The 288,358-nt window shown below is 52.2% G+C and overlaps 5 protein-coding genes and 1 long non-coding RNA gene across 25 annotated transcripts in view; 2 read left to right on the forward strand and 4 right to left on the reverse strand.

Moving 5' to 3' along the window:
• Positions 1–16,481: 16,481 nt before the first annotated feature.
• Positions 16,482–25,575, reverse strand: LOC142925645 (uncharacterized). Its single transcript, XM_076068828.1, has 4 exons — positions 25,198–25,575; positions 22,386–23,198; positions 21,225–21,557; positions 16,482–18,939 (listed from the first exon to the last, which is right to left on the reverse strand). Exons 1-4 carry the CDS (start codon positions 25,451–25,453, stop codon positions 17,279–17,281), a joined length of 3,063 nt encoding a protein of 1,020 aa, XP_075924943.1. The 5' UTR covers positions 25,454–25,575; the 3' UTR covers positions 16,482–17,278.
• Positions 25,576–31,788: 6,213 nt separating this feature from the next.
• On the reverse strand, positions 31,789–75,876 carry LOC116945077 (uncharacterized). 2 transcript variants are annotated; one of them, XM_076068830.1, is made up of 14 exons: positions 75,585–75,876; positions 56,571–56,664; positions 55,569–55,694; positions 54,746–54,817; positions 53,854–53,997; positions 52,177–52,287; positions 50,906–51,184; positions 47,735–47,957; positions 47,181–47,367; positions 44,364–44,608; positions 43,256–43,516; positions 42,341–42,772; positions 41,532–41,696; positions 31,789–40,654 (listed from the first exon to the last, which is right to left on the reverse strand). In XM_076068830.1, exons 1-14 carry the CDS (start codon positions 75,608–75,610, stop codon positions 37,647–37,649), a joined length of 5,373 nt encoding a protein of 1,790 aa, XP_075924945.1. In that variant the 5' UTR covers positions 75,611–75,876; the 3' UTR covers positions 31,789–37,646. The 2 variants fall into 2 exon arrangements, with proteins under 2 accessions (XP_075924945.1, XP_075924944.1); XM_076068829.1 differs by having other exon boundaries at positions 54,701–54,817.
• A 7,413-nt stretch (positions 75,877–83,289) lies between these two features.
• LOC116944857 (breast cancer anti-estrogen resistance protein 3-like) lies at positions 83,290–154,648 on the forward strand. 2 transcript variants are annotated; one of them, XM_032958682.2, is made up of 13 exons: positions 83,290–83,662; positions 141,810–141,941; positions 142,377–142,539; positions 143,345–143,690; positions 144,251–144,351; positions 144,661–144,995; positions 146,020–146,194; positions 147,544–147,734; positions 148,008–148,123; positions 148,562–148,733; positions 149,562–149,673; positions 150,208–150,423; positions 151,165–154,648. In XM_032958682.2, exons 2-13 carry the CDS (start codon positions 141,834–141,836, stop codon positions 151,338–151,340), a joined length of 2,211 nt encoding a protein of 736 aa, XP_032814573.2. In that variant the 5' UTR covers positions 83,290–83,662; positions 141,810–141,833; the 3' UTR covers positions 151,341–154,648. The 2 variants fall into 2 exon arrangements, with proteins under 2 accessions (XP_032814573.2, XP_032814572.2); XM_032958681.2 differs by lacking the exon at positions 83,290–83,662 and adding an exon at positions 129,878–130,138.
• Positions 154,649–156,599: 1,951 nt separating this feature from the next.
• On the reverse strand, positions 156,600–234,366 carry LOC116944856 (formin-binding protein 1-like). Of its 13 annotated transcripts, none has more exons than XM_076068833.1 (19): positions 234,151–234,366; positions 204,307–204,422; positions 197,256–197,312; positions 195,679–195,826; positions 192,570–192,632; positions 192,324–192,428; positions 191,011–191,139; positions 190,143–190,289; positions 189,068–189,283; positions 183,543–183,725; positions 182,335–182,460; positions 178,997–179,011; positions 177,759–177,782; positions 177,191–177,300; positions 176,804–176,936; positions 175,327–175,457; positions 167,027–167,241; positions 165,195–165,374; positions 156,600–162,923 (listed from the first exon to the last, which is right to left on the reverse strand). In XM_076068833.1, the coding sequence occupies exons 1-19, from the start codon at positions 234,172–234,174 to the stop codon at positions 162,916–162,918; spliced, it is 2,130 nt and encodes a 709-aa protein (XP_075924948.1). In that variant the 5' UTR covers positions 234,175–234,366; the 3' UTR covers positions 156,600–162,915. The 13 variants fall into 13 exon arrangements, with proteins under 13 accessions (XP_075924948.1, XP_075924947.1, XP_075924946.1 ...); XM_076068832.1 differs by having other exon boundaries at positions 167,027–167,253; XM_076068831.1 differs by having other exon boundaries at positions 167,027–167,256.
• Positions 234,367–242,588: 8,222 nt separating this feature from the next.
• Positions 242,589–249,978, forward strand: LOC142925646 (uncharacterized). 6 transcript variants are annotated; one of them, XR_012942599.1, is made up of 6 exons: positions 242,589–242,882; positions 243,013–243,141; positions 243,571–243,733; positions 245,785–245,883; positions 248,386–248,552; positions 248,933–249,978. It is a non-coding gene; the product is annotated as an uncharacterized LOC142925646 (long non-coding RNA). The 6 variants fall into 6 exon arrangements; XR_012942598.1 differs by having other exon boundaries at positions 242,592–243,141; XR_012942602.1 differs by lacking the exons at positions 242,589–242,882; positions 243,013–243,141; positions 243,571–243,733; positions 245,785–245,883 and adding an exon at positions 246,526–246,703.
• A 24,300-nt stretch (positions 249,979–274,278) lies between these two features.
• The window catches only part of LOC116944855 (LIM/homeobox protein Lhx3-like), a 49,245-nt gene continuing 35,165 nt past the window's right edge, over positions 274,279–288,358 (reverse strand). Inside the window, exons 2-6 of the mRNA XM_032958668.2 lie at positions 284,177–284,348; positions 279,747–279,949; positions 277,470–277,627; positions 276,398–276,569; positions 274,279–275,232 (exon numbers count right to left, since the gene is read on the reverse strand). Coding sequence (XP_032814559.2) covers positions 274,670–275,232; positions 276,398–276,569; positions 277,470–277,627; positions 279,747–279,949; positions 284,177–284,348 — 1,268 coding nt within the window. The 3' untranslated portion in view covers positions 274,279–274,669. The remainder of the gene's footprint in view (positions 275,233–276,397; positions 276,570–277,469; positions 277,628–279,746; positions 279,950–284,176; positions 284,349–288,358) is intronic.

Below are 288,358 nucleotides of genomic sequence, written 5' to 3' on the forward strand. Positions count from 1 at the left end.
CCCCTCCCCACCTTTTCGGCCAAAGCTACGAGTTTCAAAGCTACGAGTTTGGGCATTCGGGCCCCACCCGACCGGTTGCCGCGCCCTCTGAGCTGTTCGTGTTGCGACTACGCCACTGTTCGTGGCGGCTCACGACTCCAGGTGCGGAAGGCTACAAAAATCCACCTCGGGTGGGGGGTCGATCCCGGTCTGCGTAAAGAGTGAGTTGTAGATTCTATCCACGCATTGAGTGATCACAGACTCCATCCTCCGGCGGACATGTGGCGAGCTTAGAGGGCCAGCCGTGCGTGCAGCTCACGCAGCTTGTCAGGAGAACTGGTGGAGTGGGATTTGCAGCAACCGGTGCATCGTCATCATCACTACCATTTTCGTCACGATCCTCATGACCATTATCATCACCATCATAGCCATCACCACCACCATCAGCATTACCCCCATAGCCACCACTATCATCGCCATCATCAACACGGTCACGATCACAACCAGCATCATCGCCATCATTTTCATCACCACCATCATTACAAATTTTTTCCCATCACCGCCACAAGCTGCCTTCACGTTCCACGCATCACCTCGCCCAACCTGGACGCATCACCCCCGCGACTGAGAGACCCCGAATCGTCCCGGGGCTGCCACCACATCCCCCCCCCACTCCGCCCAACCTGGACGGACTCCTCGCGCGTTTGCTCAGCGCCCCCTCGCCTCCCCGTTCAGCCCCTGCGACGCGTTTCCTTCCTCCGGGTCGTGCCGCCGTCATGGTGTTGGTTGTGGTTGTTCGGCTGTGACGTCCGACGTTCCGCTTCCGCGCCCGCGCGCCGGAAGCCTCTTGGGTTTTTTTATCCTCTACCGAAGAGCAGCAAAGCCCGGAACGAAGACTCAGCGGAGAGCAAACAAGAATGCACCACGCCGTGGCTTTGTCGCTCAATCGGCCCCAGGGCTCCCCCCCCCCCAACCCCGCAAGTGGCCACACATTCTAGAACGGCTGAGACACTTGGTGCATCGGTGCAGAGGAATGGGCTCACTCGCGACAATTTATCGCCGTTTTTTTATTTTCAAGTTAACGACGCAAGAAGGAGCCGTGCCAATTTACAATGACCGACCGGGTGTGTACAAGTGTATAATGTTAATCATATTGATTACTGTTGTAACTGTGTAAAGTACAAATGAGCTCATTAATCAAGGGGGTTGGGAGCAGAGGGGAGGCGGTAAGTGCGTGCGTAAGCAAACATAAAGAAACATTAAAGAGCGCATGGAGGAACACGCAAGTATTTGTAGGCGACCAAACAGGCAGGTCGCGTGCGGTGGAGTCAAGTGTGGATACTCCCAGTGCTGTCAAGGACCCTCTGGCCGAGCGTGGAAGAGTAGGCCCAGCATGCCCTCTTAGATTAACTCCTCTCCAGCTCAATCGATAGTCGAAGGCCCATCTGCCAGCGGACAATCGGCACGGCTGCGCCCTTACCTCCAACGACTCGCGTTGAGAAACGAGCAGCGTCCACGCAGCCTTTGCCGTGTAAATAAAATAAACACGCGACTTTTTCCCGGCCTTTTATCGAGCCGCGAATTGAAATCGTACTGCAGGCGCCGGAGTTTTACGACTCGAGGCTTTCATCAAACCTCTTTGGGGATTCGCAAAAACGAGCGCGAGCGTCGTTGAGTTGCGGTCGAGAGCGAGCGAGCGAGCGGGCCGGCGTGAAATCCCCACGCGTAGAGTTCCGATCGGTTCTCGCGCAGAATCTCAACGTTGCTGCGTCTCACGACAACTCGTTACATTTCACGAGCCCGACGACGGTTCAATGTTTTACCACGTTCTGTTTTATTTTTTTTATAAGTGCCATCATCCAGCAGTGGATTGACAATGGGGCTTGGACGTGGATGTGTGAGTTACCGACATAGGGGAAGGGGATCACAACAACGAATGTGTCTGGGAAATTTGGTCCGGATGGTGATCTGATCCCAAAGTGGTCTCATTCGTCAAAGGGGGACATTGAACGGAACTTATCTCTGCTGGTGATGAATATTCCACATTCCTATGTGGGACACAAGTTTATGCATGGGGGGAAAAAAACACTGCTGACTTTCCACAATGCGGTACCTGTTTTATCCACCCATGAGGAATGCCGGGCCCCGTTGACTTGCAGCCAGGATTTTGAACTCGCACAAAGCTTCTGGTTATTTTTCTCGTCTACGATTAGCCTCATCCTAATTAAAGTTTAGTCTCCTATTTGACCAAACTTCGATTTCTCCCGCTGACAAACTGAGCTATTCGAATCGACGTAAACTCATCCAAGTGTGATTCCTATTCCTTTGCGCGAGGGCTTTCTCAAGTACCCTCCGACAGCGGCCAGCGGTCGAGACTAACTCTGGAGTGGCAGCAGAAGGAGAAAAAGAAGCCCGTCAGAAGGACGTCCACTGTGGAAGTGGGTCAACGGAATCGGCCCGTGTACTGGAACTGAGATGGATCGTCACATCGCTGGACCGCGAGAGATGACGTCGGCTTTGGGGGGGTGGGCGACTTGTATCCATCCCGAGATTTATCATGGCTTACGATGATTACGATAATGACAATGGTTGATCTATGTACCAGCTGTTGTCGGCGGTGAAACCTCACCTCGCCTCTAGACCTAGCATAATTATGCTCTCAGAAATTAAAAACAAATATTTCAGGAGACAATTTCTGCTGTTTATGATTTATTCACGAAAACAGCTGTTGTCTGCATCGCCGCCAGTGAAATTTCCACCATAAATCACAACAACGAGCGGAGCGCCGGGCGGACAAAACGCAGCGAGTCTGCACAGTGAGAGCAGAGTTCGTGATCTGCCAGTCATCTCAGTCAGTCAACCCCATGGAACCTGGGTCTCTGTTCCGTGACCTCCTGCCAACAGAGAGCCTTCGACACTTCACGCGGCCTCAACGTGCACCTAGCCTGGCACAATCGCCGTCGGAAATGGCAGGTATTGTTATGGGACCTCCCTTGCCAGTACCCAAAACATAGGAATAGGTTTTACCCTATTTTTTGTTTGCATGCTCACCACAAGTATGTGTGGTTAATGCAGACATTATTGCTTGCAAAAAAAGGTTTCAGTTTGGTGTTGTAACACCTTAACACCACATTTGTATTGCCAGAAAGGGTAAAGGCTATTCGTGTTGGCAGGTATTGTTGTTCGCTGTTGTCTAGATGTCCTTGGAAGACGCGTTGGCGTGCGGCGGAGTATGTCGTCGCAACGTTCCATGTGCCCGTTCGTCGCTACATTTGGCCAGAACGCGAAGGGATTCGAAGTGAATTTGGAGGCCCACGAGTTGAAATAAAACGGTGCCGCGTTAGGCCGCCGCCATTGGCCGCTCGCTGTGTTTGTGGGCTCTTTGGAGGCCGGCTTTTTGGTGGGTCAGGGCATTTATAAATACAAAATTGAGTACGGTTATGACGAAGGAAGGTGTGATGTTTCACACAGTCTGCAGTAATTTCACAGTCGGAGTGGAGGTGGCAGGGGGTGATGTTGCTGCGAAATTGGGTCATGTGCGGGTAATTTGTCAACAATGTGGATAGACTGCACCACCTGCACACGATTGGCTGCTCCTCTCGAACGACGCAAATTGCCCTTTAACGTACTCTACTGTGCAGCAGGCGGCACGCACTGCATTTAATGCGTGGTTAATAATAATAATACAACACGCTGTGTTAACCAGGGCGACCTGCCGGATTCGAACCGCGAAGCTTCCGCGCAACCGCCAGGTTGCCGCCAGCTGACCGTGGTAGGTCTCTGAAGCTCCCACGCTCGCTAGATTGAGAGGTGGCCACGAGATCGGGTGCACAGCAATAGGAGATACAATTTGTGTTGTATACAGCATGTCAAGACTCAGTCAAGAAACGGTGGGTGTATATATATACACATCACTTAGAGAGTAAGAGACAGTCGGTTGTTGGGAAGAATCAGAATATGTAATTATAACTGGAGAAATCCGATGAGCTATAAAGCGGTTTTTTTTCACTTATGTCCAGTCAGGGCACGTCGGTCTTGAACCCGACTTGAACAAGGGGGGGCGAGTCAACAGCACGGACGTCCCGGGAGAGGAGGGAGGAGTTCCAGACTAAGAGGGCAGCAGTGGAGAAGGAGCGACCGCCCACCTCGCGAGTAGATTCCTGAAGCTGCCTGTGTGGAGCTTTAAGCGTTATCTCCTGCTTATCCGTGGATGTTCTCCACGTATCTCGGGGGTGTTCTTCCAAAATGCAACAAACAACGACTCCGTAAAAAAAATATTGGCCAAACATCGCAATGCAGGACCCTCCTGAAAGTGAGTCTTGAGACTTTGTGAGGTTTTTCAATCAATCGATCAAAATGTATAGAATGCACTTCACAGAAATAAAAGTTACCTCTGAGTGATTTGCGTACACTACATGTATATGAATGCCGCAGCACTTGGAATATATTAAATACAAAACATTCCATATATTAAAAAAGGGAAGTACAGTGTACTGCTATTATCATTCTTATTATTTTACCGAATTGCCACCGTGTGTGGACCTACAGTGAGGGAAAAAAGTATTTGATCCCCTGCTGATTTTGTACGTTTGCCCACTGACAAAGATATGATCAGTCTATAATTTTAATGGTAGGTTTATTTGAACAGTAAGAAACAGAATAACAACAACAAAATCCATTAAAACGCATGTAAAAAATGTTAGAAATTGATTTGCATTTTAATGAGGGAAATAAGTATTTGACCCCCTCTCAATCAGAACGATTTCTTGCTCCCAGGTGTCTTTTATACAGGTAGCGAGCTGAGATTAGGAGCACCTTCTTAAAGGGAGTGCTCCTAATTTCAGCTTGTTACCTGTATAAAAGACACCTGTCCACAGAATAAATCAATCAATCAGATTCAAAACTCTCCACCATGGCCAAGACCAAAGAGCTCTCCAAGGATGTCAGGGACAAGATTGTAGACCTACACAAGGCTGGAATGGGCTACAAGACCATTGCCAAGCAGCTTGGTGAAAAGGTGACAACAGTTGGTGCGATTATTCGCAAATAGAAGAAACACAAAATAACTGTCAATCTTCCTCGGCCTGGGGCTCCATGCAAGATCTCACCTCGTGGAGTTGCAATGATCATGAGAACGGTGAGGAATCAGCCGAGAACTACACGGGAGGATCTTGTCAATGATCTCAAGGCAGCTGGGACCATAGTCACCAAGAAAACAATTGGTAACACACTACGCCGTGAAGGACTGAAATCCTGCAGCGCCCGCAAGGTCCCCCTGCTCAAGAAAGCACATATACAAGCCCGTCTGAAGTTTGCCAATGAAGATCTGAATGATTCAGAGGACAACTGGGTGAAAGTGTTGTGGTCAGATGAGACCAAAATGGATCTCTTTGGCATCAACTCAACTCGCCGTGTTTGGAGGAGGAGGAATGCTGCCTATGACCCCAAGAACACCATCCCCACCGTCAAACATGGAGGTGGAAACATTATGCTTTGGGGGTGTTTTTCTGCTAAGGGGACAGGACAACTTCACCACATCAAAGGGACGATGGACGGTGCCATGTACCGTCAAATCTTGGGTGAGAACCTCCTTCCCTCAGCCAGGGCATTGAAAATGGGTTGTGGATGGGTATTCCAGCATGACAATTACCCAAAACACACGGCCAAGGCAACAAAGGAGTGGCTCAAGAAGAAGCACATTAAGGTCCTGGAGTGGCCTAGCCAGTCTCCAAACCTTAATCCCATAGAAAATCTGTGGAGGGAGCTAAAGGTTCGAGTTGCCAAACGTCAGCCTCGAAACCTTAATGACTTGGAGAAGATCTGCAAAGAGGAGTGGGACAAAAACCCTCCTGAGATGTGTGCAAACCTGGTGGCCAACTACAAGAAACGTCTGACCTCTGTGATTGCCAACAAGGGTTTTGTCACCAAGTACTAAGTCATGTTTTGCAGAGGGGTCAAATACTTATTTCCCTCATTAAAATGCAAATCAATTCATAACATTTTTGACATGCGTTTTTCTGGATTGTTTTGTTGTTATTCTGTCTCTCATTGTTCAAATAAACCTACCATTAAAATTGTAGACTGATCATTTCTTTGTCAGTGGGCAAACGTACAAAATCAGCAGGGGATCAAATACTTTTTTCCCTCACTATAAGTCTGTATACAGCCGCGTCCAGTAAACGCTTGCGACTGTGAGACCTGAAACACAACTCAACTGCAAATCTGAACGCGCTTTAATCTGCTTTAGCTCTTTTACATACTACGTGCTTCGTGGAACTGAACACAGAACAAAAAACAAATATAATAAACCAGAGCATCTGACAACAATATTACTAAACACATGATATTAAGAATACATTTAAGATGATAAGCCTGTGTGAGCGATGTATTTGTAATCCTTGGCGGGTGATAATTAATAAGATTAAAAATGGCACAGCTGGTGATTGGGAAATATTCGAGCGTGCTCGTAGCAGAGTAAATCCCGATGCCGTGTCCTGGCATCAGTTCGCCTCCATCCGCCTGTCTCTCTGTCCTGCTCCGTGTCGTGTGGACACGGGCGCAGGAGGTCAGGGGGGTCACAGCAGGCAGTGGTGGTAGCGGCGGTGATGGTGACCGTTTTGGTGATATCGGTTTGGGCCCTGGTGGCGATGGTGGTGGCGGTGATGGTGGCTGTATTATTGGCGGTATTGGTCGTGGTAAATGGGGTTAGAATCTCGGTGGTGGTGGTTGTGTGTACCGTAGGCGGTGGTGGTGGCTCTGGTGGTGGAAGTGGCAGCGATTGTTTTTTTAGGACTGGTGTTGATGCTGGTGGTGGTGGTGATGGGTGTTGGCGATGGTATTGGTGCAATGATGGTTGAATTACATTCCTGGTGATAGAGGTCTGGTTGTCAGTGTTCTTAGAGGTGGTGGTGGCGGTTGTGGAGAGGTGGTTATATGTACTGTAGGTGGTAGTAGTGCTGGTACTGGGCGGGTGGTGAGGTGGTGGCAGCGGCTGTGGCGGTGGTAGTTGGTGTGGTGGTAGTGGTTGTATGTGGTGATGATGATGGTGGTTGTGGTAGTTGTGGTGATGATGATGACGACGATGTTGGTGGTGATGCTGGTGGTGTGCATGATAACGACAATAGTGATATCAGTTGTAATAACGATGACGGTGGTGTTAGTGATGCTGCTGCTGTAGCTGAGGTCCGGGTTCATTGTATTGCCATTTCGAGCTAATGTGCATTTTGACATCCATCACAGGGCGAGACCCAATTCGCACTTTAATCCGGATTTGTGTGATCTCGCAGTATTTAAATTCACAGCTGCTTTAATCCCTTTGTTTGCATGCACCGGCTTTTAATAACCCGCGCACTTTCAATCATTCTGTGCCACGCATGGACACATCATCGGAGAAGCCGCACACACAGAGAGAGAGAGGCAGACGTTCCGTTGTGGCGTCGTAGCCCAGACATCACGCCGAGCGACGCATAATGGAGGAGCACGGCCGGGAAAAAAACCCCGCGCAGTGGTAAGAACAAAAAGAAAAAGCAAAGTTCGGCCGTGCCCAGGTCGGCACATGGAGCCACGACGCTCATCTCCATTGGTGACCTGTCGAAACGGTGGTGGAAATTCCACATTCCTATGACTGGGGGTGCCGGAGTTGGCGGGGGGGGGGGAGAAGCATGGGAAGCTCTTGCAGATGACGAATCCGTGTCTCTCTGACGAAGTTCTCCTCTTGTTCGAATCTGCAGCTCGGCCTGCTGGGCATCAGCCGAGTGGGTAGGGATTTGCGATCGATCGACCGTGGTGTAAAAACCACAATTAACACGCGCGGTACCACGTGGTGCGCGTGCGCGGTGGGTGTCGCGGGGGAGCGGTGGCGCAGTGGTTAGCGCACGGCGCTAAGAACACGGCGACCCGAATTCGATTGTCGATCACGACGGCCAATAACACTGGCGAATATCTGAACCGGTCCTGGGCCTCCCCTAGGTATACTCGGCCTCAAATGAGTACCTGGTGCGGTGTGTACAACATCAGCACGAAGAAAGGTGGCCAGGCATAGTTGCTGGCCAGCCAGCCCCCCTGCGTGTGCCCTACCGGCCTTCACGGGGTGAAGGTTGAAGCCCATCCAGTCGTGTATTTTGACGAGGGACGACATACAAACGATTGCTATGGAACCTTGGGAAGACCCAATCCAAGTGCATATACAACTGATGGTCTTCGTAGCTCGGAGTCGAACTCAAGGTTGCCAGGTTTGGAGCGCAAGTTCGTGAACCACATAGCACCACACTCACAGCACGTGTACACACCTCATCCTCCCCCCCCCCACAGACAAATACGAAGATAGAGGCAAAGCACCCCGTGTAGCCTGCATGTGCTGTTGGGCCAAGTGCCGCAGACATGCACACACATACAATGCAACTGGTATTGGCCAAATATCCCAAAGCTGAACTATGGACCTGCAGATTACTCAATTGGGATTGCGAATTGATAACATCGCCCCTCGACGACGAAGAGGTGGCAAGGACCCTTGTGAAACAGAGTCCTGAGACTCAGTTGACCTCTGCCTGGGTAACCAATCGTACCCAATGATACTACTACACATATACTGCAATGTGCTCACACACATACTGCAATGTGTTCACACACACATTCTGCAATGTGTTCACATACACATTCTGAAATGTGCTCACACACATTCTGCAATGTGTTCACACACACATTCTGCATTGTGTTCACACACATTCTGCAATGTGTTCACAGGCTTGACGAGTCTACTCGAGTGGCGTTTGTTTTATTTTCAAATGCAAACAGCAGGGGAGGCACTCGCCCAGCTGGAAGGTTGTGCATGTACAATTATATCGACAGTGAGCGATCAGTTGCACAACTCGGTTGCATGCAACGCAGTCGCTTGTCCAAGTCGTTGCAGGAGACCTGCAACGACTTGCAAAGCAATCGCACAAAACCGATTGCTTGCTGCCACAAGTTATAATTGGGCACTCGCTATGAGCATCTTTGGCACGCGTATCGCGCAGTAATAATTATAACAATGCTAATATCAGTCGGCGGCCGTCTGCCACTCGATGCCTCTTTGTCTGCACTGTGGGGAGCGCTATTGTAGTGGTTCGCGCGGGCGATCCGACTTCAATTCCCACCCACGGCCAACACTCGTAATGATGATCTGAACCGGTGCCGGGCCTCCCCTAGGTCGGCTCGGCCTCAGCTGACTACTGTACCTGGTGCGGTGCATAAACATCAGCACTGTAGAGACAAAGGCGGCCGTGCGTGGTTCTGGCCACGCACCCCCTCGTGTGGCGTGCCGGCTTTCGTAGTTGCTACTCGCTAACAGCACTTGCCCCAGCAGTCTTTGAAGGCTACACGGGGTGGGGGTCTTTGCAGCTCTCTACGTTGGTACTTCAAGGATCGGTCGTCGTCTAAAGCTGACTGAGCCCTAAATTAGTGCAGAAAATATTCCGCCTGGGAGCAAACACGCACGAAGCTGCTGCTGTGTCCGCTGTCATTGGCCTTCTCTTCCAATGCCGCCCGATGCTGGTTGTGGGAGAGAGGCGGTTCACTCAGCCCATCGTCCTTATATGGGGGGGGGTCGATAAAATCCGTACCACTCTGTGGGGAAGTCAACAGGGGCCGTGCTAATGGATAGATGCGGCTCTGCCATAGGAACGTGGAAATTCCCCCCACTGGCAGGCTCGGGACCACAGTCACGTTCTTACCCGCCCCAACTGGACATCTGTGAAATAGAAAAGAGCTTTATAGCTCATCGGATCCCTCCTCCAGTAAAAAATATTCGTCTTCCTCTCCAGTGTGATACAGGGGCTTCTGTGAGCGCCGCCTCAATGCTGAACCACGTCGGCGTTTTGCGACGAGAGCAAAAGTTGGGGGAAGCCACGCACACACACGCACAAAGATAAAGACAAAGATCCCCCATATAGCCTTAACAGACTGTAGGGGCAAGTGCTGTTAGCGAGCACCTATGAAGGCCGGAACGGTACACGAGGGGGTGGGTGGCCAGCACCACGCCCGACCGCCTTTGTCTCCCTAGTGGCAATGTTTACACACCGCACCAGGTACTCATTTGAGGCTGAGTCGACCTAGGGGAGGCCCGGGACCGGTTCAGATAATTGTCACTGGTGTTGGTCGTGAGCGGGAATCGAACCCGGGTCGCCAGGTTCATAGCGCAGCGCGCTAACCGCTACACTATCGCTCCCCACTACACGCTCACATACGCACACACACGCACACACGCGCACGCACGCACACACAGACACACACGCACAGAAAGCCACACGCGCACACACGCACAAACACACGACACACGCTAACACACACACATGCACACTCACGCTCACATACGCACACACACACACGCTAACACACACACGCTAACACACACACGCTAACACACACACGCTAACACACACACGACACAAACACACACGACACACACGCACAAACACACACGACACACACACGCACCGCCATTCACCACTAAGTGGCGGTGACGTAACCACGACGCTTGTGCCAGGCTATGTGCACCCTGAGGCCACGTGAAGTGTCGAACGCCCGCTGGCAGGAGGTCACGGGGCAGACCCAGGTGCCACGGGTCGACTGACTGAGATGACTGGCTGATGCACCACCTGTGCCCCCTACTCTGCCAACCTGCTGTGCTTTAGCCACCCGGCGCTCCGCTCGTTGTTGTGAGCGTCGCTCCTCCGCCCTCCGTTGTTGTTGGAGGGCGACTACCTCCAACTGCCCAGTAGCGTCCTTCACGAGCCTCCTCCACAGAGGCCGATCTTGACACCGCTGGTACCAGTCATCGGCAAGTCCATTCAGCTCCACGTCCTCCGCTAACACACACAAAGATCCCCCATATAGCCTTAACAGACTGTAGGGGCAAGTGCTGTTAGCGAGCACCTATGAAGGCCGGAACGGTACACGAGGGGGTGGGTGGCCAGCACCACGCCCGACCGCCTTTGTCTCCCTAGTGGCAATGTTTACACACCGCACCAGGTACTCATTTGAGGCTGAGTCGACCTAGGGGACCGGTTCAGATAATTGTCACTGGTGTTGGTCGTGAGCGGGAATCGAACCCGGGTCGCCAGGTTCATAGCGCAGCGCGCTAACCGCTACACTATCGCTCCCCACTACACGCTCACATACGCACACACACGCACACACGCGCACGCACGCACACACAGACACACACGCACACAAAGCCACACGCGCACACACGCACAAACACACGACACACGCTAACACACACACATGCACACTCACGCTCACATACACATACGCACACACACACACGCTAACACACACACGCTAACACACACACGACACAAACACACACGACACACACACACACGACACACACACGCTAACAACAACAACCGCCATTCACCACTAAGTGGCGGTGACGTCGTAACCACGACGCTTGTGCCAGGCTATGTGCACCCTGAGGCTACGTGAAGTGTCGAACGCCCGCTGGCAGGAGGTCACGGGGCAGACCCAGGTGCCACGGGTCGACTGACTGAGATGACTGGCTGATGCACCACCTGTGCCCCCTACTGTGCCAACCTGCTGTGCTTTAGCCACCCGGCGCTCCGCTCGTTGTTGTGAGCGTCGCTCCTCCGCCCTCCGTTGTTGTTGGAGGGCGACTGCCTCCAACTGCCCAGTAGCATCCTTCACGAGCCTCCTCCACAGAGGCCGATCTTGACACCGCTGGTACCAGTCATCGGCAAGTCCATTCAGCTCCACGTCCTCCGCTAACACACACAAAGATCCCCCATATAGCCTTAACAGACTGTAGGGGCAAGTGCTGTTAGCGAGCACCTATGAAGGCCGGAACGGTACACGAGGGGGTGGGTGGCCAGCACCACGCCCGACCGCCTTTGTCTCCCCAGTGGCAATGTTTACACACCGCACCAGGTACTCATTTGAGGCTGAGTCGACCTAGGGGAGGCCCGGGACCGGTTCAGATAATCGTCACTGGTGTTGGCCGTGAGCGGGAATCGAACTCGGGGTCGCCAGGTTCATAGCGCAGCGCGCTAACCGCTACACTATCGCTCCCCACTACACGCTCACATACGCACACACACGCACACACGCGCACGCACGCACACACAGACACACACGCACACAAAGACACACGCGCACACACGCACAAACACACGACACACGCTAACACACACACACGCACACTCACGCTCACATACGCACACACACACACGCTCACATACGCACACATACGCACACACACACACGCTAACACACACACGACACAAACACACACGACACACACGCACAAACACACACGACACACACACGCTAACACACACACACGCCAACCGCCATTCACCACTAAGTGGCGGTGACGTAACCACGACGCTTGTGCCAGGCTATGTGCACCCTGAGGCCACGTGAAGTGTCGAACGCCCGCTGGCAGGAGGTCACGGGGCAGACCCAGGTGCCACGGGTCGACTGACTGAGATGACTGGCTGATGCACCACCTGTGCCCCCTACTCTGCCAACCTGCTGTGCTTTAGCCACCCGGCGCTCCGCTCGTTGTTGTGAGCGTCGCTCCTCCGCCCTCCGTTGTTGTTGGAGGGCGACTGCCTCCAACTGCCCAGTAGCATCCTTCACGAGCCTCCTCCACAGAGGCCGATCTTGACACCGCTGGTACCAGTCATCGGCAAGTCCATTCAGCTCCACGTCCTCCGCTAACACACACAAAGATCCCCCATATAGCCTTAACAGACTGTAGGGGCAAGTGCTGTTAGCGAGCACCTATGAAGGCCGGAACGGTACACGAGGGGGTGGGTGGCCAGCACCACGCCCGACCGCCTTTGTCTCCCCAGTGGCAATGTTTACACACCGCACCAGGTACTCATTTGAGGCTGAGTCGACCTAGGGGAGGCCCGGGACCGGTTCAGATAATCGTCACTGGTGTTGGCCGTGAGCGGGAATCGAACTCGGGGTCGCCAGGTTCATAGCGCAGCGCGCTAACCGCTACACTATCGCTCCCCACTACACGCTCACATACGCACACACACGCACACACGCGCACGCACGCACACACAGACACACACGCACACAAAGACACACGCGCACACACGCACAAACACACGACACACGCTAACACACACACACGCACACTCACGCTCACATACGCACACACACACACGCTAACACACACACGCTAACACACACACGACACAAACACACACGACACACACGCACAAACACACACGACACACACACGCTAACACACACACACGCTAACACACAACAACCGCCATTCACCACTAAGTGGCGGTGACGTAACCACGACGCTTGTGCCAGGCTATGTGCACCCTGAGGCCACGTGAAGTGTCGAACGCCCGCTGGCAGGAGGTCACGGGGCAGACCCAGGTGCCACGGGTCGACTGACTGAGATGACTGGCTGATGCACCACCTGTGCCCCCTACTCTGCCAACCTGCTGTGCTTTAGCCACCCGGCGCTCCGCTCGTTGTTGTGAGCGTCGCTCCTCCGCCCTCCGTTGTTGTTAGAGGGCGACTGCCTCCAACTGCCCAGTAGCATCCTTCACGAGCCTCCTCCACAGAGGCCGATCTTGACACCGCTGGTACCAGTCATCGGCAAGTCCACTCAGCTCCACGTCCTCCTGTACCACATCACTCCATCTCTTCTCTAGCCCGTGCCGCGCCCGTTTAGCCCCCTTGATCGGGCCGAACAAAAGCTGTTTCGGCATGCGGTGGCTGGGCATGCGGGCTACATGACCCAGCCATCGCAGCCTTGCCTGCCGGAGGAGCTCACCGATGGGACCTTGCCCAGATCTTTCAAAGATTTGTGAGCTCCTCACACAATCCAGTCTGGTTAAACCCAGGAAGGATCGTAGGCAGGCCAGCCTAAATGTTTCTAACCGGCGAAGATGTTCCATTAGGGGGGTCCACGTTTCGCAAGCGTAGAGAAGGGAGGGAATGACCGTGGCCGAGAAGACCTGAAGCTTAGTGCGGAGCGACAGACCAGGTAGCTTCCACACAGCGTTACGCAACCGATGAAAAGATATTGCCGCTCGACTGATTCGGAGTGAGACCTCTGCTGTTAAACTGGAGCTAACACACACATACACGCTAACACACACACACGACACACAGACACACACATACGATACACACGCACAAACACACACGACACACACACGCTAACACACACGCTAACAACAACAACCGCCGTTCGCCACTAAGAGGCGGTGACGTCACCACGACGATTGTGCCAGGCTATGTGCACCCTGAGGCCACGTGAAGTGTCGAACGCCCGCTGGCAGGAGGTCACGGGGCAGACCCAGGTGCCACGGGTCGACTGACTGAGATGACTGGCTGATGCACCACCTGTGCCCCCTACTGTGCCAACCTGCTGTGCTTTAGCCACCCGGCGCTCCGCTCGTTGTTGTGAGCGTCGCTCCTCCGCCCTCCGTTGTTGTTGGAGGGCGACTACCTCCAACTGCCCAGTAGCGTCCTTCACGAGCCTCCTCAACAGAGGCCGATCTTGACACCGCTGGTACCAGTCATCGGCAAGTCCATTCAGCTCCACGTCCTCCGCTAACACACACATACACACGCACACACACACGCTAACACACACACACGACACACACTGACACACACACACGCTAACACACACGACACACACACACACACGCTAACACACGCGCACGGACCTCGTGAAGAAGACGCGTGCAGTGAGGTCAGAGAGCGCATTTGGCTGAACGCTGCCGCTGTTGCGCGACTCTAGGGCAGTGACGTCATGCAAAGTGCAATACCTCAGCCATGACACTGCGTCATCGGTCAGAATGGGCAGTTCAGGATTCGGCTTTTTGTCGCCCTCCCTTGAGATTCTCTGCGATTCGTGGGGGTGGGAGGGGGTGGGGGCAGTGGGGGTGTCTTGGCTGTGAGGGGGGGTGGGAAGGGGTGGGGGGAGTGGGGGTGTCTTGGCTGTGAGGGGGGGGGGGATGAGCGAGGGGTTATAGGTCAATCAGCAATGTTGGTCTCGCCAGAGGTATACGATATCATTGTAAATGGTCACGGAATGTTAAAACGAAAAATTTTATGGAATCGAGTAAATAAATATGAATGCAATTTCCTCGTGGGTGGTAATAAAATAGATTTCAAAACTGCTGAAGACGTGTGTTGTCGTGAAGCAGAGAATGGATTACAGCTCACTGCGACATTTCTCTCTACGAGATTATTAACGATGTAAGCGTGGATTTTTCCCCCAGTGACCGCTACGATATTTCACGCCGCTCATGCGCCATCACACTTTGATCTGCAAATTTTAATATTTAAAGGGCACTAACGTCCTTCTAACACGAGCAGCACACAGAGATGAACGATTAACGCCTGCAAATTGTTCATTCGCGGCTCTGTAATTGTCAGTCTAAATTAGTCAGACTCTTCTCCGAAGCCTGCTGAGTCTCACCTGTGTATCGCACGTTGGAATGACTATAACCTTTCAATTAAGCTAAACTTCCGAAACTTCCAGAGCTGCGTGAAATGTAACAACTTGTTGCAGAGGTTCACGGTTTGAACCCAGGTGCCGCCCTGGTTAATGTTGGTCTCTCTTGGGTTCTCACCTGGTTAGACAAAATAAACTTGAATACTGCGAGTGTATTTAACTTTCAGTCGCCATCAATACATTGAGCAGATGTGGTAAACCAACATGCAGCGGTGAGACAAAGAGACTGCTGTAGACTGCCTTCATACTGCTTAGGACTCATCAGTTCGGCACAGTCACCAATGCTCACTGCTGCCACGTCTGCCTGTGGAGCAGTGCGATGCGAAGGAGCAGAGCTGGTAATGTTGCGACCTGCAGTGTGGTGAGTGCGATTGCGGCTGGGTGAGTGAGTGAGTGTACGAGTGAGTGATTGGGTGACTAAGCGAGTGGGTGGATGAGTGAGTGTGTGACCGAGAGTGTGAGTGTGTGCGACCTGAAGCATGGTGAGTGAATGAGTCAGTATTTGAATGAGTCGGTGAGTGGGGTCTGAGTGGGGTGAGTGGGTAAGCCTGCCTTCGATCCATCCCGGATTTAACCAGACTGGATTGTGTGAGGAACTCACAGATCCTTGAAAGATCCGGACACAGTCTCATCAGTGAGCTCATCCGTTAAGCGAGGCTGCGTTGGCTGGGTCACGTAGCCTGCGTGCCCAACCACCACATGATCAAGCAGCTTCTGTTTGGCCGGATAATCGGACGCGGTACGGGCCAGAGAAGAGATGGGCTGATGCAGTTCAGCTGAGCGGTACCAGCGGTGTCAAAATCGGCCTCTGTGGAAGAGGTTCGTGAGGGACGCTGCTGGTCAGTTGCGAGGCAGTCGCCCTCCAGCCACAACGGAGGCGCAGAGGAGCGACGCTCACAGTGAGGAGCACAGTTGGTGCACGTGCCAGTCATCTCAGTCAGCCAATCTATGGCACCTGGGTCTGTTCCGTGACCTCCTGCCACCGGGCCTAGCGTGGCACAAGCGTCGTGGTGACGTCACCGCTTCTGAGTGGTGAAGGGCGGTTGTTGTTGTTGTTGAGTGGGTGTGGGAGTGTGACCTGCAGTTGGGGTGGTTGAACGCAGTGTGGATGAGATGTCAGACACAGTCCTCAACATGGGTGGCGGGGGAGTCAATGAGTGAAGTTCACGGGAAATGTACAAAGTTAAGGGAAACGGATATCGCGATGATCGTCATATCGTGGAAATTTAATATCGTGTCGTGGAAAATATTGTGGAAACCCTGGGAACGTGTTCCATGGCTTTATTTTGATGGACACACATATACCGCATTCTCTGGATTATAAGACGCTCCGGAAAGACCCATCCCAAACTTGTGCTCGGTGTGAAGGAAGTAACACAAAGATGGTCACATGCACGAATCTCCCGGATTAAAAGACGCACCCCCAACTACATGGGAAAAAGTGCGGCTTATTTTCCGGTGAATTCATCAGACGCAGACCCATCCGGCCAGGTGGCTGAGCCAGTGGCAGAGCGAGCGGCTCGCAATGAGAAGGTCGCGAGCGTAAATCCATTAAAGGGTTGATAAAATAAGTACCAGGTTGTGGGGAAGTCAACAGCGGCTGTCCGATGGATGCACTCGCCCCTGCCACAAGAATGTGTACTTTCCACCACTGGCTCATTATTTGTTTCCACTGCTGGCTGTAAACGAGGAATGAGCATCCACCTCAGTGCTCAGTCGAGGGAGACACGACATCGCAAGGCGCGCGCGCGCGCTCACGCCACGCAGACGCGTGACCATCTCCACCCTGGCCTACTTGATCCTCCCGTTGAGACGATCTTCAGAGCTCGCTTCTGACCCCTGCTCGGGCAGAATGAGGCGCAGCTTCTTGCCGGTGCTGCCGCTGCCGCCGCCGCCCCCGGGACCCGGCGATTCGCCGTTCCCCGATTCCCGCAACGCTCCCGCTTCGCCCTTGCGCGCCGCCAGCCCCGGCATCGTCCCCGCGTTGTCAGCGGCCACTGCCCCCGCCCGTGGAGCGCTGCCTCCATCGAATGTGGTCCTCAGACCTGGGTGGGACTCGGACCCCACCGTTCCAACAACGACAACAACGGGCTGCCGTGCGCCCGAGAGCTGGTGTCTCACTCCATCCGTTCCTCCTTGGTGGTCTGCTCCTCCTGCTGCTGCTGCTGATGTGGTGCTGTCCGGCGCGAACGTAATGACTTCTATCGAGCGCGGGCGATGGTGCGAGTGAGGTCCTGCGTGCTTCTGCTCCGTGACCTGCGGCTCCTCCTCGAGGCCGGTGGCCAAGCCGGAGGATGGGCCCTCTGCCGCCATGGAGTACTTCCCCGTGCACTCATCGCACCTCGGCAGAGAGGGCACCACAGGCGCCGATTCGCCGCTCGCCTCGCCTCCTCGGGCGTCTTCGCGATTTACCCCGACGTCCGTGGCGGACCAAGGCACGGCGTGAGCCTCGGACGGCGGGGCCGCACTCGTAGCCGGCGGGCCCTGCGAACGCCTCGCTCCCCGAGTGACCGTGCCGCCGATCTCTGCAGCCGCTCCACCCGGTGGAGCCGCCTCGCCGCCGCCGCCGCCGTGGGACTGCGCCTCATCTCGCCGCGCTGCTGACGGCTCGCCCACGTCGTCGATTATTCTCGAGCGGTCGCCCCACTCCGTCTCGGGGCCCCCGGGTAGGGGTCGCACGTGGGGTCCCGCCGGCGTCTCGCCGCCTCGCACCGGCCGCGCGATGAACCTCACGACATTCCCCGTCGCGGCGGTGGTGGCGCCACAGGCCGCCTTGCCGCCAACGCCGCCCTTCCTCGACCCCGCATCTTGACCCCCGTCCCCGAGCCCCCCGCAAGCCTTCGAGGGCCTGAATCGCGACTGGGCGGGATGCCGTCCGTTGGGGGCCGGCCCGGTTGGGCTGGTTGAGCCGGTCAGCTGGTTCGCGTCGGGCATGAGGAAGGTGATATGCCGGCTGATGTGGGTGTGGCACAAAAATCCGTCGGTGCGCACGACGGTGGAGCGGTCATCGCGAGACGTGGCGCTGTTCCCCTCGAGCTTCACGGCGTTGAGCACGGAGGAGGACTCGGAGGAGGAGGCGGCGGCCGGTCCCAGCCCCCCCAGACACTTCCGCGGCCTCTCCCAGGGCGGCAGTAACGCGCCCCTGGCCACGATTTCGATCTTGTCCGCCGAGAAGGACTCGTCGATCCGTCGGCCACCCCTGGGGCTCAGCTGGACTGAGAAAATGCCCCTGGGGTAGTGTCGAGCCGGGCGGTTTCCGCTCTCGGGAGACACCCGGTTGGTGCGGCCACCGCCCCTCACCGCCGACGAGGGGAAGGAGCCGTGGCCAGCCGAGGTTGGCGAATCTCGCCGATCGGCGTCCCCGGACAGTTTCGCGGGACCCATGCCCAGAGCTGCCGCGAAGAGGTTGTTGTTGGGTGCTCGGTAATCGCCCATGCTGAAGTTCGCCTGGGCTGCGAACGGTGAACGAACGTTCGATTAAATACGAAGGTGAAGCGCCAAGCGACAATGTGAATGTGGGTCCGCGGCTGTCCGACGCACGTCTGAAACTGAGCCGTCAACGTCGTTATCGCCAAGGGCGTCGTTATCGGTGCTGCGGTAACATCGCTGCCCACGTAGCGTGCAAAAGTCCATAATACAGGTTTTTTGTGATCTAACCCCCCCCAAAAAACTGTATTATGGATGATATTGGTCACGAAAGCCTACGTGGAATTATCGGTGGGGAAGTAACCTCGATGGTCGGGTCAAATGCGTCATCGCGACACTCCAGTGATGTCACTCCCTGAGAGGCTAACGCAATGTCAATGCGGATAAAGAATCCTTGCAGAGGTGAAAAAAAAACGGTCTGCAGAAGGAGATATCTCAGAACTGCTTCTGAGATTGTCTTCGACGGCCCCTTGTCCACACTTGGGATGGCTGCTGCACTTTCCCATGTGCCCCGCGTTCTAAATGTTCACTCCATTTCTCTAAATTAAGAGAAACAGAATTAAGTGGGATTGTTAATCGGTGACTGGACTGAGACTCTGAATTCACTCTGCTTCGTGAGAACCTACTTTACTCACGGGCGGACCAAACCCGGATTCGAACCAAGGTGCCCAGAGGTCAGTGGCCTGACACCTCAATTCATGTATATATGTAGTTATTTTTAATCCTTTTTGTTGCATAAGTCAAGGCATGATTTATGTAGGGGCTTGAACATTCTAAACTGTTAATCGTTGTCGGTGTGCACACGTATTAATATTTTGCACGGATTAGAGTGTTTTACGTAAATTAGGTTTTAATTAGATTTTTTATTTGGCTGTATATTTAGCATCTAATTTTTCGCCGAAAGATCAACAAACACCATTTTAATGTAATGCGATTTGTATTACGTCGGAGGATTTCTTGTTTTTTTGTGTGCTTTAGTGCCGCGTCTCTCACTGTTTAGATGTTTGTGCAGATGCAGCTGCCCGCGACCGCTGTTAACTGTGGCGCGGCGCTCCCTCGCAATGCATCCGAACGCTACGCTAGCTCGGTGTTCTAACGACTGTAGCAAAATGTTAACTCCCTCGCCTGGTATACAGGAGGTCGTGGATTCGATTACGACCCTGACGCCTGTTTATTTTTAGTTTGCATGTTCTCCCTGTGGTCGCGTGGATTTTTCTCCAGTTTTTTTACCTCCACATTTTAAAGCATGAATATAATTCATTATAATTTGTGGGCAGGTCGATTCTGAAAAAGAGCTACATAGTTTAAATAGCAAATAGTTTTGTTGGAGCTATGGCCTCGCCCTAACCTCGCTTAGCCTGGCTCAAACACCCAACAAACGATACGAGTGAGCAGAGTTATTTTCTCGAATCCACGCTTGACCACGTGGATTTTTCTCCGGGTCCTCTGTTTTTTTTTCCCCTCCAGATTCAGAATCAGCATGCGTTTGGAGTGTTTGGCTGCTATGAATTCCCGCGTGATGATAGGTCACTTCGTTTGGCTATCGTTTGTGACCAAGTCGCTTCTGAAACAGAGCTATATAGCTCAGTGGGCCTGACCTAGTAAAATAAGAAATAGTTTAGTTTTAGTTAATCTTCTGCACGCAGGGCCTGGTAACTCACAAAGTCAACGCGTCTCCTCCGCTCCAATCAGCGTGGCACACCGCTTTGTTTTCCATTGGTGGCCCCCTAAATTGGTTGTGAAAATTCCACATTGCTACATATGGTGGAGAGACTCCTTCCGTAGAACAAATACTGTCCTCAAGAGGAGCGAACGCGGCCCTCGGTATAATTGGGCTCTATCAATTGAGACGCTGGAAAACTGACGCCAGGGTAAACAACGGCTGAACGTGATGCGAGACTTGAACAACTTGGGTTCCTCTAAACAAAGGTGCGGTCTTGCTGAGTTGACCCGTCCCTGGCACGATCGTATTACCCCGTTGTTCACTCTCCACCCACCACTCACTGTCGCTTCTCTCTCGTCTCTCTCTGTACTCTGCGTCTCTTTCAATGCCTGAGATCAAAACCGGCCTCCGCTGGAGCAGGAACTGCTTTGTGATGTCATGTATGTACGTATTCACACGCATTGCCGCTCTAGAAATATTGAGATTTGCACCGAATTCAAACAAAAAAAAAACCCTTCATTGTTATTCTGGTTGCCGATGCATTGCTCTCGAGAGATACATTGGTCTCTTTTGTTGAAAGCGCAAGTTGAAAGCGATACAATGGCAGTGTCCGGACGGACTTAGGAGGAGGGGAGGGCCGCTTTCTACCTTTTGACGAGGCCACTCCCGTGCCGTGGCCTTCACGCCAGCGTCCGTTCGCCACTGGGGGCCCGCTCGCGTGGCGCGCCGCTCCTCCCTGCAGCCCGGACGCGGCCCCCTCGGGCCTGCTCGCCGCCGAGCCCAGGCTCGCGCAATCGCTCACGTGGATGTCCTCCTCCTGCCGCTGCTCCTTCTCCCCTTTGGACGTCCTGGCGGGCGCGCCTCGGTGTTGAGAGGCGGCTGCCGCCGGCGGCTTCGCCTGCGGCTGCCGTTGAGGCCACGCCAGGGGGTGCAGCTTGTGGTGGCAGATGGTGGCGACGATGATGACGACGGCGAAGAGGGCTTCTCGACGGATCGAAGGATGCGGAAGAGAACAAAGACGGGGGGACGCGCGGACGTTTCACGCTCACGTGCCGCTGGGATTTGTGCGGTTGACGTCTGGCCTAACACAAAGGCTCCACATCGAGATCGGAAACTCATTTCTTCAAGAGCTGCGTTCGTGCGTCTAGTTTGCTGCCCTTTCCCCGCACCCCCGATTAGAACGATTGACTACGTACGGTGCGATAGAGGTTCAATATACATATATACATACACACGTGTGTTACCTATATTTGAAAAAATAATCTTACAAAATGATGACCAAGCCGAACTCCAAACATTAAACGAAAGGGAAGAGATATTATTCTGAAACGCCTTAAGATTATGGTGGTGAATTTCACGCCAGATCTTTGTACATATGTCAAAGGTCATAATTGTATCATCCAGATGATATGTAGTTGCTTGCTTCCCGTCAGAATGAACACAACGATGAGTGAAATTACAATTCCGCAATAAGTACTGCGACGGACTCGCAGATACACACGAGCATTCCCTTGTAATGTAGCTCAAGATCGAGATGTCATCTCATCGTGACCCAAGCCATTGAAGCGACCGTCGTTTCGAAAGTCGAAGGGACTTCGCATCTCGTTCAAACTGACAAGCGTTAGATCATTTGGCACGGTCAGCCTATCCGACGCACTCTCCTCGTTTGCAATACTTTTAAACAACAACAAAACTCATCCCCAAACGTACCTGAAACCACCCCTCCCCCTTCCAAGGAATATTTCCACACATCACCCATGTGTGTGTGTGTGTGCGTGCGCGCGCGCGAGACCGGGCTTTCATCCTCACCTAGGATGCACAGCAGAACGATCAGAAACACGTACTCGCCGCATAGAGCCACCAACTTGCCGGCCGAGCCCGGCCCCAGCGCGTCCTCGGTGTCGCAGTTAGCGGCGGTCACGTTCAGGATCGTCCACGAGGTCCTGGACTTGGGTCCGGCGCACCGCAGGCCGCTCGCCTCGCCCGCCACCGTCCCGTTCGGCGGCCACAGGAAGGCGCGCAGGAACCCCGACAGCTGCAGCAGGCCGCAGTCGTCACAGTCCCACGGATTCCTGCCCAGGCGGACGCTCCTGAGCTCGGGAGAGAACGCGAACGCGTTGGGCATGGCGCTGAGGCTGTTCCCGTCGAGGTCCACCCACCGCAGCCTCGCCAAGCCCCGGAACGCGTTGCGGTCCACGTGCGCCAGGAGGTTGCCCGTGAGGTTGAGGCCCGTCAGGTTGGAGAGCGCCGACGGCCAGAAGGCGTCGCTCGTGACGGACGCGATGACGTTGCCGCCCAGGTGGAGGTGGTCGAGGGCTGCGAGGTCGCCGAACCACTCGGCGCGCACAGCACTCAGCGCGTTGCCGTCGAGGCGAAGGTCGCGCAACGAGCGGAGGCCCTCGAAGGTCCGCGCCGTGATGGAGGAGACCACGAGGGAGTTGCCGTCCAGCAGAAGGCTCCGGAGGTCCGACAGGTTCCGAAAGGCGCCGTCGTCGATGCGTGCCACGGCGTTGCGACTGAAGGCAGCGAGGGTCACGGAGCTCAGCTCGGAGAAGTCGGAGACGCGCAGGTCGCTGATTGTGCCATCGGTCAGCAGCAGTGTCTTTGTGGCGTGGTTCACAGCTGTGCTCGACGTTCACGCATCAAAATCAGCGAAAGAGAATGTTCCATCGAGTTAACAGCGCGCTGTTGATGCGGTAGATTAACAGGAGACGCCCAACGCGTTTTTTGTTAAGTTATTCTGGGCCATTTGGCATGATGTCAGACGTTTCACTACACATTCTGCGAGCTTCATCAGGAACTCTTTCTGCACTGTTGCTGAAGAAGCTGGCAGCACGTGGAATGGAACATCGGAGGAGAGCTGTGCAGCACAGCTGCGAAAAAAAACACCCCTCGTGTATTCAGTAGAAAATGTAAATTCCTCTGCTTGAATATCTGAAAAGCATCGTCTGGAATGCGCTGGGCCTGGGATCAGAATTGAAACAGCCGTGTGCATACCCGTCACCTCTTCGACTCGCCTCCTCCCCAATAAAGGTGCTACGCCTCCTGAAGCCGCAGTGGCGAGATGGTAACTACCTCGCCTGGTATACAGGAGGAGGTCGTGGGTTCGATCGTGACCCCGAAGCATGTACATTTTGAGTTTGGGTGTTCTCCTCGTGTACGCGTGGATTTTTCTCCGGGTCCTCCGGGTTTTCCCTCCACATTTAGAATAATTCCTTTTCGAGTATTTGGCTGCTATAATTTGCCCCACGACGTGCCTCTTCATTGGGCTATGATTTTGGGCCAGGTCAATTCTGAAAAAGATCTACATAGATCAGCGAGCCTTACCTGGTAAAAAAAAAATTGTTTAGTTTTAGTTTATCTTCTGCACGCAGGGCCTGGCAACTCACAAAGTCAACGCGTCTCCTCTGCTCAAATCAGCGTGGCACACCGCTTGGTTTTCCATTGGTGGCCCCCTAAATTGGCTGTGAAAATTCCACATGGCTACATATGGTGGCGCGACTACTTCCGTACGACTCCTATAGAACAAGTAATATGCTCAAGAGGAGGGAACGCGGCCCTCGGTACAATTGGGCTCTTACAATTGAGACGCTGGAAAACTCACACCAGCCTGACGCGTGGGGAAAGAGATTTCATGCGACGGCTGTCACCGCCAAGATTATGATTAATCAATTATTTTATTTCTGGGTTATATCATCACGTAAGTGTAATGACAATGTTTGACTGCCTACCTCTACCAGCCGACAGAGCCAACCAACTCAAGTGGTCAAGTCACGGGCAAATATGCAAATTGATTTTTGGTTTATCGGGAAAACCGGAGCAGGGGTGATGCTGAAAAGGCCAAGGGAAGCGTTTGACCACTTTGCACGACGGCCTTTCGCAGGAGACCGCGTCCAGCACCATCATGCGTGAAGACAAGTCGACCTCTAGTCTGATGATGCTGGGTGTTCTCCCCAGCGAAGCAACGTCGCTCGCAATGCACCCGATCCCGACAGATCTCGGCAGCTAAGGTCAGCGGGGGTTGAGCCGGGATGGCGCTGCGGGTGTGCGACCACCCCCGGCATGCCAGAGGGTTAGGGCTCTCAGAGCTGGGGAGCGGTGGCGCAGCGGTTAGCGCGCTCCACTACGAATCCGGCGACCCGAGTTCGATTCCCGCTCACGGCCAACACCAGGGACAATTATCTGAATCTGGTCTGAGCCTCCCCTAGGTCAACTCAGCCTCAAATAAGTGTGTTGCGTAAGCATCACCACTACGCGAGACAAAGGCGGCCGGACGTGGTTCCTAGCTTCCCACCCCCTCGTGTGCCGTTTCGGCCTTCAGCGGTGAAATGCGCCTTACAAATGTAAATTATTATTAAGTTATAAATCATTATTATTATTGTTAAGCGATACATTATTATCAAGTGATAGATCATTAGTCTTAAGTGATACATTAATATTATTAAGTCATAGATTATTATTATTATTAAGTGCTAACCTCCGATTAGCACGGTTGGCTCTGTACGGTGCGAAAGACGATCAACATACATAGGTACACACTCGCGAACAGCACTTGCCCCAACAGTTTCTTAAAGCTATACGGGGGGGGGGGGATCCTTGTGTGGGTGGGGAGGGGCTGCACCTGCGACCCGGCTGAGTCCGTGGCAGACGGTGACGTCCGGGAGGCAGATGGAGCACTGAGGCGAGCAGGTCTGCGCTCCAACGCCGCCGTGCACGACCAGAGCCACGAGGGAGAGCAGGGGGGTGAGGAACCCCGCCGTCGACGCTGGTAGGGACAGCAGGCCCAGAGGAACCACCCCCAGAGACAAACCACGATCATCATCATCGTCGTCGTCGTCATCAGGGATGTTCGACGCGTAGCGGTATACATCGATCATTGGTTTGGGACTCGCTGTAGTGGTCTACCCGGCTCATCTACCACTGGCTGGGTGGAATTGCTGCGTTCTCATGCGGGCCAACTCGTGGCACGCGCGCGCCGTGGGATTCCTTTCCATGCCACTGCGCCACAGGGCCGGGCCCGGAGGGGGAGGGGGGGGTGGGGGGGGGGGCTGCTGCAAGCTGCAACATCGTCTGCGGCGTTTTGGTTTTTTGGTTGTTTGCACTCAAGGTGCGCGGTAACCTTTTCGCCGAGTTGGACAAAACACGGAACGATCGGGTTGTGTGCCGTGCCCGTTAATAATGAAGAGAGCGGCCGTTGAATTAATGATGATCTTGAGAGCCGCTGCGTTCTCCAGCGTACGTGCGCCGTGAGTTGGGTCCACGTGGTTTTGGGCAATCCACTCTGCAAGCTTCTCCGATGAGGTGACGTCGTCCCAAATATACAGGGTGCTTCAAAAAAGATGTTAACACTTCCGAGGATTTGCAACAACGCGGCAAGAAATGCGCCTCCGGGCTCTGGAGAGCACCTGGACAAGATTCCAGGCCACGTGTTGACAACGATGGCGAACACGTGGAGACTCTTTGACTTTTTGAAGCAATTAACAGACACTTGTTATCATGTTATAGTGTATTGTCCGTTATTTTTCATCAAAAATGATAGACCCATGGAAGCGTTAACATTTTTTAAAGCACCCTGTATATACAGAGGGAAAAAGTATTTGATCCCCTGCTGATTTTGTACGTTTCCCACTGACAAAGAAATAATCAGTCTATTATTTTAATGGTAGGTTTATTTGAACAGTGAGAGACAGAATAACAACAACAAAATCCAGAAAAACGCATGTCAAAAGTGTTATAAATTGATTTGCATTTTAATGAGGGAAATAAGTATTTGACCCGAAAGAATTCTGGCTCCCAAGTGTCTTTTATACAGGTAACGAGCTGAGATTAGAAGCACACTCTTAAAGGGAGTGCTCCTAATCTCAGCTTATTACCTGTATAAAAGACATCTGTCCACAGAAGCAATCAATCAGATTCCAAACTCTCCCCCATGGTCATGACCAAAGAGCTCTCCAAGGATGTTAGGGACAAGATTGTAGACCTACACAAGGCTGGAATGGGCTACAAGACCATTGCCAAGCAGCTTGGTGAAAAGGTGACAACAGTTGGTGCGATTATTCGCAAATGGAAGAAACACAAAATAACTGTCAATCTCCCTCGGCCTGGGGCTCCATGCAAGATCTCACCTCGTGGAGTTGCAATGATCATGAGAACGGTGAGGAATCAGCCCAGAACTACACGGGAAGATCTTATCAAGGATCTCAAGGCAGCTGGGACCATTGTCACCAAGAAAACAATTGGTAACACACTACGCCGTGAAGGACTGAAATCCTGCAACGCCCGCAAGGTCCCCCTGCTCAAGAAAGCACATATACATGCCCGTCTGAAGTTTGCCAATGAACATCTGAATGATTCAGAGGACAACTGGGTGAAAGTGTTGTGGTCAGATGAGACCAAAATGAATCTCTTTGGCATCAACTCAACTCGCCGTGTTTGGAGGAGGAGGAATGCTGCCTATGACCCCAAGAACACCATCCCCACCGTCAAACATGGAGGTGGAAACATTATGCTTTGGGGGTGTTTTTCTGCTAAGGGAACAGGACAACTTCACCGCATCAAAGGGACGATGGACGGTGCCATGTACCGTCAAATCTTGGGTGAGAACCTCCTTCCCTCAGCCAGGGCATTGAAAATGGGTCGTGGATGGGTATTCCAGCATGAAAATGACCCAAAACACACGGCCGAGGCAACAAAGGAAGTGGCTCAAGAAGAAGCACATTGAGGTCCTGGAGTGGCCTTGCCAGTCCAGATCTTAATCCCATAGATAATCTGTGGAGGGAGCTGAAGGTTCGAGTTGCCAAATGTCAGCCTCGAAACCTTAATGACTTGGAGAAGATCTGCAAAGAGGAGTGGGACAAAATCCCTCCTGAGATGTGTGCAAACCTGGTTGCCAACTACAAGAAACGTCTGATCTCTGTGATTACCAACAAGGCTTTTGCCACCAAGTACTGTCATGTTTTGCAGACGGGTCAAATACTTATTTCCCTCATTAAAATGCAAATCAATTTATAAAAATTTTGACATGCGTTTTTCCGGATTTTTTTGTTGTTATTCTGTCTCTCACTGTTCAAAGAAACCTACCATTAAAATTATAGACTGATCATTTCTTTGTCAGTGGGCAAACGTACAAAATCAGCAGGGGATCAAATACTTTTTTTTCCCTCACTGTACCGTGCTGCATCTACAGGGTGGCCCAAAAGCGAGGACACATAGGGTTATTATATTTATTTTTACGCATAACGCAGGGTTATTTCATGTATGTTCTGACTACCACTAACGTTAATGCATGCATGAATTGTCTTTGGAAATGAATTGTAAAACTGTTTTGTTAAGATTTCAGCTACCTTCTTTAGCATACGTAAACAAACAAAAAGCTAATTTATCTCATTTGTCTTGAGTGAACTTACTTTACATTTTTAAATGTCATCTGAAAAGGAAATGATGTGGATCGTACAATTTTTTTTATTTTTATTACCAGGTAAGGCCCACTATCCTACGTAGTTTATTTTCAGAAGCGACCTGGCCACAAATGATAGCCCAACGAAGTCGTTCATCACGTGGCAATTTATAGCAGCCAAATAATCTAAACGCAAGTTTCTCAATGTGGAGGGAAAACCCGGAGAAACCGTAAAAAAAATCCACGCGACCACGGGGAGAGAGACACGCAAACTCCACATATACAGCAGGCGTCAGGGTCGGAATCGATCCCACGACCTCCTGCACACCGGGCGAGGTAGTTAACATCTCGCCACCTCTGGTTATATCTGCGGCTAAGAGTCACGTGCCGACTTGCTCCACTATACCAGCGACCCGGATCATATTCAGTGCGAATACAAAAAAAAAACTCGACTTACATTTGTGCCAAATTTCAGCTCACAAAGTCCATCTAAGAACGTATTCTGAGCTTCCATCATAGTCACCAATCACCACAATGCTTTTTAAATACATACACGTGCAATGTTTGAAGTGAGTCTTTAACAGAGCTTACCTGTCATTCTCCTAGCGACGTGTTCGTTCGGAGGCAGATACTCTACGTCCCAAATATATTAATTTCGCTTAATTTTTCATGCTGGCAACTTACAGAGGAGTTGTAAAAAATAAAAACAACAACAGCAACCGCAGTAATTATTCTCAGGGTAACTCTTTCCAACCTCCGCAACGCCTATCACTTGTTTTTATTCGACTACCTACATCAGGATTTTCGCCAACGTGGAAAACCGAACTCAAACTTGGTCTTCCAACGCGTCCGGGGACTCCGCACTCTTAGCCGGTGCCCTCCGTGGTGTCAGAGTCGGGCAGAGCGAGATGCAGCCCTCCAAAAGTGTCGCGCAAAAACAAATGTACATATATATAAACAAATAAAATCAATTCAGCGGCGAGCGATGAGTCTCTCGCGGCCCGTGTTTGTGTTTGAGCAACGGAGGCGGTGGCTGTTCACCTCGATGTCCCGCGCGCCGCTCAGCATGCCCAGCCGTCACGCCACGGCTATCCCCGCACCGTGAGCGCAGGGGATGATGGGGGTGTCACGTTTCCCATTGCCCGGACCCAGCCTCGTGAGTCGAAACGCGAGCTCCCGTGGCGCGCGCGACACCCATCGGGGATGCCCGCGCCATGCCCCCTCCCCGCACCGCCCGCCCGCCCGCCCCGTTCCCACTCAAGGAAAGTTGCGCTCCGGGGTCTGTGGCCCCCGTCTGGTGGGGACCGCTGTGGCCGCACTGAGGCCACTCCACGCAGTGGCGAAGATTCGGTCAAATGACCCCCTAACGACAGACCCCCAATGCACGTGGGGGTTACGAATGAGACGACGTTGCGAGACTCCCTTCCCGGTGAGCATAGATGAGGTGTCCATACCCCCTGGCTCACCGGCTGAACGCGGTACAGCGAAGTGCGGACCGGTATCCGCTGTCCCTTGCATTACGGCATTGAGGGTTGTCCCCTCGCACGCGAGGGTTTGCTCCGGATGCACCGGTTTCTTCCCGCGTGTATAATGAACACTCACTGATTGACTGAAAACATCTTAATATGTAAAGAACTGCGGAGCAATTATTGGTAGCGTCTGCTCAGCCCTCCAGCCTGTGCCTGTAGTTCCTCCTAAGCGATTCCGAGATGCAAATTGCATGAAATACGCCGCTATTTACAAGTAATCGGTGTTTTGTTTTGTTAGATTAGTGGGGAGGTTTTTCATCCAGCGCTGAACTGAAAGAGCCGTTAAAAAAATCGCGCATTTGCCGTGACAAATGCGAGGAGTCGGTTTGATTTGTGATTAAGTGCCATCCGTAGGGTGTCATGTGACAAGGAAAACGGAACAAAAGCTGAAAACGTGCAAAGAGAAGCATGGATAGCTCTCTGCATGCTGGAAATTCCATCGAGAGAACAAAACAGAAACATGCGGATTGGTGAGCACGCGCTGGCTGAAAACACGATCCCGCGCCTCCAGTTAGCGCGGTTGGCTACGCACGGTGCGAAAGAAGCCGCGGAGAAAATTGAGTGAAGCTTGGGCAGGACGACACATCACGGCTCGAGCCTGGAGGGCCGGGAGGGCACGATGGCCGATGGTTACGAATGACAACGGAGTGGCAGACAGGGAAATGAGCTCATCCGAGAGCACGTGCACAGCGGAGATGGAGCGATGAAATCAACTGATTTGCGGAGACATTTATCCAGCAGTGGATTGACCATGGCTGTTGCTGCTCCTGATGATGATGATTGGGATGTGAAGTCAGATGTGCCAGAGCGTGACTGATTAGTTGTGTCATTTGTCAGCCTCGAAACCGCGACGCGGGGCTCCGGTGTCTGGCTTACTCATCAGCAGGCCCTATCGGGTTCACAGGTCGCGTGGAGGCGCTGCGATGTCACGCGAGGAGGTGTCGCGCGCCGTCAGTCAGGGCCACGGGACGCGTTACTGAACCCTCGTTAGAACGGGGAGTGGGGGGGGGTTGGAGATCGGGTGACATAACGTGCACTGTGCACCATCGAGCGGGAGGGAGGGAGGGAGGGTGGGAGGGAGGGGATTAAAACAAACCATTGGGCCAAACATCCAAATGCAGGGCCCTCACCTGAGAACGAGCCTTGAGACTCAGTAAGGCTTTCCTAGACAAAAAATTATAAATATTATTAGTATTATAAAAAAATACATCTATGGCCATTTGTCGAAATTTGGCTGAGGAGGCATAACTTTGTTTAATTGCAAAAATTAAAATTAATTTATTTGGCGAAGTAAATGGAATATAAAACAAAATAATCTGAAGAACGTTGAGAGAGATTACACTGAGAGACAAAGAGGAGCACGTGGAGTCGAGAGCACGCGCCGCTGGTGTTTGTGACGTAACGGCACGGGCTCCAAGAGACGTCACCACGGGGCCTCTGGGACAGGTAAAGGCGACACGGTGGGCCGAGTGTGTCACGAACGGTGGGACACACGAAAGGGAAATAACGCAGCCCGCGAGGACGCTCGCCGCGGAGATGGAGCGATGAACTCAATTGGCGTGCGGGAGCTCGAAGGATCGCGGCGACGGCTCGGTGAAGCAAATGAGTGGAGGCTCGGCGGAGGGAGATAATTGGGAAGATGCGTGTGTGTGTGTTGGCTTCGTTAGGCGTTGCTACACTGCCCCCTCGTGGCTTCGTGCAGCAAGTTGTTCTTCTTGCCCAGTCACAACCGAGGCCCTCTGCGATTTCGTTGCGGCTCGAAAGAGAGGGTGGTGCTCACCTGCCGTTAACAGGCCTGAGCTCGTTGTGGAATTTCCACATTCGTACGGCAGGGCCGAGGCTTTCCATAGGACAACCACACCGGACTTCCACACAAAGTTGAAATCATTGTATCGACCCTGGAGGGATGATGGGCTGTGTCAACCCCCAACCAGGATTTGAACAGGTGCCCTAGGAGTCGTAGTGACGTCGTCCATGTTTCGACGGAGTGCTCTAGCCAATAGCGTGTGGCAATCCAACAATTTATTTCACAAAGCTTGGTTCTGCTGATGAGACCCGGAATGTCGAAACCGGTCCAGAGTTTGACTGAGTAAACAAATGCTGCTGGAAAACATCGGTCTGGCAGGCCAGGATGCTGATGCTGGAATGAAATGTGTATTTATTTGTTAAACTATAGCAGGCCGCATGTCCGATAGATGTTGCCGCCCGTCTGTCCTTCCCTCCAGCCGGCCATCCAGCCATCGAGTACGGTGTAGATTTGGAGACACAGATTTGAATTGTGCTCATATATGCTCCCAATATCTTTATTTTGTTTTTATCCAAAATCACATACAGTATACACTTACAACAGAAAATGCATTTTCATCCACGTTTAAAATATGTTTCAAATTATTATAATTGTCATCATTATCTTTCTCACAATGAACACACACCGTGTGCATTAATCCTCGAAAAACCACGTGGGACAGAATGAGGATGGTAGCAAGCTGATGATGAGTTTGCGTGGAATGTTTAGTTTATGTAAATATAAATGCCTCTGTTGGGGAGGAATGCCACACACAGGGAGGGCCCTTTGAGGAAATCACCTTTGACAGTTGGAGGCCAACAACCTCTTCACAAAGATAAAGAGGCCCCGTATAGCCTTAAACATACTGTTGGGGCAAGTACCGTTTGCGAGCACCCTATGAAAATCGGCGCACGAACGGGAGGTGCGGCCAACACCCCACGCTCGGCCCCCTTTGTCTCCCCAGTGCTGATGTTTAATGCACACCGCACCACCAGATGACTCGTTGTTAAGGTTGAGTCGACCTAGGGGGAGGGGGGTAGGCCCGGGACCGGTTCAAATATATTCGCAGCCACTGTTGTTGGTCGTGAATGGGAATCAATCGAACTCTGGTGGCCGGGTTCGTAGTGTAATGTGCTAACACACAACGTCACCGCTCCCTAAAAATACAAAGATCCCCAATATAGCCTTAACAGACTTTTGGGCCAAGTGCTGTTAGCGAGCACCTATGAAGGCCGACACGGCACAAGAGGGAGTGAGTGACTTGCACAACAACCGGCTGCCTTTGTCTCCCCAGTGCTGATGTTTACTACACATCGTACCAACTACTCATTGGACGCTGAGTCGACTTAGCGGAGGCCCAGGACCGGTTCAGATATTCATCACCGATGTTGGGCATGAGCGAGAATCGATCAAACTCGGGTCACCGGGTTCGTAGTGCAGTGCGCTAACCACTGCGCCACCGCTCCCCCCCACACACACACACAGCCGTGGACGCCGGCTCTCAAATCACACCCAATTATTGCACGGGGATTCATCTCGCATCCCTGTCTCCGCTCTCGCGCCCTGTTCAAGGGGAGCTAGATTGTGCTTTCCTTTGTCCACACACATGTTGACAAGGTCATGGGTCTCTATTGCTGTTGGTGCCGAAACAAAAACACAAACACAGTTTACCTAGATACGATGTCCAATCTAATCACAGCAACCACCAGCGGGGATTGCTACATCGCAGGACCGCGTTAGGCATTAGCGTCGCTACGGAAAGGCCTCCATCCAGCAGTGGATAGATCATAGCTGAGGATGATTGCTATTATAGTCTTTTAATAAGGCGCTCAGATTAGCAATGCAAATGTCAGAGCATTGTTGCTGTGTGCTACGGTATTATCGGTGTTTAAGGGGGAGCGATGTCGTAGTGGTTAGCACACAGCGCTACGAAACCGGCGAACCTAGTTCAATCTCCGGCCATGGCGAACATCAGTGGAGAGTTGATATCTGAACTGGGGGCGGTCGGATCCTCACCCCTGCCTCCACCCCCTGCCTTCATCAACCCGCACTGATCAGCATGGTGAGGTGTGGTCAAACGTTCATCCAACAGTGGAGTAACTATGGACTGTAAATCACGTTCAACTTCATGAGAATATTTGTATTGTACAAGCAGCCCCCACGTCTTTTGGACGTTACCTTCCGTCCCTCCCTCCAGCCAGACAGCCAGCCAGCAAAACTTTTGTTCCCGAAATTGTATGACGTCATATTTTGTTCTTGTCATTATATGTTCATATAGTGTGCTTAATTATATACTTGTAGCTAATAGATTCACTATTAATATGAATCAATAATAATTTGACAGTATCAGTAATTATATTAATCTGCGCAACTGATAAATAACATTCTCATTACAACGGAATTCATCAAACTTCCCAAATGCTGCAGGGAACACCGTATTTAGACCTTTTCTGGATAAATACATTACCGTATAAGAATAACAACACATCAATAGTAGTAGTAGTAGTAGCAGTAATAATAACAATAATTTTAAATCAAATGCAATATTTCTCAAGTCAATAACCAATTCCTATTTGGTGCCTATAAACGGTGGCGTAGCTGTGGGTAGTGCGCAGGCGGTGCAACTGCACCCGGGGGGCACGGCGCTCCGAGGAGGCAGGGCGGGATTAGGCAGCAAGTGGGGAGTTGGGGCAGCCCCACTCGATTCCTTGCACCTGCACCCGTGCCCCGCGCCCACCACGCTAAGCCACCGTCTCTGAGGATGTCAAGGATGCAGGGCCGTCCATAGCGGGGTAGGGGGATGTGGGGCCCTTCGACGCCTTCAAACTCAACGGGGAGTATCACCTATCACACCGTGACGTCCAAGCGAGCCCGCCACCCCCCACCCCCCCAGCTGCAAAGCGCGGGGCCCCGGTGCGGTCGCTCGCCGCGGGGACCCTCGGCACGGCTCTGCAAGTGACGGTTGCGGAGTCGTGAATACGCACGGACACGTTCACACGTTCACGGTACAGTCAAAGCCATTGAGCAAATACTCCCCGCGCGCCCAGAGACGCCCTCGACGCGCTCCACAGTGCCACCGTCAACCCAGCGTGTCTCGCGCTGCACACATCACGCCGTTTGTTTCGGGCCCCCCCCCCCCCGACACCCGGGTCATAGCAGCCCACCCACACGGTCCGCGTCTCCGCCACGTTCGTCGGCACACAAACGAAGACGTTACGCGCCGCATGCGCCTGATGATTGCTAAACGCGTCCCGCTTGCGCATACACGCGCGCGAGACATCTCGAGATTCAAACATTCCAATTTGAAACATGGTCATCAGAGAATATCTCTTAAAATATAATTCTTATCAGGCACCCATGGTGTAGATAAGTGCAGTATATCGCGATTATTATCCACTCATCTCTGTGTGTTTTCCCGGAACGTCGCTTTTGACATTTAGTTTTATTTTAAGGCCACAGTGTTATTGACGATTGTGTTGAGCTTGTTCCAAGTTAACATAAATTGGCGTTCTTTGTGTCACGTGAAACATAGCACGTGCACAAGACAGTTTTTAGCACGTAGGTTTTCGCAGCCAACGTTTCAAAATTAAATAGTATGTTGGGCCACGTGCTCTCCTGATTGCTATCCAATTGCTAAAGTTAGCCGCGACAAATTGTTTTTTTTTCAACTTGCCGGTGAGCTGACTCAATATTTGGCGCATTGAAACGCTTGTGCGCGAGACAACGCGATTTATTTGGCTCTGTTGGGTAGTGGAGGGCTTCACCACAAACATTTAGGCCAGAATCAGCAAGTGGCTTAACGAAAACACAAATTGTGACTCGCACGCAAAAGTGTTTGCTTCCTGTGGGATGCAACAAGCACGCGCATTTAAATCCGGCTGTGTCAGCGCACACAGAACGCACCGTTTTAGCAATCATCAGGCTCGCGCAGCGTGTCACAACTTAATTCGTATTCGCCCCGGAAATTGGCGAGCACGGAAAGGCGAACTTGGCCATTGAGGGCTGGGGGAGACCCTGGAAACCGCGGGCATTCATTGTCGTATACGCAACAGCAGCAGCAGCAACAGCAGCAGCAACAGCAGCAACAGTAGCAGCAGCAGTAGCAGCAGTAGCTCGCTGTCCAAGTCGCGTCTATTCGGCGCGACTCGCTCACTTCAAGTAGAGTCAACAGTCACGTCGACGACGACGACACAATCCTGGAAGCAATCAATGTAGTTGTACGTATGTTTAACTTCTTTCGCACCGCGCGTAGCCAACCGTGCTAAGCAGCGCAGGTGGTGGGGCTCTGACTCCCGGTTGAGAAGGGAATCTCACTCCACCACCACCACCTCCTCCTCCTCTTCGCCTGTCATGTCACGTGAGGCGTGCAGGTACAAATAACCGGGGGCAAGGGGGGGGAGACCCAAAGTGTTCAGCCCATGTGGTCAAATCGCCCGGAATGTGCTCCATCTCGCCAGACCTAGGAAAGAGATGAGCGGGGTGGAGCCCACATCGTGCTTGGATGGGCGACTGCTGTGCCATACACAGGTGTTATAGGTTGCGGACAGGGCGACGTTGCCAGCAGAGGGCAGTGCAGCAGCGTACATTGCTGTACTGTACTATTCTCGAACCTCTATGCTCCCCACCTTCATTAACTGGTGGTGATCAGCGCGATGAAGTTTGGCTAAATAACCCCCAGGTCTCTATGTAAGTCTATGGGTATCTATATAAGTCTATGGGACTGTATATATGGGTCTGTATGTGGGAAAGCACTTATGATGAAGCCACTGCCAGTATATTCCATTGTCTCAGTGGACCTCAATGTGAATCTATGGGTTTCTCCGCGAGTCTGTGGGTTTCTCCGTGAGTCTATGGGTCTGTGAGCGAGTCTATGGGTCTCTATGTGAGAGAGTCTATGGGTCTCTATGTGAGAGAGTCTATGGGTCTCTATGTGAGAGAGTCTATGGGTCTCTATGTGAGAGAGTCTATGGGTCTGTGAGCGAGTCTATGGGTCTCTATGTGAGAGAGTCTATGGGTCTCTATGTGAGAGAGTCTATGGGTCTCTATGTGAGAGAGTCTATGGGTCTCTATGTGAGAGAGTGCTTATGATGAAGCCACTGCCAGCATATTAGAGTGGCGACTCGATGAATTCACCTGCACGCTGAGGATAAAAATACCGAGATGGACTTTGTCGCCTCCTCAATATGCAGCCACTGACAGACGATATTTCCCTAGCGTGTCACGGCATTTAATGTGGGGTGGAACCAGGCAGAAAAAACTTGGAAGTTCTAAAGCTGATCTGAGAAACAGCTGTCTCAGCTGTGCTGACAATGAGAAGATGTTGCCCTGGATGCAGAGACAAGGATAGATACACCGATAGAGGCATGGAAGTATGTGCAGAGATAGACGCGGAGACACAGACATAGCAATTAATAAAGAGAGATGGACACAGAAATAGAGATGCAGAGAGACAGAAACAGAGAAGACATACACACACAGATGGCGGATACATTCACGCCCAACAAGAAGGACACATATACATGTAGATATACAGCGATATTGAGAGACAGATACAAAGAGAAAGAGACACAGCAAGACAGACACAATCACAGCACCGATACAGGGAGACAGAAAGAGAGATCTGGCTGATGCCATCGACTCACTACACACTTTAGTCACCGTCAGTCAGCGGAAGCCAAGATTCAAATCCAGGATCTCAGCAGCACCGGCTCAGTGATTTGACCCCTTGAGCTACCCGGCCGCATCTCTTTCTGACCTCTTGATTAACGACTCCTATTGTTACACCGCTCTCTCCGATTGTTTCAAACGCCTGTAACACACACACACCATGGGCACAGTTGATCTGCGTCAACGTTGAGCTGCCGAGGTCAAACGTCCTCCCAAGATTCTAACAACACATTCAGCAAGTTCCCGCACCAAGTGATCATTTCTCCGGGGTGGCAGGGGAGGTAGGGGGGAGTGTAGGGGGCCGTGTCCCCCTTAGCAACATCAGTGGCGTCGTCCCCCCAACTCGCATGTACGCCCGCTTAGATGCAGCTTCATTGAGTGGCTGTAAATACACTCAAGATCAATTGAAGAGTTAATGCGACTGATGCCATCGCACCTCGCCGCCAATTTCTGCCTTCTTCAAGATCATTGCGGCCGTTGAGGAGTTGATGCCTCATGGCCTCCAAAGTCGGCTCTTGACGGTCTCATCCCACTCGCGGAGTTTTACATTGAGGCTGTGGGAATGTGCACCCCTCCACAATATCACGTGGTGTTCAAGACTCTCCGCTGTCCCAGACATCCACACACACAACAGCACTCGCGATTTGATCCACCGCATTAATCGTCACCTTATTGCTGAACGCTTGTCTGAGCTACTCGTCTTTACCAGTCCTGCATGAGCAGATGATCTCACAGCCGCTAGTACAGCGGGTCAATCCACCCCTCAGCTTTTGCTCAGTTGCTGGATTATCCTCTGACTCTGCCGGTTTATCATCGGACGCCACGAGGTCCAAATTCCCGCCATTGCTGTCGCCCGCCTCGCCCGACAAGGTCTCGTCCTCTCCCGTCTCCGTGTCTCCAGTGGGGGCTTTGACGTCCCCACCTCTACCAGCCTCTTCCCTGGAACGCTGCTCGCGCTCGCGACAAGATCCCTGGTGAACCACTGCTTCCTCCGTCGAAACTCCACACTGGAGCTCTCCACCGTGATTGTCCGCTCCGCCGTGGGTCTCAGCGCCGCCGTGAGGTCCCTCCTCTCTCTTGCCTCCCATTTCTGCCTCCTCCGTCGGGGAAGATTCATTCTGCTGCTCCGACCAGCTCAGGACCCGCTTGCTCAGCTGCTTCCAGAGCCGAGGCTTTTTATTCCCGTCGGCTTCACCGTCGCCTTGCCCATTTCCAGAAGCCGCGTTGCTCTTCTCGGTTCCTCCTTCGCGACCGTCGCCCACCTCGTTGCGAGGACGCCCTTGGCCGTCGAGATCCTCGGCTGTTGATCCGCTGCTGCGCTTCGTGCCATCCTCTGGGCCCGCGTCGCCGACGTCGTTGTCGCTGGGCCCCGTTCGAGACGCGCCGCGTACATCGGTGTTCTCGTCCGCTTGCAAAGTGTCACCAGGTTCAACCGCATCCCCCAGATCATTTTGCTGAGCCTCAGCCGCTTGCTGCGACACCTCAGACTTAACCACGCATCCATCCGATTCTTCGTCTGCTCTGGCGTGGTCTCCATCGTCCGGACGTGCATCACCAGGCTCGGTGTTCTCTTCCGCTGCCTCGTTCCTGACGATTCCTCTCAAAACATCTCCGGATTTGTCCGCCGGTGTTTTATCTTGCGCTGATTCGACCTTCTCTGCAGCAACTTCGATTTCCTTTGTGTCGACATCACCCTGGACCTTGGCCTGTTTGTCAGGGTCAGGTTTCTGATCTCCTCGTTCATCCATCGCCGCTTCTCCGTTTTGATGTTCGTTGAAACTCAGCACTCGCTGGCTCAACTTTTTCCACAACTTGGGTGGCTTCTTTTCATCTCTCTCCAACTCCTCGCTATTAGGCTCGGTCTCAGGATTCTGATCTTCCCTCTGTTCTTGTTCCGCAGTTCCTTCGTGGTCACCTGGTCCGTTACATGGAGACTCATCATGGGTGTCTAGCCCTACCTCTGCTGGAGACTCATCCGTATTTATTTCATCGGCCAATTCCAAGGCCTCCACATGCTCATCAGCACTGTCCTGGACACTATTGAGTCCTTCTTGTTGTTGTTGAAAAAGAGTGTCCGTCGCACACCCTGCAGCTTCACCTTCGACTTTGTTCTCGTCTTCTTGTGCTGCCACCAAATCTTCAGCATGCGCCTTGCCGGTCACTCCATTTTCAATATTTGCCACTGCCTCAATCGGATCTTTATCTTGAAACCCATTGTCTGCCTGCGGGGCTTCTTCTCCTGGCCACTGGACACCATGAGCTTCATGCTTAATATCACCATCCATTGCTTTGTCTGAAATAGTATTTTCATGTTTCTCTGCTGAAGTTTCATCCTGGGCCTCCACTTCCGCTGATGGAGCTTCACACTGGACCTCTGTTTCCTCTGTTTCAACTCCACTCTGAGACTTTATTTCATCTGATGGAGCTCCATCCCGGACCTCTGCTTCTTCTACTGGAGCTCCATCTTGTGCCTCTGCTTCCTCTGATGAAGCTCTGTCCTGGGCCTCTGCTTTTTTTGATGAAGCCCTATCCTTGTCCTCTGCTTCCGCTGATGGAGCTCCACTCTGAGCCTCTGCTTCTTCTGTTGGAGCTCCATCCTGGACCTCGAATGTATCAGTTGGAACCCCATGCTTGGCCTTTGCTTCCTCTACTCGTGCTTTGTCATGGGTCTCAGTTTCCTCTGTTGGAGGTCCACTCTGGGCCTCTGATGCCTCAGTTGGAGCTCCATCCTGTGTATCTGCTTCCTCTCCTAGAGCTCCATCCTGTGCCTCAGCTTCTTCTATTGGAGCTCCACCTTGGGCATCTGCTTCTTCTACTGCATCTCCATCCTGGGCCTCTGCTTCTCCTACTGCAGCTCCATCCTGGGCCTCTGCTTCCTCGACTGGAGCTCCATCCTGTGCCTCTGCTTCTTCTACTACAGCTCCATCCTGTGCCTCTGCTTCTTCTACTACGGCTCCATCCTGTGCCTCTGCTTCTTCTACTGCAGCCCCATCCTGGGCCTCTGTTTCTTCTACTGCAGCTCCATCCTGGGCCTCTGCTTCTTCTACTACAGCTCCATCCTGGACCTCTGCTTCTTCTACTGCAGCTCTATCCTGGGCCTCTGCTTCCTCGACTGCAGCGCCATCCTGGGCCTCTGCTTCTTCTGCAGCTCTATCCTGGGCCTCTGCTTTCTCCACTGCAGCTCCATCCTGGGCCTCTGCTTCTTCTACTACAGCTCCATCCTGGGCCTCTGCTTCATCTAAAAAATTATTTTCGACCTCTGCTTTTCCCTCTGGACCTCCATCTTGAACCTGTGCTTCCTGTGATGGAGCTCTGTCCTCAGCCTCTGCCGGAGCTCCATCCTGGGCCTTTGTGTCCTCCTTTAGATCTGCGTCTGTGACTCCCAATCCTCCTGCATCCATGACATCTGATGTCTCCACTAGAGCTTCTCGCTCATCTCCCGGTGTCCGCTGAGACACTTCACCTTCGTTGGTCACATCATTAGCACCTTGATTGTCGTCGTTTTTCATTCCTTTGGTCGCTGGAGAGTCGTCTTCAGTGGCAACAGTGGCTACCTCCCGACCGCGAGCGGACGTTTCCGCTTCCCATTCAGAGGCAACGTCTTCGGCGTCCGAATCTTTCACTGCCGCTTCGTGGTCCCCACTTTCCTCGACATTGTCATCGGCTTCAGCGTCGGTCTTTCCGTCTGGTCCAATCGCATCTGCGACAAACAAACATAAATGAATGCGCACGGTGAAAATGTTCCCAAGCGTGTGGCACAAGGGTGGGTGGGGGGGGGGGATTCTGCAGCACCAGCCAGAGGGTGAGCATTCGTCCGCCAGCAGGAGGCGATGTTGCAGTGCACGGCCTTCCCGGTTCAGGAATTTGCCAGGGTAAAGTGCGGGGACTCCCACTTCTTCCAAGATTATCTGAACGAGCGTTGATTAGTAGGTAAAACACCTTCTACGGAGGGTCCCTCTGGAGCTCAATCGAATGGAGTTTCCCTCTGCCCACAAGTGGCATGAGCGAGCAATTGCAGGGCTGCACCTTTACCCTTCATAAACATCTAATCTGGTAAATTTAAACCCCCGTAACTCGGGCACACGATGGCCGGATTTTTTTCCAAACTACATCGTGGGGTCTTTTAACGTTTGTCATGAAGCAGACAGAGCACAACATTGCACGATCAATACCTACCGCAGGATTAAACTCAAATAAAACCAAACTAAACAATTTTATTTTATTTTACCAGGTAAGGCCCACTGAGCTATATAATTTATTTTTCAGAAGTGACCTGGCCACAAATGATAGTCCAACGAAATGGCTCACTCATCGCGTGGAAATTTATTGCAGGCCAAATACTCTAAACGCATGTTGATGCTAAATGTGGAGGGGGAAACCGGAGGAGCACCCGGACACAAATCCACACGACCACGGAGAGAGCATGCAAACTCCAAATATACAACAGCAGGCGTCAGGGTTGGGAACGAACCCACGACCTCCTGTATACCAGGCAAGGTAGTCAACATCTCGAACTGGGGCAGACGCCACCCTCGAACCACGAAGCTCAAATCCCCCCCCCGCCCCCCAAATTTTACCGTTATGACTGCCACCGCTGTCCAGTATGGCCGCCACTGGCGTCACCGCCGAATCCTCATCCTCGGAGTTCGAAGAGTCGCTGCTCAGCTCCGGCTCGGAGGCGGCCCGCCGCTCCGTGTGGCTCAGCGCCGCCGAGATGCGGCGAGCCACGCTTGTGAGGGCTCCTGCAGGTCAGGGGGGGGGGGGTCGCAGAGGTTGCAGGGGTCGGCCGCAGAAGGAGGTTACGCATAATTACTTCTGAGATCCGTGTGTTTATGTTTGTGTGTGTGTGGGGTGTGGTAGTGCAGCAGTGAGTGCTGCAATGCTCCGAGTTCGATTCCTGTTCACGGCCAATAACAGTGCCGAATATTTTAACCAGTCCTGGGCCTCCTCTGTCGTCTCAGCCTTATGTGACTTAGTAGTGTGGTGTGTAAACATCACCACTACGGAGAAAACAGCGGTCGGTTGTTGTGCATGCCACCCACTCCCTCTTGTGCCATGTCAGCCTCCATAGGTGCTCGCTAACAGCACTTGCTCCAATAGTCTATAAACTTTTCCTGCCAAGCCCACCCCCGTTGCTTAACATTTAATATGGTGGATAGGCAAACGTTCAGCCCTGAAACAGCTCGCTCACGTCACCGCTGGCTGAAGGTCCTCCACGAGACGAATATGGATTGTTTGAGCGTACTTCGCCAGTGCAGGCTGACAAAGGGGGAAACCCAGCAGCTGTTCGGACGTCGCCCGCTATTGCTGATGACCCCTGAAATGGAAGCCGTTTTCCGCTTTCCATCTCCCACATTGTCTGCGGAATCTGACCGACGGTTCTCACCGCTGCTCGCATCGTCTCCAACTACCACCGCCGCCGCTGCAGGGATGCTCCCGTCACCATCGCCTATTGCTTCGTCCCATTCCTCCTCTTCATCCTGTCCCGCCGCCGCGTCAACCTCCGTCGCGTCGCTGCCGTGTCCCGATTCTTCATCGGAAGCGACGGTCCCTCGCCCCTCCCTGCCGACGTTTTCTTCGGAACGAGCGGAGTGGGAGCTCCCCCCCCGGGTCGTGACGTCGCCTTCATCGTCTCGCTCCTCCTCTTCCATGTAGCTGCACAGCGGTGATGGTGTCTCTCTGTCCCAGTCGTCGTCCGGTATCTCTCCTTGCTTCTCCTCATCCGACTCCTCCTCATTGTTCCTCTTCTCATCTGCTTCCTCCTCATCCTCTCCGACATTTTCACTGCTGTGCGCCGGAGAGCTCCTCACGTTCGTCTCTGCGGTACAACAGCAGACAGCAGTGATGTAACTGAATTGAGCCCGAGCGGTGGTGACTATGCACGTGGCCTGTGATCGAGCACTTTAGAGGTGAGGCCGGGTGGATGGGTGGGTGGCTCGGTGAGTGGGTGGATGGCTTGGTGGGTCGGTGGCTTGTTGGATGGGTGGGTGGCTTGGTAGGTGGGTGGGTGGCTTAAGTGGGTGGGTGGTTTGGTGTGTGGGTGGCTTTGTGGATGGCTGGGATTGCAATTCACCAACACAAGGCAAGTGAACTGCTGAACGGAATGTCCTACAGTTGATCCATGTGACCAGATCGAGAGCGTAGGGAAGCCTCTGAGAAGCAGCCGAGACCCGGTGCACGTTCCTGGGCCATCGGTCCGCAGGCCCACAGGGGCCCGACCGGCCACACGCGATCGTTGGGCCCCTTGGCCCGTCCGCTAGCGCCATCCCCGACCCCGTGCCATCATCGCCGAGCCGCTCACCGCGATTGGCACTGCCCACAGTCGCGGAGCCCCCCTCCACGTCGGAGCCGCAATCGGATTCCTCGGTAACTTCTCCGGCACCGTCGTCGAAACCTCGCGGCTCGTCGTCCGTCTCGACAACGCCGCCTTCGCCGCCGGATCCCGGGCATTTCTCCACCACCTCGCCCGTGTCCTCCTCCTTCACCTTCTGCTGCCGCTCCTCCATCTCCTCTTCGAGCTCCTCCTCCTCCTCTTCAAAATCCTCCATGTATTCATTCGGTGCTGATCGGAAGAAAGGATTTGAGGTCGGGGAAAACACTATAAGACGGGCGGATAACAGGGCTCAGTTTCCCGTGTCGTTGGTAGGCTGGAGTAGGTGTTAGGTGACTCTTGGCCCCAGCCCCCTAGCGTGAGGTATACGGAATGTGGTGTGCCAGAACAAAAATAATATTCCAGGTCGCCGACACGGTTGTGATCAAGCTCTGGGTAGTGAGGTAGTCAGTATGTATTAAAAACAAAGATTTATCAATAAGTAACTATGATCGCGATCAAAATACACTTTTGTCATCATGAGCCATGATCTTATCCACTGCTGGATGAAGGCCTCCCATCTCCAATGCCATCATCCCTCACGGTTTGGGCTGATGGGTCTAGATAGTTTTCATTTCAATAACGATAACGAGGATGGTAGCCCGGGACACTTAACTCGGTTGGTATCGGGTATTTGATATCGAAATTGTGTATAATTGTTGGGTTGAATTATAGCAGCATGATTCGTGTGACGGCTTGGAAGAGGCCTTCATCCAACAGTGGATACATCAGAGCTGATGATGATGATGAGAATGAGTGTCAACAATCATGATTAATGTGGATCGGCCAGGAGTAAAGTTTAACCCAACAGTCGACAGATCACGGCTAACGACGAAGACGCTGAGTGTCTACGATGTTCACGATAACGAGTGTGACGGCTTAGGCGGAGGGGGGGGGGACGTCATCCAATCCAGCAGCGGAGTTAGATCGTAGCTGCTGACGATGATGGTTACGGTGAACGTGACGACATGGGGAGGCTTTCATCCCGTAGTGAGTGGATGGTCGCGATGATGAGTGCCTCGATGGGCATCAGAGGCACCTGTTTTTCCACTGCTTGCCGCGGCTTCGTCTCTGTCACCGTCGCCATCATCATCATCATCGTCGACGTCAACGTCCTCGTCTTCCTCCTCCTCGTCGCTCTCCTCCGTCGACGAGTGCTGCTGCTGCGGCTGCTCGACGCTCTCCCTCCGCGGGGGCTCCGTGCGCGCCGCTTGCTCGCGATCGCCCCCCTTGCGCTTGGCCGGCGGGAAGGGCTGGATGTCCAGCCCCTGAGCGATGATGCACCTGGCCACGAGGTGGCATCACAGGGACATTAAATAAATATATGCGGTCACCGATTTTTACGACGTCGTAAATCGAGCCCCTATTTTCGTCATAGACAACGGTAGAAACGTCACTTGCTGGTGGTTTCCTTTTACCGGCGATATTTATCAGGATTTAATAAGTTAATAAAATCTACAGAAAATCGAGAATAACAAAACCTCCACGCCGAGTGACATCAGAAACCGGACCGGAGTCGTGTCGGAAGATACGTCGTAAGTCGAGAATCTGCGTCTTAAATCGATCCGTGGTGGCATTATATAACTGTCGTAAATTTGGACCGTCGTAAACCAGAGCCAGCTCATCTTTCGAAAGAGGCTTTGTACAACAGAGACACCCGTCACATATGAATTTGCGCTGAAACCATTTTCAAATTTAACATAGAAAACAGTGCAAGAGCCTCGTGAAAACGGGTCTTACGGCTGAGTGTCGCTCTCTCCTGGTTAAATAAGTAGGAATGGTGGAACTACATCGGATAGCTATGCGCAGAGACGGACGGAGCTCGCACTCCTAGAGGTAGTTGAGACTCGCTTGCCCAGGAGAGCCAGACAGACTCGCCAGAGCCAGGGGCACACGGAGGTGGGGGTTTGCTGTGGATGTCCTGGCTGCTGGCTCGTGTCCACTGGCAAAAGCAAAATCCCTAATTTCGATCGGATCATTGGGGTTTATTAGTAATAAATTCGGCATTTTGCGACCCACACTGCCACTGTGTAGCATATTATTACGTGCCAGGGACTCTATGAGATGATAGGACAATAGTCTGAGTCCATAATTGGCAATAAGTAACGGCAAAGCAGTTGTTATAAGTGACAAAGAATTGTTCACAGTTGCGTTTACAGCACACGATTCCCTGAAGGCATTCACCTTCAGCGAGCGCGATGCCGATCACACAACGCGGTTCGAATTCGACCCTCGATCGATCGCTGCGCCATCGCTGCACACGCGTCGAATAAAAAGCAAGGGACAAGTCTTTACTAACAACTCCTTACTTACTAACAACTCCTTACTTACTAACAACTCCTTACTTACTAACAACTCCTTACTAACAACTCATTACTTACTAACAACTCCTTACTTACTAACAACTCCTTACTAACAACTCCTTACTTACTAACAACTCCTTACTTACTAACAACTCCTTACTTACTAACAACTCCTTACTTACTAACAACTCCTTACTTACTAACAACTCCTTACTTACCAACAACTCCTTACTAACAACTCCTTACTTACTAACAACTCCTTACTTACTAACAACTCCTTACTAACAACTCCTTACTTACTAACAACTCCTTACTTACTAACAACTCCTTACTTACTAACAACTCCTTACTAACAACTCCTTACTAACAACTCCTTACTAACAACTCCTTACTTACTAACAACTCTTTACTTACTAACAACTCCTTACTCACTAACAACTCCTTACTCACTAACAACTCCTTACTTACTAACAACTCCTTACTCACTAACAACTCCTTACTCACAACTCCTTACTCACTAACAACTCCTTACTTACTAACAACTCCTTACTTACTAACAACTCCTTACTAACAACTCCTTACTCACTAACAACTCCTTGCTTACTAACAACTCCTTACTCACTAACAACTCCTTACTAACAACTCCTTACTTACTAACAACTCCTTACTAACAACTCTTTACTTACTAACAACTCCTTACTTACTAACAACTCTTTACTTACTAACAACTCTTTACTTACTAACAACTCCTTACTTACTAACAACTCCTTACTTACTAACAACTCCTTACTAACAACTCCTTACTAACAACTCCTTACTTACTAACAACTCCTTACTTACTAACAACTCCTTACTAACAACTCCTTACTTACTAACAACTCCTTACTTACTAACAACTCCTTACTTACTAACAACTCCTTGCTAACAAGTCCTTACTAACTAACAACTCCTTGCTTACTAACAACTCCTTACTTACTAACAACTCCTTACTAACTAACAACTCCTTACTTACTAACAACTCCTTACTAACAACTCCTTACTAACAACTCCTTACTTACTAACAACTCCTTACTTACTAACAACTCCTTACTCACTAACAACTCCTTACTTACTAACAACTCCTTACTAACAACTCCTTACTAACAACTCCTTACTAACAACTCCTTACTTACTAACAACTCCTCTATCATCTTTCATTGCTGGAGGGGTTGCCCCCCCTACCTGAAAATCCTGGCTCCGCCATTGCTCGTGCCAATAGTTTGGTGCCGGCCTTCGTCACGTGGCTACGTTCAAGGGAACCGATACAGCCACCACATTGCTGGCAGGGTTAAAGCTGTCAGCCCCTCCCTCCCTACTTCAGGCCCCGCCCACGTTCACAAAGCCACACCCACTCGACCACTAGCCCCGTCCAGGCAGTGAAAGTGGTGGCCTCGCTGCTCTCTCTGACCTGGACCCTCGCCCGGGTTAAGCCCACGGCGCCGGACAACCGCAGTTGGTGGCCGCTGATTGTCACCCCCCCCCCCCCGTGCGACCCCCTCCCCCCAGGCAATCACCGGTAGCAGGGTGCGGCGCCCTGCACGCCCGTGAGGCTGAAGTGCGACAGACGCCCGCTGAGTCGGCCGCCCTGCCAGTGGCGGAACTCGCAGCACCAGCTGAGTCGGCCGACCAGCAGGCCGTCTACGTAGAGCGACAGGCTGAAGGGGAACCCGCCGAGCCGACGCGACCGGAACCGAAACGCCTCTGCGGGGGTGGACAGGAGACGATTGGCATTAATCAGGGTGGTGGCAAAGGTGGCGAGATGTTAACTCACTCGCCTGGTATGCAAGGAGGTCGTCGGTTCGATCCCGACCCTGGCGCCTGCTGTATATTTGGAGCGTGCAAATCTCTCGCTTGGATTTTTCTGTGGGACCGCCAGGTTTTCCCCCCACATTTAGAATCAACATCACGCGTTTGTCTGCAATACATTTCCACGAGATGATAAACCCCTTTAGTTGAGCTATCATTTGCGGCCATGTTCGCTTCGAACAAAAAGAGCTATATAGCCTTACCTGGTAATATAACATTGTATTACATTTTCTTAAATATATATGTCTAGTCTCGCCATTACCTCCTCTCCTAAGGCGACCGTGGAACACGCAGAGGCTCTCCCCGCCGCAGTGCTGCTGCATCACCCGCACCTCGTCGCCGAGCACCTGGTCTCGCGACGGGCGCCCACGCTTGCCCAGGTAGAGCATGGAGACCTCTGCGGCGGCGGCGGTGGCCGCGCCGCCGCGGGGCTGGGGCGGGCGAGGGACCAGCGTCCGCAGCCGCGGCTGGGAGCCGGAGCCAACCTGCGGAGGGGGGGGGGGGAGTGTTTGTGTGTGTGTGTCTACGTTGAACTTCTTTCGCACCGTACGTAGACAAGCGTGCTCATCGGAGGTGCGGAGGGGGAGGATAACAAGCTAATCACAAAAAGCAGTTTGAAATAAATTCGTTTTCTGATACAGTATGTATTAATCTTGGATATATTTATTGGGAAAATTTTAATTTCTTCAAGTTCCACTGTCCAAATCAATAGCTGGTCGTTGACCTATCGTATTTTGAAAGTGTTACTCCATTGCCTGCTTTCCCATTTACGAGGAGCGGGGAAGGCAACAGCAGCCGCACGGTGACCCCGTGTCAAAAACCCCTTACCCCGAGCTCTGTGGTCCTCTGCATATTCAGATGTCGTCAGCCAATTTGAGAACATTAACAGCAGGCCGATGCACACACTTCCTTCATTAATTGATCAGTAAAGCCACGGGCCACAGTGATGCGACCGTGGCCATGCAAACCACGTACGCCACGGCCCATATAGTAAACTCATAGAGACAAACGGACATGCATAGACACGAATGGGGATACAGTGAGGGAAAAAAAGTATTTGATCCCCTGCTGATTTTGTACGTTTTCCCACTGATAAATAAATGATCAGACTATAATTTTAATGGTAGGTTTATTTGAACAGTGAGAAACAGAATAACAACAAAAAAATCCAGAAAAACGCATGTCAAAAATGTTATAAATTGATTTGCATTTTTATGAGGGAAATAAGTATTTGACCCCTTCTCAATCAGAAAGATGTCTTGCTCCTTGGTGTCTTTTATACAGGTAACGAGCTGAGATTAGGAGTGCTCCTAATCTGAGCTTGTTACCTGTATAAAAGACAACTGTCCACAGAAGCAATCAATCAATCAGATTCCAAACTTTCCACCATGGTCAAGACAAAAGAGCTCTCCAAGGATGTCAGGGACAAGATTGTAGACCTACACAAGGCTGGAATGGGCTACAAGACCATTGCCAAGCAGCTTGGTGAGAAGGTGACAAGAGTTGGTGCGATTATTCGCCGTGAAGGACTGAAATCCTGCAGCGCCCGCAAGATCCCCCTGCTCAAGAAAACACATATACATGCCCGTCTGAAGTTTGCCAATGAACATCTGAATGATTCAGAGGACAACTGGGTGAAAGTGTTGTAGTCAGATGATACCAAAATGGAGCTCTTCGTCATCAACTCAACTCGCCGTGTTTGGAGGAAGAGGAATGCTGCCTATGACCCCAAGAACAGCATCCCCACCATCAAACATGGAGGTGGAAACATTATGCTTTGGGGGTGTTTTTCTGCTACGGGGACAGGACAACTTCACCGCATCAAAGGGACGATGGACGGGGCCATGTACCGTCAAATCTTGGGTGAGAACCTCCTTCCCTCAGCCAGGGCATTGAAAATGGGTCGTGGATGGGTATTCCAGCATGACAATGACCCAAAACACACGGCCAAGGCAACAAAGGAGTGGCTCAAGAAGAAGCACATTAAGGTCCTGGAGTGGCCTAGCCAGTCGCCAGACCTTAATCCCATAGAAAATCTGTGGAGGGAGCTGAAGGTTCGAGTTGCCAAACGTCAGCCTCGAAACCTTAATGACTTGGAGAAGATCTGCAAAGAGGAGTTGGACAAAATCCCTCCTGAGATGTGTGCAAACCTCGTAGCCAACTACAAGAAACGTCTGACCTCTGTGATTGCCAACAAGGGTTTTGCCACCAAGTACTAAGTCATGTTTTGCAGAGGGGTCAAATACTTATTTCCCTCATTAAAATGCAAATCAATTTATAACATTTTTGACATGCTTTTTTCTGGATTTTGTTGTTATTCTGTCTCTCACTGTTCAAATAAACCTACCATTAAAATGATAGACTGATCATTTCTTTGTCAGTGGGAAAACGTACAAAATCAGCAGGGGATCAAATACTTTTTTACCCCTCACTGTACATAGAGGCCCATAGAGATGCAGTACATCCACAAGCCACAGGCGTGCGATTGTGGTCGTGTTTCCCAGACTCTGCACCACAGGAGCAACAGCAAGCTCTCTCTGCTGCAGTGCGAAGTGGTTGTTACCCGCAGCAGCCTATCAAAAGGCTGCTTAACCCAGCCCTCCCACCCACCCATGCCCCCTTACTGACTCCTCCCCCCTCCCTTAACCTGTATATAATCCCGGTTGTCTCTGAACTGTGCTCCTGACACAGATATTCTGCGTTGACTTATCCACCTGAAGACGGAAGCTTGTGTTGCCTCCGAAATGTCGTGATTTAATTATTTTATTTTATCTACGTGACTTTACCGAATAAAACCAAAGAGTATGCTGAAGCACTCTCGTCGTGGCCAGCAGCGGCAGGACCCCTCGACATTGCCATCGACCCCCTAAAACAATATTGCCGCCCTACGCAGGAATAGCATAGAATCGGCCAATCACTGAGTGTTTATTAAACAAGTGGGAGGGAAAGCCGGAGCACCCGGAGAAGACCCGCGCCTTGCGCGAGGGCACAATGCTCTATCCCATGCAGACGGGACAGATGATTCATGATGAAGGTTTTTGGGTTGGATCGCGTAAGTATAAATGTGTCGTAACCCCTCCACCACCCGACACAGCCAATAAGGTTTGTCACGTAAACAACGTGCCAATTAGTTGTTACTTCAGGCCACCGGTGTGTTGGAGAGTAAATCCCCGACATTTACAATTTGAGTCGTACGACGTTTCACTCGTAATTACATCCAGCATCATCGGGCGTTTTACCAGAATAGTGAAGCCATCCACCTGCTTCCGTTCTTAAACAGAGCAGCAGGACGATGTCATCACTGACCCCATCAGATGGTCTCTGTCCGTGCTGGGCCGTACTGCGTTCTGCTGGCGGGCCAGGGTACGGGCATCTCCCCCCCCCCCTCCCTATTGCCCACGCTCGATCACAGAAGCGACCCATCGGCCGCTACCTTGCCGTCGCCCACCGCCGGGGGGCTTGCGTGGCCCTGGGAGGCCGAAATCCGGAGCACCCTGCCGCGTCTCGTCCCGAGGGGTTGCGCGGACGTTCGACTCCTGAGCGCCTCGTTGCTCCGGGAGTTGAGCTGCTGCTGGTGGTGGTGGTGGTGGTTGGAGCCGGTGGCGGCGACGCGGTTGTAGATGAGGGGAAGGACGTAGGGCGACGGTGGCGGGTGAGGCTCCACCAGAAAGGTGGTCCGGCCCGTGAGCTTCTGCAGCATCTCTCGTTCCAGCTGGATCGTCGTCACACAACATCGCCACGACATCGTCGACAACTTCAGTTGTTGTCCATTGTCTTGGTCGCCTCCGCACCGCTGCTCCATTGCGACTAGCGTGGTTACTGTTCCCGTGAACTTGGCTCAGTAACTCTACCACACTGGCTGTTTAGTCTCATCTAACTACTCACTCACTAAACCCTTCACTCACCTACCCACTCACTCACCTAACCACTCACTCAGCGCTTCATTCACCGACTCACTCACTCAACCATTCACTCACCTACCCACTCACTCAACTACCCACTCACTCAACCGTTCACTCACCTACCTACTCACTCACGTACCCACTCACTAAACCCTTCACTCATTTAACCACTCACTCACTCGTTTACCCACTCACTCATCTATCCACTCACTCAACCCTTTACTCTCTCATTCCACGGATTTCTACGTATACCCATTGCTCTCGATGTAACACTGCTTTTCCACGAAGCCGCCACAACTCTGCGTTGCCTCCCCTGCGCACCATGCTGGCTGAGAATTAGCGGCCCATTAATCTCCCTCAATTTGATCAACTTTGCACGACTCGGCCACGAGGACCAGGGCGTGAGTTTAAAGTATTAAAAACTATTAAACTATTTTTTTGGATTTTACCAGGTAAGGACCATTGAGCTATATAGCTCTTTTTCAGAAGCGTCCTGGCCACAAATGGTAGTCAGGGGCTTATCGTGTGGAAATGTATTGCGACCAAATACTCTAAATGTATATTGATTCTAAATGTGGAGGGAAAAACCGGAGGACACTGAGAAAAATCCACACGACCACAGGGAGAGAGAGAGAGACACGCAAACTCCAAATATACAGCAAACAGTCAGGGTTGGGATTGAACCCACGGCCTCCTGCGTACCAGGCAAGGGAGTTAACATCTCCAAGCCACCGTGGCGACCCCATTAACACCTGGACGATGATCGATGGGCATAGTTGGGCCGTCGCTTGGGTCGGCTCACCTGGTTGAGTCGCGTGGGACAGGGCAGGCTGACCGCGGTGCGAAGCGGCTGCTGTCGCTGGGGCCGTGAGCTCCGTTCGGGCGCCGTCAGAGGACGGCTCGACTCCTCGGCCTGGCACCGCCATAAACCGACAAACGCGTTCGCGGACGCCTCTGCGGCGCGACCAGTTGCGGTCGGCCGCACGCAACCGGTTGTGGTCGAATGCATGCAACCGGTTGCGCACAGTGGAGACGAACTCCGCGTTCAAGAATCGCATCGATCCGCTCGGCAGAGATCCGTAGCGGCGCATTTTGTCGCCGGGTGACAACATTTTTTCCAACACTGATTGGCCAATTACATTCTATTCGAGCCCCTATTTACAACCTTCCATCGACTGTCGGTGTTGTTGTTGTCCTGGCTTTGACCGCACGCTCGCGCGGGCCCCTGTTCAGAATCCCCTGAAGCTTGGCCGTCTCTCAAGAGGCCATCGCTGGACCAAGTGGGCCTCGCCGACCGCTCCCACAATTCACGAGCGACTCTCGTTTCATCTCGCCTCTCATGCCGCCCCTCACTCCTGCGTCCCCCCCTCCACCCCCCATTATGACAAAGCAAAACTTTAGATTGCCGCATCATGGTATGGTGAATTCATGGCATTCTGCCCCCGGGCCTTCAGTAACTTTTGGGCGGCCCTGACCGCGAGTGTACTCTTAATGCCCCCTTCTGCCTTTGCCTCGTAAGTGCGGTAATTGGCGTGAGCCGGTGGAGGAGTGGGGGTAGGGGTGGGGGCGAGGTTATCAGGCGTTTTAACAATCCTGTTGACCTCTCTCCGACCCCATTTAGGTCACGGCTCAATGCGACACTAGTGCAAAATAACAGCCACTGAAGTGGGATTTTACCATCCAACGCCCTACTTGTCGCTGGCACTTGAAGCAAACCTGAAATGTGAACCTGTGGGTAAAATTTTTCGATTTGAAGCTTTCGTGACTGCAAGGATTCATCTTATTTGGTTCTTTCGGTAAAGTCACATAGAATGAGAATAAAATAATAAAATAACACAATAAAATTCTCACGACGTGAGAAATTCATTGTGTTATTTTCTCACGACGTGAGAATTTTATTGCGTTATTTTATTACTTTATTCTCATTCTACGTGACTTTACTGTGGGTAATATTTTATTTAGTATTTTTTATCTTGGGCCTATGAAGCCTGCCAGACATAAAACCGTACTGTCAAACTTCACAGCCCCTTGTTTATCCACTGCTGGATGAAAGCCTCCTGCCCATGCCGCGTCCATCCGCACAGTTGGTGGCAGCGCTCTCCCAACCGCGGCGCCACGTAGAGTGGCGTTCGCCGTCGCATGGCAAGTCACAACTAACGCCTTTAACGTCATACAGTTTTAGTGCAGAACCAAATTTAACGTCACGGGGTTTGTATGTGTGTGTATGCAGTCATTGTGACCGTGTAAAGAGACCCGTCAACTCACTACGCCTGAGAACCCAACGTAATCATCACCCACAGGTCTGGTGCGCTTTCTCACAGACGGCTGCAACTGAAACCCGAATCATTCCAAACCCGGGCTCCCAGCGGTGCCAGTTCACCCGCCCTGCCACGCTAAGCCACCTGGGTACCCACGTGGGGGTGGCGCAGTGCGCGGCGTGGGGGGAGAGGGTGGGGGGTGGAGGGGGGTGGAGGGGCACCTCTGCGGAGCTGGTGGCCGCTGGCGAGTCTGGAGAAGCGCCGTTGCTCGTCCCTCCGCTCCGAGGCCCCGTCCTGCGCTCAGGCGGAGGGTGCGGCTGGAGGATTTGCAGGGCGTCTCTCTCCGCCTGCTGCCCGCGAGCCGTCTGCATCGCACGCACGCACCCGCAGAGGCCGGAGGCCAGGGCTCCCGTTTGGCACCGCGAGGGTGGTTCACGCGAGAGCCAGGTGCACACCTTTAGCCGTCGGTTGCGCAACTTGGTTGAATGCAAGGTAGTTAGTTGTCTCATTGTGTTGGCCATGCACACAATTATCGTTATCATTCATAGAACGTCGAAATGCAAACGCATCTCGATATGCTGTTCGTCCGTGTCTCTCTTTGCATTGCAGTCATGTTGCGGCAGAGTGAGCGGCTCGCATTCACAGATAGTCACGAGTCTAAATCCTGATTGGGGGAGGGTTTTGACTCGGCACATCATCTTCTCCCTCCAGCGGTAAATACAAATGAGCACCACTTCGCGGGGGAAGCCAACAGACGTATGGAATGTGCCCACTATTGTCCCAGGGCTGTAAACGGGCGGTGAACTCCACCTCGACGCTCAGGAAATCGCGATGGCTTTTGTCGAGATCGGCGCATCACTGCCCGATATGCCAAAGGGGGATCACAAACGCGAGAAATGGCAGGGGGGAAATGGGCAACAACAACAACAAAACACAAATCTGAGAAGCGTGCAAAGAAGCGTGGAGATGTGCACGTTTGTAACGTGCAAGATATATTGAGACCTTCTCTGGTTATTGTTGCTGCTGTTGGTGTTGTTATGTGGTGCGTTTGTTTCATCGCAGACGCACCCACGACGGAGGCACCGCCCCGCGGCTGTACTCGACACACCCCACCTGTATCCTCCGAATCCTCTTCAGCTTGGAAATCTCCTCCAGCTTCCGTCGGATGGCCGCCTGCCTGTAATGCTGTGTGGCCGACGGTGGGGTGGCAGGGGGGGGGGCAGGCGAACAAATACAAACGAGACGGTTGAAACGAGACTCAAACAAAACAAAAACAAATAATTCTGAAATCAAATCGTTACATTTCGTGGGTCGTGTTATAGAACGGCCCGAGGAAGTAGATCACACACAACTACTTCGGAGATCCGTGTGTCTATGTTTGTGTGTGGTGGGGGTGGTTAAAGCGCAGCTAGTTGGCACAGTGGGGGAGCACCGGTGGTGCATCTGCCAGTCATCTCAGTCAACCCGTGGCACCTGGGTCTCACCCGTGACGCCCCGCCAGCAAGACTTCGACACTTTCACGTTGCTTCGAAGTGTACCTAGCCTGGCACATGCACCGTAGTGACGTCATCGCCACCTCGTGGCGAACGGCGGTTGTTGTTCAGTGTGGGGAGCGGCAGTGGAGTGATGAGCGCAAGGACGCTACGAACCCGACCACCCGAGTTCGAGTCACGCTCACCGCCAACACCAGTGATGATTATTTGAACCAGTCACGGACCTCCCCTAGGTCGATTCGGCCTAAACATGGCCACATGGTAGACAAAAGCGCCCGGGCATGGTGCTGACCACCCAACTCTTCGTCCCGCCGTGCCGGCCTCCGTGGGTGCTACTCGCTAACAGCGCTTGTCCCCAAACACTCCCTGACGGCTATACGGGGTTGAGGGGGGGGTCTTTGTCTATGTGAAGTCGTGTGCAGCTTGCATGCGTCGAGTCCGACCTCCATGTGCAGGGCCTTGTCCAGGATGGCCTGAGCCAGCACCTCCCTCACGCGCTCCTGGTGCTCCTTGCGCGCCACCTGCAACTTGTAGGCCCTCTCCGACACCAGCTCCCCGCTGCGCTTGATCTGGCGCACCCCACGCCGCACATCGCACGCCACACAATCGATGTGACGATTATAATTGACCTCTCTGTCTATCTATCTGGGAGGGCCACGCGCTTCGAGTCGTATGAGTGTTTTTCAGGAGGGCCCTGCTGCAACGTTGCGTTTGCATGTTCACAGCCACTCAATGACGCGTTGTGTGTTGTCGTTATTATGTTTCTTCACGTGCGAGGAGGACATCGTAGCACCCCCGTAGAAAACCCCAAGCCTCGCGCGAGGGAGCAACGCTCTATCCCCGTACAGATAGAAACAGATGGCAGTTTAACACTCAGTAGGCTTTCGCGACCAATATCCATAATAGAGGTTTTTGGGTTAGATCGCGTAAATCTATAAATGTGTCGTTAAAACCCGCCACCAGCCGATACAGCCAACGAGATTATGGCTGTCGCTTGATGAAGCTAGTTGTAATTACTGACGAAACGTCGTAATCAGATTGTAAACGTTGTGGCTTGGCTCTCCAACACACCGGTGTGCTGTACTAGTGAAATAGATGGCAATTAATCCACTTGCTGTACCGCCTCCTACCTGGCGAACCAGGGCTACCGACACCTCATCGACGGCCCAAACTGGAAAGACATTTCACAACATCTGTGTGCGCAGTGATCCACCAACCCCAGCTGCCACCTCCACAATTGCTGGAGGGTTACAGGCAGCCACGTGCAGCGGCATAGCCACCATCACCACCACCACCACGGCGACGGTTCACTCCCACGGGAAATTCGCCGACCCTTGCTGACTGCCGTAGCGGGCAGCAGTGGGGAAGTCACGTGATTCGCGCGGCTTCTCATCCCCTGGTATCACTGCCTTTTCTCTCTCTGTGTCTGCCGCTCGTCAACTCACCAGTCCGACCATGCGCAGGTGACGTCTCATGCGGGAGCTGCTGAAGTAGGCGGCCAGGTGTTTGTCCTCGAGGCTGTTGTACGCGGCCAGGGGCCTTGAGGGTGGTGAATGCAGAGACGATGGGTCAGAGGATCAGGGAGCAGTCGTGTAATTTTTATGGGTTTAGATACGAAAAGTAAAAAAAAAAAAATCGTTTCGTGTTCCCAAAATCAGTTTTACTGAAATGTTATCAACATTGCTCTGTAGTCGCGCGGTTGGGAACGTTCATCGCCCCGAGTGTGGATAGGGCGGAAACAAACTCACGGGTGGCTACGTATGGTGCGAAAGAAGTTCAACATACATACATAGCACGTCAATAACATTGTGACCTTAAAAATTATTTATTCACGTTCCATAGTTTCCTTTATTGTAGTCGTGAATAAACTAGCAGCGTGTGACCGTCCCTCCCTCTCTCCCTCCCGCCAGCCAGCAAAACATTATTTCTAACGTAGTATAATTGCAATTGTGCAAATTGTGTAAATCCTCGTCACTCACCAACGGTTTCATATTGCTTCACGGACAACTAATTAGGCCAAATGCTTCCACGTCGTTTTACTTCCATTCATTACCTCTGGTGTTGAATATGTCATGACAAACTCTATTGTAGCCTACTACTCTATTGTGTATCTAATTACGACCCCTGTCAAGTGCTTTCATCCTCCATTGTGTACGTCATGTTTTCTATTGTGTACCTAATTACGTAGGCTATTGTGTGCCCCCTTATTGTGTATCTAAATGAGATAATTCAGCAACAATGTTTGGCTGATAGCAAGAGTTCACCCTTTAGAAAGAGGCTTACAGTCTTGGTGCGTTCTCACCTCGCAAGGTAAACCTCGCCAATGCCATATTACATCCGTTATGACCATCGTGGTGAAGTATGGTCAAACAGCCCCCCACCCCCCCACCATGACCGACACGTGTGAGGAGGCCTTGATCCAGCAGTGGGATTGATAGAGGACTCTAAGTTGTAGTACATCGGAGTCAATAATAATGTATCCTATAACAATATTATTGTTAGTTATATCAATCAGGCGAGAAATCAATGACATTGAAATTATAATTTTAAAAGGCAGAATTTTGTTCAAAACGAGAACAGACAATGTTGCAGTGCGAAGTTGCCGCACGTGCTAATGACGACAAAGATAGAAAATATGCCGATTCGGAAATATTCGGAAACAAAAGCAAGCACGAGATCTTAGACGTCAGAGACACAGAAACTAAAGGTGTACTTGAACGTAAATATTACCGGTCACACAAGCGGTGTATCGAATAAGAGTTCAGCAAAAATATTTTACGTGCATGAAAAAAACCCACAATGAATATTGCACGCGGTTACAACTCGTTAGATAGAAAGCTAATTAAAGTGACCTTAGAAGGCCTGGGAGGCTTGACCTTCACGCGTGACCTTATCCGTGTTTCGAGTACTCGACCCCAGATAATCAAACCTTCACCAACTCATCATCAAGGGTTTGGTGGCGGCCTCGGCAGCAGACGGCCGCCCTCTGAGTCCTCTTCTCGCAGGGGCCCTGGGCTCAATTCCACTCGCAGCTGAGCGCTCACGACGGAACAGCGCGGCAGTGTGGGCCACACAGCCATTAGTGCGCTGACCTTTTGCGCGTCGCGATCAATTTGCATCTTTGACCTCTGTTGATTGCGCCGAGCTGAGTCCAATTATTTTTTGTCTTTGTTTGTTTGCGTTTTTTTTTTATAATACTGGCCGCTCTGTTTCCTGAACATTGCATATATTTTCAAGGGAGCGACTGTGGCCAGATGTTAAATAGCTCGCCTGGTATACAGGAGGTCGTGAGTTCGATCCTGACATATGTGTATTTAGAGTTTGCGTTTCTCTCCCCGTGGTCTCGTGGATTTTTCCCCGGGTCCTCGACTTTTTCACTCCACATGTAGAATCAACATCACGCGTTTAGAGTATTTGGCAGCTGTACATTTCCACAAGACAAGCCACTTCGTTGAGCAATCTTTTGTGGCAGCCACGTCGTTTCTGAAAAAGAGCTATGTAGCTCAGTGGGCCTTGCCTGGTAAAATAAAATAAAACATTGTTTATTTTAGTTTAGATTTTCGTGACGCATCTTTTCCATGTGTGTGTTTTAGGACACGTTATGTCAACCGTGCATTACTTACCTTTGTGTTTTACAACAGCATTGGTAATTGAATACGATTCTAAACAGAGGTTGGTACATCTATAACACGTAGGCTTTCGCGACCAAAACTATGATTCATAACATGGTGGGGGGGGGGGGGTATGACAGACAAGTTACTGACGCGATCTGACCTAAAAAGCTATTATAAATCGCCATTCACCAGGGCCTGAGTGTGGGAGATATTTACCAGGCCTTGTGTGCATAAAATAAAATAAAACTAAACTATTTTTTATTGTACCAGGTAAGGCCCACTGAGCTGTATAGCTCTCTTTCAGAAGCGACCTGGCTGCCACAAATGATAGCCCAACGAAGTGGCTTATCACGTAGAACATGTATATCAGCCGAATACTCCAAACATATGTTGATTCTAAATGTGGAGGGAAAACCCGGAGGACCCGGAGAAAAATCCACGCGACCAGAACATGCAAAATAAAAAAATATAGGCGTCAGGGTCAGGAACAGGATCGAACCCACGACCTCCTGTATACCAGGCGAGGTAGTTAATATCTCGCCACCGCGGATATTGACGTGTCTCTGTCACGATGCTCGTGTATTCACTTGAGCTGAGTGGGGGTTTCTTCACGATGTGCGGATGAGGCTTGTGTGTCAACAGCATCGCACTCGCGATCATCATCGTTGTCGTCGTCGTCGCAATTACCGTGAACTGCCAATTAGCGAGCGCGTGGTCAGCTCACCTCGTAAATGCGATAATTAAGTGACTCTAGGTTTCCTCCTAGGGACATGAATCCTGCGGTACGGAGCAACCAATGCTGTAGCTAGGAAAGTGTGCGTTTGGCAATTAAAAATCCCTTACATCTCATCTCAACCATTCCTATTCTTATTCTGTAGCCTAGCCAAGGGGACCTCCCTGGTGGCAGCTGCGCCTGTGCGGCACGGGGTGAACATGGCACGGGGCGAACATGGCACGGGTTGAACACGGAACGGGTCGAACACGGCACACGTTGAACACGGCAAACGTTGAACACGGCACGGGGCGAACATGGCACAGGTTGAACACGGCACGGGTTGAACACGGGACGGGGCGAACACGGCACGGGGCCAACAAGGCACGGGTTGAATACGGCACGGGGCGAACGCGGCACGGGTTGAACACAGCCCGGGGCCAACAAGGCACGGGTTGAACACGGCACGGGGCGAACACGGCACGGGACCAACACGGCACGGGTCCAACACGGCACGGGATGAACATGGCACGGAGCGAACACGGCACGGGGGGGGGGGGGCTGTACATGGTCTAAGGTCCGCACGGAGACCCCTGCACGCCGGTGCTTGCTGCCGAAGCGGTAAAACATGAGCACCTTTATTTCTTCACGTGGCACCTTTATTAATTGGCTGTGCCGGGTGGAGGAGGGGTTTACAACACATGTTTTACTTACGCATCGACCTGACCCAAAACAGAATAAATAATGAATCACAGCAATTATCATTATAATGGTCACAGCAGTCCCCTCGACCCAGCCAGCGTGCGTGTCTTGCAGTGGCACACAGTGTTATGTTAGGCGCGTCGTATTTTGATGTTTTTTTTATTTCTAAATTAGCGCGTTCGTGTTCTTAGGCGAGCGCGACCTTTACGTGGAGCGCGCGGCTCCGCTGTTGCAACGGCCCTGAACGTCTAAACACAAACACGGAGAGGAGGAAGCGAACGGCTCTTTCGTTAGCGCTCCGCGTTGAACCTCACTCGCCGCTGACGCCCTCCAACTACAACCCCACACCGACCGGCGGCCGCCCGGAGGAGCTAAGCCGTGTTCCACATTCCATGCTCGTTTCTTTGTTTTATTTTACCAGGTAAGCCCCCCCCCCCACCCCCCCCCCCCGAGCTACTACGTAGCTCTTTTTCAGCAGCGACCTGGCCACACATGATAGCTCAACGAAGTGGCTTATCGCGTGTAAATCTATAGCAGTTGCCCGATACTCTCAACGCACGTTCCTAAACGTGGAGGGGGAAAAAAAACGGAGGGCCTGGAGAAAAATCCACGCGACCACGGGGAGAGAGAGAGAGAGAGACGCGCAAACTCCACATATACAGCAGCAGCAGCAGCAGGCGTCGCCTGCGAAGTCTCTCCACCGTGCGGCGGGGGAGGTTGCGTCGGCAACGTTGAGAAGCTCACGCCTGAGGCTGCCGAGCGAGCGAGTTGACGACGGATGGCTTCGAGAGTCAGCCTCGCGGCGAGCGGCAGAAACGCTGCTGGCGAACGATCAATGAGAGCAGTGGTGTTACTCGGTTGTCCCTGGTCAGAGACAAGAGACTCACGCGGAGATCCATAGGCTGCCATAGAATCCCCACAGACTCGTAGCGATATCCACGGAGAGGCAGGCACAGCTGGAGGTTGGTCAAAGTGATGAGCCACGATATGAAGGACTGCGGAGAGGATGTGTAGACGGTGGTCTGGGACAGCAGAGGGGGGGTACACCCCACATCAGCGGGGAATGATGCCAAGAGTGAGAAGTGAATTCCGTGGCAAATGGAGTTTAACGCGATGCTTTGTTTGTGTAGTCACTGGTGACCTGGCCGAGGGGCCATCGACTCACTACGCTTGAGAACGCTGTCTAATTGTGGGTAAACGAACCCCGTGTTTGAATCCAACATCTCAGGCGTGCTGGCTAAGTGCTGTGGCCTCGGATCCACGCAGTCAGCCACCGGTAAAATTTTCATTTCTACGCGACCCTTTTTGCCGGAAGCAAAACGATGAAAAATAAATCGGTTTAAGACATCCCGGCAACATATTTTTTTATTTTTATTGTTTTATTGTTTCCCTTCTACGTGACTTTACTGAAAGAACCAAGAATACGAATCCCTGCAGTCACGAAAGCTTTAAATCAAAACTACAAGAGGTGTTAAGGAAGGTCAAACACCAAATAGACAACACCTATCCTAAGGCATCATCAAGTCTGCATTAAACACACATCATGCTTGTGGTAGAAATGCAGACAAACACGCTTTGATAATAATGTTACTGATTGGCCGACACCAGAGCTACAGCCTCCTTCATAGCTTTGTCTCTGCACCATCACAAGGACAATGAAAATATCAAAGCGGTGATAATAGCTAGGGTTGAGCAGTTATATCTACGGGACGTTATTATTGATACCGTCAAACTGAATACGTCTAAGTACAACCCCGTGTCTATCCACTGCTGGATGAGGGCCTCTGCGTATCACGTGCCGGTCGTGGGGGGCCCATCGCGTCACCACGCTGCTCAGTGCGGGTGGGCGAAGGCGGAGAGCGGAGCACGTGGGAGCATATATATGTACGGTACAACAACGGATCTTGCTGTACTTGCCATCTGATCTCCGTCACACCGAGATCTACGCCACTGCGTATGGAAGGCTCAAGCAAACACGAATCTGGAGCAAACACGAATCTACCTGTGCGGCAAGTGTGTCGCGGGGAAAGCTGCCGCGGTGGAACGGTTTGTTAGCACACGGGGCTGGCAACGCAGAGGTTGCCGACGTGGGAGCACAGAACACAGTATAACAATTGATGTGGCTGCACTTGTGGCCGCCTGCGACGTCACCCAGCAACAGGCGATAGCACCGCTCGTCAGAGCGCGCTTGCAGGCTCGGCGCTGCTTCGCTGGACGTGTTCGCTGGCAGCAACGAACAGAGAGAGGTGTCACCGTGCAATGCTGAGCGCGGATGATGGAGACGGCTGTGCGCCAGACTCCTGTCTTCGCGAGCCGTTATTTGGAATGATCATCGTGATGTTGGTGATGGTGATGATGACCTTGTACCCGGAACCCCAGTGGACGAGCGATTGTAAGAGATTAATTTGTAAGCGATGTAGCCATTCAAATTCTCTGTCTGAGAGTTTCGTGAATTGCAGTTACACGATGGTCTGGTTGGCCAACACCACGCCCGGCCGCCTTTGTCTCCCCAGTGACGATGTTTACACACCGCACCAGTTACTCATTTGAGGCTGACTCGACCTAGGGGAGGCCCAGGACTGGTTCAGTAAATCGTCACTGGTGTTGGCCGTGAGCCGAAATCGAACCCGACGCCAGGTTCGTAGCGCTGCGCGCTAACCGCTATACTACCGCACCCACCCACTTAATCGCCCACTCACTCAATCAAACCACCCACCAACTCACTCACCTATTCACTCGCTCACCCACCCACCAATTTAAACACTCACTCACCCACCGCCTTCACATTTCTATTTGGGGCAATGCGACGTTCTACATTCCATGTCTCAGTGTTCGTACGCCACAGTCGCACACAGGAGCAAGAGAGACAGAAAGACGCCCAGCGAGACAGCGAGAGAAAGAATCTCTCATCCCCGACTCGCGCGTTCGGCATCCACCGCGATCCTCCGCAGGTTACGCGCGCGGACCCGGCTAGGCAGCAGCGGCGACGGCGGCAGCGGCGGCGGCGGCGGCAGCGGCGACGGCGGCGATGGCGGCGCGTGATTTCGGAACTGAAAAACGCGAAATGAAAACACGGAGCGCGGAGCCGTCGCGGTCAGGGCGCCGACCCTGCCGCGTGCGCCCGCGCGGTTGCGACGACGACGACTTCGCCCCCCCCACACCGCCCGCCCCACGACGCACGCGGCCCCCCAGGCGGTACCACGCGCGGGTCGCGCTGCATCCCGCGGGGAGGGCCCGAAGCACGTGGGTGGCGCAGCCCTGCAAGTGCGCGCTCGCTCACGCCAGCGCAGGGCAGAGAGAGCCTCCACGAGTGGGAGCCCTAGCGAGCACCCCCCCCCCTCCCCCACCCGTTCCCCACTAAAGGGTATTCAACCTTGATTAGGTGCTTTCGTGACTACAGGAATTACAATTTGTTTTTTTCGGTAAAGTCACGTAGAAATAATAATTTTATTTTGTATTATTTCTACGTGACTTTACCAAAAAAAAAACAAAGAGGAATTCAACCTCCTCTTCGACGCTAGCCGGATACCTTTGAAGAGGTGGAAATGCACACACATCACCCCGCCACACACGACCAGCTAATTTGCGTCTAAACCCCGTCTGTGCGCCACACGTCATAGCAAGTACACGTGCATACTTTTGTGGGGGGACGGGGTTTAGGAGGAGGCCCTCATCCAGCAGTGGATAGACCGTGGCAAATCCTGACTGTGAATGCAAATCCGCCATGCTTACTTCCGCGCTCGGGGCCTCCGAACTACTACGCCCGTCCTCTCTGGACGTCGCGACGTAACGCGCCACCGCCGGCGCTGAGAAAACAAAACAAAAACACCACGAGTCCGCCGGGCGCCGTCACCGCCATCCAACTCGGCGGTGGCGGTGGAGAGCGGCCGAGCGGGCGGGCGGGCAGGCGGGCGGCCGTCACGCCGAGCGGCGCTGCAGGGGCTCTTGTGGCCACTGCTGACAAAACACTCGAGCGCTGAGCGCCCCCCCACGCCCCCCCTCCCTCCTCCTCCACCGCCCAATTCCCTCTCTCGCCAGCGCCTGAGCAAACATCATCCCGGGGGGGGGGGGTGTGGGAGGCACGCGCAGAGGTCTCAGCTTTCGTGCTCAAGCCCCTTTGTCGACGGTGGACGCAGCCCTCTTACCAATTACCGCTGTCGGGCTGCGGCACGACCGCTCTTGTTAAGGACAACAGGGCGGCAGTCCCTGCAATTTCCCACTCACTCGCCCGCTGGTGGAAGGGCCTCCCACCAGAGGAAGCTATAGAAACCACCTCTCTCTGTCTCTCTCTCGTGGGTGTTTTGGCCTACTCTTCCACGCTGGACCCCAGACGTCTTGGAAGAGGTGGCAGTACCAACACTTTAACCCACCATCACACGCCTGACTGCAGTCGTGAACCCCTTTACACCGCTTTCACCAATTGTCTCACATGCCGCACCTGGAGATTGAATCAAACCGCCCACCGCTGGACCGGTGTGCTTCTAACCAATACACACAGGAGCGACTCTGCATCGTGCATTTTAGACGAACTAACAAGACGATACCGTAGGAGTTTTATTGTTTTACATTTGAGTTCACTGCCAACCTTGGCATCGTCCCCGCCATCAATCCGTCAGGCGAGCAGCGGGCAGAGTTGCTTCAACAAGTGGCTGGAAATATATATTACATAACAATAAAGACGCGGCCGTTCTCTCGTTTGTTTAATCTGTCCGCGCTATGGCAACTCGCCCCCTTCCCTTGCCCCGGTAGACATCGTTAGCGGCGGTGCCTCCAGACGCCTCCGCCGAGAGAGACGACGGCCAGGTCCCCCTTGATCGGCGGTGCCAGCAGCGACACGCGCGCTCCTCGCCCTCGATTCCCCTCCACATCTTTTCACTCCACGCGCCCGCCGAGTCATCGCCACGGCGGCTGTAAAAGTAGGTGGGAAAAGGCGCAGCCCTGCAATATTTTGAAGAAAATAATAAACTTTATTTTTTACCAGGTAATACCCACTGAACTATGTGGCTCTTATTCAGGAGCGATCTGGATGTCACAAATGCTAGCTCAACGAAGTGGCTTATCACGTGGAAATGTATGGCAACAGTCAAATACTCGAATATGCCTTGCTCATGCGATTGCAAAATCTGTGAGAGCCCCTCTGGATGTTTTTTTTTGTTTTGCAGGGGGTGGGGGTGGTGGTTACTCTTCTTGCACGATTGGCCCGGACCATTTTGGAACAAGTGGAATGGGAGCAGTGTTCGTTTTGTGTCATGGAATCAGTGGCGAGAATAGTCGCCGTGAAGTTTGTTTTACTTTGATCAGCGGTGGCGATGAGTGGGTGAAAAAATCAGAGAGCGTGCCGATGACTATGACGGGGCCACTGCCCCCCGACAAAGGTCAAAAGTGCGACCGACCGTGACGAGAAGCCACGAGCGAGTCCGAATGGCGACGCGTGAGGATGAGAGACGATGCAGTGGCGTTACGAGCGGTCGCGGTGCTGCAGATGAAGACCAATACTCTGCCGGTAATTGGCTATATTTGGCACGCAAACTGATTGGACCGAGTTTGCCGATTGGTTGATCTGGTATTCTTGAGAGAGGTGGAGAGGGAATTCCACTGACCTCACACCAACATTGACTAAGTGCGTTTGACTTCGATTAGCACGGCTGGCTACGTCTGGTGCGAAATAAGTTCAACATACATACATGAACTAAATGTTTGAGTCGACCAGACTACGAGAACAACTTAAACGAAATCCACGGACTTGGACTGGATTATAATTCCACGGGTGTCGTCGATTGATGTGTAAAGTTCAGATTACTGGTACAGTAAACCTGGGTGAAAGTGCCCGCGAGGCCAGTTGAAATAATTTAGCCGGGGGAGAAGTCAAAGAGAGCAGGATTCGAGTGTCATTTGCCAGAGTGTTCTGGCGTCACCAAAAGAACAGAAGCAAAACAAATAAAGTAAATGTACCCACCAATGAAGCGAAAAGAAATCGGTACGGAAAACAGCTGCATCATCGCATGCGAAATACAAAATTATTTCGCGAAAGTAAATCAATGTGAAGTAATGCATTCCCCGTAGCGTAATTCTGATCCAGAAGAGATTATTTTTACACCGATCGTAGTACAAATACAAAATACCTTACAGAAACATTAAGCAGCTGAAGGGTGACATTCTACCAATGTAGCGACCTGCCGCCGATCGACTAATTGGGACGCCGTGGTGGCGAGCAAATGCTGTCTCCCTCGCCTGGCACGCAGGAAACGTGGGTTCGAACCCGGACCCTGGCGATGCTGTTGTATAGTTGCAGTCTGCGTGCTCTCTCTCTCTCTCCCCGTGGTTGTCACAGCGTGGATTATTCTGCGGGTTCCTCCGGTTTTGCCCTCATCCTCCTGCTCCACATTTAGAAACAACACGCGCTTAAACGATTTGGCTGCTTCTATAAAATCCCACGTGTGGTGATTATATCAGCCGCTGCGACGATGACCTATCATCACGTGTGGCCAGGAAACCTTTGAAAAGGAGCCAATGGCTGAGTGGGCTTCACTCGGTAATTTAAAGAGACACGCAAAACTGTGGCGAGCCCGTTTACCCCGCCGGGTTCAAGTGATGTGTCGACTGCCTCTCCAGGAGATGCAATCAAGCCGGCCACCTCTGATATTTCCCCTGCAGTGTGCTGCTTGGTAACCATCACTCCAGAGGTGCGTGGCTTCCCCAACCAATATAATACAATTACAATTCATTATTTTATTTTTATCCCAGCTGTCCTAAGCAAGGACGAATTATGTAATCGCGCGGTTAAACGTTCTCCCCCTTGTCTCTTTCTCTCTCCGGGCTGCCTCCACAGATGTTTTTTTTCCAATCGAAGGAGCCGCCAACATCGACAGGCACTGCCCCTCCCTAAACCTCCGTGCCAGGACAGAGGCGCAACACCATGCCTTCTAGGTACAGCCACACGCCGCTGTTTCAGGCCAATTCCTACGCTGTTTAAAGTTTTGGATGTTTTTGTTGTATAAATATACAGTAAGTTCTCGCCTAACGCGTGGTATTCACACTATAACGCGTTTTCGCCATAACGCTGTTCTACCATGAGGGAACACTTTCCGCACAGCGCGAATACGCCCCGTCATAACGCGGAACGCGTCCTGTTATAACACGAAACGCGCCCTGTTATAACGCGGAACGAGTCCCGTTACAACGCAGAACGCGCCCCGTTATAACGGGGGGTTTTGAGCGGTCGACCACGAACTACTTTCTTGAGCTGCGCGCCTGAGCGGTGCAGTGATACGGTCAGCGGAGTGATACAGTAACGCGGTGGTGTACCCTGAAGTAATTAGTCCCGCCATCTCACTAAATGTTCGTACATCGTCAGACTTTATCGTTACATTATTTCTGGGGAAGTGGTTTTAGCGAACGCGTATTTCGCTGAACGCCTCGACTGCGTTAAACGAGGACTTACCGTATACGGATATACATGTGTCACCCACAGTCGTCATAATTGCGTGTCAATTGAAAATTTTCCGAGTCGTTGGTGATAGGTGGCACGTGACTCGTAGCCACGGCGGCCATCCTGGATGTGGCGTGACAACATGTTTCAGCATCGCCGACCCGCGGACAGATCCCGGCTGCAATGAGTCTCTGGATGTGACCGTGCCACTGCCAGGGAGAGCCAAGGAAATCGGGAGTGTGGAAAGGTTCTGAAGATTGGGGGGGGAGGTCCCAAATATCTAAGTGGGTCCCAAGAAGAACATTAAATTGAGCGGCCAAAATGTAGCTCCCTTCTTGCCTTAGGCAAACATCAGTGGCAAGTGATATCCGAACTGGTCCTAGGTATCCCTCGAGTGTGGTCAAACAGCTCCCATGACCGATATGAATTGGAAAGGCTCTCATCCAGCAGTTGATTGACAAACGGCTGTAACTAATGACGTGAATGAAAGATTGGTTGTATTGATGAATTTACATCGCGTGATTTTCATTTGGTCACCCTAGTGGTTTGACTGGGAGCTTTAAGAGAACGCTGGTTGCTGGGGCAGAGAGCGCGTGGAGAGGAGCAGAGTGAGATGAGAGGGGAGAGGTAAGAGAGTGCGTGGAGGGGAGTTGAGTGAGATGAGAGGGGAGAGGTAGGAGAGTGTGTGGAGGGGAGTAGAGTGAGATGAGAGAGGAGAGGTAGGAGAGTGCGTGGAGGGGAGTAGAGTGAGATGAGAGGGGAGAGGTAAGAGAGTGCGTGGAGGGGAGTGGAGTGAGATGAGAGGGGTGAGGTAAGAGAGTGTGTGGAGGGGAGTAGAGTCTGATGAGAGGGGTGAGGTAAGAGATTGCGTTGTAGGGAGTAGGGGGTGAGTTAGGCAGTGACAGAGTCTATTACATAAGCTCTCCATTATAGCTGCCTTATATTCCAGCTGCTTGCAATTATAGCTGTCCTTGCTCAACCCGCGTCCATAAAATTCAGATGTTGAGGCCAACTCCCCTTCATGCCAGTTGTTTATACGTCCGCCTTGCTGTAATTCCACCCGCTGTTATTTTACCTGCGTGCCCTGGCCGCCTGTAATTAAAGCCGCCACTTCCAGCTGTTTCAAGCAGTGGGCCAAGCAGCGTTTCCCATTGCGGGGGGGGGACCGTTCAGGAACGGCGGCTTTCAGGTATTACGGACCCTGCAGGCGGTCTCTGTTTCCGCCTGGCTTCACGATGAGGGGTGGGGGGGGGGGCATTGCCGGACAGGTACCGGACACAGGGGGGGGGTCTCTGACCTCCGCCGTTGGGGTGTTCGTGGACAACTCCGAAACACCGCAGCTGGGCCTCTGTGTCAGCGGTCGGCCATCAAGAGGACAAGAAGATATGGTTTGGGGGGAATTCGGTATATAAATGCCTCAATATTTCAAATACCGCGATGCTCCGTGTGGTGAATACGAGACGGTGGTGGGTCCTTAACAAGTCGCGAAGCAGCGAGGTGCTTGAAGAGCCGCGCGCGGCTGCGGAGCCGCAGGTCGCCGACCCCTGCCCCGCACTAACAACACGTGCCGCCTCGTCCGGTGACTCTCCACCGACCCAGACTCTGCGGAGGCCTCCGCGAGGAACGCACGCGGCTACCGCGACGGCTCGGCCATCGCGCTGAAGGGCGCTGACGACAGCATCCGGGCGATCGGCCCAAGCTGCCAACGTCGTAGCCCCCCCACCCTCTCCTCCCCCCTCGTCCCCCCTTTTGTCGGCGACCTGAAACCGAGGACACGGGCTGATTTCTCGATGTCAGCCGGGGCCATCAATCCGTCATGCGACTGCCACCGCCGCCACCAACGCAACCCAAACTCGGCCCAGCACCCCCCACCCCCCCACCCCCCCGGCGCACGCGAGCGGCCCACGTGGCCCACCCCGGACTCGATCATTATTTTACGATCTTTCTATTTTGTTTAACTCTATATGTTGTGTATATATATGTTGTATAGAGTAATACCCCAGATTCACGTCTCCCCCCCCCCTTTTACGTCTTTTCGCAACTACGTCGTCACTTTGTGTTATTGACGTTCGCCCTACCCGATTTGCCGACGCCTCAACCCCGAGGCGCTCCCGTCGCCGACAGCATCGTCATCCCTCCTCTCTCCTCATCCCTCCTCTCTCGTCAACCCTCCTCTCTCGTCATCCCTCCTCTCTCGTCATCCCTCCTCTCTCGTCATCCCTCCTCTCTCGTCATCCCTCCTCTCTCGTTATCCCTCCTCTCTCGTCAACCCTCCTCTCTCGTCATCCCTCCTCTCTCGTCATCCCTCCTCTCTCGTCATCCCTCCTCTCTCGTCAACCCTCCTCTCTCGTCATCCCTCCTCTCTCGTTATCCCTCCTCTCTCGTCAACCCTCCTCTCTCGTCATCCCTCCTCTCTCGTCATCCCTCCTCTCTCGTCAACCCTCCTCTCTCGTTATCCCTCCTCTCTCGTCATCCCTCCTCTCTCGTCATCCCTCCTCCCTCGTCATCCCTCCTCTCTCGTCATCCCTTCTCTCTCGTCATCCCTCCTCTCTCGTCAACCCTCCTCTCTCCTCATCCCTCCTCTCTCGTCATCCCTCCTCTCTCGTCATCCCTCCTCTCTCGTCATCCCTCCTCTCTCGTTATCCGTCGCCTCTCAGCCTTCGCTCTACGACCCTGCCGCACGAACCACTTTGCGTTGCGAATAAAGGAACGGAGAGTAGACAACAATATATTATTCACGTGCAGTATTTTGGTGACTTGGAGAAAAAAAATGCTTTGATTTACGTCACTTAGATGTTCGTAACACTTTTCAGGAACACACCCTCGACGTGAACCGGGGTGTTGTATACATATATATTTACACGTGCTGTTCGTTGGTAGTTTTGCGGGTCGCGTGTTGTTCGGCGTGTGATGTCCGACGTTTCACCGTCCCACACGGCGGAAGATTTTTCAGCTTCTTCAGGAAGCAGCGCCTCCTTCTTCTTTCAGTCGTTTGGGTATTTTGACCATACTTCACCACGCCGGTCAGTGCGGATTGCTGAAGAGTAATTGGTGGTCCATTCCGGTTTAGATATGGTTATTTGTGGCCGGGAACAAATTCTCAGGCAGCCCGCCAGGTCTGTGTCTAAATTAACCGGGCGGTGATGGATATTGACGTAGCCTGCAGTCCAGCACTGTGGAGACAAGGAGGGTTGATGGATCACACAGAGATGGGCTGTGAAACTTGATTCACGTGGGCGTCGACGAGGAGCCGTACCGTGGCTCGCCAGGAAGAAGGCAGTGAAGCAGAATGTGGACTCCACCTGTTCCATCTGTACGGGGGATGCAGTGTTGCCCCCTCGCACGCCTGGGTTTCCTCCATGTGCTCCAGTTTCCTCCCACACGTAAAGGCTCAATAATTGGGCCGGTAACGCCTTGATGTATAGAGGACCGCAGAGCTTGGGAAATTGTGAGCAGCGCTGGCTCGCCGCCTGGCCGCCTGCCCTCACCGCTCGTCTGTGGTTCCTCCTCCCGGCGTCTCTGGGTCGTCCTCTGGCTTCGAGAACGAGGAGCGAATACCGTCCGGTGACGGCGGCGCGTTACAAGTTGGCATGATTATTATTTTATAATAACAATTATTAATTGGCGCCACGGTGGCTAGGAGATGTTAACTACCTCGCCTGGTATACAGGAGGTCGTCGGTTCGAGCCCGACCCTGACGCTTGCTGTCTCTCTTCCCAGTGGCCGCGTGAATTATTTTTCCGGGTCTTCCGGTTTTTCCATCCAGATTTAGAATCAACATCACGCGTTTAAAGTATTTAGCCGCTGTACATTTCCACGTGATTAGCCCATTCCTTGAGCTATCATTGGCGGCCAGGTCGCTTGTCAAAACGAGCTATGTATCGCAGTGGGCCTTACCTGGTAAAGTAAAATAGTTTAGATTCATAAAAATATGTTATTTCGTGATTTCCCATAAATTTTGACTCCTATTATGTTTTTGTAGTGTTTGTTGTTGTAACTTCTCGAACCCGTGTCCCGACTGGACATCTGTCAAAAAAATAGCTTAAAATAGTAATTATTAAATGCATGCGCCACCGTCCAGAATTTGCTGCGCTGTTAGAGAAATAAAAATGGTCAAAGTTGGAATGGAGCCGCATTTCACTCCCTGCACCAGGGCCCACTCCATCCACGTCACTAATTGCCGATCTCTCATCTCAAGCCCGAGACGATACCGGGGCAGTGGGCGGGTCGGTGGGTTTGCTGGGCGGAGATAAATGAATGGGGAAGCGTCGGAGGACATTGGCATCATCATCACCACCTCCATCATCGGGAGCATCTTCATCATTGGTTGCCGTGCCAACGTGGAGCAGCATTTCCATCAAATATTCATGCTCGCCCAAGTGGCATTGGCAAAGGCAGAGCGTGACCCAGAGGCATCTTTAATTCATTGCGGCGGTCTCTGGCACCCGTTCCTCACCGCGTGTGGTTCTCTGGGGTTTGTCTCTGACTTTAGGGTCCAATGTATGCGAGCAGCAGCAGGTGATGTAACGTGTATGCGTGACTGTGTGCGAGTGGCCTCAAAGGGCACCTAACCTGGCACAAGCACTGTGATGACGTGCACGGCGGCTCTTGCTGCTGTGTGTGCGCCTGTGTACCTGTGTGGTAGTGTAGAGGTTAGTTAGCTGCGCTTGCGAACCCGGCCACACGAGTTCGATTTCCGCTCAAGGCCAACACCGATGAAGATCACCTGAAACGGTCCTGGGTCTCCCCTAGGTCCAGTCAGCCTCAAATGAGTACCCAGTGCGGTACGTAAAAACATCGCCACTGGGGAGACAAAGGCGGCCGGGCGTGATGCTGGTCACCCAGCCCCTCGTGTGCCGTGCCGGCATTCAAAGGTGCTCGCTTACAACACTTTCCCCAACAGTCTGTTCAGGCTATACGGGGGATCTTTGTTTTTGTATTTTGTCTGTGTTTGCAGTGAAGTGGTCAATTCGCCGTGCTACGAATTCTATTCCCGCTCACTGCTACCAACACGGGTGACGATTATCTGAACCGTTCCTGGGCCTCTCCCAAGGTCGACTCAGCCTCAAATGAGTACCCGATGCGATGTGTAAACATCGCCACGAGAGAGACAAAGGCGCGCCTCTCTTGCGCGGGGCTGTCGTTATCCAGGCTCGACGTCTGACCGGACCGAGGGGGCAGTGCCGGATTATCCTCGTAGCAAAAGTAGCTACATATGTAGTAGCTACATAAGTAGTAGCTACATAGGTAGTAGCTACTACTTATGTATTAGTAGCTACTACATAAGTAGTAGCTTCGGGCCCTGCACTTTGAAGGGCCCCGCGCTAAATGCTTTCAAGCTATCAATTCCGGTTCAGTGATTTTGCACTTGCTCTATTACTATAGTACTATACCGCCTTAAACTTTTATGAACGACTAGGTGTTTAAGGTTAGCGATTTGTCGTACTATCCGGCTGTATGGCAAATTTAAAAATACAATGACTTTACTTTGCAAGTAAAAAAGTGCTTGTTTTAATCTTTATGTATATTTTTAGGGTCCCTTTATAACATATGCTATAGGCCCGCACTAGCTTCATCCCGCACTGCGAGGGAGGCCATTGCTCGCGATTTGGTCACGGGCAAACCAACCTGTCAGTAAAACGATACGATCGGTAACCATGGCAGCTCCGTGTTCAACTTTGTGACTCTCGTAACTGCTGCTCTGCATCCTGTAACGCTACGCCGTCCGCTTGCGTGAATTCATGGCCGGTGTTAAAATGAATAGGTCCTGCCTTGCGTCGTGGGTTTACTGATGCATTGAGCCCTACGAGGAACATGCATGTTGAACTTCTTTCGCACAGTACGTAGCCAACCGTGCTGATCGAAGGTGTGGTTAACATGCTGCAGGAAGAGGCTGCCGTGTAGGGCAGGCGTTGTTAGCGAGCGCCTATTAGGGCTGTTTCGGCACAAAGAGGGGAACGTTGTTGACAGAAACGCAGCGGGTGATGCGTTGAGGCTGAGTCAACCTGGAGGAGGGCCACAACTCGGCATTTCACTCGGGGCACGTGTACCACGTGTACCACGTGTACCACGCGTACCACGTGTACCACGCGTACCAGAGCATACCACGCGTACCAGAGCGTAGCACGCGTGATATTTATAATGGGGACACGTGTGTACGAATGCAAAAACAAAGGTTGCAGCTTTAATAACGTGAGAAAATTGAGTTGTCGAACGGGTAGTGTGTCCGCTACGGAACTAACCCAGAGCATCCCAGATGCATCTGTCACCCCTCTAGTCACCCACCTAGTCACCCCCCGAGTCACCCTCTCCACCACCCCGCTTGGACGTCGAAGGTAAAGGCGCAGCCCTGCAATTGGCAGCTCGCAGCACTGTTCGCGAAAAAGGAGCCCCCGCTGGATGGGATTTTAGTCTACTCTTTCACGCCGGACAAATCTTTCGAAAGAGATATGAGTACCCAGGACCAATGAAGGCTGACACGGCGTGCGAAGTGGTCGGGGTGGTCAACACCACGCCCGAGCCGTCTTTGTCTCCCCAGTGCTGATCTTTTACACTCCGCACCAACGTATGCATTCAAGGCTAAGTCGACCTAGGGGAGGTCCAAAATCGGTTCAAATATTCGCCGCTGATATTGGTCGCTAGCGAGAATCAAACTGGGGTTTGTTGTCGGGTTCGTAGCACAAGTGCGCTAACCACTGCACCACTGCTCCCCATCCATATAGCAAGTACACACACATCATAATCAACCTCATCATGACCAAACACAGTCCTTAAGAGAGAGAGAGACACCTGAGCGACCCCCTGTCTATAACAATACACACGACGCTCACTGAAACGAACTCGGGTCGCCGGGTTCGTAGCGTAGTGCGCTAACCACTGCGCCACCACTCCCCATCCATTAAGCAAATACAAAGATCCCCCGTATGACCTTAACAGACCGTTGGGGCAAGTGCTGTTAGCGAGCACCTATGAAGGCCGCCACGGTACACAACGGCATGGGTGGCCAACACACCAGTCCCGGCCGCCTTTGTCTCCCTAGTGGCGATGTTTACACACAGCACCAGGTACTCATTTGAGTCGACCTAGGGGAGGCCCAGGACCGGTTCAGCTAATCGTCACTGGTGTTGGCCGTGAGCGAGAATCGAACTCGGGTTCGGGCATTCGTAGCACAGCGCGCTAACCGCTGCACCACCGCTATGTCAATATATAAAGACAAAGATTCCCCTATAGCCTGAATATATTGTAGGGGCAAGTGCTGTTAGCGAGCACCTATGAAGACCGGAACGGTACACGAGGGGGTGGGTGACCAGCGCCACGCCCGGCCGCCTTTGTCTCCCTAGTGGCGATGTTTACACACCGCACCAGGTACTCATTTGAGGCTGAGTCGACCTACGGGATGCCCATAACCGGTTCAGATAATCGTCACTGGTGTGGGCCGTGAGCGGGAATCGAACCCGGGTCGCCGGGTTCGTATCGCAGCGTAGCGCAAACCGTTACACTACCGCTCTCTACAAAATATATCAATATATAACACACACACACCACACATCATGCTCATCCTCCATCATGAACATGGTCCTTAATGCCTACAACATTACGCACGACGCTCGCTGTGTGAAGAATTCTACCGGGATCGCGCGTCGATCGGCCGGTCGTGCCAGACTCCCCCGCCACCACGCACTCCTCTCGTGCGGTTCGGCTCCTCGATCCTTAACTGGCAACCGCGTTCAACGACGGACGAAGGATGAATGAGATTCTACTCGAGGTGGAGGAGGAGGAGGGTAGGGGGAGGGCGAGCCGGCGGCGGTGGTCTAGTTTCATTCCTCCGGCTGAGTTTTGCGTAAAACACGCGGGCGATGAAATCCAAGACGCGACGCGATCGTCACTCGCTCGCACGTCTCTCTCTCTCTCTCTCACTCCTGTCAAAAGATCGTTTGACATGTCAGTCACTCACCCCCCCACCCCCCCGCAGGTCGCAAATCTTAGTGAACGTATCACGTACCCGGGAGGCTGCACTTCTTTGCTCATGGCGAGATATGTCACTTTGCCTCTGTGCCTCTGTGCCTCTCTCTCTCTGGCTCTGGCTCTCTCGGCGTCGCCGTCTCTCCGCTTCCGTCGTGCGGGGAGACCGCAGAGAGGAGCTGGCGGCCGGAGGAACTCGCGAGAGGCGAAGTCGGAGAGAGAGGCGGAGACGGAGCTCGCGGCACCTGGCGTCTGTGAGTGTGCGCCTGGACGTATGCGGCCGGGCGGCTCAGATCCAGGGAGGGCTTCCCACGGCCAGTGCTGTTTCCGTGGCAACGGCGCGGCGTTGCTAGGAGCCGAGGATGTGTGGGCGTGCCAACCTCGCTCGTGGGGGGGGGGGGGGGGGGGGGTGTAACGGGGGGGGGGTGTAACGGGGGAGGTTCTAACGGGGGGAAGTGTAACGGGGGGGGGGTGTAACGGGGGGGGTGTAACGGGGGGGGTGTAACGGGGGGAAGTGTAACGGGGGGGAGTGTAACGGGGGGGGGGGTGGGTGTAACGGGGGGGGTGTAACAGGGGGGGGTGTAACGGGGGGGGGGTGTAACGGTTGGGGTGTAACGGGGGGGGTGTAACGGGGGGGGGTGTAACGGGGGGGTGTAACGGGGGGGAGTGTAACGGGGGGGGGGTGTAACGGTGGGGGTGTAACGGGGGGGGGTGTAACGGGGGGGAGTGTAACGGTGGGGGTGTAACGGGGGGGGGGGGGTGTAACGGGGGGGAGTGTAACGGGGGGGTGTAACGGTGGGGGTGTAACGGGGGGGGGTGTAACTGTGGGGGTGTAACGGGGGGGTGTAACGGGGGGGGGTGCGGAGGGGGGTGGTGACGTAGCGGCGTGCGGCGAGGGACGGGAGAGAGACGAGGGTGGTGCTGGTGGTGGTTGTGGTGGTGCTGGTGGTGGTGCTGGTGGTGGTGGTGGTGCTGGTGGTGGTGCTGGTGGTGGTGGTGCTGGTGGTGGTGGTGCCACCCCCTGCTGCTGCCCCCCCTGCTGCTGGGCAGCACCAGCAGCAGGGGGCAGCAGCAGTAGGAGAGAAGAGCAAGAGGTGGAGGAAGAGGAGGCGCGGCGTGTGGTTGGCGGTGTGTACGGCCTCGTGTTGACATGGCAACACGTAGCAGGCTTTCGCGACCAATATTATTCACGATGAATGTTTTTGGGTTGGATCGCGTAAGTATGAATACGTCGGAACACTCCACCACCCGACAGGGTCAGTGAGGTTTGTCACGTTAACAACGCGCCAATAAGTTTACTACTTCAGCCCACCGGTGTGTTGGAGAGTCAATCCACGACATTTGCAATCTGAGTAGTACGACGTTTCGCTGGTAATTGCATCCAGCATCATCGGGCGATTTGCCACAATAGTGAAGCAATCCCCCTGCTTGCAACAGCATCGCTGTCAACCCATACGGTTTGCCCCGCATTCTTGTACGGGGAAATTGAGTTTTCAGGTCCATACGGTCTACAGCCGTTTCGATATGGGCACCATAAATCTACGTGAGTTTGTGCATTCGCATATCAAGTAAGCAGCAGCATCAGCATGCAATATCACAGACAGTAAGCATGATAAGTAGCATCTTTGACGCCAATTTTCAAAATGAGTCCGTTTTAGTAAAATAACGTGTGTCGGTTTGTGTTTCGTCCTCGTAATGGGACTTTGTAAGACGAACGTTGAGATTTATAAGGTTACGGGGTGACCAATAAGGTGTGAATTGGTCTGTAATAAAATAGGGCACTGATAAGGAGTTGACAGGTATGCAACAGCAGTACATGGCGCAAAGTAAAACAAATTTGAAAGGCAAAGGGGCAGCCCCTGAGACTGCTGCTGGTGGTGATGGTGGTGGTGGTGCTTCAAGCGGTTCCACTCGAGGGAGCTCGATAGATCCCCTCTCGAGGGAATTCCCTGCGGCTAGTTTGGTTGATATTGATTGTTTAAGCGCGTGGCACATTCTGGCTATGTTCGGGACCAGGGTAGGTAGCAAGGCAGGGACCAGTTTGCTCCAAGCGCATTCCAACGTCGTGCCAACGTTGCAGTATCCTGGTCGGGGACGTGTGACGTGAGAGGGGGGACACGGAGAGAGTCGAGGGGGCCCCGTTTCATACACGCTACCGGTGCCCCCCGACATCAAGCCCAGTGGATTATTCGTCCTGTGAAGAGTCAAAGTGACCTTCTGCTCAAACGAGCCCTGAAGCGGTGTTCATCTCCCGTTTGCCGCCCTGAGTTACTCGTGAAAATTCCACATTCTTAGGACCGGGGGCGAGTCTATCCACAGGGCAAGCGCCGTCAACTTCCCCGCAAAGTGGTACGCGTTTTATCGACCCCGGGGGGATTGCGAGCCGCTCGCTCGACTGCACACTGTTTGGTTTATGTGCTTTGAAGAAGGGCCGTTGCCCGAAACGTCGCCAATTATACATGTTACCTTTGAAGGGCAAAGTGACGGACGTGTTCAGCTGTTGGTCTAGGGTTTGAAGTTCTTTTGAGAGCTGCGATCAGATGGAAACATGCGTTAAGATTAATTCGATTATTTGGCTGCCATACATTTCCACGTGATAAGACAATTCATTGAGCTATCATTTGTGGCCAGGTCGCTTCTGAAAAGAAGAAAAGAAGCGACCTGTGGACCAATCAGTTTCAAAGACAATGCATATATTATATTATTGGTGATTTCGGTAAAGTCACGTAGAAGGGAAATAATAAAATCATAAAAATAAAACAATACAATTCTCACGAATATCAGTTCCTGCAGTCACGAAAGCTTTAAATCGAAAAATGCATAAATTATTATCATCAGAGCATGTTATTGTGTGTTTGCATGTTCACCACAAGTACGTGTGGTTAATGCAGAAATTATTCCTTGAAAAGCGATTCTGTTTGGTGTTTTAACATCTTAACACCTGTTTTATTGCCAGAAAGGGTAACACCTATTCTTATATCTTGATTTGAAGCTTTCGTACCTGCAGAAATCCATACTATTTGGTTCTTTCAGTAAAGTCATGTAGGTATAAAATGCAATAAATCACGACGTTTCGGGCGCACAACAAGCGTCCATCATCAGCGCTTGTGTTGCGCCCGAAACGTCGTGATTTATTTTATTTTATACCTACGTGACTTTACCGAAAGAACCAAATACTATTATCATATTTTCAGACTGGCAAGAAAGGTCCCATATTAGAAACTATTAGCTTAGTGGGCCTTACCTGGTAAAGTAAAATAGTTTAGTTTAATAAAAAAAATAGTTATTTCTTATACGTTGCACTCCTATTGTGTTATATTCTTGGTTTTTTCGATAAAGTCACGCAGAAGGGAAACAACACAATAAAAATAATAATTATTGTTTTATATTTTTATTATTTTATTGTTTCCCTTCTACGTGACTTTACCGAAAGTACCAAAAATATGAATCCCTGCAGTCACGAAAGCTTAAAATCCTATTGTGTTGTATTGTTTGTTGTTGTAACTTCCCGATCCCATGCCCCGACTGGACATCTGTTAAAACAAAGAGCTTTATAGCTCATCGTATTCCTCCTGCAGTATAAATAAATATTCTGATTCAGATTGACTTTGGGTCAAGTTTTAGGCCTAGAGTTTAAGTTTCGAGCAGCGTTAGCACAGAAGCGCTCGTTAGGACACTATATTCGCATTATACTCGTATAGGAAAAAATACTATATATAATTCAATGGAAATCGTTTTATTATTAGCTTTTAATTTCCTCTATTGGTATAATCCTCGGCACACCATGTGCACATCAGGGGATGGATTGTAATTTGCGAGCTGTGTTTTTTATCTTCTATTAGATACCTTTCAAGACCGGATTATGATGCTGCCACTGTGGCCCAATGGTCAGCGCACTGGACTTGCAGTGAGTTCAGAGGTCGCCGGTTCAACTTCATCTCCCGTCGCGGCAGTTGAAAACAATGGGATCGATTGCTTGTCCCTCGTGCGCGTGCGGGTTTTCTCTGGTTACTGCCGCTTCCTCACAAATGTAGGCGTGCATGTGTCGGCTGAAAACAACTTCATATGTAAGGGACCGCAGAGCTCGGGAAACTGTTGGTGTCGGAGCACCACCTGGCTGGTGCTGCTGCTGCTGCCTTCCCGCTCAGCTGTGGTTCCTCCTCGCAAAGAATGTGCGGGGCATTACACATTTAAATGATTGTTACATTATATAATAGCGCAAATGTCTTAAATACCCTTGTCGCCTCTGTCCACCGTACGTTTATAAATGGGTACACCATGGTCGGTAGTCGATCGGCAGGTGGGTCGCGTGCGGTAGGGTAAAGTGTGGGTACCCACAGCCTTTCCAAGGCGTCTGGCCACTGGCAAACATCTAATTCTAGAGTTTCTCTGTAGAGTTACCTCTAAGTGGAGGCCTCTTCTGCCGGCAGTGGCGAGAGCAAGGAATTGCAGGGCTGAGCTTTTACCCTTCAAAGCAACCCTAATTGTCACAGCTATACATACGCGGGAGGTATTTTGAACTTCTTTCGCACCATACATCTCTAACCGTGCTAATCGGAGGTGCTGGGAAGGACGACAAACTAAACACAAAACGCAGTTCTAAATTAATTAATTTAGCGCGCTGCTCTGCGAACTTGGCGACCCGAGGTGGATTCCTTCCCGTTCACGGCACAACACCGGTGCGTAATATCTCAACTGGTCCTGGGCCTCCCCTAGTTCGACTCATCCTCAAATCAGTATCTGATGCGATGTGTGAACATCACACCTGGGGAGACAAAGGCGGCCTGGTGTGGTGCTATCCACCCACCTACTCGTGCGCTGTGTCGGCCTTTATCGGTGCTACTCGCCAACAGCGCTTGTTAAAGGCTATCAGGGCGATCTTCTGTCTTCCGTGTACGTTTCCGTGCTGCAGCGTTGAACGGCCGCTGTTCACGGGCGGGCTTTGTTGAATAATATCACAACATGGGCTGTCCTCGAATGGCCACTGCACGCCACGGCCCCCCGATGCGACACGCGAGACGTGCGGCACCTGCCTGACAAAAAAAACGCTTATCGAGGACAGTGCCAATAATATAAAGGGGCCAGAAATAAAAATAAAAACGTTAATATTAAAAACTGTTTTTTACTTGCATAGTAAAGTAATTGTATTTTTTCATTTGCTATACAGCCAGATAATACGACAAATCGCTAACTTTAAACACCCAGTCGTTCGTAAAAGTTGAAGGCAGTATAGTACTATAGTAATAGAGCAAGTGCAGAATCACTGAACCGGAATTGATAGCTTGAAAGCATTTAGCGCGGGCCCCTTGAAAGTGCGGGGCCATAGCTACATATGTAGCTACTTTTGCTACTAGGAGAATCCGTCACTGATCGAGGTCGTGGCCTCCTTTTTCGAGACGCGATGAGACGATTTGATCCGTTGCACTGATGAATCCCGTTCAGCTACTTGATCGGGGCTATTCTGCACGGGAAATCCGCGATTGCTGCAAGAGGCATCAGCAGCAATGCCAACGCAACACGCGAGTGAAGATTGCAGTAAACCACAACAGCAAGGATACTGTTTCAGGAACTCACAGGCGTGTGTGCCAGCCAATGGGACACACTCCATCAACCGGTCATCTATATAAACAAAAAATATATATGTATTTAACCTGTGAAGCCACTCAGCAGCTATGCAGCTTTATTTCAGAAGCGACCTGGCTACCACAAAGGATAGCTCAACGAAGTGGCTAATCATGTGGACGACCACGGGCAGAGGGACATCCAAAACTCCAAATATACAGCAGGCGTCAGGGTCGGAATCGGGATCGAACCCACGACCTCCTGTGTGCCAGGCGAGGTAGTTAACATCTCCTAGCTACCGTGCCCGACATTGGTTGCAACCTCACAAACTAATTAGACACTGTTTTTGGTTAGGGACAGTGCTTTGCACTTTCCATTCATAAGTTCAGCTTTGGAAGAAATAAAACACTCCAGGAGCTTATTGGGTTTATTTATAAGTCACCCAGCGCATCTTTCACACGTATAAAAACACATTCACACTTTTAAAATAACATTTCCTTTTATACAATTGTGCGAGTATATACCGCTGGTTGCAAGTCCGCCCAGCGGTATTCCCATGGCTCCACACCATGCCCAGTCGATTGGCCGGGTCGAGCGTGGCGATGGGGTAAAGTGTGGGGACTCCCAGCTCTCCTAACACCACCTGGCCAGCGTGGTAAGAGTAGGCCCTTCCGCCAGCAGTGGCGTGAGCGAGCACTTGCAGGGACTGCGCCTTCAAGGGGCGGCTGGGCTTGTAGATGTTGTGTGTAAGAAACAGCGGTTACTGTTGGTGTATTTATATATATTCATGTAGAGCATTTCCTGTCACGAGATTTCTTCGAGGCTTTTCAAGCTGAATGTCATCTCAGAGAAATGCCTCCTCTTCCACAGCGCCGCACCTTTTTGTCCCAATAAAAGGCCCATAACAATTTTCGCAAGATCACCGCATTATGGTCGCCCTTTGTACGGGACAGACCGGTTTGTATACGTGGGTAGCTCTTTGCGAATCCGCTACTGGATTAAGGTCTCCCAGCGCCGTCGGATTGGGTTTTTTTGTGTTTCACCATTCATCACCACACTGGTCAGTGTAGGTTAGTGAAGGCGGGGAAGCATAATGGATTGTTCTGCAGTGCCCTCTCATGCCCATAGCACGGCACGGTGGTTACCCATGCAAGCACTGTGCAGGGTCAACCCAGCTTAGCTGCTGGCATCTGATAGCGATTGGTTGCATTTTGTTGATGAGACCACTGGTATAAACCGGTTTAAGTGTCAACAGTATTGACCAATTTAACGCCGTTAGCTTTCGCGGACAATATTATTCATAATAAAGGTTTTTTTAGGGTAGATCGCCGTAAATATAAATGTGTCATTAAACCCACCACCACCCGACACAGGCAATTAGTAAGGTTTGTCACGTAAACAAAACATGCCAATTAGTGACTGCTTCAGTACACCGGTGTACTCAAATCGTTAACGTTGTGGGTTTACTCTCCAACATATCCGCGTGCTGAAGCTGTAACGAATTGGCACGTTTTGTTTGCGTGACAAACCTTACTCGTTGGCTGTGTCGGGTGGTGGTGGGTTAACGATACATCGATGTCTACGTGATCTAATCCAAAACAAAGCTTTTATCATGAATGTTTGACCAAAACTATTCACGTCAAGACCATGTTCATTCATTACCCAATAATAATTTACAGCCCCTTTGCGATAAATGCCTCCCCAAAAGTGTGTCGATCATGGGCTTTATTTTAACCATACTGTACATTCACTTAAACCAAAACTCAAAGTGCACTGAGCCTGGCGCCAGCGCCTTGGTGACGTCGCCGCCACTTAGTGACGAGAGGGGCTTCTTGTTGTTGTTGTTATTGTTGTTGTTGTCATTGTCGTCGCTAGCCATACTTCACCGTGGGGGTTGGCTCAGATATCGCTGGGAAACGAACTCACGTCGCTTGCTTTCTGAGCTTCGTACCTTAACCACTGCACCACCGCTAATCTCCGAAAAGTTGAAATTATTTACTTCCCAAAATCTCGGAAAGTAGAAGCCGTAAAAAAATACTACTATTAATTCGGTCACAAACGATAGTTGTGAAGTAGATCTCGCGTATCCCATGTAAAAGCGCTTCTCATCACTTGTTTAAATGCCTAACCCCACCTGCATAAGTGGACTCTTCTTATCCTCGCCCCCCCATTGAAGAGAGGCATAATGGTCGAGTCCAACTTGGCAGTTTACCCAACACAGCACACGCACACACGGAGAAAGACACACAAACTCTCTATCTCTCTCACCCCCCCACACACACACAAACTCTTTCTCTCTCTCCCCCCGACACACATATCTCTCTAACCCCACCCCACACACATTCAAACTCTCTCTCTCTCTCTGTCGTAGATTTTTGGATTCCCCCCGCTGTGTTCACCAGACGCACGCACGCACGCGTTGCAGGGTCATCCCTGAGTGTGTCCAGCCGGTGTTTCCTCCTCCACCTGGTTGACCATCGGCTCGACAGAGGGTGTCCACCTCCTCCCTCCTCGTGCTGCCTGCTCACAGGTGTGCATCGGTGACTCGGCGCTCAGGTGAGAAGAGGTCGTGATTGTGGCTGGCGTGACACATCCGACGGCCGGGACTTTCATGTGGCGGTACACGTTGTGTGGCGCAAGCTAAAGTGTGGGGGTGCGTGCGCGTGCGTGCGCGTGCGTGTGGATCGTGGAGGGGGTGGCGGCGGTAGCTGAGTTGTTAGCACACTGCGCTACGAGCCCAGCAATCCAAGTTCGATTCTCGCTCACGGTCAATAACAGTGACGGCGAATATATTAACCGGTCCTGGGCCTCCCGTAGGTGGACTCAGCCTTAAATGAGTAGCCGGCGCTGTGTGCGAAACATCAGCACTGGGGAGACAAAGGCGGCCGAGCGTGGTGGTGGCCATCCAACCCCCTCGTGTGCCCGTGGCGGTCTTCACGTGTGCTCACTAACAGCACTCGCCCTAACAGACTGTTAAGCCTATACGGGTGATCTGTATAGTTGTCTTTTTTAACTTCTTTCGCACCGTACGCTGCCAACCGTGATAATTCGGAAGTGCGTGCGGTGCTGGTGGCACCACCGCTCGCTTGAGTGCCCCATGCCACATGCAATAGGCGCTCGCTAACAGCGCTCGCTCGAAACAGCAGCCTTTCGATTAGCACGGTTGGCTACGCACGGTGCGAAAGAAGTTCAACATACAAACAAAATCGCCCCCCCCCCCCATCAGCGTTGGTGTACGGTGCTATTTCAGGAATATTTTGATTGTTTTTTTTGCTGGATTTTCTGTTTACACAGTCACATAATCACTTTAAGATGTTTTCTTGTTCGTGTTTTTTGTTTGTTGAAGTTGCACCCGATTCAAGAGCCGAATGGCTCACAGGGCTATACCAAATAAATAAACTATGAAACTATGAAACAACAACAACAACATTGCATCCAGCGTACAGTGCCGAGCATTGAGCTGTTGCTGTTTGTGGGCGGAGTGGGACGCGGCGTTCAGGTGAACCGTGGAAGGAATGCGGGAGAGTGAGGACCCTTGAGTGGATGCACAGCCACAGTGAATTGCGACTTTTATCATGCCCTTTGGGCCGTTCGACTTGTGTACACAAGTCCAGCCCCGCAGCCCCCACCCCTCACCCTCCGTGCCCCCCCTCCTCTCACCACCCTCCGTGCTCGACGTATGAGCGAGTTCAAATCGTGCACAATCAGCAGCACCTCCGTTCTACGTCATGCTGTCAGCCGTCGTGTGCACCGGTTACAAAGTGCGCCAAGAAGCGCTGGGAGAGAGGTGCGCGCTTGGGGTTGCGTTGCGAGACCGGGAGAGGAACTCGCGGATCAGAGGACACACGCATGCGAACACCGATAGCGCCTTCCTATATAGAGAGGATCGCAGAGCTTGGGGATGGGACGAACGGGAATTTGGTGCCGGATCACCGCGTGGCAGCTGCTGCCGCCCGGCTCCCCGCTCGTCTGCGGCTTCACCTCCTCTTGGCGCCTCTTGGGTCGTCCTCTCTCTCTCTGTCTCTCTATAATATGCACGTCGACTCGTGACGGCGGCGTTACGAGTCGACGTGCATATTATACAGACGGCATTCACAGGCAAGTGGCCTTGGGTTGGACGCGTCACGGCTGGAATGACGGTAGCGCTCGGTCGAGACTTGCGCCGGAGTGACAGTCAAAGGAGGCCGACTCGCTCGAGAGGACATCCACAGCGGATAACGGCTACCTCGGCTTTCCACGCCAAGATAACGCGGTCAGCATTTGTGTGAGCAAGCATCGGCAGATGGCTCACTGGCACATTGCGGCAAGGCTAACCAAACTGGCCTCGACTGCTGCTGCTGCTTAGTTAGCAAACGCAGTGCAGTTCAATGCTCCGTATCCGTCATTCGATCACCCACTTTGTCCCTCGCAGGACAGCTTTTGCATATCCGCCTCGCAGCGGACCGAGCTATGGGCGGATATGTGAAATAAAGGTCGGATTTGTGGACGTGTATGGGTAGATTCGCTGGGTACAAGTCAGACGCCGCACTGCTGCGGACGTGTTGGCAGTGGTGCGCGAGGTTTAGGACGCAGCGCCACGTGTGGGGACGTGGATACATCACGGCTGATGATGCCGATGATGACATATAAGGGACAGCAGAGCTCGGGCAATTATTGCAGGTGTCTCCCGCAAGCGGTTAATGCATCCTATTTATCCGTAGACTTTTGTGGATAGCGGGAGAGTTTGTACTGCAGCCTTTCCAATCACCACCCCCTCCCGTTGATTCATGCACAACACATTTTGGATGTATTTTTTTCCCACGAATAATTGCGGATAATAGGATCTACCAACAGCGGCCCCCTCCGCCCAAATTGGCAGCTAATTAGCCTAACTGTGATGACAACTGCATAGGGAGGGGGGGGGGGTGTACCCGCTTATTCATTCATTGGTGTACCCAAAAAAACCTAGATCTGTGTACGGTCAGCTGTGTTTACAGAAGCATTGTGATGGTGGATTTAGTGTGTGTGTGTGTGCTGAAAGCCCATTCCTTAAGTGCTTTAAATTGTCCACAGTGAACCCTGATTTGTGACGAAGGCGGTGACATTGGAATGGGTGTGAGTGTTTTCGGCTGGGCGTGTGGTGAGTGTATCAGGTGGCATGGTCAGTACATGGGTGTGTCTGCATGTGGATAAGTCTGATTCCCAACCGTGGGTAACATCGCTGGCGAGTGATACCCGAACCAGTTCTGGGCCTCTCCTAGATGAGCTCAACCTCCAATATGCAGCTGTTATCGTGTGCAGATGAGAATCGGAACTGCTGACGATGCTTGCTGTGCCGCTCTCTATTGTGCAGTGCCGGCCTTAATAGGTGCTCGCTAACAGCACTCGCCTTCAACCATCTGTACGGCCGTGCGGGGGATTTGTAGCTTAGTGATGGTACTGTACGCGGGAATGCGTGGGAGCGAGTTATTGAGTGGTGGTGACTTTGACCTGGGACCAGCGCGAGTGACCGTGCGCGTGCGGCCGCTTTGGATAGGTCCTCATCGTCAATGCCCTTCGCGTCACGACGACTCGCCATCGCTTCCTTCCTCGTGCTAGACCACCCTGCTGTTGTGTGCGCCGCTCAACACAAACGCGCCAAATGCTGCTCTGGCAGTCTCACCCCCACCATCACCACCACCATCATCACCACCATCATCACCACCATCGCCACCATCATCACCACCATCACCACCACCATCATCACCACCATCATCACCACCATCATCACCACCATCGCCACCATCACCACCACCACTACTAGCATCAGCACCACCACCATCATCACCATCACCACCATCACCACCATCACCACTACTACCATCACCACCACCGCCATCAACCACCGAGCTCCAGGTATTTCCCGTGCGGCTGAGTCAACCCGCGTGTGTCGACTGTTAGCCGTGACGTGACCGGGGGCTCCTTGTCGCGGGAGACGACCGCGCGAGTTGTTCACGAGCCGCCTGCTCAGACCTGTTCCTTGCTCTGCGAGCCATGGCAAGGGAGTGTGGGGCGTGCCAACCTTGGGCGCTGCCTTTTTGGCCAAGTTTCTTTCGAGTCAAAGGGACCGACCCCTCCGTCCTCTTCGCAGACAGACAGACAGATTATATTTGTTTTGGTGATTGTTCTATCTGTTCGCCCTCCGACCATGCAGTTTACCCCCCCCCCATCGCCCTCTCAGCGCCGCGTCACGAGACAAAGATTCCATTTTCGGAACTCTCGCGAGAGCGCAGCCCCTGTTAAGAGAGCGGCCCGTAGACGTGGATATCGCAGAGCTACCTCGGACATCCCTTCGCACACGGCAGGGTGAAGCGACCTTCCAGCCACTCTGCCACCGAGCGTGACATTCGTCGCAAGTGTCAAGCCCATGTATTTATTGTAATAATAAGAAATGGAATTTAGTCATATTAAGAGCAGAATCATATAGAGTGTAAAAAAAAATGTGTGTGCATTTATTGGTGATTGGGCTGAGAAAATCAACTCGTGGGGTTGGAATACGCAGTTGAATCACGGGTGGCTGAAACCTGAATTCGAACCCAGGCCCTCAGTGGTGCCAGAACAGGGTCTTTGTGTGAGTCTATGGTTCTCTGTGTGAGTCTACGGGTCTCTGTGTCAGTCTATGGGTCTCTGTGTGAGTCTATGGGTCTTTGTGTGAGTCTATGGTTCTCTGTGTGAGTCTACGGGTATCTGTGTGAGTCTGTGAGTCCATGTTTTAGTCTATGGGTCTGTGTGTGAGTCTATGTGACTCTCTTTGAGTCTATGGGTCTCTGTGTCAGTCTATGGGTCTCTGTGTGAGTCTATGGGTCTATGTGTGAGTCTATGGGTTTCTATGTGAGTCTATGTGTCTCTGTGTGAGTCTATGGGTCTTTGTGTGAGTCTATGGTTTTCTGTGTGAGTCTACGGGTCTCTGTGTGAGTCTGTGAGTCCATGGTTTAGTCTATGGGTCGATATGTGAGTCTATATGTCTCTCTTTGAGTCTATGGGTCTCTGTGTCAGTCTATGGGTCACTGTGTGAGTCTATGGGTCTATGTGTGAGTCTATGGGTCTCTATGTGAGTCTATGTGTTTCTGTGTGAGTCTATGGGTCTCTGTGTGAGTCTATGTGTCTCTGTGTGAGTCTATGGGTCTCTATGTGAGTCTGTGTCTCTGTGTGAGTCTATGGGTCTCTGTGTGAGTCTATGGGTCTCTGTGTGAGTCTATGGGTCTCTGTAAAACTAGTTTGTGACCGAGTTGAGAACCCGCTTTCATTACGGGCGGCCGAGACCTGGACTCGAACCCATGGCTTTCGGAGACGCCAACTCGGCGCTCTGACCTCCGGTGTGCCACCCCGGCCACGCGACTCTCCGTTGCGTGGATTCTTACGAGCGAGAGAGGCCCGTGCATCCCTCGCGTGCGGAGGAGTGTTACGTTTCAAGGTATCTTAGAACTCGCTGAGATAATATTTTCGAGCCCTCCGTTGATTTACCGTCAGTTCGCCGGTGCTGGGCGGACCGTTCTCCGTGCGTTCGTTGTCGTGACAGCTTCTTTATGTATCGGCTGCGAGTCCGCTGATTTATATTGCTGTGCTGTGAAATTAGCTGCGGGGGGGTAGGTGGGGCTGGAGGTGGGGGGGGGGCGAGGTTAATGTTTACAAATAATAAATCAAATTCTTGAGATGAACTGGAAGAGGTTAACACAATAACGACACTTCGCCTACCTTCTACCTTTGATCAAAGCCCCGAGTCAGCCTGAGCTCAGCTGGATGCTGCTCTCTCTCTCTCTATGCTGCCCCCCCCCCATATTAATTCCGTAACCGCCCCGCTCCCCCAGTCGTCCGTGCTGTCGACTCCCTGATGAGCCTGCGTTCAAGTCCAGGCTCCAATGCCAGATGTTTCGGCCACTGCCTCTAACCGACTCTGTCTCTCGCTCTCGATAGGATAAATATTCCCGCTGCCTTCTGGGCAGCGTCTTGAGATGCGGTCGCATTTAATCGCTCTATGAACCCACGTTGCATTGTGTTGCATAAAGGGGAATGATCATATACTAATGTCTATTTAACGAGAGGATAAAGGAACTCAAACTGGAGCTGTGTGAATGCCGTGCCTCCTGTAACCTCTCCAAGCGTGTGTGTGGGTGACCTGCTAGTCTCATTATCGCGATTGGCTACGTACGGTGCGAAGGAAGCTCAACACACCATCACAGCAATTCGTCCAACAACCCAATTTTTTCAAAAATTCAATAATAATATCCAGAGCTGTGTCAATCCACTGCTGGACGAATGACCTCCCCATGCTGTGTGTCTGTCGTGGGGGTTTAGTTTGACTATACTTCTCCACACCGGTTTAGTGTGAGAGTTGTCGAGTGGTGGTGGACGGGGGGGGGGCGTGGTGGAAGGCGCAGAACCGCTTCTGATGTCACTCAGCACCGACGTCGCCCGAATCGAACTCGGCACGCTGAGGTCCCCGTTCGGCGCGGTGCGCTAACCACTGCGCCACTACTCCACCCGCCGTCGGGGCTGGCCCTACGACAGACGACGGGTTTCAAGTCCTGCAGCTGCCCGATAAGCTCTGCCGTGTGCTGGCGAAAGCGATTTGTCAAAGAAGGGAGGCTCCGACCATCACTCACGGCAGCTGATGCCGCGGTCCAGTCGCCTGTTTGTTAGTGCGTTTGTTTTCTTGATTAGCCTGCGCGTTGAGTTAGAAGCATCTTGTGGTCGATGGAGACTCACCCACCACGGCCACCGGGAATGTGGAATTTCCACCCGAGGCTCAGTGAGGGCTGTGCGCGCGAGATGAGTGCCGTCACGTGTTTGATGCGGCAGGAAGTCGCCTTTGAAGTTGGCCGCTTGGTTACATTTCTCTCACTCCTACCCGGGTCACTTTAGTTGAAATAAAAAAATAAACATCTCAGTTTTTTGGGGTTAGATCGTGTAAAGATATAAATGTGTCGTTAAACTCGCCACCACCCGACACATCCAATTAGTAAGGGTTGTCACGTCAACAGAACACGCGATCTAACCCAAAACAACCTCTGTTATGGACAACGAATCTCATCAGATTCTCGCCTGTCTGAGCAAGGGGCGTTCGCGTCTATTTGAATGGATAAATGACTCATGCACTTAGATTATTTTGCTGCGATGAATGTCCACACGATAATCCACTTTGTAGAGCCATCATTCGTTGGCCAGGTCGCCTCTGAATAATAAGCTAATAGATTATTATTCTTATAGCTACGAACCCGGCGACCTGAGTTGGATTCTCGCTCACGGCCAACACCAGTGACGATTGTCCGAACCGGTCCTGGGCCTCCCCTATGTCGACTGAACCTCAAATCAGTACCTGGTGCGGTGTGTTAACATCGCCACGACGGAAACAAAGGCGGTCGGGCGTTGTGCTGGCCACCATCATAGGTGCTCGCTAACAGCACACTTGCCCCAACAGTCTGTTAAGGCTATACGGGGGATCTTTGTGTACGGTGTGAGTGTGTGCGCGCGGGAATGTGTGTGCGTAACAGTATATGTGCTGGTAGTGTTGTTCGTTACATTGCGCAATGAGCGTATAACCTTACGCTCGATGCACGACCACGGCTAACATCAGCGGCGAGCGGTTTCTGACCATTTTGGTCAACTCACCCCTAAACGCGAACCGCGCGCGGTGCGTGAAACATCGACAATGGGGAGACAAACGCGGCCCGGGCGTGGTGGGGGTGACGGCTGCCTCGCCACCCGCTCGTGCGCCGTGGCGAACTCAATAAGCGCTCGCGAACGGCACTTTCCCTCAATTTCCTTTCCCCCAATTCCTTCGTGTGGAACGCTCTTCCGTTCCGATGTTAGGACGCCGCTGGAGCTATAATGCACTTTTAAATAACCTCGATTGAAAACTCACTTCTTTGTTGTCTCTAGTTTGGTGCCCTTCCCCCGCAACTCCGATTGCCACGGTTGCCTACGTACGGTGCGAAAGAAGTTCGGCATACATCAGCGCGTAGGCTTCACGGGGAAGGGTCTCCGGTATTTAAAATAAATTAATTAATATTACATCCACACCGTGCTCTCTCCCCGGAGGGCTGAACGGAGACGCGCCACGCCCAGCGCCTCGCCCGCCACGCCCGCCCGTCCGCTCGTCCACTCGCCCCACCACAACCACAACCACCACCACAACCACCACCACCCACCAACCTCCCCCCCCCCCCCGCGTCCAGCGGAAGGGTCGCGTAAGGTCGAGCCGGAGGGACGCACGTCCCGGCGAGGCTCGTTCGAGCCGGGGTTTTGGGACGAGCTCGCCCGCAAGTCGACGTTTCGTGCCCCACAGCCCCCGAGGGTTTGGGGCTCACCCCTTCGCTCGGCGATGGCTGCTGGTTGTTTTCAGTACGTTCGCTCTTCGCATCGTTCGCGTCGCGCGCGGCTGCCGTCACGGCGCTACGTTCCGCGTCAGCTAATAAGGGGGTTTCAGTTTCATTCATTTGGTATAGCCCTGTGAGCCATTCGGCTCTTGAATCGGGTGCAGCCGCAACGAACAAAAAACTAAAACATGAACAAGAAAACGTCTAAAAGTGACTATGCGACTGTGCAAACAGAGAATCCAGGGGAAAACAGCAAAATATTCCGCAAAAAGCATCGTACAACAACGCTGTGTGCAAATAGCATACGACGTTTCGATTTCAACACAAGCAATCATCATCAGGTACAAATGAAAGAGAAAAAAACCTAGTAAACCTCGAAACGTATTGCAATACAACACAGAGAGTCGGCAAACATAACAGTCAACACCCCACCTGGTTGATTACGTTCTTCCAAAGATTGCTCAATTTGAGAGACAAAACACAGACACGGAGACATATAGACAGAGAGAGATACACACATAGACACACAGAGAAACAACGCCTCTGTGTCGAGGCCTTAAATAGAGAGAGAGGGGGGGGGTAGAGAAATTAGCAAGTCAATGCAAGGCCATAACCATGGAGTCAACATTGGGGGGGACAACATTTTCTCGGGGGTCTGGGGTCCCCCCCCCAGAAAAAATCTAAATTTGAAAACTAATTTCCTGCCATTTCCTGCTTAAAATATTTAAAAAATTCACTAACACACGGGATGGATTTTTTTTATTTGATACAATGTCTAATAGTGTATTGTATTACATTGCTCTGTTTTTTATTTTTTACCTTTTCTTGTTTCAAAGTATGTAATGGCAGAGATGAGGGTTTCATAAAGTACAACGCAATCATATAAACATAAATCTATGCATTGTTATATGAAGACAAGTCCAGATTTTGTGGCCAAGGTTTAGCAAATTGTTGTTTTTATTAACATAGCATAGCAATTATTATTTTTAACAAATATTTTTATAGCAATATATTGGGGGGGACATTTTGAGCTTATTTGATTATTGTTTTTTCCTTTGTTTTACCCAATTAAAGCAATTTTAATGTGATTTTAAACATTTTGCCAGTTTGTTCCTGCAGCCACTTAGGAATGGAATACATCAGAAACATTGAAGGGGGTGAGGGGGTTGGGGGGGAGAGGATTTGCACCAGCAGTGAGAAGTTACAGGACAACAACATCAACAACATTAGCAGCAGCAATGCAATCCATCGAAGGTTCATCGCCCATCGAGATGAGCAATATCCTCGAAGCGTTTGCATTCGGTATCGCCCTGGTAACATCTCCTGTCCACACGCTCGACACGCGCGCCATTGGTCCGGCTGCGTTTACATCGTAATTGTAAATCAAGTGTCACGCTCAAATCCCCAGGTTCAACTTTCCTTCCTGTGTGCCAACCGTGACAGCTCCAAGCCGACGTTCATTCCACTACACCGCACATGCACCTCCTAGTCCTCCTCCTCCTCCTCATTCCCCTCCTCATCCTCACCCTCCTCCTGCTGTCTCTGCTTGAGTGATTCCACACTTCCACCCTCTCCTCCCCAATGCACCGCGCGGCTCTTTCCGTCTCTAGGTTGCAGAAACGCCGTAATGTTTTTTTGGCTGCGAGCGTTGGAACTTTTCCAAAACAAAACTCGGGGTCGTTCGGAACGAGCGCGTACACTTTACGTGTGCGCGTGTGCGCGTGTGTGTGTGTGAGTGTGGGGAGCGGTAGTGTAGCGGTCAGCACGCTGCACTACGAGGTCGCTACACAAGTGACGATTATCTGAGCCGGCAAGGGGGCCTCCCCGAGGTCGACTCAGCTTCAAATGAGTACCTGGTGCGGGAGACAAAGGCGGCCGGGCGTGGTGCTGGCCACCCACCCCCTCGTGTGCCGTGCCGGCCTTCATAGGTGCTCGCTCACAGCACTTGGTCCGAAAGTCTGTTAAGGCTATACGGGGGGGGGGCTTTGTCTAAGGTGTGGGGAGTGGTAGTGTCTTGGTGAGCGCACTGTGCTACGAACACGACGACCCGAGGTCGATTCGTTCCCGCTCATTGCACAACCTCGGTGACGAATATCTCAACGGGTCCTGGGCCTCCCCTTAAATGGGCACCGAGTTCGATTGTGTTTACGTCACAAAGGTGGCGGGGCGTGGTTCATTGACACGCCACTCCATTGTGTGCTGTTGACGTTCGTCGGTGTTCTCTAACAGCACCCCGCGTGTAGGGTATATGGCCTGCGTGGGGATCTTCGTTGTCGTGTGTGTGTGGGTACGGTGGAGCGGCGGCGTAGTTGCTTAGCATGCTGCACTGTTGACCCGGCGATCTGATTTGTTATGGACATGCTGACATTGGTATGAATGTGCGTGAGTGAGTGCATGTGTTGGGGTGAGTGTGTGGCCGTGCGGGAATGTGTGTGCGAGTGTGTGTTGGGGAGCGGTGGTGAAACGGTTAACGCACTGTGCTATGAACTCGGCCATCTGATTTCAATTCCCAACGACGGAACAAGAATTAATCACTGGTGAATGCTTGAACTGTTCCTAGACCCTCGGCTAAGTTTACTCGGCCTAAAGAATGAGCACCTTACATATGCAGAAAGGGCGGGGAAGTGATTCCCTCTACTGTGTTGACCCGGAGGTCACTTGAAGGGATCTCTGAGTTAGCTCTGTGATATTCAGTTCTGTGGTCCGTTCTCTACTGCTGTGCGAGAGATCTGAGCCGGATGCTTCCGTCTCATGAGGTGGCACTGGTAGCACAATCTGGATCCAAATTGGGAGGTGGTGTGTGATAAAAAAAACATTTGTTACATTTTAAAAATAAAATAGTATTGGTGCGATGTCTAAACATCAGCCGTGTGGCAACAAAGCCAGCCAGACGTGGTGGCGCTCGCTAACAGCACTTGCCCCACAAGCCTGTTTAAAGATGCACGGGGAATATTTATCTTTATTATATATGCGTGTGTGTGTGTGTGGGCACTGGGGCGAATATTTGAAGCGGTCCTGGGCCTCCTCTAGGTCGACTCAGCCTTAAAGGGGTACCTGGTGCTGTGCGTAAACATCAGCACCGGGGAGACGGCCGAACGTGGTGCTGCTGGCCACCCACTCACCTCGCGTGCCCCTGGCGGGCCTCATGAGTACGATTCGCGGACAGCACTTGCCCCAACAGTCTGCACAGGGCTACAAGGGGGATCTTTATCTCTCTTGCGTGTGTGTCAGCGTGGAACGCACGGCACGGTGGGGGTGTGCGTGGGGGGCGGTGTGGAGGGGTAGGGCAGAGCGGGAGGGGGGGGTTATAGGTGCCCCGAGGTAGGGGGGTTGGAGTGAGGGAGTCATCAGTCATTAGAGCAGAGATGTTCACATCCACAGGGACGACCGGCCCGGCCCGGATCTAGTCAAACGAGAAAAAAGTTGCGCTGCCTCTCAACGCGTGGTGTGGGGGGGGGGGTCTCGAGGTTTTTGAATTCGCGGCCTAAATCGCCTCGGTGTGCGTGTGATGCAAGTCGGGAGCGGTGGCGCAGTGGTTAGCGCGCTCCTTCCACGGGCCGTTCACTGACACAACGCAGGGTGATCACGATTCGGCGATCTGAGAGGCTTTCGGAAATGGGCATTGTTTTGTATTTATCGCTCACCAAGCCCGCACAAGGGACCAGTGTAGTGAAGTATGGTCAAGCAACCCGCGCGACTGACGTGGCATGGCGAGGCTTCGTCCAGGGGGTGGGCTTGACGGGGGGGGGGGGCTCCTTGTCTCCTCCGCGTCATTGAAGCGACACTGATGGCCCAGATGGGAGGTCTGTGTGCACGTACAGTTGAACGTCTTTCGCGCCATACGCTTGGGTCCCCCCTCCTCACCCCTCTGGATGTTGATGTTGGCAAGCCGCCATCATCGAACCATTCGGCCTGAGTTATCACAAGGCTCGGCACACTAAACTAAAACTATTTATTTTATTTTACCAGGTAAGGTTCACAGAGCTATGTTGCTTTTTTTTCAGAAGCGACATGGCCACAAATGATAGCCCAACGAAGCGGCTTATCACGTGGAAACGTAGAGCATCCACATGCTCTGAACGCACGTGGATAACATCCACGCGACCACGGGGGAGAGAGAGAGAGAGAGACACGCCAACTCCAAATATGCAGCAGCAGGCGTCAGGGTCGGGATGGAACCCACGACCTCCTGCACACCAGGCGAGGTCGTTAACATCTCCGAGCCACCGTGGCGCCCCACGCGTGCCCTCGGCGCGCCGTGCGGGTTTCTGGCGAGGAGTCTGCAGCCAATTTACGGATTTCTGAGCGCGCGGGCGGGCGGGCGGGCGGGCGGGCACTGCCGCTGAACCTTGGAAGCGCTTTCATGTTCCTGTTGGGCTTCTGGCGGAGTGAGTGGGGGGAGGAGGCTGAGGCTGCGGTGGTGGTGGTTAGAGGCAGTCGCCCCCCCCCCCCTCCAACAACAACGGAGGGCAGAGGAGTGACGCTCACAACAACGAGCGGAACGCCAGGCGGATAAAATACAGCGAGTTCACACAGTATGGGGCACGTCTGGTGTGCATCTGCCAGTCATCTCAGTCTATCGACCCATGGCACCTGGGTCTGTTCCGCGACCTCCCGCCAGCAGCGAGCCTTCAGCATTTCACGTCGCCTCAAAGTGCACGTGGCCTGGCGCAGCCGTCGTAGGCGACGTCACCGCCATTCAGTGGCGAATGGCGCTGTCGGTGGGCGACACCGCGAACTCACCCGACCCGGCACGACGCCGCGGGAACGTCCCGGCGATAATCGCTAAGGAACGTGCGCGGCTATGGCGCAGCGTGCCACGTGTGGCGTGCGTCCAGATAGCCAATCCGCAGCTGGATGAGGGGGTCTCACCTCCCCCGCGCCCTGCGGGGTCGTGCGTGGCGGGGTACGAGAAGACCGTCGTGCCGAGCTGTGTGGTGAGTGCGGCTCGGTGGAGGCGGACTGTTTGCACCCCCGAGGCACAAAAACTGGGACACGTCAGGGACACAGCGAGAAGAGAAGTGTAGAGACCTCCCTGCGAATGCATCGTCTTGAGTGCTGCATTCATTATTATTATTCATTTAAAAATATTTTTGCAACCAAAACTGCAGGACTTTAATGTCCCTGGGAAGACTAACATATTTCCCAGGACAGCTGCTGCTACCTCCTCAACAATGATAATAATCCTGGAGAAAAAGAGACAGGTGCCAACCCCAAATTAAAACAATTGACGTCTGCTGCACTACCCTCTGCTGCGCGTCAAATAGCCCGACAGCAGCATATAACACCTGTTCCTTACCGCATAGCGCTCGCCCATAACGAGCGGTAATTCAGGCTGCTTTTTCCCTGCTGAGCTTCCAAGATATCACGAACATCGATCGCATGCCCGCGTGCTTCCGTCGTGGGCGGCATTACGATAGCTGACGATGAGCACTGATTGAAAGCGAATCCTGTTCGCCTTCGTCTGGGCCCACGTGCTATGCCGTTGCTTCTCAACATCAAGTGTTGTGCTTCAACGACGTGCTTTTCCCTTGCCACCCATTGTTTGTAAACGTTAAAGGTGACGTTGGCTGTTTGCGTTTCAGCCTGCATGGAGTCCTCATCGCAAACTTCCCCGCGCGGTGTATCTCTGTTTGCTTGAGAGGGCGGGGGTCCGAGTGGGTGTGGAGGGCCTTGAAGGGCCCCGGCGTGTGGCTGTGTTTACCGAGACGCCGACACGAGCTGGCACCGATGAGACGGGACGGAGAGTGCAAACGCAATGAGTGCAACGGAGTGAGACGGTACAACAGACGAGACTAGCAGTCCGCAGTGGCGTAGCGTGGTGAGCATTGGCCCTGGTGCACGGACTGAAATGCTCCCCCACCTCTCCCTACGCTGTGGAATCCCACCGCAACCGGCACAGTTGGGGGGGGGGGGGGTCTGTAGTGCAGTTCCACCGCCTTCACACTCAATAGCTACGCCACTCAACAGGGACGGACATTTACAAACAGGACAGACGGCGCAGATGGATGGGGGGGTCGATTCGAGCTCGGCGAGGCCTGGTTGATACCGCAGGGGTGGATTAACCGTGGCAACACCCCACGTGGTAGCCGTCTGCTTCACTCGCAGCAGAGGGTGAAGACGCCGCGGTGTCGTTCACGACAGTGAGGCCGTCGCGCATGCCCGCGTCGCGGTCCGAATTCGTAAAATAAAATCGTAACACGACTCAAATTTGCAATATGCCCCGCAGATTACTCCGATCGGAATTACGCACACACACACGGCGACCAACTGCGAACACTTTGGCAGGACGCTCTTGAGAAAGAGTCGCGAGGCTCGGCGAGCATTGTCCCGCATGGGCAGACATGCAGGATGATAAATAATTATAACAAAAGATGCTTTCGCCGTAAGCCGGTCCGGCTACAAAGGAGAGCGCGCGAACGCGAGCTGACACTTTCTGCTGGACTACTAAAGTTGGGGCCGCGAACGGTGGTAGAGAGGCGTGCGCGTCACTTCAGAGTTCTTCAAAGCCGTACAAGACTTCCGTGAGACTCACGCGCCGGCCTAAATAATGACTCAATAAGCGTGCGATGTATGCATTGCGTCATTTACTTTTGGACAACATCCACTGTATATTATTACGTTGAATCATTCTACTGTTATGCTAATGTTGAAATACAGCCGACACGTACAGCCCTTTGTCAATCCACTGCTAGACGAGAGTCTTCAATCCACTCGCTCATCAACAGCCAAAGTGATTTTTGATTTACATTTACCTAGGAACAGCCTCACTCAAGACGTCTCTGCAGGGTGGTGCTGCTATATGTATGCGTGGTGAACTTCTTTCGCACCGTACGTTGCCAACCGTGATGTAGATTTCACAGTCGGTGGATGAGAGAGAGAGAGGGGGGGGTGGGAGACGATGCGGATGAGGCTTTGCGTTTTCCCACTTAGGCTGCAGCAATGGGAAATCTGCCCCGTGACAGCAGCACGGACGCAACGGCCTCCTCTTGCCTCCTCTTGCGAATAACGCCACGGGACCTTTAGCGTCCTCCGCTGAAGCAAGCGGCGCGTCTATATTGTTTTACAACGAATGCTGTGTGCGGCGCAAAAAGAAGTCCAACATACATACAATACACAGGCACCCTTATCATTCTGTATATTATTATGATACTTAAAAGCACGACTACTCCGTGTGAAAGACTGCAAGGATCCCTTCCCTTTACGTGCACCGGGCCCTCTCCGCACATTAATTAACCCCACACACCCACCCACATACACACAAACAACAACCGCCATTCGCCACTAAGTAGCGGTGACGTGACCACGACGCTTGTGCCAGGCCATGTGCACCTTGAGGCCACGTGAAGTGTCGAACGCCCGCGGGCAGGAGGTCACGGGGCAGACCCAGGTGCCACGTGTCGACTGACTGAGATGACTGGCTGGTGAACCACCTGTGCCCCCTACTGTGCCAACCTGCTGTGCTTTAGCAACCCGGCGCTCCGCTCGTTGTTGTGAGCGTCGCTCCTCCACCCTCCGTTGTTGTTGGAGGGCGACTGCCTCCAACTGCCCAGTGGCGTCCGTCACAAGCCTCCTCCACAGAGGCCGATCTTGACACCGCTGGTACCAGTCATCGGCAAGTCCACTCAGCTCCATTAAGGGGGTCCACGTTTCGCAAGCGTAGAGAAGGGAGGGAATGACCGTGGCCCAGAGACCTGAAGCTTAGTGCGGAGCGACAGACCAGGTCGCTTCCACACAGCGTTACGCAACCGATGAAAAGATATTGCCGCTCGACTGATTCGGAGTGAGAACTCTGCTGTTAAACTCACACCCACACAAACACAAACCCACCCACAAACACACACATACCCACCCACACACCCACCCACAAACACACAAAGATAAAAAAGATCCCCCGTATAGCCTTAACAGACTGTAGGGGCAAGTGCTTTTAGCGAGCACCTATGAAGGCCGGAACGGTACACAGCACCACGCCCGGGGGGGGGGGGGCAAAAGGAAATATTGAAATGGGAAATAATGTGTCTGTCAGCCACCGCCGCCACCACCACCACAGCCGCCACCACCACCGTGGAGGATGTTGGATGTTGGGGGGCCCCCTCCCGTGAGCCGCTCCGCGCGTGATGTTCTTCGTGAGTCCCCTGGCGCCCGCGGCCTCGCGCCGTTCAAAACTCCAACCGCTGAGACGTCGGTTTTTTGTTTGAGCCTTTCTTTATTTTAACGAAATAATTTTCAAACACTTATCCCTCATTATGAGACCTCCTTTGCCAGAAACAAGATATAGGAATAGGTTTTACCCTTTTAACTGGCACAAAAACTGACACCTTTTATTGCAAACATGATGCCTTGAATAAAGGTGTCAGTTTTTGTGCCACTTAAAAGGGTAAAACCTATTCCTATATCTTGTTTCTGGCAAAGGAGGTCTCATAATGTAAATGCTCACCCCGAGCCCTCAATACTCTGATAGTGCGCTGTTTTTGAGTTGTACGCCTTTTGGCGTCTTCTGGTCCAACACCAATGGAGACTAGGCTCTAAGAAAAGCTGTCTCGGGTGTGGACCAATCAAATTCAAGGACAGTGCCAATATTATTATCAGAGTTGTCTTTTTTGTTTGCATTTTGACTGCTTGTGTTGTGGTTATTGCAAACATGATGCCTTGAATAAAGGTGTCAGTTTTTGTGCCAGTTAAAAGGGTAAAACCTATTCACTTATCCCTCTTTAACATTATTCGTGTGGGTTTTTTTTACATTTCCGTTCTGCCACTTGTTGCCGTGCGATAACATGGACCACCGCCCATGCCGACGCATCGTTTAGACAGAGCGAGTTCAAATTCTGGTTGGGGCTTGACTCAGCACCCCTCCCCACCCCATCATCCCTCCCTCCGGGGTCGATAAAATAAGAGTACCACGTTGTGGGCGGAAGTTCAACAGTGGTTGCCCCTATATGGATAGACTCGCCCCCGTCGTACGCGTGCGGCATTGCCACCAACGCCTCGGGGCTGCACGCGAGAAATGACCGTCGATTTCAGGATGAATGCACAACTGCACGTGCGTGATTCAGTGGCAGCAATTCGTCGTTGGACGAAATTTGTCGCTTCACGCGACCCCCTTTTCGCGGAACGCTTCTACCGCCGCTCATCAACGGCAGTAGTCGCCGGTTCGACTCCATCTCCAGGCGCGCCAGTTCAAGCGATGGTGCGGCTTCCTTTGATCCCGCTCGCCTCTATCCAGCCAGCAGCACAGATATGCACAGCACCACGGCTATTCGATGGGCAGGTCGCTCGCGTGCGATGGGGGTGAAGTGTGGGTACTCCGCAGCTCACACACGAGCTTGCAAGAGTAGAGCAAATACCCTCCAGAGCTCCCTCGAAGTGGAGGCCCTTTGACGTGGGCGAGCAATTGCAAGACTGCGCCTTTACCCCGTTAGTTCACAGACCCCTTTCCGGATACGCTACTGCGGGTGTCCCCGGGGAGACAAAGGCGGCCGGGCGTGGTGCTGCCCACGCACCCCCTCGTGCGCCGTGCCGGCCTTCATAGGTGCTACTCGCTAACAGCACTTGCCCCAGCAGTCTGTGAAGGCTACATGGGGGGATCTTTGTCTTTGTCCCCAGGGTGACAAAGGGGAAACGTGTGGAACCTGGCTCCGTGTTCGAACCCCGGTGTTGGTGCTGTTTTCCTGGAATGCCGCGAGCGAGGATGGGATGGAGCTCCGCCTGGCTGGGTTTCCTGTCGCCCATCTCAGGCGGTGGGGGGGCGGGGGGAGGGGGCGGGGCTGGGGGCTTTCCTCCGCGGCCCGACCTCGACGAGTGCTGGGGAGCTTGTGTGCACGTGTGTGTGTACGTGTGTGTGTGTACGTGTGTGTGTACTTGTGTGTGTGTACGTGTGTGTGGGGGGGTCGTAGTGTCGTGGTTAGCGCGCTGCGCTACGAACCTAGCGACCTGGGTTCGATTCCCGCTCATCGGCCTACAACAGTGACGATTATCTGAACCGGTCCTGGTGCCTCCCCTAGGTCGACTCAGCCTCAAAATGAGTACATGGTGTGTTGTGTAAATATTGCCACTAGGGAGACAATGGCGGCCGGGCGTGGTGTTGGCCACTCACTTCCTCGTGTGCCGTGCCGGCCTTCATAGGGGGTCGCAAACAGCACTTGCCCCATCAGTTTGTTAAGGCTATACGGAGGATCTTTGTTTTGTCTATGGAGGAAGCTCGTGAAGGAAGTTGGAGGAAGTGGCCCTCCAAAAATAGTAGAGGGCGGAGGAGCGACGCTCACAACAACGAGCTGAGCGCCGAGCGGCTAAAGTGCAGCAGGTTTTCGCGCAGCAGGGGTCACAGGTGACAGGGTTCTTGGTCAGTCAACTCATGGCACCGGGGGTCTGTCCCCGTGACCTCTTGCCAGCAGCGAGCCTTAGACGCTTCCACGTGGCCTCAAAGTGCACCTCGCCTGACACGAGCAGGCGCGGTGACGTCACCGCCGCTCCGTGATGAATGATGACCGACAGCGCCGATGAGTGGGACTCGTGGCACGGGGAGGCAATTAACCACAGCCCTCCTGCGGGTCCCCTTTGAGAGCAGGGGTCGGTTTCACATGCGCACGGGGGCGGGGGGGCTACTGTATTACTATGTACGGTGCCAACCCCCTCCTCTTCGTGTTAAAAAAAACCGAACAGGGCGAGTTATTTGTAACAGCCTCTACCCCCTGCTCTGCTTAAACCCGGCGCATTCGCCCCGCCCGATGAACGAATCCACGTCCAGCGCGGGTATCGCTGTCGGCGACGCCAGCGACGCGCGCGAGAGACGGCGGTTCGAGAAGGTTCCCTAGACGGGAGCGACGCTGCGTCCGCTCCGTGCAGACACGCGGAGCGACTCTCGGGTTTTAATAACAGAGCTTGATGTCGAATTCCAGTCTAATTGCCTCCCTTGCAATGCAACATTGACGCAATAACGATACGGTTATGCCAAGCCTTTTGGGGGGGGGGGCGCGAGGGGGAAGAGTAAGTGGGTCTTGGGAAAGACGCGCGTGCCGCTCGTGTGAAGGGTTGATTGAGTTTCCCGTGGTCGAGACGAATGATGGAGCGGCAGCCAGAGGGGTGATCGCGCGCCCGTGAGGATCTCGCTCACCGCGGCGGAGGAGCGAATGAAATGGGCTCGTGCCAATTCGCAGCGGGCATGGCTGGTGTTGCGCACTCGCCCTCGAAGGGACGGTGGCCCCGATGGTCTCGGCCAGGGCTCCGGAGTCGTGCGCACGATCGCCGCGTGCGGTCTTCATGGAGGCCTCCGCAGAGTCTCGGTGGGTGGAGAGTCACCGAACGAGGCGGCACGTGTTGTTAGCGCGGGGCAGGAGTCGGCGACCCGTGACTCTTCAAGCACTTGCTGCTTCGCGACGTGACTTGTGAGAAAGACCCATCACCATCTCGTATTCACCACCGTGTATTGGCGGCTCTTGAAATATTGAGGGTTTTTTTTATTTTACATTTACCGAATTCGGATTAAATGTCTCTTCTTGTTGTTTTGCTTGCCGATCCCTGGTCCAAGCTCACGACGGAGTGTCAGTCAAGGGGATGGAACAGCACGGAGGGGGGAGGGGGGGAGTGGCAGAAGCTGGGTAGGGGTTAGGCCTTCATCCAGCAGTGGATTGACACCGATCTGTACACGCCTCTCCATGCGTACGTGTGCGCGATGCTGTACTGTGCACGACTGTGGAAGGAGCGACACACATCAACTGAGGCACAAGTAGAATGTATAAGCGGACGCACGCGGGCGCAAAACCTCCTCTGCGTCCTGTCAAACATTAACGGAATCCACAAACACGACACTTTACTGCATCCGTAGGCACACACGCGACATCGCGTGGGCCACAAGGGCACTCGAGCCACTCCTCCCCACGTCCACGAGACGCCACCACGTTACACTTCGTGGAAACCCGCGGTTGGGCCCGCGCGGCTGACGTAAAACGTGGACGCGTCTGTGCGCCCGGTGGGGAGAATATTTAGTCTCGGGAGCTTCCAAACGGGGAGATTTGTGACCTCGTGCGACGGAGCTTCGGAGACACGCGGGGGGGGGGGGGGGGGGGCGGGAGGTCTGCGTGCGCTCCGGGTCGCCGCCACTCGTCACCTGCCCTTTGAAGCGCTTTGAACTCTTGCGACTCGGCACTCAGAATCCTCGCCCGCGTGGAAAAAACATCTTCACGGTCTTCGCCCTCCGCCGCCCCTTTGCTACCGAATAGCGTCCGGTAAGCCCCCCCCCCCTGCCTCTCACCGACGACATGTATGGTACGAAGCTGCGCATTGGGTGGTCACGCATCCTCCTCCTCCCCGATGTCTCGTGTGGCGGTGACGCGGTTGTTTTTATTCCGATTTATGTTTTGCTTCACTGCCGTCGTTTATTTTGACGACCCTGGTCACTCGTGCAAATGAGACTTCCTGTCCTGGTCTCCCGTGAGCTCTCACCCCCGTCACACACCAAGTAACCTTGACACTTAAAACTCACCCCCATGCCACTCGTTTACCCACCCACTCACCATCTCACTCACTCTTCGACTCACTCTTGCAAAGGAGACTATCCTGCTCTCTTGACTTCTCTCACCCGGTTTAAAGTAAATCAACTTTAAACTTTAAACGTTTCCTTCGCGTAGATTCGTAAACATTCCACCAGAGGGCAGTACACATCAGCGTCAGCAAAGCGTCGCTTGTCCATGCGGGTCGGACTCTTCCCCTCCGCCGTGTCTTCCGTCGGCTTACCGCGTTGTATTCCCCCAGTTTCCCAATATCAGCTTGGCCGGCGCACGTGGAGCGAAACGTCGGATATCGTGCCCAAAGAGCACAGCGCGTTACAAGCCGACAGCGCATCGGAGAGCTGCGCAGAGTCAAAGTCTTGAGGCCTGCACGTTATCAGAGATGAACTCTTGGGACATGGGGACGTGGGAATTGGCAGGTATGAAGTACGTTGAACTTCTTTCGCACCGTACGTAGCCAACCGTGCTAATAGGAGGTGCGGGAGGACAACGGCACTAAACACAAAAAGCGGTTCTAAAGAAGTGAGTTTTCAATCTAGATTATTAAAAGTGCTTAGTTCCAGTGGCTTCCTAATATCGGGAGGAGCGTTCCAGACGGCCACAGAAGCGCATATTTGTTCGATGGCTCGCCAACAGACGCCCCTGTTCAACTCCAGCCTGGGTGGCCCAAAAGTCAGGACACATAAGGTTATATATTTTAACAAATCACGTAGGGTTTGTTCAATTATTTTAACAAGCGTTCAAATTCGCTTCCAGGGACATGAATGCATGATGCATGAATTATCTTTTGAAATAAATAAATTTAGGATTGTTTTAATATTACAGGTGTACACTTTAACACGTAGGCTCTCGCGACCAATATTAATCCTAATAAAGGGTTTTGGGTTAGATAGCGTAAGTACAAAATATGTCGTAACCCTCCACCACCCGACACAGCCAATTAGTAAACGATTTGTCACGTAAACAAACCGTCAATTAGTTGTTACTTCAGCCCACCGGTGTGTTGGAGAGTAAATCTACAACATTTACAATCTGAGTAGTACGACGTTTCAGTGGTAATTACATCCAGCATCATCGGGCGATTTTCCACGATAGTGAAGGCATTAATAATACGCTTCCAGGCCGCACTAGCTGTCAGGGCGGTTAAAGTTATTTGTATTTCTCTCAATTTCAATGGATTCTCGAATTAGTCTTGGCCAGCAATAATTAGTTTTACACGTGACTTAAACGTTGTCAAAATCAATTAGAGTGTCCTTGTTGGCAAGCATGTCCTGCAACTGCCGACAGTTGTGTTTCAGAGTATTTAATATTTATTTGGTGTTCTTTTAATCTTACGCGAATGGCACGTCCCGTCTGTCCCATAGAGCGTCTGCCACATACACAATCAAGGATCGTGTGGTGGAGGGTCACGATCGAACCCACACACCTTGATTGTGAACAGGTGTGAACAGTCATCAATTGTGCTTCGTTTCAATTCACCCGGGGTCTCTGGGTCGAGGTTGGTAAACCACGGAGTTGAGGTGACCCCACAGGAAGATAAAGAAGAATAACAATAGATGTTGATGACGATAATAACAATAGATGTTGATGACGATAATAACAATAGATGTTGATGACGATAATAACAATAGATGTTGATGACGATAATAACAATAGATGTTGATGACGATAATAACAATAGATGTTGATGACGATAATAACAATAGATGTTGATGACGATAATAACAATAGATGTTGATGACGATAATAACAATAGATGTTGATGACGATAATAACAATAGATGTTGATGACGATAATAACAATAGATGTTGATGACGATAATAACAATATATGTTGATGACGATAATAACAATAGATGTTGATGACGATCATAACAATAGATGTTGATGACGATAATAACAATAGATGTTGATGACGATAATAACAATAGATGTTGATGACGATAATAACAATAGATGTTGATGACGATCATAACAATAGATGTTGATGACGATAATAACAATAGATGTTGATGACGATAATAACAATATATGTTGATGACGATAATAACAATAGATGTTGATGACGATCATAACAATAGATGTTGATGACGATAATAACAATAGATGTTGATGACGATAATAACAATATATGTTGATGACGATAATAACAATAGATGTTGATGACGATAATAACAATAGATGTTGATGACGATAATAACAATAGATGTTGATGACGATAATAACAATAGATGTTGATGACGATAATAACAATAGATGTTGATGACGATAATAACAATAGATGTTGATGACGATAATAACAATAGATGTTGATGACGATAATAACAATATATGTTGATGACGATAATAACAATAGATGTTGATGACGATCATAACAATAGATGTTGATGACGATAATAACAATAGATGTTGATGACGATAATAACAATAGATGTTGATGACGATAATAACAATAGATGTTGATGACGATCATAACAATAGATGTTGATGACGATAATAACAATAGATGTTGATGACGATAATAACAATATATGTTGATGACGATAATAACAATAGATGTTGATGACGATCATAACAATAGATGTTGATGACGATAATAACAATAGATGTTGATGACGATAATAACAATATATGTTGATGACGATGATAACAATAGATGTTGATGACGATAATAACAATAGATGTTGATGACGATAATAACAATAGATGTTGATGACGATAATAACAATAGATGTTGATGACGATAATAGCAATAGATGTTGACGATAATAACAATAGATGTTGATGACGATAATAACAATAGATGTTGATGACGATAATAACAATATATGTTGATGACGATAATAACAATAGATATTGATGACGATAATAACACTAGATGTTGATGGCGATAATAACAATAGATGTTGATGACGATAATAACAATAGATGTTGATGACGATAATAACAATAGATGTTGATGACGATATTAACAATAGATGTTGATGACGATAATAACAATAGATGTTGATGACGATAATAACAATAGATGTTGATGACGATAATAACAATAGATGTTGACGACGATAAAAACAATAGATTTTGATGACGATATTAACAATAGATGTTGATGACGATATTAACTATAGATGTTGATAACGATAATAACAATAGATGTTGATGACGATAATAACAATAGATACAATATTAACTTGAAGACTAGCAAGTTAAATACATTCCTGCGGAGGGAGCTGGTAGGAACGTTGGATTGCTCGGTCAATGGCCAGGGTCAACGGCGGCACCACGTGGTGTGTTCCGCAAATATGCCCGACTGTGAGTGCGGGGACAAGCCGGCGTGAAGGGTGGGGACCGAGTGGTGACCTGGGATGGTGGAGAGAAAAAAAAGCTGTTCCTAAAAAAAAGAGTATAATACCTATCGGGGGGTTGTTGAACAAGTTGTCATACAATACTTACTCTACCTGGATGTGCATGTACCACCTAAAGCAGCCTCTCCCCCGCCTGAATAGAGTGCAATTCCGCCAGCAGGCGGTGGCGTAAGACGGGTATCGCGTGCAGGTCGTACCACTCGAGGAAGTTCAGTGGATGGTGGCCACCCACCCCCTCGTGTGTGCCGTGACCGCCTTCCCCACCCAGCCCCTCCCCACCCTCCCCTCTCCACCCAGCCCCACCCCTCCGATTTTCGGATGCACGACGGACGGACGGACACAATAATCCCCTGTGGGCTGGTGGAACCAGGAGGTTCCTACCAGTAACATCGCCACTGTTCTTAAACGTCGCCACTGTTTATAAACATCGCCACTCTGTCTCTAAGTTGCACACTCGAAATGAAGGACGTGGGCAGGCGCTGCAAATCAAGGTCAAACACATTTATTGTGGTTAATCTGTGAGATGCAACAGCACGTGGTGTCACACAACAATTCTTGAACCGAGCCGCCATTAACCACGTGACTGGTGTACAAGTGCGGTTATTCAATAACCCTGGCAGCCACCTACAGGCCCAACTCAGTCATCACATGCTGCTGTACACACGTGCATTGATGCACTGCACAGCACATCAGGACTTTCACAGAACCACACTTTACTCCCTTGCTGCAGAAGGAAATAATTTAAAGAGTGGTCCATTCCTAATGTGCCACACTCTCCCCCACGGATTGAGTGTCCCACTTGCAAACGTTTTGCAGTCTTTTTCCTTAAACTGGTCATGAAAGGAATTCATGAAATCGTGAAAACAATGTCTCTAGGGATCATATCCCTTCCAAGATAGCGCCACTCCACGAGCTTTCTATGTTTGGGTGAGCTCCAACTCTGTGTGCACGAAGAGACAGGAGCCCAAGCATTGTGTTATGATTTTGGAGTTACCAGACACTCTGGTATTATTAAACCATGCTTTACATTTTACTGACCAGAAATGGTTAGGATTCTTTTCCCACTACCTGTCAAGATAAAATCCTTTACAGCTTGCCAATGCCCTGTGGGATTTAGCTCTTAGATACTTACTTATCGGCCTACCAACAAACTTGAAACCTTTTCCCCACCTTTTTTTTTCTTTCTTAGGCAATGATCCCTTCTTAAAATATTAAACACAACACTAACAAACAAAAAAACATCTTTAACAACTTGATAATCATGTACCGCATCCTGAGATGCCTTTGCAGTCGGATGCCAATTAAGTGCGCACCACATTGTGAGAGCAGTCTTTAACCTGAATGTCTGTATCCACAAACGCTTCGCCGATTATCCCCAAAAACCGTCACGCATTCGATGGGATCACACGCAACGGTCTGGACAGACGAGTTCAAGTATAAGATCCCACTTGCTCTACTGCCTGGCGGCTTTCGGGAAGTCTCTACGTGGTCCACCAACCCTTGGGCCCTTCAAAGCGTGTTAAACCACCACCACCGCCGCCAGCGCGTGTTCGATACATTCATCACGTAGATGAGAACAATCGGTGGGGTGGGAATGGCCATGGGGGTGCGTTGGGGAGAGACCCGCGCCGTTAAATCTAATTACACCCCACTCTCATCTCCCCCTCCGCCCCCAGGGCCCAATCGCTGCCCCCCCCCCCCTCTCCGCGCCCCCCTCTCTGCCTCCTGCAGCCCTCCCGTGTGGAGATAACGCGGCACGAAATGGCCTTGCCATGGAGGAAGCATAAGGAGGAGGAGGAGAAGGAGGAGCGGCGTTATTGGGGGTTTTACGCTTCTGGCGGTTTCGTGTTTTTCGCCAGATTAATTCGAGCCAAGGTGCCGCTGTGACCTCGGCGAATGGAGTTTGTGTGCGGTCGGGGATCACGTCTCGCTCGGTATTTGTTTCCGGAACGCCGCTGCTCTGGGTAGGCTGGCTTTGAGTCGAGATTATTATCGGCGTAAGGCACTACCACTAAGTTAGCGATCCCGTATTTTACCGTATATTAATGAACCGTCCTTAAGGGAATATTGTAACCCTAAGCGCTATTCACACACGTGTTTTTTTTGCACGTCAAAAGATGGCCAAAGACCCCCCGTATAACCTTTAACAGACTTTGGGGCAAGTGCTGTTAGCGAGCACCTATGAAGGCCGGCACAGTATACGTCACTACCGCACACATATGCACACATCACGCACACCCCACGAAAGGGAGACGACACCTCTGGAGGGTACTTTAGCCTACTCTTCCACGCTTACCCAGGCATCTTGGATAAAGGTGGAGGTCGCCACGCTTTCTCCCAGCGCACACGATCTGGCCAGCACTGGGAGACGGAGTCGAACAGGCGACCTCCGAATTGTGAGTCCATTGCGCAATGGTAACACCCCAGCGTTCATAATTACACCCTTGTTTACACGACTTATACACAATCTGTATTGACAAACTGAAATAAATACACCCGTGTTTACACGACTTATACACAATCTGTATTGACAAACTAAAATAATAACGGACTGTAAAAAAAACGAAATCTAACATTATTAATAATTAAAACCATGCCGATTAATTATTAGTTATTTGACAACTGCCTTTGCATTTGTATTTAATTACAAATTCCACAATATTCAAATTGCGAGCGCGTGGGTGACGCGGGGGGGGGGGATCGCGCGTCTGGTGGTGATGACCCCGCACCCGATGGGGTCAGAGGCTCGGCGCGAGAAGAATCGTCGCCGCTCGTTCGAGACGACGCGAGACTTCGCTCCGCGCGCGACCAACTCCGCCGTCGAATCGCGAGTCCCCCTCCGCTGACGGCACCGTCTGCCTTGGCTCAGGCTCGGCTCGGACCGGCTCGTGGAACTCCAGGGCACGGCTTGGAGCGGCGGGGATTGAGCCACGGCTCACTCGAGCCAGGCAGGAGCCGCACGCCCGAGCCGGGTTGCTGAGACTAAGAGTGGTGGGCCGCAGAGCAGCGGGGGAAACACACCAAGCCGTCAAGCTCGGCTGCCTTGGTTTGTTGTTGTTGTTGTTTTTGTTTAAATCTCGTGTGTGCCTTGGCTTGCATTGGCACCCCCTGGGCATTGAGTGGTGGTGAAGGAGACGCAAATTAATTAACGAGGGGGGGGGAACAGCTGTAGGAGAGGAAGGGGGAGGTGAGTATGGGTGTAACGCTTCACCGATGAATATCGATTATTACACTCGATACACGCGTCGAATCGCTTGTGTATAAGAACGCGTGTGACTTGTTCGGCATGTGTTGTATGTTATAGGTCCGCGTGATGCACGAAGCCACTCGAGGCCGCTAGAACCTCCAACTCTTATAATCCATTCCGTCTCTCTGGCCTCTCGCTAAGTTGTGTTCTATGAAAAAAGGCCATTGCTCGGAACGTCACCTATTTTACATCTATTTCCTTTCAAGGCCACGGTTTGCTTGACACGGAACGTGTTGTGTTGCTGAATCACTCCACAAATAGAAGCTGCGTTATTCAAACCGACCATCCCATCACTCCCCACCCTGGCGATTCGATGACTTGTCAGAATTCAGTTAATCTCGTTCTCTCTTCGTTGTTTTCCAACTCATTTGTATGATTTCGCATTTCAAATAAAGGATATTCAATCATCACGTTCGCCCCGTTCCGCCCACCGCGCAACGATTCCATTCACTGTCACGATTCCGCTTCAACAATCGAGTCTCTCCATCTCGTTCTGTAACCCCGCATGATGCCCGGTTTTCCTCGCCCGAAATCTCCTCTCATTTGCTCCGCCTCGTCTCACGGTAACGTTCGTCCCATTTAGCCCGGGCGTAACAGCAGCGTGGCGCATTTGCATAAATTTCACGCGGCTGACGCCCCTCGCCGCTCGCGAGCGGGCCCACCGAAATCTCACGACCGCACGAATCGGGAATTCTATTTCCACCAATTCTAGTTATTTTTTTACGGCCCTTGATCGATTTGTGTCGGACGGGACGAGGTCGCTTGTGCGGTCAGGCAGGGGAAGACGGCAAGGGGCGTGGAGGGATAGATGGATGGAGGGATGGATGGAGGGCTTCGCGCTCGGGGGGGGGGGTTAATGGCGGTGATGTCATGCGGTTATTTTAAGGCCCGCTCTCGCATCTCAGTCCCCGCTCCAACATTCATTTCACGTTCATTTGGTTTTTTTTTTGGGGGGGGGGGGGTGCAATGTTTGTTCATCCAGTTCCGTGTCCTTCATTAAACAATGCAGTGGGGGTCAAATACCGCCCACCTCGCCTCCCCCACTCAGACGCAGCCGCACAATTCCCTCGTTTGTGATGGGCGACCTGAGATTACGTGGAGTCATTTAGAATACTGTACACAGAATATATATAACGCAGTGACTGCTGATACTCCCGTCACACCGGTGTATATGTGTGTGTGTGTGCGCGCATTGGTGCCCTATTATTAATTCAATTGTGTAGAATGGGTTGTTGTGTATGCAGAATACCACATATCAACTTACAGCCGTTGCACTGTGGATAGACTCGCCCCTGCCATAGGAACGTGGAATTTGCACGCTCCTTGTTGGAGCAGAAGCAAAAATCTCTCCGGCTTCTGGCCCCTCGAAGCCGCCTTGCTCGTGACGTCAGGGGCACGTGGGCTGACATCGGCGATGGAGAGTGGTGCGTGGGATGACATCGATGGCCTTAGCAAGTGATGGCCTCTCTTTTTATTTACGTTAATTATGTTGGGGACGGATTAAGTTGCTGCTACGGCTGCGTTGGTTGGTGATGCACGACCAAAGCCAATGACGAAGAAACTCACTCAACACGTGTCATCAATAACAAAGAAACTCACTCAACACGTGTAATCAATAACAAAGAAACTCACTCAACACGTGTCATCAATAACAAAGAAACTCACTCAACACGTTTCATCAATAACAAAGAAACTCACTCAACACGTGTCATCAATAACAAAGAAACTCACTCAACACGTTTCATCAATATCAAAGAAACTCACTCAACACGTGTCATCAATGACAAAGAAACTCACTCAACACGTGTCATCAATAACAAAGAAACTCACTCAACACGTGTCATCAATAACAAAGAAACTCACTTAACACATTTAATCTATAACAAGGAAACTCACTCAACACGTGTCATCAATAACAAAGAAACTCACTCAACACGTTTCATCAATAACAAAGAAACTCACTCAACACGTGACATCAATTACAAAGAAACTCACTCAACACGTGTCATCAATAACAAAGAAACTCACTCAACACGTGTCATCAATAACAAAGAAACTCACTCAACACGTTTCATCAATAACAAAGAAACTCACTCAACACGTTTCATCAATAACAAAGAAACTCACTCAACACGTGACATCAATGACAAAGAAACTCACTCAACACGTGTCATCAATAACAAAGAAACTCACTCAACACGTGTCATCAATAACAAAGAAACTCACTCAACACGTGACATCAATGACAAAGAAACTCACTCAACACGTGTCATCAATAACAAAGAAACTCACTCAACACGTGTCATCAATAACAAAGAAACTCACTCAACACTTGTCATCAATAACAAAGAAACTCACTCAACACGTGTCATCAATAACAAAGAAACTCACTCAACACGTGTCATCAATAACAAAGAAACTCACTCAACACGTGTCATCAATAACAAAGAAACTCACTCAACACGTTTCATCAATAACAAAGAAACTCACTCAACACGTGACATCAATGACAAAGAAACTCACTCAACACGTGTCATCAATAACAAAGAAACTCACTCAACACGTGTCATCAATAACAAAGAAACTCACTCAACACGTGTCATCAATAACAAAGAAACTCACTCAACACGTGTCATCAATAACAAAGAAACTCACTCAACACGTGTCATCAATAACAAAGAAACTCACTCAACACGTGTCATCAATAACAAAGAAACTCACTCAACACGTGTCATCAATAAAAAAGAAACTCACTCAACACGTGTCATCAATAACAAAGAAACTCACTCAACACGTGTCAACAATAACAAAGAAACTCACTCAACACGTGTAATCAATAACAAAGAAACTCACTCAACACGTGTCATCAATAACAAAGAAACTCACTCAACACGTGTCATCAATAACAAAGAAACTCATTCAACACGTGTCATCAATAACAAATAAACTCCCTCAACACGTGTCATCAATAACAAATAAACTCACTCAACACGTGTCATCAATAACAAATAAACTCACTCAACACGTGTCATCAATAACAAATAAACTCATTCAACACGTGTCATCAATAACAAAGAAACTCATTCAACACGTTTCATCAATAACAAAGAAACTCACTCAACACGTGTCATCAATAACAAAGAAACTCACTCAACACGTGTCATCAATAACAAAGAAACTCATTCAACACGTGTCATCAATAACAAAGAAACTCATTCAACACGTTTCATCAATAACAAAGAAACTCACTCAACACGTGTCATCAATAACAAATAAACTCCCTCAACACGTGTCATCAATAACAAAGAAACTCACTCAACACGTGTCATCAATAACAAAGAAACTCATTCAACACGTGTCATCAATAACAAAGAAACTCATTCAACACGTTTCATCAATAACAAAGAAACTCACTCAACACGTGTCATCAATAACAAATAAACTCCCTCAACACGTGTCATCAATAACAAAGAAACTCACTCAACACGTGCCATCAATAACAAAGAAACTCACTCAACACCGCGTGGCCTTAACAGGGCAAGATTATATTCTTAGTTTTTTCGGTAAAGTCACGTTGAAGAGAAACAACAAAATAACAAAATATATATAAAACAATAAAAAATTCTCACGACGTTTCGACCATAACTCAAACGGTCATCATCAGGTGTGTCGGTTTGCATAAATTTATTTTGAAAACGGCATATTTATTTATATATATAAAAATAACGTTTGCGTCACGCGCAACGATGGCAGTTTGCCAGGACTAGTCCATCTATTTTTTGAAAAGAGGAGGGGGGAGACGAAATTTGTTTTTATGTATGCTGTCTGAAAGGCACTGTAAGCGTGAACAATCAATCAAGAACTGAAATGATTTATCAAATCTTTCCAATGATTGCTAAGATAGAATCCATCTTCTCGGTTGAAATTGTCTCTGTGTTTGTATATGTGGATAGCCTCATGAACGAATCTCTCATGGAAGCCAGATGGCTTACAAAGAACCTCCGTCTTGGAAAAGTCAATGGCATGTGAGCCTACTGAATTAGAACAATGATCTGCTACGGCCGAGGTGTTGGTCCTACCGTGTTTAAGGTCTGCTTTATGTTCACGAATGCGGTCCGAGATATGGCGTTTGGTTTCTCCAATGTAACTACTACCACAGAGGCAACTTAGTTTGTAGACACCAGGGTATTGTATGTCCGGAATCACATCTTTTACAGACGGAACCAGATCACGGATTTTATGTAATGTGTTGAAACGGACCTGGATCTTGTGTTTATTCAAGATTTTGGAGATCTTTTTTGTGATCCCAGCAATGTAGGGTAAAGTGATGGTTTTGAAAGGCTCCTCAAGAGGGTTCTTCTTCATGGTTTGAGTGATAGCTTTGCGGATTGTATAGTCGGAGTAACCATTAGCCCTAAGAGCTTGGTGTACGTGCTTGAGTTCACTGCTTATGTGTTCCTGGTCGGATATGCATTGGGCTCTATGATACAGAGTCTTGATGAGAGAATTCTTCTGTGATGGATGGTGGTGGGAATCCGGTTTCAGATAAGCATCCGTATGGGTAGCTTTCCTGTAGACAGAGTGGCTCATTGAACCATCAGGTCTCTTTTTAATTAGGACATCCAAAAAAGGTATCTTGCCATCTATTTCGACTTCCATGGTAAATCTGATGGCTGGGTGTATGGAATTGATGTGGTCGAAGAATTTGTCTAGAGCAGGCCGGCCATGTGGCCAGATGACAAAAGTGTCATCCACGTACCTCTTCCATAAGGTTGGGCGCAGAGTGGCAGTCTGGATGGCGTCAGTCTCAAATTTCTCCATGAAAATGTTAGCTATAACTGGAGAAAGGGGGGAGCCCATTGGGGTGCCCTCAGTTTGTTTGTAGAAAGTTCCATTCCAAGTGAAGTATGTATTGGTTAAACAGTGTCTCACCAGGGGGGGTACCTCAGTGTTTAGTCCTTGATGAACCAAGTCTTCAATGATTGCAATGGTGTCAGGAACAGGAACCTTGGTGAATAAGGAAACTACATCAAAACTGACAAGCAGGTCGTCTGGGGACAGGGAAATACCCTTGATTGTTGATACCAGGTGAGTAGAATTTTGTACCGCAGAGGTGGTCTTTCCAGTGAAAGGACGCAGGATTTCAGACAAAAAACGAGCTAGTTTGTAGGTGGGGGAGCTGATAGTAGAGACTATGGGACGAAGAGGTGTATCAACTTTATGTATTTTTGGTAAGCCGTATAATCTTGGTGGCCTGGCAGCAGAAGGTTTCAACGAAAACTGTTTAGATTGATCAATTAATGCGGTTGAATCAGAAATTATTTTGTTGGTTTGTGTGACGAGGCTGTTGGTGGGATCTCTTTTTATTTTTGTATAACTACCATCGTCGAGTAATTCTTTAATTTTGTTGTTGTATTCTATTTTATCCATGATAACAGTAGCATTGCCTTTGTCAGCTGAGAGAACTACAATATCATTCCTCTTTTTTTATTTATATAATTCAAAACGCTCATCTTTGCTGAGGTTGCTAGCTGGCATCTTAGCGTTTTTGAGGGTTGCAGCGATTTCAGATCTTGCTACGTCTGCAGCGATGTGACCCAGGCCCCTGAGAGCAACGTCTACTTGGGCAATTATATCATTAACTGGTATGTGTTTAGGTGTGACTGCAAAGTTTAGACCTTTAGCTAAAACGGATTTCAGACCATCGGAAATAGAACTGTTACTGCGATTAATTACGACTTTATTAACGTCTAACTTTTTGGTGTGTGGGTCCGGTCTTTTGTTTAAGAGGAGGTTAAATTTGGAAATCAGGTTTTCCTTACATTTGGTCGACATAGTAGCAGCTGAAGAGGCAGTCATATTGTCTACATGTTCCCAATCCGATGTGGACATTATTGCCGTCAATGATAAGTGTGATTTGTAGAGTGTCTTGTCTAACTGATCTAGTTCTGTGCGTATAAGTCTGATTTTTTCTGAGATAAGAGCTAAGCTAGTTTTGAAAAGAATTCGTTTCGCATTAGAAGAAGTTACAGTAGCAGAGGTGAGTGTAAATGCGATTGGTATTACCCCAGAGTCGCGGCATCTCTTCAGGAAGGTGAGAGACTCGATCAGCTGAGCTTTCTTATCCCGGAGTTTGTTGAAAGATCTTAAAGTTATGTGAAAACCCTCCCCGTAGAGGCGATTAAATTTTGATTTAAAGCTTTCGTGACTGCAGTAATTCATATTCTTAGTTTTTTCGGTAAAGTCACGTTGAAGAGAAACAACAAAATAACAAAATATATATAAAACAATAAAAAATTCTCACGACGTTTCGACCATAACTCAAACGGTCATCATCAGGTGTGTCGGTTTGCATAAATTTATTTTGAAAACGGCATATTTATTTATATATATAAAATAACGTTTGCGTCACGCGCAACGATGGCAGTTTGCCAGGACTAGTCCATCTATTTTTTGAAAAGAGGAGGGGGGAGACGAAATTTGTTTTTATGTATGCTGTCTGAAAGGCACTGTAAGCGTGAACAATCAATCAAGAACTGAAATGATTTATCAAATCTTTCCAATGATTGCTAAGATAGAATCCATCTTCTCGGTTGAAATTGTCTCTGTGTTTGTATATGTGGATAGCCTCATGAACGAATCTCTCATTGAAGCCAGATGGCTTACAAAGAACCTCCGTCTTGGAAAAGTCAATGGCATGTGAGCCTACTGAATTAGAACAATGATCTGCTACGGCCGAGGTGTTGGTCCTACCGTGTTTAAGGTCTGCTTTATGTTCACGAATGCGGTCCGAGATATGGCGTTTGGTTTCTCCAATGTAACTACTACCACAGAGGCAACTTAGTTTGTAGACACCAGGGTATTGTATGTCCGGAATCACATCTTTTACAGACGGAACCAGATCACGGATTTTATGTAATGTGTTGAAACGGACCTGGATCTTGTGTTTATTCAAGATTTTGGAGATCTTTTTTGTGATCCCAGCAATGTAGGGTAAAGTGATGGTTTTGAAAGGCTCCTCAAGAGGGTTCTTCTTCATGGTTTGAGTGATAGCTTTGCGGATTGTATAGTCGGAGTAACCATTAGCCCTAAGAGCTTGGTGTACGTGCTTGAGTTCACTGCTTATGTGTTCCTGGTCGGATATGCATTGGGCTCTATGATACAGAGTCTTGATGAGAGAATTCTTCTGTGATGGATGGTGGTGGGAATCCGGTTTCAGATAAGCATCCGTATGGGTAGCTTTCCTGTAGACAGAGTGGCTCATTGAACCATCAGGTCTCTTTTTAATTAGGACATCCAAAAAAGGTATCTTGCCATCTATTTCGACTTCCATGGTAAATCTGATGGCTGGGTGTATGGAATTGATGTGGTCGAAGAATTTGTCTAGAGCAGGCCGGCCATGTGGCCAGATGACAAAAGTGTCATCCACGTACCTCTTCCATAAGGTTGGGCGCAGAGTGGCAGTCTGGATGGCGTCAGTCTCAAATTTCTCCATGAAAATGTTAGCTATAACTGGAGAAAGGGGGGAGCCCATTGGGGTGCCCTCAGTTTGTTTGTAGAAAGTTCCATTCCAAGTGAAGTATGTATTGGTTAAACAGTGTCTCACCAGGGGGGGTACCTCAGTGTTTAGTCCTTGATGAACCAAGTCTTCAATGATTGCAATGGTGTCAGGAACAGGAACCTTGGTGAATAAGGAAACTACATCAAAACTGACAAGCAGGTCGTCTGGGGACAGGGAAATACCCTTGATTGTTGATACCAGGTGAGTAGAATTTTGTACCGCAGAGGTGGTCTTTCCAGTGAAAGGACGCAGGATTTCAGACAAAAAACGAGCTAGTTTGTAGGTGGGGGAGCTGATAGTAGAGACTATGGGACGAAGAGGTGTATCAACTTTATGTATTTTTGGTAAGCCGTATAATCTTGGTGGCCTGGCAGCAGAAGGTTTCAACGAAAACTGTTTAGATTGATCAATTAATGCGGTTGAATCAGAAATTATTTTGTTGGTTTGTGTGACGAGGCTGTTGGTGGGATCTCTTTTTATTTTTGTATAACTACCATCGTCGAGTAATTCTTTAATTTTGTTGTTGTATTCTATTTTATCCATGATAACAGTAGCATTGCCTTTGTCAGCTGAGAGAACTACAATATCATTCCTCTTTTTTAAATTTATATAATTCAAAACGCTCATCTTTGCTGAGGTTGCTAGCTGGCATCTTAGCGTTTTTGAGGGTTGCAGCGATTTCAGATCTTGCTACGTCTGCAGCGATGTGACCCAGGCCCCTGAGAGCAACGTCTACTTGGGCAATTATATCATTAACTGGTATGTGTTTAGGTGTGACTGCAAAGTTTAGACCTTTAGCTAAAACGGATTTCAGACCATCGGAAATAGAACTGTTACTGCGATTAATTACGACTTTATTAACGTCTAACTTTTTGGTGTGTGGGTCCGGTCTTTTGTTTAAGAGGAGGTTAAATTTGGAAATCAGGTTTTCCTTACATTTGGTCGACATAGTAGCAGCTGAAGAGGCAGTCATATTGTCTACATGTTCCCAATCCGATGTGGACATTATTGCCGTCAATGATAAGTGTGATTTGTAGAGTGTCTTGTCTAACTGATCTAGTTCTGTGCGTATAAGTCTGATTTTTTCTGAGATAAGAGCTAAGCTAGTTTTGAAAAGAATTCGTTTCGCATTAGAAGAAGTTACAGTAGCAGAGGTGAGTGTAAATGCGATTGGTATTACCCCAGAGTCGCGGCATCTCTTCAGGAAGGTGAGAGACTCGATCAGCTGAGCTTTCTTATCCCGGAGTTTGTTGAAAGATCTTAAAGTTATGTGAAAACCCTCCCCGTAGAGGCGATTAAATTTTGATTTAAAGCTTTCGTGACTGCAGTAATTCATATTCTTAGTTTTTTCGGTAAAGTCACGTTGAAGAGAAACAACAAAATAACAAAATATATATAAAACAATAAAAAATTCTCACGACGTTTCGACCATAACTCAAACGGTCATCATCAGGTGTGTCGGTTTGCATAAATTTATTTTGAAAACGGCATATTTATTTATATATATAAAAATAACGTTTGCGTCACGCGCAACGATGGCAGTTTGCCAGGACTAGTCCATCTATTTTTTGAAAAGAGGAGGGGGGAGACGAAATTTGTTTTTATGTATGCTGTCTGAAAGGCACTGTAAGCGTGAACAATCAATCAAGAACTGAAATGATTTATCAAATCTTTCCAATGATTGCTAAGATAGAATCCATCTTCTCGGTTGAAATTGTCTCTGTGTTTGTATATGTGGATAGCCTCATGAACGAATCTCTCATGGAAGCCAGATGGCTTACTTTTGTCATCTGGCCACATGGCCGGCCTGCTCTAGACAAATTCTTCGACCACATCAATTCCATACACCCAGCCATCAGATTTACCATGGAAGTCGAAATAGATGGCAAGATACCTTTTTTGGATGTCCTAATTAAAAAGAGACCTGATGGTTCAATGAGCCACTCTGTCTACAGGAAAGCTACCCATACGGATGCTTATCTGAAACCGGATTCCCACCACCATCCATCACAGAAGAATTCTCTCATCAAGACTCTGTATCATAGAGCCCAATGCATATCCGACCAGGAACACATAAGCAGTGAACTCAAGCACGTACACCAAGCTCTTAGGGCTAATGGTTACTCCGACTATACAATCCGCAAAGCTATCACTCAAACCATGAAGAAGAACCCTCTTGAGGAGCCTTTCAAAACCATCACTTTACCCTACATTGCTGGGATCACAAAAAAGATCTCCAAAATCTTGAATAAACACAAGATCCAGGTCCGTTTCAACACATTACATAAAATCCGTGATCTGGTTCCGTCTGTAAAAGATGTGATTCCGGACATACAATACCCTGGTGTCTACAAACTAAGTTGCCTCTGTGGTAGTAGTTACATTGGAGAAACCAAACGCCATATCTCGGACCGCATTCGTGAACATAAAGCAGACCTTAAACACGGTAGGACCAACACCTCGGCCGTAGCAGATCATTGTTCTAATTCAGTAGGCTCACATGCCATTGACTTTTCCAAGACGGAGGTTCTTTGTAAGCCATCTGGCTTCCATGAGAGATTCGTTCATGAGGCTATCCACATATACAAACACAGAGACAATTTCAACCGAGAAGATGGATTCTATCTTAGCAATCATTGGAAAGATTTGATAAATCATTTCAGTTCTTGATTGATTGTTCACGCTTACAGTGCCTTTCAGACAGCATACATAAAAACAAATTTCGTCTCCCCCCTCCTCTTTTCAAAAAATAGATGGACTAGTCCTGGCAAACTGCCATCGTTGCGCGTGACGCAAACGTTATTTTTATATATATAAATAAATATGCCGTTTTCAAAATAAATTTATGCAAACCGACACACCTGATGATGACCGTTTGAGTTATGGTCGAAACGTCGTGAGAATTTTTTATTGTTTTATATATATTTTGTTATTTTGTTGTTTCTCTTCAACGTGACTTTACCGAAAAAACTAAGAATATGAATTACTGCAGTCACGAAAGCTTTAAATCAAAATTTAATCGCCTCTACGGGGAGGGTTTTCACATAACTTTAAGATCTTTCAACAAACTCCGGGATAAGAAAGCTCAGCTGATCGAGTCTCTCACCTTCCTGAAGAGATGCCGCGACTCTGGGGTAATACCAATCGCATTTACACTCACCTCTGCTACTGTAACTTCTTCTAATGCGAAACGAATTCTTTTCAAAACTAGCTTAGCTCTTATCTCAGAAAAAATCAGACTTATACGCACAGAACTAGATCAGTTAGACAAGACACTCTACAAATCACACTTATCATTGACGGCAATAATGTCCACATCGGATTGGGAACATGTAGACAATATGACTGCCTCTTCAGCTGCTACTATGTCGACCAAATGTAAGGAAAACCTGATTTCCAAATTTAACCTCCTCTTAAACAAAAGACCGGACCCACACACCAAAAAGTTAGACGTTAATAAAGTCGTAATTAATCGCAGTAACAGTTCTATTTCCGATGGTCTGAAATCCGTTTTAGCTAAAGGTCTAAACTTTGCAGTCACACCTAAACACATACCAGTTAATGATATAATTGCCCAAGTAGACGTTGCTCTCAGGGGCCTGGGTCACATCGCTGCAGACGTAGCAAGATCTGAAATCGCTGCAACCCTCAAAAACGCTAAGATGCCAGCTAGCAACCTCAGCAAAGATGAGCGTTTTGAATTATATAAATTAAAAAAGAGGAATGATATTGTAGTTCTCTCAGCTGACAAAGGCAATGCTACTGTTATCATGGATAAAATAGAATACAACAACAAAATTAAAGAATTACTCGACGATGGTAGTTATACAAAAATAAAAAGAGATCCCACCAACAGCCTCGTCACACAAACCAACAAAATAATTTCTGATTCAACCGCATTAATTGATCAATCTAAACAGTTTTCGTTGAAACCTTCTGCTGCCAGGCCACCAAGATTATACGGCTTACCAAAAATACATAAAGTTGATACACCTCTTCGTCCCATAGTCTCTACTATCAGCTCCCCCACCTACAAACTAGCTCGTTTTTTGTCTGAAATCCTGCGTCCTTTCACTGGAAAGACCACCTCTGCGGTACAAAATTCTACTCACCTGGTATCAACAATCAAGGGTATTTCCCTGTCCCCAGACGACCTGCTTGTCAGTTTTGATGTAGTTTCCTTATTCACCAAGGTTCCTGTTCCTGACACCATTGCAATCATTGAAGACTTGGTTCATCAAGGACTAAACACTGAGGTACCCCCCCTGGTGAGACACTGTTTAACCAATACATACTTCACTTGGAATGGAACTTTCTACAAACAAACTGAGGGCACCCCAATGGGCTCCCCCCTTTCTCCAGTTATAGCTAACATTTTCATGGAGAAATTTGAGACTGACGCCATCCAGACTGCCACTCTGCGCCCAACCTTATGGAAGAGGTACGTGGATGACACTTTTGTCATCTGGCCACATGGCCGGCCTGCTCTAGACAAATTCTTCGACCACATCAATTCCATACACCCAGCCATCAGATTTACCATGGAAGTCGAAATAGATGGCAAGATACCTTTTTTGGATGTCCTAATTAAAAAGAGACCTGATGGTTCAATGAGCCACTCTGTCTACAGGAAAGCTACCCATACGGATGCTTATCTGAAACCGGATTCCCACCACCATCCATCACAGAAGAATTCTCTCATCAAGACTCTGTATCATAGAGCCCAATGCATATCCGACCAGGAACACATAAGCAGTGAACTCAAGCACGTACACCAAGCTCTTAGGGCTAATGGTTACTCCGACTATACAATCCGCAAAGCTATCACTCAAACCATGAAGAAGAACCCTCTTGAGGAGCCTTTCAAAACCATCACTTTACCCTACATTGCTGGGATCACAAAAAAGATCTCCAAAATCTTGAATAAACACAAGATCCAGGTCCGTTTCAACACATTACATAAAATCCGTGATCTGGTTCCGTCTGTAAAAGATGTGATTCCGGACATACAATACCCTGGTGTCTACAAACTAAGTTGCCTCTGTGGTAGTAGTTACATTGGAGAAACCAAACGCCATATCTCGGACCGCATTCGTGAACATAAAGCAGACCTTAAACACGGTAGGACCAACACCTCGGCCATAGCAGATCATTGTTCTAATTCAGTAGGCTCACATGCCATTGACTTTTCCAAGACGGAGGTTCTTTGTAAGCCATCTGGCTTCCATGAGAGATTCGTTCATGAGGCTATCCACATATACAAACACAGAGACAATTTCAACCGAGAAGATGGATTCTATCTTAGCAATCATTGGAAAGATTTGATAAATCATTTCAGTTCTTGATTGATTGTTCACGCTTACAGTGCCTTTCAGACAGCATACATAAAAACAAATTTCGTCTCCCCCCTCCTCTTTTCAAAAAATAGATGGACTAGTCCTGGCAAACTGCCATCGTTGCGCGTGACGCAAACGTTATTTTTATATATATAAATAAATATGCCGTTTTCAAAATAAATTTATGCAAACCGACACACCTGATGATGACCGTTTGAGTTATGGTCGAAACGTCGTGAGAATTTTTTATTGTTTTATATATATATTTTGTTATTTTGTTGTTTCTCTTCAACGTGACTTTACCGAAAAAACTAAGAATATGAATTACTGCAGTCACGAAAGCTTTAAATCAAAATTTAGGGCAAGATTAATTTTCCGGCACCGTTTCGGGAAATGGCCCTACTACACAGAGGCCACAGAGAGAGGCCATAGGTGTTGTTTAACCGTACGGTAATGTCATATTAAGAACAATTATATTTTATAAAAATGTCAAGGCTTGTAGAGGGGGGCACGGATATCCGCGAGATGGAGCCATAGAATCAGTCCCTGTGCAAAGGGCCTCTGCACGTTGTGTTTTTATATATTTTTATTTTTTGTTGTTGATAAATAATTGATGCTTGGAGGCTCGGCGCAAAAAAAAAAATACGCGCATGGCGAGCGGTGACAATCGATGTGAATCGATGGATTGTTAGGCTCCGGATGAGCTCTGCGCGTGGAACATTGCTCTCCGATGCTCAATCACATTTACTCCGGGTTAACGATATCATTGATGCCGTACATGCGGCGTGTATCTATTTGTGGCGCATATCACGAAATTATCCTTGACATGCTCGGTAACTAAAACGACATGCATGATGGCTGTATGTAAAAAAAAGATACACGTCTGGGTGGAGTGGTGGCGCAAATAGCTAGCACACTGCCGAACTGAACGCAGTATCCCCGAAATCCACTCCCAGTCAGTCACGGCTGAAGGCACCAGTTGGCAAGTGGGTGAAGTACGGTCAAATAACCCCCCCACGACCAACACGGCATAGCGAGGCCTTCATCGTCCAGCAGTGGATCGACAAAGGGGCTGTGAAATATCATGTGGGCTTCATATATAGTAAATGTATATAAAACAGCTTTACAGTGTTTACCTAGCACGTGACGTTGTATCTGGTTAGCGAGGTGCACTATGAACCCGGCGATCTGAGTTGGATTCCCGCTCACGGCCAACCTCGGTGACGAATATATGACGCGGACCTGTCCCTCCGCTAGGTCGACTCAGCCTCAAATGAGTACCTGGTGCGATGTGTAAACACCTGCACTGGAGAGACAGAGGCGTGGTGCTGGCCACCCACCCCCTCGTGTGCCGTGCCGACCTTGATAGGTCGCGCGCTAACAACACTTGCCCCTACAGTCTTTGCCCTGCATATATTGCAAAACTAAAATGTATCTTAATCGTACTATGATTATAAGAAGAAGAAGAAGAAGAAGTTTTGCTGTCTGGAATTCCCTGCTTGCCTGGGAGCGCCCGGGCGGAATGTTCGCGCGTCATGATGTTAGCGCCCGATTATCAGCCTCCCTCCGACACGCGACCCGCGATCTCCCAACTCGCCCATCGCCAGGCCACACCACACGGGAGCCTGTCGGCCCGCCTGATCGCCCACCTGCTCACTCGCCCACTTTTGTTGCCGTCCGAGCTGGATCGGCGAGCCTCAAATGAGTACCTGGTGCGATGTCTAAACATCGCCACTCGGGAGACAAAGGCGGCCGGGCGTGGTGTTGGCCGCTCACCCGCTCGTGTGCCGTGCCGGCCTTCATAGATGCTTCTAACAGCACTTGCCCCTACAGTCTGTTAAGGCTGCACAGCTGATTTGTGTCTATTTGTATATGTGTGTCACTGTGTCAGCGTGTGTGCGTGCATGTGTACCAGGGTATTGTGTGTGTTTGTGTGTGTGTGTGCTAGCGTGTGTGTGCACTCGCGTGCTCCAGTGTGTACTCTATGCGTGTGTGATTCAGCCCCGGCAGATTAATGTTTCGACTGATCGCAGCACAATTTCAACGAAGTTGCAGAAACAGTAAACAGATGGAATGTGACAGCTGTAATTTATATCTGTGAACAGTCAGGGGCACACAGAGTCAAATGCAATGGCAAGTGAGGTTATCATAAAGAATCCGCAGAGGTAATAAAACAAGATAGCGATGGGAGCTTAATTGACCGTTATCTTAATGAGCATATTATGTGAATAATGAGTCTGTTATGTTTACTGGGGTTCACAGCGATGTTGAGATCTGACCCCGATGAGCCCGTGCATCCCGAAACTCCCTGAGCTGCTTGGAGCGCTGAGCTGTTGCTTCGATCGTTGATGCCTCGAGCCACCCTGCATCTCACTGAGCCCCTCTAACCCCAACGCGCCGCGGTGGCTAGGAGATGTTAACTAGCTCGCCGGGTATACAGGAGGTTGTGGGTTCGATCCCGACCTTGACGCCTGCTGCTGCTGTATATTTGGAGTCTGCGTGTCTCTCTCCCCGTGTTCGCGTGGATTTTTTTCCGGGTCCTCCGGTTTTCCCCTCCATGTTCAGAAACACGCGTTAAGAGTATTTGGCTGTGATACATTTCCGCGCGGTAAGCCACTTCGTTGAGCCATCATTTGTCGCTTATGAAAAAGAGCTACATAGCCCAGTGGACCTTACCTGGTAAAATAAAAAAATAGTTCATATATTTTTTTGTCATGTTCTAGGCACAATGTGTGCTTCCTCTTCCGTGCGTGGTGCATCGTTGCAGAATATTTTTCCTCGTTAAAGGCAGCAGCGGCGTGGCGTCTCGGATCTTTGAATACGATACAGGGTGGCGGATGAAATAATTTGACCGTCTGCCGGTGGAGTCTTCGTTGTTGCATTGCCACGATTCAGCGTGGGGGGGTTTTGTGTACAATCCCGCAGTGTGTGACAACGTCTCACAATCTGTAGCGTGCTGGCAATGTGCGCGAATCTACATTGGTGGGGACGGGGGGAATCTGCGGTGATTCGGCGCAGTATTAACCAGGGGCCGCCGGCGTCCGAACCACGAGGCTGTGCGACCAGGAGGACAAATAAGTCGGCTCCCACTCGGCCGCGTCGGCAAGACGCGATAAAAGGGGACGAGATATACAGCGCAGGCATGGGGGGGGAGCTCAGTGGATCGTGCCAGCGGTGATGTCATGTTGCCGTGATGGAGCGCCCGTCCGGCAGAGGATAAATTTGCCCGTCTCTCGTCGTCGGGAGGGGGGGGAATGATATAAATAAATAAAGAGCAATTTCCGGAACAACTGGCATGGCGTGCAGATCTCATCCCTGCGATCGCACGCTCGCCAGCATTTGATTTGTTTTAATCTCCCCCCCCCTCCACGTTCCCCCCAGCCACCGTAGCTTCCTCCTGCTATGCCGCTGATTTAATATAGCCAGGCATGGTGGTAGTGGTGTGGTGGTGGTTGTGTGGTGGTGGTGGTGGTGGTAGTGCTGGTGAGGGGTGGCGACAGCTTGGGGGGAGGCCTTCATCCAGCAGTAGATAGACCGTGGCCTTTGGTGACGATCTACTTGCCGTGCAACCCGAAACCAAAACCACAATTCAATCCGACACGGCTATGGGCCATGATATAGCAAAGATACATTCCTTAAACCTCATGAATTATGGATGTGTGCGGTTATTTGTTTTATTTATATTTTTGTGTCACATATGGAGCCTGCTGCCTAAACAGCCCTGGGAAGACGCGGGTCGCCGAGGTTGCACGCCGTGACATTCTGCAGCGATCGGCTGAGAGATGCATTATTTTAAAAACCAGGTGACGTCATCTTTTTTTTTGCTGGCTGGGCGGGTGGACGGGTGGGTGGGTGGCTGGATGTGTGTCTGTGCGATTGGATGGGTGGGTGGCTGGAAGGGTGAGTGGCTGGATGTGTGTCTGTGCGATTGGATGGGTGCGTGGCTGGAAGGGTGAGTGGCTGGACGTGTGTCTGTGCGATTGGATGGGTGCGTGGCTGGAAGGGTGAGTGGCTGAATGTGTGTCTGTGCGATTGGATGGGTGGGTGGCTGGAAGGGTGAGTGGCTGGACGTGTGTGTGTGCGATTGGATGGGTGGGTGGCTGGAAGGGTGAGTGGCTGGACGTGTGTCTGTGCGATTGGATGGGTGGGTGGCTGGAAGGGTGAGTGGCTGAATGGATGTCTGTGCGATTTGATGGGTGGGTGGCTGGAAGGGTGGGTGGGTGGATGGATGTCTGTGCGATTGGATGGGTGGCTGGAAGAGTGGGTGGATGTGTTGGTGGGTCAGTGGGTCGATGGGTGGGTAGGTCATTGGGTCGGTCGGTGGGTGGCTAGATGGCTGACTGAGTGGGTGACTGAGTCGGTGGGTGGGTGTTTGAGTGTGTGGGTGGTCGACTGGATGGCTTTCTGGGTGGGTGTACGACTGGGTGAGTGGCTGGATGAGTGAGTGGCTGAGTGGCTGCGAGGATGGCTGGATAGCCGACTGCCTGGCTGGCTGGGTGGCAGAATGAACGAATGGATGGCTGACTATATGGGAGGGAGGGTGGCTGTACGCGTGACTGGATGGGTGGCTGCATAGGTCGGCGAGTGGGTGGGTGGGTGTGGGGGGTAGCCAGCCATAGGTGGTCTCTCTCTACAGGTTGCTTGTTATGCGAATTTATGACGACATTGCAGACCGTGCTGCATAAACCGCAACCTCGCAATCGCGCCGCCCCTCCCCCCAACATCCCAGCTGCCAAGGCCCCCTCCCCGAACTCCCCGCGACCCCCCACAACCCAACCCAGTCGCACGCCCCTCCCCCACCCTTCCCTCATCCCCCCCCTCCCCCGGCGCACTGAGCCATCATCTCCCAAGGGATGGCATGTGAAGGGGAATTTTTTTTCATCTTTTCCTCGAGCCCTTTAAAATGTAAAAATAAAACAGGCAAATCGGGCAGCTGCCCCGCCGCCTGGATGCACATCTGCAAGTGGCAGCCGACTGGAGAAGGGCAGGCGAGGGAAGCGGAACGAGGCGGGTGGGGGTGCGGGGAGCGCGTGAATGGAACGCAAATTGACGAGGCAGAACGCGCGCACGAGAGAGAGAGGGAGCGAAAGGGGAGAGCAGGAGAGGGGGAACGAGGGAGAGGCTGCCAACAGCAGTGGGTAACGAGCGGAGAGAGCTGAGGGCGATATATAGAGAGAGAGACGGAACGAGAGAGGGAAGAGAGAGAGGGGAGAGCGGAGAGAGAGGGGAGAGCGGAGAGAGAGCGTGTTACATGGAGGGGGAGGGGCGATTGTGGGAGTGAAACGACCAGATGCTCGGAGCGTGCGGATGACAATTTGGTTTGGATTAGCTCCGCAGACGCGTGCCTGGGAAAGGAGCAACGCAGAGCGTGAGGCGGGCAGCGAGAGAAGGACGCGGGCTGGCGGGCGGGCGGGCGACTGACAGACAGATAGGTCTTCGGAACTGACCTAGCCGATTGACTGCGGAGCCTTGAAGACAGGCAGCCGGACCCGCCGACAGACTGACGGGCAGACCCGACAAGTCATGCAGACTTGTCGGGTCTGAGAGAGAGGGAGACGAAGAGACACAGGCAGACCAAGAGTCAAGGCAGACAGAGCGGCCGACCAAGAGACAGACGGTCTGACCTATTTCATACAGCGGTGTCGCTGGGTCCTGGGTATTCCCACCTCCCCATAATAGCTCGAGAGAGAGAGAGAGACGCGCGGTGCAGGCGGTGGTGAAGCGGGGCTGGGGTGCATCCAGACCCTGGCGGCTCTGCTCAGCGATGTAAGGTCTCAGCGATGTAGGGTCTCAGCAACGTAGGGTCTCAGCGATGTAGGGTCTCAGCAACGTAGGGTCTCAGCGACGTAGGGTCTCAGCAACGGAGGGTCTCAGCGATGTAGGGTCTCGCCCGCGCGTTATTTTAGGGTCCGGTCGGGTAATTTTTAGCATTTTTTGCTGCGGCTTCTGGAAACCAACAAACAAGGACTGCATTCTTAGCTCGGACTGGAGAGACGCGCGCGCATCGGGGAGAGCAGGGCGTGAGAGGAGTGCGTGAGAGGGGGGAGAGAGAGGAGGGCGTGAGAGGAGTGCGTGAGAGGGGGGAGAGAGAGGAGGGCGTGAGAGAAGGGCGCTGCAGGGAGAGAGAGGAGGGCGGTGGTGTCTTGCTCGAGCGAGGAGGTGGTTGCGGTAGCGACGGTTGTGGGGGCGCTATTGGCGGTAGTGGCGGTGGTAGGGGGTGGTGCTGGCAGTGGTGGCAGGGGGTGGTGGTGGTAGGGGTGGTATTGGTAGTAAGGGGTGGTGGTGGTAGGGGGTAGTGGTGGTAGGGGGTGGTGGTGGTAGGGGTCGTGGTGGTGGTTGGGGGTGGTAGTGGTGGTAGGGAGTGGTAGTGGTGGTAGGGAGTGGTAGTGGTGGTAATGGTGGTAGGTGGTGGTGGTGGTGGTTGGGGGTGGTAGTGGTGGTAGGGGGGGTCACGGCCGCAGGCAGAGCTGGAGAGAGACAGAGCTGGCATCTGGTCGGCACGAGGAGGTGGTTGCGGTATAGACGACGATAGTTGTGGTGGTGGTGGTTGTGGGAGCAGCGGCGGCGGTGGCGGCTGTGCTGGAGAGAAGCCGTGCAGGATGTCGTCGCAAAAATGCAGCTTCTGGCAGGCTCTGTCAGCTGCCTCCTGCTGCTTCTACCGCAGCTCCTGTGTGCAGGTGCAGGTACGGGCACGTGTGTGCGTGAGTGTGCACGTGTGTGCGTGAGTGTGCACGTGTGTGCCGGAGTGTGCACGTGTGTGCGTGAGTGTGCACGTGTGTGCGTGTGTGTGCACGTGTGTGCGTGTGTGTGCGCGTGTGTGCGTGAGTGTGCACGTTGTGTGTGTGTGTGCGCGTGTGTGTGAGTGTGTCCGTGTGTGCGTGAGTGTGTACGTGTGCGTGAGTGTGCACGTGTGTGCGTAAGTGTGCACGTGTGTGCGTGAGTGTGCACGTTGTGTGTGTGTGTGTGCGCGTGTGTGTGAGTGTGCACGTGTGTGCGTGAGTATGTACGTGTGTGTGAGTGTGCACGTGTGTGCGTAAGTGTGCGCGTGTGTGCGTGAGTGTGCACGTTGTGTGTGTGTGTGCGCGCGTGTGTGAGTGTGCACGTGTGTGTGAGTGTGCACGTGTGTGCCTGAGTGTGCACGTGTGTGTGACTGTGCACGTGTGTGCGTAAGTGTGCGCGCGTGTGTGTGTGCACGTGTGTGCGTGAGTGTGCACGTGTGTGCCTGAGTGTGCACGTGTGTGCGTAAGTGTGCGCGCGCGTGTGTGAGTGTGCACGTGTGTGCGTGAGTGTGCACGTGTGTACCTGAGTGTGCACGTGTGTGTGAGTGTGCACGTGTGTGCCTGAGTGTGCACGTGTGTGAGTGTGCACGTGTGTGCGTAGGTGTGCGCGCGCGTGTGTGAGTGTGCACGTGTGTACCTGAGTGTGCACGTGTGTGTGAGTGTGCACGTGTGTGCCTGAGTGTGCACGTGTGTGTGACTGTGCACGTGTGTGCGTAAGTGTGCGCGTGTGTGTGTGCACGTGTGTGTGTGTGTGTGCACGTGTGCGTGTGTGTGCGCGTGTGTTTGTGGTGAGCGGTTCGCGCAGCGGTTAACGCACGGTCCAAGTTTGATTCGCGCTCACGAGGAATTATAGCGACAGCGAATATTTAAACCGGTCCTGGGCCTCTACTAGGTCGACTCAGCCTTAATTGAGTAGCTGGCGCGGTGTGCAAGACACCAGCACTGGGGAGACAAAGGCTACCGGGCGTGGTGTTAGCCACCCCACCCCCTCGTGTGCCGTGTTGGCCTTAATAGGTGCTCGCTAACAGCACGGGTGATGCATCCGCCAGTCATCTCTGCCAGTTTACACCTGGGTCTGTGCCCGTGATCTACCTGCCGGCAGGAGGTCACGGGAGGTCAAGCTGCACGTGTCAATGACTCACTCTGGCGACATAACCAAGGACAACAACAACAGCCGGCGGTGACGTCACCACGGCGCTTGTACCAGGCTGTGTGCACGTTGAGGCCACGTGAAGTGTCGAACGCCTGCTGGCAGGAGGTCACGGGGCAGACCCAGGTGCCACGGGTCGACTGGCTGAGTTGAGTGGCCGATGCATCACCTGTGCCCCCTACTGTGCTAACCGAGGGCACCTAGTCTGGCACAGGCGCTGTTGTGACGTCACCGTCACTTGCGGCTGCTGTTGTACTTGTTAAGTTGTGGGCGCGCGTGTGTGCAGGCATAGGGGATTGTACATGGGTGCAGGTGTAGGTTGGTGCAGGTGTAGGTATGAGTTAGGTGTACTTGTGGGTGTGTAAGCATACAGGTGTGTGTACTTACAGGTGTCTGTGTGCAGGTAGAGGTGTGTGTGCAGGTACAGGTGTGTGCACACAGTTACATGTGTTTGTGCAGGTACAGGTGTCTGTGTCCAGGTATATTTGGAGGTGCAGGTTTAGTTGTGTGCACATGCAAATACACGTGTAAGTGCATGCACGTGTAGGTACGTGTAGGTATGTGGCAGATACGTGCAGGCATGTGCAGGCACGTGTAGGTATGTGTAGGTATGTGCACATGCATGTAGAGGTTGGCCTCTCGATGCAGACCACGCTGGTCCTCATTGCATTCGTTTTTTTGTTCGAAATTGTGCCATTAAAAGTTGCGTTGCAGACTTTACGAACATGCCTCCAGGGACTCGCATGCTTTCTTTCCTTTAACCGTTGCCAGATCTTTTAATTCGTCGCGCGTTTTATTTTTTTTATTTCCTTGAAAACGTACACGGTATGCAAGGCTTCAACTCTCGTGGCACGTGACGCGAAGAGTTGCATCCATAGCGAGAAGCGGACTGGATGCCGTGCGCCCGGACCCAACAGCAAAATGTTTCCCTCGGTCGCCGGCTCGAGCGGACCCGGCTGCAGTGAATGAATCTCCCGAGGGCGCAGTTGGCGACGTCGCGTATCCGACTCGGTGTCGCCGCGAGGTGCCGGTTGGGATACGCGCCGATAGCAACTGACAGTTAAACCACGTGGGCAAGCCAGGGGTACCACAGTGGCGAGGTGCTCACTAGCTCGCCGGGTTTACAGGAGGGCGTGGATTCGACCCCGACGCCTGCTGCTGTATATTTGGAGTTTGCGTGTTTCTCTCCCCGTCGTCGTGTGGATTTTTATCCGAGTCCTCCGGTTTTTTTTCCCCTCCACGTTTAGAAACACGCGTTTGGGAGTATTTGGCTGCTCTAAATACCCACGTGATGACGATGATGATGAGCCACTCCGTTGAGCTATCGTCTGTGATAGCCAAGTCGCTTCTGATAAAGCTATTAAGCTCAGTTGGGGCCTTACCTGGTAAAACAATTGTTTTTATAGTTAAGTACCACGCAGGTGGAGTGTGTGCGGTTGATCGGTCAAGAAGGATGGCACGTGACGGTCGGATATGCGATGCGGTTGTACTGCACTGCCCACGTAACATTTTCCCCAGCAGGCGTGTCGGGTACGGTACATTACAGTGGTTTCTTTGGGTGGTGCAATCCAAGATGGATCACCAGTTGTCTCTCCCGCCATGCTTGCCAAGTCTGAGGACGCCAATCTATTTGGCAACAGGGAACGGCCTTTAAATATCCGTGCGAGGCTTGCCGCATCAAAGTTATCAGAATTTAAATTTACGGCGCCCGTAATAGTTCGGCTGTGAGTTGTCTAATTTTTGGGCCCTCTTTTAAAAGCCCATCGCTTCCGCACCAGTGCGTCACTGCCAGCGATGCCGCGCACGCATACACAACAACTATTATTATTATTTGATTTGATATAGCTCCCTTCGCGTTACGGCGTCTCGCCAGAGCGGGCTGCACGCCGCGATAGGCGACTCAAAAGGGGCTTTTCAACGTCCAACCGTGAAGGCGCCGATAATTTTATTGCGGATACGCCGGCCGCAATATTAACCGGGGCGGCCTGCTGGATTCAAACCCGTGAGCCTTTGCAGCAACGAGCGGCCGCCGCTAAGGCCGCGTCACTTAGAATCCATCAGTTTGGCCGAATCAGCCCGAGTCCGACGAGGTTCAAGGCTAAGCAGGCTCGAACCTGGGCCGTGCGTGGCTCCGCACGCCAGGTTGGCACAGGCAGCTGTGTGGCTGAGCTACGCGGTGGGTGAAGTATGGTGAAAACAACCTGAACCCGCGAGCCCTCGTGGCGTGAGGAGGCCACCATCCGGCAGCGGATTTGACGAGGTGCCGGCTGTACGCGTGCGTCCTCTTCCTCTCTACGTTGCTTGCGTCCGTGTTGTCTCCCTCATTCATTCGTTTGTTCGTTCAGACACCGCGGCGGAATCGCTCGGAGGAGAGGCGTCCGCAGGCACACGCACGCACGCACAAAGACAAAGATTCCCCGTGTAGCCGTTAACAGGCTGCTGGGGCAAGTGCTGCTAGCGAACGCCTATGAAAGCCGGCACGGCACACGAGGGGGTGGGTGGGTGGCTAACACCACACCAGTTGCTCATTTGAGGCTGAGTCGACCTAGGAGAGACCCCGGACAGATTCATATAACCGTCGATGGTGTCGGCAATCGAACTCGGGTGGCCGGATTCGTAGCACCGCGCGCTAACCGCTGCACCACCGCTCCACCGCTCCCCTCACACACGCGTGCACACGACACCCGGGTGACGCCTCTTCTAATCCCAGATTCTGGAATTCCTGCACGAGCGATCGATACGGGCCCATTAACCCGACGCGACGCATGCAGATGGCATTAGCTGATTGCGCTTATCGGGGCCTAGGGTGCACATCGCGTAGCAGGGCGAGGGGCAGCAGTGAATCATGAGAGCTGGGAGTGAGAGAGGAGAGAGAACAGTGGTTGAGGTAGCGGGGAAGAGTGGAGAGAGAGAGAGAAGGGGGGGGGGGTGATGGAGGAGCAATTAATTGGGGGGGTGGGAGGTGGTCCATGCCTTGGTGTAATTGTTTATGCGAATGCAGCTTGGCGGCTCCATCCGTTTCCTTACCGGGCAACAGGCGGTGACGCGGGCCAGCAATGGAGCGTTGGGGCGCCCGTTGATGCAGAGGTTCGCGGTTTTGTGTTCGGGATCGGGCAGGCCGCCCGAGTTAATACTGCGGCGTGTATTTAAGAATATTCCGACGCGGCGTCGTTAGAGGCTCCCCCGTGACGTCGTTCGAGACTAGCGAGCCAGCAGCGTGTGCCGACGTCACAGTCCAAAATCCTTTCATTTTTATTTTATGACGCCGCAAATTACTCGACTGGTATAACACACAGCAGCAGCAACATCGCTTCCTCCTGTCCATCTGTGAATCACAGCAGCGCCTTCCTTCGTGCTAGCCCCGTGCCCTACGAATGGCGCAAATACCAAAATGTACGGCCGCTATATTATTATTGTGGTCATTCCTGGATGGTCATTATCATCGTCGTCGTCATCATGAATGATGTCATTGTCATCTTCATCATAATCTTCAACGTCGTCGTCAGCATCAGCAGGAATCTCGTTATTAATCACCATCAGCAATCAGCACGACACCATCAGCAGCAGTAGCAGCAGGAGCATTTTTTTTTGGCCCGACGTAGCAAGGCCCTTTTTAAAAACGCACTCCGAGACTCGTGCCGGACATTCCATCGCCAGCATCGCCAAGCAATCAACGCCATCGCCCTAACCCGGACTCTAACCCCAGCCGGGACCCCTGTGGCAGCAACGCCTGCACAGATTGCGTCGAGAATCAGCCGGCTCATCCATCCTCCTTCCCCTCTTCCGTTCCACGCCCACCCCTCTGCCCTGCCCTGCCGCCTCGCAACTCCCCCACCCCACTCACCTCCATTAACATCGCTAAAATCGGCATCTGTCTGTGCTCGGGGCAAGCTCTCTGTGATGAGGACGGCGGAGTAATGAGGCGTGCGTGCGGAATTTCGAGAGGGGGGCTTCTCCGCCTGTCCCCCCCCCTCCCCGTCCGCTCCCCTACTCCCGTCAGGGTGATTATGACCAAAGTGATGACCGCTGCGTTAGCCACGCGGACAGACAGCCAATCAGCGCCGCCGTCCACGCTCGCCGCCTCGCCGCCGGGCGGCACGTGGAAGGGCTCGATTTCAGGCCGGTGAAAGATTGACCGGATTTGATGATTTGATGTTGCGATTTTGATTTGCGCGATTGCGTTCAGAATTCGATTCGATATTTGTTTGCGGTCGTAGTGGCTGTAAGGGTCTCTCTAGCGTGGCGCGGCAGGGTGTATTGTGAAATCAATTGGATGTAACATTTATAATATCAATCATTAGCGGGCCCTATGTGAACACACTGCTGGATCAAGGCCTCCCCATGGTCGTATGGATTGTTTGACCATACCGGGTAAAGTTCAGAGGTCAGAGCACCCAAAAAAATCCAGAGTTCGACTTCAGGTTTCAGCCACAGCTGGCAAGTATAAAATGAAAGAGCCTGTGGCAGAATTAGATAAACGTAAACCACTCTGAGCTGAGCTCACCGGCACTGAATTTCAACTTAAATAATTATTTATCTGTGCTTGTATTTGTTATTTTCTCCTTCCCTCCATCGTTGCTGGACATGGCTTGTAAATTAAAATAGACATTTCTCTGGCCCCGTTCCGAATTCATAATTTACAGCGGAAATTAAAATGTTAAAGTATACACATTTTAAAATTCCTAAGTGTAATGCAGTGTGTTATTTTAAAATGCATTTTATTTTAACAACACATGGGCTAAGATCACCCCTCCCCACTACGCCAACTTGCTGAATTTTATCCGCCCGGTGCTCCGCCCGTTGTTGTGAGCGTCGCACCTCTGCGCTCCGCTGTTGATGGAGGGCGACTGTCTCCAACGGCCCAGAAGCAGCGTCCTTCACTAGCCTCCTCCACAGAGGTTGATCTTCTCGAGCCCGTGCCGCGCCTGTATAGCCCCCTCTATCCGGCCAAACAGAAGCTGCTTGGGCATGCGGTGGCTCGGCATGCGGGCTACGTGACCCGGCCAACGCAGCCTCGCCTGCCGGAGGAGCTCACCGATGGGAATGTGAGCTCCTCACACATCGTAGGCAGGCCAGCCTGAATGTCTCATACCGGCAGAGATGTTCCATTTAGAGGGGTCCAGGATTCGTACCTGTACACACCCGCACGTGTACACACTCACGTGTACACACACACACGTGTACACACTCACGTGTAGACACACACACTCACGTGTAGACACACACTCACGTGTACGCCACACACTCACGTGTACACACACACTCACGTGTACACACGCTGACGTGCACACACACACTCACTTGCGCAAACACGTGCGCACACACACACGTTAACGTGTACACACACACACGTGTCCACACACACTCACGTGTACACACACTCACGTGCACACACATACTCACGTGTAAACACACTCACGTGTACACACACACACTTACGTGTACACACACGTACACACACGCACTCTCACGTGCGCACACACTCACGTGCGCACACATACACACGTGTACACACAATCACGTGTACGCCACACACTAACGTGTACACACACTCACGGGTAGACACACTCACGTGTACACACACTCACGTGTAGACACACACTCACGTGTAGACACACACTCACGTGTACACACACACTCACGTGTACACACACTCACGTGCACACACACACTCACGTGTAAACACACTCACGTGTTCACACACTCACGTGTAAACACAATCACGTGTACACACACACTCACGTGTACACACACACACTCACGTGTACACACACTCACATGTACACACACACTCACGTGTACACACACTCACGTGTACACACACTGACTCACGTGTACACACACTCACATGTACACACACACTGACGTGTACACACACGCACGTGTACACACACTCACTCACGTGTACACGTGAGTGAGTGTGTGTACACACACACACTGACGTGTACACACACTCAAGTGTACACACACACACGTGTACACACACACACTGACGTGTACACACACACTGACGTGTACACACACACACGTGTACACACACACTCACGTGTACACACACTGACGTGTACACACACACACTGACGTGTACACAAACACGTGTACACACACACTCACGTGTACACACACGTGTACACACACTCACGTGTACACACACTCACGTGTACACACACTCACTCACGTGTACACACACTCACGTGTACACACACTCACTCACGTGTACACACTCACATGTACACACACACACTGACGTGTACACACACTCACGTGTACACACACACACGTGTACACACACACACTGACGTGTACACACACTCACATGTACACACACACACACGTGTACACACACACACTGACGTGTACACACACACACACTGACGTGTACACACACACTCACGTGTACACACACGTGTACACACACACTCACGTGTACACACACACTCACGTGTACACACACATACGTGTACACACACACGTGTACACACACTCACGTGTACACACACTCACGTGTACACATACACGTGTACACACACACGTGTACACACACACGTGTACACACACTCACGTGTGCACACACACTTGTACACACACACGTGTACACACACACATATACACACACACACGTGTACACACACTCACGTGTACGCCACACCCTAACGTGTACACACACTCACGTGTTCACACACTCACGTGTAAACACACTCACGTGTTCACACACTCACGTGTGAACACACTCACGTGTACACACACACACTCACGTGTACACACGCTCACATGTACACACACACTCACGTGTACACACACTCACTCACGTGTACATACACACACTCACGTGTACACACTCACTCACGTGTACACACTCACGTGTACACACACACACTGACGTGTACACACACTCACGTGTACACACACACACGTGTACACACACACACTCACGTGTACACACACACACACTGACGTGTACACACACACGTGTACACACACACTCACGTGTACACACACACACGTGTACACACACACACACGTGTACACACACACACGTGTACACACACTCACGCTCGCTCGCCCCGTCTCGCAGGACGCGCCACGGCGCTGGCGCCTCGCCCCACCCCGCGCCGCCGTCTGCGATGATCGGCGGATCCATAAAGACGGCGACGGCGTTAGGAGAAATACTGTGGGGGGCGGGGGGGGGGTCGATGGGTGCCCCCCACTCTAAGGCGCCGGCAGTCCCGCCGCTTCTGCGCCGTAAGGGATCCGAGTATTTCCCGCGTTCTTTACCGAGGAGAGCCATATTGCTGATCCATTGCATTTTTATTTGTGATATGTGAGCCAATTCACGACGATGAGTTGTGTTTATTGTTATTATTATTATTGTTGTCATACACGTGGGAGGAGGACACCAGAGCGCACGGAGAAAAACCCCGCGCCTCGCGCGAGGGAGCAACACTCTATCCCCCGTACAGATGGATGCGTATGCCGATTAATTCGCTTGCCGTCCTGCCTTCTTCTGGCGAGCCGGGGGTATGGCTCCACCTTGACGCCCACGGGTAGAAGGGAGTTTCACAACATCTCTGTGTGATCCACCAACCCTCTCTGCTGCTGCCGCCGCAGTGCTGGGTTAGAGGCAGACACGTGCAACGGTACAGCCACCACCACCACCGCAACCACCACTACTGCAACCACCACAACCACCACCACCGCAACCACCGCTACTGCAACCACCGCCACAACCACCACCACCGCAGCCACCGCTACTGCAACCACCGCCACCACAACCACCGCCACCACAACCACCACCACTACTGCAACCACCACCACCAACACAACCAACACCGCAACCACCACTACTGCAACCACCACTACTGCAACCACAAACACAACCACCGCAACCACCACTACTGCAAACGCCAACACAACCAATACCGCCACCCCCACCACCCCCACCACCGCCACCACCACCAGGCTATTACAAAGATGATGTCGCCAAATCAATTTTAATGGGCGGCAGGAATCCCAAGGACGCACGCGCGCATTTGGGATTGCATTTCTCGCCGGGTATGAATTATATTGTTGTTGTTCAGTGTTCAGAGAAAAGGTGGGGAGATGTGGGGGGTGGCCTGCCCCCCCCCCACCCCCCTTACACGTGGGGCACGGAATGTCCGTCCACGTTCCATCGAGGACACGCCGTGATCGAATGTGCGTTTAATAGGCGACGTTTTGGGCAATGTCCCTTCTTCAGAGGGATAAAGAAACGGGGCCATTGCCTGACACGTCGCCCGTAGTATTTTTATGTATTTATTATAATTATTTTCATGTTAGGCGAGTGTCATAGACGAATGTTTTTGAGTTTATTTAAACAAGTAGAATTTCCACCTTATTGGGAAGTCCACGGTGGTCATCCTTTGGATCTGCTTCTCTCGGCATTGGCAATGTGGAATTTCCACCACTGGCTGAGGTTTAAAAGAGATTAAACAAGGCGGGGAGGGGGGACACTTGGACGTGGCCTGGCTGTGTTCCATCTGTACGGGGATGTATGATATGTATGTTGAACTTTTTTTCGCACCATACGTAGCCAACCGTGGTATCGGAGGTGCGGGGCTAGAGCGTCCCCTCCTCGCGCAAGCCGCAGGGTTTTCTCCGGGTGTTACAAATTTCCTCCCACGTGGTATAATAATAATAATAAAACGCTCATCAATAATTGGCTGAAAACATCTTTCAATGAAAAGGCAACGTGGCATGACCCTCGTGAAATAGAATCCCGTGACTGAGTGATCTAATATAAAATTCCGTGTTTATGAACGAGAGCCAGACTTAGGGGGCGGGGGGGGTACCCTTTGGTGATGCCAGAGGCCGAGTTCCACCGTTAGCCGAGCTGGTGCCGAGCTCTGTAAACACACGGAGTTGGATTTTTTTCTTTGCTCTTTCCCGGAGATTTGCAGATAAAATAAATGAAGCTCGTCCAGCACGCGTGAGAACCGCCGGGTGATCGCGTGCGCCAATAAACACCTCGCCCGAGACACAAACATCGTCATCGCACACCTCCTCTGGGCTCTGACAACTGCTCCGCCTCCTCCTCGGAAGACACAGATACCCATATAGATACATAGACCCATAGAGATACACAGAGACCCATAGAGATACGGTGACCCATATAGATGCATAGAGACCCATATAGATTCATAGAGACCCATAGAGACACGTAGCTATCCATATAGATACATAGGGAAGCATAGAGATACATAGAGACCCATAGAGACAAATTAAAGACAAGCCAGAGGAGTGAGACTGTGGCCATGCAGTAAAGCTATAGGGGGTCTGTCACGGGGGGTTGTTTGACCATACTTCAATCGGTCAGGTGGGGCCCCAATGTTTCATTTGTCTCCCACGGTGGCACCCGGGCTGTTACATATCGCGGCTCCTTTTGCCTAATCGCATCATCAGCGTGACGCTCACGGTCTCGAACATTTCTCCCTGTAGCGGGTGCTGCGCGTTGTTGTTGTTCTTTGACGCTGTTGTTGGAAACAAATCTCATGGTGGTCGTCAAGGGAGCCCCAACGCGAAGCTTTGGCCACCAGGGAGGGTAAAGGGTTAGAGGTCAAGGCACCCACCTCCTACCCCCACGTTCGTCACGCGACTGGTCACTGACCGCCGCTCCCCTCGCCCGCCCCCCCCCGAAGCTCCCCCGTGTCCCCTCGCCCGCCCCCTCTCGTCGTGACGTATGTACGTGTGTCTACGTTGAACTCCTTTCGCACCCTACGTAGGCAACCGCACTAATCGGAGGTGCGGGATAAGGACAACAAACTGCACACAAAAAGCAGTTCTCGAGAAATGAGTTTTTAATCTAGATGATGATTTTAAAGTGCATAGCTCCAGTGGTTTCCTAATGCCGGAAGGAAGAGCATTAAAGACGGCCGCAGAAGTGCAATCTGACGAAGGCGCGGCGATGCGGTGATCACCGTCTTTGCTCGACGGTTAGCCAGAAGCCGCTGCTACTGCGAGGATGGCGTGATGGCGGTTTATGCTCCTTGAGATCAGCGAGGTATTGTGGTTCTTTAGTGGCAAGCACTCTGTGCGTAATGAGTGCGACCTCATAAAAGGTCGCGTCCTGCACAAGCCCACACTCTCTTTTCTTAACAGTGTAGTATCGTTAGCCTGCGTCTGTGTGTGTGTGTGTTCTCTACTCCACGTGTCCACGTTTCTCTCTCTGCCATGGACTCATCATCTCTGCAGTACATCATCGTACACTCCACAACGGAGGGTTCATTTCTCACCGAAACGTTGCCATGGGTCGCTGGCACAGAGCGGCCGGGGGGTGCGGTGGCATGAAGACGAACGGTCGCCACGGCGAGAGGTGGCTGGGGAGTGTACCGGATGCGGTGTGCCGGGTGCGGAAATACAAATTTGTCTTATTTTTTCCTTGCGCCGCAGTTCACCACCAAGGAGCGCTGCCTGATGGAGGGAAGCTCGGAGAAGCTGCGCAAGGAGCTGGAGGAGGAGCTGAAGCTGGGCAGCGATGACATCCGCAGCCACGCGTGGTACCACGGCTGCATCCCGCGCGAGGTGACGTCATCCCCCCCCACCCCCCGCCGCCGCCGCTGCCGCCCTCCTCCAGCAGTCCGTGCCGCCGACCCCCTGTTTGAGACCAGGCCCGAGAGCACGGGGGTCGGCGACCTGCGGCTCCGAGAGGACCGCTTCGTGACGACGCCGTTCATCAAGGCCCGCCGCCATCGTCTCGTGTCGCCACGTGTGGCGGCTCCTCAAACATTGAGCGTTTCTTTCGTGAATTCGAGCAAAGTTGGCTGCTGTAGAGTCCTGAGCGCGGTGCCGACCGCCCGCCCCCATCGTGTGGCCGTGCCGGCCTCCGTAGGTGCCACTCGCCAACAGCACTTGTCCCCGGTAGTCTGTTGAGGCTACACTGGGGGGGTCTTTGTCGCTCGCTGTGGCTGTGCAGTGGCGTGATTGCGTCGCTCGCTGCCTGCGGTTGAGCGGTTGCAGGTGGCCGAGCGAGCGCTGGGGAATGACGGAGACTTCCTCATCCGCGACTCGGTGTCGAGCCCAGGGAACTTCGTGCTCACGTGCCGCTGGGGGGCCGCCCCCCTCCACTTCAAGATCCACCGCGAGCTCCTGGCCAGCGTGGCCCCCATCTCCACAGCGAGAGGTGAGGAGGAGTCAACCTGCACAGGCAAAGATCCCCCGCGAAGGCTTGAGCAGGCTGTTGGGGCAAGTGCAGTGGGTGAGCCACCGGTGAAGGCCCCGGCACGGCGCACGAGGGGGGGCGAGTGGCCGACACCACGCCCCGGCCGCCTTTGTCTCCCCAGTGACGATGTTTACACACCGCACCAGGTACTAATTTGAGGCTGAGTCGACCCAGGGGAGGCCCAGAACCGGTTCCGATAAGCGTCACTGGTGTTGGCCGTGAGCGAGAATTGAACCCGCGTCGCCAGGTTCGTATCGCAGCGTAGCGCTGACCGCTACACTGCCCCTCCCCCACGCACACAGACACACACGCAAACGCTGCTAACCACACGCGCTTTGAAGCCACGTGAAGTGTGGAAGGCTCTTGCTGACAGGAGGTGCCATGGGTTGACAACAGATTTAACGGGCCGTCGCACCACCTGTTCTCCCCACTGCGTCACTTTCTACCAACGCCCAGTCAACAGTCAAACCCCCATCCACCCTCCCACCAAGACAAAGATCCCCCGTATAGCCTTGACAGACTGTTGGGGCAAGTGCTGCTTGTGAGTAGCAGCACCGATGAAGACCGGAACGGCAAACAGGGGCGGCGCGGGAGGGCTCGGACCGGTTCAGATAATCATCACTGTTGTCGGTGGCCTTGAACGAGAATCGAACTCGTAGCGCTAACCACTACACCACCCCCCCCCTCCCACCCTCACCGCGTCCCACAGTGTTACCAACAACGCTCACTCTCTATCCCACCCACCCACCAACCCTCCCTCCCGCAGCCTCACCGCTGGTGACGGGCCGGAGCCGCGTGCAGTACCGCTTCGAGCAGGAGTGCTTCGACAGCGTCCCAGCACTCGTGCGCTTCCACGTGGGCAACCGGCGGCCCATCTCGGCGCAGACGGGCGCCGTCGTGGCGCGCCCCGTCAACCGCACCGTGCCGCTGCGCTACCTGGAGGCGCGGTACGGCGGCGGCGGGGGGGCGGGGGAGGGGGCCGCGCGGGGTCGCGCGTTGGGGGGCTCCCCCGCCCCCCAGGGGGGTCACGCTCAGCACCCCCTCGCCAAGCGGCTCAGCCTCAACATGGGGGACGCAGCCGGGCAGGACGGATCGCCAGCCAGCCTCGTCAGGTGCCTGACACGTTCCCGTTTGTCTTAATGTCAATGTTATACATCAGTAGGAGCACATGGGGGGGAGGGCGGGGGGTGGCGGTAAAGAGACTTCGCTGTGCTCCTGGATTTAGAGGGGCGAGGGGATTGGGCTTGGTGCCCCAGCGAGTGACGGCCGCGAGACGGGTATCTGTGCTTTCATTTGGGGGTTTCTGATTTTTGTTGTATAATTATGCTGAATATCGTTTGGTGGCAGCAAGTGTACGAATGCCTTCGTCCAGCAGTGCGTTGATCGTGATTGAGCGATTGACGATGATGATGGTGGTGGTGGTGGTGTGCTGCGGGCGTTATGTCACGAGACACACCAGCGGAGAACTACGTAGGAACGCATCGTCGTGAGAGGTTTATTATTTGTTGTTACCCCAGGACAGCTGCTGCAGCTACCTCCTCAACAAGACGACGATCCCTGGGGAGAACCGGGACAGGGGGCAACCCCCCAACACTATTGCCCACCTCTCCCCCTCCCGCCAATCTCCTCTGACCATCACTCGCATCATCGTCGCCGTTGTCGTTCACCGCAGGGCGAAGGAGAAGAGCGGCAGCCACCCGACCAACCTCGACCACCTGCAGGAGAAGCACCGTCACCTTCCCACGCACCAGTCCGAGAGCCACCTGCCGCTGGGTGCGTGTACCCACAACCCCCCGCACCCCCCCGCACCGGACGTGCAGCCCCCGGAGGTCGCCGGTTCGATTCCATCTCCTGGCACGGCCGCCGAAACGACGGGGCGCGATGTTTAATTGGTGCGCCCCTCCACGCCAAACAATCACGGAGCATTGGCTGCGGGAGAGAACAACCCGAATGAAGTCCACAGACAGGCCGGGACCTGCCCGATCTCCCGCTTGCTCTCGTATCGAGTCACCGTCGCCGCCGGCTAGATCAAGACCGAGATTTTTCTCTCTCTCCTCCTTTCTCCAACTCCCGGCCACGCAGGTCAGCGCGGCCGCGCGGCAGGCGGCGCCGGCTCCGACAAAACCCCGGCGCTGCTCTCCCCGCTGTTCCGCACGGGCAGCGAGCCCGTGCTGAGCCCCACGTTCCAGCGGCGCGTCGGGCCCGACGGCGCGTCCCTCGCGCCCGCCTTCGAAGGAGCCCCGCCGGCGTCCTCCTCCTCCTGCTCCTCCTTCTCGGCCGCCGGCGCCAGAAGCGGCCTTCGGGGCTCCGACGGGCAGCTCAACGGCAAGCCCCCGCCCAAGCCGTGCCGCGCGCCGTCCGTCATCATCAGCGCAGACCCCGAGGCCACGGGAGGCCACTACTGCGAGCTGCGGCCGGTGAGAGCGGCCCGCCCGCCCGCCCGCCCTCCGGCCGGGTTTGCGCCGCGGCCGCGGCCGTGACCGCGCGCCGGCGGCCCGGGACGGCGACGCGCTCGCCGCTCGTTGCGGAGGTTCGCGGTTTGAATGCGGCGGGCCGCCCTGGTTAACACTCAGGGTCGACGTCAAAGATCCCGTGACGCCGTTTGACGCGAGTTGGCCATTGCGCGCGTCCAATTTTTGGCCTGTTCGAAAGTTGCGCGGCAATTTACTCAATCGGCGCCAATCATCGCCCCGCTAGCAGACCGACGACAGCTGCCACTCAGGGTGCCCTTTAAAACGTGTCTGAGGTGCGACGTGAAGCTCCCGTAGACGCCACGGCGTAAGGGGCGGCTCGATGAGAAAGGGGGAACAGCTCATTCTCATTCTCGCCTGCAGGGTGAGTGCATCGCGGCCGCACTGCGGATCGCTCGCGCACCGGTGCACCATAATTACGGTCACAATCGCCCTGTCCAAGGCATTGCAGGGCTGCCCCTTTGCCGCAAGCCCAATCCACACGTAACGATGCACGCTCACCTTTGTCAGGGCCTCTGCACACCATGCGGATCATGGACGTGGGGGGGCGGGGTCAGGTTTTGGTCAGTGCGAATTTGGCGAATGCGGGCAGCGTGTATGTGGCAGCATAGAAGTGTAGTACAATAGTTGAATTTGCTGCCCGTCACGTCGAGCAGCCTGTAACACCGGTGCCGTGCGTGGCGGTGGCCCATCCACGCGTCGTCCGGGCTCTCAACGCCTACTTAGCTTCTGAGTTCAAAATGAGTTTTGAGTGCGTTATGGGTGATCTGGGTGACATTTGGGGAAAACGAATTGTGAGAAAAACAACGGCCGATTCAGATGAACCCCCCCCCCCCCCCGCAAAATAAAATCACTCGTCACGATCACCGTCAGTCATCGTCGTCGTCATCACAGCGGCGCATCGCGTGGATACATTTTTTTGCCGTTTTGATTTACGGCGGCCCCCGTTTTGCGATTGGCTGTCGTGCAGGTCCCGCTGTCGGGGGCGGGAACCCCGGCCTCCAGGAAGAGGGGCCACGTGGAGCGGCTCGTGGCCGAGGAGGTGGCGGCCGCCAGGGAGGCCGCGCGCCGATCCGAGACCAACTTCTCCGTCCTGGAGGGCGAGCGGACGAACGCCAGGGTCACGCGGCTGGCCGACGGAAAGAGTTGCGTGCCGTCATCGTCACGGTCGCCGTCGTCGTTATCATCATCATCATCATCAGCATTGCCATCATCACCAATTATCATCAGCAGCATTGCCATCATCAGCAATTATCATCATCAGCATTGTCATCATCAGCAATTATCATCATCAGCATTGCCATCATCACCAATTATCATCATCAGCATTGCCATCATCACCAATTATCATCATCAGCATTGCCATCATCACCAATTATCATCATCAGCATTGCCATCATCACCAATTATCATCAGCAGCATTGCCATCATCACCAATTATCATCATCAGCATTGTCATCATCAGCAATTATCATCATCAGCATTGCCATCACCACCAATTATCATCAGCATTGCCATCATCACCAATTATCATCATCAGCATTGCCATCATCACCAATTATCATCATCAGCATTGCCATCATCACCAATTATCATCAGCAGCACCATTGTCATCATTGCTAATCATCATCATCATCAGCAGCAGCAGTAGCAGCATTGTCATCATAAGCAATTATCATCATCAGCATTGCCACCATCACCAATTATCATCAGTAGCACCAATGTCATCATTGCAAATCATCATCATCAGTAGCAGTAACAGCATTGTCATCATCAGCAATTCTCATCATCAGCATCATGACCAATTATCATCATCAGCAGCAGCAGCAGCATTGTCACCAAACATCAGCAGCAGTCGCAGAATTGTCATCATTATTGCCAACCCATCATTGCCATGATTATCACCACTTTGGTCACCACGATCATCCATCTAATGTCCTTTCATCCAGCCGCACGTCTGTTTGTATCTTTGTCTGTCCTTCCCACTGCCCATCCACCGTCCATCTCACTCACCGCCCGTGTCACTCACCATCCGTCTCGCTCACCACCCGTCTCACTCACCCTCACTCACCACCCCTCTCACTCACCGCCTGTGTCGCTCACCACCCGTCTCACTCACCACCCCTCTCACTCACCACCCCTCTCACTCACCACCCGTCTCGCTCACCCTCACTCACCACCCCTCTCACTCACCACCCCTCTCACTCACCACCCGTGTCACTCACCCTCACTCACCACCCCTCTCACTCACCACCCCTCTCACTCACCACCCCTCTCACTCACCACCCCTCTCACTCACCACCCCTCTCACTCACCACCCCTCTCACTCACCACCCGTGTCACTCACCCTCACTCACCACCCCTCTCACTCACCACCCCTCTCACTCACCACCCCTCTCACTCACCCTCACTCACCACCCCTCTCACTCACCACCCCTCTCACTCACCACCCCTCTCACTCACCGCCCGTGTCGCTCACCGCCCCCCGCTACAGAGGCGGACGAGGAGCTGTTTGTGCCGGAGGTGGAGACGGAGTCGGCGTTCCAGCCGGGGTCGTTCCGCTCGCCGCTGCTCCCGGCCGACAACAAGCCCCTGGACACGGCCGTGCTGCGCCTCGTCAAGGAGGCCTTCGGCGAGCACGACGCACGCACCATCGCCGGCCACATCACGGCCATCGACTGCCAGGTGCGGGGGGGGGGGGGTTGCGGGGGGGACATGGGGGGGGGTGGCGCGGGGGGGGGGGTGGTCGTCGAGAGAGGCTTGGGGCGCCACAGTCAGTCTGCCTCTTTTGTGTCGTCTGACCTGGGTAGACCGTCTGTCTCGTTTGCGTCATGTCCGTCTCGTCTGTGTTGTTTTGTATCGTCCGTGTGTCGTGTCTTCCGTCTGTGTTGCCTGTACCTCCTCCTCATGGGAGGCAGCGGGAGCCCTCCGCGTGACCTGGCGCCGTCTGTCCCGCAGGTGGCGCGCGTGGTCGGGGTGACGGAGGAACGACGCCGGAGGATGGGGGTCTCCTCCGGCCTGGAGCTGCTCACGCTGCCGCACGGACACCAGCTCCGCAAGGACCTCATGGAGCGGTGAGCGCACGCTCGGACAAAGGTCCCCCACAGGGTAGCCTCGGACGGCGTCGAGCGAGCGCCAGCGACGGACGGCGCACGAGGAGGAGCTGCGTCGCGCGGCGCCGCGCCCGGCCGCCTTTGTCTCCCCGGGGCTGATGTTTTGTGTTGACGTTGAACTTGTTTCACGCCGTACGTAGCCAACCGCGCTAATCGAGGTGCGGGGAAGGACGTCCTGCGCCAGGTATTCATTCAAGTCTGAGTCGACCTAGGGGGAGGTCCGGGATCGGTTCAAATATTCGCCACTGTTGACCGCGAGCGTGAATGGTGCTCGGCGGATTAATGGCGCGGCGAGAAGTTCACGTGCACACCCACATGCACGCTCCCCCCTCGTGCCGGCGATCGTCGTCGCGCTGACCTTTGACCCCGACCTCGCACCGCCCCCCCCCGCCCCCCCAGGTTCCACACGCTGGCGATCGGCATCGCGGTGGACGTGCTGGGCTGCACGGGGAACTTGCGCGACCGCGTCGCACTGCTGCACAAGACTGTGCAGCTGGCGGTCGAGCTGCGCTCCTCGTTCGGCAACCTCTTCGGCTTCGCCGCCGTGATGAGGGCCCTCGACCTCCCACAGGTGTGGCACCCTCCCTCCATCCCCCCCTCCCTCCCTTACCCCCTCCCTCCCTCCCGCCTCCCCACCCCTCCCTCCCCCTTCCTTTCCTCTCCCCCTCCACCTTCGAACCCTCCCTCCATCCCCTCCCCTGAGTTCTCATCCCCATCGGGGGGGGAGGGGGGAGTCGGCTAAGCCCCTCCCATGTCTGAGGGGGGTCAGTGGCACTTGGAGATCGCTCACTCGGGGGCAAGGGGAAGACCTGGAGCCTAGGGGGGGCGCCGGCACTCTGCCAGAGAGGTCCTGGCAGGACGCGTCGACCGCGTGGCAAGGGGACGGGCCCTGGCCGGCGGGCATCGGCAGAGATGACGCCGCGAGGATCTTCAACATCTCGACACCGTGGGCATAGCGGTGGCGAGATGTTGACGGCCTCGCCTGGTGTGCGAGAGGTCGTGAGTTCGATCCCGATGCCTGATGTGTATTTGGAGTTTGAGTGTCTCTCTCCCCGTGGTCGTGTGGATTTTACCCTGGGTACTCCGGTTTTTCCCTACACATTTAGAATCAACACTCGTTTAGAGTATTTGGCTACGCGAAGTTTCCGCGTGATAAGCCACTTCGTTAAGATATAATTTGTGGCCAGGACGGTTCTTAAAAAGAGCTATATAGCTCAGTGGCCCTGATCTGCTAAAAATGTGAATAGTTTTTTTCGAGATAAAATCGGAGGTTGATTTCCCAACAGCTGTGACGTTCTGCATCAGAAAGTAGGCAAACGGCATCACCGTGCGGTGGCATCGATGGCATAGACCTTGACTCGACGACCTCGTGACCTTGACCTTTGCCGTGGGCACGCAGGTGACCCGGCTGGAGCAGACGTGGGCCGCCCTGCGCCAGCAGCACACGGAGAGCGCCATCGCCTACGAGAAGAAGCTCAAGCCCTTCCTCAAGTCGCTCAACGAGGGCAAAGGTCAGGCTCCAGGGCAGAGGGCAGAGGGCAGAAGAGGGTCACGGGAGTGGGAGGGTCGTCATCCAGAGGTCAGCATCCGGTCCGGTGGAGCTGTGATCTCCAGTTGGGTCGAGTGACTCGCACGCGCTGACCAGTCGGTTAGCTCATTGGAGCTGAACTGATGTCACGGTGGCCAGATGTTAACTCCCTCGCTTGGTATGTAGGAGGTCGATCCCGACCCAGATGCCTGCTGTGTATTTGGAGTTTGCGTGTTCTCTCTACCCGTGGTCGTGTGGATCTTTCTCCAGGTCCTCCGTTTTTTTCCCTCTACATTTGGAATCAACATCATGCGTTTAGAAATGTTTACATGATGATAAGCCACTTCGTTGAGCTATCACTTGTGGCCGTCAGGTTGCTTCTGAAACAAGAGCTACATAGTTTTTGTCGGCCTTACCTTCTGAAATAAAAATGTATTCCGTTACATTATTTTTTTTAAATCGACCGGTGGCATTTACTTATTTATTTTTACATTCCCTCTCCCCTCTCCGGACGCAGAGGGCCTCCCGCTGTCAAACACGACGATCCCGCACATCGTGCCGCTGCTGCAGCTGCTGGAGAGGCCGTGCGGGAGCCTCGCGCAAGACGGCCCCCCGGAGCCCTGGGAGGGCCCCGACCACGGCCTGGGGGCCGTGCTGCGCCACCTGGAGAACGGGCGCTCCGTCGCGGCCAACGCGCGCATCTACAGCACCAACGCCGACGCCAAGCTCGCAGGTGGTGGCGCACGCCACGGCACGCACGCCGGCAAAGTAGCTGTCGGTGTTACCGATTGCCGTTTACTCGTGGTTGTGTGCTGCGTGTTGAATTTCTTTCACACCGTACGTGGCCAACCGTGCTAATCGGAGGTTGCTCGTACGACTCGGTTGAGTACATTACGAGCGCTCAATTTACGAATCGCTCCGATGGCAAATTATTCACGAAGGAGGAAAATTGCGGCTCAAATGATAGCAACGAGGCATCCGGTGCTTGTCTGCTCCCTACAGCCCTGCAGAGCCAGTGGTAGACATTCCACATTCCTATGACGGGGGCCATAATAAATCGCCAGTTACAAACTCAACTAAACAAATTTTTCTTTTATTTTACGAGGTAAGGCCCACTGAGCTACATAGCTTCTTTTAGAAGCGACCTGGCCACAAAGATAGCTCAATACGGTTGTTTATCACGTGGAAATTTATAGCAGCCGAATTCGCTAAACTCGTGATGTTGATTCTAAATGAGGGAAAAACCGGAGAACGCGGATAAAAATCCACGCAACCACGAGGAGAATATACAAACGCCAAATATACAGGCGTCAGGGTTGGGATCGAACCTACGACCTCCTGTAAATCAGGTGAGGTAGTTAACATCTAATCACCGTGACCTCTCCGGGTTTTTCCCTGTCCCCCCCCCCGACTCCCCTCCCGCCGCCCTCCCCCCACCCTCCCCACCTCTCTTCCCCTCCCTCCCTGCCGGCAGGCGCTGTGCGGGACGAGAGGCTGCTGGACGTCTTCCGCACGGAGTTCATGCTGAAGCTGCTGTGGGGCAGCAAGGGCGCCGAGGTGGCCCAGTCGGAGCGCTACGACAAGTTCGAGCAGATCCTCAACGTCCTCTCCAAGCGCCTCGAGCCGCCCGTCAAGCAGAGCGAGCTCTGAGTCCTCAAGCGGGGGTGCAGCGGGGGGGGCGGGGGGGAGCGGGGTGCAGGAGGTGCTGGCACCAGCAACGCCGGCTACTTCCCGGCTAAAATGCGCCAGGCTCCTACAACAACAACGACTATGATCACAGCTCTTCCACTCACCAACTCTTCCGCTCTTCCACTCTGGAGCCCTTCAACTCTCCCCTGGAAGTGTAAACGGAGCCGCCGTCGCGGAGTCGAGCGTCGAGGTGAGGCGACGGAAGGTGGAACGACGGCAGGCAACGGAATTTTGGATGTTTGTACAGCGAGAGAGAGAGACGGAAACACAGAGAGAGAGAGAGACGTGCAGGGTGTGTCCGCAACGGACAGTCCTGCCATCCTGAGGACTCGGACACACACGACCCGGACCGAACGTCACGAGGACCAGACCCGAGGCTTGGTGCAGAGGATAATGAAATGAGGCCTCCCCTTCCACCGCCCCTGCCCCCCCCCCCGGCACCTGGGCCCCTCTCGTCAATTGTCAACCTGGTGAAGTTGCACCGCCCTGGAGAAATCGCAACATTCGTCAAAGGTCAAGTTCAAAGTCCAAAAAAATCACCCTCTGCTAACATGAGCATAGGGAAGCGCCTATCTGCAGTGGCAGAAATTCCACATTACCTTGCCGGGGAATAGTTTGTCCGGCGCCAGATGGATGATGGGGTGGGATTTTGTGAACTTGTAATGCATTTCCAGTCGAGTGCTTTCAGCCACTGCGGTGATCGATATGAAATTACTCAGCGTCTTGAGTAAGTGGGCACACGTTGGACGCTATAAATACAAATTGCATTGTGTGTGTATATAACATATATAATATATATTCAGTTGGTATTCCAGCCAAGGAAGGGAAGACATCCGAGTGAACGTCCACCGTGGAGATGGAGCAATGAAATTAGTTCCGTGTGCAGGTGCTCGCTGGATTATTAAATCGCAGCAACAGATCGTAAGAGGTGGAGGTGTCTTCGGGAGGCCTTCATCCACCAGTGGATTGAACATGGCTGGTCGTCGATCCACCACACGCATGATTGCTTCTGGGTCGATAAGTATGCAATATTTACTTTTGGGGAAGAAGAAAAAACGAATTTGGGCACCCAGCGAGAAGAGACTGTGATATGGGGAATCATTCACAGAGAATTATTCTCTTTGGCTAAATCTGAGGAGTCCTTTGTGCGTCCTGGCCTGTGCACCGTTGCCACCTCTTGAGGTACAAAAGAACCGGGATATATCGTGGGACAAATCATATCTCACCAAAAACTGGAGGAGGGGAGAACTGCGTGTAAATTGATCGTCTTGAGTGGTAGTTTTATTTCTGATCTGACAAAAAAAATACTTTTAATGTCCTGGGAAGACTTACAGAATTCCCACGACACCCAACAGATTTTCTCAGGCCAGCGACAATCCAGAGAAAACCAGGATGGGTGGCAACCCCTCCTGCTGTGTCTTGGGACCCCGGAACTCTGTATGTGGTGTGGAAGAGTTGAACCATGGGACTCATAAGATAGACGACAAAATCATCGACGCTAATCGAAGCTGCCTGCATTTATTCCATTGCACCTTATTGAGAAACTGGAGAGTCCAGGTCAAGAGGTCAGACGGCCTCGCATTGCAGCAAAGCCTTCTTGTTCTCCTACCCACCGATGCAGAGCGCGTCGCGAAAATGCAAAACGCGCTTCAATGGTGCGCCGTCACTTGCCGAACCGCGACGCCGTGAATTCTGTTTTCATGAATGCGCCGCGTATTTTAAGAATGAGTTTATATAAATAAAAAAAGCGATGTGTTTTTTTTATTTCAATTCGAGTGCTTGGTTCACTTTAGTTGGAGCCAGCGGGGCCCAGGGTTTTGCGTTGTGTCATTTTTATTGTGATGGGCGGCCGCGTCAACGCGGACGGTATTTGAAAGATAAAGACGGGAGCACTTGCTCTTGCCTGCCCCTTGCAATGCCTGCACTGCCTTGAGACCGCGAGAGAGCCTGACCCTAAAACAGAAGACCCCAAGGACTCCACCGAGCTGCGAGCGCGGTGAGCTGCCAAGCCATCAGGCGTGTGTCACTGACGACGCCTGGCCGATACAACGCACGCTCTCTGGTGGAACAAGCGGACTGCTCCTACTCCGCTCGGCTGCCACGCCCGGATGCTGCCGTGGAATGGCTCGCAACGTTGGGACAATGTAACGGTTGTTGCCTTTTTTTTTAGTTTCAAGCGCCACGCGACGGCAGAAACGGAGCACCCTGGGAACGGCTGCCACCTTCTGAAATTATTCGGAGGTTGCAGCAGCAGAAACGCAATAGGCCTCGCCTGAAGCCGTCTCGCGTGACTTTGTTTCTGTTCACTTGGCTGTACGCAAGAGGAAGAGCATTGGACGGAGTGTCATCGTATCCGACAGTGGGTGATGTGAGAGTGGTGGAGCGAGATTTGAGATTAGGTGTTGTGAGTGAGATGACAATGATGGTTATTTTTGTAATTAATATTTTTGCCCAGGAGAGCTTCACCGGGGAGGCGATGCTGCCACGTATTTCTCCGTTGAGTAAATGTGGGTTAATTATTCAGGTTTGGCAAATTTAGGACCATCGATATGTTGGCGATGATGTTGACGATGACGTCAGGAGAGCGTTCCAGTGCCCGTGACTATGATGTGCCGAGTTTCTAAATGCTGACAAATTACATTACCATTGGAGTGTCTAATGCGACGGATGTATTCCTGCTAAATGTGGCATTTATTGAAGAATACAATCAAGTTTATTTTTGCCAAAAAGAAAGGTAAAAAAGCAATCAATTGACACGCTAACTTCTATTATTCTGAATTGTTGGGCCAAAATAGCTCATTTTTATTGTCCTGTATTTTTCCACTAAAATATGAAACCGGGTACATCACCTGTTGAATCTTTGAAAAAGTGGCATATATTAGAAAATAAAATTTGAATGGATTATTTTGGCCAAATAATTGAAAAACACTGTCGTCTTTCGTGTACATAAGCCCAAACATTTAAAAATGTTTCCCACTAAAATGTTGAAGAGATGTTATGTATGTACGCTCAATAAAGCATTAACTGTACATATATATCATATTTGAAATTGACACGACCAGTTTTCATATTTTCACCAAACGCGTAAAAACGTCTCCTGTATAGACGGTGATTATACAATGTATGGAACATTTTGAAACGTTACATTTTGCCAAAACGTGAAAAAAGACGCACTAACCCTACGGTGTTTTCGGTAAAAATGGGCATGGAAATGTTTAAATCTGTATTCTTATAAACATGACGAGAATTAAAGTCCACTGTAAAATAAATCGTGTTACATTGTAGAGTCTCCTTGCTAAATGAGTGCGGAATCCTGGTGCTATGTGGTGTCGCGCGAGTTATTTGACCATACTTAAATACCGGTATTAAGATGTGCAAACACCAAATAGACACCTGTTACAAGACATCGAGTCTGCATTAACCACCGCATACTTGTGTAATGATACTAAAGTCAACCTACGGTGTTAGTGGACTAGTGCCCACGGGAGATAATCACAGGGGAGTCAGCCTGCAGTGCGAATGAACTAGTGGCCACGGGAGGTAATGACAGGGGAGCCAGTCTGCAGTGCGAATGGACTAGTGGCAACGGGAGGTAATGACAGGGGAGTCAGCCTACAGTGGGAATGGACTAGTGGCCGCAGGAGGTAATTCCAGGGGAGTCAGCCTGCAGTGCGAATAGACTAGTGGTCGCGGGAGGTAATGACAGGGGAGTCAGTCTGCAGTGCGAATGGACTGGTGGCTATAGGAATGATCGAGAACAGGAGCATGGCCAGGTGACGAAAGAGGACGGTGGAGTCTGCTGGTAGCGTGAGCGGTCTAGAACCAGCAAGAAGGTTCGGGAATGGGGCGTGGCCTCGGACCGTATATAAGGGAGATGCGCAGGAGACTCGGGGCTGTTGCAGTGGGGGTCTCCGCCTGTCCGAGTGTGAGCACGTGGCCTCTTAACAAAATAAACCATCTCAAGACAAGTACGTCGAAGTCGTCATTGCACTTGTGGCAAAACATGGAGAAAAACATATCCTTCGATGTCATGCATTGTCCTTCAAACTGATTGGCCTAGACTAGAATCACAGCCTATTTTATGGCATTTGTATCACCAGTTCCTGAGAGCAAAGTACAAGAACAGAGCACCCTGGTCAGTGCTGGTTGTCGGTGGGGGAAGCAGAGATTTTCTCCGGCTCCCTCCGGCTTTTTCCCCCCTCCACATTTTTAAATTAACATTTGGCTGCTATACATTACCACACGATAAGCCACTTCGTTGAGCTGTAATTTGTGATGGCCTGGTCGCTTCTGAAAAACAGCTACAGAGCTCAGTGGGGCCTTGCCTGGGTGACATGAAAACAATAAGATAAATATCTGGCGGGATCGTAGAAGTGTTGCACTGTACACCTCAACAGTGCTATTTTATGCACTGCCCTCTGCTGCCCATGACGCGTTTATTACACAAAAGCACGCGTGATACGGTGCGCACCTCATTACACACAAAGTGCTTGCCACAGATGAACCACAATCCCTCGCTGATCTCGCCGAGGAGCGTAAACCATCATCACGCGGACTCCGCTCGTCTTCGCAACAGCCGCTTTCGGCTGCTAACCGTCGAACAAAGGCGGTGGCCACCGCATCGCGCGGTGCTTTCAGACGCGATTCTCGCAGCCGTCTGGAATGCTCTTCCTTCCGATATTAGAAAGCCACTGGGAGCTCCGCTGCCCTTTTAAATAATCATCATCTAGATTGAAAACTCACTTCTTTCCAACTGCTTTTAGGTGTTTAGTTGTCCTTCCTCCTCACCTCCCATTAGCACATTTGGCTACGTACGGTGTGAAAGAAGTTGAATATACATCACAATTTACAATTCACACGTCCGGTACAGGCGCAGCTCTGCCACTGCTGACGAAAAAAAAGGCCTCCACGAGAGGGAGCTCTCGACGGTGGTTTTGGCCTACTCTTCCACGCTGGCGAGATCTCCTTGAAGAGGCGCGGGTACCCCCACCAAACGCAACTTTCCAATTCGACTGACTTGGTGCTCCCCATGGATATACCGTGCTGCTGGGCGGACGGGGACGGGATGGTGGGATTCAGAAACTTGCACCCTTGTTTCAACTCCCGCACCAGGAAATCGAATCCAACCGGCGACATTCAGACTGCAAGTCAGGTGTGCTGCTAACCAACCAATCGCAAAGCACGGCAGCCCCAAACATGCAAACGACAACAACAAAGTGCGACTGTTTATGCAAAACGTGTTTATTTCATGTACAGCAGCGTTACAATAAAAATCATAACAAAACAAGCGTTGTTATTATACGCGCCTGTTTGACACGCGAGTCACGTGCGGGGACAGCCAGGCCAGGGATGGGGCGGGTGGGCCGCGGTGGGATGCACAGGTAACGCGCGGGTTACCTGGCGGTGAGTGGGTGCAGCTGCGTCACAAACAGAACCCCCCCACACCCACCATCCACCCACCATCAACCCCCCTCTCCGGCGACCCAGCCCCCTCCTATCCTGTCGACCCAGCCCCTCCTGTCCTGTCGTCTCTCGGCCCAATCGCCCCATCCACCCGAGGCAAACCGCTTGTGCCCCTGATGACGCCCCATCCGTGATGAAACGCAAGCGGCGGGGTCGATGCTCCATCGTAAACGGGACTATCACAGTCAGGACTACCGCGTGCTTGCGAGCGCACACACACAGGGACTGTGCAGTGTAAAAGTGTGTACTGTGTGTGCAAAGGTACTAAGCACTACGGAGCAGAGTCCGGGGGGGGGGGGGGGTTCCTCTCTCCAAAACTGCAGTTGGGGGGGGGGTCCAACGTCTCCAAATTAGAACATTACCCGCATGTTAATTACTGTAGCAATCAGAGCCCACTACTGGCAATATGACGCTGATCTACATAAAACTTGTCCGGGGAGCGGTAGTGTAGCGGGTTAGCGCACTGCGCTGCGAACCCAGGTGAGCCGAATTTGAATAGGTTCTGGCCCTCCGCTAGTTCGATTTGGCCTCAAATGTGCATCTGGTGCGTTGCGGGCGGTGGGGGGGCTAGACACCCCCCCCCCCCCGTGTGCTGTGCTGGCCTTCATAGGTGCTACTCGCCAACAGCGCTTGGCCCAACAGTCTGTGACGGCGACACGTATACGCACCATCTAGAGCAAAGCCGCGCTTCCATTTGAATGGAGGCGCGTTTGGTAAACAGCGGAGAGTTTGTCCCCGGCAAACGTGGAACTGCTGGGCCCACATTCGTGCAATTGTTGCGAGCCGCGTGCCAACAACGTAGGCCCCAACATTGTCCGTTCGAAGGAGAGCAGGCGGGGGGGGGGAGGCAGCGGGAGCACTGGGGTTTGGCGAAACTCCCCGCTCACTCGAGGGCAAGTCGCCGCAACATACGTCGTCGTCAGCAGGGCCTAACAGCTACGCGCACAATAAGCCGACTTTGCAACAGCAGCAACAACAAACGCAGCTCCGCAAACGAGACCCCCCCCCCTCCCTCGGCTGGGTGAAGCGAGCGAGGTGCCTGCATTGACAAAAGCGACAATAAGTTACCGCGCGCGCCGACACGCCAGAGGGCCGCGTCGGTCGCGCGTCCGCGTGGCGATTGCGAGCGCTAGGACAACAAACTCCCGTGAACTGTGCAAGCTGTTAAGTTTAAAATATATATATACTTTAAACAAATAAAACCGACAAACGTAACAATAAGAAAACCGGCCGATAGCTTGTGTGTGTTTTTTTTTGCGTGTTTGTTCGTTACGACTAAATAGCGTCGGTGACGGTGAGCAAAGATGCTAAACCCACAGTCGGACACGACGCTGGATCGTAGCGCATTGTCGATGAATCTATTATTGATCGCGAACGCCTTCGCGATACCCGCCTGTCACACAAGCACGTGTGTCCCGTCGGCGCCCTGCTTGCAAGTTTTCCTCTAAAACGTTACCTGGCGCCGTACGACATCCTAGCCTCTGATCGTGACGACGTCCCAACATGCCCCGTGGAATCTGTGATTCTCAATCGGTTCCATCCATCCAAGTGGCGGTAACTGTGGCTGACGTTCCCCACTTCGAAAAAAAACCAACACAATTCTCCGATCCAGAGACAAATAATAATATATATTAAAAACAAAAAAGTTTAACGGAAAATAAATTGTGCATTAAAAAACTACCGGCAAAGTTTTTTTGTGGTTTTTTACATGTACACATTAAAATGAAAACACGCGTGGCAACTAATGTGCAGCGGAAAATTGCACGCAGGGACGGACCGGACATTCAGATGAGCGAGTGGGATCGGGGGTGGGGACGGGGCACAACCTTTCATTCTTACCGCGGGCCGCATCGGATCGCACTCTCAGATCCAAATGGCCGCGGGCAACCACACGTCAACAGACATACTAACGCACACACGCACAACGACATACTAACGCACACACACACAGACATACTAACGCACACACACACAGACACACGAACACACACGTCAACACACAGACATATTAACGCACACGCACACAGACATACGAACACACACACACACAGACATACGAACACACACACACAGACACACAAACACACACGTCAACACACAGACATACTAACGCACACACGCACATAGACATACTAACGCACACACGCACACAGACATACTAACGCACACACACACACACAGACACACAAATGCACACGTCAACACACAGACATACTAATGCACACACACACACGCACGCAGCTCGACCAACTTCTGTCACTGCGAGAGGCACTTGCAGTGAGTGAAGTGACTGAGCGTGGCACTGACACTAGGAACGCTGTTGTTGGTTGCCAGGTCAAAAACGTTCCCCTCTAGTACCCGATCGGTGAGACTAACATGCTTGCACTTGCAATGATGGATAGATATTGTTCGTGTGCCCGTGTCAAAAGTAGTACGCCTCATGTCGTCACGGGCAGAGATGGGTTAAACACATTCAAACTACCGTACTGCGGTATTGTAACATGGGTACTAATGACCAATATATAGATACAAATCACCAATTTCTCTGATAGCAATTACAAATTGTAATTAAATTGCATGCAATTAAGAGACTTCCCATCTCTGTCGGGAGGTTTCCCCACTGCCCGCACAGACAGGCACAATGCGGTCACTCCGCATCCACGCTCTGCGCGGACCCCAACGCGAAGAACGAGCGGCAAACGGTGACGCCGCGTCAGCACGGCGGCGGCGCCGTCTAAGTCTACGGATTGGCGATCCGTCCTGCGTGCACAGAGGTCTCACCCCGCAGGGTCACGGGGGCCTCCGCGTCCACCGACAGAAGGTGAACACCGGGGGCGGGTGGTCATTCTCGATACAACGGAAAGACGGGCAAACGCACGTACGTTAACTTCTTTCGCTACCGTACGTAGCCAACCGCGCTCAATCGGAGGTGCGGGAAAACAAAACGACGACGTCGATCCTCGCTAACCAACTCTAAGCAGCGACGACGGTGGGCGCTTCGAAAGGCAACGGCGAGGCAGACGGCAGCGTCGTACGTACGTCCGCGCCGAACTCCTTTCGCACCGCGTGTAGCCAACCACTGCCAGGCGGGCGACGTGTCCGGCCTGCCCGCCCCAACGCGACGCAAGCGCAGGGGGGGTCGGTGGGATGACAGTCGCCGCCGCCCAGAAGGAAGTCGAGAGCTGGCGGGCCCGACCCGGTGTCACCCGGAATGCGTCCCAAACCCCAAACCCCGCGGCCCGTTCAGGGCGACGCGAGACGTCCGGCGCGATTCGTTTCCGCCGCCGCGGTAAATGTTCAAGATGTGGGGGGGGGGGGGGGGGCCGTGTCGTCATGCTGGCTGACGGCGCGACGAAGAGCTAAGTCAAAACACGCGCCAGGCGTTCCGTGGGACCCGCACACGGCGAGAGAGAGAGAGAGAGGAAACGCTCGTTTTTTTTATTCTCCACGCGATTTCTTCAAGGAACGCAGAGCTGTTGCGCACGCTTGTCCATCCTCGTCACCCCGGTCTATCTAAATGACGGTTTTTACTAATTTGCCGCGTCAGCGTTTGACGGTCAAGTTGGCCTAGTAGTAGCAGTGGAGTTATTACAAAATAATAACGATGACATTAAATACGTTCACAGGAACGGATAGGCCAGGCTGTGATGAATGTAGCGAGCCAGGCATTTTTTACTAAATGCTAAGACTCGCTCGCTCGCTCTCTCCGTCTTCTCTGCGCGAAGGAAGAGATTAAAAAAAACCACACTGTCCAAACGGGTCACTCGTAACACACACGGTCAAAAACACCCCCAACAATTCGGTCTGACTCGCACCGACGACCATAGGTGCAACTCCGCGATGCCTTTTCCGGGTATTCCGCCGTGTGTTTGCGCTCCACGTCATGAGGGCTTCTCTGGGAACCGAAAAAATTCGCAGCACGTGGAGCGAAACGTCGGACCTCGTCCCGAAACGGCACGTGGCGGCATTACCCGAAATCACGTCGCAGAGAGCCGTGACAACACAACCGCGAAAACCTACGCAGCCGACGATTACCGATCATTTCTAGTTTCACCGGTGGCTGTATAAGCTGAATGGGTAGTGGTCACATTTCTTCCAAGTCCGATCCTAACAAGATACAAATGTATCTTTTGGACCGCGGCTGTCCTCACCGTGAGCCCGCACTCAAAGAGTCAAGTCACGGGCACGTCGGACCGCGCCACCGGGAATTTACCGCGACGACATAAATCCCCGGGACCTCAACGGGATTATTTTACGACCGTCTGCAATGAACCAGGCAGCAGGAATATTTCTGGGAGCTTGTAACAGTCGCCTTAATAGGGGGGGGAGGGGGGGGTCAGAAGATTTTCGTGTTATCAGCCATCCTGACGCAAACGGATAACGGGCAACTGCGATTGGCTGCCGGAGGTGACGTCAAAACATGTTGGTTACCAAAATATTTTGGAGCGAAAGCGCAACGGAAGAACCGAACAACTTGCACTGTCGTGACTTTTAGTTATTTATTCATGCTGCTGTATAAAAAAAAAATGTTGGACGCATGAGCCAGCTGAAATCTATTTCCAGTGATTCGCTCACCTTTCCTATACTTTGCACTCCCATCGTGTTCTTGAATTGTTTCGTTTCCGCAACGTTCTGACCGGTCCCTTACTGGACATGTAAAAAAAAAAAAGAGCGTCGTAGCTCATCGGATTTCTCCAGTCTAAATAAATATTCTGATTCTGGTCGGGTTTTAGCTTCACAGTTTGCTTCCGTGGCGAAGTAGCTGGAGCACAGCATGCGAGCGCCGCGCTCCTCTCAAAAGACGTCGGCGCGACTGAGCGCCGAGCGCGGTTCAGCCTCCGGACAAAAGGGAAACGCGCGCACAATGGCGTTAACATGACGTCACAAAAGGCAGTCTCAAGTCGAGGGTTCATATTCACAGAATGCAGAACTTCAGCGACGGCAACGGAGAATGTTTCACGATATATATCTAAAAAAAAAGAATTAACTTTGGGTGAAGAGGCTTGACGAACGACTTGAAGGGCAAGAATGTGGAGGAGAGAAATTAACTCGCGGCAAAACAAAGACCCCTACCCCCCCCCCCCCCATGAAGAAACAAGGAACTAATAAAAGAGAGGTTGGTCGACCAGATTCGCAAGTCACGGATGGTAACGCAGAGAACAACTCCCAATGGACAATATGGCAACGTATTAATTTCAAACCGAAGTACATTTTTGACCGGGTGGGTTGTTTATTTAAAACCCAAGTCACCATCCCAGGTTATTGCTGGAAAACCGCAAGAGGCCTGAACATCTCCCTCCCCCTGCCACCATCGTCTCCGCCAAAGTGCAGAACGGTACTTGCTTGCAAACCAATTTAAACGTTCAAAACATTTAAACGCAAAAATCCGGCCGCATAATAAAAACTTTACAAACTGTTTGCAAACGGTTTCCAAAGAGAACGCCGCCAGAGTGTGGTGGTGGGGCGAGGAGGATTGTGGAGTGGAGGGGGAGGCGCGGGAGGCGGGGGGGGGGCGGATCTTACACAGTGCACACACGATTCCGTTTCGATTTCTGAAAAGGTCAGCTGGACAACAACAGCAGCCACTGGCAGTGTCGTTCATGGGGGGGGGGGGGGGGGGAAGTGGGGGGGGGGGTGGATGTGCCCTCACCTTCTCCACCTTCAAACTTGACCGGAAGTATTACATCTGACACTGTGATATCGAAGTGCGGAAGGTGGGGGGGGGGGACAAAGACCCCAAAAGCACGGGGCCCGGGGCAATCGCCGCGATTCGCCGTGTACCCTAGGGACGGCTCTGGGCGCAGCCCTCTCACTCGTCGTCCCACATTGTCGGTAGCAAACAGGAGACGGCCGTTACGGGGAGCGTGCGGGCGGGCGGGCGGGCCAGAATTGCGACATTCTATTTCCGAATTTGGCAACAACAACAACAACAACAAAAATCGGAGCCTCGTACAAGGGCCCCACCGAGAGCCGGACACACTGTCCCCCCGCGGCCGCCTGCTCATCCCCGCTTGGGAGCTCCTCTCCCCGAGACGGAAGTGGTGGGGGAGGGGGGGTGCGGGGAGACCCCCCCTTATGAACCTGGATGCGGCGTGGGAGGGAGAGGTGCGGGGCAACACAAGAGGGAGAGGAGGAGGGGGGAGGAAGGAGGCTTTAGTGGAGAGGCGTGGCTGCTCAGAGCACGTCACGTCCACCGCGCGCCGACGTACCGGGGGGGGGGGGGGGGTGTGTGGGGGTGGAGGGGAAACAACAGGAACAGCGGTGTGCACGTGGAGAAAGGACGACGGTGATGACGATCCTGCTCGCTTAGTCAACAGTTAAATCTACAATGTGGGTTTTCCCCCCAAACCCCGTGTGGGGGGAGATGCGCATTCTCCTGTTTGCAGCTCATGAGTGCCAGCGGTGGATATGTATTGTTCCTGTGGCAGGGCCGAGTCTATCCGTAGGACGCAACCACTGGTGACTTATCACAAAGACGGAACTTGATTTCTTGATTTAGTGACCCGCCCGGAGAAAAAAGTAGCCGAGTCGGCTGCCCCCGAACAGGGACTGGAACTCGGGACCGTGCGATTGCGAGCCGTGTGCTCAGACCACTGTGCAACGATGTCCGATCAGTGACTTGGTATTCCTGTACCATACTAGCGGCAGGCACTTACTCGAATCGTTGGCCTGCTTTCCAACGGCTTTAGTGTCACACCCCATGGGTGGCATATTACTTGGTTCACTGGCAATCAACCTCTAGGCCATCGTTTTTTTTTGGGGGGGGGGCGGTTGGAAAAATTCAGAATGTCGCTTTCATATTTCTACAACTGTAATCGTCGACTCGAACGAGTCGGCTCTCCAAGCCCTTCTTGAACACGGTTTTAATCAATAAACAAGTCGCATAAAGAGACTGTGTTCATAAGTTACATTCGCTTAAGACTGATTAAGGCAGAGCGCCAGACAGGATATAAATTGGTCAGGACAGGCTGCTTGAGCTGCAATTCCAGGAGTACAGGGGCCAAGGGTGAAACGACGAAGCCAGATGGAACACACCGGGAGGCCACACAGGAAGGGAGGTTGGGGGCAAAACAGAGACAAAGATCGCCCGTGTAGCCTGCACAGACTGTTGGGGCAGGTGCTGTTAGCGAGCACCTATGAAGGGCGGCACGGCACACGAGGGGGTGGGTGGCCAGCACCACGCCCTTTCCGTTTAACCCTGACACCACTGGAGGCTAAAATGTCAAAAACAACTACAACGCCAAAAGGACTAGTTCGGAAAAGTTATGCCAAAACGTGGATTATGAATGTATCTTCGTTAATATTTAATGAACAGCACAAAAGCCAGAGAGCGGGTAGGTATCAAGGCAATACCGTACACGATCACCTATTTACATAGAGGTCAATATTGTTTTGGCTTGTGTCTCCAAGATTTAAAAAAGGTCCTTTGATGAACGTGGCTCGCTTTCAATCGGCTGAATCTCAAACAACATGGCTTCACGTATGCTGAACTTCTCCGACAGATGGGTTCACATTATTGGTTCTTTCGGTAAAGTCACGTAGAAGGGAAACAATAAAATAATAAAAATATAAAACAAAAAATATAAAACAATAAAATTTTAAATAAAATTGTATTGTTTTATATTTTATTATTAAATTGTTACCCTTTTAGGTGACTTTACAAAAAGAACCAATAATATGAATCCCTGCAGTCACGAAAGCTTTAAATCAAGATTGGTTCACGTTGAATCACCTTCACGAGAGTAATCGTGCCACCCCTACCTGCCTCCCCGCCCTTCCTTTATGGATGGAAGTCTCCTGAACTGAATCGCAACTCTTCCTCCGCCCTGCGATTAAACAATCGTGACAATAGCACCACGACGTTGGGGTGACAATCGAGCAGCGTGAACCTAGTCCAGAGATGGGCAACCTGCGCCTCCAGAGCCGCATGCTGGCGGCTCTTTAAGGACTGCCGCTCCGTGACGACATTTATTAAGAACCGCCGTCTCTTATTCACATGCATTGTGCGGCCCAGGCGCGAGACTTGGGCCTAGATGTGGGGTGCCACGGTGGCGAGATGTTAACTGCCTCGCCTGGTATGCAGGAGATCGTGGGTTCCATTCCGACCGCGACACCTGTATATATGGAGCTTGCGTGTGTCCCTCCCTGTGGTCGAGTGTTTTTTTTTCTCCGGGTCCTCCGGTTTTCCCCTCCACATTTAGATATACGCGTTTAGAGTATTTGGCTGCTATAAATTTCCACATAAGCCACTTTGTTGAGCCATCATTTGTGGCCAGGTCGCTTCTGAAAAAATGATTTTTGTTTTGTTTTAGATGTAGGTGCAGGCACGCAGCTGCACTCCGCACGCAGCACCTGGTTTGGCGGCTGCTGCTGCTGCTGCGACGGGATCGAGCGTGACCTCCAGGTAGGACGTGGGCACGTAGCCCTCCTCTCCGTTGGCTCTCCGGACCCTCGTCCACCCGTCGCCCTTGTCCTCCTCCACGAGCTGGAAGAGCTCCTCCTCCGCGATGGCGATGGTGCCCTCGCTGTTGCCTGGCAGTCGCGAGCGGAATCAGAATATTTATTTACACTCGAGGAATCCGAAGTGCCATACAAGCTCTTTTTCTCAGATGTCCAGTAGGGGCGGGTCAGAAAGTTACAAAGGAGATAACGGGGAGGTGAAGGAGGTGGCCAAGATTGACGATGGTGGAAGCATCCCATGGCTCTGTTTCCTGAATGGTGGGAAACAAATCATTGCAGTTAGAATTGCTCTGACAGACCAGAGACTGTTTGTGCCAGTTAAAAGGGTAAAACCTATTCCTATATCCTAGACCAGAGACTGGTCCTGTCATTAAAGACCAGATACTGGTCCTGCCATTAAAGACCAGATACTGGTCCTGCCATTAAAGACCAGATACTGGTCCTGCCATTAAAGACCAGAGACTGGTCCTGCATTAAATATCAGATACTGGTCCTGCCATTAAAGACCAGATACTGGTCCTGCCATTAAAGACCAGAGACTGGTCCTGCCATTAAATATCAGATACTGGTCCTGCCATTAAAGACCAGAGACTGGTCCTGCCATTAAAGACCAGAGACTGGTCCTGCCATTAAAGACCAGATACTGGTCCTGCCATTAAAGACCAGAGACTGGTCCTGCCATTAAAGACCAGATACTGGTCCTGCCATTAAAGACCAGATACTGGTCCTGCCATTAAAGACCAGATACTGCTCCTGCCATTAACGACCAGATACTGCTCCTGCCATGAAAGATCAGATAGTAGTCTGTCAGTAAAAGTAACATGCACTGATTAAAATAGTTCATCTTCAGGTGGACTGCTATTTTCAGTTTCATGAGGGTGCATGTTTGTGATTATAATGAGACACACAAAGGGAAACACGTGGATTAGAGAACATACACAGGTATTAGACATCAGATCGATTAAGGACAGCAGAGGGGGCATGGGTAGGACATGTTGGGTTGGTGGATCACACACAGATGGGGTGTGCAACTCCCTTCCCGTGGGCGTCACGGAGGTGCCCGTACTCTGGCTCTGCCACGAGAAAGTGGCACAGCAAAGAAATGTGGACTCCACCTGTTCCGTCTGTACGGGATAGGGTGTTGCCCCCTCGCACGCGTCGGATTTCTCCGGGTGCTCCGGTTTCCTCCCACGTGTAATTGGCCAATAACACCTTCAACGTGGAGAACCGCGGAGCTTGGGAAATTGTTGGCGCTTGTTCATTGCTGCGGATGCCTTCCCCGCTTGTCTGTTGATTCCTCGCACCTCTAAATCATTCTCTCTCTGCAAGAGCGAAACCTGCTGCTGCGGTGGTGGCGGTGGCACGCTAAAAACAAATCTAAATCGTTGGAAGAAGACGATGGCCGGCGGCCGAGTCCACACGATGGATTGGTTACTAAAGGAGAGGCGCACGCCGGAGAAGAGAACATGGAACAAGAGCCAGGAGTTTAGCCCTCGAGCAGCCTCATCTCGCCGGGATGAGTGGCGGCCAGTTGCAAAGGACGGCGGTGCAGGGAACACTGGAAGGTGTTCTGGGAATAGCAGGGCCACGGACCTGACTGGGACGTCAAACGCCAAACAGCGCACCGGTGCGGAAACCATCTCGACTCAGGCGACGGGCACGGCCACAGGGAAATGGGGCGGCACCGCAAGGGGACTCGATGGACATGAAGGATCCATCCTCACCGTCGAAGGGGTACAGCGCCTTGCATCGTCCGAGCACGGGCAGCGGCTCCTCGTCCTCAAAGTCGTCGTCGTCAAAGTCCCCGCCGGAGTCGACCTGCGCCGCGGTCGTGGCGGTGGTGCCGCCGCCGCCGCCGTGGGCGGGGGCCACCGCCGGGTCAGGCTGGCGCGGCGCGGGGGGCGCCGGCGTGCCCTCCGGGGGGGCCTCCTCCGTGTAGCTGCCGTCCGGACTGCTCGTGTGGGGAGGGGGCCCGAGAGCGGACACTATAGCACAGCGGCGACGGCGGCGCAACCGCAGCACGGCACAACCAGAGTGCGGCGCTCGGTGAGAAAGAAGTCGCTCGCTCCTGCTGCGCCGCCCGTGCTGCTGTGTGTGCTGTGTGTGCTGCTGTATGGGCTGCTGTGTGTGCTGTGTGTGCTGCTGTGTGTGCTGCTGTGTGGGCTGCTGTGTGTGCTGCTGTGTGTGCTGTGTGTGCTGCTGTATGGGCTGCTGTATGGGCTGCTGTGTGTGCTGTGTGTGCTGTGTGTGTGCTGCTGTATGGGCTGCTGTGTGTGCTGCTGTGTGTGCTGCTGTGTGTGTGCTGCTGTGTGTGCTGTGTGTGCTGCTGTGTGTGCTGTGTGTGCTGTGTGTGCTGCTGTGTATGCTGTGTGTGCTGCTGTGTGGGCTGCTGTGTGGGCTGCTGTGTGTGCTGTGTGTGTGCTGCTGTGTGTGCTGCTGCTGTGTGGGCTGCTGCTGTGTGTGCTGCTGTGTGTGCTGCTGTGTGTGCTGCTGTGTGGGCTGCTGTGTAGGCTGTGTGTGCTGTGTGTGCTGCTGTATGTGCTGCTGTGTGGGCTGCTGTGTGGGCTGCTGTGTAGGCTGCTGTGTAGGCTGCTGTGTGTGCTGCTGTGTGTGCTGCTGTGTGTGCTGTGTGTGCTGCTGTGTGTGCTGCTGTGTGTGCTGCTGTGTGTGCTGCTGTGTGTGCTGCTGTGTGCTGCTGCTGTGTGTGCTGCTGTGTGTGCTGCTGTGTGTGCTGTGTGTGCTGCTGTGTGTGTTGCTGTCTGGTGGGGAGCGGTGGTTTGGCGGTTAGCGCTACGCTGCGCTAGGAACCCGGCGACCCGGGTTTGATTCCTGCTCACGGCCAACACCGGTGACGATTATCTGAACCGGTCCTGGGCCTCCCTTAGGTCGACTCAGCCTAAAATGAGTACCCTGTGCGATACTCTTTGGTTCTTTCGGTAAAGTCATGTAGGTATAAAAATAAAATAAATTAAATCACGACGTTTCGGGCGCAACGCAAGCGTCCGTCATCAGGTGTCACAACCACAGCAAGAAACAATTGCTGAAGTGGGCAAAAGGGCTGCTTGTATCAAGAGCCTATATAGGTAAGAGAGGGAGGGCGATGTGTAAACATTGCTACTGGGGAGACAAAGGCGGCCAGGCATGGTGCTGGCCACCCATCGCCCCGTGTGCCACAGTGCTGGCCTTCATAGTTGCTACTCGCTAACAGCACTTTGCCCAACACTCTGTCAAGGTTATACGGGAGATCTTTGTCTTTGCCGAGAGGAGGCTGTGAGTAGGGGGAGGGTGACACACAAATTGAATACCCGTCACTAGGGTCGTGGCCAGCGGTCACAAATAGATTTACCCCCCGCTCCTCTCCCTCCCATTGCGATTAGACGCATTATTGTTGTGACGACGTGATACTGTCACATTTAGGTAGAGAAGACATTTGTACATTTTTTAAACACGACAAAAGTGGAAACGTTGCGTGAAATCGCAGCCCTGCCGAAATCCCACGCGCTCACACGGGCGTGGTGACACTCACCACTGCCATCTCCTGACCACACGCCTACAACAACACCTGGCAAGCCCTGGTGGCCACCCATCCAAGCACCATAACCAGGCTCAAACCCCTGCTGATTACCATCCGCGTTACGATGAGATCGGGGCGCGTGCAGGGAGGTTTGCGTGTAGGCCCATAGATGGCCACCAGAGGGCAGATGCAGATAAAGTGGACGAAAGCGCGACCCGATGCAAGCCAGGCGTGCCAAATCGAGGCAACGAATAAAGGAGTGGCCTGAACCGCGCCAACAATCCCAGTCACGTATCTGTCCATCTGTCGAGGAAAGCCACAACGAGTCTCAGGAATGCTTTTTGAGGAGGGCCCTGCACTGGAATGTTTGGCCAATTCCACGTGAACGAGTGATCTGACTTCGTGTGGGGAGCGGTGGTGTAGCAGTTAGCGCTACGCTGCGCTACCAACTTGGCAACCCGCGTTCAATTCCCGCTCACGGCCAACACCAGTGACGATTATCTGAACCGGTCCTGGGCCTCCCCTAGGTCGACTCAGCTTCAAATGAGTACCTGGTGTGATGTGTAAACATCGCCACTAGGGAGACAAAGGCGGCCGGGCGTGGTGTTACCCACTCCCTCGTGTGCTCGCTAACAGCACTTGCCCCCAAACAGTCCGTTTAGGCTATACGGGGGATCTTTGTCTTTGGTTGTTTACTTCGTGTGGCAAGTCGAGAGAAAAACGCCCACTGCGGACGCACTTAAAGGGCCCCACGCGGAGAAGGCTCAAGACTCCCGCTTGCTGTGCCGCTGTCTCTCGGGCCACCACCTCACAGCCCCGTTTGGTTTGGACGTCGCCCGAATCTCGACGTGGCCCACCAGCCCACGAAGCGCCCCCCGGGTCTCAGGCCTGCTGCTGCGCCATGCACGCCCAAACGAAGGGCATCAGCCTTTGTGTTATTTATCACGAGGAGCACGTAGCCCACTCTATACAAATCAATGGAAAATGTTTTAATGAAAGCTGCCCACCCATATTCAACTGAGTGCGTACAACAACGACGGCATGCCCAGCAGCAGGAGGCACACGCATGCAAGTACTGTACAGAGGACAACACAGACAAAGATCCCCCGTATAGCCTGCACATACTGTTGGGTCAAGTCCTGTTAGGGGGCACACGAGTGGGGGGGCAGCACTACGCCACTACTGCCACCCACACTTTTCCCCGGCAGGATTCCACAGTAACAAAGCCTTTTTTGAACGCATATTGTAGGATGAGAGGGAGGCAATAAAACATGTAAAACAGCATTCCTCGACGTGATTCAGACCAATAAAACTCACGCTTCGTCTACACCTACACGTAGAATGGCTTGTGTACACACTGCAACAGCCCCAATGTAAATTCACTGTTGGACAAGAACCTCCTGCAGGCGTGTCGCTGACCATACTTCACCACACTTCTCAGCGCGGTTGGCAAAAGTTAGCGGAGGGCAGCACCGACTTCAGGAGCCACTTGCCACTGATGTGATTATCGGTGAGCGTAAATCGAACATCAAGGTGGCCAGGTTCATAGTGCAGTGCGTGCGTCGCTGCACCACCGCTCCCCACGGACAATTCAACTGCGGAAAAATGTTGAGATTAACATCGAGTCCACGTGGGACGCAGCAGCATCTCTCTCAAGATGGCGTACGGCAACGGTGGGCATGTGATTACTTTAGACGGAGATGCAGTCAGTCACAGACAGAGGAGTAAAGCCTTAAACCTTACACAGAGACAAAGGTTCACCTTTAGAAACTGGTGGGGGCAAGTTCTGTTAACCCGATCACCTATTATGGATGGAATCGCACACGAGGGGGTTATGTAGGCAATGCCAAGCCCGGCTGCCTTCGTCTCCCCAGTGGTCATGTTTACACACCGAACCAGGTACTCATTTAAGGCTGAGTCGACCTAGGGGAGTTCCAAGACCGGTTCAGATACGACTCACGTCACCGACGTTAGCCACGGCCGGGAGTGGGACTCGGGTCGCCGGGTCCGTCGTGCGGAGCGGTTCTCTTCCCTCTCACTGGGCCTCACACACGTGCACAGTACACAGACAAAGAACCCCCTTACAGCCGTAACAGACTGTTGGGGCAAGTGCTGTGAGCGAGTACCACCTATGAAGGCCGGCACGGCACACAAGGGGGTGGGTGGCCAGCACCATGCTCGGCCAGTCATCTCCTCCAGTGGCGATGATCACACACCGCACCAGCTACTCATTTAAGACTGAGTCGATCTAGGGGAGGCCCAGGACCGGTTCAGATAATCGTCGCTGGTGTTGGCCGTGAGCGGGAATTGCTGGGTTCTTAGCACTACACTACAGCTCTACACATGCACCGCAGGCACACAAGACAAAGACCCCCGTATAGCCTGTAACACTGTTGGCACAAGTGCCGTTAGCGAGTAACACTTATGAAGGTGGGCACCGCACACGATGGAGTGGGTGGCCAGCACTACGCTTGGACGCCTTTGTCTACCTTAGTGGCGATGTTTACACTCCACACCAGCTACTCATTAAAGGCTGAGACGACCTAGGAGATGCCCAGGACCGGTTCCGATAAGAATCATTGCTGGTGTTGGCCGTGAGCGGGAATCGCCGGGTTCTTAGCGCTGCACTACCGCAGGACAAACACACACACAAGCACATAGTAACTTACAAACTTACACACACCCTGTAATGAAACCACAGCATTGCTGACTCCATGAGTCAATGGCACAAACACATCCTGTCCCACCTGCCTCCAAACACATCGGCATTCGCCGCATGAGGCTGGGCAACTGTGGGTGTCCAGGCCCCCCCCCCCACCACCTGAGAAAAATCCCATGACTAAATCACCCGGAATCCACCCCATCTACCCATATCTCAGAATACTAAGCAGGAGGTTGAGCCCGGACAGAATCAAAAATATGCATATGTCCTGGAGAAATCCGATGAGCTAGGAAGCTCTTTTTCACAGATGTCCAGCACAGTCGGTATAGTGCTTCGTTGGTCAACTCCAGATGACCGCATTTCCCCTACTTATATCGTGAGATGCGGTCTTATTTATACGATTTATAACTCCCAATTGCATTGCACTGCACTCGTGCAGACCCTGCAAAATTTAAATCGGACGGTCAGCATTTACCGACACAGCCGCTGACCTCGTCCACACCACTCACGCTGAGCAAGCACAGCCGCTGCTGCTGTCGGTGCTGCTGCAATTAACAATCATCGAGTGAGCCCCGGGAAACACTTAGGGGCCGGTGATTGCCGAGCACGGTGCAGAGGGGAGTGTAACCAGCGCGGTGAATTTTCCGTCGCAAGACAAGGCCGTCTCTGTTCGCCGCCTCGCGCCTCTCTCCCTGTCGCTCGCGAGCAGCGAGCGGGGGCGGCCCCCCTCCCCCACCCCCCCCCCCCCCCCCGGGGGCAATGGGCAGAATCCGAGAGGCACGCGGAGCTGAAGGCCGGATCGCTCTCCCACCTTCTCTTTCAACAACGGCATCATCGCGAGTCCTCGGGTGAGCCGCCGCTCGCGAGCCAGCCTCCTCCCTGCCAGTCCCACCATGCTCGGTGAAGCACGCTCCACGGCTACGGTTAGGACTACGGCCGTTGATTAAAAAGCAAAGAGACAGGAAATGCCCAGGCACCGCATCGCGGCGACCTTTGACCCCCCACCACTCTCCCCGCACTCCGCCACCCTCCGAGCGACACACCCCCTGTTAATCACGCTCTTTCTTTCCGGAACGTGCAACAGTTTAAAGTGAATCTCGTGTTCAAAATGTCATAACTACAGGGACCGCAAGCTGCCTCTGGCAACAATTTGACGTGCCCCGGAGCAAACGGCATACAGCCAACGGAAATAAATCGGTGCCAGGGTTAAGGAGGAGCATTGCTTTGAGGCCGAGCAGGAGGAGTCGGTCCGCCAACTATCGGGCAAAGCCAGCAAATGGCTCAGCCACTTACATCTCTAATCCCAGCTCCTCACGGCCCACACGAACGGAGGGGAAGGGGGATCCCGTAAATATGTGTCGTCAAACCCGCCACCACCTGACACAGCCAATTAGTGAGGTTTGTCACGTTAAAAAAAAAGTGCCAATTAGTTACTGCTGCAGCACACCGGCCGTGAAAGCACACGTGCTAAACCGTTGATGGTGATATTTGAAAGTGGGTGAGAGAAGGGCGTCGGGGCGATATTTTCTCAAACTGGTTTGGCCCGCGGACGAACCAGCCTCAACTCATGCCCCGGCCTCCAAGTTGTCCCGATGTAGGGCACACTCACTGGACTGCCTGCTTATGAAGTACATCGAGTCACACGAATAGAGAGCTTTTAGCAGTTGATTTGAATGAGGGTTTTTCTTGTCGATGCAAAGATTTCTGCGGACCAGCCAGCTCCCCCCCCCCCCCCCCCTTACCGCTGGGTGACAAAAGACATTCTCACTTTGCTCTAAATACCACGAATACTAAATTATTAATATTACCTGAACACATATAAACACACATCTTTTAATACAGCTAGAAGTTTTATATATTTTCTTGTTAGCGGGTGCATTTAGATCTTAGGGGTTCGGCTAGCTTAATCACGGTAGTTTACCAAATTTAATTGTTTTATATTCTTGGTTCTTTCGGTAAAGTCACATAGAAGGGAAACAATAAAATAATAAAAATATAAAACAATAAAATTATCACGATGTTTCGACTGCAACACAAGCAATCATCATCAGGTGTGAAAAACCACAACAAGAAAATTTGAAAAAAGTGGCGGGTTTTTTTTAACGTTAGCACCACGGATAGCGATTTGACAGTTTGTTCAGATGGACGAGTCCATCTCTGTTCGGAAAAGAGGAGGGGGGAGACGAAAAATAATGGATGCGGTCTGAAAGCCACCTTAAGCGTGATCAATCAATTAAGGTGGCTTTCAGACCGCATCCATTATTTTTCGTCTCCCCCCTCCTCTTTTCCGAACATAGATGGACTCGTCCATCTGAACAAACTGTCAAATCGCTATCCTTGGTGCTAACGTAAAAAAAAAGCCACTTTTTTCAAATTTTCTTGTTGTGGCTTTCACACCTGATGATAATTGCTTGTGTTGTAGTTGAAACGTCGTGAGAATTTTATTGTTTTATATTTTTATTATTTTATTGTTTCCCTTCTACGTGACTTTACCGAAAGAACCAAGAATATGAATCCCTGCAGTCACGAAAGCTTTAAATCAAAATTTAATTGTTTTAATTAAATATCACGAGTAAAATATTAATTCACGTCCGCAACAAAAGGGTGTAAACTTTGTCATTTCTGTCGGGGTCAAGCTGCGCTTGCACCACAGCCACCGCGGACCACCTGGAGGAAAGTCGCGGACCACCTTCTGAGAACCACTGGCAGGGGTCGAAGGTACGACTGGTAAATGTGATTGCAGTCAGGTTCCCTCCAGGGCCTTGCCGGAACACTGAGATAAATCACCGATTTAAATGCTGACTATAAACGGGAAGGGGAGGGGCGAGGGTTTCACACACATGCGGTGAGCCGTGTGTACGTTAGTTGGAGGTGGCTCAAAGCCACTTCCTATTTCCGTGGAAATTAATCTACGTGAAGCAGAGCTGCCAGCTTCCACCGAGGCTGCAGAGCGAGTGCGATAACCTGCGTCAGCGCACATTTCACACGTGATAAAAAACGTACTCTAGCAAACACCTGCGTTTGAATGTGTTTTTATCATTGTTATGGGTGCTCTGTGAGACGTGGCGCTTTAGTCAAGTCACGGGCGGAGGAAGAGGTGGATAGCATCTAGCCTGCCACCTACTCACTCGCCACTACACCACCTACTCACCACCGACTCACCACACCATCTGCTCACCATGCCACCTACTCATCACTAAACTCAGTCACCCTGCTACCTACTCACGACTCCACCTACTCACCCCACTAGTCCACCTACTCACCACTTCCACCTACTCACCGTGTATTGTGCCCATAATTCAACACATTACAAACGAACCCTGGGATGGAGCGTTTTACCCAAGTCAAGAGGTGAAGTGGTATACCCACTGAGACAAGTGCGGGCCACTGCTTACATCCTGTTTACAGTCCTGAACCAGTCGTGGAACTTCCTCATTCCTACGGTGGGAGCGAGAAATTCCAAAATAATAAAACCTGACTTTGCACAGCGGGGTACTTGCTGTATAGGCACCAAGGGATGAAGTCACGTGATTGTGGTTGCCGGGTGAGTAGGTGGCTGGTTGAGTAGGTGGCTGGGTGAGTAGGTAGCTGGGTGAATAGGTGGCCCAGTGAGTAGGTGGCTGGGTAAGCAGGTGGCCGGGAGAGTAGGTGGCTGGGTGAGTAGGTAGCTGGGTGAATAGGTGGCCCAGTGAGTAGGTGGCTGGGTGAGTAGGTGGCTGGGTGAGTAGGTGGCTGGGTGAGTAGGTAGCTGGGTGAATAGGTGGCCCAGTGAGTAGGTGGCTGGGTGAGTAGGTGGCTGGGTAAGCAGGTGGCCGGGTGAGTAGGTGGCCGGGCTAGATGCTATCTACCTCTCTCTGTCCTGCGAGCCGTTGTTGACGACGTTGTTCACCACGATGCTGCTGCGATCGTACGCCGCGCTGTTCCGCTTGGGGCCGTGGACGCGTGCAGGCATGCGTCCCTCGGCATCCGCCAGCCAGTTCTGATGGACGGAACGGAACGGAACAAGCGGACAAAACCGGTCAGGCCGTACGCCACGCAAGGCTGTGCGCACAGCTGCTGCTGGCGTGCGACCCGCAATTTCAATCACCGGGGCACGCGCCGTACCCAACTCGCGTGGCATCTGCGATCGGAATTTCAGACCTTAGAGCGAATGTTAGAGGTGTCCGGGTGTTACTGGGGGTCTCGGCGCCGAGGTTCGCGGGTTTGAATCGGGGGGTTTTGTTGGCCCATGATTAACATGGCTGCGAGTTGATGGTCATAGCCCCGTCGCTAAACGACTCCAGCAACGGCGCCAAAAGAACGGCCGAGGCTCGTATAAAGCCTAGCGAATAACCAAAATCTTGTGCGCAAATTATAAAACAAGTGCACAATTAGTGCCGTTCTGAGCTTTAAACACAGCCTTGATTTGTCGGTTTTCGAGCGTGCATGCGAAGGTGGTTTGCAATTCTATGGAGAAAAAAAAACTAAATTAAATATGTTGGTAAAACTTTCTATTCGTGTGAATGGATGTACTGTCTTTATAACCAGAGTTCTAGGGAGCCCAATGAGTGTGACCTATATCGTCACACCTCGGAGGCTAAGCAGGCATTGAGCCTGGTTAGTACTTGGATGTGAGGCTGCCTGGGTGAGCCAGGTATTGTAGGTTGAGAGGTGTCCAGAGGATTGTCGCAGCAAAGCTGTGTCATCTTCACTCATCAAGGGAATTTGCCCAAAACGTTCCAATGTCGTAGGAACCTCCTGAAGAGGAGCCTTGATCCTCGGCGTGGATTTCCTGGCTAAATAAAAAATCCTTATTGCTTGAAGGGAGGACCAGGGGAACGTTTAAATATAATTCTTACCAAAAAGACAGCTTGCTAAAATAAATAACAAAAACCCTTGGCATGTTTAAATAATTTTCCCTTTCAAATGTTTGTACACAACTGCCCGCACGCATGTCAGCACGAGCGCCTATGGTTTGCGCTAAAAACGGACAGCGAGCGAATCACCGATCGTGCAGATATTAGCCAATCAAAAAAGGGGGCATTTCACACGGCCCTGTACTTGCCAATGGGATTACTCGATCCATTGGATCGCTCGCCGACATATCCACGCAATGATTAACCCTCGTTGAATCGATCCTCTAATGAGCCTGTCGGATCGACTGCGAGCTGAATTGATACAACCGACAAGCCCCATTTAGGTTTCACAAGATGATATATGGGCAGAGACATGCCCCTAAGGACAACACCATGCCAACTTCCTTCCATATATGGGCAGATCGCCGATCGGTGATTTTGTCGGGTGAACCGATTTTATTGTCTTCACAGCGCCACAGCCGGTGCTGACCTCAAACTTCTGAGCTTCCTGCTGGAGCTTGTCGATCTTGTGCGCCGTCTCGGACAGCTTAGGCTCCAGGCTGGTGGAGTCTCCCATCTGCGGGTTCTTGAGGTAGACGTCCTTCATCTTGAGCAGCGCCTCTCTGCGAGACAGAGCGGGGCACCGCGTCAACACAAGGGGGGCGGGCGCACACACACACACACGACGGTCGCGCTTCATCGACGTTGAGGCTGTTTAACCGGACGAAAATGACTCGAGAGGCCAGGATGGAGTCTCGTTTGCGAGCGAGCGTGACCTGGCGGCACGAAGACTGCCAGTAGGGAGAGGGGCGATGATTGCGTTGTCACGGAAGACGGACGAGGCCGTCTGTCCCGAATCCTATGGACGCGTCGTTACCTCTGGTCGACCTCCTTCTTGATTTCGCTGTTCAGGTCGTCGATCTTCTGCTGCAGCTTCTTCCTCCGCTGCTCGGGCGGCAGGTGACTGAAGTCCTCGGCTGGAACGCCCTGAGTCGGGACGTGGGAAACACGGCCGGCGACAATATTAAACTGTAAATAAATGTATAATGATATAACCCCAAGTGTGAGCGCAAGTGTGGCACTCGTAGCTGTTAGAGAAATCAGATGTCTAAGTGACGAGAGAAAGCCCATCATAAGGAAATAATAATTATAATAATATCACGCGAGTCAAATTCCACGACCGCACGTCTACCTAGGACTACGCGACCATGAGAAGCCACTTTATTCTCGACTGGACGGCGTTCGGCAGAGGACCGCCCGACTTTGTGAGCTGTGCTCCTACCACGAGCAACCTACGTAACAATTATTAAAACGATATCATAATCCGAGCGCGAACTAGCGAGCGTGCGTAGCGGCGCATCGTTTACATTCTCACCGATGAACCGAGTGAATGAGTCGCGAGCATTACGGAGCCTGACGCCGCCGTCGCCAGTGAGCGTGCCTACCTTTGGGACACATCCTGGAGAAGACTTGTCGCCGGGAATAAGAGATATTATTTCGCTCTTTTTTTCTTACACATTTCAAGAAAATGAGTTACTCTGCATTCAAGCGTGTGATGACGTCGCGTTTTTTTCTGGCACTGCCGCCATTACTCTGCGCATGGGGTGCCGTGCGTTGGAAGTACGCTGCCGATGGACTTCGGGGGCGGGCGGGGGTGGGGGGAGGCGGTCCGGTTAGTCGTTGGCACACGGGTGAAGAAGAAGCCTGGTTCGCGGATGAATGAGGAAGCGCACACGCAGGCATCTCGCTATCGGCGTTAGCGAGGATGAGGGTGCGAAGGAGCGGAAAAACTCTACGTTACCCGAGGAACTCGGAGAGCCATGCAGTTTCATCTGAGCATGGGGTGGGGAGGGAAGAGGCTCAAACGGCCCGGATTCAAACTGCAACAGCCCCGACGCGCTACGGGGGATGTCACGGCACTGAGCGTCTCAACGCGAACATTCCAATTCCACTGGCGCAGTGGCCAGCGCACCGCGTCGTGGACCCTGTGACCTCGGTTGGCTTCCGACAAAATCGGCCGGGATGTACCTGACCTCGTCCGACCTGGGGAACGAGGGCTTGAGCCTGGAGATTAGGTGACCGTGCGCAACAGACAGGTACGGTAGTCAGCGCTGTGGGCAGCAGAGGGCAGCTCAGCAAAATCCACTGTTGTTCTGTACTCCCACGGCGTGGCGAAGTATGGTCAAATAAAAATCCTCGCTGCCTGCACGGTGCGGGGAGGCCTTCGTCCATCAGTGGACAGTCGAATGGGCTGTACGTGTTCGAGTTCAGATCACGGCTGGCAGTAGCAAGCGGGATCGAAACCGTCCTGAGAGCATTGCTGACCACTGCGCCTGCACCAGCCCGCACTGACCGGCGCGGTGAAGTACGGCAAAACAACTCCCGTGAGCGATACGGCATGGGGAGGGAGGCCTTTATCCGGGCAGCAAATCGTCAAAAGGGCCGCGCCGAAACTACTTTTCCGTCGTTACAACGTCCTTCAAATAAACGTAAAAAAGAAGGGGCATCGGGACTAAGCGACAGCGCCCCGGGACCTCTGCACGATCCACGAGCGGACGGGGGGGGAGGGCGCCCGGTTTTTAAGACGGATCGTTGGGACTTCGCGCGGTGACATCCCCACGGACCACAGCGATGCAAGGGTTACACACAGAGCGAGGAGCACACCACAAAGGGGCCTTCTTACCAGCTTCATTGAAAGCTTCGCGTTTCAAGGAACAAAAAACAAAGACATGTAAAACAAAAATCCAGAAGGGTTGGGGGGCGGGGGGGGGGGGTACAGGAGGCAAAGTAAATTCGCTTTTATTTCTAAAACTAGCATCATCGTCGTCGTAATCATCATCATCATCAAACAATCATCGCCCTCACTTGATACCCCATGCAGTGCATTTCGAGGTGCCCTGCGGCAGTCGAGCGAAGGGGAACCCCCCCCCCCCCGGGGGCAGCTGTCCCTGCGAGGCACAAGACGAACGTAGCCCCGGCCTGCAAGTGGACGCTAGGCTACCAGCAGAGGGGGGTGTTTGATGAATCGCTCGAACTGCGAACGATTCATCAAGCAGTCGCGGGTGCTGCGCACAGTCGAGACGCAAAGAGGGCCGCGTTAAGGGGACGTTCACGTCATGACAAATTGCGCCGTTGCTTCACACACACTTGATGCTTGGCAATGTGACTTACCTGAGTTTCACCGCAGGATGTAAGCACAGATGTTTTTAATAAATGTATATGCGGCGCTGCATAAGGAAACATGCTGATGGCGTTTTTTTCTCTCTCCATATATCATGAAGGTGCCTTTACACACCCTTGAGCCGCATGCAACCATCGCGCGCGCACACAACGGTTTAAATGAAATGGCTCCTTGTCCGTGCTGATGGGCACCATTGGCAGATCCTATTATCCGCATAAACTCCTCTGAAATTGGTGCGATCGCCCGCCGAATAAACGCGGCTCATAAAATGTAAAAGCCGCAAGACTCGGCTAATCCGCTGAAATGAATATGGATAGGCGGCTTCCTACGTGACGATAAACGCGGACAATAGGATGGATTTGCCACGCGACTCCTCCTCTCATCCGCGGGGGGGAAAAAGCGCGGACGATCGGAATCGTAGTCGCCGACCGCCGGCGGTGCACGTGGATGAGAGCGATGTCCCCGCTGATCTCACAAGCAATGGGAGCCGTCCCGTGGCAGCCATACACGGTTCCCTCATCCGACCGCGCAGCCACAGCCTCGACCGCCCGAGCGGCCCAATTCGACGTGTATTTTCACGGCAACGCGGCTTTCACCCGACGTAGAGTGAATCCGCGACCCGCGTCTCCCGTCAACAACAGCGGCGGCGGCGGCGCAGCAAAGTGGCCAACGCGGCGTCGTCGTCGTTGTGCTCCGCCATTTTTGGCAAGACGCGAATCTGGGCCAAAGTTTCTGGCGCGGGAACAAGGAAATTTGTTCTTGGCCCTTACATTAACAAATACAACCACCAATTCACCACCCCCCCTCGCCCCAAAACATTATAATTGCAGCTCTTATCTTGCAGATACTTTCCACCTGTGGTGCGTGCTTTCCGAGCTGCCCGACAAACGTTTGAAGGTTCGTCAAGGATAAAAAAAAGACTTTTAAAGTGGCTTTCAGAAGTCTGGTATAGCAGTGTGACGTCACTGCAGCGAAGCACGTATTAAACTGTGAAACGATCGCTCCCGCTGCGACGGCTCGAGTGGTGACGTCACAAACTTTAAAGTCTTCGATTGTCATTCACGAAGCGCCAAGCATTTACCGGGGAGCTCGGTGGGAGGAGGGGACACACGCAGCCCCGTGTATGGATAAAAGGTCAGAGAGGGGCGGCTGTCGCCTTTGGGGTGCGTTCCACGACCGCTCACTGTGGCCACTGGCACCTCTAAGGGGTTTCCGTGCCATGGTTCCGTACGGATGTGAAAGCGTAACGAAAACGAGGTGAGCGGTCAGCGCCGGTAAAACCGAGCGCACGTTTCTCGATAACGAATGCACACCGTTAATGATGGTGGTGAGGTCTCTTTTGAAGTTGTACACGCTGGAGACTTTATGAAATAATCTGTTAACGTTTACACAACTGTGTCCTAATTGTGTGTTCGGTGTCGCGTCACGAGGAAAGGAATCCATTCCGAACACTCGCTGAGCAGTGCAACGCCTCGTGCGAGCGAATGACCCCACGGAAGCGGATAACACAGAGCCACCTCTGGGATCCCAAGTGACCTGGGTCCACACGCAGCAGAGTGCAGAAATTTCCCACCAGCTCTGCCATGTGAGCGGAGCGCGTTTGTCGCGTGACAGTCAAACCGTTGTTTGAAAAATCAGAGCAAGAATTTAGGCAAATTAACATCAAAACCATATTTAAAAGTGATGGGGTTTTTGTTTTTTGTGTGTGACATCATTGGTGACCCGGGGCTGGGACCATCGACCGCTACACTGAGGGGCGGTGACATCGCACCAGCGGCAGCGAGTTCGCTGCTTGCTTATGGAGGTTCACGATTTGAATCCAACCGGCCACCCCGATTAATACTGCGGGTGTGTGTGTGTGTGCATGAAATTGTTAATATATTACGCGCCGTCTGTTTCACAGTGGACGTGAAGTCATTCGCACGAGGGGCAGGTCATTGTGTGTTGGCGTCGCGCTCCAAAATGTGCCAAGTTTAAAAAATTAAACCCTGCCAATTACTCAATTGGAATATACACTGCAATCACTGCCCACTACTCCGAAAACTTGGCAGGACCCTCTTTGAAAGAGAGTCATGAGACTCGTTGGATAGACAAGTGTAGTAATAATAATAATGACTTGAAAACCCGCTTTAATCACAGGCCACTGCCTAGCCTTGAAGCCAGAAGCTCAGCGGCGCCAGCTCAGCGCTCAGACTGCCCACCCAGCCAGTCACCTCCTTATGCTTCACATTATTTTATTTGTATTTTCCCATCAGTTTCCCTGGATGTTTGCCGGACACCGGAGGCTGCAACTGCAAAAGGCGAGAGAGAGAGAGAGCCTCCGTCACGTCTGCCCGCGCCGATGACGCGTTACCAACCACGTTACCGATACGGCCGCCCAACCGCGTTGGTAACGGGCGGCGCGTTACCAACGCGGGTTAGCCGTGCCGCGTAACCGGCTGAGCATAGCGCGCGGTGGACAAACGAGAACCCCCCGCGCGTGTTCGCATCGTGGCGACGGCACGGGGGAGCGGGGGAGAGGGCAGGGTGTTGCGCGAACGGTGACGCTCGTAACGATCGCGGGATAGCAGAGGGGAACGTCGTTAATTCGACCGATCAGATTCTCTTTTTATTCGAAGCGCGCACCGCCGGGGGAGTGCGGCGATCGGACCGGGTGGGGCGAAGGCTCTCGCAAGACAATCCCCAAACCAAACCGCGGCGCCACCGCTCGCCACATGCCCTCCCCCTCTAGTTCTCGTCCGTGGCGTCGCGGCACGGACGCGTGCGTAAGCGGCCGAGATTGTCCGCGTGGGACGGTCACGGGAGGGTGCCGCCTGACCAACCGACCGCCCCTCACTTACGAGGTACCGGCGCGCTTCCCGTGCGTGCGTCGGCCTGCCTAGGGCGGCCACCAGCGCCTCTGGGTGCCGGCGCTTAGCGGGCGCCGCCGGCGCGCCCACGCCGTCGCTACGGGGCCGCCCGCCCGGCTGAGCCGCCCCCCGCCGGCCAGCCCCGTGTAGCCGGCGTCATCGTCATCGTGGTGGTGGTGGTGGTGTCCGGGGGGGTGACGGGGCGCGGAGAGAGGTAGGACGGGTGGTGGGGGAAGGGGGCGGCACACAGAGAAGGGGGGGCACTGACTTCACTCGACGGGTGCGACCGATTGGGAGTACTCAGCGCCGGCACGATGGAGAGCGGCGGACGAGAAACGCGGCGAGTTTAAAGGAAGGCTCGACTCGAGAGGCGTGCGGATTGTACTCTGCGGATAAGCGCCAAGGCTGGGCGCCACGGGCTGTTACGACAATAAAATACCTCGACGAATTTATTATGAATATTATGAATTTAAAAAGGAACCTGCGCACCAAATCACCCGAGCTGGCCCTCTGAATCTACGCAGCCTTGAGTCTGGACAGTGCTCGCGAGGGTGAGCGCCGTGTGCCACAACAGGTTTTCTAAGCCACGGGGCTACGCGTTGAGCGGCACGGGCCAGTACGTCCGCTGTTGTGCTGGGCTTCCCCGTGCGCTCACGTCCGTGCTCCCCGCCTTCACCAACCCGCGCTGACCAGCGTGGCGAAGTACGGCTAAATATCCCCTCCGCGACTAGCAAAGGGCCGTGCGTGAACTTGGGACAGGAGACCGCCAAGGGCAGGGGAGGAAGTCGGGAGGTCTTGGGCCAAGACTCTGAACGGCCACGTGGGGCGGAGCGTCGGGGCTCGTGCTTGATTGACAGCTCGGCACGCTCGGCCTGTGCGGGGACCTTCAAAATAAGTCCCCCCCCCCGCCGTTTGTGTGCAGTTTTGAGGATCGCAATCTTCCTTTAAAAGTCTCACAATCTACATAACAACAAGGAAAATCATCTCGCACTCCGAGGATCAAAGGCACGGCGCGCTCGCTCCTCCCGGGACGCGGCGGTGCAAGGCCGCGGCGACGGCGGCCCACGACCGTCCACCCGGAACGCGATCGCACGCCGGCCACACACCGTTCCACCGGGGCTTCGCCCGGAGACGTTTCGGGCTCGCGACCCCCACCCCCCCTGCCCGGGTGTGCCGGCGCCGGATGAGTTTGTACTCACCCCGCGTTTGAGGCTCTTGAAGGAGGGCATCATCCGGGACTTTGAGCCGCCCTGGTCGTGTGATCGATGATGGGAGGGGGATAGGGACGAGGGGGACTGGGGACCGGCTGCATTGGGGCTGCCGGGGGTGCTGAGCCCACCTTGGGCGCTGGCGACGTCCAGCGGGGGGAGATGAGGGGGGGACTGGAGGGGGGATGGGGGGGGTGGGGAGAGGTGAGCGGGCGACGGGACGGGCGAAGGAAGTAAGGAAGGACTCGGACGTGGTGACGAAACGGGCAGGGGTGGGGTGGGAGGTGGACGGGGGTGGAAAGAAACACAGGGGAGGTGGAACGCACAGAAAAGTGGAAACAAAGAGAGAGAAAACACGCAGGTGAAAGGGAACGAAAGCACCACACAAGAGCAGAGAGTGCAGAGAAAGTTGAAACTTAATTTGAAAAGTATCGTAAATAGCATGTTAACGGTCGCCGTAAAAAAGTGAACAAAAAAAAAATACACATATATATGAATGAATAATGGTAAAAGCTTGGACAGACGAAACACAAAGAACACAAGCGATAAATCGGAGGCATCGTGCAAGCTCTGGACGACACGCCGACGAGGGAGAGAGGATGAGACAGTGAAGTGGGGGGGGGTTGTGGGTAAACGATCGCGACGGGAGCCATGCGGGCGGTGCTCCACTCCTTGCTTACCAAGCCCCGATTCAGAGGTAGAAATTTTCCTATGGCTGGAGCATGTCCCACCACGGGACAATCACTGCTTGGTCCTGAGATATACTCCCCCCCCTCCCCCTAATCCCATCCTACCCTCATGTAGATGCTTTTGTTTGTTTGCGATTGCATACAGCCACGATGTAAACTGAACACTTTTGCCATTGTTGTTGCGTGTAATCATTGGGCTTGTGAATAAACTTTCGAGTCAGCGGTTCTCAGTGTGCGGGGTGCAGGCTTCGGCACGGACACGGTGCAGGAGAAACATTGAGCGCGAGCGGGAGGTGGAACGTCAGCGCCACATTGCAGCGACAGAAACGTACGACTGCATGCCTTGCTTCCACGGTGCTGGCTCGAGGCACGGACCTGTGTGGACCTGTGATCTCTCTGTGTACTGTTGCCTTAGTCACCAGGTGGCAGGGCAGCAAATGTTAACTACCTCGCCTAGTATACAGGAGGTCGTGGGTTTGATCCCAACCCCGACGCCTGCTGTATATTTCGAGTTTCCATGTTCTCTCTCCCCATGGTCGCGTGGACTTTTCTCCAGGTCCTCCGGTTTTCCCCTCCACATTTTAAACCCAAACGCTCTTAGAGTATTTGCCTGCTCTAAATTTCCACGTGATAATAAGCCACTTCGTTGAGCTATCATCTGTGACAGCCAGGTCGCTTCTCAGTGGGCCTTACCTGGTAAAATAAAAAGAGTTACGCTATTAGTTTTCGTTTAGAATGAGGACCGCTATTCTACTGGCGTCCACGCGCCGGGTCACAAGGGTCACAAGGGTCACGGCTGACGACAACACTTGGGGAAACCGTGCACGGAGATTTCAACGTGGCACGCCACGGCGGCACTCCAAGCGCAATTGCTCCGAGCTGAAGAGGGCAGATCGACTGATGGGCGGCGAGCGCCCTCGTGGATAAATGGAAGCGTTGATGAGACGGTGCAAAATAAGAAAAACTTTGTAACAAAAACAGCAAATAGGTAACGAGAAACAAAGACTGTTGTGGAACGCGGTATTGGGTGGAAGGGCCTGGCCGGGGTAACACAGTGTAACCATGCAAAACAGCTGTGGCCATTCACCTGTAACCATTACTCTATAGACCACCCTATCTGCATTTGAATTTTCAAATGTCCGGAGCAGCGGCCACAATTTCCAGCTATCCCCTCTCAAGCTACCGCCCCGTCGGCGGGCTCTCGAGAGTTGTGCCTTACAGACCGCGGGGGCTTCTTCTGCATAGCAACCGCGGCAGGAAAAACAAAAAAAATCGGCGTGGCTGAAGTCCCGTCCAAAATAGGCTGTTCCCCCCCCCCCCCCTCAAAATAACAGTGAATCAATTAGCAAAAAAACAACCGCACAGCCTTGGAAACGGCCGAGTTTTATTCTTGGCCGAGTTTTGGTCCCAGGAGGTCCCGTTCTGGGATTTCCTGCGACGTAAGCCTTGGCGAGAGGAGTTAAAAAAAAAACTAAGTAGGCGGCAGCGGCGGTAAATCTGACCGCTCCACACCGTGCCGCCGTATGGACGGAGCGCACACTTCCGACACCGCGAGCGCACGCGGACGGAACCTGTCGCTACCCGCCGCGGGGGTACGGTGGCGTGCGGCGCGTTCACCGCGCAGTGCGGGAACGATAACACCGACAACGTAAATTGTCATGCTGCTCACAACCGGCACAATAGGGCGCGACTCCCATCCCACCTTCCACCCCTCCCATACGACCACAAGATTGCAGGTACAATGCTCTCACAGCCTTGTCTAGACCGCCAACTCAATTATTGTTTGCAACACACCTCTGCGTGTTGTTAGCTATTTGTTTCCAGCCTGTACACTTGGATGGGTTTTAGTCATCGCTTACAGCCAGTGCTGGATTTTGAATTGAATGATTGGATACCATGCGTGGGGAAATCCTTTCCTTACCGAGGGCCGATGAAGACATTCAAATGCCTTAGGCGGACAACCACACATCAACACACCTGACCGTTATCCAAGACTAACGTATATCAGCCAAATCAATAAATATAAATGTTGTAACCATGGCTCAGCTTCACCGAATTCAAGCAATGCCTGCACCTGCTTTCCGCTCATTGAATTCCGCTCACTAAAACAGTGACGCATCGTATATCCGAAGCAGACAGAGATTGAAAACTCATTTCTTTAAAACTGCTTTTTGTGTTCAGTTTGTTGTCCTTCCCCCGCACCTCCGATTAGCATGGTTGGCTACGTGCAGTGAGAAAGAAGTTCAACATACAGACATGCGGCTAAGATGCTCACAATCAGTGGCATTGCTAGACCCAAGCAAAGCAAGCACAGGCTAAGTGCACCAAGTAGCCCAAGGGGCTCCGCATTCATAAAAAAAATGTTGCACCAAATATCAGCTGAAATTTAATTCATAAAAATTAACATAAAAAATCAAATTCATGTAACCACCCTTCTCTCATCTCACTACATCGCTAACTCTCGTGTTGAAACGAAGCAGTGGGTCGTGTGGGCAGCACGCTCCCCAGCCCGGGCCGCACAGCGTCTGTCAGCGGCACGCGCGGCCTGGATCGCTCGCTCAGCGCCGGCAACGAAGCGGCAAGACCGCCGGCGGACGGACTGGGCTGCCGGGAAAATCCACAAGCATTGGGGTCGGGGGTGGGGGAGAGGCTGGGGCGGGAGGGGGGAAGGGAGGTTGCGTAGTGCGGGAGGTGGTGGAGTCAGGACTGGTGGTGTCACTGGCGGCTGGGCATTTGAGTCCACGAATTTAAATGCGTCTAATGCCGGGGACGGGGAATTCAACCGCGAGGGCCGTTTTTTGTTGTTGTTGTTGTTGCGTGTTGTCTAATCGTTTTGGCGGCCGGACTTTCCTAGTGCGCGTTGCCATTTGGGAATCTGAAGGTGTCTGTGCCAGGTTGGGGAGCTCGAGCGTGAGGCTCGGACGGCGATTTTTGTCCACTGTCCAATGTTTTTTGACGGCCACGTGTTTCGAGTCCACACGAAGTCTGCGAACGTAAACGCATATTCGACGAGGAATGTAAGCGACGCGGGATCTCGCGGTTTTCTAGCGTTGTTCAATTTTTGTATTAAAAAAACTATTAAATTATTTTTTATTCTACCATGTAAAGCCCACTGAGCTATATAGCTCTTTTTCAGAGGCGACCTGACCACAAATGATAGCTCATTGAATTCTGCTCCAGCGTTTTGCAGGAAATAAAATCCGTGTGATCGCCAATGCCCATACGCCACTGGCTGCAGGCCTTACCTACAGCAATGGTGGAGACTTGCAAACAACTTTCAAGCATCTGAACGTGATCCAACACGCGGCTCAGACAAACGCAAAACGTACGGCACCTTTACCGCACGTTGCACAACAGTGTAACGCTAAACATCCACAGAAAATATTTTGCAATGAAGCCTGGAAACTGTCACGATTCAGAACATGATTTGTGGACATTTATATAAAGGACAAAGACAAAGATGTCCCATATAACCTTAACAGACTGTTGGGGCAAGTGCTGCAAGTGAGCACCTATTTATACACACATGCGCACTGGAATGAATGGAGTAGTAGCACTGTGATTAGCGCAATGCACTATTAATCCAGCCAACCGAGTTAGATTCCCATCCAGGGCTAACATCAACTGATATGTGAACTGGTGTTGGGCTCCACACTTCACAGATCTACACCGGGGAAGCAGTACGGTGAAACAACTCCAATGGCTGGCACAGTGAAGCGACGCTTTCACCCAGCAGTGGAGTGACAAAAGACTGTCCGTTATTATTATTGTTATATACAGAGATATGGGAATAAGCTTAACTTCAAGATATTTTTTTTTGTCATTGACAAAGCTTCCTAAGTGCTGTTGATGCAACAACAACAGCCGCCATTCGCCACTCAGTGGCGGTGACGTCACCACGGCGCCTGTGCCAGGCTAGGTACACTTTTAGGCCACGAAGGCTCACGGGCAGGAGGTCACGGGACAGACCCAGGTGCCAGGACACACACACACACAGACAAGACCGATGCACACATTTACAAGACAAGCCCCGCATATTGTTTACATTGCTGCTGACTTGAAGAAGCCCCTCCCCGTGTGTGCGAGCCCTCCCTGCCACGTCCTTCTCCCCACACCTTGCCACGGCCGCCACCGTGCTCCCGCTCAAGCCGACGCAACGTCACGCCAAACACTCGACTCCAACAGCGGGCCTCCGCGTCTCCCCGACGCGCTAAATGGAGCGTTTGCGCGTCAACGGGCAGCGGTATCGGCCCGGGCTTCTCTCTAGGGACACCCGAACTTAGACGTGAGGAGGAACGACATCGTTATCGACGTGGCGACACTCGCACGCTCGCACTAAGACAATGATTCCCTCCCTCCACCTACTATAACCATGCAACGCTGTTGGGACAAGGGCTGTTAGCAAGGACCTATAAAGGTCGGCACGGTGCTGTATAATTGGCCGACGGCACGCACGTCCGGTAACCCCTTGTACCCCCCCAGCGCTAATGTTCACACGCCGCACCACGATACTTATTTGAGGCTGAGTAGATGTATGGGGGCCTGGGACCGGTTCACATGATCACCGCTGATGTTGGCCGTGGCCTGGGATTGAACCCGGTCGGTGGGGTTTATAGCGCAGGGCAATAACCACTCCACCACCGCTCCCGCTCACCACCGAGCACACACTCGCGCAACATCGACCGCAACCGCAGCCGCCGTTCGTCACGGAGTAACGGCGACTTCCAGACAAACGCTTGTGCCGGGCTGGGTACCGCTCCGTGGCCACACGTGCGGTCGCGCGCACGGCACACACACACAGGGGGGGAGGGAGGGGGTGGGGCGTACCTTGTGCTTCTTGCCGAAGGGCCACAGCTTGGGCTTGCTCTTGGTGATCCCAGGCGCCACGGGCTTGTTGTCGGAGCGCGATACGTCGGGCTTGCTGGAGGACGAGATGCTGCTGTCGGACGGCGTGCGGCTGATGAACTGGCTGTAGTCCTCAAAGTCGACGTCGCCCGGCCTCTCGAAGCCCGACTTGTACGCCTCCACCACCAGGCCAGAGTCCTGCGCACCAATCGTCCAGCAGCAGCAGATAGATCGGGCTTGCGATTGATGGCTCGACTGTCTTTGTGGCGAAGCTCACGAGGCCGCATTCGCATCTTGAGAGATGAAGTTTAGATTTGGGACTTTAACCAATCAATAAATCTGTCATTTACGTGCTTAACATCGCCCTCGGTACAGTAGACATCGGTGCACATTACAGCAGAAGGGGAACGGTGCAGGGGCACGGAGCAACAGGGGTGCGAAAAGAAACCCGTCACGACCTCAGCGGCGAACACCGGCTTGCACGGCCGCGTGGAAAGAGATTTCACAGAACTGTCGCTGAGATGGAGAGGAGAGGCGATGTGGCTGGCGCTGCCCCATTGGCGGTGTCACCTTCACACCTGGCACCAATCGGCGTGCGCCGGCACACGCCGTCACGAAAGACAAAAGCTGCTGGCGGCAACGCGCGGGCATTCAGCTCCGGCCAACGCTCGGTGGCACACGCCAGTGGCCCACCGCTTTGTGGAGGTGAGGGTTGGTGCAGAGGTTTGCGAAAGGTCAATATTATCCATAAGAGGTTTTTGTTGGGTTAGATCACGTGAATATAAACGTGCCGTTAAACCGACCAACACCCGACACAGCCAATTAGTGAGGTTCGTCACGTAACCAAAACATGCCAATAGGTTAACTAGTTCAGCACACCGGTGTGTTATCGCACGAGCAGGCGCACCGATGACCTTCGGCTGAACGCTCGCGATTCGACGGGGCACCTGTGCCGCGGGGGGGGAAGGGGGGCGGGTGACGGTCCAAGGGTTACCTACAACAACAACGACAACAAAACCAAAGCGTCGGCGACATCGGCGACGTGAGAACCCCTCACCTTTTCGGCGCTGATGCTCTCGGCCGCAGACGTCATCTCGTCGAGGCACTTGCCCAGGATCGGCATGACTTGCCGGTCGATGTCAGCGAACCGTGTGATCGACTCGGCGATGTTGGATATCCTCCTCTCGTCCATGGCTTGCAGGTCCTGGGAGACGCAAGCCGTGCGTGAAATGTCACCACGCAGGCCTCACCCACCCCTCCCGTTATAAATACAAAAAAATCGCACTTGTTTTTGGAGTTCTTTTTACCACGGTGTTTTGCTCGGCCGCCGTTACACACGTGCACGTACACGCACACACACGCACACACACACACACACAAAAGGGGTGCTTAGGTTTACTTAGAGACAGTTCGGGGAAACCGTCCGGCTGAATAACTGCTAATGGGCAGCGTTAAACAACGGAAGGGTGGCTATTTACGCTCAAAGTTTATGTCTGGCCGTCCAAGGGGTTTGGATACGAGTTAGCTGCTGTTCAACGCATTAGACTGAACAAAAAAAAGACATTATTTCTTTTGTTAGCAGCTCGACTGGGAACAGAGTGGCCTTGATGCCTCCCATCCACTTGATTAAGGGGAAGTGAACAACATTAACCGAGGCGTGGATGCAGAGAGAAAGTGTTAGGATCTGTGTTCTCTTTTAGTTGGTACCAACAAACAAAAAAATAATCATGCATTCTTTTCATTCTGCTAACAACTTGAAATCCAAACCATTTGACGGCCAGATGTAAACTTTTTCACACAGAGCAAAGCGGGGACAAGAGGCCTTTGGCCAGCAGTGGGACGTTGCTGGCTAACAACAACAACCACAACAACGCAGCATTCTATTCTCTGCATGTGTAGCGAAGTATGAGGAGATCCTGCATCACCTGGAAGACCTTGGGCATGACGGTGAAGTAGTGCTGGTGCTGCTCCTCGTTAAACTTCTGCAGCTGCGCCGCGTACTCGCTCTTGCAGTCCTCGGCCATCTGCATCCGCTGGTTCGACTGCGTCCGCGCCTGTGTGGCCCGGACACGCGACGAGGATGCGTCGTGTCGAGCGTTAAGCGCGCGGTCAAACCGCGTAAGAATAATTTTTTTGTGTATGGGTTCATGTGACCCCTGGAGCCACTGGTGGATAACCTGACAGCATATTTGGATAGCAGACAGCACAGTTGGATAGCATGAGCATTCCTCTATCGCGTGGTGTTGTTGATGGTGTTGGCGGCGTGATGTTCCATCTCACGGCGGGTCACAGACCACCCAACTCCCCCCGTGGTGTGGTCTGGTAAACGCTCCTCCGCGCTCTGACGCCACACAGATGGGGCCTCTCGGCATCATCTCGCCACGCCGGGGGTTGTGCAGGATGGGAGGGGGGGGGGGGAAGAGTGCGCGCAAGCCCTTTAAAACGGCGCATGCTGTGTGGTCCGCGCAAGTGAAGCGCCAACTCCACAGGCGAGCGTAAATACGGCACGCAGTACGAACGCACCGCCGCCAGAATAGACCGGTCCTATTCATCCTATTCGTCGGCAACGATATAACCACTGCTGCAATGAGGTCTCCCAAAGCCGTCTGGATCTCTCGCGGCCCCACGACGGAACAATTCATACAGCAGCTGCGCGCGAGCCAACTTCATCGCCCCCAACTCCATGATGGGCATCATCTGGGGCGTGCGGCTCAACTATTTGCACAATTGCTACTCTAATAGAAGAGGAAAGCATTTCATCAGTGTGCGTCACCTGCGGTGACATGGGTCAGAGACACAGCGTGGCCCACCGATAAAATCGAAGTTGGAAGAACCCCGGCGTATGTGTGTACGTATGTTGAACTTCTTTCGCACTGTATGTAGCCATCCGTACTATTTAGAAGTGCAGGGGAAGGACAGCAAACTAAACACAAAAAGCAGTTCCAAAGAAATTAGGTTTCAATCTAGATCATTCAAAAGTGCATATCTCCAGTGGCTTCCTGATATCAGAAGAGCGTTCCAGACGGCCGCAGAAGCGCATCTGAAAATGCGCGATGCAGTGACCGTCTCTGTTGGATGGCCAGCCAAAAGTCGCCGCTGGGAGGATGCCGGATAGCGTTGTGAGTTGCGAGGAGAGCGCCGTATCGGCGGTGGTGGCGCTGGAGGTGGCAGCGTCGGTCAAACCCCCCGCGCCAGTGCCCGCCCGCTGCCACCGCCGCCGAACTCAACCCGAGCGTACCTTCTCCACGTCGGCCTTCGTCACGTTGATGTCGTTGTCCATCTTTTCGAAGTGCTGCAGCGCCCTCTCGGCCTCCTTGCACTCCCTCTCGAACTTCTTCTTGCTCTGCGATCGTCACGAGATGGTTCGCGCACACTGACGCTGGTCCGTCCGATGCCATCGCCGTTGCCGACGCCGAGCGTCGCCGTCGAGGCCGACGGCGACGTCGCGATGGGAAGCTGTGTGGGCGAAGGGAGGGGCACTTACCGACTCGAGCTGCTTCCAGCATCCCTCCAGATGCTGCTGTGCTTTCCTGCCGTCGTTCAGTTGCTGCGAACACCAAGAGACACACGAAGGGGAGATGCCGCCAGAAGACACGACGGAGCACGTTAAACAGAATCATCAGAATCTTTGTTTTAGACTGGAGGAATACAATGAGCTATACAGCTCTTTTTCACAGATGTCCAATTTACCATCATTTAAAAAAAAAACGCCGGGAAGACCCCAAGATGCAACGCGGTTTCACTGTACAGCACCGGAGAATTCCTAAATGACAAATAGAAAACTGGAATCCTAATGCCTTTTGTCGATCAGCTTCCGGATGTAGGCCTGCACGTGCTGTTTCAGTCATTGCGGGTTGCATGACCATGCTTCGGCACGCCGGTCAATATGGGCTGTGGACGGCAAAAGTCCAGAAGCTGTTTGGATGTCGTTCGCCCACTGATGTTCGCCAGCAGCTTTTATTCAAAGTGGGGAGACTCCGCGCCAGTTCCGACTTCCTTTGAGTCGCATCGGCAGTAGTTTTACAGCGGCTGTCACAGAATTATTGACGAGACCTCGGCACCTCATCAGCGGGGTACAGAAAAAACAATTCTCAGGGGAGCATCAATTCACGCTCCCCGGAACGGTCACAATTCAGGCTCGTGAATCGACCCAAGAATATATCGGCATTAATTGCTAGTTAATATTAACTAGATTAACTAGTTAGGAATAACTGGAACTGCATTGAGAGGAAGGGAGAGAGTGAATGTTTCTTCCCGGCAGAAACAAACAACATCGATCAACCAATGTCAAAATAGCTCCAGCAGAAGCAGCGCACCGAGGATGTCATTTAAGGACAGACAAAACATTGCAGAATGTTGGAAGAGTCGGAGCAAGTTTGTCTAATTGTATCACGAAACTCACAACTTACGACAATACTTCCCGTCACCAGTGCAAACTTTCTCACGTATGATAATAACAAATCCATGCACCATCATCTCCACATGGTGGATATGATGACTGTTGTGGGACCATGTGGAGCAGGGGCTCGCGAAGGAAGTCCACAAATACCTCCGTCTCAAAATTAACTCAAAGTTCGCTCAGCGTCACCTCTGCTGCGGTAAACCAAGGCTGTCTGTCAAGGCCTTCGGTGAACTTCTACCAAGCGGGAGGTCACTCCTTCTCTTCAGCTGCCTCCGTGGTATGGCGCTCGTTTCCATACCAAGCCATCCGTGCTGCCGACTCCCTGCACCTATTCAAGTCCAGGTTCAAGACCACTGTCATCTCTGCCTCTGACCGTCTCTTTCTGTTGCGTAAAATTTCCTTTGATTAAGACAGTGGAAGAGAAGAAGGACAATGTATACACATATTCTTTGGTTCTTTCGGTAAAGTCACGTAGGTGTAAAATAAAATGAATCAAATCACGACGTTTCGGGCGCAACAGAGTTTGTGGCTTTCAATCGCTGTCCTCTCTCACAGGTGATCAATTTGTGACCCGGGAATTAATTTCACTCTACGGTGGCTTGAAACCCGCGCTCAACCCGACCGCGACGCAGAGATGAAAGTGAGGAATTGTGGGTAGAGGCCGAGGAAAAGTCCAGTTGCAGGGGCGGCCACTGAAATCCTCCTCCGCACACGTTCGTTGTAACCCGCGCGGGGAATTTGCCGAGTGTACGAATGGAATGCAGAGTCCGATGGACGGCGACACCGATGAAGAAACAATGACGGCACGAGTTGGCCGCATGCTGCATCTACGTGTGACCGCATCTCGGCACTCTGTGTAGAACAGCGAGCATATCTATTTCACGGAGAGACCGGTTATTATGCTGGAAGCCTCCCAGTCTCCCTTTTTGAAGTCCAGATTTAAAAAACGTCATCTTCTCCTCTGTCTATGACCAACTGTCTAGTCATAAAAAAACAACTTACACAGATATATTGTTGTGTTTGAAGTATATACGCCTACTATTCCCTTTGATGTGTACGCCCCACCGCTCTGCACAGCATTTTGAGATGCAGCAGTTGGAATAAAGGCACTCTGACCCGCAATCGGAACTCTTGGACAATCAATTAGTGTCCGTCATGGGCCCCCTTGCTGACCGACTTTCCCCGGCCTCTACCCACAATTCCCTCACTTCCATGTCTGCACCGGAAGTGAGGGAATTGTGGACTTGGCAGACTCAACGTGGGCCTCCCCACTGCTACTTGTGCCTCCCCGCCTCCTGTCCCCCCACCAAAACAAGATCAAAATAATTCCCACACGCCCTGTAAACGGTAAACATCCACGCCGTTTCAGAACCTGCAAACAAGGGGAGGCGATTCACCAAAGCCACTCCCTCAAAATTACCAGCTTACGAAAATGTCGCTCAGTCACCGTGAACTTTATATTGTTTGGCTGCTATGAATATCCACGTGATAAGCCACTTCCTTGTGGCCAGGTTGCTCAGTGGGCCTTACCTGGTAAAATATAAAATAGGTTTTGGTATATTAATTGAAAGTGATTTGTTTACCTTTCCTATACTGCACATCCGTGAAAAAGAGCTTTACAGCTCATCGGATTCCTCCGCTACGAAAATAAATGTCCTGATTCTGAACTTAAAAATTGCCACCGTCGGTCAAGCGATGCGAGCGGCGCCCGCCTTAGTTCTCACCACGGCCGTGGAAAGCGAAGTGGCTCCAGGTCCGGAGCGAGCGCTCACACTCCCAACGCGCACACCACAGAAACCGTCCACCGTGGGTCAATAATCTCTCTCCGCCCCACCACACGCCCGCCACCCCTGCGCAGCGTAGAGCTTTGCACGGCGGTGTAACCTCAACCTGCCACTTGCGTTATCCGCGGCTGGGAATTGGACCGAGTTGAAGCTCAAAGAGTTGTGTCGGACAGCCAAAGAGCAGCGCAGCTCCGCACAGCGGTCTAACCTGACGAGTTTAGTATGCACGCTGAACTTCATTCGCACCGTGCGTAGCCGACCACGCTAATCTTACGCTAATGGATGTGGGCCTGACACCTCGCACAGGATGGCGTCGGTAGTTCATATTCTGCGTCGTGTGCCCCACTGCGGGATGAAGGACCGGCACCGTGCGGCGTCGGCTATCAGGGGCGGGAGGTCACACCCACCGTCTTGCGCTCCTGCTTGAGCTCCTGCACGTATGCCAGCACCTCGCGCAGGATGGCGCCGTTCATGTTCTCGGCGATCACCTCGTGCTGCCCCGCATAGTCGTTCAGCTCCGTGAGCACCGCCACGAAGGCGCGGCACACCGAGAACCTACGTGGGCGGCACACCGAGAGAACCCGCGTGGGCAAACGCGCTACTCGGGGGTCGGGGGGGGTGGGGTCGCGATGGGTTTGTGACGTACAGCGCTTCACCTTACGCGACTTCGGTGTTCCGCTCTCTTGAATTGCTACTCTGACTCGCGACCATTCATGGATTCACTGGGGAGAGAGTGACGTAGGGACACTATTGCCGCAAACGAATGCGACAATAAAGACAACGGTGAAGCTGACAGCAAAAAATTACTTGAATTGAATCGTTACTGTCAACCGCGATCATTCATGGAATCACGGGGGAGAGGACAAATCGTTGCACGCACGCTCCCCAGATTTAAATGCAAATGTTTCCTCTGGCCTGACGGAAGCAATGAGACGGACTGACACACGAGTCTGTACCTCGCAAAGGTCGTGCGCGTCGGTGATGTTTTTTTGTTTTCCCAGTCCCTTATCAACTGCAAGTGATTTGTGCGCGGCAGGAAACGGGAGTTGCCCGAACCCCAAACCCCCATGGTGCCGCGACAGCGCTCGCAAATCTTCCGCGGATAGGTCATGAATCCATTTGTTGTTGATAAAGACTTAAAAGTGTGTATTTATAGTGTCTCGCTGATAGGCTGCGCGCCCATCAGCAACAGCCGATAAATTCAACGTTGGGGATAAGCTGCGGCAGGCACGAGGTGAGAGCTGCGACGTGATGACGGTGACGTCACACCCGGTGACGTCACCGGGTGTTAGGGTGCCACTCGGCATTCAGGTTTGTTACTTTTAAAGGTCACGCCTCCTGGATGCATTCAGTTGCCTGCTCAACCGAGGCCGCTGCGAGTTGAGAGAGAACCCCTCGATATTTTACCGGTTGTTGCTCAGAGCAGTTGACAAATGCATTGCGGAAAGTGCACGCAGACAATGTCGAGGCATGAAGATTGAACTGAACTATTAAACTAGTTTTTTGCTTTATTTCACCAGGTAAGGACCACTGAGCTATATAAGCCCTTTTTCAGAAGCGACCTTTGTGACAAATGATAGCTCGAAAAAGTGACTTATCATCACGTGGAAATGTATAGCATCCAAATATTCGAAACTCATGTTGATTCCAAATCTGGAGGGAAAAACTGGACGACCCGGAGAAAAATCCACGTGATCACGGGGAGAACACACAAACTCCAAATGTGCAGCAGGCGTCAGGGTCGGGATAGAACCCATGACCTCCCATATCCCAGGCGAGGTAGTTAACATTTCGCCACAGTGGGGTCCTTATTAAGAGTGGATCCTTAGCAACCTGTAAATGTTAATGGATTAGAATGACATTTTTGGCAGTTGACTTTTACAATAATCGTAGCAAATCGAGATGAGGGTGTGCGTTTCAAGTAAACTGAAACTCCACTTTTCCACATGCATACCTAGTGGCACCCTAATGTATACCTACATACCTGTTCTCATCCTCCTCCTTAGAAGTTTTCTTCGACTGATATTTTTTCGTGAGATTCCTGTACGAGAAAGCACGCGCGCACACACACACACACACACGCGCGCGCACACACACACACACGCGCGCGCGTACAAAGACAACACACACACAGATATAACTTCAAATACAAAAGGACAAAATGTGACATTTGACCAGTTCAGAATGACACCCACGCGTGTTTGATTTAATGCTACATCATTGAATGTCAAGGAATGCAACGCATGAAGGAAGACCACGACCACCAGGGAGATGAAGTGATGAAATGTGGATTGTTACGCAGCAGAAACGAGATTACGGGTGCTCAGGGGAGCATTCATCCAGCGGCGGATTGTTCATGGCCAATCGATAATGGCGATGATGACACCGATACTTGGAACAGCCTCACCGAAAGGGCATGTGGAACAGTCAAAAAGTTTCTCGCCCGGTGACGACCAATCGCCTTTCATCGGCGGGCCTACAAACGGACGGATATCGGCAACACATCTTGAGACCGACGTACGGCAAAAGCACGAGCGTGGTGGCTAACCCCAAGCCTCATATCCAAAGGAAACACTCAGGACTTCCTGGGGAGCCGTGCATCCCATCGTGAATTGTTATCGTGGCCCGCGACGGGGCGCCAAGCAAGACAAACGCGGTGGAAACGCTGTTCCGACTGCCACTGGGATAAACGCCTACGGCTCGTAATAGATACGGCCCTCGGTATCAATCTACTGCTGGATGAGGGGCTATCCAATGTGGCTGGATCAGCTAAACCTGGTGCCGCGATGGCGAGATGTTAACTACCTCGCCCGGTATGCAGGAGTTCGTGGGTTTGATCACAACCCTGATGCCTTGTGATTTGGAGTTTGCATGTTCACTCTCCTCGTGGTCACGTGGATGTTTCCCAGGATCCTCCGGTTTTTCCCTCTACATTTAGCATTAACATGCGTTTAGAATATTTGGCTGCTATGAATTTCGACGTGATAAGCCACTTCTTTGAGCTATCATTTGTGATAGCCAGGTCAATTCTGAAAAAGAGCTGTATAGCTCAGTGGGCCTTACCTGGTAAAGTAAAAATAGTTTTAGTTTAGTTTCGAGGCGGTAAGGTTTTGTGCGGCCGCAGGCCGCGTAAGAGACCAAACCAAGGGGGCCCGCATCCAGTCCTCCACCGCTCGACAACTTACGCCTACGACTCTGCATCCCAAGGTCGCGCGTTCCCGAGAGCCCCACTCGGTGAGAACGGCGATAAAATTTCCCCGCCGTGTCCTGGGAGCCGGGAACAAAGTTAAGCGCCGGCAATAAATATCGTTGCGGCGTTAAAAAAAATGGGTCGCTCTCGAGAGCGGGCGAGGGGCCCCGTTTCCCTCGTTCCGCACGTTAGCGGAGCGACGACAACCGACGATGACGACGAGCGCGCGAGGGAGATGGCGGCGGGGGGGGCGGCGGCAGCGCGGGATGAGAGCGAGTTGAGAGCGAGTTGTGGGCAGACGGCGGCGTATCGCTGAAAACGATCGCACGCTCCCCACCGTCGCCAACCGGACAGACGGTTTGGACATTTACACGTCTGGAACGAAAGACGCCTGCAGCTGCTTTTATGGACAATATCAGCGGCAGCAGCGGAGGTTTTCCTTAAATGGGCGGCAGCAGTAGCTGTGGCGTCCAGGAAATGCAGTTGCTGGTGTCAAAAAGTGCATTCCTACTGCGCCGCAGGCGACGTGTCATGAGACCAGGAAATCTCCCCCCAGAATGTTCTTGCAGCTAGCATTGCACCACCCTGTGCAAGAGAAGAACTCTCTGCCTACTCAATGCACACCACCGGAGGTGTTTAGCATTGAAATACTTTCATTGTGTTAGAATGTACCAAAGACATATATTCCCCGCGAAGCCTTAACAGACTGTTGGGGCAAGTGCTGTTAGCGAGTAGCGCCTATGAAGGCCGGTACGGCACACGAGGGGGGTGGGTGGCCAGCACCACGCCCAGCCGCCTTTGTCGCACCGGGTACTCATTTGAGGCTGAGTCGACCTCTAGGAGGCCCAGGACCGATTCAGACAATCGTCACTGGTGTTGGCCATGAGTGGGAATCGAACTCGGGTCGCTGGGTACGTACTGAATCATGCGCATAATAATCAATTATTATTTTAAAAACCATGGAAACCGAGCTGTAACGACTACACTTGAGAATCCGCTTAATCATCGGTGGTTAAAACTTGGAGTCAAACCCTGGTTCCAGTGGCGGCCGGCTCAATTCGCTGCAACGCGAGCACTATGAGCCCCGTGGGGGAAGTAACAGGGACACCTCAAAATCAAGAACAAGGCTTTTTTTTTGCTGTTGTTGTTGTTGTTGCTGCTGCAAACAAATAAATAATAATAATAATACAGTCGGCCGGGCTCCTGACGATTAAAATCAATCGGCGGTCCCGTTTCCGTCGTCGTCGTGCATTCGAGAGCAAACCGGAAAATCCGCTTCGCTGGCACTGCCGATTTCTCCAAAAAGGAAGCACCGGCGTGTGTGTGCGGAGCGATCGTGGGGCAAGGTTTGCCGGAGCGCCACTGAACGCGCGTGCGACGTCGCAGTCCCAGCCCGGGCCACCGTGGCGCTCGGTAGAACAAAAGGGGCAACGCCTTGTAAGACGAGCGTCACCACGCTCTCGCCGATCACATGTCCCGGGGGAGCTATTTTTGCTTTTGCCATTAAGTCACTGCCGCTTCTGCGGTCCGTTGAGCCGCCCCCAGCTGCCCATGGGCACCTCTGCCGCTGCCCCTGCCCCTACTGCTGCTGCCGGTCCTGAGTTGGTGGTGTTTGGCAAAATAAAATGAGCGCTGCATTTGAATTTAAAATAAACAACACGCACGTACACACACGAAATGTACAGCATCAAAGGTGCAGCCCTGCAATTGCTCGCTCACTCTCCTGCCAGCAGGAAGGGGCCTCCACTAGAGGGAGCTCTAGACAGCCTCTCTTTGCTGGTCGGAGGCGGCTATGCACGTGCCTGCCTGCAATCCAGCGCTGTCGAGGCAGCAGCGAGGGGGTTGGCGGATCGCCGCACAGACGGGGTGTGAAGCTCCCTTCCCGTGGGCGTCGGGGAGGAGCCCGTACCTCCGGCTTGCCAAGAGAAGACGGAAGAGCAAGTGGACTAATCGCCATCTGTTTATTCCATGTGTGTACAGGGACAGAGTGTTGCCCTCTTCCCTTTCGTGGGTTTCTCCCACGCGTATAATAATAACAATTGTCTGAAAACATCTTAAAATGTAAAACCCAATGCGGTGACCCTGGATGAGTAAGTGAATAATTTAGTACTATTACGTAAAGGGAATTTGACCGACTCTTGCACGCTGCCCAGCCGTACTGAAAGCAGTGGGACTACCCACAATTTACCCCACCACACGTGACGTGCCGCTCGATCACTGCAGTGCAACACATGCATACTGCTGTGCGGATAGAGGCAAAGGTGAGGACTTGCCCAGACAAATACAAAGATCCCTCACATAACCTTAACAGACTGTTGGGGCAAGTGCTGTTAGCGAGCACTTATGAAAGGTCGGCACGGCACACGAGGGGGTGGGTGGCCAACACCACCTCGGGGAGGCCCAGGACCGATTCAGATAATTATCGTCACTTTTGTTGGCCGTGAGCGGGAATCGAACTCGGGTGGCCGGGTTCTTCGCGCAGCGCGCTAACCGCTACGCCGCCGCTCCCCGTGTGGCACCACCAACACATAAACACACAGGCGAGCGGGCGCGGTCATAAAGCTATACGTAACGCTATACGTTATGCTATACGTAACGCTATACGTAACGCTATACGCGTGGACGGTTTATTTTCGGTGCTTCCCCCGCCGTCCAGTATGCGTGCGCGCAATTCCGTCCCCAACGATGCGTCTCGTCGTCCGGCGCGCCCAGCCACCACATGGCCCCGAGGATCGCAGGCAATGCGAGGGGAATGCAAAAACCGCTGCCGCCACCCCCTTGTCCCTCCAGAAGGTCAAAACCAGGGGTCGAGGCAACACCTATCACAACCACCACCACCACCACCACCTGCTGCCTGCCTCTTCGCATGACAGTCGCGACTACCTCGTTGTCGTCATCGTCACGAGCATCAGTCGTGTTCTATCCACCACCACGAGGGCTCCCGCACGAATATCGGAGAGTTGTGGGAAGCGTCATCGTCATCGTCGTCGCCGAACCACTTGTGAAGGTCCCCCAAAGCTGTCGCCGCCACCACTCGCTCGCGGTGCTGCGACTTAGTGATCCGCCTGGCACCTGCTGCACAGAAACGGATTTGATCGCTCCATCTCCGCTGCGGATTGTACTATCTCGGACGCGTTCAAGTCGTTGGCTGCCATTCCATCATAGTTTTTGACCGTCCATCGGCCCAGCATCGCTTCCACCTTTTCTGTATCTCAATGTAATTCCAAGCTTGCACCTCTCCACGCTTCTTTGCACAAAGTTCAGTCCCAACCCCCTCAAAAAGTCCAAGTAATTTTCTGCTCCAAAGAGCACTGAGACGCTGCTCACCTCCTGTTCACAGCCCTGAACCAGACTTTCCACAGAGGTAGTGGTGGAAATTCCACATTCCTATGGTGTGTAGGCGAATCTCTCCATTGGACCAACGCTGTTGACTTCCCTGTGAAGCAACGCTCAACTCTCTAAGCGGACTTAAAAACTCAACCCCCATTTTTTATTTCGGTTCCTTTTATATTTTCGGAGTAACGGGAAGTTGTGATTCATTTTCCTTTTGAATGAGCAACACCCTTGGCAAAGTCAAGTGGTACCCATTCGTGGTGCCCATTAGTGGTGCCCATTAGCGAAATGGGTGCCTCCTTTTTAATGAGTAACACCCTTGGCAAAATGACGTGGTGCCCATCAGGATTCCTGGCGGATCACCCGGTGCCTGCGGACATGAAATGACATCGGTTGATCATTGCCGCACGCAACGAACTCCGAGTGGGCCATCACCCATCACCGGTCTGATGTTTATCGGCGCCAGCCCGCCGAGACGCTTTGTCAGAATCCGGGAACATGGCACAAAAATAGTCGGTACAACAACGTCGACTCAACGTTGCCATTATCACCATTGCATGTATTTATAACCAGGTCGGAGGGAGCCGAGTGAGACTGATGACCCGCCCATACTGAGCATCTGTGAACAAGAGCTTCATAGCTCATCGGATTCCTCCAGCCTAAATAAAGATTATGAGCGGAGTAAAAATATATTTTGAAACAGAGATCTGAATGAACGATTAATCCGAGTAAGAATCAGATTAGTTGGATACGACTAATCTCACAATGTAGTCCATGTTGGCTGGACTACACTGAAAACTGAAGTACAACATTGGATGGGACCGTATTTGCAATCGTCTTACCGTTTTTAATACCAATAATTCATAATGTCGGGGGGTGGGTGGGTTCCTGCTACGTTGTAATGATTGGCCGGTTCAGTCCCATTCATGAGTGGTTGGATTTGTGCGAGGAATCCGGCACCCAGGGGAGAGAGCCCACAACGCGAAGGAGAGAAATAACACTCGAAGCTCTGCACAGATGGATTCAATCCACTGCTGTATCGCCACCTCGTGGCCACTCCACAGACCCCGAGCCTTAGAATTCCCGGTATTCACAAACAGTCTCCCCTCCGGGAATTCCCGAGCTGTGCGAAGCATTATGTCACCATCACGTACATGCACGTTGAACTTCTTTCGCACCGTACGTAGCCAACCGCGCTCATCGGAGGTGCGGGGGGGAGGGGGAAGAACGACAAACTATCACCCTGAACGTCAGCCACGATCCGTCCACTGCCGGACGAAGGCCTCCCCCCCAAGCCGTCGCCATCTCTCACGTGTCAACCCGAGCGGCACCCGCCTAACGAACCAAGCAAGCGCAGCGGAGCAAGGAGAAGAGACAGGGATGAAACCACTGCAGACGTAATCAATAAACTGAGACGAAAAATGTAGGAAGGACATAGCAAGGTCTCTAATGTGTGTTTGGGTCGTACCGCGTGGCATAACCGCATGTCGTGCCGCGGGTCGTGCCGCGGGTCGTGCCACGCGCTGTTCGTCACGATGCCCGACGCTTTGCCCCGCGTGCAGAGACCTCCATGGGGAAATTAATTCAACTCGGCTCCTAACGAAGCTCCCGCCACACGTGGCGAAACTGAATGTCGGGCATCATGCCGGTGTGGCAACAACTCATATCGGAGAGCCGTACAGTACGAGCATGAACACCACCTACGTAGTAAAAAAAAATAATCAGGAATAATAAATAAAACATCCAAATCCCTTATCGCCGAGCACTTTTCTTATTAGAACAGCAGCAGCGGTGGCAGCAGCGGTGGCAACAGCGTGAGCGTAGCGCGAGCGGCCAGCTGCGGCCCGTACGACGGGCGGGGCGGCGGGCGGACCGTGTGACCAAGAGATCTTCCAGCTAGGAGGAGGAGGCGTCTCCTTCGTGCGCCGGAGCCATTACCGCGATTGCCCGCTCATCGTGAGAGCGGCTGTCAGCAAGCATCGCGCACGAGCGGGTTACACGCACGCGTGTTTGCCTGTGTGTGTGTGTACGCGGTTGGGCGTGGTACTGGCCACCCACCCCCCTCGTGTGCCGTGCCAGCCTTCATAGGTGCTACTCACTAACAGCACGTGCCCCAACAGTCTGTTGAGGCTATACAGGGAATCTTTGTCTTTGTTGGACGCGGTTTCCAGAACCGTTAATTGGTTACTTATGGCTTATGGGGAGCGGTAATGTAGCGGCGGTTCGCGCGCTGCGCTCCAAATCCGGTATCCTGAGTTCGATTCCCGCTCAGGGCCAACACCAGTAACGAGAACTGAATCGATCCTGGGCTTCACTCTAGGTCGGCTCAGCCTCATTTGAGTACCTGGTGTAATACATAACACACGCACGCATTGCCGCCCCTGCCAAGGGTGTTTAGACAACGCATTTGGCACGTCATGTACATGTGCGATGTTTACAGAAGCTCCAGAGCTGAGTGGTAACAGGAGCAAATCAGAGCTGAGTGGTAACCGGATCAAACCGGAGCTCTTACCGCAGCTGCTTGGCATAGTTGGTCTCGATTTCGGTCCTCTCCTTCACGAACTTGCAGTACTTCTCCAAAAAGTCAATGCCCCACTGCGTGTGCTTCTCAACGTTGTCAAACTGATCCTGTTAAGAAAAGGAGCGAAACGGAGGATTCGTCAAAAATACCGTTCCGTCAGCATTGCGCAACACCAGGATAACGGCGTGTTAATGTACGTATGTACGTTGAACTTCTTTCGCACCGTACGTGGCTAATCAGAGGTGCGGGGGAAGGTCATCACAATAAACAGAAAAAGCGCTTCTATGTGCAAGTACAGTCGGTCCCGGGTTTTGTTAATCCACTGCTGGATGAGGGCCTCACAACGCCTGCGATCGATCGGATTGTGAGCCTAGATAAAAAAAACACACACACAGGCACGCGACACTTGAAAGCCAGGGTAAAACGCCCTCCGCAGTCGATCACAAAGCCACTTGAGGCCCCCTGAGATTTTCCACTGCGGGGCCACAGGTGCGGGGCATTGATCACACGCAGCGCACACTCGCGCCCGGCGTCTCTTTCAGCTACGCACCGCCCGCCGGTCGATCCACCACCGCCAATGTGCGTCTGCAATCAGGAGACGAAGCAAGAGCGACTGGGGAAGCGAGTTGTACAAGCCAGTACGTAAAACACGCCGTCAAAGTGTCACGAGTTAAGCTACAGTGTACGCAGACACACACACACTAGTCGTTCTGGTGCACCGGATGACATGAAGTTAGCTGTGTAGTGAATTTAGTACTGGTGTTGGTGAGCTGTGTGGTGAGCTTAGCATTGGTGTTATTGAGTTTAGTACTGATGCTGGCGAGCTTTGTGCGGTGAGTTTCATAGCGATCGGTTTAGGGGCTTTGTAGCTTTCTGCGAAAACCGTGAGCAAGACAGGACAGACGAACATAATGGTTCCCAGGTACGGCAGTAAGTGGTCCACGAGCCACCTTTAAAAATACAAACAACACAGAGCAGCAAGCTAAATGGACGCCCGCTGTCCTTTAATGGGGAACGCATGGACTCCACACACAGTACGTTAGGCAGAGGTCACCAGAACCGCGCGCACGTACATTTGAGCGACAACAAAGCGACCGGTGGTGGAGGGAAGGGAGGACCCGCACCGCATTCACCTCACAGAGCATAAAAGCCACCGGTATCTGATGGTCACGGGGCTGTGAGCCGCCACACAATGCGCGCCGAGCCCTCGGCCAAGGGTAAATAGTACAAAATTCCACGTAATTAATAAATAGCGGGGGGCGGAGAGGGGGGATCCCGTCTAAAAAAAAAAAATCTCACCTATGCAGAACACATCCTTCTCCGTCGAGCAGTTGTGTTTGAAAGCCGCGTAAAGTTTAAGTGGAGTTTTGTTTTGTCGCTTAGGATGACAGATAGGGCGAGGGGCGACGGGACGCTCAAGCTGCGTCCACACGTTCGTCTCCTCTGGGACAGGGACGTTGCCCAGTCGAGCGTGCATTTCTCCGTTGTAAAACGTAATCACTATAATAATAACGTTATTAATTCACAGCCCTTTGTCAACGCATTGCTTGATGAAGGCCTCCAGACTGGATGAGGCTGAGAGCTACGAGGGCACATGACAATCACGCACGGGGTCTTGGCTTCCTGCGGTCTACGAGCAGCACCACGCCTTTGCGTGCTGCTGCTTCAAATTGAAGGCCTACCCCTACGCACCACGTCGGTCAAGGGGGTTGTTTGACCATATTTCACCATGCTGGTCAGTGCGGGTTAAGGAAGTGGTGGCACAGACCCAGTTCGGATATCCTTATATAATTCTGACAGCTCACATTCGGCATTACCGCTGAAAATAAAGGGTAAAAAATATATATACTATTAAAATTAACAAGCGAGAATCCCACGAATCGATACAAATCAAAACACGCCACCCAAACATCTCCACATAATTCCTCTCAGCCCCCCCCCCACTCTCTCCACTTGCAGAGTGATTTCATGAATACAACACTGTACACACACTCACATCTGCTACGAAAAACTCTCTCAAAACCAAACAGCAAATTCCACAGGAGAAGATTTTTTTTTGCCTTGCACCAGCGGCTGTTAAGTGTAACAATTATGGCCCTCGACAGGCACGGGGACAAAATTGTGGTGCCGGATCTTTCCCGCGGCTACAGGCCTCGCAAAGAGCCTCACGAGGGACTCCAACTGTACCCAGAGGGCCCTCCAGGGCACGGTCACAGCTCACCAAGGGTGGCAGCATCCTCTTTTCACACCCGCGCGGAACACTTTGGCGGGCACGCGCGCGTGCGCGCACACAGACAAAGATCACCCGTATAGCCTGAACAGACTGTTGGGACAAGTGCTGTTAGGAAGCATGGCACACGAGACGGTGGGTGGCTGGCACTACGCCCAGCTGCCTTTGTTTCCTCAGTAGCGATGTTTACACACTGCACCAGGTACTCATTTGAGGCTGAATCGACCTTGGGGAGGCCCAGGACCGGTTCAGATAAATCACTGATCTTGGCCGTGAGTGGGAATAGAACTTGGCGTCCCAGGTTCATAGCATGACATGCTAACCGCTACACAGCGCAGACGCAACACAGTACACGCACGAATGCGAACCCACGTGTACACGTGCAAACACGCGTACGCGCGTGTACGTACATACATACATACGGTGAGCGGCGCAAAGGGCACAGGGCCCCAGCGAGGCATTCCAGACAGAACGGAGCGAAAACAAAGACGGAGAGGCGGAAAAACCCAAAACAAAATCACATGCCCTCGCTTTGCCGTGGATTCCGTCATGGATATAATTGCTGTGGGAAACGTCCCGACTCGTGACATGAACAGGGCCTGTAATGAAGCTCGGTCCGGCGGAGCGGTGATTGTTTTTTTGGTTTTAACAGGGCCGTGCAGGAGCAAAACCCATATATTGCACTGTACTACGTTCCAACGTCAATGCCACCTGCCTTCACCAAAAACGCCAACGGCCAGCGTGGTGAAATATTCTCAAACGATGTCCAGAAAAGGCCCGCTTCATCCAGCAGCCGAGTGACAAAAAAGTCCCGACCGTGTACACCGTCCGTGCAGCTCTGCACCACTGCTTCAAAGCGACTGGACCATAGAGATGACGACGGCTCTTGGGAAGAGCAACAAGGGCGGCCTCGCTCACTCCACGTCGCTACGCGGGGAACAGCGAGCAACACGAGTGGCGAGTGACATACGGGGCGGCAAATTTTGACGACCCACTACACCAGGGGATCGACAACCCACCACACCAGGGGTGACCACCCACCACACCAGGGGTGACCACCCACTACACCAGGGGTGACCACCCACTACACCAGGGGTCGACAACCCACTACACCAGGGGGTCGACAACCCACCACACCAGGGGTGACCACCCACCACACCAGGGGTGACCACCCACCACACCAGGGGTGACCACCCACTACACCAGGGGTGACCACCCACCACACCAGGGAGTCGACAACCCACCACACCAGGGGTGACCACCCACTACACCAGGGGGTCGACAACCCACCACACCAGGGGTGACCACCCACTACACCAGGGGGTCGACAACCCACCACACCAGGGGTGACCACCCACCACACCAGGGGTGACCACCCACCACACCAGGGGTGACCACCCACCACACCAGGGGTGACCACCCACTACACCAGGGGTGACCACCCACTACACCAGGGGTGACCACCCACCACACCAGGGAGTCGACAACCCACCACACCAGGGGTGACCACCCACCGCACCAGGGGTGACCACCCACTACACCAGGGGGTCGACAACCCACCACACCAGGGGTGACCACCTACTACACCAGGGAGTCGACAACCCACCACACCAGGGGTGACCACCCACTACACCAGGGGTGACCACCCACCACACCAGGGAGTCGACAACCCACTACACCAGGGGTGACCACCCACTACACCAGGGGTGACCACCCACCACACCAGGGAGTCGACAACCCACTACACCAGGGGTGACCACCCACTACACCAGGGGTGACCACCCACCACACCAGGGGTGACTACCCACTACACCAGGGGTGACCACCCACTACACCAGGGGTGACCACCCACCACACCAGGGAGTCGACAACCCACTACACCAGGGGTGACCACCCACTACACCAGGGGTGACCACCCACCACACCAGGGAGTCGACAACCCACCACACCAGGGGTGACCACCCACCGCACCAGGGGTGACCACCCACTACACCAGGGGGTCGACAACCCACCACACCAGGGGTGACCACCTACTACACCAGGGAGTCGACAACCCACCACACCAGGGGTGACCACCCACTACACCAGGGGTGACAACCCACCACACCAGGGGTGACCACCCACTACACCAGGGGTGACCACCCACCACACCAGGGAGTCGACAACCCACTACACCAGGGGTGACCACCCACTACACCAGGGGTGACCACCCACCACACCAGGGAGTCGACAACCCACTACACCAGGGGTGACCACCCACTACACCAGGGGTGACCACCCACCACACCAGGGGTGACTACCCACTACACCAGGGGTGACCACCCACTACACCAGGGGTGACCACCCACCACACCAGGGAGTCGACAACCCACCACACCAGGGGTGACCACCCACCACACCAGGGGTGACCACCTACTACACCAGGGAGTCGACAACCCACCACACCAGGGGGTTGACCACCCACTACACCAGGGGTGACCACCCACTACACCAGGGGTGACCAACCCACTACACCAGGGGTGACCACCCACTACACCAGGGGTGACCACCCACTACACCAGGGGTGACCACCCACTACACCAGGGGTGACCACCCACTACACCAGGGGTGAGCAATCCACCAGGGGTCGGAAATCCCTACACTACACCAACCCGCACAGACCAGCGTGAAGTACGGTTAAACAACCGTCACGACCAGCGTGGTGTGCGGAGGCCTTCGTCCAGTGGCTGATTGTATCATAATAATTATTATCGTTGTTAGCATACCACATATTGCTGCTAAAATAAAATGTGAAGAAAATAAAGAAGTGTAATGTACCATGGATTGCATATGTTGAAAACAGCGTTGCACAGCACTGCAATCTGAGACGGTCATTTGAACAACCCACGTCCTTGATTAATCAAACGAGGCCACTTCATGTCCCGTCCCCTCGGCTACAGCTCCCCCACGCAGGGAGCATCTCGGCTGCCCCTCATTCTGTGCATTATTTACAACTACGCCAATGGTAAATAAGTTTAGCACGCAGGCCTTCGCGTCCAACACCATGATTCACAATTAACTTATAGGTCAGATCGCGTGAGTTGAACGCCGATGTCGTCCACGCGACACCTTTGTTTCGTGTCTCTGCGTCGGGCGGAGGAGGGTGCACGACACGCGTCGGCATTTCACTCGCGTGATGCGACCCCCCCGTTGCGGCCTGTCCGCTAAAGCTGCGTTCTTCAACGCGAGGCCCGCGGGCCACTGGCGGCTCGTGGTGGCCTTCAGCACGGCCCCTGACGTGCGGCCCCTGACACCCATCATCGTGCTGTCAAACCCAATGGTTTCAAATACGTGTGGTGGTTCTCACACCGATGTCTTATCGGTGAAAGTCCGCCCTTCCCCCCGCCACTGTGAAAATGAGTGAAGAGCACTGAGCTGAAGTATCCCTCGCTCACTCGCTCCGCGTCGCTCTAAAACTAAACTATTTTTTTTATCTTACCAGGTAATGCCCACTGAGCTACATCGCTCTTTTTCAGCAGCGACCTGGCCACAAATGATAGCTCAACGAAGTGGCTTATCGCGTGGAAATTCATAGCAGCCAGATACCCGTCTAAACACACGTTGATTGGAAATGCGGAGGGAAAAACCGGAGGACCAGGAGAAAAATCCACGCGACCACGGGGAGAGAGACATGCAAACTCCAAATATACAGCAGGGGTCAGGGTCGGGATCGAACCCACGACCTGCTGTACACCAGGCGAGGTCGTCAACATCTCCTAGCCACCAGAGAGCAAGGAGTGAAACCGCGGGAGGAACTTCGGCGCTCCGCCCTGCTTCCTGTCTCGCTCGCTCCGCGGGGCCATGAGCTCGTACAGTAACGGCGACGCGTCCATGTCTAGTCGATCCCTACGTACGCATGCACACATTAATTTATTTCGCACCATACGGAGGCAACCGTCCACGCCAATCGGAGGCACGCGCGGGGGGGGGGTAAATCGGAGGTGCGATGCGTACCCAACGGCATCGTGTGCAGCGCGTGGCCATCGATTGTGCGCAACGTATCCAGTATTGTGTCGTCGTCACGCACGGCGCTTTGTCAATCCACCGTTGGACCGAAGCCACGAACCGCCATGCTGGCCTTGGGGTTATTTTACTGTAGCTCGCCACGCTGGATTGCGAGGGTTGGAGAAGTTTGGGGGACAGATGTCGGGAGCATAGAAGTACGGTAGAGCAATTGATGTCGGTGCATTGCCCTCTGCTGCTCACAACGCAACCTGTAACAACCTGCGTGCGTGCGTGCGTGGTGATCGCCCGTTCAAGCACGATTCGGGCTCAAAAGCGTGCTCAGCTTCCAAAGATCTGATGATAATGATGTGCAGCAGCCCTTTGTCAATCCATTGCAGGATGCGGGGCTCCCCGCGCTGTGTCGGCCGAGAGGAATGTTTAACCATACGTCGCCACGCTGGTAAGTGCGGGTTGGTGAACGAAGAGGCCCGAGGGCTTGTTTATATATCACCGGACACTAACGCGCAGAGAGGAATCGTTCTCGATTCGAATCGCGACCTGGAATCGTGACATCACCTGAGCACACGAGGGGAGGCTTAATGATTAAAAGCGCAGCGTTAAATATTAAGCATAAAACAATTCATACCACCTCCCATTCAAATGTTCAATTATTTATTTCTTCCGTCTGTCTCGTTTGTTCTGCTTCACTCGTTCCGCCGTGGTGGCAAGATGTTGACTACCTCGCCTAGACTATAGGAGGTCGTGGGTTCGATCTTTTCACCCAGACGCTTGTATTCTGTACTTGGAGTTTGGACGTTCTCCCCTGTGGTCGCATGGATTTTTATCGGAGGTCCTCCAGTTTTTCCCTCCACATTTACAATGAACACGCGTTCAGAGTCTTCGGCTGCTCTAAATTTCCACGCGATGACGAGCCACGTCATTGAGCGATCATTTGTGATCGCCAGGTTGCTTCTGAAAAAGAGCCATTCGGTGGGACTCACCTGGTCAAATAAAAAGTTTCGTTTTAGTTCAACCTCGAGATAGGTGAATTTCCGCCGGGGCTAACGGTTGCGTTACCACCGCGAGCGACCGTCTTGCAAAATAAATCCCGCATTGACCCTGTTCCACGCCAGCTGCACTCGTCCCGTCTACAAGCACAACCCCCCCCCCCCCGGTAAAACTACGCTCACTCACAGCGACGACAAAAGAGGGAGAGAGACCGCCGGGGTCCCGGAATAACCTGGGGCCCGCTGTCGAGCAAATTGAGGTCACCCTGCGGGGCTGAGCATACGTCTGCCCCGGAGTCGACAAAACCGCACGGCTCGCCAAACGGACACCGGAGAAGCAATTCGATTAATTGATTACGATAGGCTCGCTGCGAGGTATTTTAAGTGTGCAATGACGCACCACCGGTCATCGTCAACCGTGGTCAATCCGCTGCTATAAAAAAACTACTAAACTATTTGTTTTATTTTACCAGGTAAGGCCCACTGAGCTGTGTAGCTCTTTTTCAGAAGCGACATGGCCACAAATGACAGCTCAACGAAGTGGTTCATCACTGGGAAGTTTATAGCGGCCAAATACTCCTAAGCGCATGTTTCTAAATGTGGAGGCAAAAACCGGAGAACCTGGAGAAAAATCCACGCGCCCACGGGGAGAGAGACACGCAAACTAAAAATATACAGCAGCAGGCGTCAGGGTCGGGATTGAACCCACGACCTCCTGTACACCAGGCAAGAAAGATAACATGTCACCATTCTGCCGACCACCTCTCGCAATCTGGCGATGTAGTTGGCGCAACTGCAACACGAACTTATTTCATCGCTCCATCTTCTTGGGGAACGTCCTCTCGGCCGCGTTGACGCGTCGGGACGTTGATTAAAATCGGTTTCTTCGTGTGTCCTTTGTTTTGCTCTGCCACGTTTGTAGTTTCATCCATTCACTCTTTTGCAGCCTAAATGCTACACTAGCTTATCATAGGAACTGAATTGTTCCTGAAGAAGCTCCCAACACTTGGAGCAAAACGTCGGACAAGGTGACGAACGACACAGGGCGGAATCCGAAAACGCGTCGGAGAGCCATGCAGCAATAACTGTAAAAACCTAAGCAGCAGTCTTAGCACATCATTTGCATAGAACTAGCATCAATCTTCAACAGCTAATTATCACATCAATTAATTAATTAACATATTTACGTGGGAAGTGAATTTAATGGACCAAATCACGCGCTGTTAAACGCCTAATGAAAACACGCAGATCCAACACAATGTGTGCATCGCGGTCACATGGACGTCCGGTGGCCAAGGCGACCGTATCGCTAATTGACCCATCGTGAGCAATTATTAAATATGGCCAAATGCGGGGGGGGGGGGGGGTGCGATAACGATCTGATCGCGTGACGAGCGACCGCTGCGCGATTTAACCGAGGCTCCATGACAGGGGCACCATTTCAACCGCGGGACATCAGCAACACGGAGGAGCGTGTCGGGGCGATGACGTGGACGGCGCACCATCGTTGTCTCAGCCGTGACGTTCCTCCCGGGCACGAGGGGGGGGGGGGGGAACGATTCACTCCTACCCCACCCCCCTCCCACCTCCACCACCCCCACAACCGCATGCATCCAACCCATACCCCACCAACCTGGAAATTCAATCAAGTGTCGCGATTCAGAGTCGCGACCGCATTCGAGAGTCAAGCGACATATTTTCGTTCATCATCGCGGTGATTGTGAGCGCCGCGAACGGCTGCAGGGAGTGGTGTGTGCGCACGTGTCAAGCACAACTTGTCTGCAGCCAAAAACATTGATCCTGGCAGATGCAATGTAATGCATGTATAGTCCAGTGAAAACAATATATGTAGATATTGTTGTAATTCACTCCTATGGCCCAGCATCTATGCTGCCCCGCGTTCACCAACACGCACCGAGCAGCGAGTTTCGTAAATCCCACGGCATGAGGCTGTCCTCATTCAGCAGTGGATTGACAAGGGGCTGTACTGTACATAGCGAGCTTAACAATGGACACTAATGAACTGAAATATAAAACAATAAAATTCTCACGACGTTTCGACTGCAACACAAGCAATCATCATCAGGTGCGAAAACCACAACAAGGACATAAATTTAAATTTTCTTGTTGCAGTTTTCACACCTGATGATGATTGCTTGTGTTGCAGTCGAAATGTCGTGAGAATTGTATTTTTTATGTTTTTGTTTTATTTTTTCCCTTCTGCGTGACTTTTACCGAAAGAACCAAGAATATGAATCCCTGCAGTCACAAAAGCTTTAAATCAAAAATTAATGAACTGATGTATCATTGGACACCTAATTCTAAGGTGGTTGTCAAAATAGTTTTCCTCTGTGTGCAGCCAATTCATTTCAAAGATCCAGTTTCATTTGTTAACTCAGCGCTTTTTATTTTTGCACGAGAACCCGTCGGCTGAACTACACCGCACTCCCAGGTCTCCCTTGGAAATGAGACTGCCTGTCTCAACGGGCTCTTGTTTGGCCCCTTGCCAACCCACTGCTGGATGAAGGCCTCCCCGCGTCATGTCAGTAATTGAGTTTGTTTTTTGACCATACTTCACCATAAAGTGTAGGGAGGCGGGGGGCAGGTGACAGGACCGGTTCAGGTATCGCTCGGTTCAGGTATCACTCGCCACTGACAATCGCTCCGTGATCGGGATCCGAACTCATCAGGTTTGTAGTTTAGTGCCTAAACCAGCATGCCACAGGCTCTTAACTGGCTTTAAACAAAGGAACTCCTGATTGTATTAAAAATATATATAGAACATATAGAACGACGCTATGTGCGATCCACAAATACTAAGGAGACATCACGGCGATACACTCCGCTGCTCCTGCTGACGCGGTTGTCTGGCCTGACCACCCCAATGTGAAGCTCTGAGTTGTTGCTCTGCATCTACATCAGCAGCCTCTACGGAAGAAGAAGATCGTATTAAATTGTGCCCAACGTAAAAACTTTAATTAATAAATAAAAACGCGGAAAATCATCTCAAAATGTAATTCAAAACATCGCCGCTGTGCCTTCTCGTCGTGGTCCCCCATACAAGGTCCGCTCGCTCCGCTGCACGGGGCAGCGGCAGCAGGAAATTGACTGCAGATGTGGAGAGGGGAAGGTGAAATTGGGCCAAGCGGTCTCATCTGAGTTTCGGGAGACAGAGCGCGGGGGGGGGGTGGTGCCCAAGGGTTCTTACAACGCTCAGTGCTAGATCGCTCCAAACAAAGGCAGTTTTCCCAAGGAGATAATAACACGCAGGGCAGCTACGACAAGAACAACAAAACGATGCCAACAACACGAACTACGGACACAACGGGAAACGACACCAGAGCGAGTTCAAAAACTGGCATCGACTACGAACCAAAACCGAGGATGAAAGTACGACTCGTTTTCTCAACATTGCATAGCGTCTTGCCAGATTTTGTTAGTCCACCGACTGAGGAAGATCTCTCACCATGCCGCGTCAGTCAAAGGGCAGGGTTGGGAGGGGTGGGGTTGACCATACTTCACCACGCTGTTCCGTGCTGTTTGGTGAAGAGTGGGGGGGGGAAGGCCCAGGACTTGTTAAAGCATCACTCGCCACTCGTATTAGCCGTGGCCCTGAGTTAAAGCAGCCAGGCTCATAAGGCGGTGCGATAACTCCTGCAACACCGCTCCCCTTCATCCACCCACCTCGTATTTAATTGGTCCACGGGATTACTGCAACCGCTGATGACCGCTGCATTGTAAAACAAAAAAAATTGGGGCCCAACTTTGCTTCTGCTTCAAAATGGGCCCTTTTTGCCAGTATCAAAAAAGTTCCCATCTTGTGGCTGCTCACCCTCGAGCTAAAATGTCCTTTTGGCGTTCTCTGGACTGACGCTGGTGACACTAGGCCCTGAAGACGACTGTCTCTGGTGTAAGCCAATCAGTTTTAAAGACAATACATAGATTCATATTCTTGGTTCTTTCGGTAAAGTCACGTTGAAGGGAAACAATAAAATATATAAAACAATATTATATATAAAACAATATTGTTTTTTATATATATTTTATTGTTTCCCTTCAACGTGACTTTACCGAAATAACCAAGAATATGAATCACTGCAGTCACGAAAGCTTTAAATCAAAATTTCATACATAGATTATTATCAGCGCACGTTTTGTTTGCATGTTCACCACAAGTACTGTGTGTAGTTAATGGTGACTTGATTTCTTGCAAAAGGTTTCTACTTGGCCTTTTAACATCTTAACACCTGCTGTTTTATTGCCAGAAAGGGTAAAAACCTATTCTTATTTTTTTATACTTTGTTTCTGCTTGTCTACTGGTCGAGACAGTCGCCCTTGAACAATCGGTGTACAGCTCAATGGGCTTGCACTCGGGGAAACACACTTCTGAACTTCTAAATAATGAAATCGCGGCCCCCGATTGTTGTGACAATTGCAAAGGATCACCGCGTAAAGGAGAAGTGGAGGGGGGGTGAATCAATACGTACATGGTTGTTAAGCAAAACCTTACATGACCAATACAGTCGAGACGGTAAAAATGAGACAAAGATCTGATTATTGAAATGTAATCGTAACGCAGGATGAAAATAAAAAAAGAAGCGTAGGCTTTACCCTTCCCAGCAATATTACGGGAGGTGTTAAAATAGACAGGGCTATTGCGAGGCATTTATTTTGCATTAACCACACATCATGCCTGCGGTAAAACACGCAAACAAACATGCATTGATACAAATGTAAGCATTATCCTTGAAACTGATCAACCTATAGCAGAGACAGCCTTCTTTGCGGCCTTGTCTCTGCCCCAGTGTTAGACCAGGCAATGCCAAAAGGTAAACAGCACAACGTCAATGCAAATATCAAAGCATTCATGGCTCGGGTCGAGCACTTATATGGGACCCTTTTTTGCCTGTAGCAAAATGATTATGCCAGCATAAAGGGTCCCATAGATGTAAATTCAACACCGTGACAATTTATGAAATTACTTTGGGGGTATATGATAGCATGCTCGTAATGATTACCCTAGTGGAATGGGGAGGGAGTGAACCATTGCATCCTCATTCAATGTCCACATGATAATCCCTGTGTGTGTGTTTGCGAGTGCGTGGGTTAGACTTATGCAATAAAGTTTTTGCAGCAGCGGAGGCTTAAACACACCTTTGCTTTTCCTGAACAGGGCTTTGCCCCCCCCCCCCAGCCGAAAGAATAACATTCACTGATACCACTGAGAGCAGCGACGTTATTTATCAAACAGCCAGCTGCATGCTTGAAATAATACGACACTCCGCCAGCAATATTTATGTACTTTAAAAAAACATAGTGAGCAAAAAAAATAAGAGATGTAAAATCACGATGATAAAAAATTATTAAAACAAAAAATCACTGCCAACCGTCTTCATTGAAAGACAACACAGCAGCATACGACGGGGAAAAAAAAACACACTCGCCCCCCCCCCCCCCCCCAATTTCAAAACACCCTGCCGGTAGAAGACTTAAATATTTCACACACATACACAGACAATGGGCTAAAACTAATTAAATCGGTCCAGGCAAAACTGTACAGCCCAGCTTTCAAGAGGCTGCCGGTAAGCTGGACGGCACATTAGCATCTGCCGGGAAACGGGTCTGGTTATGTTGTCGCCTATCAGTGCGTCTGTGTTTGCCTCCTTGCCTTCCAGCCAGCCGTCCAGCTCGCCAGCCATCCAGCCGTCAGCCAGGCAACCAGTTAGCCAGTCAGCCAGCCAGACAGCCAGCCAGACAGCCTTCCAGCCAGCCAGATAGCCTTCCAGCCAGCCAGATAGCCTTCCAACCAGCCAGATCGCCTTCCAGCCAGCCAGACAGCCTTCTGTACAACCAGATAGCCTTCCAGCCAGCCAGATAGCCCTCCAGCCAGCCAGACAGCCTTCTGTATAACCAGATAGCCTTCCAGCCAGATAGCCTTCCAGCCAGCCAGATCGCCTTCCAAAAACAGCCTTCCAGCAAAGCGGCAAGCTAACCAGCCATCCAGCTTTCCAGCTAGCCTCATAGTGAGAACAGCCTTCCCTCCAGCTTCCTAGGTAGCCAACGAACCAGCCATCCAGCTCGACAGCCAGCGATCCAGTTAGCCATCCGCCAAGCCACGCAACCAGCTCGCCAGTCAGCTAGTCAGCCTTCCAGGAAGCTAGATAGTCATCCAAAAAAACAGCCTTCCAGCAAAGCGGCAAGCTAACGAGCCTTCCGGCTATCCAGCTAGCTTCTAAGTGAGGACAGCCTTCCCACCAGCCAGCCAGCTAACAAGCGAGCAAGTCAGCATCATAAGCTACCCCCCACCCCCTTACCTTTCGTAAACCACAATGCCGCAGAGTCTGGCTTAGCCCGGGGGCCATGCTCACAATCCATTTCCTGGAGTTTTTCCGTTAGGATTCTCATTTGCCTTGGGCGGGGGGGGGGGGGCTAGCATAGGCATTACATTGTGGGGCCACAACAGTGGCGCCCTTGTTCTTCGTGTTTGTCTGGATAAGCAGGGCCACCGCCCCCCCACCGCCCCCCCCCCCTCCCGGCCAGACGCGAGCACATACAGAACACAGAACATTTCAAAGAGGTTTGAAGCCAGCGGAGTGGCGGGACCGGTGGACATCTCGCCGATGGAGCAATTAACGAGGCCGCCTGGGAATCCCTTGGCCAGACGAGGTGAATTTTGTTTTTTAAAGGAAGGTTCGGATCGACGAAGAATGGGGGCGGAGGGAGGAAAACTTGGCGGCGGAAATCCACAGCTTTTCCTTTACAGCGGAGTCTCAAGTTTCTCTTCCAAGAGACGTGAGAATTGTTCCACGAAGCGCCGTGGGTTTCGATTGGTTTCTCAGTGAGTAGTGACAGCCTCTCCCCCCCCCCCCCCCCACAGTGTACAACGATGCCCCCCCTCCCTAGCACAGGGGTCGGCAACAAAAAATACCAAGAGCCATTTTTGCATTCGTTTAAGAAAAAAACCTCTCAACATTTCAAGAGCCGTGGTGAATACGAGACAATGGTCCTTAAATAAATAGCGTCGCGAAGGAAGCGGCCCTTTAAAGAGCCCCACGCGGCTCCGGGGCCGCAGGTTGCCGACCCTTGCGCCTGGCACGACAGCGTGCTGCTCGGTGAGCCGCGTGACGACGATGCACCGATTCACGAAGCCCGCGGCAACATGCATCGTGAGGAGCTATCGTTGATGCTTCTTAAGCGGACGTGTGACATTTGGGCTAAAATGGGGGCGACCAAAAGAGGTGGTAAAAATGTAATGGGGATAAAAGTGACAGCCCATGGAAGTGACATCACGTCAGTGTTTACATAATCGAGTGCGGCATAATTGCATCACCAATCGGAACTTCGGCACGACAGTTGTGGGGAGGCGTAAAATAATTAGGTGACCCCGAGATGCTGACCCGGCAAACAAACACATTTAATCTGGGTCAAGCCTATTTCACAATTAGTTTTTGTTTTACGACTGGCAACCATTGTACTTTGAGCTCAGTGTGCGCCATTAACACAACAAATATGAAAACGCAACGCTTTTCAAAGCGCGTTTGTCCTCTGGCGAGGGGATTTAATTGCCGACAGCCAACGGTGGCGTTCGTTGATGGAAGCAGCACGTCCCATAGGCCGCGGTGAGTCCACGCGGCGGCACGGATAGCGGCTCTGCCCGGACAGGCGCCCCTTGGGCCGGCAGGGCTGGGGACACTGAGGCGTGTCGTCCATTCAGCGCTGGTTGTGCCTCTACGCTTTGGGCAACCCTTTGATCCATTTGTCGAGTTTTGCAACGAGGGAAAGTCCCCTCCTAGCAGCAACGCAATTTTACATGACGAAGTTTCCTTTGTACGCGACAAAATCTTTCCGACAGTTATCGTAACCCCACCACCCCCATTCTTGATGGACGGACAGACAGAGGCTAATCCGCGAATGCTTTCAAGCGTTAAAAAACACTGAAACCAAGGAAAGCCTTAATGGATGAATTTAGTTGGCAAGGGCAACGGCTTCCCAGCTGCCTCCCCTCGCCGTACACTCTGGCGCTGCTTTGGGGTCGCTAATGAATTCAATCTGCTAAGGGCTGACAACGGACATTCGCCGCCACTGCTCGGCTTGTTTGCAGTTGTGGCGGCAAAATCCAGTAAAAAGCACGCGCCCAAAAAGGCCGCATTGATCTCGTCAGATCTCAGAAGCTAAGAGTGGCTGGGCCTGCCTGGCACTCAGGGGCTTTCGATGCCGTGCCAGTGATGGGCATTGTTTGACCATACTTTACCACGCTGGTCAGTGCGTGTTTGGTCAGGGAGGAGCGGGAGGCCAGGGAGTACCTCGTACGTCGCTCGCCACTGTAAGTAGGGGAGAGTGCGCATGGCCAGGAACTGAATCCTGCAACTATTCGATTCCGGAATCCGCTGTTTAACATAATGCGGCCAAGGAAGCGGCCTCTAATGGCTCTAGGGGTCATGTAAGCCCATGACATAAACCGTGTACGAATAAATCAAGATCAATTGCGCCACACGCGATTCCCCGCATGTATAGCGAACTCACGAACCAAAACGATTTCTTTTTGTACTATTTTTATTTTACCAGGAAAGGCCCACTGAGCTATATAGCTCTTTTTCAGAAGCGATCTGGCTGCCACAAATGATAGCTCAACGAAGTGGCTTATCATCACGTGGAAATTTATAGTAGCCAAATACTCTAAACGCATGTTTCCAAATGTGGAGGGAAAACCAAGAGGTCCCAGAGAAACATCCATGCGACCACGGGGAGAACATGCAAACTCCAAATAGACAGGTGTCGCGGTCGGGATCGAACCCATGACCTCCTATATATGCCAGGTGAGGTAGTTAACATCTTGCCACTGTAGCGAAATGGCCGATAGACGCAGCGTGACACCTCTACGAATTACGCCCCACATATACCCCGCAGTGAGCGTTAAAAGTGAACACGAACCACACGCTCCGTCCAAACGCTCACTTGGCCGTACGTTTTGATGCACACTCAGCACAGCCGTTTAGAGAACTACAGTGAGGAGTTGTGCCGACGCATTGTTAAAACGCAAAACCGCCAAGCATCCTCTGTGGGCTGCAATTTCCCCCCCCCCCCCATTCTGTGTAACCCTCGCACACTCCAATAACCTCCAATTATCAGGCAGATATATAGACAGATGGAGGAATGGATGGAAGGACATACAGGAAAAGAGATAGATGGATGGACGGATGGATGACAGTCAGATGTACGGGGTGGTGGAACGGATGGTTGGACAGATGGACAGAAAAATAGATAGACAGATGAACCGACAGAATGACAAATGGATTGACGGACAGATGTATGGATTTACATACATACAGGCGGATGGACAGAAAGATAGACAGATGAACAAAAATATTGACAGATGGATGGATGGACATTCGAATGGACAGGACAGTTGGGCAGATGGATAGACAGATGGATGGATGGATGGTTGAACGCACAGAGCGACAGATGGATGGACTGTAGTGTGAAACACGACCCCTCTGAAAAATACTCCAACCAATCTGTTGCCATCATCCAAAACTCAACATTTTCCATTCAACCCATTTTTTTTCTCTCAAATGTTGATGCCCTGCCCAATAATGGTCACGTCTCTGCCCGCGCGTCACAAGAACACTGCCGATTGGCTGCTGCGTTTATTTATTTGCTTAACCACAACGCACGCCTGCAATACGGTACCTTCAGAAGTGCGCTTTCGTGTTCGTATACGTTCTGATTTGTGTATCATGCAAAGATCACCCACTCTCTCTATCTTTCGCTCCTCCTTTACAACCCGCCTATTCTCACTCGCCTACCCCCTTCATCATTTACCTCTCCCCCGCGTCATCACTGACACCCTCCCCATCTCCATAGTCACCCTCCATCGACTCATTCATCTCGCCATATTCACCTCCGTTTCCTCTCACGCATCATCATCATTGTCGTCCTTATATTTATAACATTCGCCGCGCGCCATCCCATCTCGTCCCATGCCACAGTATGTTTTGTACCATTGTTAATTCACTGTATAGAGCATTGGTTAAAGCGCTTTATAAATGTAATTAAGTTAAGTTTGCTGTGAGACACCGAACCTGTTGGGCTGTGACGTGGTCAGGGAAGTGCAGCACAGCAGGTGGGTTCCTGACCCATCTGCGTGTGCACTTTTGTGAGACAACCCTTTACATACGTGACGGGTGCTCCCCGAGTGCCACGCTTTCCTCCCACGTGCAAAATGCTCAACAAAAAAGGGAACTGTACAAAACATCACAACGTTTTGCAAGGACCATCCCAAAAAAAAAAACGAACGATTATCTTGAGAGTCCTCAACGAGGACTTTGAGCGCATGACTAAAAGGGCACAAGGCAGTTCTGTAATTGCTTGCTCAATGTGACGTGTTTGCAAGAGCTCCTCCACTGGAAGGAACTCGAGTGACCCCCCTCTAAAGGGGATTTTCTTCCACGCTGGGCCAGACGTCTTGGAAGAGGCTTTGGCACCCACATAATGCTCCACCACGTACGACCCGCCCACCGATTGGATGGACGCACGTTGAACCTCTTACCGTGGTAATCGGACGTGCGGATTAACTGACGATTTTACCAAATTCTACCGCTGGGTGAGCAGAGAAACTTGCACCATTTTTTATTTATTTAACTGCTGCGCCAGAAGACCGGACTACCGCCCTCTGGATTGCAAGTCCAGTGTGCTGACCATGACACTTGCACGGCAGCATTCTCACTAACGCAGGGCAATTATTAACCTAAAGCAGGCAACTCGGCTTTTGTTTTTGGAAAAAACACGACGCGCAACCCACGCAGTAAATCCTCACGCGTTTAAATATATCCATACGGCCGCATATTCCGCATGAATTATTAAACCTCCATTAGTATAATCACGCAACGCGATGCTCAGTTACGGCCACTTCAGCGCAAAGCATTCCACTTTGGCAGCCCTCAAACCCGTAAAACTATTGCAAGCGCCCGCTAACTTGGCATCGTTTCCCCCCGGCATGTGTGCCAAGAACAGCGTTGGGACTCGCGCCGGCGTGCGTGTGCCAGGCTGAGCGTAGGGATTCGCATTCCAGCATCGAGATGCCGCCAAGGACTCAGGCCGGTCCCTTTCAACATCAAATAATAATTAAATTTAGTATCCGTGCCACTCTCCTTGAGCAAAGGTGATCACCAAGACAAAGATATCTCACATATAGCTTTTTACAGACTGTTGGGGCGAGTATGTGTGTACGTATCTCGAACTTTTTTGTCACACCGTACGTAGCCAACCGTGCTAATCGGAGGTGCGGGGAAAGGACAACAAACTAAGTGCTGTTGGGGACCACCTATAAAGGCCGGCATGGCACACGAGGGGGTCGGTGGCCAACACCACGCCTTTGTATTCCCAGTTCTGACATTTACACGCCACAGCAGGTGTACCCATTTAAGGCTGAGTCGACCTAGGGGAGGCCTAGGACAGATTCATATATCTGCCACCGGTAGTGATCTCAAACTCCCCACTATCACGTTTCGCAAAGTCTGCAGCAGTTTTGCAGTTGTGACGATGTTGCAATGTGGTTTTTCCTAATTGAGTAATTTGCGGTGTCATTTTCAAATGTGGAACATTTGGATTGTAGCGCTGGCACAGATGGTCGACTTTTTTTCAAATAATGTCAAGGGATCAAGTCCATCGCGAAGCAGACGCACATATTTTACGAAATATTTAAAACTGTTAAGTTTTTACCAGGTAAGGCCCACTGAGCTATATAACTCTTTTTCAGAAGCGACCTGTCCACAAATGATAGCTCAACGAAGTGGCTTATCATCACATGGAAATTTATAGCAGCAGCCAAATACTCTAAAAGCATATTTATAAATGCGGAGGGGAAAACTGGAGGACCCGGACGAAAATCCACGCAAACACGGGGAGAACATGCAAATTCCAAATATACAGAGATCAGGGTCGTGATTGAACCCACAACTTCCTGTATACCAAGCAAGGTAGTTAACATCTCGCCACCGTGTCAAATATGGCCGCACCGTAGCATTACAAGACATGGCTGTGACTCGGGGAGGCGTTCATTCAGCAGTGGATTGATCACAGCTGATGACAATGATGAAACCTGCAGTATTAACCAGGGCTAGCACCGCACACTTCTGCAACAAGCGGGAAAATACTTATGCAACAAGCTACCTCTCGGCCAAGTCACCCCTCAGGGCCCTTACTCCTAAAAATGCGGCACTTGACACAGGAATGCAGAGGTCAAGCTGACCAAGACCCAGATCAGCCACGTGGGCAGGGAGGCTCTGTCTTGCAGAGGACACAAGGTAGGCGTGGCCAGAATGGGTAAAACTTAAGCGGATAAAAGATGTTCACAGAGCTTACGTTGCCTTTTTTAAATGAAACCAAGAGGCGGACGAGAGGAAGTTTGGAGTGCTTTTAGAAAGCTGCACTTAATAATGAAAAGTAACAAAGCCACGTGCCAGAAGAAGGTGGTCGTGGTCTTTCTTATCAGTACACACTGCACCGCGGAGACATACGGATCAGAAATATGGTCGCTAGGAGATAAAAAAAACACTTCAGAAAAGAAACTGAAAAAAAGCATTGCACCGAGACTGAAAGAGGAAAACATCGATTAGAGAATATGCACTGGTTGCAGAAATCATTGAAAAATCATAGAAAAAGAAACAGTGGGCATTGCCAGTGGAAGATGGTCAAGAATAATGGTGGAATGGAATGCGTCCAGGAGGATGTCCAGCGAGGTGAAGAAGCAGGGAAATCAGCAGGCGTGCAGCAGGTGGTGCTTGATGGATTATTGCATCGCAGGATCGCGAAAGATCATGGCAGCTTCGGGAGGCCTTAATCCAGCAGAGGACTGAAGATGGTTGATATGATACGTCGCCTTGCTGGACACATTTGATAAGGTGTCCGAGGAGTGCGAGGTCCGACTCATACGACAGGCATTACTCTCAGTTAAGAGTAATGAGTGTCGCGTGACACAGCTCGTTACATTTAATGCGATGGATTTTTTCTTGTGTGATGTCAGTGGTGACCCGGCTAAGACTGTCCACACATGAGAACCCAGTTTAATCACAGGCAGGTGCCTGGATCTTATCCCAGATCCTCTGGAGGTCAGAGCCTCAGGAGGCCTTGGCCTCGGAGCTCAACGTTCTGACCTCTGAGTCAACCGGCTACTGCCCAAACCTAAGCTTTTAAATTCTCTGAGTTTTTTCCCAAAGAGATACAGACAACCAGGCAGCCCTCTAACTCCCATCCCCAAAACTGGGATCATCCCTCACTATGCCGAGCCAAGGCTAGCAACGCACACATAAATAGACGCCCCGCGCTCACCCAAACAGACGTTGGGAAAGGCGCTGCGGGTTGTACGTGTACAGTATTTTTAGCCCCACGTCAAGGAGTACAGTGAGGGAAAAAAAGTATATGATCCCCTGTTGATTTTGTACGTTTGCCCACTGACAAATAAATGATCAGTCTATAATTTTAATGGTAGGTTTATTTGAACAGTGATAGACAGAATAACAACAAAAAAATCCAGAAAAACGCATTTGAAAAATGTTATAAATTTATTTGCATTTTAATGAGGGAAATAAGCATTTGACCCCTCTGCAAAACATGACTTAGTACTTGGTGGCAAAACCCTTGTTGGCAATCACAGAGGTCAGACGTTTCTTATAGTTGGCCACCAGGTTTGCACACATCTCAGGAGGGATTTTGTCCCACTCCTCTTTGCAGATCTTCTCCAAGTCATTAAGGTTTCGAGGCTGACGTTTGGCAACTCGAACCTTCAGCTCCCTCCACAGATTTTCTATGGGATTAAGGTCTGGAGACTGGCTAGGCCACTCCAGGACCTTAATGTGCTTCTTCTTGAGCCACTCCTTTGTTGCCTTGGCCGTGTGTTTTGGGTCATTGTCATGCTGTAATACCAATCCACGACCCATTTTCAATGCCCTGGCTGAGGGAAGGAGGTTCTCACCCAAGATTTGATGGTACATGGGCCCATCCATCGTCCCTTTGATGCAGTGAAGTTGTCCTGTCCCCTTAGCAGAAAAACACCCCCAAAGCATAATGTTTCCACCTCCATGTTTGACGGTGGGGATGGTGTTCTTGTGGTCATAGGCAGCATTCCTCCTCCTCCTCCAAACACGGCGAGTTGAGTTGATGCCAAAGAGCTCCATTTTGGTCTCATCTGACCACAACACTTTCACCCAGTTGTCCTCTGAATCAATCAGATGTTCATTGGCAAACTTCAGACGGGCATGTATATGTGCTTTCTTGAGCAGGGGGACCTTGTGGGCGCTGCAGGATTTCAGTCCTTCACGGTGAAGTGTGTTACCAATTGTTTTCTTGGTCACTATGGTCCCAGCTGCCTTGAGATCATTGACAAGATCCTCCCGTGTAGTTCTGGGCTGATTCCTCACCGTTCTCATGATCATTGCAACTCCACGAGGTGAGATCTTGCATGGAGCCCCAGGCCGAGGCAGATTGACAGTTCTTTTGTGTTTCTTCCATTTGCGAATAATCGCACCAACTGTTGTCACCTTCTCACCAAGCTGCTTGGCAATGGTCTTGTAGCCCATTCCAGCCTTGTGTAGGTCTACAATCTTGTCCCTGACATCCTTAGAGAGCTCTTTGGTCTTGGCCATGGTGAAGAGTTTGGAATTTAATTGATTGATTGCTTCTGTGGGCAGGTGTCTTTTATACAGGTAACAAGCTGAGATTAGGAGCACACCCTTTAAGAGTGTGCTCCTAATTTCAGCTCGTTACCTGTATAAAAGACACCTGGGAGCCAGAAATCGTTCTGATTGAGAGGGGGTCAAATACTTATTTCCCTCATTAAAATGCAAATCAATTTATAACATTTTTGACATGCGTTTTTCTGGATTTTGTTGTTGTTATTCTGTCTCTCACTGTTAAAATAAACCTACCATTAAAATTATAGACTGATCATTTCTTTGTCAGTGGGCAAACGTACAAAATCAGCAGGGGATCACATACTTTTTTCCCTCACTGTAAAATAATTTCCAGAGTCTTGGCGGCACAACGGCTTTGCCAGATTGGCCCTTCCAGAATCCTGTCACACAACAGCTTTGCCAGATTGGCCCTTGCAGAATCCTGTCACACAACAGCTTTGCCAGATTGGCCCTTGCAGAATCCTGTCACACAACAGCTTTGCCAGATTGGCCCTTGCAGAATCCTGTCACACAACAGCTTTGCCAGATTGGCCCTTGCAGAATCCTGTCACACAACAGCTTTGCCAGATTGGCCCTTGCAGAATCCTGTCACAACAGCTTTGCCAGATTGGCCCTTGCAGAATCCTGTCACACAACAGCTTTGCCAGATTGGCCCTTCCAGAGTCCTGTCACACAACAGCTTTGCCAGATTGGCCCTTCCAGAGTCCTGTCACACAACGGCTTTGTCAGATTGGCCCTTCCAGAGTCCTGTCACACAACGGCTTTGCCAGATTGGCCCTTCCAGAGTCCTGTGACACAACGGCTTTGCCAGATTGGCCCTTCCAGAGTCATGTCACACAACGGCGTTGCCAGACTGGCCTTTCCAGAATCCTGTCACACAACAGTTTTGCCAGATTGGCCCTTCCAGAATCCTGTCACACAACAGCTTTGCCAGATTGGCCCTTCCAGAGTCCTGCCACACAACGGCTTTGCCAGATTGGCCCTTCCAGAATCCTGTCACACAACGGCTTTGCCAGATTGGCCCTTCCAGAATCCTGTCACACAACGGCTTTGCCAGATTGGCCCTTCCAGAGTCCTGTGACACAACGGCTTTGCCAGATTGGCCTTTCCAGAGTCATGTCACACAACGGCTTTGCCAGACTGGCCTTTCCAGAATCCTGTCACACAACGGCTTTGCCAGATTGGCCCTTCCAGAATCCTGTCACACAACGGCTTTGCCAGATTGGCCCTTCCAGAATCCTGTCACACAACGGCTTTGCCAGATTGGCCCTTCCAGAATCCTGTCACACAACAGCTTTGCCAGATTGGCCCTTCCAGAATCCTGTCACACAACGGCTTTGCCAGACTGGCCTTTCCAGAGTCCTGTCACACAACGGCTTTGCCAGATTGGCCCTTCCAGAATCCTGTCACACAACGGCTTTGCCAGATTGGCCTTTCCAGAGTCCTGCCACACAACGGCTTTGCCAGATTGGCCTTTCCAGAATCCTGTCACACAACGGTTTTGCCAGATTGGCCTTTCCAGAATCCTGCCACACAACGGTTTTGCCAGATTGGCCCTTCCAGAGTCCTGTCACACAACGGCTTTGCCAGATTGGCCCACGAGGCACGATCCGGCGTAAACCGCATCAGGAACCGTTTTATCACGTGGCGTCCCCCCCCCCCCCCCCGCCATTTTCATAATTACCGGGGGAAAAAAGTGTCATTTGTCAATTATGGAGAATAATCAGCAGTTGTCACAAGACGTGGGGGGAAGGGCCCCATCAGCATGTTTTCAGGCATAGGAATCAACAGAAGAGTCGCAGGTTTGTTTTCCCTCCCTTTGTTTGAGGTCTGGGTTCTCAGCTGCTTTAAACAAGAGAACGGACTACCTGCCTTCATCTACCAGTGAATGGCAAGAGGTGTCGCACATCGGGGAGTGCATGAGGATGATGTCACCACACGTGGCCAGGCTGGACTGTGGTAATAATGTGAAGTGAAGGGGGTGATGTCACATAAGGTAATTGGTGTTGATGTATATCGAAGGGGGGTGGGGGGGGGTGAAAGGGATGATGTCATACGTGGTAAGGTTGGAGGCGTAATGGTGATGTATAGTGAAGGGGGTGATGTCACACACATTGTAAGACTGGCTGTTTTGGTGATATATAGTGACGTTTATAATGTTGCACATGGTGCAGATAAGACTGCTGTTGATCTGCAGTGAAGTCTACGATGTTACACATGCCATGCTTGAGAGTGCAGTGTTGGTGAATAGTGAAGGGGATTACGTCTGCACGTAGATGGGGTGGACTGTGCTGGTAGTGGGATGTCTGGCCTGGTAGGCTGGGGACTATAATATTGATGTATGGCAAAGATTGCGATGTTGCTCACAGTATAGGCTAGCTACAGTGACGATGTGTCGTGAAGACGGGAGATGTAATGCGTGATAAGTGCATGGTGCGGGGGTGGAGTGACGTTGTTCATATAACTCGGTTGTACATGGTGGTCCAGATGTATTGTGACCCCCCCCCCCCCAATTAACTGACCCCGAACATTGTTTTTCCTTTGCATACATGTATTCTTTTCTGTTTTAAATAAACCTTTCGTTAAAAAAATATATTAGATAATTCAATGGGGGGGGGGGGTCACAAGACATCTGGACTAGGCTGTACTGCACATGGTTGATGTGTCGTGCATGGGGGTAATATTGCACGCGATGGGGCTGGCCTACGGGGCTAGTGCGGGCGTGGGGGGGGGTGTTTGGCTGAGACCACAGTGCCCTGGAGTGGACGGGAAAAGCGACGGCTATCACCCACATCCCGAGTGCCGCCGCCGCCACTGCGCACGCTCCAGACACACCCTCTTATCTCTCGTCTCGAGCTGTGAATGCGCTTTCGCGGTCGGGCCACTCACACGCGCTCAACACTACTAACTCACAGACACACACTCAGAGTCACCATAACCCGAGCTCACACTCGCACACACACGCGCGCACAATTACATAGGACAAGGGCTGTTATCGAGCACGTTTGAATCTAGATTGAAAACTCATTTCTTCAGAAGAAGCTTTTTTTTGCGTCGATTTTGTCCTTGGCCCCGCACCTCCAGGTTAGCGCGGTTGGCTTACGTACGGTGCGAAAGAAGTGCAAAATGCATACGAGCACCTATGACGACCGGAATAGCACAGGAGGTGGTGGGTGACCATTAACCACGTCTGACCACCTTTGTCTTCCCAATGATGATGTTTACACATCGCAAGCGGGTACTCGCTTAAGGCTGAGTTGACCTAGGACCGATTAAAATGTGCCACCTTTGACAATAACATATGTAGACTCTCAGGCGCAACTCGCACACACCCTAATCCAGAAACACATATGCAAACTCTCTTACAGACACACTCGGGTGTTCTAATACTACCCCAAACAAACGTATAGACACTCACAGACACTCACGAACAAGCCCCAATCTTAACCAACACATTAAACACAGACACAGCACGCGACACGCTCACAAACCGTTCATGAACACACACAGTGGGGGCGATCGCTCATTCTCCAATGCTACCCCAATCTTAAACTCACTTCCCCCAGCCGTCTGTGCGCTTTCGACTGACTCCCTGCCCACGTTGCAGTCGAAGATGAAGAACTTCCCCTTGAATCATTCACCGTGACTGGCCGCTGCTCTATTTCCATTGAATTCGCCCACTGTTTTTTTTGTACAGCGAACCGAGATGCGGTCGCATCTCAATGCTATATAAATCCGCGTTGTATTTTACTGGACAAAACATATACCCTTCAGGACGGTCGCTTGTGTTGCGATCGAAACGTTGAAGTTTTTTTGTTTTTATTATTTTTGAACCGATCTACGTGGCTTTACCGAAAGACCCAAATAATATGAATTCCTGCAGTCACGAAAGCTTTAAGTCAAGATTTCGCACACACAAAAAACATACGTACATTCACGTATTGTATATACAAACACGGATAGACGCGTCCACAACAATAACACTCAATCACTCACTAAAATACAGGCACACAGACTCCCATTAGTCTTTGCAGACCATCGGGACCAGTGCATTAAGGCCGGATTGGCACACAAAGGGGGGTTGGTGTGGTCAGAGCCACGCCCTTACTCACTCACACACAGATGCACACATACTCGTACACCTACACTCACATACATTTAGTCACCAGAACATAGCATCTGTTGGCGAGCACCTATGAGGGCTGGCATGGCACACGAGGATGGGGGTGGGGGAGGGTGATCAGCACCCTCCCCCACGCCCATCTCTCTCCCACACATTCCTGCAAAGACAAAGATCCCCCGTATTGCCTTTCACATAATATCGGGGCAAGTGCTGATAGCGAGTAGCGCCTATGGAGTCCGGCAACGTACAAAACGGGATGAGTGGCCAACACCACGCCCGACCGCCTTTGTCTCCCCAAATGGCGATGTTTGCACACCACACGAGGTGCTCATTTGAGGCTGAGTCGACTTAGAGGAGGCCCAGGACCGGTTCACATAATCGTCACCGGTGTTAGCTGTGACCGAGAATCGAACTCGGGTGGCTGGGTTCGTAGCGCAGCGCGCTCACTGCTGCGCCACCGCTCCCCACAAATGCCTGCATGCATACACGTGCCTGCATGCATACACGTGCCTGCATGCATACACGTGCCTGCATGCATACACGTGCCTGCATGCATACACGTGCCTGCATGCATACACGTGCCTGCATGCATACACGTGCCTGCATGCATACACGTGCCTGCATGCATACACGTGCCTGCATGCATACACGTGCCTGCATGCATACACGTGCCTGCATGCATACACGTGCCTGCATGCATACACGTGCCTGCATGCATACACGTGCCTGCATGCATACACGTGCCTGCATGCATACACGTGCCTGCATGCATACACGTGCCTGCATGCATACACACACACATCTACTCATTCATACACTCACATACAGTCATACACCGAGCCATCCGATCGTAGTGTATGTATGCAGGCGACAGTTGCCAAATATACACTGCCACTGCCAGCCTAAAGTGGCACTCTGGGGGATTAACATGGCACAACTTCCCGTTTCCAAGGATCACTATCATCAGCAGCCACAATCTCTTCAAAGCCATCTCTCGTGGTCCTGCAATGCAACAATCTATCAAGCACCTGCCACACAAGCCAATTTCACTGCTCCACCAACGTGGAATATCGCACGAGTCAACCGACGTAGGAAATCCTCTCTCATGGCTGTGGCTCATTCGTTTGACTCACAAGGGCCACTGTGGCTCAACATTAATAAAGCTGCGAACATTCTGGGAGACAGCCGGGTCACGTGGGGAGCTGGCAGCTCCTCCCCTCCCGTCAGCCCCGCCCACTTTCACACAGCCACTCCCACTCAGTCACTACCACCGCCCATACATTGAGCGCCTCTGGTCATTGCTCCTCTCCTAATGCTCAGACTCCCCCACCTCCGCCCCTGCTAACCCCCCCCCCCCCACTACTCAGGTAGCCCCCCCCACTACTCAGGTACCCCCCTACACTACTCAGGTAGCCCCCCCCCACTACTCAGGTAGCCCCCCCAATACTCAGGTAGCCCCCCCCACTACTCAGATAGCCCCCCCCCACTACTCAGGTAGCCCCCCTACACTACTCAGGTAGCCCCCCCCCCACTACTCAGGTAGCCCCCCCCATCCAATACTCAGGTAGCCCCCTCCTCGAATACTCAGGTAGCCCCCCACTACTCAGGTAGCCCCCCCCCTCTACTACTCAGGTAGCCTCCCCCCACTACTCAAGTGCCCCTCCCCTCCAATACTCAGGTAGCCCCCCCTCCGCTACTCAGGTAGCCCCCCACTACTCAGGTAGCCCCCCCTCCACTACTCAGGTAGCCCCCCCCCCACTACTCAGGTAGCCCCCCCCACTACTCAGGTAGCCCCCCCCACTACTCAGGTAGCCCCCCCCCACTACTGAAGTGCCCCCCTCCACTACTTAGGTAGCCCCCCACTACTCAGGTAGCCCCCCCCCCCACTACTCAGGCAGCCCCGTCCTTTTCCCGAAACATAAGTGGAGTCGTGAACCCCAGAACATATTTAAACCAAGGACAAAATCCCACTTTTTTTTGCAAAAAAATAAACACCCGAGACTCTCCTTGCAAAAACTTGGGACGCCCGCTGGCTTTGAACATCAAACGCGAATCTGGGTGCTCCTGGAGGGCTCTTCGCTATAAACCTCTTGGCGAACCAGCAGCGATTGTTTGATGGGCCACACCCTGCTGATGACATGCAAGGAAACTGAAAAGGGCTCCAGGATTTGGTCGTTTCAACTTGAAAACATTGTTTGGAAAACGTTGGTGAAATAAGCCCTTCTCGGGCTGATGGACTACAATGTTATGCTACTTTAGTTTTTTTTTTGGGGGGGGGGTGTTAAATACGTTTGAGTGGGTGATGCAGTGGCGCGCTATCGCAACTGTGCTTATGGACCAACCTGACATCCGGAGTTTGATCCTTCGCCACGGCAAGCGTCAGTGACAAGTGATATCTGAACCGGGCCTGTTCCACCTCCTCCCTCACCAAGTATGGTCCAAAAAAATTCCCAAGGGGGGACTGGGGGGCTTATCTATCTAGCAGTGGATTAAGGAAGGGCTGCATGTTAAACACACTCGATTGTTTGCCTTGTGCCCTCGTGCGATCTGGCTGTCTGTGAGTTCATTCTCCAACACAAGCTGCTGTTAGATGCTACGGAATCACTATTGTACGTAACAAATCATTCGCTTTCCCCTTTCGTCGCCGCTTGCGATTTATTGCAGACTTTACACGAACGTGGAAAACTCCACTCACAAAGGAAGCACAGCAATACTTCTTCCTAACGACATCTTTTTTAGAACTACACGATTTTGCAGCGTCCGTGATCCAATTTGTACGTTACAACACAGAAAGCTGACACTCTCTTATCCACTCACTACACACAATAATCTGCACATAAACAAACCCTTGAAATAATGAGAGTATTTAATAAAGAGACATTAGTTCAAAAGGTCGCGGAGGGCTTTGTACACAAACATTACGCACTGCATACAGAGTAATACAATACGGTAACTTTAACATTGAATACCGAGACGGACGATAGTTACTGGGTTTGAATCATGTGAGATTATGATGTTCTAACAAGACTACCTACATTTAATATCAGAATCTCTATTTTGACTGGAGGAATCCCATAAATATATTTTTGTTATTGTTAATGGAATGTTACGCTCGAAGGATGGATTAGTTTCACTCATCAAAGCTGGGTCTGCCTAAAGTTATATCTTGCTCAAAGTACATATAGGATGCTCATAAATCAGTAAACCGAGTAATTCGCCGTCCGCCGCCGTGTGTGCCATTAAAGTCAATATAAAGACAGCGAAGCCCGTTACTGATTATCATCGGCCACGATCGATCCACTGCTGGATAAAGTATACAAATACAATGTTGCGCATATCGATAACGCGTCTCAAACCAGACGTATCAGTCAGCTGAAAATGACCCCTTTCACACAGGGCGGGAGCCAGACTGACATAGTAACAGCAGTAGCGTATACACAAATGTACAATAGAGTATTCAATATGACGCAACGTGCCATTGTTAACGCGTTAGCCTTGTTCCACCACCGTTACTGCTCTATACCGTTATCATCATCACGAGTCATGGTCAATCCACTGCTCGATGAAGGCATCCCCAAGACGCGGCGTCAGCTCTTCACGATCCTGTGAAATGATAATCCACCTAGCACCTAATAATTGCATTTTTTGTTACACGGTATGCAACATTTTTGTAAAATAAATATATATTTTTTCACCTAGCTAGGCCTCAGCCTACGGCCTTGCCTGATCTCACAGCCACTCTTGACAGCTCGAGGCCCCGCCTGTAATCATCCACACCCGACCCCCCTCACCAAAACTCACCCAGAGATCCACACCCCAGCTCATGTTCACGCCGGCCCGGCCAGCAGCAGGGTGCGTTGCTATCGTTGTTGTTCTTGATTATGTTGTTGTTTCTTGTTGTTGTTGTCGTTGTTGTTGTTTGACGCTGAAATAACGGAGCCGCTGGCAGCGAAGACCCCCGCTCATCGAGACTCCGCCCGTCGTGACGGATGCGTTATGACGTCACAGGACTCGTACGTCAGAACGTTCGCACGTAGCCTGTGACGCGTCCACGCTCTGTGCTCCGCCCGACGTCATTGTACAACGTCATCGTCGCCGTCTCTGCAGTCACATCATTACGCGGGCGCACTCACATTAAAAATTACGTGTTTGCGTGATGATGTCATCACGCAGGATACGCTCTCTAATGGCGTGCCAGTTACGTCATTACGTTTGTAGGTCTGGGAATACAGTACGTTACTGGGCGCTGCGCGGTGACATCATCGGCGCGATGACGTCATCAGGTAAACGTAATCCGATTGCGTGATGACGATTTATCCGTAATATCAACCCATACGTCATCACAAAGATAAACAAAGACCGTGGCCTATTGTGACGTCACCACCCCGAAACTCAAGTAAGGGCGTAACGATTCGACGAAAATCCCCGCGCTTTTCCGTTACAACGAATCGATTAATCAAACTAGTACTGCATTGTTATTTGCCTTTACAATGATTAATCGTGGCTGAACGTTTTCCGAGCGCCAACGACATTGCAAGGCGTGCGGAATCAGCAATCGTCGATGATCTCGTGAAACGCCCGCAGTGTATTTATCGTCACGTGACGTCCCACCCCCCGCCCCCCGCACGTAACGGCCTGCAAACCCGCCAGCGACGTCATCGTGTACGCGAATTTGGGCGACGTCGGCGTGAGAGCCGTGTGCGTGACGTCACCGCGCGCGCGCGCCTTTGTGGCAATTGTTAGGTTAACAATTTTGGACAACGCGTGGCGCTTGCTTGCACGTCAAAATGAGCCGTGAAACGAGGAGGACCAATATACAACGCAGGGAAAGTTATTGCCAATGCTAAAAGCCGGCACTTGATTCGAAATCACTCCGGGTCGTGACTCGCTGCTCAGTGCGGTGCTCTGCTGCCCTCTCTTGTTCAACCGGGGGAGGAGGAGGAATCTCGAGAGACGATTAACTTCTTTCGCACCGCACGTAGCCGACCGCGCTCATCCGAGGTGCGGGGGAAGGACAACAACACTAAACACACAAAAATAAGTTCTAAAGAAATTAGTTTCCAATCCAGATTTAAAAGTGCATAGCTCCCAGCGGCTTCCATAATATCGGAAAAACGATGGCTCTCATTTGGTCCATGAGCCCAGACAGTTCGCGTGCGGGTAACCACACGAGGTGGCATCAATCTCGCGGTTACAATTCCTTCATGCGATCAATAACACGGAATGACGTGACGATCGCCACGTGAAATGAGCGGCGTTATCAGGACATTCACTCTCATCGGCCGTCTAAAGCGATCGGCTCGAGTTTGAGGTCGTCCATAAATGACGTCACGCGATTTTGGACAATTTTTGACCGCCCCCCCCTCGTCACACGGCGTCACAAAAAGTCAGACCCCCCCCTCAAATATGACGTCAGAAAGCTCTGCCCCCCCCCAAAAAATTTCCATTTTGAAAATAAAACGTGCTTCAAATCGCTTTAAACTATTGTCATTGTAGTGCGTATTTAATGTGGCGCTGCACTCTGATGTTGTGGGAGAAAACATTTATTAAAAAAGTATATTTAATTACGTAGAACGTGTTGTTTATACTGAAATTTAAAGTTGCGCATTTTTATGTGACGTCACATTTCTCAACCCCCCCCCCCCTCGTCACACATCGTCACAAATATCTGACCCCCCCCCCCTCTCCTCCTAGGTGCGTGACGTCATTTATGAACGGCCCCTTTCGCCACCTTCGAGGCGGTGCCGGTTTCTGCTGGAACTCCTCGTGACTAATTCGCGACCATCGCTGTGTTCGGCGAACGCGACGAAAGGGAATGTCTGCGACATTGCAACCGGCTCGCAGCAACGGAGCAGATAGACATCTTGGCGAGCAGAATCAACCAAAACAACCGCGTTCCAGAAAGGAACAAAAAAAAGAATCGATATTGAGTGAAATAGATTTCCCGTCGAAAAAGAAGTTGGCTCGGACACATTTTAACAAACCATTCGTATTCAAATTAAGTTGCAGAAACACCAACATGATGTCGGGGCTTGCTTGTTATAGCAGTGCGGGCCGTCCTCAAAGTCTGTGCTACACTTACTCACCGACCCACTCACTCAATTACCCACTCACCAACTCAATTACCCACTCACCCACTCACTCACCACCTCACTCAGCAACTCATCACCAACTCACTCACCCAACTCACTCACCCAACTCACCCACTCACTCACCAACTCACTCAATCACTCACCCAACTCACTCACCCAACTCACTCACTCACCCAACTCACTCACCAACTCACTCACCAACTCACTCACCCAACTCACTCAATCACTCACCCAACTCACTCACTCAATTCACTCACTCACCAACTCACTCACCCAACTCACTCACCAACTCACTCAATCACTCACCCAACTCACTCACCCAACTCACTCACTCACCCAACTCACTGACTCACCCAACTAACTCACTCACTCACCCAACTCACTCACCCAACTCATTCACTCACCCACTCATTCACCCACTCGCCCAACTCACTCACCCACTCACTCACCCACTCGCCCAACTCACTCACCCACTCACTCACCCACTCACTCACCCACTCACTCCACCCACTCACTCACCCACTCACTCACCCACTCACTCACCCAACTCACCCACTCACTCACCCACTCACTCACCCACTCACCCTTTCACTCACCCACTCATTCACCCACTTATTCACCCACTCACCCAACTCACTCACCCAACTCACTCACTCACCCACTCACTCACCCACTTGCCCAACTCACTCACCCACTCACTCACTCACCCACTCACCCACCCACCCACTCAATAATTCACCGGTTCACTCCGCAACCTACACCCACTCCCCCTCGCACCTCCGATTAGCACGGTTTGCTACCTCGGGTGCGAAAGAAGTTCAACATACACTCACTCACCCACTCACTCACCAACTCACTCACCCACTCGCTCGCCCACTCACGCGCTCACCGACTCACCCACTCACCCGTTCGCTCACTCATCCACTCACTCACCCACCCACTCATGCATGCATTCACCCACTCACCCAAACACTCTGCCACTCCGCTGCTGGATGAGGGCCTCCCCACGCCGTGCGGGTCTTATTTGGTAGTGCACCACAAATTACTGTTTGTCATTACACAAAACTCCGCAATGAATCCCCTTTTGTGATGCTCACGACGAACCCGCGTCAATAACGGGCCAGTTGTAGTTCATTACCACGGCCCACATCACTGCAGCGCGACTTTCACGATTGACCTCGCCATATAATAACATATTGATGAGCTCTATTCATTGCATTTCTAACTCGCAACGTGGATAGGGGGGGTGGGTGGGGGGGGGGAGCGGTGGCGCAGTGGTTAGCGCATTGCTCAAAATTAACCCCGTCGATCCGAGCTAGAGTTCCGATTCGCCGATCACAGCTAGCATCAGTGGCGAGTGAACATCTGCCCTGCGAAGCTCTATAAACCTGGTGGTATTGTATACTGCATTGTAGATGGAGCGTCAGTACATGGTGAGATCTCTGAATCGTTTGGCAGTGGCTATACCTTGCTGATGAAACCCGGGGATTCGAGACCGCTTCAGACTGCGCGCTTCGACAAATGCTGCCGGGAGACATTGGTCTAGAAGACCCCGAGGCTGATAGGTGTGTGTTTTGTTGTTGTTACCGTCAATAAAATTTTAATTTACACGGGTGATGTTTACCGGGAGATCTGAAGGCGTCTGAGTGAAGGGTCTCCGCACAATCACAAGAGGGCGCTCACCGAAAATCTGAACATCTCTCCCCGCGTCTCATCGTCCTCCTCCACTCAACTCTTTTTTATTTTACCAGGTAAGGCCCACTGAGTTGTAAAGATATTTTTCTGAAGCGATCTGGCTATCGCAAATGATAGCTCAACGACGTGGCTTATCAAGTGGAAATGTAGAGCAGGCGAATACTCTAATCGCGTGATGTTGATTCTAAATGTGGAGGAAAATACCGGAGGACCCGTAAAAAAAACACGCGACTACTAAGAGAGAGACACGCAAACTCCAAATATACAGTAGGCGTCAGGTTCGGAATCGAACCTATGACCTCCTGTATACCAGGCGAGGTAGTTAACATCCTCTAGCCACCGCGACTCCTCCTCCGTGTCCTCCTCTTCCCTGTGTCTCCTCCTGCTCCTCCCCCCTCATCCCAAATTCCAAACCTTGAATCTCTCCACTGCGGACGTCGGCAGATGGTGCCTGGTTTCCGTGTGTGTGCGTGTTCCGTGTGTTCATGTCTGTATGTATGTTAAGTGAATGTACGTCTGTGTGTTAACTTGAGTGTGTGTGTATGGTTGTGTCTGCGTGTGTTATGTGACTCTGTGTCGATGTCTGCAACTGTGTCTCTGTAGGCGACTGTGTCTGTACGTGAATATAAATCTGTGTTACGGGTCGCCACGCACCCTGCGACCCGAGTTCGATTCCCTCTCACGACCAAGTCACGATTATCCGAACCAATCCTGGGCATCCTCTACGTCGATTGAGCCTCAAGTGCCTCGTGCAGTGTGTAAACATCTACACTAGGGATACAAAGGCGGCTGGCCGTGGTGCTGACCACTTACCCCCCTCGTGTGTGTTTTGTCAGCCTTCGTAGGTGCTCGCTTCCAGCGCTTGCCCCAACAGTCTGTGTTCGTCTGCGTCTGCCCGTGTATGTACACTACATTGTTAACAATCTATCTCACCCCAGTCTCCCCAACCTCCCTCCACTCTCCCCATCTCTCCCCAGTGCCCTCTAACTCTCGCTAAACAGTCCCGGGGGGGGCGGAGGGGGTGTCCGTGAATGAGGCTGTGAATTAAAACAACACCTGCAGCTCTCGTGCCGCCTTTGTGACCGCGAGCAGCTCTAACAATGCCTATTGTTCTCTAAATTAATCTCAATTAATCAACGGGTGTCCACTCGCATAAATCAATATATAATTTAGTCTATCGCCCTCTTGGCTTTCCAGACCAACATTATTCAGCAGCAGCAGCAGAATGTTTTTTTTTTTAAGCAAGCAAACACTCTTGACCGGCTTCCACCTTCTGGGTCTCATCAGTAGAAGAAGGCCGATAGGCAGATGGACTAAAGAATAAGTGTGTTGTCTGTGAAGACATAAATTAGTACGGTATCTAATTTTTTCCTTTCTAAATTTGAAAGAAAGTGTTTTTCGACTCACCGGTGCGAAGTGAAACTCTAATAGTTGGCGAATTGTTAAATGCGTCAACACGTGACAATGCACTTAGATTTGGGCTGTGTCGGGTGGTGGAGGGGTCATAACGACACAAAATGTGTTCGAATCATTCCATGCGTGGCCTAACTCCAACATGCATTTACGAATCAGAACGGAGGTTCTGCATATATATGGGTGTTTACCTATAATCCTCCACAGCATCGCATGCTCCCTCTACATTTTTTAAATAGTGTATTTCTTTAAGTTTTGCTGGCTGGCTGCCTGACTGCCTGGCTGGCTGGCTGGAGGAACGGTCAGAGGGTCTGTCACGTCCAAACGACGTGCGGGCTGCTGGCCAACGCGACACGTGCAACGAGTGGGAACCCACCAAACATTTCACCCTGGCAGTGCAAACATTCACGGCCTCCTACATTCGCTAGTGGATTGCCGATGATGATGATAATTCATGGTGATGCTATTCTGATTGTGTTGGAGGTTCTAAATGGAACGTGGCAGGGGAAAGCGTTGTATATGTAAATCAGGAAGAGGAGCTTGTGATGGGTGGGACACGTGTGCAGCATGGTGGAGAGTCGGGTGAACAATTGGGATATGTAATGTATGGGGCACGTGTGCAGGGAGGAGGAGGAGCAGGGCCGGTGACCGAATCAGACACTGCAGTGGCACCCAGAAGTCGGTGACCGAGGGGGAAGAGAAGACCTAAAGCCAGATGGTGGTGGTGGTGGTGGTGATGAGGAGGAGGAGGAGGAGACTAACGAGTGGTCCCTGATGGCCGTGCTGTAACAAGGGGAAGACCGCGAGCCAGATGGTGGGGCCATTGTCAGAGCTGCGCGCAGGTTAAGGCGTCGACTCTGTAACAGCTGCAGCATCTAGCTGAAGGAAGGAAGCGATGGTGATGTCTGGTGACATCGCAAGCATTGGTCGTGATGCCCGATATGTCAAGGTCAACAGGTCATTACGGCCAATGCAGTTAATGCCACCACACTCGCCAATTTATGCAATTTATACTCAATTCCTAATGTTTAACGAATTGCGCCGTGAACCTGGTGAACAGAGTTCGATACCCTGGCCACGACTAACATCGGTGGAGACCGATATCTGAACTCGTCCTGGATCCCTCCACCCACACCGCACTGACCAGCGGGGCGAAGTATGGTCCAAATAAATCCCAAGGGGAGGCCTGCATCGAGCTGTGAATTCACGAAGGATGGAATATTTAACACAACGTACTTGTTTGTGTTGAGCTCTCGCCTGATCTGACTGTGCACAGTACACGCGTGAGAGGAAGGTGGACTTGCCATGCAGAGGTCGGCTGTTAGATCCCCCGGTGCGGCACTTGAAACAACAAGCACGTGTCTTGATGTCCCCACCAAGCTTCGTGGGCCGGCATTGTGGCGTGTGACGGTGGGGGTAAAGCGTGGGTAGCCCCACCTCATGCGGGACGTCTGGACCAGCGTGGAAGAGTGGGCCCAAAACTACACGATACAAACTAAACTATAAACTATTTCGATTTAAAGCTTTCGTGACTGCAAGGATTCATCTTCTTTGGTTCTTTCGGTAAAGTCACGTAGAATGAGAATAAAATAATAAATTGATAAAATAAAATAACACAATAATATTCTCACAACGTTTCGGCCACAACACAAGCAGCCTTCATCAGGTGAAGGCCGCTGATGAAGGCCGCTTGTGTTGTGGCCGAAACGTCGTGAGAATATTATTGTGTTATTTTATTTTATCAATTTATTATTTTATATAAACTATTTTTTTTATTTTACCAGGTAAGGACCACCGAGAAATGTAGCTCTTTTTCAGGTAGCTCAACGAAGTGGTTTGTCATCGTGTGGAAATGCATCGCAGCCACATCCTCTCAAATGTGGAGGGGAAAACACCCGGAGGAACACGGAGAAATATCCACGCGACCACTGGGATAGCATACAAACTCCAAATATGCAGGCATCACGGTCGGGATCGTGACCCACAACCTCCTGTATGCCAGGCGAGCTAGTAAACATCTCGCCACTGCATGTGGCACCCTCCAGGGAGAGGCGCTTTCTCGACCTACCTCTGGGGAGAGGAGGCCCTTTCTACCGGCAGTGGCGTGAGCAAGACATTGCAGGGCCGCGCCTTTAACGAGGACATCTGCTGACGGAATTGCAGAGGAAGCAGGAATGTACGTTGGACTTCTTTCGCACCGTACGTAGACCGACGGCGCTAATCGGCGGTAGACTTGTTCTGCAGCAGATGAATGAGCCCCGGTGACAGAATGGCGAGTCCCTCTCTCTCCCAACCCCACCGCGCCATCATGTGTCATCTTCCCAATCACCTGGCGCTTAGGGCTGATTTACCTCGGTAGCCCCGCGATCGTAATACGTCACCGGATCCTCATATCGATTACCATAGGCCCTGTATAGCAATAACGATGATCATAATCCGTGCTCATTTATCAAACGGTTTCCCACACACGTGTGTGTGAGTGTCGTGTTTAGATTCCTCTTGTTCTAGGTTCTTCATTATCAGCAGCCATGGTTACTCCACTGCTGGATGAATGCCTCCTGCCCGAGGCGCCGCCACACGCCCTCTCACGTCCCTGCGACGGAACAATCCACCCAGCACCTGCAGTGTAACTGACGTTCTTGTTCAGTCGGCCCATGTTTTGCTTTGGGGTTGTGAGTGTTTTGTGAGTGTGGTGTGTTAGTCCGTGGTTGAACCGCGTTGGATTGCGTGGGAGATACGGAGCGAATTCCCCTTTATGGGTATCCGACTTAAATCATGGTGAGAAATGATAGAGTTGATGTCAAAAGGATGATGATGGGATGAGGAGGGTGATGGAAGAAGGATGGGAGGAGGATGATGATGATGATGGGAGAAGGATAATGGGAGGAGGATGATGGGAGGAGGAGGGTGATGGGAGGAGGATGATGGGAGGAGGGTGATGGGAGGAGGATGATGGGAAGAGGAGGGTGATGGGAGGAGGATGATGGGAGGAGGAGGAGGAGGAGAAAGATGAGGATGGAAGGAAGACGGTGATGGGAGAAGCACGACGAGGTGATGGGAGGAGGTTCTGCTGTAGGCGACGCCGGCGATAAGCGAGAGAGCCAGGGCAAGACAACGAGACGCAAGATAAGCCACTCGTTAGTCTGCACGTGGGGGCCATTATCCCGCACAGAGCCCGATAAATCGTGGGTTCGGCCGCGAGGTAATCGCGCGGACAAAGTCGAGCCGCGCTCACAGAGAGGCGGCGGCCGCGGCGGCGGCGTCCCGGGTCGGGTTTCGCCGCCGCTCAGCGGAGGGAATTTCTCCTCGTTTTGTTTCGCGAGACGCGTCGGGGTGGGACTATTTTTTTGCTCGTGTGTGTGTTTTGTTTCCAGGAGCAAATTCGATCAACGTTAACCCCCCTCCCACGCCCCCTCCCACCGTCTCTGCGTATCCCCTTTGTGGCGATTATCCACGGTTCAAGCTCCATCGCGCTTCTACAATGAGGGCGGCTGAGATTCCTCCAGGCGGTGACACAAAAGCCCCCCGTGCCCTCTCGCTCACCTGTGGCTGTGCGTCCTCCACTCTGCTGCCGGGGCAGCTGCCCACGCAGGTACGGGCACAAAACAAAAGACAAAGGTTCGCCCCGTGTAACCCTCACACGTCTGTTTGGGGCAAGTGCTGTTCGCGAGAAGCACCTATGAAGGCCGGCGCGGCACACGCCCTGCCGTCTTTGTCTTCCCAGTGGCGATGTTTACACATCGCGCTTGGTGATTGCTCATTTGAGGCTGAGTCGACCTACGGGAGGCCCTGGACCGGGTTCAGATAATTAAACGTCACCGGTGTTGGCCGATGAGCGGGAATCAAACTCGGGTCGCGTGCACACCTACAGCCACGTGTAGTAACATACACGTGGCGTCCTCGGTGAGCACTCTAAATTATATTTACAAGACCGTCGGAATGTTTGACTCGGGACGAGGAGACCTCTGTGTAGGGAGTCGCGGTTGTGCCGTTCACATCACTCCGATGTGTTTCTTCACAGCTTCCAGCACGTGGCGCGAAACGTCGGACATCGTGCGGAACAGCCTCTGCAACCACTCGATGGGAGGCGACCTACAACCACCGCAGCGCGCGCGTTATCCCCGGGGGGACAGAGCAACAGAGAATGTCGTGAAAGTCAATCGGATAGCTGATACCTGCAACAGGTATCGGCAGCTATCAGCTGTCACCCATTGCTCGGCGAGACGAGATAAGGGGGCCGCCTATCTGTATCTGACCTGGCACACGTCTTTAACCCTTTGAAGTGGCAGCACGAATGTGCACAAACACGTGCGGGACCAGGAGAGAGGGAGATGCAGAGGGAGAGCGGAGGTGGGGAGGGAGGTGAGATGGAGGGAGATGGATAGAGGGAGACTGAGGATGAGGGAGGAGGGAGATGGGGAGGGAGAGAAGGATAGGGGAGAGAGCAGGAGAGAGAGAGGGGGGATGGGAGAGCCACGTATTGACATTGCCTTAGATTGATGAGAGCGCAATGACTCCGCACAGAAAATAAATGGGGGAGCTGGGGGCGGGGCCGGGGGAGTGAATTACGGGACGGAGGAGGAGCGGGAGGGCGCGCGTCTCACTCAACCACGCCCACCACAACCACCACCACCACCACCACAACCACCATCACCACAACCACTTATACCAACATACACAACCACCACCAGAGCATCACCACACATCCGTTAACGCGCGCACATCACCACTCACCCAACACTCGCGTCGACATCACCACTCACCCACCACCACATACCCCTACAATCCACCCGCCGCCACGACCACCACTATCACCACCACCATTACCACCACTACCACCACATACCTTTACAATCCACCATCCACCACCACCACTACCACCACTACCACCACTACCACCACTACCACCACTACCCCTACCACTACCACCACTACCACCACCACTAATACCACTACCACCACCACTACCACCACATACCTTTACAATCCACCCACCCACCAGCACACTCCAGGCATCTCTGGTCTCAATGTGCTCTTACATGGCTGTATATAAAGGTGATCAATCATCACCATAACACATTGTTCATAACCATGCAGGTGAGAGCCCCCTTATGTATAGGTATAGAGGTCTCATTGTCGGTATGTGTTTTTATATGTATACATATTAAAACACATGCCTATTAAGATGTATTTATCATTGTAGGTATATGTTTTTATATGTATACATATTAAAACACATACCTGCAATGAGAAATACATCATACACAGCACCCATAGGCCACTACCACCATCATACACAGGCCTGTGTAAGACGTTCTATGTGTCTCTATGCACGAATTTTCTCTCCATCAACAAAGACACTTCTTCCTGCTCGCCTGCCACCCACGCACCCACGTCCTAAGTCAACAAGTGTATACACAATCCCTATTGTTAATAAATACATGAGCAGCTGAGCAGAGTTCAATCCGATAATTAATAATAAAATAGCATTATGCGAGCATCCGCGGCGCGGTAAATGCAATTCGCGTGCGTTCGTCGCGATGCGCTGGGCCGTGCCATGACGGGCGGCAGTCGAGTAGGCTATTGCCCCTCGCATCGTTCCAATCAAAGTGTATTATTATGTAAAGAGCAATTGATTGGCCGAATCTATACGGGCTAAGAGAGCCGCCTAGTCCTAATAAAGTAAAATTCTATTTACGTTTCAGACTAATAGAAAATCAATGCATCTTATTGCCTACATCGATTCGCCATTGAGAACGAGCCTCCTACGTAAGCACCGGATTGCTTTTGTTAGGTTTATCGGTGGTTGGGTGGGGGGGACACCCCCACCCCCCACCCCCTACCCCCCACCCCCCACCCCCCTACCCCCCACCTCCCACCCCCTATACCCCCTACCCCCTCCATATTTTATATGGAGTCTTCCTGCCAATAATATCTGGCGATGCGACAACATTTGTTTACCAAGCCTGGCTCTGCCGATGAGGCCCAACAGATCGAAACCTGCTCCCGAGTTCGCTTGCGTAAACAAAATGCTGTTCGGTTAATGTTGGTCCGCAAAAAAAAAAGCCAATAGGCTGAATTTGTGTAACCACGCCTGACACTGCTGATGAGACCCATGATGTCGAAACCTGGTTCAGGGTTTTGATACTTTAAACGAATATTGTTCGGTGGTGAATGACACGATATTACATCGGATGGTACCAGCACGGAATGTTGAGCACACTGCGCTATCCAGGTCGACCTCCCGGAGCGGCAGTTGAAACAAGCGTGGAGGTTTCTTAAGCCGACCGCCACCACCCCCGCCTGCCCTGCCTCCGACCACGAAGTACTCCAAGTGAGTCCCCCACAGTCTGTCGATCGGCAGGTCGCCGCGTGTGGTGGGGTAAAGTGTGGGTGCTTCCACCTCTTCAAAGACGTCGTGGAAGAGGAGACAAAATGCCCTCCAGAGGGGATCTCTAGTTATTCCTCATCCAGTTCGACATCGTCACATTAACTTCACATTAACTCCCAAACTCCAGTCCTCGCGACCCATCACCACCGCGTGTACACACACGCAGAACACGTGCACTCACACACACGGAACGCGTGTACACACACACACAGACAGAACACGTGTACACACACACGGAACACGTGTACACACACAGAACACGTGTACATACAGACAGACAGAACACGTGTACACACACACACGGAACACGTGTACACACAGAACACGTGTACACACACAGACAGAACACGTGTACACACACACGGAAGACGTGTAAACACACACGGAAGACGTGTACACACACACACACGGGACACGTGTACACACATGAAACACGTGTACACACGCACACTGAGATCCCACTTTGAATCGGCTCTATTAACGCAGACATCGTTAATTGCTTAGCGCGTGTTTAACAATCATCGGGCACGTGCAGCGTGGAACCAGTCAATTTGTATTTGAATGATGGGGGAGGGGGCAGTGAATTGATAAACACGGAAAGACAGAGCTGGGTAATGGACTGGAGTTTGGGAAACCCTGCGTGAACTGTTGAGATACATCCGGGAGTTTGGGTGGAACAAGCAGCTGGGAGGTGGGTGGAACACGCAGCTGGGAGGTGGGTGGAACACGCAGCTGGGAGGTGAGTGGAACACGCAGCTGGGAGGTGGGTGGAATACGCAGATGGGAGGTGGGTGGAAGACGCAGCTAGGAGGTGGGTGGAACACGCAGCTTGGAGGTGGGTGGAAACAGAAGCTGGGAGGTGGGTGGAACACGCAGCAAGGAGGTGGGTGGAACACGCAGCTTGGAGGTGGGTGGAAACAGAAGCTGGGAGGTGGGTGGAACACGCAGCAAGGAGGTGGGTGGAACACGCAGCAAGGAGGTGGGTGGAACACGCAGCAAGGAGGTGGGTGGAACACGCAGCAAGGAGGTGGGTGGAACACGCAGCAAGGAGGTGGGTGGAACACGCAGCAAGGAGGTGGGTGGAACACGCAGCAAGGAGGTGGGTGGAACACGCAGCTTGGAGGTGGGTGGAACACGCAGCTTGGAGGGGGTGGAACACGCAGCAAGGAGGTGGGTGGAAGACGCAGCTAGGAGGTGGGTGGAACACGCAGCTGAGAGGTGGGTAGAACACGCAGCTGTAAGGTGGGTAGAACACGCAGCTGTAAGGTGGGTGGAACACGCAGCTTGTAGGTGGGTGGAATGCGCAGCTGGGAGGTGGGTGGAACACGCAGCTGAGAGGTGGGTGGAACACGCAGCTAGGAGGGGGTGGAACACGCAGAATGGTACGTCCACAATTGGAGACGGAGCGATGGGATCGGCTCGTGCGCAAGGCGGAGACAGCTTGCTGGGTCGCGCGAATCGTCGAGACACGGCGACCGCCTTGGGAGGCCTCCCTCCAGCAGCGGAATTGACCGTGGCTGCCGCTGATGATGCTGATGATGATTATGCAGTAGAGACAAACGCCGACCTCTTGTGACCCGCAGAGGAAATATTTGGTGTGGGAGCAACGGGGCAGCGGGGAACGGCCCTGGAAATGGGGGGCACCTCTGCGGAGGTGCCGCTAGCGTGACCTGTAACCCCCCGGGGTTAATGTTCGACCCCAGTGTTTGTGCGCCGCTGTTTAGCGGCATCGATCGCTCCATCCCCTCTCTCTCCCCCGAGAAAACTCGCCCCCCCCCCCATCATCCCATCCCCTGGACCCCCACCATCCACCCCTCCCACCACCACCTCCCTCTCCTCCCCATACCCTTGCCTCGCCTTTGCTTTTTACCTCCCTTCTCTCATCTCCTCTCCTTTGCACATTCGTCAGAATGTGTTCAATGTTCATGCCTCTCTTCACGTCTGCCTCTCCTCACCCTTCACCTCTCCTCTCGCTTTTCTCCTCCGCTCTCCATCCCTCTCCACTCCTCCCTTACATACTTCACCGCGATGGTCAACAATAGTGAATGTGAATGTGAGTGTTGGGGGAGGGGGACTATGTGTGCCGGCGGCTTGTTCAGATGTCACTCGGCACTGATGTTGGCCGTGCCCGGGCATCGGACCTCAGCTGTATGAGTGAACAAGCGCAGCGCGCTAACCGCTGCGCCACGGCTCCCCGCCGACAGACACGTGTCCCTACAGAGACACGCAGATGTCTGCAGCAGCCTCTTCGCGAAGCGAGTGCTGTTAGCGAGCACCTATTATTTACTCCGGACAAACACAGCCACAGCACCACTGTCCCTCCTGGACATCTGTGAAAAAAGAGCTTTATAGCTCATCGGATTCCTCCAGCATGAATACTGATTCTGATTCTGGTATCCCCTCTGCCTCCTCTCACCCTACCCCCTGCCCTACCTCGACCCACAGCAGTGACGACCCCCGCCAACCAACGGACCCACCCCACACACTGCTGCCATGGGCGGGCAAATTCTGAGTGGAGTCGCTGTCCCGCACACCCCAACCCCGCTACCGAGAGAGACGCTGGAATCACCGCCAGGCACTGCACTGCTCACACGAATCAACAGCAGGCGATGGTGATGACGATTCGAGTGGGGGACTTGGGGGGGGGGGGGGTATACAATGGTTGGAGGGAGTTGCTGCACGCGACGTGCTGATGAGTCCTAATCACGACGAAACCGGTCCACAGTTGCCTGTCTCATTGCCGCTGCTGCCAGTCGCTCGCATTTGGCTTACATTTTATTTTGATGGTGACCAAAGACAAGAGGAGCACAGTGTAGTTCTTCAGGAACTGCTGATGGCTTCTCTTTTTAATGCATACGCACTAGAGGCTGTCAGTTAATCTGGCTGCATTGGCATATCCCATGGGGGGTGCGCGCGGGGGGGGGGGAGTGATTCGTGTGCCCTGTTGATTAATGACCCCCGGTCCCGCCCTGCCCACCCCACCACGTGGCAGGGCACGCGGCAGGGCACGCGGCAGGTCACGCGGAACAACAAGCGGCGGCAGCGTCACCACGGCGCTGGTGCGGGGCATGGGGCCACGTGAGGCGTGGAAGGGCTCTGGCAGCCGGCGGCAGGTCCCCCGACAGCCCCATGGGACGTCTTGTACGTTACGTTGAGCTTATTTCACGCCGCTCGTAGCCAGCCGTGCTCATCCGGGGTGCCGGAGTGAAGGACAACAAACTAAACACGACAAAATCGAGCGCATGTGCACGCACTTCTACGCCTGGCTAAACTAGGGTGTAACCTGTAACAGACTGTAGGGGCAAGTGCTGTTAGCGAGCACCTATGAAGGCTGGCACGGCACACGAGGGGGTGGGTGGCCAACGCCACGCCTGGACACACACCTGGACACGCACCTGTATAGTTATTCACCTGCGAACACGTAAATACCTGGGCGTATACCTGGTACGCACACACCCAATAGGCTCTGTGGGAGGGCGAGAACCCGTGGTCGGTTGGGAGGTTCAATCTTGATTTGAAGCTTTCGTGACCGCAGGAATCCATACTCCTTGGTTCTTTCGGTAAAGTCACGTGGGTAGAAACAATAAAAGATCACGAGGTTTCGATCGCGAACAACAAGCAATCGTCTTCAGGTGACGGTCGCCAGCGTTGCGATCGAAACGGCGTGATCTTTTATTTTTTCTACCTACGTGACTTTATCGAGGGAACCAAAGATTAGGTCGGTTGCGTAGTTGAATCGATTGGCGGTAGCCCGGGTCACCGCAAAATATTGGTGGGCCGGGCAGAGTTTAAGGTTTTTTTTTCTGGGAGCACCGCTGGTACTACCAGCCTGTCCTGCCGGAGGGCGACGCTGGGAGCGATGATGAGGACGACGACGATGTCGATCCCACCAGCACGACCGTGACCGCCGGCTGTACCAAAGACAAGGGGGGTGGCCGCCCCCGTAAGAAGCAGAACGTGCTGGGGAATGACCTAACCAGCGTCCTGATGTACTTTCAAAACAAGCAATAAACAGCCATTGCCACGCACAAATCCCCAGCAGCCCCCATTTTTTATGGGTGTTTTGCGTGTTTTTATTTCCATATTTGGCGTGCGTATCGGGCTCAGTGACATCTCCCGTCTTCATAGGCCTTCTGGTTTCGGAGTTATGGAGGATTTGGCACCCCCGGGTCACGATGGTGACCCGGGTCACCGCCAATCGATTCAGTTGGTGAGCATTAGGGTAGGGTTAGTACTAGTGGCTGGTTGGTGAGGGTTAGGGTAGGGTTAGTACTAGTGGCGGGTTGGTGAGCGTTAGGGTAGGATTAGTACTAGTGGCTGGTTGGTTAGGGTTAGGGTAGGGTTAGTTCTAGTGGTTGGTTGGTGAGCGTTAGGGTAGGGTTAGTACTAGTGGCTGGTTGGTGAGCGTTAGGGTAGGGTTAGTACTAGTGGCGGGTTGGTGAGGGTTAGGGTAGGGTTAGTACTAGTGGCGGGTTGGTGAGGGTTAGGGTAGGGTTAGAATTAGTGGCGGGTTGGTGAGGGTTAGGGTAGGGTTCGTACTAGTGGCGGGTTGGTGAGGGTTAGGGTAGGGTTAGTATTAGTGGTGGGTTGGTGAGGGTTAGGGTAGGGTTAGTACTAGTGGCGGGTTGGTGAGGGTAGGGTAGGGTTAGTACTAGTGGCTGGTTGGTGAGCGTTAGGGTAGGGTTGGTACTAGTGGCTGGTTGGTGAGGGTTAGGGTAGGGTTAGTACTAGTGGCTGGTTGGTGAGGGTTAGGGTAGGGTTAGTACTAGTGGCGGGTTGGTGAGGGTTAGGGTAGGGTTAGTTCTAGTGGCTGGTTGGTGAGGGTTAGGGTAGGGTTAGTTCTAGTGGCTGGTTGGTGAGGGTTAGGGTAGGGTTAGTACTAGTGACTGGTTGGTGAGGGTTAGGGTAGGGTTAGTACTAGTGGCTGGTTGGTGAGGGTTAGGGTAGCGTTGGTACTAGTGGCTGGTTGGTGAGGGTTAGGGTAGCGTTAGTACTAGTGGCTGGTTGGTTAGGGTAGGGTAGGGTTAGTATTAGTGGCTGGTTGGTGAGAGTTAGGGTAGGGTTATTACTAGTGGCTGGTTGGTTAGGACAGGGTTACTACTAGTGGCTGGTTGGTGAGGGTTAGGGTAGGATTAGTATTAGTGGTGGGTTGGTGAGGGTAGGGTTAGTACTAGTGGCTGGTTGGTGAGGGTTAGGGTAGGGTTAGTACTAGTGACTGGTTGGTGAGGGTTAGGGTAGGGTTAGTACTAGTGGCTGGTTGGTGAGGGTTAGGGTAGCGTTGGTACTAGTGGCTGGTTGGTGAGGGTTAGGGTAGGGTTAGTACTAGTGGCTGCTTGGTGAGGGTTAGGGTAGGGTTAGCACTAGTGGCGGGTTGGTGAGGGTTAGGGTAGGGTTAGTACTAGTGGCTGGTTGGTGAGGGTAGGGTAGGGTTAGTACTAGTGGCTGGTTGGTGAGAGTTAGGGTAAGGTTAGTACTAGTGGCTGGTTGGTGAAGGTTAGGGTAGGGTTAGTACTAGTGGCTGGTTGGTTAGGGTAGGGTTAGTATTAGTGGCTGGTTGGTGACGGTTAGGGTAGGGTTAGTACTAGTGGCGGGTTGGTGAGGGTAGGGTAGGGTTAGTACTAGTGGCTCGTTGGTTAGGGTAGGGTTAGTAGTAGTGGCGGGTTGGTGAGGGTTAGGGTAGGGTTAGTACTAGTGGCTGGTTGGTGAGGGTTAGGGTAGGGTTAGTTCTAGTGGCTGGTTGGTGAGGGTTAGGGTAGGGTTAGTACTAGTGACTGGTTGGTGAGGGTTAGGGTAGGGTTAGTACTAGTGGCTGGTTGATGAGGGTTAGGGTAGCGTTAGTACTAGTGGCTGGTTGGTGAGGGTTAGGGTAGGATTAGTATTAGTGGTGGGTTGGTGAGGGTAGGGTAGGGTTAGTACTAGTGGCTCGTTGGTTAGGGTAGGGTTAGTAGTAGTGGCGGGTTGGTGAGGGTTAGGGTAGGGTTAGTACTAGTGGCTCGTTGGTGAGGGTTGGGTAGGGTTAGTTCTAGTGGCTGGTTGGTGAGGGTTAGGGTAGGGTTAGTACTAGTGGCGGGTTGGTGAGGTTGGGTAGGGTTAGTACTAGTGGCTCGTTGGTTAGGGTAGGGTTAGTAGTAGTGGCGGGTTGGTGAGGGTTAGGGTAGGGTTAGTACTAGTGGCTGGTTGGTGAGGGTTGGGTAGGGTTAGTTCTAGTGGCTGGTTGGTGAGGGTTAGGGAAGGGTTAGTACTAGTGACTGGTTGGTGAGGGTTAGGGTAGGGTTAGTACTAGTGGCTGGTTGGTGAGGGTTAGGGTAGCGTTAGTAATAGTGGCTGGTTGGTTAGGGTAGGGTAGGGTTAGTACTAGTGGCTGGTTGGTGAGGGTTGGGTAGGGTTAGTTCTAGTGGCTGGTTGGTGAGGGTTAGGGTAGGGTTACTACTAGTGGCTGGTTGGTGAGGGTTAGGGTAGGGTTAGTACTAGTGGCTGGTTGGTTAGGGTTAGGGTAGGGTTAGTACTAGTGGCTGATTGGTTAGGGTATGGTTAGTACTAGTGGCGGGTTGGTGAGGGTTAGGGTAGGATTAGTATTAGTGGTGGGTTGGTGAGGGTTAGGGTAGGGTTAGTACTAGTGGCGGGTTGGTGAGGGTTAGGGTAGGGTTAGTACTAGTGGCTGGTTGATGAGGGTAGGGTAGGGTTAGTACTAGTGGCTGGTTGGTGAGAGTTAGGGTAAGGTTAGTACTAGTGGCTGGTTGGTGAAGGTTAGAGTAGGGTTAGTACTAGTGGCTCGTTGGTTAGGGTAGGGTTAGTAGTAGTGGCGGGTTGGTGAGGGTTAGGGTAGGGTTAGTACTAGTGGCTGGTTGGGGAGGGTTAGGGTAGGGGTAGTACTAGTGGCAGGTTGGTGAGGGTAGGGTATGGTTAGTACTAGTGGCTGGTTGGTGAGGGTTAGGGTAGCGTTAGTACTAGTGGCTGGTTGGTTATGGTTTGGGTAGGGTTAGTACTAGTGGCTGATTGGTTAGGGTAGGGTTAGTACTAGTGGCGGATTGGTGAGGGTACGGTAGGGTTAGTACTAGTGGCTGGTTGGTGAGCGTTAGGGTAGGGTTAGTACTAGTGGCGGGTTGGTGAGGGTTAGGGTAGGGTTAGTACTAGTGGCTGGTTGGTGAGGGTTAGGGTAGGGTTAGTTCTAGTGGCTGGTTGGTGAGGGTTAGGGTAGGGTTAGTACTAGTGGCTGGTTAGTGAGGGTTACAGTAGGGTTAGTACTAGTGGTTGGTTGGTGAGGGTTAGGATAGCGTTAGTACTAGTGGCTGGTTGGTGAGGGTTAGGGTAGCGTTAGTACTAGTGGCTGGTTGGTTAGGGTAGGGTAGGGTTAGTATTAGTGGCTGGTTGGTGAGAGTTAGGGTGGGGTTAGTACTAGTGGCTGGTTGGTTAGGGCAGGGTTAGTACTAGTGGCTGGTTGGTGAGGGTTAGGGTAGGGTTAGTACTAGTGGCTGGTTGGTTAGGGTTAGGGTAGGGTTAGTACTAGTGGCTGATTGGTTAGGGTAGGGTTAGTGCTAGTGGCGGGTTGGTGAGGGTTAGGGTAGGGTTAGTACTAGTGGCTGGTTGGTGAGAGTTAGGGTAGGGTTAGTACTAGTGGCGGGTTGGTGAGGATTAGGGTAGGGTTAGTACTAGTGGCTGGTTGGTGAGGGTTAGGGTAGGGTTAGTACTAGTGGCTGGTTGGTGAGGTTTAGGGTAGGGTTAGTACAAGTGGCGGGTTGGTTAGGATTAGGGTAGGGTTAGTACTAGTGGCTGGTTGGTGAAGGTTAGGATAGGGTTAGTACTAGTGGCTCGTTGGTTAGGGTAGGGTTAGTATTAGTGGCTGGTTGGTGAGGGTTAGGGTAGAGTTAGTACTAGTGGCGGGTTGGTGAGGGTAGGGTACGGTTGGTACTAGTGGCTCATTGGTTAGGGTAGGGTTAGTAGTAGTGGCGGGTTGGTGAGGGTTAGGGTAGGGTTAGTACTAGTGGCTGGTTGGTGAGGGTTAGGGTAGGGTTAGTACTAGTGGCGGGTTGGTGAGGGTTAGGGTAGGGTTAGTACTAGTGGCTGGTTGGTTAGGGTAGGGTTAGTACTAGTGGCTGATTGGTTAGGGTAGGGTTAGTACTAGTGGCGGGTTGGTGAGGGTAGGGTAGGGTTAGTACTAGTGGCTTGTTGGTGAGCGTTAGGGTAGGGTTAGTACTAGTGGCTGGTTGGTGAGGGTTAGCGTAGGGTTAGTACTAGTGACTGGTTGGTGAGGGTTAGGGTAGGGTTAGTTCTAGTGGCTGGTTGGTGAGGGTTAGGGTAGGGTTAGTACTAGTGGCTGGTTGGTGAGGGTTAGGGTAGCGTTAGTACTAGTGGCTGGTTGGTGAGGGTTAGGGTATAGTTATTACTAGTGGCTCGTTGGTGAGGGTTAGGGTAGGGTTAGTACTAGTGGCTGGTTGGTGATGGTTAGGGTAGGGGTAGTACTAGTGGCTGGTTGGTGAGGGTTAGGGTAGGGTTAGTACTAGTGGTGGGTTGGTGAGGGTTAGGGTAAGGTTAGTACTAGTGGCTGGTTGGTGAGGGTTAGGGTTAGTACTAGTGGCTGGTTGGTGAGGGTTAGGGTAGGGTTAGTACTAGTGGCTGGTTGGTGGGGGTTGGGGTAGGGTTAGTACTAGTGGTGGGTTGGTTAGGGTAAGGTTAGTACTAGTGGCGGGTTGGTGATGGTTAGGGTACCGTTAGTACTAGTGGCTGGTTGGTGAAGGTAGGGTTAGTTCTAGTGGCTGGTTGGTGAGGGTTAGGGTAGGGTTAGTACTAGTGGCTGGTTGGTGAGGGTTAGGGTAGGGTTAGTTCTAGTGGTTGGTTGACTAACTGGTTCGGGTTAGGGATAGTAAGAGTGAATGGTTATTGGTTAGCGTTAGCAGTCGGGCTGCTTAGTGACTGGTTGGTTACAGTCGGTTAGGGTTTGTGGTCAAGCGGTAGAGCTGGTGCTAGCGCCCGACCTGCTGCTTCGATTGTTGGTCAGGGTGAGGGGTGAGGCTCGAGAACCACTGCCCGTCTGAGTTAGCCTTGTGGGGTAGAACTCGCGTTGGCACGGCGCGGTTGACCAGAGCCGCGGCCGTTGAATGGGCGAGCACCGCGTCCCTGGCGAGAGGGGTTGGCGCTCCATCCGGGATTCCTGTCGGCCTGGCATCCCCGTCACCACCCACGCGGTCCTCTCGCCAATTCCTTCGTTCTCCATTTCATCCGCTTCTCTTTCCTCTCTCCCTCCATCTCTGTCCATATCTCTCTGTCTCTCCCTCTCTCGCTCCATCTCTCTTCTTCCTACTTCTCCCTCCCTCTCTCTCTCCATCTCTGTCTCTCCCTCCATCTCTTTCCATCTCTCTCCCTCCCTCTCTCCAGCTCCGTGTTCCCCAACACGGCCGTCGCCGAGAGCTAAAGTGACCTTGGGACGTCGCGTCTCCGTGCGGGGTATGGGGGGAGGGGTTAGGGGGTGGGGGTCGGGAGTGGGGGTGGCGGTGGGGGTAGTCCATTTGTAACGGGGAGGCGGGCGGGCTTTTGATGCATTTTCATCAGCCATCTGTGGCTAGGCGTGGGGCCAAGGGGTCCGGGGGAGGGAGGGGAAGAGAAGCGGGGGAGGGGAGAGAGGGGGGTGAGAGAATGAGTGGTGGCTCTTCTGTCGTAGCACAGATAGAAGCAGAACTCCATTCAGTGTCTCCACGTATCAATATTCACGATTGGTCCATCCGCCCGTTGGCTCTCCGGACTAATGCTAGGAAGGCAGCGGCAACAGTCGTGAGCATTCGCTGCAGTGAGACAACTCCGGACAGGGTTCCGTCCTTTATGGGTCTCATCAGAATGTGGACCCGGGTCTCCCCACTTCCCACGAGGCGTCTCTTCAACTGTCACCGATAAAATGGATGGTACAGGTTGAGTCGATGCACGCCGCACGCGCCCGATGATTGCTCTACATTACGTACCGGCACGTGACGCACATTCGGTTTGGTTTCTGTGTCATAAACGACACACACGCGTGCACACACACATACGTGTACACACACACGCGTGCACGCGTACACACACGCGTGCACGCGTACACGCAAACTATCTGTCTTCATGTTAACGAAGGAATAACTTGGTTTGTAATTGAACGTCAGTGCCCCCCACACACGTGTACACGCACACACATACACACACGTGTACACATACGCACACACACGTGTACACACACACACGTGTACACACACACGCGCGTGTACACACACACACGCGTATACACACGCAGACACACGTGTACACACACTCACGTGTACACACGCGCGCTTTTCATTAGCGCGTGGCGTCTTCGTCCCCGTGGAAATTACTCGCGGGGAGGAGGAGGAGCGGCCACTGGGATTGTGCGAGCGGCGTCGCGGCTGATGTATTAACCTGTAGGCAGACGCGTGTCCCATGACATCACCGCGCCAGACCATCACTCACGCGCCTCGCGACCCGCCCTCCACCATCACACTCACCACCATCACACTCACCACCATCACACTCACCACCATCACACTCACCAACATCACACTCACCAACATCACCGATGCCAACCACTGCTAACACCAACATTGCACTCGCCAACATCTCGACTGAAACACAAAGACAAATATCCCCCGTGTAGCCTGAATAGACTGTTTGGGAAAGTGCTGTTAGCGAGCACCTATGAAGGCCGGAACGGCACATTAGGGGGTGAGTTACCAGCAACACGCCCGGCCACCTTTGTCTCCCCAGTATTTACACTGTACCAGGTACTCATTGGAGGCTGAGTCGACCTAAAGGAGGCTCAGGACCGGTTCACATATGTGTCACTGTTATTGGTAGCGCAGCGTGGGAACCACTGCAACATGCGCAGGTGCACACGACACGTGCACACGACACGTGCACACGACACGTACACACTGCACACGACACGTGCACACGACACGTGCACACGACACGTGCACACGACACGTGCACACGACACGTGCACACGACACGTGCACACGACACGTGCACACGACACGTGCACACGACACGTGCACACGACACGTGCACACTGCACCCGACACGTGCACACGACACGCGCACACGACACGCGCACGAGCAATATAAACATGTAGCCTCTTGAGACCGAGAGGGCAAGATGTCCCCGGCAGTGACAAAAGTGACCGCGCGCGATAAGATCATTGTTGTTGCCACGTGAATACTAAAATATCGTCCCTCCAGTACCCGACCAGTGCGGCTCACATGCTTGCCGTGGCGCATGGCCGTTTAACGAGAGTGGTAAGCAAAACGACATTGGGATACGGTGCTACAAATGATGGCAACCAGAAAAAAATATTGTTGCCTTCCCCCCCTCTAGTACCCGATCAGCGCGGCCCAACGATTTGCAGTTTACGGAAAGAATATAATAATAATAATAAGCGGTAGGCCTCGTGGGGCCGCGGGTGATTGAAATAAAGTCGCGGGCCGTGCGTGGCCCACGGGACGTTGGTACTTGGTGGGGGGGGGGGGTGGGGTGACACGGCTTGGAAGGGGGGAGGGAGTGACACGGCTGTGGTCCAAAGGCAGAAACACAATGTGTCTAGGGACCCCCACCACCCTCCCGACTCTCGTTATTAATGCGCAAATGCTCGTCCCTTATCAACTTAATTCAATTATTCCTCAAGGGCCGAGGCAGCTAAAGTTTTAATGGATCTGCTGCGGCATTGCTGATGTATATTGTTTCCAGCAAGACGAATAACAACACAACGGGAGGGTGGTGGGTGGGGAGGAGCGGTGGCGCAGCGGTTAGCGCACTGCTCTCCAAACCCGGGCCGGAACGACCCGAGTTGGGATTGGGCCACGCTGAACATCCGTGGCGAATTCTGTGAGAACCGCTCTTCGGCCTTCCACTAAATACACCGAAGACAAAGATCACCCGTATAGCCTGAACATACTGTTGGGGCAAGTGCTGATAGCGAGCAGCTATGAAGGCCGGCACGGTACACGGGGGGGGGGGGGGATGGCCAGCGCCTCGCCCGACTGCCTTTGTCTCCCAAGCAGCGATGTTCACGCACCAAACCAGGTACTCACTTGAGGCAGAGTCGACCGGGGGGAAGCCCAGGACCGGTGCAGACAATCATCATCACTTGTGTTCGTCGCTAGTGGCAATGGAACTCGCGTCGGAGAGCAACGCGCTAACCGCTGCACCACCGTTCTATCCGTATGTGTACACAAGGCGTCATCACAGGAATGCGACTAGGAATAGAGTCAGCTGTGCAACAAGGGCAGCGGACATGGAGGCAACGGAAGAGCCACCGCTCCCCGATCCACGTACAGGGTGGCCCAGGACACGTAGGGGAGTTGTTATTATACAGGGTGGCCCAAAAGTCAGGTGACATAGGTTTATGATTATCCAGGGTGGCCCAAAAGTCAGGAGACATAGGGGAGTTAGGACACGTCGGGTTATTTCATTTATTTTAACGCTGAAATTAAACCATTGTTTATTCTTTAAGTTATTTTATCTGTTATTATTAATATATATTTCTTCATTTTCAGACACCATTTAAAATGGAAAAAAGAAAATTGGCGAACGACGAATGAGGTAAATGTAGTTTTTACGTACGCTAAAAAAGGCAGCTGTAATCCCTTTAAAAAAAAAACCGTACATTTATTTTAAGAGAAACTTCATGCACGCATCATACATGAATGTGAATGGAAGTCGGCTTGAACATTTGTTAAAATAAATGAACGAACCCGATGTGGTTTGTTAAAACAAAGATCAACGGGCCCTCTGTGTGTCCCGTCTTGTGGATCGCCCTGTCGCTGGCAGACGGCCAAAGTTCGTGACGCAACGGGAGCCAAGGAACGGAACGCGTCCGAAAGGTTCATCCGCCGTGGAGATGGAGCGATGAAGGCAGCTCGTGATGTCAAGGCGCTAAGTGGACGGTTCTTGCATCGCAGGATTTGCATCCAGCAGTGGATTGACCGTAACAGTTGTTGATGATGAAGATGATGATTATGATTACTTTTAAAAAATACAATACTGTAGGTTTCATTTCCCTTTCCGGCAATAGTACAGGAGGCGTTCAGATGTTCAAACGCCGAATAGACAACACGCTATATTGCAAGGCATCATCAAGTTTGCATTAACCACAAATCATGCTTGTAGTAAACATGCAAAGACGCTTCGCTAACAACAACACCAATGTTCCGCATTGTCCTTGCAACTGACTGGGCTCACCACCACAGCTGCAGCCTCCTTGGTGGCCTCGTCTCTCCACCGGTGTTAGAGCAGAGAACAACGCCAAAAGGCGAACATCGCAAGGACGATGCAAATATCAAAGCATTAATAATGATAATAATAGCTCGGGTTGATCGGTTATACCGATACTGAGCCGCCCCGTGCTGTTTTCTCTCTACGTGACTTTACCGAAAGAACCAATAATATAAAAAAGAGCTTCTCCACAGCTCATCGGATTCCTCCAGTCGAAACAAATATTCCGATTCTGATCATATTCCGACCTGTCCACCAGTGACGTGGAAAGCGTGAGGACTTGGCGACATTTACCCGTCGACGCCGCGCTGGCCAAACCTCCCAGTGTGGCAGGACCCTCTTGAGGAGGAGACTCGAGGCTGAGAGTAATGGAGGAGGAGGGGGGGCACAGGTGTCGGGGGGGGGGGTCGTCGCGGTCTACGGGAGGGAGAAGCCAGAGCGGAGCGGCGGAGGTTTGGAACGTCGAAGAGTCTCCCTTTTGTTCGTCGCGATGAATAATTGATGCTGATGGAATCCAGGTGAACGCCCGGTATAGGATGGATGCGTGTGTGTCGGTGTGTGTGTGTATATGTAGGTAAGTGCGTGCAGTGGGGAGCGGTGGTGCTGCGCTACGAACCTGGCGACCCGGGTTCGATTCCCGCTGACTGCCAACAACACCAAGGTGACGATTATGCGAACCCGTCCTGGGCCTCCCCTAGGTCGACTCAGTCTCAAACGAGTACCTGATACGGTGTGTAAACATCGCCACAAAACCCCCCGTATAGCCTGTAACAGACTGTCGGGGCAAGTGTTGTGAGCGAGCAGCACCTATGAAGGCCGGCACGGCACACGAGCGGCTTCAGGGCCAAAACCACTTTCGGCCGCCTTTGTATTCCCAGCGCTGACGTTTACACAGCCCACAAACACTCACACGCACTCGTGCACGATGACCTCACATCTCGCTACGGATGATGCACTCCTCTCCTGTCATCCGTACCCTCACCCCACCGCCACCAGCCGCAGACTCCCCACGCCCCCCATAACTCCCTCCCCGTTCGCTGCCAAAGCCACCTAGTGAAATATGCACCACACCTCCTCTCCCTCCACACGCACACACACACACGCACACACACACACGCACACGCGCGGAACCTTGGGGTTCACCTGCCTCCTTCTCCCGCCACTCTCCCCTCTTTATGCATTCTCCATATCCCCTCTTTCTCTACACTCTCTCACCTCTTTCTAACCTCTTTCCCTCGTTCCCTCTCCCCTCTTTCTCCACTCTCCCCTCGTTCCCTCTTACTCAAACTCCCTCCCCTCTTTCTCCACCCTCCCTTATTACTCCACTCTCTCCCCTCTTTCCCCACTCTCCCCTCTATCTCCACTCTTTATCCACTTTCTCTCTCCCGCGATCTCTACCTCTACCCCTCTCTCATTGTGCCCTCCCCTACCTCTCCCGACCACGCTCCCTTCCCCTCTCACCTCCACTGCCATCCCATCACGTCTTTGCGGCGGGCCGCCCCTGTTGCGCATTCGCATCGTGTACCCCAAATATCGCGTACCCCAATCATCGTGTACCCCAATCAAGGAAGAAGAATCGTGCATTTGCGTGGATTATCTTAACTGTTTTTTTTCCGACGTGCATTTGACCTCGTAGATGTTGACAGTTTTATAAATGCGCGACTTTCTTTTTTTTTTTACACACGGATCAGAAACGCGGGGCTGAGCCAATATGCAATGAAACGACAGCTGGCCAGTGACACCTTCCCCCTAGGTCTACTCAGCCTTAAATGAGTACCCGTCCTGGCGCGTAGCAACATCAACGATCGTCGACACAACAGGAAGTCCGCGGCGCGGGTGGTACTGAATACCACCACCCACACCCAAGCCAACGTGGTCTCCGTGCCGGACTAAATAGGAGCTCGCTAACAGCCGTCGTTCCTGGAGTCTACGCAGGCTACACGGGAGTCTTTTGTACGGACACTAATACGTCAACTGGACCCCATGCACCATCTGCACGGCTCGAGCTAAGAGGCGCTTTCGCCGCCAATCCCATAAATGATTAAGAGTTTCGCCATTAATAGAGGTGTCTGAGCGGCTCCATGGGTCAGAGCATTGAGCCGGCACGGATGACACCCTGGGTTCGAATCCATGTTTCAGCAGCAACCCGTGATAATTACAGTATCACCGGGGGGGGGGGGGTGTGTTTGACCATACTTCCCCACGCTGGACAGCGAAGCGAATGGGGGTTCCAAAACGTGGTTGGAACATCACTCGACAGGGATGTTCGTTGGCCGCAGCCGGGGATCGAACCCGGGTGGCCGAGGGTGGGTTTGGTCAAGGAGCGCAGTGTGCGCCAACCACTGCGCCACCGCTCCGCCCCTATGAATCAATATGTTTACTCGGTGTATAAATCACCCCTAAGTAATAAGTCACTCTCACCTACGCGGCCCATTCATCTCTCGCTCTCTGGAGAGAGGCACTCAAGAGGGGTTGGCGAGCGAGGGGAAGACTCCGAGCCAGATGGAGGAAGAGGAGGAGGTGGTGGTGACGATGATGACCACAACGACGGCAATGACGATGATGATGAAGAGACGGTAAGAGTGATCCTTGAAGGATCGCGTCGACTGTGGTGCAGCAAGGGGGGAGCCCTAAAACGTCACATGCTCGTTAATCTCCACGCCTGCTCGATTCGATCTCCCAGCGCGGCATTTGAAATAATGAACAAATGTCTGAACCCCCCCTCCACCTCCCGCGCGATTCTGTTCACCCGGCAGTTCGTCTGAATCGACAGGTCGCGTGTGTTGGGGTAAAGTGTTGGGCACTCGATCCTCTTCCAAGACCATCCGGTGAGCGTGAAAAGGGAGGCCAAATACCCTCTGCAGGGGCCGCGAGCGGGATTCGAACTCTGGTCGCCTGGTTCGTAGCGCAGCGCGCCACGCGCTACACTACCACTCCCCAAAGGCAAAGGTCCCCCGTATAGCCTCAGCACACGGTGGGGGCAAGTGCGGGTAGCGAGCAGCATCTATGAAAGGCCAGCACGGCTGACAAAAAAAAACGAGTGTCTCCCTAGTGGCGATGTCTACACGTGGCACCCGGTACATATTTGAGGCTGAGTCGACCTAGGGGAGGCCCAGAACCGGTTCAGACACACATAGCCCCCACCATCCCCCCCCCCGCCAGCGGCACGACTCCTCGACATCACCTAAGCCACCTGTAGCCAAACATGTGCAGCGGGTAAGGCAGGCATTGCTCCGTGTCACGTTAAATAGCCTAAATAATTCAACAAAGCACCAAGCCTCGGCAAAAAGAACACTCAATAGCGGAAGACAAAGGCGGATGTTCGTAGCCTCACCGGCCCTCCGCGTGTTTGCCGTGCCGACCTTAATAGGCGCTTGCTAACAGCACTTGTTCAAAAAAACCACGTGCTCGTCACTGTAGAGTTATGTCACTCCGCAGTCGGCACAGTGGGGAGAAAGTTGGTGCATCTGCCAGTCATCTCAGTCAAGTCAACCCACGTGGCATCAAAAGTGCACCGAGCCTGGCACAAGCGCCGCTGGTGACGTCATCGCCACTTCGTGGTGAAACGGCGGTTGTCTCGGTAATTATATTTGTTGCTACGTTTGGTTGTAATATGACGGTTGCGTATCAACAATTTTTCGTTTTTTTTTACCATATACCTTATGTTTTGATTTAAAGCTTTCGTGACTGCAGGGATTCATAGTTTTGGTTCTTTCGGTAAAGTCACGTAGAAGGCAAACAAAAATATATTCTTTTATATATTTTTTTTTATTATTTTATTGTTTCCCTTCTACGTGACTTTACGAAAGAACCAAGAATATATATACCTTATGTTCAATATATGGTTTCCTATACCACATATGTTCGAAAATCCAACATCAAAAATATATTTGAAATAAATACATCGTTAAAACATATTTACTCAACAAGAATCGACCAAAAGTATTTGAAAAATGGGCCAATATTCTGGAAATATCAAGGCACGTGAATAAAAAATGTAATCGATCAATCCCCACATCTTCTATTCGCTTCACAAAATATACAACGTGTAAGCATCTTTCCCTTCCCGGCACTCCGTAGCTCTCGTCCTATATATATACACACGTGGGTCTTATACACTACCCATATATACACACACACGTGGGTCCTACATACACTACCTATATACACACACACACGTGGGTCTTATACACTACCCATATACACACACACACGTGGGTCTTATACACTACCCATATATATATACACACACACGTGGGTCCTACATACAATACTTATATATACATACACGTGGGTCTTATACACTAACTATATATACACACACACGTGGGTCCTACATACAATACCTATATACACACACACACGTGGGTCCTACATACAATACCTATATATACACATACGTGGGTCTTATACACTACCCATATATACACACACACGTGGGTCTTATACACTACCCATATATACACGCACACGTGGGTCTTATACACTACCCATATATACACACACACCTGGGTCCTACATACAATGCCTATATTCACACACACGTGGGTCCTACATACAATACCTATATATACACACACACACATGGGTCTTATACACTACCTATATATATACACACACACACACACGTGGGTCCTACATACAATACCTATATACACACACGTGGGTCTTATACACTACCCATATATACACACACACACATGGGTCCTACATACAATACCTATATACACACACACACGTGGGTCCTACATACAATACCTATATACACACACGTGGGTCTTATATTCAATACGCATATACACACGGGGGAACTTTTAGTGGTTTGGTAAACAACCTCATGATATTCATTTTCTTGGTTCTTTCGGTAAAGTCACGTTGAAGGGACACAAAGGAACACAAAGCAGACCTTAAACACGGTAGGACCAACACCTCAGCCGTGGCAGATCACTGTTATAATTCAGTAGGCTAACATGACATTGACTTCTCCAAGACAGAGGTTCTTTGCAAGCCATCGGGCTACCATGAGAGATTCGTTCATGAGGCTATCCACACATACAAACACAGAGACAATTTCAACCGAGAAGATGGATTCTGGCTTAGCAATCATTGGAAGGATTTGATAAACCATTTCGGGTCTTAATTGATTTTTCACGCTTACGGTGGCTTTCAGACAGCATACATTAAATTTTCGTCTCCCCCCTCCTCTTTTCCGAACATAGATGGACTCGTCCTTATAAACAAACTGCCAAATCGCTGTCCGTGGTGCTAACGTTTAAAAATAAATAAATTAATGCAAACCGCCACTTCTTTCAAATGTTTCCTGCCGTTGGGTTTCACACCTGATGATGACTGTGTTACAGTCGAAACATCGTGATAATTTTATTGTTTTATATATATTTTATTAATTTATGTTTCCCTTCAACGTGACTTTACCGAAAGAACCAAGAATATGAATTATTGCAGTCACGAAAGCTTTAAAACAAAATTTTACCTCATGATAATAATACAAATATACCATACAATGATTAAAACATGATTATTATAATAGTCAGTCATTATTACGTTCGTAATTCTATAATAATGTTAAGTTCTTTAGCAGTCAACTGCTGGATGAAAGGTCTCAATCTCGCCGAGTTATTCATGGGGTTGTTTGTCCGACCATACTTCACCTCGCTGGTCAAGGCGCGGTGGGGGGAGGTGGTGAACCCACAACAACAACAATCTACACGTCACAAATCCCATCCGATCACAACAACAAATGACGCCACAATAACGAAGACACAACCCATACACACGACGACAACAAGAAGCACGTGCTCATTTAAAGTCGTAACGGAAGTTAAAGTAAAATCCGCTTTGTACCACGGTGCAATTTACACTCGACAATACAATAACGACTGAGGAGGGTTGCAGGGGAGGGGAGGGGGTGAGGTAATTGTCAATTTCTATTTGCAGTGGGTTCAAATTGTCTTCAGCGAAATTCATTCTCTCGATATGTGCCGGCCCCCCCTCCCCCCCTTCCTGGCACCGGCAACTCTCTGCGTCGATTTTAAACCCCGACTGCAAATTGGATTACGCCGTCGAATCGCCGTCGCCGCTTCTGCTGTTGCTGCGTTAAGCGACGCTAAAAAGAGCGCAAGGCTAATGAGATTTACTTTTTTATATTTGGAAACAAAAAAAAACAATATAATTCCGGCCACATTAAGTGGCGAGGCAATTACTGCACCACAGCTGTCGAGGTTTTGATATTTGTAACAAAAAAACATTCCACCGTTTTTGCATCGAGAGAGGAAAAGGATTACACATTTAAAAAAGACGAAAACAAAGGATGGATTTTCGCAGCATCTCGTGCGGTTGACGTATGGCCGCTGTTGGGACACTTCGCCTCCACGGACGCACGCGTGGCCCGCCAGGGCGAACGCTTCTGGACATCTGTGAAACGACTGGATGTCTGTGAAAAAAGAGCTTTATAGCTCATCGGATTCCCCCTCCCTCCCCCGCATAAATACATATTGAGATTATAATTCTGCCTTGGGGCCCGACTCCACTAGAACCCCGCCACCACCATCATCATCTTCCACAGCGGCGATGGAGGAGCTCCCGGGATATTGTGTCGTGTGTGAAACTTAAATGTTGATTATCTGACCCGATCCTGGGTCTCCTCTAGGTCGACTCCGCCTCAAAGCGAGTACCTGGTGCGATGATGTACCCGCCTTCATGTATGTTAGACTTCTTTCGCACCGTACGTAGCCAACCGTGCTCATCGGAGGTGCGGGGAGGACAAATTAAACACAAAAACCAGTTCTGAAGAAATGAGTTCCAATTTCATCGGTGCTGCTACTCGCTAACAGCACTCGCGACCATCATGGACAACAACATGAAACTCATTCGCCAACCGCTGCCGAAAGCAGCATTGACCAATATTGTGATGCCGCGATTGACAGGTGTCGACACAGACAAGGTCCCAGGGATCCGTTTAAGATAATCGTCACTGGTATTGGCCGTGAGCGGGATTCGAACTCGGGCGGTCGTGTTCGGAGCGCGGCGCGCTAACGGACCGCTCACTCAACAACAAACTCGTTCACTCACCACCCATTCGCTTACTCGCTCACTCACCCAACCCACTCGTTCCCCACACTGCAGATCAACAACGCTGTTTCTTCCCTCGCACTTCCTCCACTTGAAATGTCCCTCCTCCTCCCACCACCACCATCATCATCATCTCTCTTTCCATCCAACCTCTTGCAGTAATCATGTCGCTCAACTTGAAGAAACGTGTTTAATACACCCCTTGTGCATTACATCTTCGACAAGGTTGTCTATTGTTGCTGGCCGCTTGGCGCTTTTGTGCTCATCAACAGTGGTTAACAAACAAGGGAGATAGATGATCGCCATCCAGACGAGAGAGAGGTGACGGGCATCCATCCCCTTGCCTCGAGCGTCTGCAAATAAAAGGGGGTCGGACAACGTCGAGACAGCGGCTTCTTGCGTGGGTTTCTTTAATGAAATATAAGACGTATCTCGAGACAATATACTAGAATAAGTTAACACCGAACACGCATGTACACAAATGTACAAGAGCACAAGTGAAAAATGCAGGGCTCTAAATGGCTGAGAGGGGATGGGGGTGGTGGTGGCGTGAATGTAATTGCGATCACGTGATCTCTGCGACTGCCTCCATTCCATCGACGAAGTAAACAAAAAGTGAACTTTAATTAAACAAAACGACATAAATCGTTGCAATAACCAGAACGTAAGCGGGAGTTGCCACGTGGCGGCACACGATGGGAGCTCGCAAGGGCGACTTCGTTCTTTGCAATTGGGCTACGTCGTATCCCACGTGATGCGCGCGACCAGCCAATCCGCGCGCGAGATCACGCGGTTGCGTTCCAGTGGCTTAAAGGAGATGTTTGTTTGTCGCTGATAAAAGTGCGCTTTTGTTATTTTACTTTTATTTGTTTGTTATATTTGGTTTCGTTTTCATTGCGCTATTAAGGAAATCGTTGAGCAAAATGTGAGTGTGTGCATAATGAACTTAAGTGTGTTCTCTTAACAGCACTTGCCCCTGCAGGTCTGTTAAGGCTATACGGGGGAGCTTTCTCTTTGTGCGTAAGCGAATTGCCCGGTAAACATGCCAAGGTTGGCCCACCGTTGGCATGTTTACTCGGTGCGTCGTTAGCAGGCGGTCGAGACCAGTATATACTGTATGTGTGTACATTAAATACTGCAATTGGTGTTCGAAACGACGATCGGGGCAATATAGGCTCTTGATCTTTAAAAGGACGACCGTTTGCGGTGGTTTTAGGAACAAATGCCAATGTGAAAACAATAAACATTGCTACTCGGTAATAATAGGGTTTTCCCCTACGCGGTGTCTCAGAACAATGTGTGTGTAAATTGAGAGCGGCTGACTGATTCTAGAGAGACATAGATTTTGAGACGTGTTATTTTTTTACAATTATGGGAAGACATAGGAGGGTGATGACTTCCAGAGTTGAGCAACATGAGGGGTGTGGAGGAGCGAGGATGAGGAGCAGGAGATGAGTTCCAGAGTTGAGCAGTTAAAGCGCTTTGTGTGGCAGGGTCAGGGAAACCACCAGCAGTGTTCATGGCAAGACGAATACAAATTCGCAAAAAACATTTAAAAAAACGAACGTTAAAATTAGTTCAACTTTCCCATAATAAGCGTGCGCCCATATAAACAAGACTTGTAGTCGCAGCATCGATCATATATATTTTGTAAATTTGATTTAAAATGTTCAACGTTCCGGACCGCCATTCTTAATCTTCCACAACGTGGACCTCGCTTCTTTTATCGCTGCTGCAGATGAGTGGTGAAGTGCCTGGTGCTCGCCATGGGAATGTGGAATTTCAACACACTGGATCAGGAAACGTCGAGATCGCCGACTCGGCTACAGGCAGAGGTACACATCTCCTGGGAGAATACTCGAAAATAAAACGAGTTTTAACATGAACATTTTTTCACAACCATGAACTGAAATTTGACATTTTCGTGATTAAAGTGATGAAAAATTGAGACTCGACCCAGACAATTCAAACAGCTCTTCTCTTATAGCTACACCCAGTGCTTAATGCAACCAGAACAGGCTTGGAGCACTGTTCCGGACATTATTTTGGCCACGCCACATCGAGCCTTAGTAAAAAATAGAGTGTTGTTAATGTTAAAAATACGTGTTGAATAAAAACGGAAACTTTATACCTGATCTGACCAAGTACATATAAATCCAAATCCTTGCCTCCCTCCCCCTCGCCCATGGTTTGTCTCACAATGGTTAAACCCAAAATGTGAAACCCTCAACTCACTGTGATTGGTTTAACCCAATCATCCGTTGGCTCGCTACGATTGGCTGAAAATTTCTATAATGGGGCTGGTTGAACACAAGCTAGGCTGTTGTTGTTGTTCTCATTGTTATCAGCAACTCATGAAGAAAGTGGCGAGGTGTTGCAGCCCGCTACAGGAGATGGAAGATAGTTCTATCGGCAACTAGCACTGCTGTTGCAAGGGCACTTGCAACCATCACCGATCTCACTGAAACAAACAATAGAGCACGTGGCCAACAGCTCATTGCCCATCTCGAACGGTGAACGGTGGCACCAAACTATGAAACTAAACTATGTTTTATTTTACCAGGTAAGGCCCAGATGCTACCTGGCCACAAATGATAGCCCAATGATGTGGCTTATCATGTAGAACTGTATCGCAGTCAAAAACTCGAAAGGCATGTTTCCAAATGTGGGGGGGGGGGGGGGGGGGGCGGGGGACCGGAGGACCCGGATAAAAAAAATCCAGGTGACCACGGGGAGGACACGCAAACTCCAAATATACAGCAGGCGTCAGGGTTGGGATCGAACCCACGACCTCCTGTACACCAGGCGAGGTAGTTAACATCTCCTAGCCACTGCAGCATCAAAGCGTTCCACCAGCTCACCCGCCAGCAATGTAGGATGGCTAACGAACCCAGACATAGACCCTAAACTTCTGTTCCCTTTCCAGAAACTCAGTCACACGGCTAACGAGACTTGCTGGGAAACGCGAGTGACGCCGTCCGACGCTTCTGCGTCTGCAGCCCCCCAGGGGTACACGCTATCAAGATAAGAGCTGTTTGGATTTTGGGGGTGGTGCGTTTTTCTCTCAAGTCAGGATTTCTCAAACTCCAGTGCTTCTTCGTGCACCTCTGGCAGCTCACAAATTCCTCTGGCGGAGTTTGAGAAGCCCCCCCCCCCCCCAATGGAAGCGGCAAAGAGGTACGACTGGTGGAGTCATAGCCGTCCCGAGCGTACACGTCGAATCAGGGCGACCACCCTGGGCCCCGCGCTTTGGGGAGCCCTCACGGTGTCAGAAGTAATACTTCCGGCTTAGTTTGGGGGGGGGCCCACGCGATGGGAGTTGCCCCGGGACCTTGCACCCACCTATGGACGGCCCTGGGTGGAGTGTTATGCACGGACACATCTGCTATAAGTGGTTGTATTCGTTATATGATCTTAGTAGTTAGTCACAGTTTGCTTTTAAATGGAAACAGTCCGCCATCATGTTTTTTTCTCGGTCCAGTCTTTTAAGTCGCCGAACAGGGCAAATATTCTTGTTCAAGTGTCCTTCAGCCATATCGGAACACTGTACATCCTCGGCACGCATCATCTTCTTATCGCTCTCAAGTGACGATTCTAGAATATTTTTTTCAGTAGGTCGTTTTTGTTTATTTTGTGTGTACAAAAGAAGTTGAGTTTCTCTTTCATATAATGTTCATGTATAGCTCTGCTTGTGTGATATAGTTTTGATTAGGTGATAATACATCTTCATTGAGTCTCTCTCATCTTGCGAGTCTGTCCGCGTGTCTCTTTGCAGATGTGAACTCGCACACACTCACACACGTGCACACTCAAAAGCCCACTTGCATAAGTACACATACATCTGTACACATTAATGCACACACTTACCCACAGACACACACACGAAGATGCACACACACGCACATACAGGAAACACGCTGCCAGATAGCCACACGCACAAACTGACCCACCACACACACTTCCTGACACCCACCCAATCCAACAACAGCCGCCATTCACCACTAAGCGGAGGTGACATCACCACGGCACCTGTGCCAGGCTAGGTGCACTTTGAGGCCATGTGAAGTGTCGAAGGCTCGCTGCAGGAGGTCACGGAACAGACCCAGCAGGTGCCACGGGTGGACTGACTGAAATGGCTAGCAGATGCACCACCTGTGCCCCTACCGTGCTAACGTGTTGAATTTTAGCCACCCGGTGCTCTGCTCGTTGTTGAGCTTTGCCCTCCAATGATGTTAGAGGGCGACTGCCTCCAACTGCCCAGTAGTATCCTTCATGAGCCTCCTCCACTCAGCTCCACATGCTCCCGTACCAAATGAGCCAATTTCTTCTCTAGCCCATGTAGGGGCCAGAGGACATCCCTGTTGCAGCTTTGCTCCTGGCCACGCAGCTTTACCAGGTCCTGCTCAATATCAATAGGTCCTTAATGATTGTGAGGGTGTAGGACTCCAAAATCATGAACAACCCATAGCCCTGGCCTCTTGATGGTATCATAGGCCTTGGCCAGGTCAATAAAACAGATATTAAGTCCTGTTGGAAGTCCCTACACCTTTGCAACAGCAGCCGGACAGAGAAAATGGCGTTCATGCAGGACCGGCCCAGTCTGAAACCACATTGGGGCTCCACAGGCCTCTCATCAGTATGTCTGGAAAGACGATACTGAATAATCCTTGCCAGGACCTTTCCCAGCACACTGAGGAGGGTGATGCCCCAGTAGTTGTTACAATCAATAAAAAATATGGATCACCAGGTCATCCTTCTAGTCCTGCAGAACCCATCCTGTGTACCAGACAGTAGTAATGATGTCACGTAGGGGCAGTCTCCACACAAACGCCACTCTCCCTCAGCAGTTCGCTTGATAGGTAACCTCTACCTGGAATTGTACCAGGTCTCAAGCTCCTCCTGATCACTCTTTGCCCTTCCTCAACAGTCAGAACATCAGCCAACCACTTTCCAGGGAGCGTCTATTTTTCCTTAAGGATGGTGATAGGAGTGACGCTGCAAATTACTTATTTGACAGAGTAAAAGAGCGATTTGCTATCAGGTGCTACGTAGGCAGTTTTCATTTCCTCAGCAACCCGATGCCACTACTCATCCTTGCAGCGCCGCACAGATTTCCGAACTTCCGAGCGAAGGCTCATTCTAGGACGTGGGATGGTGCAGATGGTGGGAGTAGGCCTGCCGCTTGCTTTCAACCACCGGCAAAGGTTTCTGGGCATATCTAGACGAAGGAACCTATCCAGGCATGGAAACTGCATGAGTCGCAGTCCTGAAACTCACTCATCAGGAGGAGTGGGGGAAGGGGTACGATGCCAACACACACAGCCACCCTTGCCCACACTCTCACCAACCCTTGCCACCACACACACACAAACTTGCTCTCACACACACAGACTTACCACAACTTGCCCACACACAATCAAACACCCTTTCCAACACACAATCCGCATACTTGCGCACAGACACACACACACTCACCCACCCTTGCCCACCCACACACACTCTCAGCCACCCTTGCCCACACACACTCACCAACCCTTGCCCACCCACAGACACTCTCACCAACCCTTGCCCACACACACACACACCAACCCTTGCCCACACACACACACTCACCAACACTTGCCCACCCACACACTCTCACCAATCCTTGCCCACTCACATACTCTCACCAACCCTTGCCCACACACACACACACATTCTCCAACCCTTGCCCACACACTCTCACCATCACTTGCCCACCCACACACTCTCACCAACCCTTGCCCACCCACACACTCTCACCAACACTTGCCCACACACACACACATTCTCACCAACCATTGCCCTCCCACACACACACACTCACCAACCCTTGCCCTCCCACACACACACACACTCTCACCAACCCTTCACACACACACTCTCTCACCAACCCTTGCCCTCCCACACACACACACTCTCACCAACCCTTGCACTTACACACACACACTCTCACCAACCCTTGCCCTGACACACACACACTCTCCCCAACCCTTGCACTTACACACACACTCTCCCCAACCCTTGCCCACACACACACTCTCACCAACCCTTGCCCTTACACACACACACACTCTCCCCAACCCTTGCCCACACACACTCTCACCAATCCTTGCCCACACACACACACTCTCACCAACCCTTGCACTTACACAAACTCTCTCACCAACCCTTGCCCACACACACACACACTCACCAACCCTTGCCCACACACACTCTCACCAACCCTTGCCCACACACACACACACACTCTCACCAACCCTTGCACTTACACACACACACTCTCCCCAACCCTTGCACTTACACACACACTCTCCCCAACCCTTGCCCACACACACACACACTCTCACCAATCCTTGCCCACACACACACACACACTCTCACCAACCCTTGCACTTACACAAACGCTCTCACCAACCCTTGCCCACACACACACACACACACTCTCACCAACCCTTGCCCACACACACTCTCACCAACCCTTGCCCACACACACACACAGACTCTCACTAACCCTTGCACTTACACACACTCTCTCACCAACCCTTGCCCACACACACACACACTCTCACTAACCCTTGCCCACACACACACACACTCTCACTAACCCTTGCACTTACACACACTCTCTCACCAACCCTTGCCCACACACACACACACACTCTCACCAACCCTTGCCCTTACACACACACACTCTCACCAACCCTTGCCCATACACACACACACTCTCACTAACCCTTGCCCACACACACACACACTCTCACTAACCCTTGCACTTACACACACTCTCTCACCAACCCTTGCCCACACACACACACACACAGACTCTCACTAACCCTTGCACTTACACACACTCTCTCACCAACCCTTGCCCACACACACACACACACTCTCACCAACCCTTGCCCACACACACACACTCTCACCAACCCTTGCCCACAAACACACACACTCTCTCACCAACCCTTGCCCTTACACACACACACTCTCACCAACCCTTGCCCACACACACACACACTCTCACCAACCCTTGCCCACACACATACACACACACACTCTCACCAACCCTTGCCCACACACACACTCTCACCAACCCTTGCCCACACACACACACTCTCACCAACCCTTGCCCACACACACACTCTCACCAACCCTTGCCCACACACACACACACTCTCACCAACCCTTGCCCACACACACACTCTCACCAACCCTTGCCCACACACACACACACACTCTCACCAACCCTTGCCCACACACACACACACACACTCTCACCAACCCTTGCCCACACACACACACACACTCTCACCAACCCTTGCCCTTACACACACACACACTCTCACCAACCCTTGCCCTCCCACACACACACACTCTCACCAACCCTTGCCCACACACACACACTCTCTCACCAACCCTTGCCCACACACACACTCTCACCAACCCTTGCCCACACACACACACACTCTCACCAACCCTTGCCCACACACACACACACACTCTCACCAACCCTTGCCCACACACACACACACACTCTCACCAACCCTTGCCCACACACTCTCACCAACCCTTGCCCACACACACACACTCTCTCACCAACCCTTGCCCACACACACTCTCTCACCAACCCTTGCCCACACACACACACACTCTCACCAACCCTTGCCCTCCCACACACACACTCTCTCACCAACCCTTGCCCACACACACACACACTCTCACCAACCCTTGCCCACACACACACACACTCTCTCACCAACCCTTGCCCACACACACACACACACACTCTCACCAACCCTTGCCCACACACACACACACACTCTCACCAACCCTTGCCCACACACACACACTCTCTCACCAACCCTTGCCCACACACACACACACACACTCTCACCAACCCTTGCCCACACACACACACACACTCTCACCAACCCTTGCCCACACACACACTCTCACCAACCCTTGCCCACACACACACACACTCTCACCAACCCTTGCCCACACACACACACACTCTCACCAACCCTTGCCCACACACACACACACACTCTCACCAACCCTTGCCCACACACACACACTCTCACCAACCCTTGCCCACACACACACACTCTCTCACCAACCCTTGCCCACACACACACACACTCTCACCAACCCTTGCCCTCCCACACACACACTCTCTCACCAACCCTTGCCCACACACACACACACTCTCACCAACCCTTGCCCACACACACACACACTCTCTCACCAACCCTTGCCCACACACACACACACACACTCTCACCAACCCTTGCCCACACACACACACACACTCTCACCAACCCTTGCCCACACACACACTCTCACCAACCCTTGCCCACACACACACACACACTAAAACTGCGCCGGGTCCATGTCGTCGAGCCACGACGCGGGGCTGGTGGGGAAGTCGGGATACCCGGCGCTGCTTCCCGTCGAGAGGTCCGAGCTGGGACCCTGCGCGGTGCCGAGCATCCGCACGCCGGGCGGCTGCGCGAGTCCCTGGCCCCCTCCTCCTCCCCCCCCAGTCGCCCCTCCTCCTCCTGCCCCCGCACCACCGCCTCCTCCGCCCACCTGCAGCCCGCCGGGCATCGGCCCCACCTCGTGGTACCCGAGCGGCGGCGGCGCGAGCATGGGCTGCCTCGCCGCCCCGGCGAGCCCCGGCAGCGCCACGGAGGGCGAGTGCACCACGGAGAAGGGGCTGGCGGCGGCGGCGGCGCGGAGTTCAGGGAAGTGCGGGTGGGCCGAGCCACCCTCCTGCTGCTGCTGCTGCTGCACCAGGAAGGGGTCGGCCAGGTGGGCGGCGCCGATGCCGCAGTGGCCGGGGCCGCCGCCGCCGCCGCCGCCGCCGCCAGCCTCGTCCACCTCGCCGTAGAGTCCGCCGTTGGTGTGGCTCATCTCCGACAGACTCTGGTCTTCTGCACGGCGCACGACAAGTGGGGTGTGGGTTGGGTTGGGGGGGGGGTCCGGACGTTAGTTTGGTCGTGGTTTGTGGATATCGACTCGCGGCAAGCACGTCCGTCGCTACCTCGATATCGTCCTGAGCCTCTCTTAGGTTTACTCAGCCTCAAAACAACTGCATCTAGCGCGGTGTGTTCACGTTGTCACTCGGGTGGTGGCTGGGCGTCGATCTGGCCACGTCACCATTTCGTGCGCCATGCCTGCCTTAATTAGTTGCTCACGAAAAAGCACTTTTGCTAACAGTTTATCGGGATCAGCATGTTTATTTAGACTGCAAGAGGAATCCGATGAGCTATGAAGCTCTTTTTCACAGATGTCCAGTAGGCGTCGGTCAGCAAGCTTCAACAACAATTAACAATACGACAATAAAAACGATAGACGTGCAAAATAGAGAAGAGGTTAGCAAGGCACAATAAATGAATGTACATTGATCGAGGATATAAGTACGAACATGTAGGCTACACGGGACATCTTTGTCCACGGAGCTCAGGAGTTTTTGTTTTTACACGAAGCAGACCTGGGTAAGAATCAGTAAATAAAGCTCCACACTCCACAATGCCACTTCGGTGAGAAGCAAAACGGTTGGGCGCCTTGGCCACTCCGGCCACCCCAGCCACCACGGCCACCCCGGGCCACCCCGGCCACCATGGCCACCCCGGCCACCACGGCCACCACGGCCACCCCGGGCCACCACGGCCACCCAGGCCACTCCGGCCACTCCGGCCACCCCGGCCACCACGGCCACCACGGCCACCGCTCCTTCGTGAGAGCCCCCCCCCCTCCCCCCAACCCCGCGGCCTTGACAGGTACTCACTAGCAACGAAACTTACAAAAACAACTCGACATAATCGTCAGCAACGCCATTGTGTGTCTGTGGCCTTCAAAGTAAAAACATTGTAGGTGACATTTCAGGCAATGGCACTTCATAATTCGTTTCAATTTAAGGCCACAAGAGTTATTACTATTGCCAAAAGTGTAATGCTATATATATTTATTTTTTTGACTGTCCTCTTTCACCACCACCGGCCCCAACTCGGCAGCTGCGACCACGGCGGCAACGGGCGGCGGCACCACCGGATCGCTGGCGAACGAGGAAGGGAAGAAGTGCGCGTGGGCGCTCACCGCGGAAGGACATGTCGCCGTTACTCGCCGCGTCCGTCGCCCCTCCGACGTCCTTGGCCCCCGAGCCCGAGCCCTTGGCCCGCTTGCTGGCGCGGAAGTACTGGCCCCAGCGCTGACGGCCGGCGTCCTTCTTGAGGCGCTTCTCCTTAGCGCGCCTGTTCTGGAACCACACCTGGGGGGGGGGGGGGGCGGGGAGGGTCCAGAGCCGCACACCGAAGGTCACGGTCCACCCCCTCACTCCGGGTCCCCTCCTCGCGAGCCCGTCAGCCATCCCGCCCGAGATCCGCGGAGCGCAGGACCCAGACCTGGGCCCAGGTCCATCGGCTGCAGGACCCTCGCGGATGGGTGGGAGCCGCCCTGGCAGCGGCGATATACCCGAAGGTGTCTGCCCATCAAGTCGCACTTGGGTCTTGAAAGTCCGTCAGTGTTTAGTTGGTTCACTTGAAGACCTCGTCTGGCCCCTAACAGGGCCTTCTATTCGACTGATCGTATGTGCATTTGAATCAATGACGAATCCAAATCAACTGCCCATCCGAATCCTAATTACCTGCCCATCCGAATCCAAATCACCTGCCCATCCGAATCCAAATCACCTGCTGAGCAGACGTTAAATCACTCGCCCTGCCACCCGCTAAAATCACGCAGAATGCTCTGGAGCGCAGCCCCAGAGAGACAGGGGGCGGGCACAGGGAGGTTCTCGCGCCTCGGACAAATGGTGACGGATTTTGGCGACGCCTCTGATCCTCATGCGAACGTCTTCAGAGACACCGCTGACTCACCCACGCGGCTCGCCCTCACCTCCTCGTCACTCCACACACGAAGGGCTCCTCCTCACCCAAGCTACATTTCTCACTTAGCTGTCAAACCCCCTCTCAAGCCATTGTCCGAGTGGCCGATACTCCCTGCCCGATACCACTCGCGTGTCTCACCCGAGACACGTGTCATCATCGCCCGCACAACTCGCGCGCCCTCGCCACTCGCGCATCTCGGCCACCGCTCACCCGAGCGACGCGCCCTAAAGCCCTCGCCGCTCACCGCTCGCCTGCACGACCCTCAAGTCCTCGCCGCTCACCTGCACGACCCTCATGTCGAGCCCCGTCTCGGAGGAGAGCTGCTCGCGCACGTGGCGAGCCGGCTTGGGGGAGTTGTTGTAGGCGCTCTTCAACGTCTCGAGCTGCTTGGCCGTGATGGTGGTGCGCGGCCTCTTGGAGCCGTTGTCCATCTCCGCCTCTACAGCGAGACGGGAGACAGCCCCACTGGTGATGATGGTGGCGGCTTGGTATGGTGATTGTGATGATAGTGATGATGATGGAGTGGAATGGTGATTGTGATGATGATGATGGAGTGGAATGGTGATTGTGATGATAGTGGTGATGGAGTGGAATGGTGATTATGATGATGGAGTGGAATGGTGATTGTGATGATAGTGATGATGAGTGTTGTCATGATGATAGTGGTGATGATGAGTAGTGTGTTAACGATGATTGTAGTGATGATGAGTGGTATGGTGATTGTGATGATAGTGATGACGAGTGTTGTGATGACGAGTGGTGAAGATAATGATGGGTGGTGTGGTAATGATGATTGGTGATGATGAGTGATGATTATAGTGATGATGGGTGGTGTGGTGATGATAGTGATGATAGTGATAACGATGTTGATGATTGTGATGATGGGTTGTGTGCTGATGATGGTGATGATAGTGATAATGATGTTGATTATTGTTGTGATGAGTGGTCATGGTGAATTGCGAGCCAATGTCCACCTCTACGATCAGTGTTCATCATTTTTGCTCACGATTGAACCACTCTCAAAGTAAGTGATTCAGATGATGCTGTTTTAATGAATTGAACATTTTGCGGACGCCGATTATGATGATACCCGAGACACGAACATGAACACAGCTCATGAAGATGCACGACTCCTCGTGAAGTTCACTGTTTTAACTTCGGAAGCCTCTCTCAATATCAACTTTATCAATGGACCGTCATTCGGATCGTTGTTGTTGTTGCAGTCGCAGTACCCCCGGGAGCGCAGAGAAACTCCACTTGTACGAGGGGACAGCATTTGAAAATCGAACACACGGACAGGATCATTGATCCTACTTGCTCTACCGCCTCCAACAGCAGCCACCCATCCGCGAAACGATCGTCTCGCGCGAACGTAACCCGCGCGTGATCCACCAACCACCGCCCGCTCGCCTCCCCCACCCACCCCGCTCGCGGCTCCACGTGGTCCCCCCCGCCCCCAAGTGGCTGGGTTATCGGGACGGTCGGTTCACAGTGGGCAGCTCGAGAGGACGCAGCTCTGCGGTGATGGTCGCTGCTGCGTGGGAGTGAATTGGACGGAAGCGAGGCGCGCCGATTCTCCCCGCGCTAATCCCGCGTGCAAGAGGAGCGAGAGGGCGTAAATGAAGATGTGAGGGTCGCGCCCCCACGGAAAAGATGAAAAAAAATCATTGCGGAATCAAAGGGGCACCGACCTTTGATTCCGCAATGACGTCGATGAGATCAATGGAGACCCGTGAGGGCACGGGAAGTGCTCTGTGTTGTGTGTCTGTGTGTGTCCGTGTCCGTGTGTGTCCGTGTGTGTTGCGTTGTGTGGAGGAGGCTCGTGAAGGACGCTACTGGTGAGTTGTCGCAGTCGCCCTCCAACAACAACGGAGGGCAGAGGAGCGACGCTCACAACAACCAGCGGAGCGCCGGGCTGCTAAAATACAGCAAGTTGGCACAGTGGGCTGCGATTTTTTTGCTGTGACTGTTTCCACCTGAAGACGGAAGCTTGTGTTGCCTCCGAAACGTCGTGTTTTAATTGTTTATTTTTTAAATTATTTTTTTTACCTACGTGACTTTACCGAATAAAACCATAGAGTATGAATTATTGCAGTCACGAAAGCTTCAAATCAAGGGTTTTGCCACCAAGTACTAAGTCATGTTTTGCAGAGGGGTAAAATACTTATTTGCCTAATTAAAATGCAAGTCAATTTATAACATTTTTGACATGCGTTTTTCTGGATTTTTTTGTTGCTATTTTGTCTCTCGCTGTTCAAATAAACCTACCATTAAAATTATAGACTGATCATTTCTTTGTCAGTGGGCAAACGTACAAAATCAGCAGGGGATCAAATACTTTTTTTCCCTCACTGTAGGTGCTGCTCGCTAACAGCTCTTGCCCCTGCTCGCTAACAGCTCTTGCCCCTGCTCGCTAACAGCTCTTGCCCCTGCACTCCTGTTAAAGGCTGCACGCTGGCAGGAGGGAGGACCTTTGTCTTTGTGTTCTAATTGGGAGCGGTGGCGCGGCGAGGTGCAGGCAGGGGGTGGGGGAGGGGTGGGGTCACACGCCCGCTCACCTCGCCGCTTGGCATCCTCGTAGTCGTCCTTGCACACCAGCCTGCCGTCGTCCAGCAGGTAGAACTGGTCGCCCGTGGCGAGCTGCCGCGTGCAGACGATGCAGGCGAAGCACGCCACGTGGTACACGAAGTCCTGTGCGCGGCGCACCACCTGCGAGGGCGGGATGCCCTGGCCGCAGGCCGCGCACTTCGTGCCGAACCTCCTGCGGAAGCCGTGGAAGGCGAAGGTCACCCGCGGTATAGGTCACCCGCCCTTCGTCTCATCCCCAGTGCCGATGTTGTACAGACGCACGCGCACACACACCGCAGCAGGAACGCGTTTCAGGCTGAGTTGACCTACGGGGATGCCCAGGACCGGTTCAGGTGATTGTCACTGGTTTTGGTGGCCGTGAGTTGGAATCGAACTCGAGTCGCCGGATTCGCAGCGCGTCGCGCTAACCGCTATTCCACCGCTCCCCACGTATACATAAAGATAAAGATTCCCCCTAAAGCTTGTCACAGACTGTTGGGGCAAAGTGCCGTTAGCGAGTGGCATCAATGAAGGTCGTCACTTCGCACGAGTCGGCGGGCGGCCAGCACCACGCCCGGACGCCTTTGTCTCCCTTAGTGGCGATGTTGACACTGCACGCATAGCTACTCATTCATGGCTGAGACGACCTAGGCGAGGCCCAGGACCCCTGGTCGCCGGGTTCGTAGCAAAGAGCGCTAACCACTTTGCAGCAGTGGATAGACCGAGACCCCTGCTAATGAATCGACGCACGAGAACCAGCGAGCGTCACCCGATCCACGCGTTCGTCGCGCGCTTCGCAAGACGTCCCCAGCTCCACGATCGATGGCCTCCTCCCGCCTCTCTAAAGGCTCTCCAGGTGACCCAAACATAGTTGTCGTCCATGCCTGCGTCTCGTCACAGACGCGGGTAAAAACGACGGTCGTGTGGAACGCGCGTGGATTACGTTCACGCGAGAGGGGTGGCTGCTGGAGGCGGTACAGCAAGTAGGATCGACGGTCCTGCCCGTGTGTCGATTTTGAAATGCGGTCCCCTCGTGATGCTCGAGCGACAACTTTGAGCCGCTCAGCTTCTGACCGCAGGGGCCTGCCGAGCCAGTGGTAGGGAAATTCCACATTGCTATGGCGGGCACAAGCTGACAAACAGTCAAGAGGACAGACCATCGTTGACTGTCTCGTAAAGCGGCACCGCAGTGAATGTATTAACTGTGAAGTGCTGATGGGTAACGCTGATTTCCTACCGCGATTTTAATATTCAGCGTTTCTCGTGTCGCTCTGTACAAGCCGAAGCGTCATCATCACCCACTATCCACCGCTGGACAAAGGCCTCCCTGTGCTCATGTAGTCGCATTGCGTGATCGCGGCGGCCTGGAAAGACCTTCATCCAACAGTGGATAGACCATGGATGATGATGATGAATTACGCGTTTATTTGCACGCGAGACGAGGCGATGCGAAATCGGCTCGTGTGTGCACGAGTGGAGCCGCACGGAGAGGCGCGTCGTCGCAACACCGCGATAGTGGATAGATCTTGGCCTGACGACGCTGCTGATGGTGGCGGTGGCAGTAGGGAGGGGGAGCAGGAGGAGGGGGGGGGGGGCGTCTCAATCTGTTAAGCCCTGGGGCTTTACGAAGAAGATCCCAAGGAAAATATTAATCGCGAGCGAGATGGCGCGGCTCGGCAGCAGCAGATATTAAATAAGAAGATTAGAGCTCAGATTTACTGCGAGGATTCGCTGAATTACTTCTTGGGGCACGCGCGGCCCAGAGTTATAAACCCCGCACCCCACGGCTCATCCATATGGCTCCACCTTGCTGTGTGCATGCATCCCCGTGACCACTCCATCCACACGGATAACTCCTAACCCTGCCACCACCACCATACCCCACGCTGACACGAACCACATCACCATCAGCAGGATCCACCCACCACTCCATCCACACGGATAACTCCTAACCCTGCCACCACCATACCCCACGCTGACACGAACCACATCACCATTAGCACGATCCACCCACCACTCCATCCACACGGATAACTCCTAACCCTGCCACCACCACCACCACCATACCCCACGCTGACACGAACCACATCACCATCAGCAGGATCCACCCACCACTCCATCCACACGGATAACTCCTAACCCTGCCACCACCACCACCACCACCACCATACCCCACGCTGACACGAACCACATCACCATCAGCAGGATCCACCCACCACTCCATCCACACGGATAACTCCTAACCCTGCCACCACCACCACCACCATACCCCACGCTGACACGAACCACATCACCATCAGCACGATCCACCCACCACTCCATCCACATGGATAACTCCTAACCCTGCCACCACCATCACCACCATACCCCACGCTGACACGAACCACATCACCATTAGCACGATCCACCCACCACTCCATCCACACGGATAACTCCGCTGTCACTGCCTAAACCTACACACCACACTCCGATCACCACCATCCCGTAATTTAAACCACTCACTTCCCCACCACCACAATTAGCTACGTACGGTGCAAAAAGAAATGTAAGATACATAATATGTAAACTCCCACCACCATCACCACCATTTCCACTCCTTACCCTACCCTCCCTCTCCTAATACCACTACCACCATCACCACCACTCCGATCACCACAATCACCCCACACTCCTAACTAACCACCTCCGACTTAAACAATCATATTTGTAAGGTTGCATACGAGTCGAGAGGCCTTTGAAAATTATAATGCACCTCAGAGAGAGACAGAGAGACAGAGAGACAGACGCATAATCATAATCTTAATCCCACTGTGCCTCGGAGTGGATTTAGAGAGATGTCACGGGTGAGTTTGCGTTGGGAGAGCGGTGAAGTCGAATCGCGGCCGCATTGCTCCCGATGAATTATAAGACGCTCCCGAAAGTAAAGTCTCGCCCCAAACGTGTGCCCGGTGTCAATAAGGTTTCTACAGACGATCTGATCATCCGAACCCACACACTCCCCTCCCCCCGACCGGATTATAAGACGCACCCGCAATGTGTGCTGGCAATTACCGGGGTGGCGGGGGGGGAACAACACCGTGGGGTTTTTGTTTGTTTCCCTCCTTCGACTGCCACTCCTTCGTCTTCGTTCGTCTTCGTTCGTCTTCGCCACCAAACATCGTCGCAGCCCCCGCCCCCTGGCCGAGCCCCGCTCACCTCGAAGTGACAAGTTCTTTGGCGACGCCACCGCCGCCGTGTTGGCAGCGGTGCACAAGCACAGCCCACCAGGACGACTCAACGCATCCGTCCACAGCAGCGCCGTGGGTGCGTGTGGCCTCAAAAGGGAACTAATACGACAAGCAACGTTTCGGGGCAATGGCCCTGGATGTTTGCCGAACTCCTTTTGCCACCGCACGTAGCCAAACCACCATGCTTCATGCGAAATGATGGCGGGCCACTGCCATTAGATGATTGTACGTGCTCTGAAGAAGGGGCATTGCCCGAAACGTCGCCTATCATATGTTTTCGCTCTTCTTAAGACCAATGTGTTGAGAGTTTTTTTTTTTACGTATTTACTTTTCGTTAAAGAAACACAAACGCTTGATACGTTACAAACGGCGTGCCACGCATGAACAACACGCACGCATCACCGCAAGAGTGCCCCCGTAGTGATAACTTAAACACGCGCGGAGCGAATTCGCCAATATAAAAATCATAAACGCAGTTTAACACGTAGGCTTTCGCGACCAATATCATACATAATATAGGTTTTTTTCGGGGGGGTTAGAGCGCGTAAATATGAATGTGAATATAAAATATAACTCTGGCTGTCCGCCTGATGATGCTAGTTGTAATTACTGGCGAAACGTCGTACTCGGATTGTAAATGTTGTCGATTGGCTCCCCAACACGCCGGTGTGCTGTACTAGTGACGAATTGGCATGTTTTGTTGACGTCACAAACCTTACTAATTGGCTGTCGGGTGGTGGCGGGTTTAACGACACATTTGTATTTACGCGATCTAACCCTAAATATAAAAAAAAACTATATTATTGATAAACGCAGTGATTGGTTGCCGGGTCGAAACAAATACCCACAACCCCCTCCACCCCTCTCTCTCAGGTATCCGATGCGTGCGGCTAAAAAGATCACCGCCACGACTCTCGCCACGTTTGATCGCGCATCCTCAAATGTCCCCCCCGTGGCGAGACTGGGCGTGGGGGACCGTCAACCGGACCAGAGCGGACATCGCAAGCGGCCGGTGGTACAATGAAAGCGGACCGTGACGGAATTCACCGATCTTGCTGACATTGTCCGATGTAAATGAAGGCAGCGTTGTCACGTCATTACTCGACACGGCGATTAGCTCGCGAAATTTGACGATCAACCCGGTGAGTATATTTTTTTGGCTGGCGTACGACGTTCTCGCGTTCGGCACCGACCTGAAGAAGTCCTCCTTGCAGTAGACGCTGCCATCCCGGTAGAAACACTTGTCACTCATCTGCGCCTGGCAGTCGCAGCACTTGAGACACTTGCTGTGCCAGGCGCGGTCCAGCACCTTGAGTATGAAGCGGTCGAGGATGTGCTGATTGCAGCCGGCACACTGAGGGATCTCTGCCGAGACGAGGGGGGAGGGGAGGAGGGAATGGGGGGAGGGGTTTTGGGGATTGGGGGAGATAGGGAGCAGTCGGGCATAAGGAAGGAGGCGATAGCGGTGAGGTGGGTGAGGGAGAGAGAGAGAGGGAGAGAGGGAGGTGAGCGATGTGGATTTGAGGAGTTGTGTGGTAGAGGTTGTGGTGATGGCCTTCATAGGTGCTCACTAACAGTCCCAAAAATGTTTTCAAGCTAACGGGGAAATCTGTCTTTGGGAGTGGTTCCATTCTAGTCTTGCATCCGTGTATTTGTTATTGGAGTTGTCTGTGTGTGTGTCTCTGTGCCCGTGTCTGTGTGTATGTGTCTATGGACATGATGATTGAATATTGGAAGCCATATCCTGCCATTCCATCCTTTGCTTATTACAATTAAAGTCACATTTGTTGAATAACGATAATCTTTTGCTTATTTAAGATTTTAATTTTATATCCATACGACAGCTCTTGATGATGATAGTCATCATCATCATGAATTGATACTGCAAAAAGTTGTAGCAGTTTAAATTAAGGCTCTTGATTATATGCTGCTATTACTGATTATGATATTACTCATGATGGTTATCTTTATTTTATTACATGTTCATTGTCAACTAAGAGCCTACGATGCTGCTACTGTTGCTGATTATTGGTGCGACTATAATTGAGCTAATTACGCTGCTGTTGATGATGCCGCTGATGATAATCACCTTGTTACCGCTGCTGATGGTGATCATGATGCTGCTGCTGATAACGCTGATGTTGATCATGGTAACAAAGAGAGTGATGACCATGCTTCTGCTAGAGCTGATGATAATGATACTGCTGCTATGTTGATAATATCACCGTTCATGACGACGATGATGATGATGCTACTAGTGATGGTGACACTGCTGCTTTTGGTACAGATGACGAATGATGACGCTGCTGATGATGTTGGTGGTGGTGAAGACAATGATGACGCTTCTGATGGTGCTATTGATGACGGTGCTTATACTGCTGCTGCTGACACTGCTGATGATTATGCTGCTAGTGATGATCATGATGATACTGATGTTGCTGCTGCTGATGATGATTCTGCTGCTGATACTGCTGATGATGTTGTTTGTGTACTCGCCGGCCTCGCTGTTCCCCCACGGTAGGCAGCCCATCCCGAGGCGCAGAGGTCAAGAGCAAAGGTCAAGAGAGGGTCACCGCGATTTTAAACAGTGACGATAAAATAATAAAAAATAAATAACTATAAATTATAATAATGAGCGATAAACGTAGTTAGAACTGGACGCAGCTCTTCTGTCGGTCCACTGCTGCACGATGGTCCTCCCTACGCCGTGCACTTCACCACGCTGGTCAGTGCGTATTGGTGAAGAGACGATATACCATATTCTTGACGGGATTAAAAACACGAATAATTTCTCAAACCGAAATTAAAAGAGCCACCGTTTCCTACCGCGACCAAACTGCCTTGACGCAACATCAACGTCCGTCTTTACGGCTTCGCCACGATTCTCGCCGTGGTGATGAAGGTGGTGACGATCGTGGTGGTGGTGATGATGGTGATGATGTATATTATGTACGTTGAACTTCTTTCGCGCCGCACGTAGCCAACCGTGCTAATCGGAGGTGCGTGGCAAGGACAACAAACTGAACGCAAAAAGCAGTTCTCAAGAAAAATTAAATGATGATGATCGTGGTGTGGATGTAGATGATGGTGGTGATGATGTGCGCAAGTTTCCCGCAATAAAAATACGAAAAATTCGACACTCAAATTTTTTTTTTGGAACATTCGGCGCGGACGTCGCGGGAGGAGACTTCTCCCGGCGGCGAGATGCGATCGCCAAACCCGCGCAGCCCTCGGGCGGAATTCGGATTTAATAATCGGGAAGTTGCCGTCCTCGGTTCTTAACCGGATCAATCCGTGCGATTTGTTACCACCCTCTTCAAATTCCACCCCCCCCCCCCCCACTCCCAAAATCAGCACGCCGCCACTCCCACGCCCCCTGCCCATCCATGTACATCAACCACGAGGACCCCCCCGTGTAGACTTCACAGGCTCTAGGGGGCAAGTGCTGTTAGCGATCACCTGTGAAGGCCGGAACGGCACACGAGGGGGTGGGTGGCCAGCACCACCCCCGGCTGCCTTTGTCTCCCCAGTGGCGATGTTAACAACACCGCACGAGCTCCTCATTTGAGGCCGAGTCGATCTTGGGGATGCCCAAGACCGGTTCAGATAATTGTCACTGGTGGTGTTGGTGGCCGTGAGCGGGAATCTAACTCGGGTTGCCGGGTTCGTAGCGCAGTGCGCTAACCACTACGCCACCGCCCCCCACAACATACGCAAACACGCGCACACGCATAGCAACGAGTTGCGAATTAATTTTATTTCAGTTGATGAAATCGACTTAAGACGGATAAGTTGGCAGGGGATGAGATTTTTTTTTAAATGAGGTTCGTGTGTGCGCGCGTGTGTCTGGCCGGGAGCGGTGGCACAGTGGTTAGCGCACTGCAACACACAACCCCGGCATTCCCGTGTTCGATAATTGCCGGTCGCGACTAATGATCAATGGTGATTTTCTTCTGAACCGTGCCTGGCTCTCCCCTATGTCGACTCAGCCTCAACATGGTACCTGGCGCTGTTTGTAAACATCAGTAATGGGGAGACAAAGGCGGCCGGGCGTCATGGGTGTTAGCCACACCATTCGCTTGTGCGCTGTTCACGCCTCATCTTGTTAGGTGCTCGCTTACAGCACTTGCCCGAGCAGTCTGTTAAAGGCTATACGGGGTTTCGTTGTATTTGTCCTTGCCAGTCTATTTATACGCATATCTGCATAGGCAAATGCTCGTTTCTACTCATTTACATATATACATGGGTCTAAATGCGCTTGTATGTCTCATGTGCTAATGTGTCTGTCAGGTCCACGTGTGTGTGGTGATTGACAGGGAGTCGCGGGGAGCGGTAGTGGAGTGGTTATCGCGCTGTGCTACGGACCCCGAGTTCCACTGCCCTGTGGTGTGCCGTGCCGGCCTTCATGGGGGGCTCATGAATAGCACTTGCCCCACTAGTCTAGTAAAGGCTATACGGGAGATTTTTGCCTCTGTATCTGTCTCCATATGTATGTATATATCTATATCTACGTGTATGTGGGCGCGTGATGTGACGTGCACGTGTCTTGTCTGTTTTCATGTGCGTATGTTTTATCTGAGGGCCATTGCCCGAACCGTCATGAACCACTGCCAAACGCTGTCGCTCAAACGATCACTTGAACAGAGCACACGTGGCACGCCGTGACGGTGCATTATGCGTGCTCGTTGTAGCGTACTGATGCACGGCCTTGACGTTTTGACCTTCACTCCGTGCTTCACCTTGAGCACGGTTGTTTCAGTCTACAGGAGGTCGTGGGTTCGGTCCCCACCCTGACGCCTGCTGTATATTTGGAGTTTGCGTGTCTCTCTCTCTCCGTGGTGGCTTGGATTTTTCTCCAGGACCTTCGGTTTTCCCTCCACATTTAGAATAATATGCACGCGTTAAGAGTGTTTCGCCGCTATGAATTCCCACGTGATAAGCCACTTTCGTTGAGCTATCATTTGTGGCCAGGTCACTTCGGAAAAAAAAGAGCTACATAGCTCAATGGGTCTTACCTGGTGAAATAAAACAAATAGTTTAGTTTTAGTTTTCTCAATGAGCATTCTCATCAAAATAAACCCAACAAAAATCACGCGGTGCATTGTCATCCGTGGAGTGCACGTGGGCTACAGGGCAGGCCACGTGGCCGGTGGGATTCCCGTGATGTGGCATTTCACTGGAGGGTGAGGAACGCGCCCGAGAGGAACGTCCAAGCGTGGAGACGGAGCGATGGAATGGCCTCGCGTGGCAGGAGCCACGTGGATTGCTACATCGCGATAGGTGGCGAAGGGCAACGGAGAGGGCTTCGTGGCACGGTGGGAGAGGGTCGGGGTTCACGATGACCATGAGGGCATCTTCCGAAAAGTCTATCGGCA

This window comes from Petromyzon marinus, chromosome 22 (assembly GCF_048934315.1).
Source record: "Petromyzon marinus isolate PM22_M1 ecotype Great Lakes invasive population chromosome 22, UKy_Petmar_22M1.pri1.0, whole genome shotgun sequence".
Classification (NCBI taxonomy): domain Eukaryota; kingdom Metazoa; phylum Chordata; class Hyperoartia; order Petromyzontiformes; family Petromyzontidae; genus Petromyzon; species Petromyzon marinus.

What these genes read in the sequence shown, in the direction of transcription:
- LOC116945077 (XM_076068829.1), bottom strand. Translation starts at nt 75,610, where the DNA reads ATGAGCAAAGAAGTGCAGCCTCCCGG. An exon ending in AAAGAAGTGCAGCCTCCCGG is followed by an intron (nt 56,665 to 75,584) that starts GTACGTGATACG and finishes ACCACCCTCAAG; the next exon opens with GCCCCTGGCCGCGTACAACA. An exon ending in TGTGGGCAGTGCCAATCGCG is followed by an intron (nt 42,773 to 43,255) that starts GTGAGCGGCTCG and finishes GTTGTACCGCAG; the next exon opens with AGACGAACGTGAGGAGCTCT.
- LOC142925645 (XM_076068828.1), bottom strand. Translation starts at nt 25,453, where the DNA reads ATGATCGATGTATACCGCTACGCGTCGAACATCCCTGATGACGACGAC. An exon ending in CGGACTCAGCCGGGTCGCAG is followed by an intron (nt 23,199 to 25,197) that starts GTGCAGCCCCTC and finishes CGTCGAGCACAG; the next exon opens with CTGTGAACCACGCCACAAAG. An exon ending in CGTTCTGCTGTGCATCCTAG is followed by an intron (nt 21,558 to 22,385) that starts GTGAGGATGAAA and finishes TCCGTCGAGAAG; the next exon opens with CCCTCTTCGCCGTCGTCATC.
- LOC116944857 (XM_032958681.2), top strand. Translation starts at nt 130,055, where the DNA reads ATGTCGTCGCAAAAATGCAGCTTCTGGCAGGCTCTGTCAGCTGCCTCC. An exon ending in CGAGAGCCACCTGCCGCTGG is followed by an intron (nt 144,352 to 144,660) that starts GTGCGTGTACCC and finishes CCGGCCACGCAG; the next exon opens with GTCAGCGCGGCCGCGCGGCA. An exon ending in GGGCCCTCGACCTCCCACAG is followed by an intron (nt 148,734 to 149,561) that starts GTGTGGCACCCT and finishes GTGGGCACGCAG; the next exon opens with GTGACCCGGCTGGAGCAGAC.
- LOC116944856 (XM_076068831.1), bottom strand. Translation starts at nt 234,174, where the DNA reads ATGAGCTGGGGTGTGGATCTCTGG. An exon ending in TCAAGCAGGAGCGCAAGACG is followed by an intron (nt 192,633 to 195,678) that starts GTGGGTGTGACC and finishes TGGTGTTCGCAG; the next exon opens with CAACTGAACGACGGCAGGAA. An exon ending in AGGAAGCTCAGAAGTTTGAG is followed by an intron (nt 175,458 to 176,803) that starts GTCAGCACCGGC and finishes TCCGTCCATCAG; the next exon opens with AACTGGCTGGCGGATGCCGA.